General features: G+C 46.5%; 4 protein-coding genes across 10 annotated transcripts; 1 reads left to right on the forward strand and 3 right to left on the reverse strand.

The window, feature by feature from the left end:
* The first annotated feature begins 14216 nt into the window (after nt 1–14216).
* COL8A2 (collagen type VIII alpha 2 chain) lies at nt 14217–151899 on the forward strand. Of its 2 annotated transcripts, none has more exons than XM_030538788.1 (3): nt 14217–14392; nt 126116–126300; nt 147884–151899. In XM_030538788.1, the coding sequence occupies exons 2-3, from the start codon at nt 126138–126140 to the stop codon at nt 149803–149805; spliced, it is 2085 nt and encodes a 694-aa protein (XP_030394648.1). In that variant the 5' UTR covers nt 14217–14392; nt 126116–126137; the 3' UTR covers nt 149806–151899. The 2 variants fall into 2 exon arrangements, with proteins under 2 accessions (XP_030394648.1, XP_030394647.1); XM_030538787.1 differs by lacking the exon at nt 14217–14392 and adding an exon at nt 106628–106801.
* Nucleotides 151900–153032: 1133 nt separating this feature from the next.
* Nucleotides 153033–163413, reverse strand: ADPRHL2 (ADP-ribosylhydrolase like 2). 4 transcript variants are annotated; one of them, XR_003997281.1, is made up of 7 exons: nt 163291–163373; nt 161358–161454; nt 160188–160395; nt 159887–160071; nt 158836–158936; nt 156442–158249; nt 153033–154848 (listed from the first exon to the last, which is right to left on the reverse strand). XR_003997281.1 is itself a non-coding variant. In XM_030538789.1 (7 exons), the coding sequence occupies exons 3-7, from the start codon at nt 161103–161105 to the stop codon at nt 157957–157959; spliced, it is 834 nt and encodes a 277-aa protein (XP_030394649.1). In that variant the 5' UTR covers nt 161106–161308; nt 161418–161454; nt 163291–163326; the 3' UTR covers nt 153033–157956. The 4 variants fall into 4 exon arrangements, 3 of the variants coding, with proteins under 3 accessions (XP_030394649.1, XP_030394651.1, XP_030394650.1); XM_030538789.1 differs by adding an exon at nt 161059–161308 and having other exon boundaries at nt 153033–158249; nt 161418–161454; nt 163291–163326; XM_030538791.1 differs by having other exon boundaries at nt 153033–158249; nt 163291–163413.
* A 1583-nt stretch (nt 163414–164996) lies between these two features.
* TEKT2 (tektin 2) lies at nt 164997–177342 on the reverse strand. Its single transcript, XM_030538945.1, has 10 exons — nt 177276–177342; nt 175980–176156; nt 172497–172622; nt 171270–171475; nt 170227–170370; nt 169275–169389; nt 167786–167893; nt 166474–166617; nt 166074–166153; nt 164997–165412 (listed from the first exon to the last, which is right to left on the reverse strand). The coding sequence occupies exons 2-10, from the start codon at nt 176133–176135 to the stop codon at nt 165199–165201; spliced, it is 1293 nt and encodes a 430-aa protein (XP_030394805.1). The 5' UTR covers nt 176136–176156; nt 177276–177342; the 3' UTR covers nt 164997–165198.
* Nucleotides 177343–179870: 2528 nt separating this feature from the next.
* Nucleotides 179871–242044, reverse strand: AGO3 (argonaute RISC catalytic component 3). 3 transcript variants are annotated; one of them, XM_030538762.1, is made up of 20 exons: nt 241955–242044; nt 226192–226363; nt 216620–216740; nt 215067–215275; nt 212496–212632; nt 205743–205877; nt 204782–204883; nt 203482–203569; nt 203175–203322; nt 202724–202843; nt 200795–200917; nt 200418–200551; nt 199823–200007; nt 199353–199512; nt 197725–197815; nt 196615–196809; nt 196072–196206; nt 195039–195140; nt 193610–193809; nt 179871–192782 (listed from the first exon to the last, which is right to left on the reverse strand). In XM_030538762.1, exons 1-20 carry the CDS (start codon nt 241971–241973, stop codon nt 192674–192676), a joined length of 2685 nt encoding a protein of 894 aa, XP_030394622.1. In that variant the 5' UTR covers nt 241974–242044; the 3' UTR covers nt 179871–192673. The 3 variants fall into 3 exon arrangements, with proteins under 3 accessions (XP_030394622.1, XP_030394623.1, XP_030394624.1); XM_030538763.1 differs by lacking the exon at nt 204782–204883; XM_030538764.1 differs by lacking the exon at nt 179871–192782 and having other exon boundaries at nt 193650–193751.
* Nucleotides 242045–254187: the final 12143 nt, after the last annotated feature.

Here is a 254187-nt window from a genome sequence, read left to right on the forward strand (position 1 = left end):
TTTCCCCACTGGGAACATGGTTGCGGTGATGCTTGCCTGCCTGCCCGCCAGCGAGGCTGGGGGCTAATTGCGTTAATGTCTGTAATGTGCTTTGAAGATGAAAACATTTAAGTCTTATTATAACTGGCTGCTGCAGGCTAGGTGGGCTCAGCCCTGTGCTGGGGTTTCTCCTGAGATGCCATGTGCCTTCCGGAGCTCCCACTGCACAGGGGACGGCACTAGGTTCCCACCCTGCAAGGGGTGCATCAGGTAACCCCACACCTCTGCCAGGGCTGCAGTCCCAGCTGGCCTTAAGTTGTGGGGGGTCCTCTGGCTCCATTCTCCCTCCTGACTCTGCTCCCAGGAGCTTGCACTTTATTCTTGCAGGGCTCCTGGGGAGGTCCCCTAAAAGGAATGGGTGTGGGTTGTTGGGGGAGGGCGGGAGGTATCAAGGGTGCAAAACAAGATGCAGTAGTGGGTTAGGGGCGTCCGTCCCAGCCATCAAAGGTCCCTGCCCTGGTGGCAGGCCCAGCTCTGGCTGCAGAGTCTGATTTTATTCCAGAGCTGCTTTTTCAAACCACAGGATCTCGTGTTTTAACTGAGGGAAAATGCCAGTGCTCTGCTCCGGACACATCTGGTCAGGCCAGATCTCTCCTGCATTCCTGGGGAGGGACCCAGCCCGCTCACCTGCTGCTCTGGAGGGGTGCCCCACCCCAGGTGGGTCTGGGCAGGAGGGCAAGGGGGGATGCTGAATCGAGCACTTTGTGCTTGCTGACAAGGCCAAGAATTCAGAATGAGCAGAAACATTTTCAGCTCTTGGCTGCCTGGCCAAAACTCACAGTCCCCTCCTACACGGCCTTAAGTTTTTCCTGCTGAGCACTAATGGGCTTGTTTTCAGAGCCCAATTATCCCCCTTATAGAAACAAGGAGCCGATGTTCCAAGTGCATAAGTTCGATTACGTCCGTGACCCACGGAAATTAAGTGAATGTTTTTTCACCGCTAGATTTATTATTCAATTTCTTTTGTGAGTGGCAGGAATGGCTGGAACATGGGTCTGAGGGGACAGCACATCAGTCCAGGACAGGTCCCCTGGAAACTTCAACGCAATCTTTGCTGGGCCAGCTCTGCTATCTATGGTTGTCTCATATTGTTGAGTGAGGCATAGGCACATAGGAGCTGCCAGCCTAGATCAGACCTGGGTCCATCTAGCCCAGTATTGACAGTGGTCAGCCCCCAAATGCTTGAGGGAGAACCCAGAACCCTGCCGTAGAAGATGTGGGATAATCTGCCCTGCAAATTTCGTCTCCTCCTGGTCTCTAATAACTGGAGACTGGCTTAAGCCTTGCACATGGTGGGGCCTGAGGGTTGCTGTTCATTGCTTCCCTGTCCACAGCAAGCGCTGCATGGCGGGATGTACCACCGCAGTAAAGGCCTGGGAGGCATCAGGAGTACAGTGGGGTCTCGGGTCTGACGGCGGAGCTCAGCTGCCAGGGAGAAGGCTAAAGGAAGCAGGACGATGCAGGGGTAGAACCTGGGGATGGGGAACGGGGGCAGCTTTGCAGAGAAGATGATGGCTGGCATAGAAGAGCCTAGAAAAACTAGAGCAAAATCTGATCTCTGAGCTAAGCACAATCAAGCTTGGTAGTTAGGGGTGTGGGGAGCATCTCGGGAACACTGAAGTCTGGCTGATTTGGGGAACAGCACCCTGGAATATCCAGGGGCTGCGCGTTGGGACTGAGGGGCACTGGAAGAGCTGTTTGTGGGGAGAGCGTGCTGTGCTGCCGTGTTTATGGGTCCAGCCCACACTCTGTCTCTCAACAAATTCACTAGGTTTGTTAAACTAATCCCAGCCCATCCACGCTGAGCAGCAGGTGGAAAGCTTAGACCAGCCCCAGGAACTGCACCATCACAGCAGCCTGGTCCAGGATGAGGTTCTCCACTTCCCTGTGCAACTGGCTGGGAGATACAGGGACCCAAAGGGGCTGTTCACAGCAAATCCCTGGAGGGAGCGGGTGTGTGTGTGTGGAGTGGGCTATCCTTAGCAATGTGTGCTGGGCTGTGTCCCCCATTGCTGCCAGACATCCCTGGCCTGCCAGCTGGGCAGTGGTCTGGGGTTCTCCAGCATCTCACAGGATCTGTGATGCAGAGGGCTCCTTATCCTCATAAGCCTGGACAAGCCCTTTGGCACCAGGTAATCCAGGGCAGTGAGCAGGATATGTAGTGTCTGGTCTGTTACAAGCGATATTGGACTCTGGCCATTTATCTTCTTCCCAAGGATGGACTGTCAGCTGTGGGGAGCCCAGTGCCTCTGTCTGGCACAGCCTCAGCACCATGCGATGTGTAAACTGCTAAAGGTGAGAGGCAAGGGGCCAGTAAATCCTGGGTTAAGCTTGGTTTCCATTTTCCAGTAGGGAACGGGAGCATTTCTCTCACTCTTCTGCCACCCACCAGGCTGCTGGCATGTCCCGAGCTCGGCCACCCTGGGAGAAATGTGCAGCCCTGACAGGCAGATCCTGCTCTTCAGAGCAGGTCAGAGCTGAGATGCTCTGTGCGTCTAGGGAGAGCCGGACGCTGAAGGCTAGGGCCTGTGTGGAAACTGTTGTGGGAGGTACAGATGAGTGTGCCATTACACAAGGGGCCACTGTGCACTCGTGCAGACTTGCACCACTCCCCATACAATCACATTGGTAGGTGCACATTGAACTCCGCTGTTTCACCCCCTACTACCTATGCTCCTGTAGCTGTGCACACACAACACATCTATGCTGCACACCTTTGTGCACGCCACACGTGCTCACAAACACCTAGCACACTCATCCCCACAGGCTCGCACTGCACAACCACACTCGCACTACTGGTTCTCGTGCACTCTCACCATGAGTGTGTGCACACACGTCTGTGTACTGAGGGGGCTCGCTGCGGCTGTGCAGTGGATTTCCTGCTGCTCTGCACCCTGCGCCAAGCTCCAGCTTTCAGAGACAGGCACTCAAACGTTACTGGCAGCAGGCTGTGGCTGCATGGCCCTTGTTTACCTGAGAAACAAAGGGAGCAAACAGTGCTGCTGGGCCCAGCAGGGCACGGTTTGCAGTGGGACAGTTTGAGATCCCCCCTCCCGGGGTTGATGGCAATGCTGGAGCGTGCAGACAGCACAGGGAGCTCTCTCTGTTCCCCTTCGGAAGGGTTTGCTCGAGGGTATTTTAATGTTGGCTCTCCCTGCATCTTGGGGGCTCAGGTCTTGGAACAAAGATACGACCCTGAGGGTAAAGTGCCACCATCCTGCTCTGGCAGTGGTTCACGGCCACTTCACCCCGGTGTCAATGGCTGCACCAGGTGCTGAGCAATGGAGTCAGGCCATGTATCCCCCTGGCCACACGGGCCAATCCCTCACCTGCCCAAAAGGTGCCTGGAGAGAGTTCTCTCCAGAAGAGCTTGACAAGGTGCCATGGACGAGGCTGGAGCAGTCGTTTGCCTTTCCTGGCAGGCAGCTGTTTGTGCAGTTAATGTGAGGGACTTTGGAAAGCGCAGCGCCTGTGAGCATGAATCCCACTGGGCTAAGCTACGCCGTCCATGGGTAGCCTGAGGCCTGGCGTGCCGCTGCTTTTAAAACCCAAAAGGCCCAGGGTAGAGCACACCCGGCGCTAGCTGGCCCAGCATCACGCACCCTGATGCTCTTCACTTGCATGACATTTCCTGAAAGAGGCAATCTGCATTGCTGACCCCAAGTGTGCGAAATTATCACTCACTCCTCAGTCACGGAACTGCCTCATGTTAAGGAAATCTCATGGCTTTCCAGCCAGCCTGGTTCCTTTTGTTTGCCTCTTGCTTTCTGAGCCATTGGGCATCACCTTTACCAGCTACTCTCCATAAGCACAAGGTGTACCACTTAGTGCAAATGCAAGCTCAGATTCTTCCAGGGCCTCCTGCCTCCAGGAACTGGCTGCTAAGAAACACAACAAATATCACGATGCTCGGCCACAGTGGAGAATGGCACAGGCAGCTGCTATGTGGCAGGCGTAAGAAGCCACGCTGCAGACACCATTTGTAGTGCACAGCAAGAGTTTCTACTGCTCCTAGAAAACCCAGGATTAGTGTTGCAGATTCTTGAGTGCCACCAACTAGTGGCTTATCTATTCACTCACTCTGTGCATGTATACGGACACCTCAATTCACCAGCCAGGGGAATAAGGGAGAAATCGCCCTTCTCTCCAGCGATGGTGCAACAGAAGAAAGATGGGGCCAGAACTCCATAGGCCACAGGCAACTCTTTGCATGCGGCTCTGACGTGCGTGCTTATCTCCGGGCGCCGAAGAGCCAACGGCAGTGCGAACCAGCTCTGTGCACCAGCACAGGAAGGGAAAGGGATTTGTTTGTTGTTTCGGACCTTTTCAATTTAAAGGAAAATCAGTCTCACAAGCAGCCAGGCCTTCAGGAGAAGTGTTTGGAGAATTATGCTGCTCCGAGCAGCTGTTTGCTGGCCTCGCTCCGCTGCATGCCAAGCCAGCTTTCCACAAACCAGCTCCTGAGCCTGTGGAGGAAGCACAGCTGAAGGCACCTTCGTTCGGCAGAAGGCTCCGTTTAATCAAAGGCTCCATTTAATCAGCTACGCTTGTGCAAAGTGGAAAATTGTGTTGCTGAGTGAATGGAAAGTATCTCTTTGGATTGTTGTAACAAAAAGGGATGCAAGATGCCCCAACTGACATCCAGCAGAACTGAACCCCCATCCCACTGCCCTGCTATCACCCCCAAATGCCGATCTAACCCCCATCACACAGCTGCAACGTTCTTACTACTGCTTATGTGCATTGTGCTAGCGCTTAGGAGCCCAGCCATGGGTCAGGCCCCCCAGGTGCCAGGCACAGTACAAACTCAGAACAGCAAAGCGCTTCCAAGCAAAGCGTTTGCCCGAGGTCCCAGCCTGGGGCATGTGTTTTAGACACTGAGCTGTCTGGGCCCAAGCTGGAGATTAAAATAAACATCCACACTGGTTTGCAGCAAGTGCTGACCATCCGCCCTCTGGAAATCTGGCTCTGTTCAGATGGCTGGAGGCTGGCGCCAACAATCACTAGCCACTTCTTCCAGCCTGGGAGCTGGCCTCAGCCTAAGGGGCACCCGGAGCCTGGGCGTGAGCTGAAAGCAAAGGGAAGGAGACAGCCACATGCGATGGAAAAGACCCAGAAGCAGGTCACAGCTGGGATGCTAATGAGGGAGGGGGATGATGGGAAAGGTCTCAGGGATTTGCCAAAGGCTCCAGCCCAGGCCATGGGGTGAAAGAGGGAGACACTGGAGCAGGGGTGCTGGAGCCATTTTGATAGTGGGGCTGCTGAAAGCAGGAGCCATGGATTTGGGTGGTGGTACTACTTCACGCCAGGGGGTGCTGCTGCCCCCCAGCTCCCTGCACTGGAGTGAGACAGGGGATGATAGGCCTCACCTGGTGGTGGCTTCCTTTGGCTTCCTTCACAGGAGAGCAGACCAGGAGCCAAAGGAAGCTGCCACCACCAGGCTTCAGCCGATGGTAAAATCTGTGGGCCTGAGGAATGTCTGTGCTCATTGATAGCTCTGTTTGGAGAGGAAATGCCTTGCCAGCGAAAGCTTAGTTTAAATAAGGGCTGATCCGCTTCAGAAGGAGCAACCGGATTCTCTGAAGCCCTTTGATGGATCTGACTTGTGGACAGGATTGGCAGGCGGATGGAACTGCACAGGGCACAGTCATCGGGGAGACTTCTCCGTGGTGTGAGTCGCTGCTTGCTGCAGGAGCCCCCCAGGAAAACGGAGACTGGCCATGCCCCTGATCTGTCCCTGTGTTAGGAAACAAGCCTGGCGGCCAAGCCCTCCCCTTGGCCCTGTGCTGATCGGGGGGCTTCCAGCACAGGAAAGTCCCTGGGGGCTGTTTCTGCCCCCTTTGCACAGCCAGGGCAGCACATGATTGGGAATCGAGGCCCCAAAGTCCCAATGCCAGGAAACGCTGCAATGCTGAGGTGGGGCTGGCAGAGCTGCTGTTGCTTCAGGCAGCTGGCAGGTCCATTTTGTTGGAGGACACGGTCCCTGTCTGAGGGATGGCAGGCAGAGCGGCTCCCCAGCCTCAAGTGGAATCCCTCCTTCCGTTTCTCGGCTAGCCCCAAGTTGGTGCTGCTGGATCCGCTTTGGCTGCCCGTTGGCAAGAGGAGGGGAAGGTCTCAGCGCATGTTGCGGCTGATCTCCTAAACCCCACTAATCCCACTTCCCCTGCTAAGTGCTCCCATCAGGGCTCTCGCTGAACCCGCACATTAATCTTCCTCTTTGATTTCCTCCCCAGCCGCAATGTGTGAGGGGAAAGGCGGCTACGTTCTTGTTCCTGGGGCTCCTGAGGCCGGGAGAAGAGTTGCAAACTCTGAACACACAAGCTCCTGTGGCCCAGCTCGATTTCTGCGCGGCTCACTGGATGCTGGCGCGTGGGAATGGGGTGTTGCTCTTTTCCCAAGCAGGAACATCGTCCCTTGGCTGCTTCAGCTCAGACTCTGCACAATGGAAATTTGCAACTTTCCTTCCATGCACAAACCCACCTACATGTCTGCCCATATGGCTCCATGTGCATACCCCCAAGTATTTATTCCAGAGCCCCAACCGAGTTCAGAGCCTGGCTCTGGTGGCTGCTGTACATACACGTAGCAACAGAGGGGCCTGGCCCCACCGAGCTTGCAGTTTACATGGGCTGGACAAAGAAAGGAAATGTTATCACGTTTGCCTTTTCGGGCGGTGAAACGAGGAAGAAAATGAGTATGGGCAGATTTTGAGATGCCTAAATCCCATTGAAATGAGGCCGCTAAATACCTTTCAGCCCTTTATCCCTTGTCTAAGGACCCCAATGAATTCTTGGCACTGCCAGTAGTTGAACGTCAATCTCCTGGGTGCGATTCTAACACCTTAACCGCAAGACTACCCTTCCTCTCTTGGACCAAGCTTGCAGAGTTCGCTATTCTAACTGTTTGTTTCTCTGCTAACTGTGGGCCATGCCCTACACCTAGTTGCACTGTTCTCACTGGGGTTGCTCTGGAGTTGCACTGACATAACTGGAACAAATCCGGCCCATGGTGATCAGGATGCTAGCGGTATCCTCAGAGGTTCTCCAGGTCTGAGCAGGAGGCAGATGCACATCAGCATTCCTGGGAGGATGGGGTCATCTCTGGGATGGCAGGTGTTTGGAGAAAGGCATTGACTGGGGGATTCACTGTTTGATGCACCCGCCATCAGCACGCTCAATACTAAAACCAAACCCTGGGGTTGCGTGTGTGTTTGCTAGGCCAGATTCTTAAACCTTCATTCGGGACTTCGTCAGCCAGGATGCTGCAATAACCATGTGGGGCAGGCTGCCCATCCTGAGAGAGCCAGTAAAGGTGAAATAGCCAAGAGTGCCGCATTTAAAGGAGATTGCCCGAGCCTGTGATAGGGACACCATTAAGCTCTTTGAGGCAGTGACAGTCTTACTAGATCTTCAAGTATCAGGGGGTAGCTGTGTTAGTCTGTAACCACAAAAAACAACGAGGAGACTGCTGGCTCTTTGAAGACTAACAATTTGTTTGGGCATAAGCTTGGGTAAGAAGTGGAGTTTTTTACCCACAAAACCTTATGCCCAAATAAATCTGTTAGTCTTTAAGTTGCCACCAGACTCCTCATTTTTATTAGATCTTCGTAGAGCACCTGGCATAGTGGGTCCTAGATCTTGGTTTGGGGCTCCAAGCATTATCTTAATACACGGAACAAGTCAGCATCATCTGCAATTTCTAAACAGAACTGTCCTTTTCCCCTCCCCTTTCTGCTTTGGGATCAGCAGGGGCAGATGCTGCACTAGCTTTCCTTGCACAGCTCTGCTGACACCCCTCAATCCTGACCGATAGCCCCCTGCTATTCCAGATCCGAGTCCCCCTGCCCCCCACAATTCTGCCAATAAACTTCAATCCTGTCCTACAGCAACCCCTACTGTTTCCATCCCTGAACTGACATTGGGTTGCTAGTTATCCAGAAAGAGACAAATGTGTGACCCTTTCCAACTATCGTGGCCCTGGGCTGGTGGATTTGAATCAATGACCTAGGGGTTGAAACGCCCCATTGTCCATTCCCCATAATTTCCCTAGCCAGATACTTTCCATGGGTTTATTGTTTTGCCTGTTGGGAGCCGGGAGCCAACCCAGCGCCTCCAAAGGATGCTTGATCTCTCTATTACTTTGTGTCATTTCTCAGTTGATCTAAGAAAATACGGTGCTTGGCTTGGTTTTTCCGTGCTCATTCAGAGCAGATAAGTTTCCAGATAAAGAATCCTGGGGGTTCAGAGACTGTCATGGTAAACTTGGTGGAAAAAGCTTATAGGAGGTAGGGAGATGTCTGGGGCTTGGCAGACTGGTAGACTAAAGAATTCCGGCAGAGGATGGGTTGTGACTGCAAAACCTTCTCTGGCAGAGGCCCAAACTTGAGGGACGTGTATAGAAGTGAAATGGGAATTTATTCTCCATGGCTGTGGGTGCTGTGCAGAGATTGCCAAGACCCACGGAAGGGGCAGACAGCGAAGGTCACCTGCATGGTGGTTTTTGTGACATGAGCACCTGTCTCGGAGGAGCTGGACTGAGACGCCTCAAACTCATTTCACAAAACAAAATGCTGTAGTCAGCTACGTTCTGAAATGCCCTAGGACATCTGAAATCCTAAGTCCTTGCTGGATTCCCTGCAATTCAGATGTGTGGCTCCTGCCTGCCTGCATTCACACTTACATCCAAAAGTGTCAGGCCCATCTAAACAACACAGCCACATGTTGCCCGAGCCGGTCTCTGGCTTGCTCCAAAGACCTCTAGTCCTGCATCCGTCTATGTCCGACACCTGCCGTGCTAAGCCATGTGCCCGACAGCAGGGCTTGGTGATGCACCATAACACTGGCCAGAGATCTTGCCCTGTTCCAGGGAAACCAGGAGCTATTGCAGAACCGGAAGCACTGCCCAGGAAAATGTGCTTTGTGACATGCCAGGCATGAGAGTGCCACCCTAGTGCAAGGCTGTGCACAATGACTCAAGCAGCAGACAACCGCAGCCCTTCAGCAGAGGTGACGGGACCTGCCCTGACCATTTTGGCCATCTAAGGAAAAGGCAGGAGAAATGGAACATTCTCACCTGTGAGGTGGGGGCAAGGCACAGAATGCTGAAGGCCCAGATCCCATGGGAGTTAGGTGCCCAAATACCTATGAGGATCTGGGCCTTAGAGGAACATGCCCGGGGTGTCACAGGGAGCCTGCAGGAGCTGGGAAGTGAGCCCAGCTTTCCAGAGTTCCCTCCCAGTCCAGTGCTGAAACTGTAAAATCCTCCTTCACCCCATTCTTTGCTCCTCTCCGGGGGCTGGATCCCTCGCTCCCTACGGATTCTCCCCTCACTCGTTTGGGGGAATTTAGCCTGAGGAAAAGATTTTTAAAGCCTGAGTGAGTGGGGGCCTGTGGATGAGACCCCAGGGATTTGCTGGTGTTGCTAGAATTTCACCTTTTTGCAATTTCTTGGGAAACAAGTAGCAATAAAATGCTTTAGAAAACCTGAAAGCTACGTCCCTTTCAGCCCACCAAGGCTTGGGAAAACCAAATGGTCGGGCAGCTTCTCAGGCCAGTGACAGGCACTGTTCGAAGGCAGAGGGATGTAAGAATATCCTGGGCAGGAGGGATAGCTCAGTGGTTTGATCATTGGCCTGCTAAACCCAGGGTTGTGAGCTCAGTCCTTGAGGGGGCCACTTAGAGATCTGGGGCAAAATCAGTATTTGGTCCTGCTAGTGAAAGCAGGGGGCTGGACTTGATGACCTTTCAAGGTCCCTTTCAGTTCTAGGAGATAGGATATAAACATTTCAAAGGGCCAGACATTCCCATTTGTTTGTGGAAGATGTTTCCTCTCTGAGCTGGGTACCAGGCAGCCTTGGTTTGGGTCCAATGGCCACGTTCTCATTTGGTGTAAACTGGCATCACTCCACTGATGTTGCCAGGGGCTATGCAGATTTACACCAGCTGAGAGTCCAGCCCCGCAGGGCCTGTTGCTGTGGGATACAGAGAGGCATGTCGGAGGGGAGGATCTGCTGATGGAAGGGAGGAGAGGGCGCAATGGTTTTGACCTCCTGGCATGTCCCTGAGCGCATCATGCTGCGGTACTGAGCAGGAGATTAAACGAGCATTCACCTTGTTCAGCTCTCTGCCCCACTCGAGGAAGTTCCTTGGGGAGGCACTGTCTATGTGGCTCTAGGCACTTCTGCCATATAAATGGTTAAGAATCCAAGTAGACAAGGTGAGAGCACAGAAAGAGCGAGAAATGAATGGAGGGTGTGGACGGGGCAGATCAGTATTCATGGGGGTGGGGCCGGGGAGACACCGGCAGAGGAGTATGCAAAGAGATTAGGATTTGGAAGAGGTCTGTGCCTGGAGAAGCTGAGCAGGTTTCCGTGGACATAGCTGGATGGAGGGTTACGCATGGGGAAGGAAGGATAAAGACAAGCTGAAGGCCACATGTGTGCATAGCTGGATAAGTGCGTGGTGTATCTGGCAGGAGGAGAGCTCTGCGGCAACTCACCAGTGGGATATCTGGCACTGTCTTCCATTCAAATATGTTCAGCATGTAGCTTCCCCGAGCTCGTTCATGGCACTGCTGCTTTGTTTGTCCTCAGGAAATGGTGTGCAGCAGCTCCATTCAACAGCAACAGGGCCCTAGATAGAGGGCTGAGACACACAGCCAGCAACACCTGTCAATAAGAAGTTGTAACTAATTTGCCTCAAAAAAGGGATAAAAGAATGGCCGACAAAAACAAAGGACTGGGCAGCTTGGGGCGCTGAGCTGCTGAAGAGAAATGAGCCAAGCCCCAAGAAGGCAGTAGATAACTCTTCCCATAACACAAGAGCTAGGGATCACCAAATGAAATTAATAGGCAGCAGGTTTAAAACAAACAAAGGGAAGTATTTTTTCACACAACACACACCCAACCTGTGGAACTCCTTGCCAGAGGATGTCGTGAAGGCCAAAACTAGTAACAGGGTTCAAAAAAATACTAGATAAATTCATGAAGGATAAGTCCATCAATGGCTATTAGCCAGGATGGGCAGGGATGATGTCCCTGGCGTCTGTTTGCCAGAAGCTACAGGGGATGGGTCACTTGATGATTCCCTGTTCTGTTCATTCCCTCTGGGGCACTTGGCATTGGCCACTATCGGAAGACAGGACTCTGGGCTAGATGGACCTTTGGTCTGATCCAGTCTGGCCATTCTTATGTTCTTATAATGGAGGTGATGACCTGCTCTGCCTGAGCAGAGGAGCCATCTCTGAGAAGACTGAACATCTGTTCTGGGCTGGGATCCAAACAATGCTCTCAGCCTGAGGAAAGCCAGCGCGTGGCTGCGCAGCCCGCAGGTACTGACCTTTCCTCATGGCTCCAGCGTGTTTGGAAAGCTCCTGAGCAAAGCAACACATGGAGTTGGCTTCTTCCCACCTGTTGCCTCTTTAGAGCCAGCACCATGGAGTCGGGAAGAGCCAGGGGCCTGTGCTTCAGTTTGTGAGAGGGGATCCTGCCATAGCTACAGAAAGAGGAAAAGTTGTTTCCCTTCCCCTGTCTCAGGGGCTCAGCCCCGCAGGGAGAACAGCACAGGGTGGTTGTGAGTTGCTCCCCCAGGCAGGCTCTGGGGTGACCCAGTTCAGTCCGCCTTGTTTGAGAGGCTAGTGCAGGGCCTGGGAGGAGGAAGAATTTTGGGTTTCACCAGAAATAATCTGTGTAGACCCAGCTGCCTGGAGCTTTCCTAGCATTATTGACATCCGGGACCATCTCCCAGTGCGCTTCGAGCTTTCCAGGCCAGAGAGCACCCTGCCCCCAATGCCTTCCAAGAATGAGGAATCCACAGCCCTTGGCCTGCGGATCTAGGGCCAGAGGCTGAGGATTAAACCATTGGGGTTCTTTGGTAGATGACCGCTGCTACCTCATCCAGCAGGAAGCATGAAACCTGACCTGGGAGATCAGAGCTGAGCCAGCAGTGAGAAGACTGGCCTAATAAGAGGGACTGATCTCTGGATTGGACTGTTGCTTTCTTCCTCCTTCCTGTAGTTTAGGGCCCAGGTGTCACTAAGCTGAGAGAGTCCTTGATGTATTTAACGCTTTGCTCTGATAAATACCGAGGGCTGGGAAGGGGAGGGGTGTTATATCACAGGCTGCCTGGGATGCCCTCCCACGCCGAGCAGCCTTAGCAAAAATTGGTGTTGACTTGTTTTAGGGTGAATATTTTTGAACCTAGGCCCTGATCCCACAAGCTGGTCTCTGCTGAGAGAGTCAGTGGGGTGCAGCCTGTAGAACTGCAGCCTGGATCTGTTTGTCTCTAGTTCTGTCCCTGTGTTTGCATATAACCCTACCAGCGATCAGCTACAGAGACAGCGGCTGGCTAAGCTCCTTAGCGATTTCAATATGTGGCGCAAGCAATACAAGTCAATCACATCTTACATCTCCATAGTGCCTGTCTGCCTGAACAATCCCACAGCTATAATTCGCTACATACAGCGCCACTGAAATTCAGCCACTTCTGGGGCAGAGAGCAGCAATCAAACATTGTGCAAAGTGACATATGCCATGTGGGCTGTCACAGTACGTGGAATCATAGCCCTAGGAGGTGTTTAAGGAAAACCGCTATTGTCACAAACAGCCTTTCACATAGCTTAAGTTCCAGCTTTCTCCTTTGTTTACCACCAACTATACCCTGAAGTATACAAGGCTATCTAGAGGATGAACAATAAATTGCAGTTCTTTTCTATTCTATCAGGTTCTTATACCCACATCCATCACAGTGGAGTCTGTGCATCTTCCAGAAGTGCGTTAAATGATGTAATTTGCCTCTAATCATGTACCATTACAAATGGGAGGGAAATTTTGATCAAGGGTTCTGGGGTAAATGCCTCCACTCTTCCAAAACCAAATGGTGTGATAGCTTAAATCTCCATGCAGGGCAGTGATGTTTTAAAGGTCTTAATCTAAACAACTTCCATGCAGTCAAATGTGCGGAGCTCCCTTTACTCACCTTGGAAGGACGAAGGGCCAACCTGACTCTTTTACGAGTCACTGCAGGTTAAATCCTGACATCTCTACTCCAGCCAAAGTCCTGTTGAGGTCCATGGAAGCATTTCTTGACTATAGAAGTATTGCTTTGAATGTGGCTTTACGTTAAGGGACAATGGCAGTCCTCCTTGGGAGGAATTGAAATATGATCAGCCCAGGAAGCTGCTATCTCCCATGGGGCTGCTCTTGGGGAAGCTGAGTGAAATGTCTGTCCCTAGAGGGACTAATAGGGTGAGTTACTCTCTGATGTGTACCCTCCTATGGTGACCACAGATGCAATTCTCTAACTGAAGCTTTTCTTCAGTCTAGGAGCCAGGCAGGGGAGCTACAGCAGAGGAGAAGCAGAGGTGAGCCTAACCTGTGGGTCTGAAATTCCCCATTGCTTGGGGGTGTCTGGACATGTTCTTACAGTTTGGCCCATTATACAGTGAGGAGGCTGGGGAAAGTTCAGACCCAGAGCTCAGTTTGGGGGTGCGCAGTGGCTTTGGTTTGATGCTGGCTTTTTGTGGCACCTTAAGGAGGTTTTGTTTCCAGGTTCCTTGTCGTTTCGTATTCTTGGAATTGGGGGGGGGGCTATTCCCTGAGGAAGGAAGCCCTATATTTCCCAGCGACAACCCCCATCCCTGGACTTCAAGTGCTAGTACCCGGAGCCATCACCTCCCCGCCAAGCCAGGCTTGGAACTGGACTGAGTGAGGCAAAATATTTCCTGGAGTCCTGGGAACATCAGGCACCCCACCCCCTGCCCGCCATGGCCCTGAGTCCAGTTCTACCACCCACTTGAATTCCTACACCCCTCCCTAGCCAATCTGGCTTCTTGGTTACACTTTTGCCACCTTCGTGCTGAAAAGGGGTGCAGTTTGCTCAGCTGAATATGGGGATAATTGGTGCTGAAATTGTTTGTAGCTTTGAGGAGAGACTCTTCCCCGCACATCTAGGGTTGGTGTAGGGGGGGTGTGTGGTTTTTTGTTTTATAAAGATATTTCTTTCTCTGTCTGTGAAACGGAGAAACAATCCAGAGCTGGAACCCACTCAAAAAAAAAAAAAAAAAAAAAAAAAAAAGTAACCAGCCAACCCAGTCCTGAGCTGTGTTAGCCCATCAAAGAGTCTGTGAAAAACCTTTCCTCCCTCCCTTGCGCACTCAGTTGCAGTGCTGCCCACCACAGCCCTGTCCTCTCTCTCTCTCCCCCTCTGCGAAGGTACCATCAGCGACTGCGGCACTTCCCAGGGACTAGACTATTCTAACAGCAATAAAAGTTAGTTTATTCAGAGACCCTCCCCCCAACAAACCCCCAAACCAAACTCCCCTCTGCAAGCCTGAGGAGACTGTTTCAGCTAACAAGGTAAGGACTTTATTTCTCTTTCCTGACATATTCTCCCATTCCCCCTTTTTCTTATCATTCACCTAGATACCTATCACATGTTGCATTAAGCTCAGCCTAGAGAAAATCTCTTTAATTTCTCAGTCACGAGACCCTCTAATTCTGATTAGTTTTTCCCCAAGCAAAGAGGAATATTCCCTCTTTCCAGGAGAACTTTAGTCTGTGTGCTTTTCTTTATTTCTTCGGTCCCTTTTATCATCCCTTTATTTTCCCCCAGACCCATTTTCAATTCTGTTCCTTTTAAATAAATTGTGTCAAAAGAGTATGTGATGTTCAAACAGTGTTAATGAGAAACCAGACCCAGGATGGGGCAGAGATGGCTCCAAGGTCCAAACCCTACTTTCCTGTCTCGAATGTTTGTAAGAAAAATATATGAAGTTCTGTGGCCTGGGTACCCTGATCCCTAGCAAATGGACTTTTAGTTCAATTCCATGATCTGCCCGGGAGCCTGTTCTCTTCCAATTCTAGATATCTGTACTCCTGCTTATCTTCAGTGCCGGTCAGAATTGGGGTATGTCACCTCAGCTAACGTCACATACGTCCTGAACTGGGAAGCAGAAGGTTCTTATTTTATTGTTTTTAAGGACATTTCTGCTCATTGAGCTCTCATCCGCCATTTCCTAAACTTTGAACATTCTTAATAAGGCAAGAGAATCGCCCCTGTATGTTTGCCCCAGGCTGACCTACTTGGAGACATTTCCTCATCTACGGGCAGCTTTGCCATAAGGAACATTTTTAATAAATCATAAGGCCAGCAAATTCCTGGGATTTTTATTGCATCTATAAAAATCCAATTCTGATCCATCAGCAAGGGACACTGGGAAACTATTCTTTTCCGCTGCCATGTCCCATGCATCCTGGGATGCTAAAATGAGAGCAATGTCTGCATTGGTACATTTTACCTTCTCGGGCTGTGGTGTAACTCTGTGTAGTATGGAGAATTCTCTCTCTCAGATGCTGTGTCTATCCTGCACATCAAATAATTTTGTTGTAGGGGCAATGATAGGCCAACATCTCCTTTAACTGAGGCTAACTAGCTATTGTGGAAGCTGAACATTAAAGACTATTTGGGAATCTTAACTGTCCAGGGTTTCTGCCATTTTGCTACATTGTAGGACAGGTAACACCCCCCCTTCCCCCTTTTTGGCATGCCCAAAGCTAGAAGAGTAAAAACCTTCATGTAGTTAAGTCAGTGAGGACATAGCAATTTGGTTTAATTGTGGGCTAGGTTTTTCATCCAATTTCTCTCAATCTATTGCTGTCAGGCATAAGAAGAAAAAAAACTGCTAGAAAATTGGTTCAATTCTATAATAAAGAATCATCAGTTTTCATGTATTCAGCACAGCTTCCAAGATTAATTTCACTGAAACGTTTATCGTTGTTTTATTTTTCTTTCCTTGTCCACCTGGGTCAGAAAAACCCAGATCCCTATTTGTATAACAGAACTCCACCAGTGAGTAGCTTCTTTTGATTCACCTGTTCCAATCTGCGTCAATGTTTGCCCAAGAATCGGGGTTAGTGGGCTTAGCTGTAACTTTAGAAGCCACATTCATGTTTGAATCCGAGAGCTGTCAGGATCTCATCATGTTTTTGGAAAATGTGTGATGCTCTCACTATGGAATTCACTTACAATTATTAGTAGGTGGAGGAAGGAACCCAGCTGTGGGTCATAATAGCCCTGACTGTAAATTAACGTCTGATCTCCTCCATGTAAGTGTAACAGCTGAGTTATCCTTTTAAAAAAAGAGAAAATTTGACTGTCTAGATGTATTTGTTTCCTGTTGCCTTTGTTTTAGGCTACAGAAAGCCAGATTGCAGTAAGCAGGGTGGAGAATTCAGCTTTTCTTTGTACTGAGTTGCACTGAAGTTCTTTGCAGTGATTCATATATTCCATTCATATGAAATACAGTATTGCTAAGGGTGAATGGGAACTGTGTGTTGTTTTGTTTAAAGCCATAAGCCCTAGAAGTGTCAAGTTATTCACACCTGGGTGAAATCTAGGATTTTTCTGTCTGTGGCTTTTGGCAGCGACTCAGCATAGCTCTTCATGGCAGGTTTTTCTGTTTGCCCTTTTGATATCCTTTCATACTGTTGCAGGCAGACGGCCACAGCAGCTGTTTCTCTCTGACTTCCAAGTGTTTCTTGGTCTTTTGTCACTCTCTTGACCTGCCACCCTGAGGAACATCATGCACAGCATTGTGTTGGGAGACCCCAGAACCACATGCAATCTGAATTCAGGGGCTTGGAGCGAGTGCCTGTTCTCTATTCCTATTGTGAATTTTACCTGTGGGTCTCCTCAAGTGCAGGACTGGCTGCCTTCTGTCAGCATTGTGCTCCATAAGATACTAGAGAGACAAGGTGGGGGAAGTAATATCTTTTATTGGACTAGCTCAGGGGTTGGCAACCTTTCAGAAGTGCTGTGCCGAGTCTGCATTTATTCACTCTAATTTAAGGTTTTGCGTGCTAGTCATACATTTTAACACTTTTAGAAGGTCTCTTTCTATAAATCTATAATATATAACTATATATACTATAATATATAACTTTACATATTGCTGTATGTAAAGTAAATAAGGTTTTTAAAATGTTTAAGAAGCTTCATTTAAAATTAAATTAAAATGAAGAGCCCCCCGGACCGATGGCCAAGACCCGGGCAGTGTGAGTGCCACTGAAAATCAGCTCACGTGCCGCCTTCAGCACATGTTCCATAGGTTGCCTACCCCTGGACTAGCTTCTGCTGGTGAGAGAGACAAGAGTCTCTGGGTAAGATGCAGCATTTGAAAAGCAGCCACTAGCAGCAGCAGTGTTTCAATAGTTTTGTGGCTTGGTTAAATGTTACCTCCAGTGTTTCACTACTCATGAAAGAGTAACCAAGGCTACCAGAACTTCAACCAAATATACAACCAGACTTTTCTCATTGAGAACAGAGCATTGTCCTATTTGCACTTCACCATGTGGGGCATATGTGTGTGAGCCTACCCAGTGAAGAATGGACAATGGTTAGACTACAAAGAAAGTTTGTTGACTTACAGGAGTCAGAGGAACAACTTGGAGATCCAATCAAAGTGAGACAGGTCTCCAAGGCATCCTCCTAGTTAGATGCAGTCAAAATAGTTAAACAGGACTCTCATCCCTCTCACTCTACATGGAAAGGTTCACGCTTAGGACCCATGAATGAGGTTTCCTCCCGAGCCCACCCCGCATTACCTGGTGTAGGAACATACCTTAGAGTAAATTCTTTCTGCAGAAATACAGTGGCAATGAGCACAACACATGAGAACATAAACTCCAGTGACATCAACTGAGTGACTCTGAAGATGACTTTGGTCCAGTGCATCTTTTTGGAAAGACCAATAGGTTACTTTAAAAGATTTGGGGCTAAATTCTGCCCTCAGTTATGCCTGTAAGTCCTACTGAAGTCAGTGGGTCCCATGGGCATAAACATAAACAGATGGTAGCCCTTATAGGATTGAATTATGCGTCGTTGTTCCTTTGGTGTGACTAGGGCACAGTAACGGGGTGGAAGAGCATCTCTCTAGTGGTGAGATGAAAATTGCCCATTGGTTCCATTTAATAATTAGATTTTGGAACAGAGTAATGGGTCAGAGGATCCTGGGGCTACTGGTCCTCCAGCTCATATCAAAGACACTAAAAGACCAAAGAAGGAATCTACAGGAATTTCTACCAGATCTTTCATGGTTGGGAACAGAAGGGCAGGGCACAACTTCCAGAGCTCCCCTAAAATACTAGGATTTGCCATGCTGAAGTAGCCCATACCCTACCTCTGGCAGTGGCCAATATCTGATGCTACAAAGGAGGCTGAAAATTATTTAACATGGGACTTCACCATTTAGACCGTCTGTCTGCACACGATCAATGCATTGTGCTGACCCCTGAGGGAACCTGAACAATAATTGTGCTCTGAGCAGGGCGACAGCCAGTTTATTGCACTTGAAAGCCCTCACTTCTATGGTGCCCCTGTTGGGAGGCAGCGGGGGAGACCACATGGTCACTAGAGTTGCAGCCAGGACTTCTGGGTTCTGCTAATGACTAGGCAAGTCGCTTCCCCTCTCTGCCTCCATTTCCCTATCTGTAAAATGGGCCTAATAATACAATCCATTGTAACATGATTTGAGAAGCATAGTTATGCTCAAGAGTGTGAGGAACTTGGATATCACAACAATGGGGGAGGGGGCACTTAAGTATCTTAGCTGGAGTGCACTCTAGGTGTTAAGAATCTTTGTTGTAGCATGAGTCTAGTGTGGAGCATCATCTTAGGATGAAATAAAATTGAGGAACTCTGACCTCCAGGATAAGAGGCCTCTCCCCACCTGGTTCTGCTGGACGGCAGATTTCTGCTCTTGGGACTCTTCTTTTGCTCTGAGTTTGCCAAGACCATTGCAGAGAGGCTGCTTGCGGGACCAAGCGTGTAGGAATGCACCGATACTCCACCACACTGCTCTGTAGAGGCTTTATGGGATTTCTGCTTTCTTATAAATCCATTCCAAAGGAACTTAGGAGACAGTTTTTAGAGCTCCATAAGAAGAGCTATTAGTGGGGTGGCTGGGAGTTTAAGCTGATATATAAGGGGATCATTATATGATATAAGAGAATATTTGTAGGTGCTTTTCCAGCCTGGGTTTTTTTTTGCAGTTTATTTTCATACAGAACGTTTTCTTTGACAGGAAGAAAAATGGTGGGAGGAAAAATGCTCGTTTCAAATGCTCTCGTTATAAAGGTCTGCATTCAAAGGCTACTAATGGACCTGTTGCCACAAAGGTTCCAATACATTACCTCCCACCATCCCTCGCAATTACATGAAAAGTGACTCTATCCGCGGCCCTGTATGAGGGAAAAGTATCAACAGTATGTCAGGAAACATCACCTGCAAAATACATTAGCCCTGGTCGAAAGGGCGCGAAGAGCTGTTCTGTCTCCCTTTCTCACACACACGGTCTGTCTTTCTCGCTCATATTTCAGCTTGTCTACAGCTAGGAAAGCAGCAGAGTTTCCATTCTCCCATGCTGCAGAAAGTGTCTGTAACAACACAACCTCATAGTTCTGCAGGGTGGAGCCTTAAAACGATACTGAATTTCACTTGTCCTGAACGCCGGCTCCCTCCCACCCCCACCTCCTTTCCTTTCTTTCGACTGCTCCAAAAATATCTACCCTGGCAGAAAGGCATAGAACGTAGAGCCTCGTCTTTCTGTATAACCCTTCCCTGGCCTTTGCCAAACTTCACTTTTGATCCTGTGCTTTACAGGTGAAGAGGGCATCCATTAATGAGCACTTGGCAGCTGAAGGGATGGCAAATTGACTGATTGGAGAGGCAGAGGGGGTTCGGCTGGTGAACCGCTTCCTGGTCCCATTTAGAAGCACAGATCTGCATGTACACCCAACACTGCCTCAAGGGGCTGGGGAACTTTGGGCCTTTTTCCCTTCTCTGCCTGTGTTTTGCTTCACTGCATTCTGCGTGGGGATGTTAGTGAGGGAACGAAAGGGAGATTGCAGAAGAAACCAACTCTTCCCCGTGGAATGTCGGAGACTTTAAAGTATCCAGTCAAAAAGGGGCGGGGAGCGCGCGCACACAGGTGTGTGTGTTTTCAATGGAATCGATACATTTTAACAAACTAATTAAAAGCAAAGAATTTTCCCACGCATGTGAATTTCCTCAATTCAGTTTGTAGCCAGAGCTGGCTTGGCCTCTTCTCTCTCTGCCTCAGGAAAAGTGCCCCCCAAAATGATACAGCCTGTAATAGTTTCCCACGTCGTGCTGGCTTTATCTTCAAGTGATTGTCCCCCTCGGGAGCAGTAAGTGCAGGGTACAGAAATGCTCCTTCCTGCCAGTGGTGCAGCACGGGGGGCTGGTCTTCGGTAAGCCCCAGCTCCTGTGTAGACACAACACTTTCAGAAGAGTTCCTGTGTGTTGAGGTGCTGAATGCTCTGGGGAATTTGTCTGTTACTTTGGTGCCTAAGTGGAAGCTGAGCTCTTGTGAAAACCCAGCCCTGGTTGTGAATGTTACATCCTGGAAAGTCTGGATCTGAGCTCCTGGGAGAATCTAACCAGTTCAGTGCAGTGAAGGGATGTATGGTCAAGTGTCTCCCCACTAAATAATCTTTTCACATTCAGTCATGCAGAACTATTGATTTGGAGGGGACTGCATGGATTTAAACAAAGGAGAATCTGCCTGCTGAATAACGACCTTCCTTGCTTTCTTTTTTCCCCTCTTAGGGTTGAGTCTAAAATTGTTTTCCCAATGGTACTTGGCAGGTCTCGAGTATATTACTTTCCTTTCCCTTCCCTCCAGCTGGTTTTTCATCATTTTCCCAGATGCATTGCTTCTCCCCAGGGATGTCAGGCTTCTCCAGGTGATCCAAAGCATACTCTGTGAACTTGGAAGTGAGAAGATCCAATCAGACTGAGAAAAGCCCTTTATATTTGCTGGATTTCAGTAAAAACAATGAGGAGTCCTGTGGCACCTTAAAGACTAACAGATTTATTTGGGCATAAGCTCTTGTGGATAAAAAACTCACTTCTTCAGATTCATGGAGTGAAAATTGCAGATGCAGGCATTGTTATACTGACACATGGAGAAGGGAGTTACCTCACAAGTGGAGAACCAGCCTTGGCAGGGCCAATTCAATCAGGGTAGATGTAGTTCACTCCCAATAATTGATGAGGAGGTGTCAATTCCAGGAGAGGCAAAGTTGCTTTTGTAGTGAGCCAGCCACTCCCAGTCCCTAATGAAGCCCAAATTAATGGTGTTAAATTTGCGAATGAATGCAGTTTCTCTTTGAAGTCTGTCTTTGAAGTTGTTTTTTTGAAGGATGGCTACTTTTAAATCTGTTATTGAATGTACAGGAGGATTGAAGCATTCTCCTCCTGGCTTTTGTATGTTCCCATTCCTGATGTCCGATTTGTGTTCATTTATTCTTTTATGTAGCGACTGTCCGGTTTGGCCAATGTACGTGGCAGAGGGGCATTTCTGGTATACGATGGCATATATCACATTAGTAGATGTACAGGTGAATGAGTCTCTGATGGTGTGGCTGATGTGGTTGGATCCTCTGATGGTGTCACTAAAGTAGATATGGGGACAGAGTAGGCAACGAGGTTTGTTACAGGGATTGGTTCCTGGGTTAGTGTTTCTGTGGTGTGGTGTGTAGTTGCTGGTGAGTATTTGCTTCAGGTTGGGGGGCTGTGTCTGTAAGCGAGGACCTGGCTTCCCTCCCAAGGTCTGTCAGAGTGAGGGATTGTTTTCCAGGATAGGCTGTAGATCGTTGATGTGCTGGACAGGGTTTAGCTGGGGGCTGTATGTGATGGTCAGTAGTGTTCTGTTGTTTTCCTTGTTGGGCCTGTCCTGTAGTAGGTGACTTCTGGGTCCCTGTCTTGCTCTGTCAATCTGTTTCCTCACTTCCCCAGGTGAGTATTGTGGTTTTAAGAATGCTTGATAAAGATCTTGTAGGCGTCTGTCTCTATCTGAGGGATTGAAGCAAATTTGGCTGTATCTTAGGGCTTGGCTATAGACAATGGATCATGTGATGTGTCCTGGATGGAAGCTGGAGGTATGTAGATAAATATAGCAGTCAGTAGGTTTCCGGTATAGGGTGGTGTTGACGTGACCATCACTTATTTGCACTGTATTGCACTGGATTTCAGTGTACCAGACAAACATCTGGTCTAGGCTGGAAGCAGAGAATAGATGCTAGTTCAGGTGGACCATTGGTGCATTCCAGTTTGGTAACTCTCCACATTTCCACACATCTCTTGTGGATGGAAGGTCAAAAATGTCATCTGTGCATCACGTGACAAAGTTCCTTCTCTCCCTTGGTGGGTCCTGCGATTATTGGCAGATTTGCTCACCTCAGTGATCTTCCCCTCTGGTAGAACCCACAGTCTGGGTCAACTCCTCCTGTGTCTGATCAGGAGTTGGGAGGTTTGGGGGGAACCCGGGCCCACCCTCTACCCCAGGTTCCAGCCCAGGGCCCTGTGGATCGCAGCTGTCTATAGTGCCTCCTGTAACAGCTGCATGACAGCTACAACTCCCTGAGCTACTTCCTCATGGCTTCTTCCAAACACCTTCTTTATCCTCACCACAGGACCTTCCTCCTGGTGTCTGATAATGCTTGTACTCCTCAATCCTCCAGCAGTACACTCTCTCTCTCTCAGCTCCTTGCACCTCTTGCTCCCAGCTCCTCACATGTGACTCTCACTGACTAACTGGGAGGCTTTTAACTAGTTCCAGCCAGCCCTTGATTGGCTTCAGGTGGCCCAATCAATGTAGCTATCTCCACTGCCTTCTAGAAAGATCTTAATTGACCCCAGGTGTCTTGATTAACCTGGAGCAACTGCCATTTGGTTACCATGGTCCTAGGGATTTGGTTAGCCTGGGGCTAACATACCTGTTCCTTACTACTCTACTGTAGCCATCTGGCTTTGCCCCATCACAATCAATAACCTTCTCAATAAAGCAAATTCCCAAGAACAAACCTCTGGAGAATCTGCTGGCACGCTTCTGACAGGTCTTCATTCATCTTCAGCTTCCAAGTCACAGCTCAAAGTTGCCTACTAGTGATTTCCAGCCCCTGAGGAGCTCTTCAGTGAGGTTCTGAATCTTTTCCATACTGAGACTGCTTCTGTGGTGAATCTCTTCCCATCTAGCCAGAATCTAGCTGCCTCCTAGCCCCATTTAGCAATACAGGAAAGACAGGGTGGCCTTGAACTTCAGGTTGAGAACTGAGGGACCAAAAGAAGCCTTCAAAAAGGGGATCTTGAAGGATTTCCTGGCAAGAATTACCCCGTCTTGATGGGAGGCACAGTGGTGACAGTGTAAGAACCTAGAGAGAGAGGGTAAAAATTTCAAAACTGCTTAAGAGACTTAGGAACCTAATTTCCTTGAAAGTCAATGGGATGCTAGCTCCTAAGTGACTTAAGCATGTTTGAAAATTTTCCCCAGTGTCTTTGCAAACGTCAAAGAATGAGCTCTCCTTGCGTCTGCACATCTCATTCCGCTGTGCATCTTGTTCTCTTGATAATTGTTACCATCAAAGAGGCTTCATCTTCCCATTTAGATTCCTCCTTTTCAAAACAGAGGACGACAGGATTCAGATCCATGCTTCCAAGCTACTCAGTAGACATTGACTGTCCACCACAGGTTGTTCTCTGCTTCTACCTACCCAATCTCTTGTATTGTTCATTGTCCATAGCACCGCAAATCAACACACAGCCTCACAAACAGCGATGCCAAGTGACCTGCTCCCTGCCCCGGAGTCTGCACACAGCTGCTGAGCACAAGATCCAGAACAATACGTCTGCTCCTTCCTCTGGAGTTATTGATGAGAAGTGCTGGGGGAAGCAGGGATCAGTGGGGCCCTTGGAGAGGAAAGGAGGAACGTTCAGTACAGATCCAGCAGCTTGATAAAGGCACAAAAGGGAGAAAGGGAGCAGGGAGGTGAGACGAGGAGGAAGAGTGAAGAGGGGAAGGAAGAGAAGAGTGATGGAGGATTTGATAGCCTTCAACTACCTGAAGGGGGGTCCAAAGAGGATGGAGCTCGGCTATTCTCAGTGGTAGCAGATGACAGAACAAGGAGTAATGGTCTCAAGTTGCAGGGGAGGAGATCTAGGTTGGATATTAGGAAAAACTTTTTCACTCGGAGGGTGGTGAAGCACTGGAATGGGTTACCTAGGGAGATGGAGGAATCTCCTTCCTTAGAGGTTTTTTAAGGTCAGCTTGACAAAGCCCTGGCTGGGATATTTTAGTTGGTGTTGGTCCTGCTCTGAGCAGGGGGTTGGACTAGATACGTCCTGAGGTCCCTTCCAACCCTGATATTCTATGATTCTGAGGTCAATAAAGCAGTAAATCACAGGGAAGAAGACTAAACCCAAAGCTTTCTCACCAGCAAGTGTCTTCTTCCTGGACTGAAACCTTAGGTCTAGGTACTTCCTTTGAATGCCTCTCACTCTTCAGCCCACCTGGAAAACATCTCCCTTAGCTTAAAAGTACTGTGTCTGGATGTCTCTCCCCCTTGTGGTAAGAAGCCCGTGGTTGCTTTGGCATCCATGCACTTTCCAGCTCAAGTGTTTAATAACATGTAGCACTTTACAAAGTGCTGTGTGAGTAGGGTTGACAACCCTCCAGGATTGTCCTGGAGTCCCCAGGAATTACAGATTATCTATATAAAGAGTGTGCCATTTGATGAACCTCCAGGAATATGTCCAACCAACACTGGCAACCCTATGTATGAGCCTTCCCTAAGTGATCTTCCTGGCATCTGTGGGAGGGGAGGAAGGTTATCGTCTATCCCCATTTTCCACCCTGCCATCACCATGCTCTGTACAATGGAGATGCACAGAAGCAAAGGCCAGTGTTTTCAAACATGGGTGTGAAGCATGTAAAAACTGTTCATAGGTGCAGAGCACACCCAGCTCCTGTTGGCTTCACTGGAGTTACCTCAGTGTAAACCCTATGTAATTGACAGCAAAATTTGGCCTCGGGAATCTCTTAAAACCCACAGAATTCTGCCCATCTACTCAAAGGCTAGGTGACCTAGAAATCCCAGATCTACCTATGCTCTATCCTTTTTCCTTGCAGATCACACTGGAAACAGCTGTGAACTTTCTCTGTTGTTCTTCCAGAGGGTTTTACTTCATTGCTGCTTTCCAGTTTGAGAGGGATCTAAAGTCTAAAGAAGAGGGTCTTACACAGAACTTCATCCAGATAAATGAGATGATGATGCCGGCTGTTGAGCTTAGATCTAACCTCTGTCTTTATCTGCAGACAATATGCCAGTGGGGCACACAGAAATACAGACTTTCTTCTGAGTTGCATTAGTCAGATAAAAGCTTTTTCCTTGTCTTGGACAGAAAACCAAGACTCTGTGGCCAGGCCACCTTGTGATGCTGCAAACTTCTCGTAGCTCCCTATTGCTGCAGGAAGTGGTGTTGACAATCCAATGGGTGGTGCTCATCTATCTGTCAGGTCCAGTGGTGCTCAGATTGTGGATTGCCAATATAAGAAGCTGGGTGGACAATGTTGTGCTAGGAGGGTACTGTGTTATTGAGAGGTGCCATCTTTTGCATGAAACATAAACCCAAGGTCTTGACCCTTGTGGACAGGTAACAATTCATAGCACTTTGCAAAATCTCTGGGGTCCTAGCCAAATTCCAGCATGGGGGTGGTGGAGTTGTATTCTCCCTACTGTAATTCCTGCACTTTTCACTTGGAGAATGTGTGCTTCTCTACTTCCTGTTTTAAACTGCCGTGTAGTGTTCCTGTGTGCCTTTGAACAATTTGTGTTTCACTCCAGAAGTGGCTGCACTTCAGTGGTGAGGAAGGGTGACCCCTGTGTATAGCTGAAATCTGTAAAGTCTGCTAAGGTCATTTTAGGAGAAAGGCCATGGTGTCGTCATCACAGATGTTATTAGCTTTTTGTCCAGATTCCATTTTAAAGGCGCACTGGAGGTGTCATAATGCAACATAGCTCAGGATCAGGACCTTCCTGGAGCACCTATGAATCCGTTCTCTGAAATAGCTGCAATATTTAAAGCTAAGTGCAAATGCACCTGCTTTCAGGTTTTGGTACAAGTGTGACAGCTCAGCCTAGTTTTGTTTTTAAAAAGTTACCTGAGGTTGATCAAGACTGGGACAGATTTTATGGCTTCCTATCGAAATCCTGTGGTTTTGCTGTGAAACTTGGCAGCTCTCGCTGCTTTTGATTTGAGATGTTGGCTTTGCTCCATCCCCAAACTCAGAATAAAACTCCAGAAGGGGGCAGAGTGCGTGAATCCAAATGTGCATCAGAGCTAGCAACCCCCTTTGCAAAGGGCAACCGAGGAGGTTTGCATGGCAGTAATTGGAATGCCCTAGTTCTGGGCTCAAGCGATCATCCCTTTGGGGACAAGATGTGCTAATGCAGGGCTAACCGCTGAGCAAACAATTCGGGGGAGACATTCTGCAAAAATTCCTTGGAATTCAAAAGCAGATGTAAATTCTGAGGGGTTTGCAACACTTTTGTGTTCATCTACTGCAAACATTCCAGCCATTGGGCGTTAACAGCACCGATATACCCAGAGCAAACCCCCCCACACACAGTGTAGAGAGCCAGCACCAGCACCATCCACACCCCACCTACATCCTCTTTTGAGAACTTAGGTGGGACACAGTGCAGCGGCTCCATGCCAGCCAGGGACACAGGAGTGAATTTTTCCCAGAAAAGTCTGTTTTTAGCAACAACAACAACAAAAAAAAATGTATAATGAGAATTTTGATGGTACATTCCACTGTGAAATCCGTGCTCTCTAGGGGAGCAATGTAAATCATCCATTCAGAGGAAAGGGACCAAGCTACATTTATGATTTTTTTTTTTAAATTGGTATTGCCACCTCCCAACATTCAAAGCTCATGAGTCAGGGCCCCAAAGATCACGAGATTTTTCTTTTGAGTTCTTTGCTGCCCAGTTCCTGAGCCTTCTGGTGCAGATCTTCTCTGCAACCATGAGGGCTTAGAAACTTCTTTTGTTGTTTGTAACGAAAGCTGAGCTATTTGGGCAACTTCTTGATTCAAGGAGCTGGGAGATTAAGAAAAACACAATATCGCAAGGGTTGTTAACGTTGTTATAGCATTTCTGGGCCCCTACTGTGATCAGCGCCCCATTGTTCTAGGCACTTTACAGGCACAGAGTAAGAGACTGCTCTGCTTCGAAGAGCTCAGTCTCAAAAGACCAGATTTATGTAACCAACCCAACCTATTGTGACTGTCCAGCTGCAAACATACAAAGCATGAAGGTTCTGAAGACCAACAGGTCTTCATGGAAAAGTTCCTGAACAGTTCTGAATAACTTGGCCACTGATTTGTTGACAATTCCTGAACATGCACACATGAATGAAATCCACCCCATAAACAGAGCTGTGAATTATTTCCTCAGTTCTAGCCATGAAGCGTGAGCCATTTTGTCCTAAAATACTAGAGCTTGCACCAGAGCAGAGGAAAACTGGACAGCAGGAAGTTGCTGGAGGGCTTGGGAATTTTTTTGAATTTAGTTGCTTTTTACAGTGAAGATGAAAAGAGGGAACCAGGCAGTTTTGCATCAGCTCCTCCTGCTCTGTGGCGAAAGGCAGATTTCTTTCCTTAATGTCTCTTGAACTGGAGATGAGGAGTGGGATGGAGGGAAGGGAAAGTGGCAGCATTAGCACCACGATCTTGTTGCCTGCTTCCTTAATCTCTTCATTCTTTCCCACCCGGCTTCACAAAACCTGCCCACGTTCAGGCCAAAGTAAATCCTGAGCCAACTGGCTGGGAAACTGCAAGCTCACGTGGCACGGCCTTGCTCGAGGAATTGGAGCCCTCAACCTCTGCATGGCCAACCCGGCTCCTTTTGTTCTTACTAGACATTGTTGCTTGGCCCTCCCCTGAGTGCTTTCTCCATGAGGAGTTCTCTTATTTGTTCTTTAAAGATCACCTGCCGTGTTATTGCTGAGCATAAACTAAGTGCTAGGATGAAACCCCTTGACACCCTGCAAGCGGTTATAAAATGTTCATTGTCCAGCTCATCTTACGCCACCACCTTTGATTTCCCGTCCCCTCGTGCAAGTCTTACACAGAGCACAGCAGCTGCCCCGTGCCAGACCATACCACGGTAGTGCTTTTTATGAAATGTCGGGTTCATAAGAATTAATTTCATTTAAAACATTCTTTTCATTTTTCATAAAGCCCAGCAAATCCGTGGTACTTACTTCAGGAATGCACCAAGAATGCTCTTGGGCAGACAGCGTATTAGCTGCGATATATGAAATAGGTTGGTGGGGGGAGGGGGATTGGTGGCTGGTAATCTAGTACTGCCCTGTTACCAGATTTAACTACCTTAGATTCTTCCAAGAAAAGTAGAAGTCTGGTAAGGCAGGTTCCTGGAGCATCTTCTCAGGTTCCTTCATACTGACGATCACAAGGTATTTCCAAAAGAGTGAATGGCTTTAACAAAGACTGGGGAGTCTTATGGAATTGCATGTGATGACACTTAAAAGGCAGAAAATTTCTCATCTAAGATTCGGGGATTGGCATCTCTGGAGAAGCCTTCAATGGCTTCACAGGTTGTTACAGTCCCATAGACCTCTAGTAATGGCCCGGTTCTGAAGCCACAAAGTCAATGGGAGTTGTACTTGCGCCAGCCAGTTCGATTCTTAGTCAAGCTGTGTTCCGCTGGGACTTCTGCCTGGAGTGAAAACTTGCATGTGCAGCTGAGGTAGGTTTGTTGGCCACTCACTGAAAAAGGTCCAGATCCTGGGAGACACCAAGCTGGCCATAGACCTCAGGGTTCTCAGAGCAAAATGCCAGGCCCTCGGATTCTGACCTCGCTTTCCCATGAAAACAGATCAATACAAAACTTCGAAGTATGCAAATTCCAGTCTGTGAGTTGCCTTCAGGATCTCCCTGGACTCTCACTGCATGCTGCTTTACGCACTCAGTGCTCTTGTTGTCTTGGGGAGGAGCAGAAAGAGAGTGCCAGGAGATAAACATCGTCTCTGCGTGGCTAACTGACCAGCGTCGCTACAGCAGTGCCTGTGTTGCCCAGTGGTGAGGGAGCTGGCCTGGGAGGCAGGTGAGTTGCGTTCTATTCCTGGATCTGTTGCTGAACCAGGGGTGGCTCTAGGAATTTTGCCGCCCCAAGCACGGGAGGCAGGTTGTCTTCCGCAGGACCAGCAGACCCTCCGCCGGCAAGCCACTGAGAGCAGCCTGCCTGCTGCCCTTGCAGCGCCGGCAGAGCAACCCCCGCAGCTTGCTGCCCCAAGCACGCGCTTGGCGTGCTGGGGCCTGGAGCCGCCCCTGTCCTGAGCACAAGTCACTTCCCTGGCTGTTTTGTCCACGTAAATCACAAGCTTCAGGGAGCTGAAAATGTTTCTTACTGTGTTTACACAGTACCGAGCAAACAGGGCCTAGATCTTGGTTTGGGCACCAGGTGATCCTATAACACTTAAGGGTAACTGTACTTTTGGGGATGGCACAGGAATGTCGAGACTCCATGTGGCCCATGACGTGGGGACTGTGAGCCATCGTGTCCCCGTTGAGGAAACAAGCTATAGGATTCCTTTCCAACACCCTTGACTTCATTAGTTACATCTCAGTGCTTAGGCAGCTGCCATCCTCCCTTCCCTGCTCCCCATCCCATGTTCTGGCAACCAGAGGACTATCCCCCCCGCTCGCAGCACCCACCGAACAGCATATGGATTACAAGTTTAATGGTCTTTGCTTTTCTATTTTTATATGAACTTGACTTTTGAGGACATGGCTCCTTACCACGTACCTTTCTGATCATGTCACACTCCCTCCCCTAGCCCCCATGGTGGTGGGTGGGGTACTTTCTTTTTGGTGAGCAAGCTTTGGGAGCTTGGAGGAATTGGCAGATTATGCTGAGCCTCACCAAACTCAAGACAAATGCCTTACTGTGCCAATGAGTCTCTGGCTGCTTCTGGCCTCAGTAGTTTTACTTCTGACTTCAGCAGGAGCAGGACACGGCCCTGTGTCTGCAGCGTCTGCAAGGCTCTGAATGCAGCATGAAGTCACCTGTCTCTCTGTTCTGCAGCGCTCCTCTGTGCTGCTAGTAAAACAGTCTTCTCAGCTGTTGGAAGATTCTCACTGGGCCCCATCCAAATCCCACTAAAGTCAACGCAAAAACTCCCACTGACCCCGGTGAGAGTTCGATCAGGCCCCAATGTGTCATGGATGGAGTAGCAGCCTTCAGCACGGAGAGTCCAAATTCTCTTTAGTACATAGGAGGAAGTCCAGGCTGGCATGTTCCTTTAGCAGCTGTGTTAACAGCCTTATGACTGCCCTGCTGGGAGCGCATCAGCTCCCATAAGTTAAGCAGGGTTGTCTCTGGTCAGGACTTGGCTAGGAGATGCCAAGGGAAACCCCGGTGCTGTATTTCATTTTGATTTAGTATTGAACCAATGAGGCAAGCTGGCACTGGGGAGTGCTGTGTTCCTGCTGGCTCTGTCTGATGGAGGAAAAGTAAATCCAAGGTCTGGACCACCCGTGGCCGTTAGGTGAACTCAGGGCACTGTTTCCCAAGAAACTCTACCAAGGCTTATTTCCCCAGCCAAAATCCCCACTGCAGCTGTAACGGGGATACAAGATTCCTTGTGCTTCTGTTCTAACCTGCTGTGCGCTCTGAAACAGCGACTCTGTAATACCCTGGAGGTGGCTGCATTTCAGTGACGGGCAAGATGATTTCTGGGGGGGGAGGGGGCGGGCCTGGCGACCCAGACCCAGACCTTCAGTGCTAGAGATGTCACTGAGGGCAAAATTTGGCCTATCATTTGCAGAAGGATTATGGGATGAAGGGCGTTGTAGGAACTATTACCACAGAAACAACAGAGCGAAACTAGAATCTATAGAAACTATATATTACAGCTGTGTAATGGCCCCTGCTTCTCCAGGTCCCTGCCCCATGTGCTGTCACTTACATCTGTGCCAAGTCCACTTAGAGTCTTAGAACAAGGAAAGGAAAAAGATGAAGTGGGTGAAACGCATCTCTGTGCAAACAGCCAGCATAAGGCCAGGCACCAAGTCCGTCCCATGTGAGCCCAGCGTTTCTCCAGGAAATGCTGCCATGCCAACCATAAAGCAGGCCCTGGAATCATCTTTACCGTAACTTGAAATCTTGCTGTCAGATCTTAACTTGCATGACCCTGATGTCCTTGGAAACAGCAAAACAAATAGAAAATCTTCCTTTTCCCAGCCCACCCACAGCTCATCAGAGCAGCTCAGATGCTAATAATTAAACTGTGAGCAATCAAAGAGAAAAGTTGATCCCTTTAAATATTGCTGGAGAGTGAAAAGTAAGTGTTCCTGGAGTGTCACTTGTTTTTCGCTGGAATCTCGGTCCAGGAGGATGCTAGCTTGGGTCCCTCTAGTGGCTGAATACCAGCCAAACATCTGCATTTCTTTTTTCCTGTCAGGTTTGTTTATCAAGTAGCACTGATTTTTGTAGTTAAGCAGCATCTTGTCACCAATTGCATTACATGGCAGGAGGTTGGAATGTTGCTGGTTTCTCCTTATGCAGAGAAAGTAACGTGGTGAATTCCAGTGGTCACTTCTCCCAGCGTCTCCCTTCCCCCTTTGCAACTTGGGTATGGAAATGTTGACTCAACCCAGGGGCTGCTAGAAACCTGAATGCTTAATTCTGCTGACCTCTGAAATTTGGAGCAATATCTGTGCCAGGTTTTGCACATTTTATGATGATTTAATCTCTCTGTTTACAGCTGCTCTGCAACTGTCCCAAACAATCAGTCCAGACTCAGCGCTTCCAAGCTTGTTTTTGTGATCTTGGGGGCCAACCTTCTGTGCCATTTAGGAATGGGATGTGTGGCCTTGTTTGTTAGCAGTTGAGTGCAGGATTCTTAAGAGCTCCTCAGCTGCAATCTTTACAGGCTGGAGAATGACTGGAGGGAAATGTCCGTGAAATCCTGGAGAGGATATTTTGAAGGCGCGGCCATGATACAGGTCGTAGCTAGTTGTTTGTTGCCAATTGCACAGCAGGTTGCAGCATCCTGCAAAGCTGAGAAGAGATGTAATAAATACCAAGTTTGTTTGGTTTTGGCTGGAAATGGCCCAACTCATTGGAAAGTGAAAACTGGTTTGAAATAGGAGCTGACTTATTCAGGTGATCTGTGACATTTCCAAGAGCTCATCTGAATTAATGATTTTAAAAAACCAGTTTAAATTGATTCACACCACAGAGCCGTGTGACTCACCAGCACAGGCTGGCTGGAGTGATTCTTCTGTGCCCTGCATATAGTGGCTGGGATCGTGGGTGCTCTACATCTGCTTTTATCTGCTCTCCACTGCTGCAAAATTTAGGGAAGAAGGGGAAACTTGCCATCCGCAGCTCCCTATCACCTATCACAGACATCTAGGGCCAAAGTCAGTCCTAATGGTAGTGTGGGTTCACATTGCATTCAAGTATTTGGGCCAAATGTAAGTTCCTTGTTAGGTGAACATAGTCCCTGGGGCTGGCTGTCCTGAAACTGCTGCCTTTTACACCTTCCTCTGAAGCAGCTGGTGCTGGCTGAGATGAGACATTGGACTGCGGCTCTGATCCAGTCTGGCAATTCCTGCCTTCCTAGGAGCGGATCAGAAAACGAGTTGGGGGGGGGGGGGGAGGAAGCAGCAGTGATGGTCGGTGACGAGGACTGCTTCATTTTGCCATCTTCTATCCCTGCCCTGCCCTAGCCATGTAAGATGTTCACCCATTGACTGCCAGTGGGTACAGATTACAATACATTGGCCTTAAACCTCACCTCCAGCCCAGTGACCGCTAACGTGCTGCTTACGTCGCTGTACTCATTGATGCTGCATTTGGCCCATAGTGCAGGGGGTGTGACAGGGAAATTAATACCCACCATCCCTTTGACTCACCCTAAAGATCTGATTCTGTGAGATGTTCAACAACCCACAGCTCTCCAGGGCTTCCAGGAGGCTCAACACCTGGCAAAATTGTTCCCAAGAAGACCCTCCGCCAGTCAAGAGAAATTTGAGGCCCTGTACATAGTGTTTTCTGGGACCCCGCCCTCTACCATTTCACCCCAGTTACAGATATTTGTGGGGTCGCTCTGGAGCTTGGGGCCCTGGTACAATTGTCCATCCTTCTTCCTCTCATCAACCCTGGCTGTCAGTAACAATTTGCCTGGCTGTGTTACTCAGACACATACTAACTCCTGGCAGGGCTTCCTGTTTGACTTCTTGTGTCTGCACCCTAGACCTGAAGCTCCACGTCCCCTAACCCCAGTGAATATGCCAGGGATTTATTCTGGGTAAAAACGGCTGAGCTGCTGTGCAAGCCAGACCTCAAAAATTCAATCTTCTCCACAGTGTTTTAGTTCCGCACGTTCATTTTGTTACATGATAGTAACACGGGTGCATAATGAAATCACAGAAACCCAGAGACTTTTCATCGCTGGTTGGCAGGCAGGTTGGTGCATCTGCACCTCAGGTACAGGTTGAAAAAATAGAATCTGCTCTTAAGCTGTAAATCAATTGATTTACAGAGCAGAATGTGGAGGATTGCTCTTCTTGTTCTGTCCAAATGGTGGCTTCTCTACTGTTTGGAAACAAAGCAAAGTGGTTGACTCCAGATTCAAACTGAATTATAGCTACAAAGCTTTATTTATATAGTGAGAGGTTTGTATGTTGTTGCTCCTCATTAAAGGGCTTGTGTTCAGGTTCCAAAAGAGATTGCATCTCTTTAGGACACAAAAAGAACTTTATTTAACGTGTTGATTTTTAAAGAGCAGCTAGTGCTGTTCTTGGCTGCTGCCCAGCCACTCTTTTATGAGTTTCATAAAGGTCCTTCCCCACTCCCACTCCCCCCCCTTTTTTTTTTTGCTGCCGTTCTCTTAATTGAAACCAGAAAATTGACCACTCTGCCTGGCAGAGGCAGGAGAAGTGATGCAGTCCTCCCACTGCCTGGCAGCAACCTTAAGAGCAAAGCAACATCTGCACAATTCGTGTCCGTGGTCCGAGTCCTCCATAGTGGAACTGGCTGCTAGGCTGTGAACTGGAGAGAGATCAGGAAATAATGTTGACTGCAGGACATGAGAGGTCTGCTAATCTAGGGCTGTGCTACTCTGGGGTGGTGTTTGCTATGCAGCTGCCCCCCTTGACCATGGTTTGCCCCTCCAAAACATTTTATAAATGCTCCCCTTTTCTCCCCCTGCAACTTTGCAGGACGTGGTATAATCACAGATAATGTTCTATATGCTGACACAACTTTGCTCCTCTGCCCCTTGAATTTGTCTGAAATAACTCCCCTGGGTGGAGCCAATGTGCAGAGAGCCAGCCTTGCTCCTCACGCTGCTTTGTGGTGATACCGTCATGTATAAGGATGGCACCATGACACTGATAACCTACAAAACAAATGTGATGACATCTCTAATACGAGGTATCCGCTTGTGCACATCAGCCTTGTGAATGCTGATGGCTACAAATGCAGGTGGTACCGTGCAACCCTTCATGCCGTCTTTTCAGTATTGTGCTGCGTTGCACTATTTTTGCAACTGTCTTGTTGCATTGACTCACTTTTTTTCCAAGTTCTGTGCATGCATCTCACAGTTTTGTTGCCATATGTTAGGGCAGGGAAGTACTGTGTGATATCTGCTGTGTTGGGTTTCCTTCATGCACCATTTTACAAAATAACACCATTGAGGTGGTGTGCCATGCTATTGTGTGTATAGTACTGTTAGTATTGCTTTGTATGCTGTTGACACATAATGCATGTGATGTAGTGGTCGTTGTGCTGTACTGCATTATTTTAGTGCAACCTGGTACACACAGAGTTTGGTGCCACATATTGTTGCATTGCTCTTTTGGATCTGATGAAGTTAATATTGAGAGGGGTCATTATGCCGTTTCAAGCACTGTTTTTTCTGTACTGCATCATGTTGTGTTGCTGCCTAGCAGCACATGTCATGCAGTTGTGTGGTTACAGTGCAAGATTGTATGAGGCGAGGGCAATATTGTGTTACAGCCAGATGTAGCTGCTCTAGACTCTCCTTGTACAACAACCCTTCACACTCTGTCATGGTTGTCATGTAATGGAAACATGCAATACCGAAATACCTTTGAGGATCTGGGGCTTACCTTCCCTATCCAACATCCTACCCCGCTTTCCAGCCCCTTCAGATCCAATTTCACAACCCTCCTGTTTCTAGCTGAGTTGCTGAAGAAAAAGAACTGGAGGCAGATGTGAATTTGGTAATAAGGCCTGATCCTGGAGGTGCTGAGCACCCTCTGCACCTGCTGACCTAACCTTGGGCGAAGGCTTTGTGAGAAGGCCTATGACTGGTACCCAGGAGATCAGGGTTCACTTCTGTTGGCTGATTGTGTATCAATTATATTATTTCTCAAGAATTCCCAATTAACACTCTGAAATTTGGTAGGTCCTTGTCCCAAGATCAGGCCCAGGATTCTCAGGATCACTGTTCATTTGGGAGCCCCAATGAGCAGAGCAGTGATGACAATGCTCATGCTCCAGGAAGACCTTTTTATAATTACAAAACTTTTAGTATTACTACGGCTAGTCTGTAAACCAGTAGGGGGAAGTAAGAAAGTCCTGTAATAACGGCCCACACCATTCCATGTGTATACTTGCTCTATCCCCGGGGAGGATTTGAGGCACAGATCCTACTCGGACTCCGGCATGCCAGTGGAGAACTCAATGGCTCGACTCAAGGCCTTGATGTCCATCACACGTATGCATGAATGACTCCTCACTCCTTTACCATATCTTAGCTACCTCACCCTCATAATATTGGGGTGTCCTTATCCTATAGGTTAGTATATTGACTAGTTTAATCTTATTAGCATATATGTCAATTAGTCTTCACAGCTACCTGTGGTTAGGCATCTGCTGCTGTTTTCTTCCAGAAATACTCTAAACTGGTGCAAACTGTCTTCTTAAGCAGTTATTTGTCAGCAGTTTTATTCTTAATTTCAGCACTTGTGATCATTACAAAACCAAGTCTTGGGTCAGCTTATGACTTCAGGTCACTATTCCTTTACTCACCTATGTTAACTCTGTGACGTAACTTACTGCTACTCAGGCTGCTAGGCCTTGCATCTTAACATAAGCTTGATGGCTGCACTGTCACTTGAACTCCCCGGTCCCCACTGTCAAGTGGGTTAATAGTCCTTCCCTTCATGGGAAGAGTGTCACTAATTTATGTTCTCTGCTGCAGTATCTGCACACCTGCCCGTGAGGTATCGAGAGGGGGCAGCCTCTTAGAGGGCATTCAGTCAGGATCAGGCCCAGAGAGCGGGTGCAGGGAGAAAGTGATGGGAGCAAGACACTGAGTTACAGGACTGGGGACGATGAGCCAGTCAAGTGACTTGTCCGGTGGAATATCATTAGCTCAGCTCTTACCCTAGCTCAGCTCCTTGCTGGATGTTCCCCTGGGTTCTGCAGCTTTCATGTCCCTCTTAATCCATCCTGCTTCTGCTGCAGTTTGCTGGCTTCCCAGTGCTGTAGCAGCTGAAGCTGGGATGGCCTCTGGGAGCATGTTACCCCTGTCCTATCGCATCAGCAGCGAGTCGAGGGGCCTGTCCCCACTGTTTCAAACCCCTGTATCCTGCCTCTGATCCACCTCCGACCACGCCGAGTTGTTCTCTGTGGGCAGAAAGGAACTCCTCCTTCCCCCCAACTCTGCAGTTAAAGATGCCAGTTTCTGCTTACAAGGTCTTACAGGAGCCATGAGGATGGGCCTTTCCTTCTCACAGCATCTTACACTCCTATAAATACTTTTATTAGGAGTATGCGTGTGTGGAAAATTGACTGCAGAGGCCTCACGCCCCACTGTGCACAGTGTCCCGAGTAACTGAAAGAGATCCCAGCCTTGTAAACCCATCTCACCACCAGACTGGCGGAAAACAGGATGGAGGGAGGAGGTGGTGCAGGCTTTGCCAGGAGGTGGTGATGGATCTATTTCCATAGAAACAGGCTGTGACCATTTTCAACAGTTGCAAAGAAACCATTCTACGTTTGCATCCTGGTTGCATGTTAAAGTTCATAACGTGGCTTGTGGGGGTGACTCCACCTTTCCATTCCATTCAGTTTTTCTCCTTTCAGCTGCTTCACCCCTCCCACCAGTTCACTCTGCTTGCTCAGATCTGCTGAGTGACTTGAGAAGCCAGGCCCGGTGAGAAGGTAGGCCTCTCTGAAAGTGTGAATCAAAGTTCTGCTCAACTGGGGAGCAGCCCAGCTGGGAAGCTTTTAATTCCTCTCTCTTAAGCCTTTTCTCCCTGTCCCAGCCTATGAGCAGACAGAAGTGAAGTATCTAAACTGGCAGCTTTAGGCTGTGCCTGATATTTTTGCCTCTTATAATTTCAATTCCACTTGATTACGTTTGGGAGACCCTGCCTCTGCTCAGGTGGCCAAAACCTGAGGGCCAGGTCTTGAGCTGGAAGTCAGTAGGAGTCAAAGTGGAATGAAGAACACAGGAACGAGCCTCTGGAAGTTAAAAACTGAAAAGACTCTGTAGGTCCCAGCCAATTAATTCCCCTGCCAGGCCGGATTACTCCCTACCTTACATTTACCAGGGGTTCCCAAAGAGAGACTCTCTGTCTCATAAATCTTTCCCTTACACCTGGCGTGTCTCCTCCGGGCCTGTTCGAAAGTGGTGATGACTCAGAGGAGGATTATAGGGTTTAAGATGTATCAAGAAAACATCTTTCATTCTGAGACGAGGATGCGCGTGTGGTGCTTTTGGCTGCACTTGCATAGATCCCACTTGGAAGTCAGGCCAGCAGCTGCTCTTCCACTAGCCACACAAGATTTGTTTTTGCTGTGGAGGTCCCATTCATTACAAAGTGAAAGGGACTGAAACTGGGTTTAAAGGAGCGTGGAGAAAATTGGCAAAAACAGGATGCCCATGAATACTGCCACGGCTGCTCCTGACAGGCCTGTGGTGTAGCTGACGTGCAAGGCGCTAGGGCACAAGTAGAGAGAGGAGTGAACATTGTCAATATGTGTGCGTGTATCCAGATCTGTTTGTTTCCCAGTGGGTGGTGCTGCTCCATTAGGGTATTTCTACACAGACTTGTAAACCCAAGTTTACAATTGCTGGACTCGGGTCTCTCGGCCATGCTCACCCATCCATGCTTCACTATGCAGACTTTCTGACTTGGTTCTGCAGCTTGAGTTGCATCCACACTGACAGGGTTTGGACCCGAGTTGTAGAGGGACTCAGGCTCGGGAGTGGGACCCACTCCCCAAGAAGTGTCTTAGGATCCAGGTCTTGAGAGCTTACTGACCTGAGTCAGACTGATTTGTGCGTGGAGAGAAGGTGGACTGGGGCTCAAACTGGAGTTGGAGACCAGGCTCCAGGCACAGTGTAGACATACCCCAAGTGTCTGCCTTGAGCTCAGAGCCTCCTTTGCTTTCCTAGTGTCCATTCAGTCCCTGCTCATCGCCCCAGGCAGGCAGCCTGGGGGGGTCTTTCATTGACATGAACCACTCACTGCAAAGCATCAGGTTGAACCTGCTCGATGCATCCAAGGGCGTTCATCCTCCACGTGACGCTGCCTGTCAGGGCACTGGCAGAGCCAAAACAGGGGAGGGCTGCAGGCACTTACGACGCTGGGAGAATGGGGGGGGGCAGTGCCAAGGCGAGTAGGGGCCAGTGGGCAGTGCCGGGAATGGGAGGGATGAGACAGCAGGAAATGCTGGGGTGGGAGGGATGAGGATATTATTGTAGGGGGTGAAGAAGCAGAAATAAGATGCTTCTTTCTAACGCCTCTGCCATATGCTGTGGTCCCAGTAGCCTCCTGGGGAAGGTACCTGCCCTGCTCTGAGTTCTGCCACCACATGCCCCAGCCAACATTTCAGAGCTGCTCTTCTGTTTGTTCCTGTCCTTGGCCGGAGGCTAAAGAGTAGCAAAGAACTCTGCCCTGGCACAGCAGTGGCTTTCGACTCTGTGATCCCCTTGTCGATGAACCTGTGTCGAAGGCCGGCTTGAGGGCCCTGCTGACTTCAGCCCGCAAAGCCCTGGAGAAGATCTGGCTGTCAAAGTACTTACATGGCCTCTGCCACCATCATCTGAGGGTCCATCTACACTTCAGACAAGGGGTGGACTTCCCAGCTGGGGGAGACATTCCTGTGCTAGCTTGAGCAAAAAATGGTGGCTTCTTACATCAGTGATTATACGTGACCGTGTATATGCAAGGTCAGACCAATGCAAGAACTGCAGACAGTTACACGCGGCTCAGACAGGATTGTCCGTGACCATTGTGGGCTGCTACATCCTTCCTTGCACTCTTCACGTTTTTTACATTTGGTGGCGTTATGCCTTGTTTCAAAGCGGTTAATGGCGACGTGAAATATCTGCTGCCACCTTGTTCTGGTGTGTCGTGGCTGCTGGGGCCAGCCTGAAACGCTTTCAGGCATGACTTCAGTGCGTCTTTATATCGTGTGTACTGACCACTATGAAAAAGGTGCCTGGCTTTAGCAGACCATAAAATATGGCCTCAGCTGTTCTCAAGGACTCTTACAACCGAGATACCCAGACCAACATAACTGAGCTTTTATGAGCATGCTTTGAATGCCAGGCATCAGTTTTTGACTTTGGGAATCTCATCCCACCATTTGACTCTGCAAAGGGAGCAATAACTGTGCCTGCGGAATTGATCAAGTTTCCTAACGTGGCGGTGATACTGTGTCGTGTCTCCTAGCCAGACAAAAGCACTGGGAGCACCCCAGCCATTTCACGTAGTGCTGCTTTTGACACCCCTTTCCTTCCCAAGGAAGTGTGCTGGCATTCCAAACAAAGAGCTGGCCTCGACTACGCTATCACTCGAGGCATTGTGTGGCAGCTGCTCCCTAGAGAGCAAAGTTTCTCCATGGATTTGAGTGGTGTGGTGTTGATCTTCACCGGGTAGACATGCACATTCCCTGGCACAGATGGGTACACCCCTATCTGAGACACGGGGCCCATGCTCGGGGCAGCTCACTCCTCCCACCATTGAGACTACACGCTAGCTCAGGGAAAGCTTGTATGGGCACATCTCCTGGAGCTGGGATTCGCACTCCCAGCTCGAGGTTGGAGACATGCCCGGAGTCTCACCATCCTCCGTTTATCCTCTCAGCCCCTGCATTGCAAGGAACTCAGGAACAGGTGGTGACTTGCCAAAGGTTTGTGGCACAGCTGGTCATTGAGCCGACCTCCTCGGGGTCAGTCCAGCACCTTGACCACAAAGCCACCATCCTCAGCCCCAAGCCCAGATACAGCGAACGGTGTGAGGCTACAGCTCAGCTAGCGAGGGCCCCATCCAAACATCAGTTGGGAGAGGAAGGGAGCAATGATGCCTTTCCCTGCTCAGGTCCCAGAAAGTTAAAAGGACTTGATTTGTTGTAAACGTTTTTCCCCACCCCTGCCCCCATCTCTTCCTTTACATATCCAGGCATTTTCCAGACAATGAAATCGCCCTCTTGTCAGACTTTCTCCCGCTAATCTGAAACCAGCAGTAACTAGCACAGGGACAAAATGGATTTTAAAAAGTTTGAAGAAAATGACTATTTTAGACAGCTGCTGAAGTAGTAATAGCCAAAAACTTTTGGCTGCAGTGCTAAGTTCCAGGCATTTAGTGCTCACTTAGCCCCTGTACCTTCCAGCTCTCTGGAAGCTTTGGGTAATACATTTTACTGGGTAGATCAAGCATTTGAAAATGAAATATCAGCAGCTTTTTGCAAACCCCCAGTCGAAACACGGACAACTGGTCTTGGCTGATGGTTGCAAAAGGCTTCGTTTAGGAAGGAGATAGTCGGGGTAGCCATAATCCTGTATCATTCCCTAATTGCAACTCCGGATGGAAAAGGGGGTTTCTGAAATACTTTTATAACTCAGTAATTTATTCCCAATTTAAAACCAGCCAAAGAGCTTGTTTTACGGAGAGAGACATGCAGAAGCACCACTTCGGAGTCCTGCTGCATTTTACTTGCATCCTGCTGCCATGTCCGCATGTCAGATTTTCTCAAATCGGCCAGCTGAGTGCTTTAGGAGCGTGGTAATGCCCAGAGAGTTGTGGGTTCTGGGTGTAGGTGCATTTCTTGGCCATTCTTTCCATGCTGCTAGAGTGTGGCTGCGCTGCAGTGGGGAGGCCTGGCTGCAGCGCAGGGAGATGTACCTGAGCTAGGGAGAGCAGAGCTAGCTCACATACCAATAACAGTGATGCTGTGGTCACTGGACAGGCTAACCCCACCTGCCCAGGACCCTGGATACATACTCAAGCAACCTGGGATGTGCCCCCATTTATTCTGCTAGGAACTAGTTTCCAAATATCTGACTTGGTGTCTAGAAGGGGGCGAATCTGAAGCCAGTGGAAGCTTCCCATTGGCCACAGGGGGCAGCTGGGGGGCAGGCCCTGTGTAACAAAGCTTCCGAACATGGGGGCCTCCCGCACGCTAAAGAAATGGGCTAACTCCCAGAAGCGCCCGATGTCCCATTGCTCCCACTGCCTGTCCACGGGAGCTGTTGGGTCCACAGCAGCAGCCTGGGAAAACAGGCCAGATCTTTGCCTGCCTCCACAGGGCTGGGCTGTGGCCAGATGAGTGCAGATATCACGTAGGCTCCTTGGCGCCTTGCGTGCTCAAGTGTAGCTACCCTGTCTGACCGCGTTGGCCTTAGCACCCACGTGGGGAACCTCCGAGTGTAGTTAGTTGTTATCCATGAGCATCTAAGGCTCCTCCTCCCCAGCCATGTCCCCCTCCTGCCTGAACAGGCCATTGTTTGTGGGCTGGACCTGGCTCTGAGTCTCAGCAGACAGGAAGGTGTTTCTCAGCCCAGGGGTATTTAGATTTCAAAAGACAAGATTTTGTTAGAGTCCATTGTGTGCCCTGGAAACAAAGAATGAGCTTTTGTCAGCATCCCGGCCCTTCCACCCCCCTGGGGCCTTTACTTGAGCTCTGAGGAGTTACCGATCTGAGCCTGATCCCGCGCCCAGTGATCTGTGGCAGCAGGATTCATCCCATAACAAATGTTCATGTGTGACCACTAACACGGGGGCTATAGTCACATATGTGCACTGGGGGGCTTCAGCTGCGTCCGTGAGAATGCCATGTCCAGATGCAATTTGCACTGGTGCTTCGCCTGTGCTGACTGTGCTGTGGTATGGCAAAGGGCTTTGCACTGGGAGTACAATCCCAGTACAGCATAGAAGCTCTTCTTGCCTCCACACTTTCCTGGCATCCCATCTCTGGGCCCATGTTTTAGAAATGTGGTTCCTCGCTTGAGCATGGGGAGAAGTTCTATAACCCCCTTCCAGCTGCTGCTGGGCTGGGCACAGACCTGCTCCAAGCGGTGCCTCTGCCCTGCTGGCTGGAGGGCTGTGAGCAAATGGCACTGGTGCTCTGCTGGGCAGCGGTATGTTCTGAGCAGCTTGGGCTGCCCATTGGCTGCTCCACACAGGCCGCATATTCCGCCAGACTGATGCCAAAACATTTAATAGGCTAAGCAGCAAGATAGCTGGCAGCTGCACTTGTTTGGTTTGGCTGGGTAACGGTGCTCTCAGAGGGGCAGGGCAGGGAGAACACGGGAGGCTGTCTGCACAGCATTGACTCATAGCCAGGTGATTGCACTGCTGTCCTTTTCCTTTGCTACTCTTCTCACTGCACCGGGGGTGGCTTTCTCCAGGGCACGCTGGTTCTCTTGGCCTTTCTCAGACTGGGCTGTGCACCAGGAAGTCAGCAGCAGGCCTGGCCCCCCTCCCAGGGGAGGTAGTCACTGTCTGCACTGCAAGGGGGAGATCCTAAACCATAAGCACTGTGGGCCTGGTGCAATGGGGCCCCCTATTCCTGCCTGGGCTCTCTAGTGCTTACCATGGCGTGAATAAATAACAATGCAGGGACCCTTTGACTAGTGAAACAAGGGGCTTCACACACACCTGTAGGGCCCTGAAGCAAAGCCAGCAGGGCCATGCTTTGCAGTGCTGCATGGCCGTGCTCAGGAATGTGTACGAAGGTAGCTCAGCATTAGCTGGCACCAGAACAGTGAGCAAGCCTGTGCCATGAGGCCTGTTTCGCACAGCCAGTGGTAAGGATGGGGAGCCTCACTTGGCAGAGCTGGGGAGGGGGGCCTACTCACAGCCCCTGCCATGATCCTGGTTTGCTTTCAATTAGTGTGTGTGGTGAGGGGGAGGGGAACAGGCATGGGGGTGGAAGGGGACAGCAGCCTCTGTGTGTATCCCCACTTGCCTAACTTCATGGGGGGTTCTTATGCCAGGGGTTGAGGAGAGTATTCTGCGGGGGCAGGGATATGGAAGGAGCACTGTTGCCAACCTTGGTGATTTTTGGGGCTAATTTTTGCACAGAATTGGTGAAAACTGGAGGTTTGAGGTGGACCGCCCTGGGGAGCAGCCTGCTTTCTCTCTCCCTGGTTTTGGTCACCGTGTGTGATTGTTGTGGAGTCTAAGACTAGAAGTATTGTTATGCTGCACCCTTCCCGCAAGAGTATTTGCTGGGTTTGATCTAACTTCTCTGGGTGTATGCTGTGAACATAACAAGAAACTGTAATGGCAGGTAAATCAAGGGGTCTGACCCAGTGGATCAGCACAGCCCCATTGACTCTGGTCCAGCCATTTTATTTTAAACCAACAGGCTGTAAATAACTACCACATGGATCATCCTCTCCACTCAGCAATCTGCTGCTGTGCAAGTAGAGCCAGCTCCTGAACGTAACAGCATCCTTCAGTTTGTTCCAGACGTGGTGCTGACCCAGCAGCCACGTGTGCTTTGTCTAATAGGGATGCCCTGGCTCACGCCACCATTTACCAGACCAAGGTATCATGTGAAGCCCTGGCCAGTCTTCGGTCTGCGGCGGGGTGAGAGAGCAGGGCTGAGTGTGCTGTTTGCTTGTTAAATTGAATTTACTGAGGGAGATCGGGGGGTGTCGGGGGCCTCCAGACAAGCAGCCTTTGTGAGCAGGCGGCACAGCAGTTCCCTTTTGTGGTTTGGGGTTTTTTTTGGATGATACAATCTGTTATTCCAAGAACTACCCAGCAAACGGACCTGGTTAAATGAATCCCTGATGGTTACTGGGGCTGGAGCTCACTGTGCCTTTGAGCTCTTGTTGGAGCCCATCACCTCTATCCCCAGATGAACATTGTAATTGAACTCGGGGGGTGGGGGGGAGCAGCACTGGCTCCCCTCAACAACCCCTCCCACTGCAGGGGCAACTGGCTGGTGTCTGCACCAACGGGGTATCGTCTGGGTTTAGTCTGAGTTGGGAAAGGCAGTGTAATGGGGAGAAAGGGCAGGGTTTGGTTAGTTCTCAGGCACACCCCTGGACTGGGCAAGATGCTGACAATAACCCAACGGTTGCAGCAAAAACTGGAACAAGGAGAATCCTCCCAGTGTATTTCGCCAGGAACAAGGAGAGGGAGAGCCCTATCCTGCAGCTGCAGGTCCGCTCTGGAGATTGGCCCGGCTCTGGAACAACCCCCCTGAACTTTGCAGGCTCTGAGGCTGTGGTCACTATGAGCTGGACCCAAACCCCGGTCTGAACTGCAGGGCATTGGGAGGCCTGGGTCTTAGCCCACTGCAGAGCTGAGCTCCAGTCAACATGCTGAAGAAGGAAGTAGCAGATTATGCTGTCCTCTCACTCTGCTCCCAGAGTCCAGCCCACAGTCTTCTGTGTATTTGTCCTCCCAACCCCCAGTGAAGCAGGGAAGTGCTGTTAATAACAATACTGCGGCTGATTCCTTTGTAAAGCGTTCTGAGATCTAATGGCAAGCGCGCTAGGCTTGCTGTCATCCCCCTTTATAGATGAGGAGGCACAGAGTCTGGGTGGCCCTAGGTAGAGAAGAACTAGGTCGAGGTATCACTCTTCATCCCTCTTTGCAAAGTAGGTCAGTATGATCATCTCTGCTTTACAGAAGGGGAAACTGAGGCATGGAGAAGGGAAATGACTTGCCCAAGGTCACCCAGCTGGTCTGTGAATAGAAACCAGGTCTCCTGAATCCCTATCCTGGACACTGGACCCTACTGCCTCATTAGTGGGTCAGTGGCTACATCTACACAACAGTCTAGGGGCATGATTCCCCTGCTCGTGGACACCTGCTCAGTTTCCTAGAGCTAGCATGAGTATAAAATAGCCATGCAGCCATGGTAGCTTGGGTAGTGGCAGCTGAGATACAACTGAGCCAGGCTGAGTACACACCAGGTGTGTGTGTGAGAGAGTGAGAGACTTATATACTCTAAAGCAACTATAGCTTATTCTGTCTGTATTGTGTTTGTAATGTCCCTCTTCTCCCAGGCAGGGCGCTGCTGATATAACTTGGCTGCCTCGTGCCTGGTTGCAATATCTGAACATGTTGGCTTTGTTGCTGGAGCGCTATTGTGCTCTGGGTGGGACACTGCCAAAATCACACTCCTGCCCCCAAAGAGCTTCCCATCCTAACAGAGTTCAGACAAGAAAAGTCCCCCCGATCTGCTTTGCAGCGGGCTCAGGGGCTGCGCTGCTTTCCCCGGGACCGCTGAAATCAGCCAAAAGACTCCCATCAACGACATGTGGGCTGGGGCAGGCGTCCTTGGAGCGCTGCTGCTGGTCCTGCTCTGGGTGGATGTTTTTTTGGCGTTCTGTTCCTTCCTGAGCATTATGAGATAGTGGCCCTGTTTTTCCCACAATGCACCAGTAACAGCACCGCATGGGTGCACAAACAGCTGCTCTTTTTTATGCATGGACACAGCTTGGTCGTGGTGCTTGCAACTGGCTCACAGAACCTGTTTGCAAACTCGTGGCTGTCTCTGTTGCATAGATAGGCCTTAGCTGGGTTTGAACCAGGGCTCTGGGGTTTACTGGCACCCCTTAGACCGGCTTGGCATTACCACCCACCTTGCAGGGATGCTGCCTACTCTGCTTTTATTCGCTCACTTGGGGTTTTTCCTGCCTGTCATCGCTGGGCAAGAGCCAGTGAGTTTAAAAATAAAAGCTAGCGACTGTGCTGGGAGGTTGAGAGAAGCATCGGACATCTCTCTGGGTGGTGCTAAATGTTCCAGAAATAGCCTCGTCTCCCAGCCAAAGCTCATATCGCCAAAATGTTCATAGAAGCGGCCTCAGTGCTGGGTGTGGAAGGAGGGGTTGCCCTACTGTTTCAAATCCCTCCCCCATTGCTGCTACCCAGCATGTGCATCCAATACTGGGGAGTACGGAGCAAAGGCATTGGTGTGTGCACCTGACGAGCCCTGGGGGCCTCCTCAGAAAGAGCTATGTGCATGGTGCTGCCACCAGGGAGGTGTAGGAGTAGAGACAAGGGGGCCTTGAAACTTCTCCTTTTCCAAGAGCTGGAGAAGAGACTGTGAGAGTTGCTTGAGGCACTGGATGAGTTGGGGGTGTCTAAGGGCACCTGCTTCCAAGGAACAATAGCGGGACTTTGGGAGCAGTTCCACTGCAGGGGAAGCCATGGAACCAGAAGACACTCATGCACCAGGAACCCATCCCAAGAGCTGGCTAGCCAGAAGACGGTTTATGCCAAGATCCCACCACATGCAGCAATAACCCATCCAGCTCAGACGATGGCTAGCTCTGGGAAGCCATCCTCTGTGTTGGCTCTGAAAAGGGACTAGCTACCTCGAGGACACATTCTCAACCGACAGGAGAAAGGAACGTTGTGAGGAATGACGCCTATAGGAGAAAGGAGAGGTAGACATTGGGGCCGGGGCCAAGATTTTTCAAAGGCACTTGTCGAAGTAGCTGCCTAAGTTCCTCTGAGTTTCAGTAAGAGCTCTGTGCTCTGCTCTTTGAAATCCTTCAGCCTCCCAGAGCAGAGTATCCCACCCCAGCTGCAATGCACGTTGAGGGGCCGAAAACAAAGCCAGCTCGGGCACTCCAGAAAAAAAATTAACATTGGATTCCTGCCTAGACGGGGGCAGAGAGCATCTAATCTCCTGTGTGTGTGAATGAAATCCAGTCCAACTCCTGGCACCGCTGCCGAGGCACTGTCTGCTGAAAGCAAAGGCCCTATCCAGAGAGCAGTGCTTGGAGGAAAGAATCCCATTTTATATCTTTATAAACCACCTCCCCATACTCCCAGAGCTCACTGGCAGGACATCTTATTTTCACCACAGCTCTGGCCCAGCTCATTAAAGGGGGATGGGCTAGTACCATTGCTCAATGTTCAGCTTCTTTTCAGCCAAGCAGCTGCCAGGAAGCTACGGGTTCAATCCCCAGTGGAGCCATTAGCTTTCCTCACCGGCTCACAATCTCCAGACGGAGGCCAAGAAACAGAAGTGGGGTGGAGTCAATGATTCATCCTGGTTGCTAAAGAAAGAGTCTGTACCAAGGGGGCTCGGGGATTGGGGGCTGAAGAGAAGTGACCTCAGAAGAATGTGTGAGAATTTTTAAAATATCCCCCTCCCTCCCCTTATGAAAAAAAGATGGTTCCAAACTAGTTTGTTACTGTAAGGAGCATCCAGGATCTAGGGGCTTTGCATCCAGATTGTGATGGTCAATGTTGTATTGGGCTGACAGCAGTGGAGAGCGTTCACAAAGGTACCATTGGGCTGGAGAACTCATTGCCACCAAATGTCACCAAGGGCAGGACTCCGAGCCAAAGTTAGGACCTTTTGGTGGTGAACATGGCTCCCGTTCATTATAGCAAAACGGTTAGTAAATAATAACTTCTAGAAGGCAGCTAAATCCTCAAGTTTCAGGGCACAGGCCACCGGCTACCAAACTGGGGTCAGGAAGAAACTTCCCCCAGGGGCAGGTTCTCCCAAAACAGCAGGTTTCTTGCACCTTGCTCTGAAGCAGCTGGCACTGGCCTCTGTTGGAGACTGGGCTAGATGGATCCAGCTCTGATCCAATAGGGAATTCCTACGTAATCCTCTTTTTACACTGTTGGCTACAGCACAAGCAGTGGACATAGCCCTCTGAGCTCCTTGTGTGAGATGGCAGCCACTCTCCCACCAGACTTAGGTTCCTGGCTCAAATCCCACCTAGAGGTGAAGGAATCTCTAGCAAAAACCCCACATCTCTTCAGCATTCAATGGCCAAGCCCCTGCCTCCTTCAGCACCCTGCAACTGAGGGCTTGGAAAGAGCGAGGGGTACAGGGTTTGGAGGGGTTTGGCCTGAGCCATCTGGCCAAAGTCCAAGGATCCTGCAGTTCTGCTGCCTGGCTGGGAACAGGGTAGAGGCTTGCTTTGAGCTGCAGGCCTGGGCCCGTCTGCAGCTGGCAGCCATGGGAGAGATGGCCTAAGGACAGCCAGGAAGGGCTAGAATGCATCAGAAATTGCCTCTGTGACGAAGCCAGCTCACTGGATGGGTGAGTACAATGATGGCTTCCCAGCGCGCTCTCCTGTAGGACCCCCCGCCCTGCGCCAAAGTCTTCTCTATGAAGCAGGGGAGAAATCACAACAGGGACCTGGCCCTGTCTCCTGCCATCATCTGCAGGGCAAAGAGCCTGGACATGGGTATAGATTGTCAGTGAGCAGAGCCAGGCTGGGGGCATCCCCAGGGGACACTGGCCTTGAAAAACTGGCATTGGGAATGGAAAGGCTCAGACGGGGGAGGGGCCGGCTGAATGTCATGCCAACAAGAGAAGCTCGATTATAAGAGAGACAGTGTCGGAGCCAAGAGCAGCGAGCACAGGGGGATAAGTCATTCCACAATCTCCCTGTATTCAGACCCTTCAGTTTAAGGGCTTGACAAATTTGCTCTAATAACCAGGCTCATAAATTATGGGAACGTGTGATGCTGCACTTCGTGCTATTTTGCAGAAAAGAGCTTCATGCTGAGAAACGGGCGCCTCTCGTGTTTCCTTAGCAGGAGGGGCGGCAAAGGGCAGAATGGGAGGAAAGAGCTCGGTTCTAAGCATACACAGAGCCCAGTGCTATGTGCTGAGAGGCCTGGAGGGCTGGGGTTGGGGTGGTGGAGGTAGCAGCTTGGTCACGAGCTTGCAGGCCTGAGCCCTTGGTGTCGCACAAACTAGGTCTCTCCTCTAACCTGACCCCATCCTCCAGTCCCGCTCACACTGCAATGCTCGAACAGTTTGTAATGGACTTGGAAATCCAGGGGGGGCAGCGTCCAAGCTGCTCAGTGAATGCCAGCAGTGATGAGTTAATGTGGCCTCGCACCTGCCAGCAGATGCCCTGGTTCTCAGGTGATTAGACCCCACCCATGAAATTCTCCTTAGACCTGAAATCCGACCTGCTCCATCTCCACCTGGGAGCATTTTGTGTCGGTGTGGGGGAGATTTGCAGGAGTCAGTTGTGTTCTTGCCATTTGCTGTGTTTTTTGTTCTTTGGAACAGATTCAAAACCAGTTATCAAAAGAGGAAAGGGAGTGAGACAGGTCAGAAATTTAAGCCTATTGCTGGATCTAAGGAGAGGCCTGAGTCTGGTTGGCATTGAGGGGTATCACCAGAGCTGTGGCTGTGAGGAGCCCAGCGTTAGATTAGCCCAGGGGTAGGCAACCTATGGCACGTGTGCCAAAGGCGACACATGAACTGATTTTCAGTGGCACTCACGCTGCCCAGGTCCTGGCCACTGGTTTGGGGGGCTCTGCATTTTAATTTAATTTTAAAGGAAGCTTTTTAAACATTTTAAAAACCTTATTTACTTTACATACAACAACAGTTTAGTTATATATTATAAACTTATCGAAAGAGACCTTCTAAAAAGGTTAAAATGTATTACCGGCACGCGAAACCTTGAATCAGAGTGAATAAATGAAGACTCGGCGCAGCACTTCTGAAAGGTTGCCGACCCCTGGATTAGCCAGTGGGCTGCAGGTCAGGATTGAGGGGCGTTGACAGAACTGTATTCGGGGAGTATTAACGCCTGCACTGCATGAACTTTCACATCAGTGAACTTGTTGACTATCTATGAATATTGTAGTGAATACCAAGACCACAGGAGCAGTAGATGGGAATTCACTGTTTCAATGGAGCAGCTGTGGAGGGACACGGTTATGAGGAGGTATTCACCCAAATCTTGTAACACTCCCCTCTGCTCTGCTGTCCATGTCACTACTGGCTGATGGATATTCTTTTGCTATGGGACTGTGCAGTGCCAAGCATGACGGAGCCTTGATCTCGGCCTCAGAGGATCCATATTGCTGCATTCGAGCCAGGCATCTTGCGGAGAGGATGGCGTGAGAGGCTGCAGGAGACTGAGGATGCCACCTCTGCTGACCAACTATAAATGTGGGAGTTGGATCCTGGACCTCTTCCCTCCTTCCCCGCCAATCTGCCAGACTTTTGTGCTGTCTCTAGCTTCCCAGCTTGGATGCCACTTGAAATATGTTAATGGGACACTTTTTTTTTTTTGGCTCAATAACTGCATGGGCTCATCTGACTTTGTTTTTAATCAGGCCAAAACAAACTCTGCCAAATTTCATTGAGGGTTGGCATTTTCCTGTGCCCTGGCCTTCCAGATCATAGCATTTCATGTGCTTGCTGTAAAGGAGGTGGGAAAAGCTTGTGGTCTGCAAAGAGATCCCTCCACAACAGTCTCGGGGGCTCAAAGGATGATGTGGTTAATGTGCTTGCCACACAAGGGCTTTTAATGCAGAGCAATCTCCCTCCCTTGCTTTAATTGCTCATCCTTTCTGATCCACCAGAGGGGATGGTCCAATGGGTTAGTCTTCAGGTTTGGAAGGCCAAGACCTGCTGGATCTATCCTTGACATGCCAGGTCCAGCCCTCTTGGTGAGTTCCCTGAAATTTGCAGGACTCTATCATTCATTTGTGTTACAATACTGGGATCAGGGCTCTGCTGTGCGAAACCTTGTACACACACACAAGAGACAGTCCCTATCCCAGAGAGCTCAGTCTAAATCGGAACTATTATCCCCATCGTACAGATGGGGAGATGGATTTCCACACAAGGAGGGCGAGCTGGGAATAGATCATTGATTTTTCTCCATTCCAGTTCAGTGCCTTAAACACAAGATCACTTGCTTCAAAGCAGGGTCCTGTCTGCCTTGTACACACACTACAGGTGACTCTGAAAATCTGGCCCTTTCTTTTATGCCAGTGCCTGCAATTAAGGGTGGGAACAATTGTTGGAATGTCTGACTCTCTGATCTGCAAGCATAAGAAACCTTTGCAGCTGCAAAGCAGATAGGCATTCAAATGTTTATTTGCTGACACAGAATCGAACATGGACAATGAAAGGGCATTACGGAAAGTTTGGCTCAAGATAACCTGTAAGAAGGCGGGGGGTGGGATTTTCCCCACTATTAATCATAGAACATCAGGGTTGGAAGGGACCTCGGGAGGTCATCTAGTTCAACCCCCTGCTCAAAGCAGGACAAATCCCCAGACAGATTTTTGCCCCAGATCCCTAAATGGACCCCTCAAGGATTGAACTAACAGCTTTGGGTTTACCAAGCCAATGCTCAAACCACAGAGCTTCGTTGGTCACAGTTTTCATTTTCCTCTGATGTCATGTGTACAAGTTGTCCGCTGTGTTCTACCTCAGAGGTGGCTGCACTTCAGTGATACCATATATATATATATTAGTTAGTTTATTGAGGATTAAAAGCAGTACATTAACAAACCATTCTTCCTTGTCACATTCATTCCTAAAACTGCACTCGACAATACTTCTTTTGTAGTATCTTTTTAATGTATAGTCCTCTAGAAAAATAAGATGAATTGATTGAATTTTTTCCCTCATCCCTCACTGCCACATATTAAGCCTCATAAATTTCAGTCAAAGACAACAATGCAGCCTCTGCAGCCATAGCAGTGTGGTTTCAACCAAGTGAGGCAAGAGCCAGTGGCTCCGAATATTTGCTGTTTCCTAGAACACAGAAGAGTGAGAGTGTGTCTGTCTGTCTCCCTGGCTGATTCTGCTTTCAATTACACTGGCGTAAATTAGGAGTAACAATGGGGTCCCCCTGGTGAAAAACTAGCATGAGTAGGATCCGGATACTTGTGTGTGTCTGCTGCTCCTTACATAAGTCCTGAAGTGCCTGTGGAGCAGCTTTCCCAATAACAAATAAATCATTTTCATACTTCCCAGTGAATTATTGCTTCCTCCCACCTGCGTGATTTTTCTCAAGTTTTAAAGATATTTTGGTTTTGCAACTTTGCCAGTTCCCATCAGCTCTTGAAATATATTTGTTTGTTGAGTTTCCTGGGCTGCTCACAAGAGGTTATATCGTTCTGCCATTCTGCTCCCTGGCCAGCATTCCAGTAGGTTACATAATTCCATACTCTATGATAGATGCACGAGCCTTTTGCTCCCTGGGCAGAGATTCCAAACAGCTCGAGCCTGTCATAAGTCAATGCAGGCGCCTTGTGCCTGATGACTTCTGAGCCCTGAGAAGAGACTGCTTTACAGCCAGTAGTGGATGAAAGCGCTGAACCCACTCTGGTCCTGGTCCTGGGTCAGGTTCTGAGCCAGATAGGCGCTGAATGTCTCCACCAAGGCAATCCCTCTGAAGTCAGTGGAGACTGAGAGAGCAGAACGCCTGGCCACATCAGGCCCTGCAGCCCCTTGCAGTCAATAGAAAGGCTCCTCTTGCTGCATTTTGGCTCGGGCCGCCAGGGTGTTGAGCGCTGGCTGATGCTGCAAAGGCCAGTGCACAGGTTTGGTTCCAAGTTTGCAGTGAATTGCAGGCTCTGCTTGATGTGGGGCAAGGTGCAGCGTGGTTCATCTGCCCTCCGGTCCTGATCTAGCAGCCTCTTGCCCTGTTTATCCAGTCTGTGTCCTTTGCCCCTGAGCATTTGTTTCAGACAACCCTGTTTTAGAAATGATCTTGGCCTTTTGTTTCATTAACCCTGACCCCAAGGGCTTAAGCGATGGGCTTCATTGTTTGCAAATTGAATAAATTAAATAATTGACTGCTCTTCTCTGGCTGAAGTGGGGGATCCCACCCACACACCCTTCAAACGGAGGAAGCTATTTCCCCTTCACAAGTCCCACCCCTGGTGTATGACTGAGGAAAAGGCTTTCTATAGCTCTTCAGCTTATGGCATCAGGCTGGGAGTCAGGAGATCTCCATTCAAATTTCAGCTCTGCCACTGACTCCTTGTGTGACCTTGAGCAACTCACCTCCCCTTGCCGTGCCTCCACCCCACAACCGCAATGCAAAGAGGGATTTGTGAGGGTGTGAGTGTGCCTGCATAGACAGGACTGTGAACCCTGCAGTGCTGAATTTTGTATTACAGTCACGAGAGCCCCCTAGCTGAGATCAGGGCATCTCTGCTCCAAGGAGCTTACCAGCGTAACTAAACACAAGGAGATGAAATGACTTAGCTGGGTCATGCAGCTTTCTGGGGCAGAGTGAAGGGACAACCTGGGTCTCCTGGGTCCCAGCCACCAGCCCGCCTGGCCAGAGGGGGGAAGCATGATTGATTTCTGGACTATTTGTGAGTTCTCACAGAAGGGAGCGCTTCTCCCTCCTTGCACCTGGCCCAGCCTCTAGAAAAACGCTGTCTATCTGGAAAACGGGGGCGGAATAGTTTTCCAGCTTGAAGCCAAAACTAAAATTCTTTGTAATAAATATAATAAAAATCTATTTGTCTTCAGCTCAGTAGTTCCCAGACAACAGCAGCTCAGACAGTCAAGGTGGCAGAATCTTCTGGCCCTTGCTAACAGGAGATGCTTGAAGACTTCCTAGTCCCTCTGGGCATATTAACCCTGTGGCCTCCCCATCTGCATGCTTCAGGTTTCATACAGCAGGCAGGTTGTCATCACTGCAAATGGTTCTGGCTTCACTGCCCCAAGGAAAGCTCACCTCTCCCCCAGCCCGGTACCGGGGAACCACTCCATGTTCTTCACGCTAATTTCATTTTGAGAAATCAATTTTGTTTGGTGAAAATGTCTGTTTCTGTTTGTTTTTTTTAAATTCTGGCTTGTAGGGTGGGTGGGTGCAGGTTTGCATCTCTGGTTTTGTGCATCTGTGTCTTTAAACTGCACCAGGAAAAAGCAGAGTGGGGAAAAGAGCCAAAGGGAAAACAAAAAGGGTCAACAGTGAAAATTTGGTAAAAGTTGTTTTTAAAATTACAAATAAACCAAAAAAAAGTTGCTTTTTGGAATGTGCAGGGAAAAAATGAAACATTTTACAAAACACATTCTCCAGGGGCTCAGCTCACTGCCTTGGAGAGCAGGAGATTGCCCCATGACCAGTGTGGTGTCCAAGCAGCCTTTTGTTTCCTAGATTAACTTTCCTATTACTTTATTATCAAAGAATGACTAGTGGAGATGCCCAGCTGGCCCTTCCCAGCCAATGCCAGATTGTTCGGCATCTTGATCTATCTTGTTTTTAAGATTCCTCTTTTGAAATGATCTAAGCCTCTGTCATTTGTCCAATGTTCCTTCGTTCTGGTAGGATATCAGGTGGGGGCGCCACTCGGAGAAGTGAGGAAAGACCCCCCCCCCGGTTCCGCACTAGTAGATAATGTTGCAGGCTGCAGTGATGGCTACGTTGTAACAAGCCATGGGTGCATGCTGGCCCGACATCCCACTGACCAGTTAACTTCCCATGTGGACCCGTCCCTAGAGGGAGACAAACTCCACAGTCTCTCCTAGTGGGCACAGCCTGTGATGATGCTGACCTACTTGTAACGTGCTCAGCAGCGTGTGCTCCCCGTCCCTTGTCTGGATGCAGCCTGTCTTGTAAGAAATACACCCATCTGTACGCGTGTCCATCTGCCCCCCCCAAAGGTGCCCAGCAGTGTGACCGTGTTCTTGTTCTGCACAAAATGGCAAAGCTCGAAATCCACTCCCTTGGGTGCCATTATTGCACTCTAGTGGCTGCAGCGTAAAGAGGCCGTCAGATGCATCACACACCTTGTCGGCCAACTTGTAATCTGATGGCATCAGATAAAACTCAGAGCAGTCACAGAATTTCAGCCCCTTCTTTCAGGGCTTGCTCAAACCAAGATCCAATGTGAGTTAACCAGAGAAGCTAGGTCCTGCTTTCTCCCTGACCCACCTGCTCCCGGCAGGTCTTTCTCCCAGTGAGCTGCTTTTGGCCTATAAGGACCAGACGACCTGCAGGATCTCACCTGAGCCCTGGCCTCAAACACAGCACCAGGAAGCAGCTAAATTAGTCACAGGTGGGACTCGGTCCAGCTCCCTTAAAGGCCCTCCTACCCTGACAATAAACTCTTTTAAGTTAAGCCATAGGGCCTGTGGGTGTGGGTCAGAGAACACTGGGCTTATCCCGCTTCCTCCCATGCACTCCATATGGCCGCAGCATGTGACACGCAGACAAGCGGGGAACCCTGTGCAGCCGCTGTACTATAACCTTTGGCAATGACTGTGGTGTTGCCAGCAGATGGATGATCCTGGATAGGGGATGAGCAGTGGGAGGCGGGAGCCGACTGCAAATATCTGAGGGAGGCTTTGCAAACCTTTTCCAAGGGCCACCAGTGTCCCTGCAATGTCTCCCCTCCCCATCTTAGATGTTTGTTCCTCTTTTTGCAGATTCATGTACTACGCTAAGGCCTGCTGGGTGTCTCCACCCTCCCCCCCACCGCCTCTCTGCAATGGCTGCCCCACCAGCTCGCAACGGCAGGGTCAGCGAGGGGTGAATGAGGCACGCCGGGCTGGTGCCAAGCCAGGTGGCTTTTCAGCTCTGCCTTTAAAGCGCAGAAGCAAGTTTTGAGTTAAAGTTCATCCACATAAAACTGTCCCCAAATGGGACCTCTGAAAACCCTTAATTCCTCTGGATTGTTACTAATTGTTGAGGGTGGGAGCAGGGAACGCAGTTGGCAAGGGAGCCAAGTGAGACTTTAATTGCCTCTCTCGTGCCTTGCCAGAGACTCAATAGGAAAGAATGAGTTTGGGGGCTGAGTGAAACGCAGGCTCCCTGTGTTGGGGATAGCATGCAAAGATTGCCTCTTGTGACACATGCTGAGGACAAAAGAGAACTCTCTTGGTGGCTGAAATGGGGCAGGCAAGGCAGGTACCTAACTCAAAACATCTGGCTTTGAACAGGGCTCCTAGCAATCTGGTCCTTGCTGGGAGTTGGAGGGAAATTCTTCAGGCTGTGTCATTCCAGCAGATGCATCAGTGGGGATATTAGAAAAGACTAGGATGACCAGATGTCCGGATTTTACAGGGACAGTCCTGTTTTTTCAGTCTTTTTCTTATATAGGCTTCTATTACCCCCCACCCTCTGTCCCGCTTTTTCACACTTGCTGTCTGGTCACCCTAGAAAAGACAGTGCATGGGTATCATGTCAAAAAATCCTCGCAAAAAATGCCTGGCTCTGTTCCTAGCTTTGGTGCATCTGCATGTTCAGGTGCAACTCCCAGTCTCCCTGGCTTCTCTGGAGTTCCACTGGGGTTAAATTGACCTGAAGAATGCAAACAGGAAGATGACGTTAATGGCTGATGGAAAGAGCTGCAGAGAGGAAGCCATTTGTAGTGCACGCGAGGTTGCATTGCTCCTATAAACTTTTAGGAACTCTGCAATGTATCTGCCTCTAGCTTACACACAAGCTGCCGCTCTTCACCGCTAGTCGGAGAGAGTGAGAGCACCCCTGTAATCCGCAGCGAGAGAATGGATCAAGGGACAAAGCACCTCATCCACCGCTGGCATTAGTAAGTGCAGGGAAGACTGATCCCTGGCTGGAGGCATCCCTGTGAACTTGGCAGGTGGATCAGATGGGCCAGGCTTTGACTTCCAGCTTATGGCGTGGAGCCATGCTGAGCAATGCATGGTAGTGACCTTCTTTTTCTTTCTCTCTCCTTGGACTGAAGGCAAAATGGCTGCATAAAACCAGATGCTCCCAAATCTATTCCCATTCCAGCCATTGCCGTCCCTGGAGAAATATCCTAGCTCTCCGACTCTCCATGCATGTGCAAGATGCAGTTTCTAGTCTTTCATGAGAACTACACGGGTACATCTACACTGCACAATAAAAATCCTGTGGCATGCAAGACTCGGAGCCTGGGTCAATTTACTGGGGATTCTGGGGCTCAGGCTGCAGGGCTAAAACTAGCAGTGTAGATGCATGGGCGGGAACCTGGGTTTGGAGACCACCCCCTTTTGTGAAGTCTCAGAGTCCAGGCTCCAGCCGGAGCCCGAATGTCTACAGTAGAATTGTATAGTCCCGCAAGCCCGAGCCACATGTTTTAGTGCAGTGTAGATGTACAACTCCTGTTTGGGGACAATGCTGGTTTTTAGTCTGGTTCTTTGATATGGTGAACAGAGTTGCAGAAAGAAGTCCAGGCCTAGGCCTGTGGTGGGAATGATGTTGTGCTGCTTCCAAGCTTTACCGCCGCTGGGTTATTTAGATTTCTGGGCTTGGTGCAGCAGGCAAGGAGCTGGGAGGCTTTGGGATCTGCTCTTTGTCTGAACTGAAGTCCAGTGCGTTGGCAACTCTGATCTGCCATCGGTTCCTAGGAAAAGCCTGGTTTGAGCCAGGCCTCATTTCCCCCAGTGTGGCAGGCTGACTTTCTGCCTGTGGCATCATTCCCTGCAAAATCATCTGTCTCCAGCTAACTCAGTGTGATGGCTGGGAGCAAAGCCTGCGCTCAGACTCTGAGCAGGAAGGGCCGGCGTCAGAGATGACAGAACTGCTGGCCTTGGCATAAAGACCCCGTTTCCATTTACCAAAAACCAATGTGTATCTATCCCTGGCAGGCGTCTCTTGCCATGTAGGTGGCTACTCCCGAAGTCTGTGGTCACGGCTACGCTGCTTGTGTTGGCTTAGCCCCGCCAGGGAGACGGTGTAATTTCAGACCCAAATAGGACAGATTTGAAAGGGTCCATGTGCCTTATAGGTAAGTCAAATGAGGGTGACCTAGCGAGTGTGGGCCGAGGCATCTTGCTAGCCGAAGGCACCCCAGGCTGGACTCATCTCTGGAATAATTGGTGACAGCAGTGGGGTTACACCAAGGGTGAACTTGGCCTACTCTGCTTGCTTTGTGCCAGTGCAGTGTCGATCCTGTACCAAAGAGCTACTGTACTGTAGAGACTTATGGTGGGCATCACCCAATGGGGCTGTTAGTCTTAACAGATCCTTCTCTTAGCGTGCTGGGGAGGCAGTGGCTTTGAAGAAATGCCGGGGGGCTGTTAGTTTGGTGATGCATCTTCTGTTGGGGCAGAGCCACGTCAAGCGCCAGCTGGAGAGATTCTCTTTGCTGTGTCTTGCTAACTAGCCAAGCAGGGGAGCAGAGTTGTTTGCTGGGAGCCCAGCACAGGTTTTAGGCCTAACATTTCTGAACACTAGGATTGTCTGAGCGCCAGTTGTGACCACCTCCATCCCAAGGCAGGTGTATGTGGCACAGACAAGCTCCACTAAGAAAATACCCTGGCTCCGCATCACTGATTCCTCCTCCATGGGAAGCCAACACGTGAGGTTACAAATGCTGCTTAGCAGAGGGGAACAATAGTAAGGACAATCCAACAAAACAAGAAGAAACCAGTCTCAGCCTTGTCAATGAAGAGCTGGACCTGGGCTCTGACATCCCCAGAAAACCATGCAGCTTCTGAAGATCTCTGGGCCTGTAAGGATCCAGCGCACTTCAAAAGCCACATTCCTTTCATCCCCACAAGCTACACAAGTTCCAGGTTTGTTTTTCCCCCTGGCATGGTTGGAGGCATATGAAACCATTTCTATTTTGCTGCTGTGCAGACTTCTCTGGCAGAAGCCCCAACAGGCAGCACAGGAGCAGCCATGTAATGTGGTCTCTCGGGGCACAAAGCACCGATCCACTCAGTAAGGAATTCTTACCGTGCCTCTCATGGAGGCTAGGTTTCCGTGGGATAGGATCTCAACGGGGGGAAGAAAAGCAACCAAGAGATGTTATGGTTTTGGTTCAGCTCTTGCATTTCAGTGCTGTGATCCAGCCAGTCAAGGGAAGAGCGAGGGCTTTGGGAATCTGGAACCCTTTAAGAAAGATTAAACTAGATATTTGATTGCAGGGGAAAATAGGAGCATGATAATAAGATTGCAGCTTTGAATAGCTGGAGATTAGCATTACTGGGAGGGGGGTTAAGCTGTTTGCTTATGACAAATGCCCAAGATACATGTGTTGGGGGAGGGGGAGTGTTTGCGCTGTATGTGACATCAGCCATGCACAGAGCAACTCGTGTCATGGCAGAGCTGCAACCCACAGCTCACTGGGCAGACCAAGAGCCCAGGTCTGCAGCCCTTAACCACACCCAGAAGTACTTAACTTGCACAAGTTCTGGGCAGAATCAGTCTCTAAGCTAGAGCATTGGCCATGAGGAGGAGGAGGAGCCTAGGGCTAAGGAGGAAGAGGGACCGTGTGCTTAAGATACTTGACTGGGACTTTGGAGACGGGTACCCAGCTCCTGGCTTGGCCAGAGACTCCTTGTGTGACCCTGAGCAACTCATGTAATCTCCTTCTCCCTTACTTCCCCACCTGAAAGGGCTCTTGTCCTGTGCATAATGGGTCCATTTGTCCCCAGTGGCCCCACGCAGCCTGCAGGTCCCTGCATTGACCCAAGCAGTCTGGCTGTGCTGGATGCCCATTGTCAGGCTGAGGCCAGCCTCAGGCCACATTGTGTAGCTCCATGCGCTGCTCCACAGGATGCTCTTTTGGCTGGTTCCGCTGCTGCTGTTTCTTCCACCTTTCATTGGGCCCGATTTTGCTCCCGTTGACATCTCCCATTGAGCTTGCTGGCAGCGGGACCCAGCTTACTATAGCTGCGCTTTCCATGAGGAAGTTGGATGATACCTACAGCTACCACCTGAGCTCTTGATTCCCCCACCACCGGACAGCTCTTGTGGGCTGCGATGCTGGACAGGCTCCTCGCGGGAGCCTAGGAAATGAGCAGGGCATGCATCAGGGGTGAGTCATCAGCACAGGAAATGAATGCAGATGACATTCTGGCAAAAACAAACATGCCTCCTTTGGGTTTAGACAGAAAGTTTTGTTTTATCTGGGAAGGTGATGGCTTATAACTGAGGGTTTTTCTGTGAGCAGATTTATTAGCAGCTTTGCTCCTACCACGTGGCATTGGGCAGGGATGGTGCATAGGGATAACCTGCATTCCCAGCTTTCATTGCTTGGCGAGGCTTTCTTTTCCTCTAGAAACAGAGAGAGAGAGAGGATGAGCCTGATTCTCCACTCACTCACCCCAGCACAAATCAGGAGTCACTCCACTGAGGTCCATGGAACTATGCTGGTGGAAACAGGAGATTCAGGCCCAAATACTTGGCAATGTAGTAACTAATTATATACCATGTGTTGACTTGAGCCTGCTGTCTCACGGCAAAGCCTGGTGCTAACCTTGGTTGTATTTTGGGTAGCATTACAGGGAAACCATGATCTGCAGCATTAGGGGAATTTACTCTACACTGAGTCAATTGGTGCCCTGCTGGCAAAATACCATGCAGGTATACGACCTCCCTTTGCCTGTCAAACAGGGTAACGACCACCACTGTCAATGGCTTTGAGCTCCATGGACAGAAATTAGAGCTAGGTGGTGTTAGTAATTACTATCCTATAAAGAATAATTGAGATTTCGTTGATTGTATCTTGATAGATCTTTCTGCTCAGCTGGTCTTCACATGGTAATTTCAATCACACTTTGAATTCAGTGTTTCGTGTGGGTTAAGCATGTTTCCCCACTGCTCCTACCTTTATCGTTGGGAAACCTGCCAGATATCAACCCAAATTCCTGCTCCCTGCATCCTGGCTTGGGAGCAAAGGTCTCCTGTGTGAAGCTAACATCAAAAACTGGTAAAGGGAGAGGAACATTTTTATGGAACTCAGTTGTTCCGCTTTCTGTTGAGAGCGTTTTCTTTGCTGCTGGTACTGTTATGCTCTTGTCCTGGGCACTAGGACAGCAGCAAGCCAAGGAGCTTTGATAGGGAATACTGTTTTTATTAATCGTTTAGTTTTATGGGCTCCTCTGAGCCTAAACTCAGAAATCCCATGGAGGATCCTGTGGGAAATAGGCTGGGAGGCTGGAAATCTGTTGGAATTTAGGATCACTGCTCTTTTAATAACTCATCTGTGAATGGGAATTGCCCCAGTGTCATCTCCTGTCTAAATAGTTCGAAGTTTCTCAGTGTCTCTATGCAAATAATACCAAGGCGACAAACAGGCTTGGCAGCTTTCTCTTGGTTCACTTTCTGTCTTAACGTGCTTAAAGAATTCTGTTACTACCAAAGGACAGTGTCCCACAAGGGCATGGAAATGAATGAACAATTGCAGTGGGACCTGACCTGGTCCACAAGCTCTTGCTGATACATACATGCATTGGCTTAGCATGGTATTTGTTTTCCAAGCTGTACCGTTGATCCTTGTTCTCTTGCAATGACTGTAGGTCTGGTAGGCTGAGAAGCAGATCTAGAGTGAATCCTATCTTTTGGCATACTCCTGCAATGGCCTTACCATTATGGACTGCTGCAGCTTGATTGGCTTGTAGACCTTTCAGCCTGTGGAGGCCCAAATATGGGGGGCACAAAGAGAGAGAGAGAGACCCTAGAAAAAGGGGGACATGCATTATTCACACCAAAATTTTAAATGCTGTGGGATTCCTTCCTTTAATGTAAATAACTCTCTCTAACCTCAGCATTATGATTCTTTATTACTGATCTAAATAGCTTTCAGCAGTGAAACCGTGAAAGGACACCAGATTTTCATGGACCATAGCTAATCTTGAGCCTAAAATGGATAATCTCACTTGAAATCAGGGACATTGGAGTGGTGGGGCAGTTCAGATGCTGGTGCTATAAGGCTTGGTGATCCAGTGGTGAGGGCTGCAAACTGGGAAGAAGGAGAGGTGGATTATAGTACCAGTTCTGCCACTGGTTGTCTGGGCAAATCACCCCGCCCCTCGGTCCAGTTTTGTGGGACATTGGGGTCCGGTTTGCTAAAAAGGCTAATAAACCTTCAGTTACACCACACTGTAAATACTGTCTGATCTGGGTGACCTACAGTCTGTGCTGAAATGCTCATTGCTCAGGGCTGAGAGAGGTGACAGCTTTGTTAAAGGGCTTTTGGAATCTGTAATATAACCAAGGAAAGACTGACACCACTGTGTTTGCTTTATCACAGCTAAAGGTCCGTCAGAGGTTCCATTGCAAACCCTGTCTTTGCAGAGGTCTAAACTCATCTGTAAAATAAACAAACTGATGTTTGGAACTTGACTAAATAGGTGTCTCCTCTGCCTTGCTAGAGAATGCAGGTGCTTAATTAAAATCTGCACAAATTCTTCTGAGCTGCCCTAAAGCTGAGAGTGAAGGATGGGGAGGGAGAGGGAGCTTAAAAGTTGTTCATGTCAAGAAATGCCCTTTTTTTGGCCATCTTTAACATTCAAAGCCAACATCACTGTTGCTCCTTTGTAAAGTGGTTGTGTAACGGCAGGAGTTTTCCAAGCTGTGCAGCCCATCCAACTGGTGGGTTATGATGGTTTCCAGTGAGTCATGCTAACCTGGCCAAGTTCCGACGTACTGCACTGTGCAAAGTGCCTAGCGTGCCCACTGTAAAACTGACACCAAGCTGCTGGGGTAAATCTGACTGGGGCTGAACCAAGCTATAGATGCAATACACAGATTCTTTCTATGCTCCTCTCGTCTGTGGCTAAGATGTGCGTGCGAAACTGTGTGCAATGTACACACTTTGATTTGGAGAGAAGTGAGAAAAAACATAATTAAAAGTGATTTAAAAAAAACATAACTTGAAAGCAGGCATGGGCCCAGCTTTCTAGTGGTAGCCACTACACCGAATACACTGGATCTAGCCCCTTCCTCCTAGAGACGGGGTCTGTGCAGAAGTGCCATACTGAGACGGAAGATCAAGTGGTGACCCTGACAGTCTAGGTAATCAACAAGGTATCTTGGTACTGGGCCTTTAAGAACTGTCAGCCAACTGTTAATCAAAACTTGGTGTTGGCTAGAGCCAGTTCTAGAGGCTCTCTAGCGGCCGAGCACAGAGCAGATCAGTGACCCGTGCTGTGAAAGCGAAAGCTGAATGAGTGACATGGCGTAGCAAACAGGGGCGGTGGCAAACCAGCAAAGGGAAGCCTGCCTGGCAGACGGAGGGTGAACGAAGTTTGGAGGCCTCAGGTGGGGCTGGGGATGGGATGTGGAAAATCAGCTGGGATCCCAGTCCCCACTGGAAGGGAAAATTCATCAAGAAAAGTGCAATACAGAGACCTTGCGATGCATTTTTTTTTAAAGGGTTAATTGACAAAACCCACAAAAGTCACATGCTTTAAATCCCCAGGGAAAGGCTGGGCTGTCAGTCAGTCTTACAGGGCAAAGGGAGGGCAGGAGAAGGCGAGAGGCTCAGCTCCATGAAGGGGCCAAGCACCCGTCTCGGGTCAGGTTCCACTGCTGTCACTCACTGCTTGCACTTTCTTACCCCGGTGCCATCTTGCTGCCGTCAGCCCTGGCACCAGTAGCTGGGCATGTTTCCCTTTGTCACCTCCCCCTACTTCTCTCTTGAGCCTTCCTTCTGATCAGCGGTGTTTAAATTGAGCAGTGCTTTTTCTGGGGGACAGGGGAAGGGTTGTCTGGTGCAGCCCTTGATCTCTCTGTACCACACAGTCTCTGTAACACTGGTTAGGTGGACTCTGAGAGAACTGCTGGCACTAGCTCCTTGGCTGGGCCAAGCTTTGGGAGCCTTGAACCTGTCTGAAATGGCTGGAAGCAGCTAAGATTGTGGGGTGGAAAAAGAGATGGGCAGGGGCATTTCTGGGCACATCCACTAGAAGCAACAGAGCGTATGGGTTTGAGAAACAGGCTGTCTGGGTTTGTCCTGGATCCTTACTTGGGCGAGGCACCCGGTCCAGCCAGTGAGAGTTGGACTGAGTAAAGGCTTCACCATCGTGGCCCAGTTGCCACCCAATCATGGCCCTTCCTTATAGAATCATAGAACTGGAAGTGACCTCGAGAGGTCATCTAGTCCAGTCCCCTGCACTCAAGGCAGGACTAAGCATTATCTAGACCATCCCTGACAGGTGTTTGTCCAACCTGCTCTTAAAAATCTCCGGTGATGGAGATTCTACAACCTCTCTAGGCAATTTGTTCCAGTGCTTAACCACCCAGACAGTTAGGAAGTTTTTCCTAATGTCCCTAAACTGCCCTTGCTGCAATTTAAGCCCATTGCTTCTTGTCCTATCCTCAGAGGTTAAGAACAATTTTTTCCCTCCTCCTTGTAACCACCTTTTATGTACTTGAAAACTGTTGTCGTGTCCCCTCTGAGTCTTCTCTTCTCCAGACTAAACAAATCCAGTTTTTTTCAGTCTTTCCTCCCAGGTCATGTTTTCTAAACCTTTAATCATTTTTGTTGCTCTTCTCTGGACTTTCTCCAGTTTGTTCACATCATGCATTTTTCCATGCCTTACGGCTGGGTCCAAGGGTTGCAAGGTGGAACAGGGTTCTGGATCCATGGAGCCCTCTCCACTCGCTGGGTTCAGAGTTTATAGGCCATCAACAGTTGCTAATTAGCCCTTGTGCATTTCCAGTTAAAAACTGCGCCTGTCTCTGCTTTCCTTCATCTGGGCTCTGGAGCTTTATCTACCAAGTCCACCCCCAAAGAGTGTCCCAGCATGATACTTCCCACTGGTAGTCAGTCTGTGCTGCCATATGGTGCCCCCACAGCTGCTGAGAGGTGCTGCATGCATAGCTGGGTGAAATTACCTCTCTGCACCCTCAAGGTTTTACTGTGCTGTTCACATCCCCCTCTCAAGATGGCAGCAGATCTCTGGCATCCTCCAGCTCTTTCCATGTGGTTCTACAAGGCCACCTTCCAGGTGCATCCGGGAGCACATAAAGGTCCCAGCTCCACCTTGCTGCAAGCAGATTCTGTACTGAATTTGAAGGCACCTTCCCAATCTGCCACACTTACTTTTCCATAAATCCGTGTCCAGTTCTAACGGGGGACAGGGGACCCTAGAAAAGATGCCATTGCAGCCCTCAGCACTGCAAAGGTTGGCTGCCCATTTGCAAGCAACTCGTCTTGGTCTCGCTGCTCTCACAGATGCTGAGGTCTGCATAGTCAAATGTGGCCGAGGAGTGCATGGGTCCCAACTTGAAATACCTTCCCGGAGCCTGATTTTCAGAGAACAGTAAGCACCCGCAGCTCCCTCTGACTTCCCCTGGGATGGCTGGTGCTCAGCATGTCTGGGAAATCTGGCGCAGTGGATCTGTAGTTGAGCATCCAGATATTGAGGCATCTGGGATCCGTGGCCACTGGTGAAAACGTTGACTTGAATGTGCTGCCATTTTGAAACAAGATTAGCACTGTAGCCTCGGGGCCAACGTTCGTGTTTGGGAGTTAATATCCAGCTTGTGAGAGCCGGTTATCTGGGGGATGAAGGGCACCTTCTGCACAAACAGAGGGCTATGAGCTCTCTGAATTTGTAAATCCACTGCAACTTGTCCATGAAATGAGAGCCTGTAATGTACACAGTAGGAAGACAAGAGGTTCTGCCTGCATGATGCACAGAGCGGATTACTGCACACGTGATTAGTAAATGTCACATAGGAGGGGAAGGATTATTGAATGTAGGGCATAGGGAGAAAAGAATTATTGAGCATGTGACCTCCCCAAAAGTGACACATTCACACATTGCAATTTTATAAAGTGAGCCTTTTACTGATTCTAGAACTGGCTTTCCATGTACTGCTTTCCTTTAACAAGGCATCTGAAGGGACTACAGCTCTGTGATAGTGTGTCAGAAGGGTGCATTGGTGTTTCAAAGACTTGGAGCTGCAAAGATTGCAGCAAACTCAACTGGAAATATTTATCCCATGTCTCCCAACCTTCACCATCTACACTGACCATTTTCAGGGAGCTATGAATCTGATATCCATCTGAACAGGAAGCTGGAAGCTGTTGGTCTGTCAAGAATTGAGGATAGAGTTCAAACTGAGTTGGTGGTATCTACGGTTATGTAGCAGCTATGGGTCTGATTCTGATCTCTCTGACAAAGGTGTAATTCAGAAGGAGCTTCATTGAAGTCACAGAGGTATGAACCTGATAAAGGAGAAAAGCATCAAATGTGGTGCCATAAATCTGTAGCAACTGCACTGAAATTAATCTGCATTTACACGGGTGTTGTGGAGAGCAGAATCTGGACCAAACTCAGTGTAACTCTTGTGATAAACACGAATTTCCCTTGGTGGGTGAACTTGACCATGTTGTTTGAGTACATGACAGCAGTAGAACAGAACCTGCTGGTTGCTGGGAGAGAGACAGCTGAAATGCAGCTGTTAACTCAAGACCTGATCCATGCTGAGTCATGTACTTGACTAGTCCTTCAGCACCCCCCTCCTTGGCAGTGCCCCTCCTCACAGGTGTACGTTACCTGGCCCAGGTATTTAGCAAAAGGCCACGTGCTGCCACAGCCCAGCAGCACAGTCCGTGCTCTTGAGCTTCCACTGAACTGAGTGGGAGCTGAGGGAGTTCAGCACCAGTTCCTCGTGGGACTGGGCCCTGACTGCTTTTGTATGGCGAGCCCTTCCCGCCTCTCTGCTGATGGCCAGTTCCACACCCAGCTAAACGAGTGGTCCTGGAGGCCATCAAAGCTGGACCCTATTGAACCGTGGAAGGTAGCGAGTTCCACCCATGTTGAACCTCCAGTTCTAGATGACGATGGGCCGGGAAAGGACTGTCCTGGGAAGTCATTGTCATTCATAGGAACCCCAAAGAAGATGAGGAAGGCTCAGCTGCCACAGGTTCCCTGTATAACTTTTGACAGATCACTTAATCTCGCTGTGCTTCAGTTGCCCTTTGTAAAATAGTGGCTATAACACTTTGCCCCTTCCCCGGGGCGTTGCAAAGACCAATTTTTTAATGGTTGCCAGGTGCTCATTGCTAGGGTGATCAGAGAGACGTAAGTAACTAGATAGATGCACACCAGACAGCACCATTGTCCGAATTGCTAATTTTTGTGCAAAGCCCCTTCCTCCAGGGCCTATCTCATCACATCTTGCCTGCCCAGGAACGCCACACCTAATTGGCAGGTAACTTTATCCTTTCTTGCCTTTCCCTTCCCTCCCCTCCCACCCGCCACTCTCCTTTCTTCCTTCTGAGCAAGAAATTCAGTCAAGTCCTCAATGCAGAAATTTATTTTAATGTAAACCTAGCTCTAAGGCAGCTTTTTCTCATTTTTAAACTATTTCATATCAATCCTTGGCCTGACATTTGTTTTCTTTGAATTTGGTTGGGAAAAAACGGTCTACATTTCTAAGGCTATCGTCTCTGGAATCTTGGCAGGCGTTGCGCCATATCTTTGAAGACACTGCAAATGCAAAACAGAAGGCAAATCTTAGAGAAACATAACAAGATTTTTTCCCCCTTGCTAACCCCAGAAATGGGAGCAGAAGACTTTTGTCCTGGGAAGGGCAGAAAATCAAGGAACTGATTGGCGACAGTCAGTCAGGTTCAGAGGTCAGGAATGGAGTAACAGGAAGCCGCAGGAAAAGTTCTAACAGCCCGTTCCTGAAGGCCACAGTACTTTACAGAGTCTGCTCCTGAAACCTGATTACGTAGTACAGATTTAAAGTTTCCTCTGGGGGAACAGGCTGCAAGTTACTTCTCCCATTTCATGTATTCTGCTGACTTTCATCAGGTGCCTATTGATGAAGAGCCCTCTGGCTAGTGTTTGCAAGGTAGCCAGCTTCTCCTGCCAACAGCTGGAATGAGGCATCTGCTGGGTGGGGGGGAATGTATGGGTTTCAGATGCCAAGCCCACTGTACCACAACAAATTTCATATGGAATTTATTTTCCTAACTATTGTATCTTTCCAGAGCATGAGACGGAGCTCATGCATATATTTATGTGCTTAGCACTGGCAATCTTTGAAAGAGAGAGTGATTTAGACTTAAAGAATAAGAATTTAAAAAAAAAGCTCCTCCAGCTTTGAAACATTTTCTTTGTTTGCATTAGGCACATTGTTACGGCACTGTGCACATAACTGTCAAATAAGATTACCTAGGCAAGCAATGCTTGTTTCCCCTATAACTTAGTCTGGGTGTCTGGGAGCAATTAGAATGTCTGAGATGTAAAGAATCTAAGCGGGGGGAAAATCCACTCAGGAGGCGGTGGTGGGTTTGTGTGTGCATGTAAGGAAATGCAGAGAGTTGCCGTCCTAGAAGAGGCGTGTTGTATTGATTTGCAATTGAATTCTGATCAGGCCATAACTTTTTTTTTATGTTGTGTGATTCCTTGTGACGTGTGTGGCTGGATGGAGGTGAAATGGGGATGATGCTGACCTTACCTGGGGAGATCCATTAATCAGTGTGCAGAGCGTTTTTAAAGGCAGGGCCATCCCATTAAGAGTGTCTCATGCCAAGTCCTATAACACACTTTGACGGGCTTGATCTCAGAGGATGGGTGCTCAGCACTGCCTGAAAACCAGGCCCTGTTATGTCTCAGGTTAGGCACTCAAATCACTGGAAACTAGCTCCCAGAAGGGCTTAAATCTCCTCTCAGAACCAACTCCTTGGGACCTCACAGAAACACTGGAAAGGCACCTTCTCTCCTCTAGCCCAGTAGCCTGTTGAATAGATGGTCAGTCGTGCATGCGTAACCGTCTTTCTGAAAGAATCAGATAAAATGTAGTGTGAATTCCATGAGGCATTCCCTTAACCAGAGGAGATTCCCTGGCCTGTGTGATGCAACAGGCCAAACGAGATCTTCACAATGGTGCCTTCTGGCTTTGACATCAGTGAAACATCTTCCCAAGGCTGGCAGCACTCTGAACCTCCTGAGCAACGTCCTTAGGGGAGAGTCACCACCTCTGTGATGCAAAAAACCCAGAATATCTCAGATGTCCCTGAGCCATAAACTGGACCCTGGCAGTGTGTACTGAACACCTTTCCAGACTTCCTGGGACAGCTACTTCAAGAAAGGACAATCCTGGGAAAACCTGGCCAGGTGGCAACGCTACCTTGGGGCAACCAGTCATCAAAAGCTGGCTAATACATGGCAGGGGAAAGACATAGAGTTTTATGATCAGGGCACTGGTGATGGATAGAATATTTTACCTCAAAAACAATCATTCCAGCTTGTGTTTTGCTCTTGGATTCAATACAATCTCTCTTAGCCTAGTGTGACGGTAGGACACGATAGATTAGTGGCTCTTAACCTTTTCTATTCTGGGACACCCCCTATGAGCTTGTTAGGTCTATGGGAAGAGCAAGGGTGGTCGTGATGACCCTCCGACACCTGTGAGTGACCCCTTGGGGACGGAATAACCAGGTTGAGAACTTCTGAGAGAGAGATTTGCCCACAGGCTTTGTGTGTGTGAATTAGGCCACTCAACAAGCAAGTGGAAACAAGTGTGTTATTTACTTTGGATGCTGGGACTTCGTAACAAACTGGACCAAGTTTGATGGAGGACATTGATACCTATCCTGTAAATTCACTGTAAGTTAAACACACCCTGTACAATAAAGTGTTGTGGGTGTGGGTGTGTTTGCATGCACATACCATATCTAATATATTAAACTATACAAAGTGGCCCAAATCCTGCACTCAGTCATGCCAGTGTCACTCCAGAGTGACTCTCTTTGAAGCCAGTGATCTTACTCCAGATCTGCATACAAGTAAATTAGAACAGGATTTGGCCCAGTTACTGCAAAATTATTTCTAACTGCAGTAAAAATATCACAGTAATCACATGGTTGTGTAGTCAGAGGAATAAGCATGTGCAGTTCTAGGCCGCTTCTGTTAGGGAGCAGCAGATAATCTCAAAGGGTTCTCTGCTAATAACCTGCATGACCAATGTCATGGCTCATTTGCCCCACCCAGGGCGCTGTCTTTTGTGTTTGAGACCCATGCTAGCTGCCGGGCAGCCTTGTATGGAGCCTGGCCAACATATAACAAATGCTGAGCCCCACAATACCTGCCTCATCTGTTATTTCAGCTATCCATCTATTTCCACCCTAGCCAGCAGAAATTCCTGGTTTCTGTATTGCTAAAGTGAATGGGCCAAATTCTGCTCCACCTTACACCCTATGTAATCCCATTGAGGCAATGCCCAATGCCAGATTGCCCACATGAGGCCTAGACACTACTTAAGTCTTCTGTACCACTGAAGTCCTGCTTCACCCTTGTGCTGGCCATCACTTAGGTGAATTTCATACCATTGGAGTCTGCGGCAAAAGTCCCATTGATTTCAGCAGGGCGTGGATTTCTCCCATAATCTCTCCTCCAAGGAATTAACAGTGTACAGGCTTGATTCTGTTACCTTTACTCACACTGAGTAATACTTGTGCATGTGAGTAGTCCCAGTGAGATGGACAATCCTGTATAGACCCATTAGCCCAGCTGTAAGACCAAGCTCAAAAATCATAACTTTTTTTTTTTAAGTAAAGATCCATTTCTTTAGTGGATTATTGTTGAAAGTCTTCATAGAAGAAATGTATTTGAAAGGAGAGATTTAAATCAGAAGAGGGTGGTCGTTTGCACATGAGACAGTTCCAGGCCCATGCTGCTCAGCTTAAATTACTCGGGAGTTCAGTCTGAAACTCGTAACTTTATCCAAATAGCTGAAAAATGATTTATGGACTCCCTGGGAATTTACATATCTACAAGCAGATTAACAGCCAATGTGTCTGGAACGCCATGAGTGGAGTTATAAAGTGATTTGCACAGTGGAGGAGAGATCAGTCTGGAAGACCCAGCCAGGCTTGTTACAGACGTTTGACTTGAAGGCAGCGCCTAAAGAAAGCCCAAAAGAACAGGAAACTGTCAGTTAAAAGGAAGGACATGCCAGTAAGGCTCTCTTGACAGCTGTAAAATTAACTGTCCCAATTACTTTCAATCACCTGGCAGTGAAATTATTTAAACTGAGCAGGGGTGGGGGAATGGAATCAAAAGACACACCAAAAGCAGAAAGACAGAATTTTCAACCTATGACATTAAAATAAAATGACCAGCAGAATAAACACTGAAAAAAAGTTTCCCATCCCAGGCTGCCATCTTCACTGTCAAGGGATTGGGAAACTAAGATTATGTACCTTGGCTTATTTCTACATGAGAATAAGTTCTTGCCGCAGTTCTCAAATTTGCCATCTCTTGTGTCCAGACGAGCAACAGAGAAACCCAAATGACAAGCAAGCCAGTAAGGTACACAGCCTGGAAAAATAGCTAAACATAAGATACACCGAATTTTAAATGTGGTACTCCAAAAATAATGCAAAGTCGTGGAGAAAAAGCTGCTGATAAATGTTGCTCCAAATTTCCTGGAGATGCAAGAGGCAGCTTCTGATAACGCTCTGTGCTGGAAGCATCTGAAGGAGGAGTTTCCAAAGCTAACGACAGCTGTAAAGATCTGGAAGAGCCTGGTTTTGAAACTGTGCACTAACAACTCCAATACTAATAAAGCAGTTGAAGGCTTTGTGGCACATAATTGACAACTCCCCACAATCACCTGAGGCTGTCGGTGTACAGAAAGTTTTCCATCCTTTGGATTAATGTGGAGAACACAGATGGGTTACAGATGGCATTACTGACTTTGTATTATTAATCAGAACCACCATGAAAAATCTTGCAAACAGTGAAGGGAGAACTCTGTGGTTTGTGCCCAGATAATAAAATTACTTGATAGTGATGGATGTGTGTTAAATCTTGTGACAGACAAGATACTGGAGTAACTCATCTGCAGAGCTCTTGCTCAGCAACCACTGGCTATTTAAAATATATGATCCATCAAGAAATGAAAGTTACCCTATGGATTTCACGGCCTTTTCCAATTCATTCGGTTTTGGCTTCATAGGATGCAAATGCTCAGGAGCCATAACAAACCAGCTGATTGGTCAGTCTGAATCACTTGATAAAGGGAGTCTTGGAAATGTGGTGCTCACATCTGTTTTGCACTTGTATTGTTCAGTGGATCTACTTTACCATTTCCCCACCCCAGAGGTATGATTAGCAATCAAATTATTACATGCAATTGAATTGTTGCATCCCGTTTAAATCACTGGAATTGCTTTACTGACTATGGATGAATCTCAAAAGAATGAAAGAAATGCCAAAGCTGCAAAAGATGGTGAATATTCTCCTTTCTATAAGTCCCATCAGAGAGCCAATATTTATCCTTAACTTATGTCAGCCCCTTCTTCCAGATATGTTGCTCAGATACTACAGTAATGAATGCGGTAGAAATATTAGTCCTGGGATTTGTTCCTCATAACATACGGCCATACTTGAAGACAACTAAAAGAATAACTAGTGAAGAAGATTACCAAAACAGTGACCATCCAGAGAATACCGCAGCAAGTTGCACATTAAAACTGACAATTATGGTTTTACTGATCTCGTCAATAGCATTTTTCACCATGACATCTATCCTCCCTCCAGCAACGTGTGTGTATCGTGCAGCAGAATTTTAACTAAGGATTTTTTAATGTCTTAGACAAAAAATGGAACTGTTTGCAGAGTCGATAGTTATTGTTTTGGTTCATTTTAGTTGTGATAGGGAATGGGGGGGAGAGGGAATCTGTTTCTGGGGATCTGGTGTACCAAAGACCAGAACCCCATGTGATCCAATGGACCATGAGTGGCAAGGCACTAAACTAGCAATTAGTAAACTGACCTGCTGTGCGACCTCCGCCTAGTCCCTTATCCTTACTCTGGCTCTGTTTCCCCTCCCACCATTTGATTAGATCATAAGTTCTCCAGGGTAGGGTCCGTCGCTCCCTGGGGGTACCTAGCACCTGGTAAAACGGTGCTGTGCTCTTGGCTGGGGCTAGCTAGGTACTGCTGTAATACAGATAATACCAATGGGGGATGCTCAGGGATCCAAATGCATCCCTAGGGTAACGAGTGAAGTTATTGGAGTTTACACCAGGAGAGAGTTGCACTACAGGGCTTCTCAAGTATTGTGCTTGGTGGCCCATGCAGATTTGGAATTTATTGCAGGCGAGGAGCTGGGGTTCCTTCAATTCTGTCATGTTGGGACCCCTAAGAGAAGCCCTCTGGAGAAGAGGTCTTTAGTCTGGAACTTGGAAAGTTTTCAAGTGGCTGGGTGTTCTGCAGAGTCTTTGCACCGAGTGTTGTTCCAGATCAGCCTTCTTTAGGTGTTTCTATCTGGCAGCTTGTTGTTGTTGGCTTGGAGGTCTATGGAGCATTCCTGGTGTGATTTGAGAGAGTGAGCAAAGCCAATTCCAAGTGGTTTCGACTTCATGGCAATTTTGCTCCAGCTAGCATGAGGCTGGAAATCAGCTACACATAAGTTTAAGGCCAACTTTCTGGGTTGGTTGTTTATTTTTAAGGCGAGGAATTGCAGTATTCACGGAATGGCTAAACCCCATTTCACGTAGTGCTGGGGTCATGGGCTGCTCACTGGGCTGATCCACCGAAGAGGGGGTGAGTCAGGCAGAGCTTGTGGCAGGGACCCCTGCAAGAGTGGGTTCTGCCTGCGTAGGAGCCCTGAGTGCAAGTTACAGATCGTTCTAATTCTGACACACATTTTCTCTTCCTGAGCGGTGCTGACTCTTCAGGCTATTTCTAGCTCCAAGTTAAGCAGCTTCCTTGTGGGCCAAGGTCCTGCCAAGCCCAGTCTGGGTTTGTTCCCTTTCTTAGAAGCCGCGAATGTCCTGACTGCACGGCCCAAGAATTATGTTTTAAAGAACGTATCCTTAACACCTGCTCCAAAAACATTGCCCTGTCCCAGAAACGCAGCCAGTGCACCCCAATGAGCCCAGCCAATGCAATTCTGTTTATAAAATATATTGTATCAAAGACCAGAGAAGCCTCTTCAGGGAAAAGAGAAGAATGCCAAGCCGTCTTGCCCAGCCGCTGTTGCTGGGACCTGTGGCTTTGGAATAGGCTCAAGAAAACACTACAGTTTACCTGCCCTTCACCTTGGTATTACAGCCCTGAATCCACCCACATTTCATATCTGACCACCACTGCTTAGTGTCGAGCCCTGCCTTTCAGCTGGGCCTCCCTGCGTGTTCTGAGATGAACGGGGACCTCGAGCGGTTCCTAAACTGAGAGCAAACTACCACACTTGTGGCTCTCAGCCTTTTCGTGTCAAGGGGCTAGGCACAAGAGAAAGTCCTGCCTTTACCCAGAGAGCAGGACACATTTCCTTTATTCAGCCCTGCTCCACTCTCAGAGTGAAGGGGATGTTAATTCTCCATGGACTGGTCACCCTTTCCTTGCTCTGCTCTGACAGTCTTTAAGGGTGGACCCATGTGTGTTCTTCTGGTAACATCTAGGAGCCCCTTTGTGCTAGTCACATAGACTGAAAGAGACAGCGCCTACCCTGGAGATATTGCAAAGACAAGAGGTGGGAGGAAGGAAATGTTACCACCTGCATTTTACAGATAGAACTGAGGCTGGAGCAATTCCCCACCATCACACGGGAAGTCAGTGGCAGAAGTAGAAGTTGTACCGGTGCCTTTAGCCAAAAGTTCATCCTTCCTGTGTCGTCCTAGTGGGTGTTGTGATGGGGACACCTCTCTTCGTGAGGAGCAGGTCTGTGGGTAGGTCTACCCTGCAGTCAGAGGTGTGACCTGAGCTAGCCTGGACCTCGTGCCAGTCAGAATAACCACAAAGATGTGGCAGCAGAGTAGCTGCTCACATACGTATCCGGGTTTGTCCAGCCCATGCTGCCAGGGCTTCGCTGCTACTGTTATTCGAACTAGCTAGATCCAAGCTAGCTCAGGTCTGCCTGGGCATGCTGCGGTATAGACATGTCACACCTGCCCATGTCACGCTGGCACTGTTGATGTAAGCTTCATTGGAGCCAGTGACTCCAAGGTGAAATGTTTCATATCCTGATCCCTGTGCTGGGTACAACTTTCCCAGATGCCCCCAGCACATTCTCCTTCCTTGTTTACCTTTGTGTTGCAGCAGGGTGGAGGGGATAACGGGAGTGCATGCCATGGGAAAGTGATCGCTGGAGCAGCTTTAATATTGTGGGGCTTGCTGAAGTGCAAAAAAGTTAAATCTTTCTCAGATTTATGTGCAGGTGCAATCTCATCCGATAACACCAGGTGAAAGGGATTTCATGAGGCAACAGCCTAAGTCCCAGCTCACGCTCTGGGAAAGAGAAGGCTTTTGTCTACATTCTTTTTATTTTATTCCAACTTTGCACTTTTCAGCACTCCCGGGGAGGGCCAGAGACTGGCCCTGAGAGTCTGTAGTCAGTTACGAATGCTTGCTGCAATGTCTCCAAAGTAATCTTTTTTTCTCCACTCGTCTGGTGAGTAGGATGTTGCTCTGGATGTCAGGAGATCCGCGCTTTAATCTCCACTCTGCTGTGAGAGTTTGGGCAAATCAAGACACCTCTGTTTCTCCTCCTTTCTGTTTAGATGGTAAGATCTTACGCTCTCATTTCAATCTTACTATCTGATTGCACCCATGGAGCACAACGGGGCTCAATTCTTGGCTGGTGCCCTCCAGGTCCTGGTCATGGAGCTGTGAGCCAGGAATTCCTGTCTCTGCCACTGACTTGCTATGTGCCCTTGGGCCAGTCACTTTGTCCTCAACCCCATCTGACTTTATACTGGTGGAGCTCAGTCACAGCACTGGTGCTGGTGAGATCAGAGCAAGGGGAATCACCTCTTCTTGGCTCCCTTTCCTCATCCATACAGTGGGAATCACAGCACTCACCTTCTGTTATAATTTCTATGGAGCCATAGGTATGCACGGTGCATTATAGGCAAGTGAAAGAAATGCGTCCCTGTCCCAGGTAGCTTTACAGTCTAAGGCCCCCATCCCTTGGCTTCATGTTAAGTGCATGCATGAGTGTTTGCAGGATCAGGTCCCAATTCACAGACAAAGCATGGAGGACAATGATCCAGCTAGCCCGTGTGGAGGATACAGCGAAAGGGATAATACTTAGCTCTTATGGAAACCAGGAGGACATGATGAAAGATCTTGTGAAATCCGCCTGTGGAGAGTGGGCCAGCACAAAGCCTAGGCACCATGTAAGTCTCCAAAATAGGGTGTAGGTGGGGTTGGAGAGGCACCTTGACCTAAGGCTGTCCTGTCTGCACACAGGTGACTCTCACTCCTAGTGCATCCACTTCTTGTTAGTTCCTTTTCTCAGTTGGTTTTCTCATCACAGAGTGTTTCAGATTGGCATTGGAAGCCTGGCCAAAAGGAGCGTCTAGACAAAGGATTTGAAGGAGAGGGAGGCTGCAGGGCAGACTGGGTCAGCGAGGCCCTGGCATAGGGAAGGACTAGAGAAAAGTCTACCTCATATGGGCTTTGTGAGAATGAATGAAATGTTTTGTTAAAGGGGTTGAATATGTAGGTCATTGTGTATGTGTGTGTGCATCTACGCATACACAATTATGTATGTAGGAATGTCAGATGTAAACACTAAATATTATCAGAATTCCAGTCTGCAATCGCGTCCTTTCCAAAATATTAAAGTGGGGATGGTACATGTGCACACAGTGGCCAGAGAAAGTGTAACCAGTCCTCACCGGCCTCATGTCAGGAAGCACAGGTTGATGCAGTGACAGACACCCTTTGGAGAAAAGAGACCTTGACGTGGGTTTGCGTCCTGCATTCTGTCTCAGCCCAACAGCCAGGCTGTGTGCGTGCTTGTGGCTTCTCCCTGCAGCTCCCATGGAGCAGGTGAGGTTACTCCTCTCTGCGGTTCCCGCTAGAAGGAATGAAGCTGGTTATTTGAAATAACTCTCTTTTAAAACAATTGGTCCAAAGTGACAGGATCCAAATGGCAATGCAGTTTCCCGGCTCCAGCACATCAGTGACTGCCAGGCCCAGCTGCTGGCAGCCTCTGTCTCAGTCAAATGGTGAGACACGGAGCCGGCCAAGGCAGATGCATTGAATTGTTGTGGTTAGCAAATAGATTGACTCTCAGCAGGCCTCCTCTACACCACTATCAATAGCTGATTCTGCAGTGTCGGCTCCAGTGCACAGGGCGGGGGGGACACGCTGGCCTTGGGGAACTTTTAAGCAGTCAGGTGGTCACAGTAGAGGGAAAAGCTGATTGCAGGGAGCAACCCAAGTCCTTGCATGTCAGCCTTGCAGTGTGGTTGCGTTGTGCATCACTGCTCCACCGTGTGTTTTGAGGTCACGCCACCCAGTGGGACCGCACAGCCGTGCGTCACTCTCGCCAATGGGATGTCGCACATCCGTGTGTCCTTGGACCCACAACTATGTGCACCATTACAGCTCATGCTCCGCCATGAATCTCCCTGAATCTCTCACTGGGGATTGCAACATATTCCTATGGCGATGTGTGTCACATGTGTCCTGTGTACTCTGGGCATTGTCACACACCCATGAAAGACTCTGCATTAGGGCTGGCTGAAAATTTTCCATCAAACCTGTTTTTTAATGGAAACTTGGGTTTTCAACAAAACATTTTTTGTAAAACGTGTCTGTTTTCTGTGGAAAATTTTGATATTTAGTCAAAAAAACCTAACCCCCAAAACTTGTTTTTTGTAACCTGAAAACAGAAATATTTCTATTCCCTATGGTACCGAGGTGCCTCATGGGAGTTGCAGGCAGAGGGGCTTATGCTCCCATTTTCCTCCATAGGCCAAGCTTTCTGACTGGACTACATCTCTCATGAGGCAACAGGCCAGTGACTCCTAATAGGCTTTCCCCTTTGGCCACTGAGAAGGGAGAAAGCGATGCTTCATGGGAGAAGTTGCTGGCCTGGGAGCCCAGTACTCCTGTTCTTTTTTTCTCTGTACCTCTGCTTAGGTCTAGCTCTTCCTGCTCTCCCCTCCACACACACACCCCCCCCCAAGCTATATGCTAGCGTCTCATGTCTTTAGAGCCCCTGTTTTACTGAGGCAAACTTTTTGGTGCAGATTTTCACCAAGACTGTGGCATGTGCTTTGTGGGAATTTTGTTTTCCAGCCCTGTGTGTAAAGAAATTGACCAAAAAAAGGAACCAGTCTCTATTGCTTGCTCATGCCTGGCTGGGGGAAATCTTAACTTATGGTGACCAGATGTCCCGATTTTATAGGGATAGTCCCGATTTTTGAGTCTTATATAGGCTCCTATTACCCCCACTCCACCCACCCCTCTCCTGATTTTTCATATTTGTTGTCTCATCACCCTATCTTAACTCCATGTCTGTGGCATCTCCAGACGTATTTGTTCTGTCGGAATTGGATGATTAGCTTTCACAGTCACTAAGTTATAAGGATGACACAGGCATTGTGTGTAATGGATTTTGCCAGCAGCACAGATAAATTTTAGGGTTAAAATCACTACTAGAATTTAAATGTTCTCCATCAAATTATACAAACCCTCCCTGCCAAAATCCCCCAGGACATGCCTATTACAGATTTCAGAATTCCTATGCAAGAATACATAGGAGCCAGATTTTCAAAGAACTTGGCATGTTGAATGTGGAGCTTCTTGGAATATCCACCCATCAGTGTCACAATGGGACGTGCTGGTCACTTCACTTCATGTAGGTGCCTACGGCTATGTCAACACTGTGAGTGAAGCAGTGATTGGAGCACTGGGAGGCATACCCCTTTAATCTTGCAAGCACGGGTAACAATAGAAGTGAAGACACAGAAGCATAAGCTTTGGGCAACAGCCAGAATACGTACCCAGCTAGATTAAAGCTAGCACAGGGACACTTGTCCATGCTACAGTCGCACCTTCGCTTGCAGTGTTGAAATACCCTTAATGTTATGATGAAGTGGGTTCTAGCCCACGAAAGCTTATGTCCAAATAAATGTGTTAGTCTCTAAAGTGCCACAAGGACAACTCATTGATTTTGCAAAAACCAATGCCTTGCAAGCTATGCAGGCAAGGTCCCTTCAGACTTTGCTGGGATACGGGGAAGATGCAGATCTCTTCCATGCCAGAGACTTGCCAAGTGCGGTGTAACTTACTGTCTAGCCTGGCTTGGGGTCCCTACCTTGGCTCAGACAGATGGGTGCAAACTTAGGAGTGAGGCTGTGTCCTGAAGAGACAATTTGCATGGAGAGGGAGGTGGTAGCATGCTCGAGGATACCCCAAAATAAATAAAACGGATTAAATCCTGCCTTCTTGCCCTCCCCCAGGGAGGACTGCCTGTCTAACCCGGTTCACATTATAATTAATTAGTGATCTCAAACCCAGACTGTGCCCAAAGCTCATATCCACTTGTCTGCAGATTCTCCGACACGTGAGCACCTCTCTGTAGGTTTTGGGAGAGTTCTCTGCAAAATTTCCATTGCATTAAAAATATAAATTCTTTCCAGGCTCTGTGATGCAAAACCAGCTGTTTCAACCACACAACCTATATAAACACCATGAGCTTCAGCACTAATGCTCATATGTTCCTTGGACCAAACAGTTTTGTCTCACTAAGCATCTCTGGGTGAGAAGCGCCTGCTGGGAATGATTTGGCTGGTGGAGATTGCACGCTTCACCTGAGTGTTTATAGCGATTCTAAGCACCATGAATCAGAATGACTATATCATTAGAGAGCATATGTAGTCAGCAGAGGTCTGTTGGCTATTAGATTATGGCTTAGGAGACCTGGGTTCAGTCCTTGGCTCTGCCACAGGCTTCCTGAAATACCTTGGGTAAATCCCTTAATCTCTTTGTCTTTCGCTTGTAAAATGTTCATAATGCTTCCTTTGTCTTTTTCTATTTCGATTGTAAATTCCTCAGGGCAGGGACGAGTAATGTGTTTATACAGCATACCTGGGCCTCTGGATCTGGGCCTCTGAATAGTGCTGTATCACAGATTAATAGTAAGCAGGGTCTTATCAATTCCGCAAGACCTGTCAAGGTGTTTATAACTCCACTGGGCTCAAAAGTCCAAACAGCGCCCAGGCAAACATCCAGCTTGCTTTAGACAAAAAAAAAGAGAAATTTAAAACCAAAACCAAAAAAGTCACTCTCCAGCACTAGCCTCCTTGTGGATGGCTCGATGAGACCCAGACCCAGCAACTTTAGACACGTGATATTTCAGGATAAATGACTTTTTTCCAAAAAGTGGAGGAAATTGTTCACATCCCAAACTCCCTTTTGTCTCTGCTAGTCTGTGGGATTACCTTGAAACCCAAACCATTCTTTGGAAAAGAGGTGTGTGCGCGGGGGGCACAGTGATCATCTAGTCTGACCCCCTGTATGGTACAGGCTAGAGACCTTCCCACAATAATTCCTAGCGCAGAGCTTTTAGAAAAACAGCTAATGGTCAGCGATGGAAAATCCACCGTGACCCTGGTGAGTTGTTCCAATGGGTAATTTCTCTCTCGCTGTTAAAGTGTGCCTTATTTCCAGTCTGTTTGTCTAGAAGGAATGAATTTTAAAAAGAGTTGAGGAGGGAGGGTCTTGCCAGGGATCTAATGGAATTGCAACCTGAAGTGATCTGTGCCTGAACAGGCTTATTCTTGTTGTTTGTTTGTACTGCGGTAACACCGAGGAGCCCCAGTCATGGGCCAGGTCCCCATTGTGCCAGGTGCTGTACAAAGACAGAACAAAAGGACAGTCTCTGCCCCAAACGGCTTGCAATCCGAATCGTAATATGGCCCCCCGTGTGGGCACAGGAATCCAGCCATGCACAGTTCATTGCAGCGTTGGGGCGCTCGCCCTGACATCACAGCTGTGCCTCTGTCACTATCGTGGGTTCTGCTGGAGGCTTCCCCAGGGACACTAGGCAAGCAGAGGAGGCAGCAAGTGGTAGTGGAACCGGCTGTGGTAGTGGAACCCGCTGTAGCCAGCCACACCTCCCGCTGTTCCATTCAGCTAGAAAATGAGTCCAGGCTGAGATGCTGCTTCTTTCCTCCTCCTGACTGTTGGCACTCCAGCCCTCACTCTCCAGGGGCACCTCCCAGGAGCTCACCTCTCAGCAGCTCCGACATCTCTGGCTCCTGGAGAAGTTCAGCTTTCCCAGTCACTCATAGCTTGCACAACTTTTGTTTCTGTCTTGGCACACTTCACAAGCCAAGGTGCCCAGACATCATGGTGATGGGCACAGCTTAGGAGCCTGTCTAGATCAGGAGGTGCACGGGGCCCTTTCTAATGCAGGAGGCGCTGTCTGGGGATGTTCCCTTCCCCTCGCCTAGGGCAGGCATTTGAAACTATCAAAACCGCTCGTGTGACCTCTGGAGCAGAGAATGAGGGCTGTGAGGTCTGTCGGGGTGGCTGACCCAGGACCAGCAGTGACCAGGAAGAGAAGGACGGGCTTGTGAGGACAGCACCGGAGAGAGAGGTTCTGGTCTGGATCCAGCTGCCTGAGCTAGGGCAAGTGAATTCCCCTCCTTGTGCCTCAGTGTCTCCGTAACAGTGACCTACCTAGGGATGACGCGTTAGCGTGTGGAGACCCTTGATGGATGGCACCATGGGATGGCGCAGGGTCACTGTGAGAACTCTGTATGCCCCTTTTCACCCTAAAGCCCTTTACAAACAATTGGGGCAGTGGCACCAATGGGCATCGTCCTCAAGCAAAGCAGCCCGTTGGGAGCCACGCGGCAGTGAGCCAGAAGGGTGGGCCCAGGATGCTGGGGCAGCCCCTCTGCAGGCGAAGGGAGCCGTGATGTAGAGTTTTAGCACCCAGCTGGGGCAGATTGGATCTCGGGGCCAGCTCCCCCACATAGCTCCATAGACCTCAATGGGGATCCGTCCCCTGGTCTTTAAGGGACTGCATTGCATGGTGCTTGGTTTGTCTGCCTTGCAGCTCGAAGGACCAGGGGGCTGAGGTGATTGCTGTGAGGATCCTGTGAGTCTCAAGCATTTCAAAACGAACGTTTAAGCCCCTCATCCATCCCTTTTGGCAAGATCCTCTTCTCCGCCCATGATGGGGGTCTTGTCAATCAGGACCACATGGCTGTTGCTTTTTCCATCCTTTGGGTTTTTAATTAAAGGCATCTCTCTGCTCTTCTCAAAGCAAAAGGCGGAGAGGAGGCCTGCTAATCCAAACATTGTATGGAGCCGTTGCTTTTCATGCCAGAGCTCGGCAAGAGCTGGAGATGCATAATCGCTGACAGAGAAGTGTCCATCCTGGTGGGGGGGGCGGGGAGAAGGAGGGGAAAAAGAGGACTGGGAGGAGGAGGGGGAGGGGGCAAAGAGTCCCCACAAAAATTTCTTCATAACAGGAAACGTCTCATAAAATACCTGTGGTTTGGCACATATAATTCGCTTGGTCAAAATATGCACCTGGCAAGCTACCCTACTATTAATGCTGCGCTCAGTCTGGTATTTCAGTGGAGCTCGAGGCGGGGGCGAGGGAAGGAGAAAGGGTTGTGATGCTCCAAAGCAGAAACACTGGCAGCTCCAGGGGGGTGGAGGGGAAGAGAAGTTTGACAAACCGTGTCTCAGAATGTTTGAGATGTTTTCATCTCGTCAGTCAGCAAGAGGCAGTTTCTCGCCCTGCTGAAGGGGGGCGCTGTGCTCTGGATCGGGGACGAATTGAGTTATTTCTCTTTTGAACTTCTGAATGTTGTGGGGGGAGAGGAAGGATCTGCCGCTGTCCCGGAGTGTGTTAAAATTTGCAACCTCTTCCCTCATTGGCCCTGCTTTCCCCTGCCTCACCGTGCTCAGACCCGGCTGCTGTTAACAGCCATGGCCGGAAAGCGGGGAAGACCACTCCCTTCCAGTTGTGGTAAGACCCATCTGAGGTGTCTCTAGGAGAGGCAGGGCTGAAATAGCCCAAGGAAAACCCTCCTTGACACGCTCGGCTAGGAACACGGGGCGGAATAGCCTAGGATCTTGCCTCCAGCTGTGGCAAATGTTGGATGTGCCAGAGGAAAAGCCCTGGGTACACAGCAGCCCTGTGGGGAGTGTCCTGGATTGGCATTTAAGTGGTATTGGGGGACGCTAGTTAACAGGCCATCACTAACTCCAATTGAAATAAGGCAACAGACTCTGGGGGATAGGACACGTGTGCTAAGAGTAACAAGAGCAGCCTGTCTCCATGCACAATTTGATCCCTGGCAGCGCCAAAGGGTTGATGTGCAAAAGTTGTGGTGGGGGTTTTTTGCAAAGTGGGCACCCCGTGCAAAGGACCCCGCTGGGGAATCCCAAGCTCAGTCCAGCAGATGGGAAGGGCTTAGCCATCCTTAGACTGACTTGCACACAGCTACGCTCTGGATTTCGTTCACTTGGGGAAATGTAATTTATGCCTCCATCCGTGCCCCCCAGTGCATGTTACATCTGCTCCGCCTCACTTCTGAATGGGGCCTTCAGTTGTTATTAGCCTGGGCAGGATCTGAACCCATGATCTGGAGGCAAGAGGCTCCATCTCCCATGTCCAACACCCTCTGCCCCCAAGCCAGCCAGTCCCACTCCCAACTCCCCCAGGCAGCTCTTCGTTTGGCCTTCCACAGACACCTCCTGCTCAAACCCTATGGAAATGCTGATCCGATGCCCTGTGGGAGAAAGCTGGAAACCGGTACCCTGGGCACCTGCCTGGTGCTTATCTGTATCGTGGCCAACCCTAGGAATGTGCCACTGAAAATGGGCACTGGCACGGAGACTTATCTGCAGAACAGTAGCTTGGTCAAGTAGGCCGGTTGCTCTAATGGCATATTCTTCAGGAGCAGGCGCTGTTATCGCTTTGTCAGCGCCTGGCCTCTCTCGCTGCTCAAATGGAGCTGGCTTGTCTGAGCCACTGCTAATTATTGTAATTTGTCACCCACGTAAAGCAGGCCTCCCAAGGTCAGTGGGTAACATACGGTGAGTGGTGGCCAGGAGCCAAGATTTGAGAACGAGAGAACTCCGAGGAGTGAGGGAAAACATGGCCTCTTGCGTCAGACTTAATGGGCTGTGACAGCCTGAGCTCCAGCTCCTCTCTCAGGAAGCCCAGGATCTCCTGTTTCCTGCCACAATCCCTCTTGGGTGGGTATTTGACAAAGGGTGTGATCTCAGAGCAGGCCAAGGCCTGCAGCTGAGGGATGAGGCCCTTCAACAGAGCAGAAGTTGGTGGGAGGGAAGTAGGGTGACCAGATGTCCCAATTTTATAGGGACAGACCCAATATTCTGGACTTTGTCTTATATAGGTGACTATTACCTCCCACCCCCGTCCTGATTTTTCACACTTGCTATCTGGTTACCCTAGCGGGGAGGGGCCCTGCAGGCCAGGAGAACAGCACATTGATGGAGCAGGAGGGAATGGGGGTGCTGCAGCTATGATCTATAGGGCATGGAACTGTGGGAACCCAGGAGCAGAGGGCAAGGCTAGGGGCGGGGGCTGTGCTGCAGGTCAGAAGTGAGGGGCATCTTCAAGTTCTTGAGCAGATTTCACAGCGCGTAGCCATGTGTCTATTTCCCACATGAACCCTGAATTCATTTACAGAGCGAGAAAGGAAAAGGTGTCTTAAATGGCGCCCGAGGCACTGGGAGACACAGCATCCTTGCACGGCTGGTACGGTTCCCTCCTCACCTGGGACTAGTTTACTCTGGTATCTGTTCTCTCATGAACCACTAAATGGAGCTTTTGAAGTCAACTGAGTGGACTTGGCTGGGGGGTCCCCTATGCCAATGTGAAGGAAGGTTCTGGCTGCAGGGAGTTGTCCAGGTTTGAGGAGCTAAAGGTTTTTCTAAAGCCCAACATGCAGATACACTTACAAATCAATCTCCCTCATGCGCGGCAGTCTCCTGCTGGGGGAGTTGTGAGTACACGCCTACTCTCACAGCCCCATTGGGCAGGAGCAGCTGCAAAAGCACCGACACCACTTCGCACAGCCACGGAGCATTGCAGAATTCAGCGACGTGTGGCTCGGTGGCTTTTCTTCAGAGTTCAGTTCTCTGCTGTTGTTTGAGGTGAGCGGAAGCCCTCTCCCTTGTGGACCCCGGGAGGCATGTTCAGACAGGGCTGGACAGGGGCAAAGGGTCTGAGGCTGCTGGGTGAGGGTCACACAAGCCCAGTGTGAGCTGCTGGAGTGGACAGGGTAGATCAGCAAGTCTTAAAGCTCAAGGTGTATGAGAAACCAGTGTGTGCATGTGTGATGGGGTGGTGGGGACAGACTTTACCTAGGTTACAACCCAAACAGGGGAAGCCTTCTCCAAGGCCTGCCTTATGTCAAGATCCTCTCTCAGGCTCCAGTCCAAGGCCTAGCCAGCTGTGTGCACTTACATCCAGCATTTTGCCAGCAAGAAAGCCAGGCCGGGGAAACTGTCTGCAAGGTCTCGTGCTGTTGGGTAGTGGCATCGTCTGCGTGGATGCAGAAGTCTCCCAAAATGAGTCTTGTGGACTTTCTCACTGTGTCAGTCAAGGACTTGCTCACCTCCTCTGCCACGGCCTGCCCACCTCAGTCAGCTGGATGCAGGTGATCTCACAGGATTTTGGACCATCACAATCATCTCTCCCACCATTGAGTACTATAATTTGTGGCTAAGAAAGCCAGCCTGCGTCAGGGGAGATGGAGACCTCGGTGCGGTGCTGTAGGCCACTTGGCCATCCTGACTTACGACAGACTCTACTCCGTGCCCCCATGTCACCCCTCTCCTCCCCAGGGCAGCCTTCTCTCATGGTGCAGCTGGGACGGGAAAAGGATGACTGTTCTGCCTCCAGATTTGTCTTCTCTGGGGTCTGGCGTATAAAGTAGCCAGGGGGATAAGGAGAGCTGGCTCTGTGCTTCCATTAGTCATGTTTCCATGACGCACACCAGGTCAGGTGACACATGAATCATGGCAAAGGCTTTATCGACCCATGGTTTACATATGGTCCTGGTTGGTTTTAGCCTTATGTAGAGTGATTGTACTGGGACCCAGGTCGTCCTCTTCTCAGGGCTGGCTTTCCTCTCTCTTCCTTCCTGCTATAGCTTGCGTGGCAGTGGGCTGCGAGCGGGCGGTGGTCCTGAATGGTGGTGAGTTGCCTATAACTGCTCAATCTGTGCCCTGCCCTGCCTCACTACCCCAGCCTGCACCTCCCTGCAAGGTCTGAGTGAGAACTTAACTCCCAGTTGGCTGGAACCCCAGGCACGGCCCTTGTGCCCTGCCATGCTCACCACAAGCATGGGCCTGCAGCTGGTCAGTCACATCCTTAATCTGTCAGCGGGAGAGAAGGGCCAGTGAGCTGCGATACCCTGAGCCCGCCACAGGTCACTGGGAGTGCCTGCTGCTGCTAGGCCAGACAAAAGAATGTTGAAAAACACCGGCGATGGGCGCTTATGCTGCATCTATGAAAATAATTCCAAGTCACAGATCATGGACACGGGGATCACAGGTCTCACTGCAGCTTGTGTGGGTTGGAGAGTGGCAGGGTATGCACATGGGATACTTGCCAAGTCTAACTTCAAGATTACAAATCTCATTAGTTTACAGGATGGTGGCCAGAGTGTTAAAATCCCAGTGGGGGTGAGTGAGATGGAAGGAGGATTCATGGATGGAGTCTCTTCACATTGTATAGGGAGAGCCTTCAGTCAATCAAGGGTTCCTGGTTTAACATGCGGTTTCAGCAAAATCTTATCATGCTGGTTTTAAGAGGTGCTCAATTAAAATGTTTCAGCAGGCTGGGATTTGCTGGAGCTAATAAAAGATCTGTACACCAAGTTACTTCCACCAGACAGTCACCGTACTCCGCATACGGGCTGATTGTCATTAAGGGAGCTTGTTTCGTGAACTAACAGCATAGCTGTGGTGCTTGGAAGCCAGCCCATCACGGGTAATTGCAGAGATAAGCAAAGAAAGCAAGCTGCTGAATGGAGAGGCTGTTAAAAGGCAAGAAACAGGGTGGTCTAGATCGGAAACCCCTCGCTCTGTGGATACTGGCTGCCCTACCAAACATGCTATCAAGCCCCATGTTGCTGCTGTTCTCAGAAGGACCATGTCCAGAAATGACTCTATGCTGAGAGCGGCACAATATTCAGCAATTGAGTTTCATGTTCGTATTATCCCTGTATGACAAACTGGGAATGTTCTTAATGTTTTCTCTGAATACTGTGTCGGTGCCTCAGTGTCCCCTATGCAGTTCTTAATATCTAGGTGGTGGAATAAGGGTGTGTGATTGCTGCAGAGGAAGGGGCCAGTGCATCTAAATGCCTGGCACTCTGTCTCCTAGCAACTGATGGCCTGGACCCCTTCTCTGCAAAGGTGCCAGCTGAAGGTGTTGGAGACAAAGAGATCAGGTGACCTCTTGGCCCGGGAAAGAGGCTGAGCGGAGGAGGAGGGCCTGGAGGGGGTTGTTAGTCTGGAGCTGCTGGGGATGAGGAGTGAAGTGCAGACGTGGGGGTCTGGCTCACTGCCCCCCAGAATGGACCCAGCTGAGGGGTCCGGTTCGCTGCATCTACAAGCTCTGTTTTAGACCCTGTTCCTGTCATCGAATAAACCTCTGTTTTACTGGCTGGCTGAGAGTCACATCTGACTGCAAAGTGGGGATGCAGGACCCTATGGCTTCCCCAGCACCCCGCTGGGGCAGGCTCGCTGTGGGAAGCGCACGGAGGGGCAGAGGATGCTGAATGCTCCAAGGAGAGACCCAGGAGATGAAGACGTGTGATCTTGCCCTGAACAAGTCTGCTCCAAGGGAGAGGAGGCTCCTCAAAGTCCTGACTGGCTTGGTGGGGAGCAGTTCCAGAGCATCGCCCGGGGACTCCGTGACACCCTGGAAGATGGGGGAGGGTGGAGGGGACAGATCCTCAGCTGCTGTAAATCAGCATCGCTCCTTAGGATCCAACTGGTATATCCAGCCCCCAGAGTGCCTTCTGTGATGCTGTAACTGAAGTTTCATTGACAGACAAGGAAGCTGAAGGGGAGTGGTGTGATTCCGTTCAGATTTCCAGTGCAGTACCAAGTCGCTACCTAATGATAAGGGGTCAGGAAGCCCTAAATCAACATTAACCTTCCCTCCTCCTGTGTTTTTCTTGTGTAGTCACTGGCAGGACACTGTGGTTAACCCCCTGGCTGGAAAAAGCACAAACACACACAGTCCCTGGAGAGTCCAGCTATACCAAAGAACCAGAGCTCCTGGGGCGTAATTCGTACGCTGCAGACATGTGCTTCAGTGCAAATGCTGGAGTACTAGTACGACAGCACCTAGAGGTGCCACAGAAGCACAATGCCCCTTGTGCTGGGTGGTGGAGAGGCGCTTCCTGCCCTGAAGGCTTTTCAGTCTAAAGAGACAGGACAGACAAAGGGGGGAGCGCTATCCCCACTTTCCAGCTGGGCAAATAGTGTTCCTGTGGCAGAATAAGGAAAGGAAAACTGATCTGCTGAGTCCTAGAACTGGGCCTTAACCAAAAGCCCATTCCTTCTCTCCACCCTTCTCTCATACTGCTTCTTGCACCTGGGTCAACGTCCCTCTTCTTTGTAAGCACATTTCACCAGAGGATCTCAGACAAAGGAGTAAGTAAAATTAGCCCTATTCAGAGGGAGGAAACTGAGGTACAGAATGGGGAAGTGACTTTGCTCAGGTGATACCTAGCAAGTCAGTCTGAGAGTTGAGACTAGAACTCAGGAGTCCTGACTCCATGTCCCCTGTGCTAATCAATCCCCGACACACCCTGCAGCTTTCTACACAGCACAATCTCAGTGATCTGAGCCCCAGTTAACTAACAGTGTTAGTTATCCACAACTGGGATGTTTTACCCTGAGGCTTTCCCAGGCAGAGTCTGTAAGTCCTGCAGGCGGAGAGCCTGTGGAGCTGTTTCTCACATAAAGGGCGTCTCAAACCAGCTGCACAGAGGTCAGACAGAAATTTAAACAGAAATTTTTCAGATCTTTGAAAATTAGTGGAGATTAGGGCTTGCCAGTGCTGGAGAGATCCTGCAGAGGAGCAGACAGGTGGCCAGCAGCAGGTGAACAGAGTGGGGAAAGGGGCAATTCAAGGAACAGGAGCTGTGAGTTCAGCAGGAGCAAAACCAGAATTCTGTAACTATACTCAAGTTATGAGCCACGGAGGCCCAGTTTGTCTTCATGCTTCATTCGCTTGAGCGAGTTTAGCTGGTGACCAGCTCTGACATTAGCTCCCCTGGGCCCATTTGATCAGTCGCTGTCGGTTACAGGGGCTTTCACGGTTCAGGCTACAGTTTGCATGCACACAGCGAAACAGGTGAATCAATTTGATGCTAATGCTGCCACCAATCAACAGGGGTGTTCCCTGAAGAGATGATAGGTGACAGCAGCCAAAACTGGGACATCCCACTGTGGGGTCAATGGAGGGAGTAGGGGGACCAGGCTGAGCTTGGTATCCAGGTTGCTGCAGTGATCCCCGGAGTGACAAAGACACTAATGCACCCTTTGGGTGTCTGGTGTAGCAAAGAGATTGGCTTGCTAGGCAGTAACCAGCTATGGTAGAGCAACTAACTGTAGCAGCAGGCAGATGTTCAAACATGCAGCATATGGGGGGCTGGGAGGGGCTGTGCTCAATGTTCCCCAATCCTGCCTCCTCGTGCTGGCTGATTTGAGGAATTAAGGTGGAGAAACAGAGCAGGAAGGGCCAATAAAATATATTAGTTCCTCAGTCGAGTGAGCAATAAAGCCCAACTCCAGTGGCAGCCGTCCTCACATGCTCAAGGTGCAGGGGCTGGTTGAGGATCTGGCTGGACGTGGACAACCATGTGTCACAGCAGTTCTAGCAAGCCTTCCAGCTTAAAGGAAAAGGCTGCTAGGCATGGGGCTTCGAAATGGTGCAGCTGAGGAGCAGGCCCCACCCTGATCTGGAGATGTTCTCTCTGCGTGCACACAGGCTGGCTCTGCTGCTTGGCACATGGGGAGCTGTGTGCACTGCCAGAGTATGGGGCTGGGCATGGGCAGGTTATAAGTAAATGAAGAACTTCCAGAAAGGAAGCTGTCCTGGACAAACATGCCCGAGTGGCTCAGCACAGGACCCTCAGGGTGTCTGAGCTCTCTGCACCCCCTGGGATTCATAGGAAGGAAGAAAAGGTGGGTTCAGACCCCTAGATCTGAACACACCCTTTAAGTTAAGCAATAGATTCTCCCACTGGTTGGGCAAGGAGGGCCTGGGGAATCTGGATGAGCTCCAGAGCAAAACGAGTTTGAGATACTTTGAAGTAGTCAAAAGCTGAATCTAAACCTCTGATAGCAAAATCCAAAGTGTGTGTGTGTGAGAGAGAGAGTGGTACTGCATAATAGAGATAGTCATCAGTAATTATTTTCTGTGAAAAACTTCAAATGAAAAGAAGTTTTTTAGTTTTTGAATATTTAATAGAAATATTCTGTTTTTCAATAGGAAAACCCACCTCCAAACCCAGAAAATGTTTGGTGTGAGGTAGGGGAAATCAGACCCTTCCATCCCTCCCTTTCTGCCCTTCCCTCATTCTCACCATCCACCCCTGCCAGTGGCAATATGGAAGAAGAGAGGAAAGGGACAAAGGAAAGGGACAGACAGACAAGTCTGCTTTCAAAAACAAAATGAAATGGTTTGTGGTTTCCAATGTAAAACAGAAATTTTCTTGCAAAACCTTTCATTTAAGTGCTTCAAATACAATTTTTTTTCGCCCTGTTCCTGGTGCAGTTACGTGTCACTGCTGCGCTCTGCTGGCTGGAGTGTGGAGCCTGCTGCAGTACGAGTTCTTAGCCTAGCGTTCCCCTCTTAGGACAGAAGCTCAGAGAGGTTATGAGCTCTAATACTACAGCACGCACAGAGATTTTCCTCTGGCTCAGGTGTTTGGAGGCCTGTGTTTTCAGAGCAGAACGTGCAGCGTTCTAACGCACTGTGCAGCTTAGCTGTTGACTGATGCTGTTTGTCGTCATAGGTGAGTTGATGTCTGATACAATGCTTCATATTTGTTGCCATCACATCTTGGGGCTGGGTCCCCACCCCAAACCCTGTGTGTCTCTGGTACCAAGGTTTGCTGTAGTAACTAAAACATCAGTCTGTTTTGCTGATGCTTTAACTGACAGCTCACAATGAGTCTGCAGAGGGAATTAATTAGACTGTTCAAGATCCCAAATCGCTCACATAAATTATGTACCAGTGAAAGTGTACAAACAGACACTGCCAAAAATCAAGCCTGCCCAGGACCCAGGTTCTGTGTTTCTCCTACTACAGCTGAGGCCAACTGTTAGCTATGAAAGCCAGGAATGTAATCCAGCTGCCTTTTCTTTTTCATGTCCTTGATCGAACCTGGAGAATCTGAATTCCAGTCTTGGCTGGTAAGACCCTCCAGTGATGTATTTTCAGGAATAGACTCTTAATTTTACACCTGTGATCAATTGTGGGCACTAGTGACCGAATTCACAGGCTATGAATTCTCATGCGATGGTGAAAATTGAGACTAACCCACTGAAGTTGCTAGAATTACATTTACTGCAAAACTGGTATCAGTGTGGGGAGAGTAAGGGTCCTTGGGCCAAATTTTCTGAAGAGCTCAACATGTCGGGTGTCAAGCACTCATTCAGATGTAGCCACAAATGCTAGGTGCTGAGTTACAAAGCCAGCCCTTATTTCTGTCCCTAAATGAGAGCTGAGCTCTGTTTAACTATCTGGCCCTGACTGTGGGTGCTGTGTGCCAGAAAATCGGGCCCTGAGTCCTTTGGAAATTTGGCCCTACATGCTTAACTACTGGATTGTGGGTCAAAAAAATCTGTGGTGCAAGTGGTATAATGTGGATCTTTGCTGTCTGAATCATGGGGGCAGACAAGTATTTAATCAAAGGCCATGCTGAGGCCATTTGGATATAGACCCCTCTTTTGTTCACCTAGTTTACACAGGAATTACTCAGGGACTACTTATTCTATGGCTTATAACAGAGCAGTAATTTCATGTTCCTACATGGTCTGATTCAAAATCAAACTTCGTCAGACTTTGACAATTAGAAGCCCCACTGTCATTAGGGTCACCCTTTTACCAGTCCCTGAGGAATTGCCATGTCCTGGGTCTGAGTGGCCATACCTACATAATCCAGTAGGCGGAATGTTCTTCGAAGGAATACCAGAGGAAGTCCTAGTGGTAAGCCACATGTTGTAGTGTGCAGCCAATAATTGCCATGTAACCCATGCTCTGGTTTAGATGGCAGGAATAACTACTTTTGCTTCCTAATCATGTGGTGCTTACCACGAAATTAGATAGTCAGCAGCTACCCCTAGAGCAGAGGGTTGAGATGACGGTTCTGAGTGGTGGTGTATGTTTTCTTTCTTGACAAGTGCCTGGTGTTGGCAGACACAGCCAGTGCTGCAGGGATGTGAGCAGCTTGGTCCTAGAGCAAAGAGAAACACCCAGGCTTGCAATGGCGTTTCTTCTCCAGCTGATCCCCCTGGCCCAGGGAGGCAGGCTGGGAGGTTGCTGTGCGGGAAAGCGCTGCACTTTCAGACACCCAGAGCCCCAGGACAGGAGTGTGGTTTTCAACTGGTGCAACTTCCATGGTTTCCATGGAGCCTGTCCTGATACTCTGCCTGGTGCAACCCTGGAAGTTGGCCTGTCTCTTGGAAGAGATGTGTTTCCCCTGCCCCCACCCATCCCCTCACTCCATCTTTTTCTATTTGCTGGAATCTCTCTAGGTATTTATATGGCTTACTCCCCATCCCTGTCATGTCTGAGTCCGGGATGATCTGTGCCCTTGCGTCCCAGCTCACAACTTTTCCCCTTTGGTTAAACTTTCCTGGAGAAGGAATATTTTAGACTCACGACCGATCCCCCCAAAACAACCAGTCCCTGGGTTGTCACGGGATAGAACCAGAATCTCTGGAGTTAAGAGCGTGAGCCTTGACAGCTTGAGTAAGGGATTAAGCCTGGTAGCAGGGAGCCGCAAAAGTCTCTTGTCTGTGGACTTGTAACACACCTTGTACAGAAAGTCACTAATCCATCTGCACTGCTCTCCAGCCTGCCTCTAGACTCTCCTGAGCTGGATGAAGGAGCTTCATTTTCCTTGGTAACCAGTGCTGGCAGGGCAAGAGCAGTCAGTTTCCCACCGCTGCCTCTGCTGGAAGAGCAAAGGTTTCTCTGTCTAGCCGCTACGCTCTTGTTAACTAGCAGCGTGCAAGCTACAAAGACGTGCAAAGTTCCACGTGCAAAACTTCCTCCTATGTGTGCGGAAGCACTGGGAAGTTAAACTGGTGCCTGTGTTTGGGGTTATATCAGGACTGTTATTTAACCACAAAACTTTGGCGGGCGCATGCTTCATAGAGCAGGCAGGAGGAGTCATTGCCTCTGAATCAGAAGCAGCAGGATCTTTACCAGTTGCTCGGAACACATCTTGTATATGTGAGTCCTGCACTTTGTGTCAGATGTCCTGCATCTCTGCTGCCATCCGGTTAACTGAGTCTATCTCCTGTAAGCGAATGCAGGGTACACGGCTCAGATACTGCAGTAGACAGGTTAAGAGGGCAAGAAACACAGATATTAATTGTAATAGAAATTTTAGCAACAATCTGTATTTTTTTTCCAATGTGACTTTAGCTCTTAGATCTCCTTGATTTGCATGTTTGGTACCAGGATCTGTAATAGGCAAATGATCTCATGCCAAGAAACAGAGCCTATAGGTACAGAGGCTCAGTTTCGTGGGACTAACTTAACATTCCAGAGCTCCAGGGGTGGCAGGCAGCTGAGTGCATACAGGGTGGGGTGTTTTTCTTTCTTCAAGGGAAATGGTTTCTTGTTCCTTCTGATTAAGCGCAGGGAAGATTTTGGATCCCGTGCGGCGCAGACAGCAGCTTTTGTCGGCATCGGGTGTTGTGCATTTAAAACTCTGCCAGTGCCAAAAATCTCCCAGAATATCACACTGCTATGAGAAGGGAGCTAACAATCAAGATCTCTGGCTATTTCAGTCTGACTTGTAAAAACGAACTGTTCTCTCTTTTTCTTTGCTTTCTCATGTGTAACACACACCAAAGCCGCAGTCTTTTATCTCCTCCTGGAGCGTATCCAGCCGAGCATTAGGCTTGGAATATCTCTGTTTTATCTTTCAAAATGACCAGGAGGATGGAGTGGTTTGATTGGACAAGGAAGTCTCCAAAAACCATGCTGGTTTCTAGCCCACACACATTGCTCAGGACTTCTTTTTGGCCTGGTTACCTAGTCAAGTATCAATCCACCGCCTTAAACTGACACGCTCAAGCCGTCTTTGGAATGTGTGTGGGAACGTGCTGGGCCCATCTCTTTTACCTCCAGCTGCCTCTATCATTCCAGAGATGGGTCCAGCCAGCAGGGATGAGCCTGCAGCCAAGCTGCAGAGCTCAGGCTCAGAGTCCTGACTCCTCCTGAAAGTCCAAGGGTGTTTGGACTGGGGCGGAGAATAGTGAGGGAATTGGCTTGGGGTATGCACCCTTATGTGCTTCACTACAGTCCCGTGCTTGTGTCTCACCATATTGGAGATAAATGTGATGTCACACACTCCAGCCAGCAACCTCACTAAACAGATTAGGCAGGAGGCAATTTATTTACACCCAAATCTTGCTTTGAGTTTCAGGTCCAAATGGCCTCTTAAAAAATTCAAAGCAACATTTGGTTTGAATAGTTTGTTCCAGATTTACTCTCCCACGCAGCTCTGATGTATCCACCCAGGGCCGCTCAGTGGGAGAAACAGGCCAAGTCAGAGCCCTCCAGCCCTGAGTTTTCCCACTCTTTGGTAGTGGGGTTGGGTTCCGCTCTGCCGTTGAGCTGGGGGAAGCTAGGAAGTCCAGATCTGCAAGTGAACTGCATCAAATGTCAGGGCAGGGGGTTTGGTCGCTGAACTTCCCTAATCGTAACCTGAGTCTGGATGAAGCTGCACAAGAGTCTCAGTTTTGCAGGCTCCAGATTTGATCCAAGTGGCATTTTTTGGAAAGTTTTCTGGAGGGCAGCAGCTGACACAGAGAGAGAGAGAATCCAGGGGAGACTTTAAACAAGAAATCACAGAGAGCCATCCGAGCAAGGCAGTGCTCTGCTGTGAGCATGCACAAGTGCTGAGTGCTCCAAGGAGCACGTCTCCAACACCTCCAGGTCCTGACTGCAGCCTGTGGTGAGAGTGATGGGTTACCTCACTTGCTACTCAGCTTCATTTCTTCTGCCCTCAATAAGTACAACCACTGCCGCCTCCTCCCTCCCCAACTTTTTAATATCCTGTTTGTGAGCTTAATCCTGCAAAGTACTGAATGCTCTGGCCTGGACCCAGCAAAGCACGTGCTTAAATGGTAAATTCTGACACACTGACTTCAAAGGCTGGTTAGCACATGCCAGAGTGCTTTGCTGAATCAGGGCCAGAGGGCTTGGCACGGTGCAGGGTCGAGGCCGATGTCCCCCTCCATCTGGCTACAGGTGCCCCATATTCTCCTATCCTCACCCCAGCACATGCTGTCCGTGGCTGCAGCATCACTCCTCTTGGGGTGGGGGGTACACAGCTTTTGTTATGGTTGATTCTCATTCCTGGCAGCCGTTGTTCTCGAGAAATGACCATGTGAGTGCCCAGACAGTTCAGTTACCATGAGTCATGCTGTAGCATCGCGGGAGGCTCAAATGTTCAATTCTCAAGCCACAATTCTTGCCCCAGATAATGCAGGAGGGAGGCCGGGGGTCAGAGGATGCAGCTGGTGCAGGACAGCGCCTGAGGTTTGCTACCCTTCACTCTCTTCTGATATTGTTTTTTCAATTATTGGTGTTGGTCGCTAATATTTTAACACTTCTGGATGGAATTTTCAAAAGCACCCAGGTGCAGAGTCCTGGCACCTGACTACAAGTGTTGGAGTCTGAAAACTAACTGCCTCTCTCGGGGTCTGGCTGAGCTGGGTCGGATCTGTTGCTCTTCTCCTGCCCTTGGGGGTCAAGGTGGTGGCAGCTCCAGATTGAGTGTTCTGACGAGTTGCAGAGCCGTTCTCTGCAGCACATGCTCAATTCAGTGGGGGGACAGTGGCTGGCAAGAGTGGGTCGTGCCCACCCCCCGGGCAGAATGCAGCCGTGGCGGCACTGATGAAGGGTCGGGGTCAGGTCAGATCAGGTCCGAAAAAAACTCAACCCTCTTGTGCTTGGGTCCAGGTTGGGCTTCAAAAATTACGCCTGAGCAGACTTCTACCTAGGGGACTTAGGAACACAAGCCCCATTGAAAGTCAATGGGGGACTGGTACCTAAATTGCTTAGGTGCTTTTGCAAACCCTACTGTTGGTAAGGCCAGAATGTGATCAGGAGAACTGATGCTGGAGTTAACAGCTGGATAACACAGAGCTGATGCACAGGCAGCTCCTGTAATTCTGTTGGGGTGTTGACTCTGCTCTGTTCTATAGAGATTCTTATACTGCTCTCAACCATAGTACTGGGTAGCCCGTTTTGCAAAAGGGCCAGATACCACCCCTTTTGTTTGCACCGGGCCTGGGGCGGGGCATCCGAGTTCTCTGCTTTTGATAGGGTAGAGAGTTGCAGAGAAAGTTGGGTTGTGGGAAGAGGTTGATCCTTGGTTGGGGGATTGGTGCTTTGCCTCCTGTCATGGAATGAAGTTTCATTCATGACTTTAAATAATAGTCTGAAAAGGACATGGCTTATTGTCATCAAACAAAAGGTCTGTCTGCTCCCCTGTCCAAACCTGTTAGGGGAGGGCAGGGGAGCCAGCTGCAGCTGAAAGACCCACTTGCCCTTCCCACTCCCATCTTGGGCTCCTCTCCAGCCCTTTGCTGATCTCTGTTTCAGGGCTGGGGTAACCTGGCTTCTCCTTAAAACAACTGAGCACTGTTAACCCACCCACACCCGGTCGCTGGATGTGACTCCAGAGCTGCTCCCCTAGGAGATGTTGCAGCCAGTCCAAAAGCCTAGACAAAGATTCTGTTTGATTTTCAGTTAATTTTTATGCCTGATCCTGATTTGCTCGCTAAGCATCTGTTTAATCCTAGCCCAGCAGTTGGGGTGCAGGGGGCATTATGGCTATGGGACCCCCCCACCCTAACATTTTGCACACCTCTTGGCCAGGTTCTTCCTGGCACAAATCCCCAGCTCTGGATGGAATCTTACCTCCCTCCAGATTGGACAGCCCATCTACAGTCTGTATCCTGATCCAAGGGTCCTGGCTCTGTCCAGTGGTAAAGGCTATTTGGATCCTTTGGACTAGGAAACCCTTAACATGCTACCTCGAATGCTGGGGACGCTGCAGCCAGCTTGCTGAGTCCTACCTAAGCACAGGCAGAGAGCTCCACGCCCATCCTGGAATGAAATTTTACTGATTTTGTTTAAACAAGTTTTGCATTTGACTGACCGTAAAGCACAGCACAGAGCCCCCGTGGATCAAATGTATTGACTTAAAAAATAATTAGGATTGAAGTGAGTGGGAGCCCGGCCTGCCTGCCAGCCCTGCGATTGGTATTTAAATAACAGGGCTCCTGAATCAAAAGCAGCTTTTCGAACAAGCCCAGGGTTGTGCCAAGGGAGAGGAAGGGGATGTGATTGTGCAGTTCCGAACTAGGGCCATGCCTGGGACTTTGACATGTCTCTGAAGCAAAAGGGGAGAAGGAGCAGAGATGACAAGATTTCAGACTGAAAAAGCCCAAGCACCACATGCCGTGAGCTTTGTGGCTGAATGAGCCGAGACGCAGACTGTTACGAGAGAGAGATGGTAACAAATGACTGCAAATCCCCGACTCTTGCTCCTCCTTGGAGAACAAGGTGAATTTCTTGCTTCTCTCTTTACGTGTGAGATTTATTAATTTATTCATTTTCACTTTTATTTGATGCCAGGAGTATCTAATGCACCTGCTTATGGAGTGGCAGGGGAATAGGCACTTGCATATTTAATAACCTGGTCTGATTAGGTGCCAAGAGTCTCTAAATGTTACTGCTGCCATAGAACAAATTAATAGAAGGTCAGATTCTGTGTTCCTTAATGGAGCAAAACACTCACTGTTCTGCTCTATGGAGGACAGAAGGATGCAGCCCCTAGGACCAGAGTCTCAGCTGGCATAAATTGGTGTAGCTCCACCGAAGCCCCATGGAATTATTCCCATTACCCTGGGGCTCCTAACACTGTGGCAGGGACTGTTAGAGGAGGGATTTGTGGTGAGAACTATATAGAGTAGCAGCACTGGCGGTGGAGTTTAGTATCTGCTCTCCTACCCAACCAGGTCACGTGTCAGATGTGATGCACAGCGGCTTCTCTGGAGACATGCTCCCACCTCTGTTCCCTCTGGCACGGCTGGAATTTGGCACCTCATCCCTCTCTTCACTGCCTGCCTGGCCCGAGCCAGCACAGATACTTCCTTTTAGCAGAGTTTAAAGAGAAAGGATAGTGGTAGTGTTACCAGGGCACCTAGTGGGATGGTGGGAGAACCTTCCAAGCGTCCTCTCTCATGGACTTAAACAATGATTTCTCCAGGAATTTCTCATGGTCATGCCCCAAAATGCCTCTAAATGTGCTGACCCCGCAGGAACTGGAGGGATAGATGTCATCATGCCATAACTTTTATATTAGACCCAATGGCCTATAGAGCGTTGTTCACTAGTTAATGTTAGCAAAGGGCTTTCAGAAATGAAAATGGTACATGATTGCTAATTAAGTTTAACTATTTTGTCAGGCAGGAGATTTCAGGCAACTCTTTAGATGTGCTTTGCTTGTTTTCTCCACCAACAGTATGTAAAATCCAGTTCCATTCCAGCTATTTCATTATTATGTGTATTAAAATAACACCTCAGGGGATACTGGCAAAGATCAGGGCCCTGCTGTGGTGGGGGCTGTACATACGCATAGTAAGAGACAGTCCCCGCCTCAAAGAATTCTTACTTCAAACAGCTGAGACAAAGGGTGGGAGAAAGGAAGTACTGTTTTACCGAGGGTAAACTGAGGCATATGGCTTATGTGACTTAACCAAGGTCACACACAGGATCTGTGGCAGAGTGAAGAATTTAAACCCCTATCTCCTGATTCCTAGTGCCTTAGCTACAAGACCATGCTTATGGATAGGGCCCTACCAAATTCACGGCCATGAAAAATGCATCACAGACTGTGGAATCTGGTTGTCTCATGAAATCTGGTCTTGTGTGCTTTTACCCTATCCTATACAGAAGTCATGGGGTAGCTCTGAAGGCAGCACCCCACCAGCAGCAGCGCGGAAGTAAGGGTGGCAATACCATACCATGAGCTGGGCGGCCAGAGTGTGGCAGCTGCTGACTGAGGACCCAGCTCTGCAGGGAGCAATGCAGAAAGGTGGCAATACCATATCATGCAGTACGTACTTCAGCGCTGCTGGTGTGGCAGATCTGCCTTCAGAGCTGGGTTCCCGGCCAGCAGCCACCAATCTCCACCTGCCCAGCTCTGAAGGCAGCACCACTACCTGGGCAAAGACCTGGCTAATTACTCGGGTATGTAACAAGCATTCGTGACCTTCAGCCCATTCATCCTCTGCAAGGATTCTCTCCTTGCCAGCTTTCTGGATTCTGTTTTCCATGCAATGTCAGGACTGTGCACTCTTTGTAATGTGCAGCTTTCAAAGGGACCCTGGAAAGCAGGGAGTCCCCAAGATGCCACCCGATTGTACCAGCTGTTTGCACATGTGCAGCTGAGCTCATAAACTCGTCTCTTTCAACCCACTAATGTGTTACCCCCACTTCCTCTGCCTTCTTTTTGCTTATGCAGCAGCTGGGAGCATGCTTCCCCACACAGGTAGACAGACACGTGCTCACTCATGCTAGCTTACTAAAAATAGCAGTGTGGCTGCAGCAGCGCGGGCACTGGCTCGGGATAGCCACCCGCGTGCAGTCCCACCTGACCCCCTGGATCCGTGCTTGGCTGGTTGACCCCCACCCCCACCGTGGCCACATGGCTATTTCCAGCAGGCTAGATTAAGAAGAGCTCGCGTAGCCCTGACACCTTCCCATCTGCAGTGTAGACACCCCAGGAGACAGAACTGGTCTTTTCACTTCTACAGGCCCCTGTGTTGACCCTGTTCTTCCCACTATTTCTCCATACAAACACCAAGTAGCTGGGAGACTTCCCTAGAAAGCAGCCTCACACCACTGGGATAGCCGGGGCAGTGGGGGAAGGGAAGGGAGACCCGGATTGTGGGTGGGGAGCCCCCCCAGCTGGAATAGTGAGGGTGCTGCGAGTCAGGACAGAGCTTCACTGGCAGAGCTGTGTGCAGGAAGCACCCCTCTCTCCCTGTTCCACCCCGCCCCCAATAATCCAGCCTAGAGTAGGTTGTGTGATGTTTAAACAATTGTTTAGATTCTCTCTGCTAGAAGAGAGTCAAATCACTTGAGAAATGTCTAGGGTGGAAGCTGGAAACTCAGCTCTACTTACAAGACACAGTGAGGTGAGTCACATTTAGAGATTGAAACCTCAGTGCCCTTGTCTGCTTTGAATGGGAGCCCTGGAGCCTGTGCACCAAAGGCTGGCAGGGGGATCTGTTTCTGTGACCGTGCCCAGTGCCAGGATCACAGCAGATATTGCCATGCAGCAAGAGGCCCGTTTTTGCAGGAGACAGATATTTCCCAACATGGAGGAGCTAGAAGCGCACAGATGTTCCTGAGAGCTATGGGCCCAGTTTGCACAGCTTGGAATGTCAGCTCTGTTTGGAGGGTGGGCAAATCCAGCCACTGGTGTCACCCTCCATGTGTGAAATGCACTCGCTGTTTGATACTTTGAGGCAGGTGGGAGCTGAGATGGTAGCTCCCTGTGACATTGATCCTGAGTTCCAGAAACGAGTGAGGTCTCAGAAGTCCTGCTGTTGGGGGGGGGGAACCTGCCAGAAAGATTGAGGCAGGGTTAATTTGTGCCAGGGCTTGCCAGGGCAGAGCCCTGGCACCTCTGTGCCTGGCAGTTCATAGCCCCAGCACTTCTGGGCTTGCTGCATCAGCGTTGAAAGTGAAAGAGGTGCTGGGACTCAAGTAAGAAACAAATTACAAGTTAAGCACTCGTCTCAGACCTTGTCTATATACCAGGGCTTCAGCCGTCCGTGACCAGCAAAGGGAGTGAACCCCAAATGCAGAAAAGGAAACTGCAGTTCACGTTGATTTCAAGCAGGGGCAAGGTCCACTGATACAAACTGCAGCTTTCCTTGGGTTCTACACCATTGCAGTCACTCCTGCCTAAATATTGTCCATTCATTGTTTGCATGGAAAGACCATGACTGAGATCAGGGACTCATTGTGCTAGGGGCTGGACCGACACACAATGAGAGACAGGCCCTGCCGTGAAAAACTTACAAACTAAAAACAATGCCGACAAAGAGTGGAAGGGGAACTGAGGCACAGGGAGGTAAAGTGACTTGCCCAAGCCTTCTCAGTAAGTCAGTGGAAGAATCAGGAACAAAACTCAGCTCTGAGCACTCCCAGTCCGGGGCCAAGCTGTCATTAGTGATGCTCTCAAGCTCCCATGTTGGATTTCATTTGCCAGCTAGACGACCTGCTGCCAAGTCGATCTACATGACAGCTTCGGGCAGCAAATGATACACTAGTGAATCTCCGGCGATGCCCTGTAACTCCTCGGGCAGATTAGCTGAGCCAGGGGCCTGCTGGCTGGTAGTTTTAATGCTGTGCTATGGTACTACTGTCCGGTCTCCTTTATCCATCATAAACTAGCAAAAAACCCAACAACTCCAGAAGCTCTTCCCGCTCACCCCCTTTGCAGGTCACTTTTAAGTCTTTTTCTCTTCCTTTTCCATGTCTGGCCTTGCTGCTTCTCTTACCGTACATCACTAATATACTGAGTAACACTTGCTATTCTGTAGCCCCCCAGCACCCTCCCTTTGAAGTAGGTGGGTGCCACAGATGAGATTGTCCCTAAGAATTAATTAAGTTAAAATGATTGAGATACACCTCTATCTGGCTACCTTGAATTACAAACGGTCGAGGCCAGAGCTGGCCCTCCACATAACACAGGTTGATTTGCTCTAGCACCCAGAATACAGGGAAATCACAGCTGAGCCAAAACAGATTTTTTGACTCTTTTTTTTCTCCTCCCACCTCCCCTTTGCTCTGGGTTTAATAAATGGTCGCGTGCAGTTTTGCAAACCAAACCGGGTGAAAATTGTGCCAATGGCTAACACACGGGCTTAGCTGCATTTCTGCAAACAAAGCAGGGGTGGCAGAAAGGCTCCCTCTCTCAAAACGTTTGTGTCTTGCTGCATAGGAATGAAAGGGGAATAGATGCCAGGAGCTGTGAAAAGCTTGGGAACGCTGGCACCTTCCACTCGGTCCCATCTGTCAGGTGCTGAGTCTACCCTCATTTCCATTGAACTCGAGGGGAACTGGTCCCAGAGCTCTGCTGACTGCCTTTCCCTGTATCACAGCCGCTCTGCTCTGTGAAATGGTGATTTAACATCAACCTCTGTTCTAGTTTCTGGTGTTTTCTTTCTTGGCACTGGCTAGAGTCTGGTGGAAGGAGGGAGGGTCCACTTTGCAATGCCTCCTTGGGATGGAGAATGGAAATGGGTGGTGTGCGGCTGTTTCGCCCTATTACACCAGGCGCTGGGGGTGCTGAAGTAGCAAGTTGTGCCAGTCCCGTCACTGGGAGTTCTGTGGAACCGAATGAAGCTGAACTGAAACCATCTGAACAGGGTGTTCAATATCTCAGAGACAAGCAATATGGCCTAACCTGGAGTTGAGGGTCCTGGCATTGGACTCAGGAGACCTGGACTCTATTACCTCCTCTGTTTTGTCTTGTTAGATGGGAAGATCTTTAGGGCAGGAACTCTCTCTCACTTGGTTTGTGCAGCACCTAGCACTGTGGGGCTTCTGTCAGCATCCAGGCACCCTAACGAGCACAGTTGGCCTGCAGTCAGCTGCCTGATTGGTTGGAAGAGTCACAGACTGGCTCATAAGCCCAGCAGCAATCGCTGAGTCCTGGGCTTGCTTGTTCCCAGCCCAGCTCCTGCTTTAGACTTGGCCCTACCCCTGCCATGCCTCCAGGGCTGCCCAGATGATTGAGGGGGCCTGGGGCAAAGCAATTTTGGGGGCCCCTTCCATAAAAAAAATTGCAATACTATAGAATACTATATTCTCATGGGGGCCCCTGTGTGGCCCAGGGCCTGGGGCAAATTGCCCCACTCCCCCTCACCCCGGCAGCCCTGCATGCCTCAGCCTCACTCCAGGTAGCCCGGACCTGATCCTGTGCTCTGAGTTCGGGACTGGTGCCTGGCCTCTGACTCCGGCTGAGTCCTGACTACCAGTCAAGACCACCTACATCTTGGTCACTGACAGCCTTGACCTTGGTTGGGCATCTTGGTTGCAATAACAGTGCAATAACACAGTGGGGATTATAAAGCTGTATTCTTTACATCCTTGGTGCCTGCAGTCACACGCCCTTAGCAAGATGCAAACACACATGCGCACAGAAAGACAACTCTGGAGAACTCATAGGAGCCAGCGCTGACTCGCAAAAGTGGATCCAAAACTGATGCTTCCCAATAGATATCAAATTCTCCCCAGGGTCTGATTCTCCTTTTGCCTACATGGGTGCAAATCTGAAGCAAGTCCCATGGTGGTAAATGGGTGTGAAAGAAACAGGAGCCCCACTCCACGATCAGTAAGATAACCCCCTCAGCATACCTAGTTCTGGTTTTTATCCATAAACTGATTCAGGTGCTGCTCAAGAAAGGGACAGGGGGAAGGAGAAGCAGCTTAACTTGCCCATGGACACTTCTTGCCCCATGTGAGACCAGACTGAGATCTGCGACCAGATGTGCAGTCACTGGATCAGTGGCCATAGGGCTAACTAAGAGCCTCTAGAGATGGCCCCTTGCAAAGCCCACTCTAGCAGCATGAGCCCTGGGGGTAAAAGGCCCTGGGAAGAACAAAGGGGCATTTAAAATGCCTCCCTAGGATGGATAATAGAAATGTGCTGGGGCAGCCTTTATGCCCTATTACACAGGGTGGTGAGTCTTTTGAAGTAGCTGCCAGAACCTGGTGGTCACAAAGTTCTGACCTTCATCTCTCAGCAGGGAGGATGGGATGCTGAAGGGCAGCCACCTCTGGGGAGAAACACAGCAGCAAACGGTTTCACGGCACACGCTAACACTGCCATCGGCACCCTTCTATACTACAGGGAATCGCTGGATTGTGTGAAGGCCGATGTAGCAAACCTCAGGCACAGGATAGAGAATTAGCGAATGGATCCCATGTCGTTTACAATCTCTCCACCATCTGCTGAGCTGCCCATCAATTTCCCATCTTTGTTACTTAACTTTCAGTCCCAACAGGTTGCGACATGACCACTTGTGCTTTCAGCCTGACGCCAAAGGCAGGATTTCAAGGTCTAAGTGACTGGGAGGGAAGCCCCACATGTCTCCCAGTGTGGATTAGTCACCTCTGGTTACAAAGGGAGAGCTTGTCTGCCCCCAGACTGACTGACAGTCTGGAACATCACTTTAGCAGGTCCCAAAGCCGCTTCCTTTGAGAGTGAGAAAATGGCTTCAAACCAGCCATGGCCCCCAGGACTGATCAGAGCTTCCCGGTTGAAAGAGAGGAGGGAACCAGCACCGTTAAAAACTGTTTTATCATAACAGTAGCAAGGGAAAGGTAGCCATGGGGGGGGGGTTCTGTCTGTGTCATTCAAAGCCCCCCTGCTTGACTGACTCTGACTCGACCCCTCAGAAAGAGAAGGAATATGGCAGCTTACGCGGTTATCGCTTTAAAATGCAGCACACGCTGTTCGGGATAATGGTGCATAACACGCTGATTGTTTATTCATGGAGTTGTTACCATGAAAAGCTGTTGACCCACAGTCACCATTATGCGGGCACCGCGCTGGCCACTCATTCATCTGCATGGAAACCATGGCATACAAAGACATGTATCTGTTCCGGCAAAGCAAGCCAGCACAATGGATTGGAGGAGGGAAGCTGAAAGTCCGATGGGGCGGGGCAGTGGGGGGGGGTGTCATTAAACGGCTTCACTTCTGGAATGCTCTGCTGAACAGGGTACTTAGCGCTGGCACCGCATTTCACAGCAACAGCGTCTTTCACTCTTCTGAAAGATTGTATTTGACTTGTTATGGGCCCATTAACAAACTCACTGCTAAATAGCCTTCGGGGTCCCAATGAGGTCACCTACATTCTCTTTCCGTACACACACACTCCGTTATGCCTGCTTCTACCTGCCCATGCGAAAGGCAAGTGCTCCAGTTTGGGAGGAGCAAGCTATGCACTCTGGGAGAACAGCCCTGTGGGTTGCACCAGCTCCTATAGAAATTCGGGGGGAGGCTGTAGAAAGCCACAAATATAAACCGAAGTTTTGTGTATTGTCTGTTTTTTAAAGCATCCTGGAGGCTCTATAGCAGGGGTGGAATTCTCTGCAATTCTGTAGGAGGGTCCCCAAAACACAAAAGCCCTATAGAAAAGTGTTCACCTATTAAACTCTATAGGGCTCTTGCATCAAGGGACATGGAGGGTTCAGACCTTGGAGCCTGCTTTGTGAAGAAGCCGTCTCCTCTTGGCACAGAACTCGGTACCCAGTGCCACCTGGCTGTTCCCTGGGCATCCTTGTACCAAAGCACTAATTAGCTTCCCAGGACAAGTCTCAGGTTTTTTCACTCTGAGGGCCTGGAAAACTTAATGCAATTATTTATCTAGTTGATAAAGGAGGAGTCAGGGAAGGGATGGACTGGATTATTTGTACGGAGGACACCAGAGCATTGAAAAGACCACTCTGGGAGAGCAGGCGCCAATTCTTTGTTGGCAGAGGGGACTTGAGTGAGGATGGGAAACCCTGCAGTGGTGGAGGGGCCTTTCTCCAGAGAGGAATGCATGCTTTGATCCTTTCTAGTGTCTCCTTTGCAGTCCGGAGGGCAGGCGGGAGAAGAGAGACCTTTTCTATTCCACCTTGGCTAGCATAGGGTAAATAATCCTGCCTGGCGCTTGCAGAGCCAGCCCTGCTCTGCTCCATACACAGTCATTCCCATGGCACGCACAGCTCCCAGGCAAAGTCACCCGGGCTCGTCCTCCGCTGCCTCCCCTGCTGTTGAACTCGGCTAGAAAAGCCACTCATGACTCCAGCAGCTGTTTCTGCTTTTGAGTCTAATGGGAACTTTATGGACTGGGATTTCTCGTGATTTATTTATTTATTCTCCCACCAATGGTAAACAGCAGCACAGATGAGATCCAGCACTTGCCATTCACACAGCACGACCCAAGCATTCGGCTGTGGGCAGTATGCCAAGACTTGGAGTCTAACCAAAGAGATGCTGAGGTTCGCTGAATCATTGCACCCTGCTGGGGCCATGGCGTGGTCCTCGGGGACCTGGAACAGAGAATGAGCATGATTAGGAAGGATTCCTGTTGGGTTTTTCCACCTCCTAGGTATGGTCACCTTGAGAGAGCATTAGAATCGAGAGGGATCACTGCAAGAAAGAGCAATGAGCTGGAAGAACCTGTAGTTTGTCTCAAGGCTTGTGAATCCCTTATTCACCCTGGTGAGCAGTTCTTTACGCTGGGCAAGGAGCTGCTCGGGAGGGTTTGCAATCCGGCCCTTTGATGTTTTATTTCGAGTTATAACCAAAAAGGGGATCCTGACCAGAAGGCACCTTTGGAGTTGTTTTTTTCAACTATGACCTGTATCTAAAAAAAATGAACCAAACCCGGAGCGTGCACCCAAGTAGCAAATGTCCCACTAGACAGAACAATTGACTCAGCCAAGACAGTGTGTACACAGCAGCAGAAATGGGGAAATAATACTGAGCTGTCATCAGAAGAGCTCAAAGTGCTTCACGGAGATCAGCATCACTATCCCCATTTTACAGATGGGGAAATTGAGGCACAGAGTGGGGCAGTGACTTGTTCAGTGTTACCCAGCAGGCCAGTGGCAGAGCCAGGAACAGAATCCAGGTTTCTTGTGTCCCCATCCAATGTTCTAGCCACTGGGCTATACTGCCAGGCATGGCTTTCCAAGGAGGAGAAAATCCCCATGCATGAGCTGCACCTGCTTCTGTTCCCACTCCAGACAGATGTGAAGCTCAAGTTGGATTCAGCAGCAAAACCCTGCGTGAAGGCACCGCTTTGGGGTGAAAGGCTTTTTTAAGATGAAATCTAAGTTCAGGCAACCTCCCTCCCTTCCTCAGCCCCAACCAGAATCCTTCCAAACTGCTAAAACCAAGCACTTTGTCCCGGAGCAGAGCATGCCAGTGTTCAGAGAAAACATGCAAGTGGGTCGACGTCACTGCTTGGCAAAGGACAATAAAAGTATTCAGTGTGCGATGAAGTCCTGCTACAGCGAGTAGGGGGGAAAGGCTGGACTCAAGAGACAGCAGCTCCGGGATACCGTCGGTGAGTGAAAGACAAACTCAGCTTCTTGGTACTTCTCATTCCAACACGGGGCAAGAGAGGAAAGGCTTGCACCTTCTTTTCCAACAAAAGCTCCATTCCAGGCAGGTTTTTCCCTCCATCCCCCATCTAGTATTCTGGAAAATTGACTCAGCTATAAGCTTAGGCTCTTTTAAAGCTCAGTGAGTGAGCGTGTATATAACCCTTATTATGGGTAGCAGGCTAAGGGCAGGATTGTGCAAAAACTTTGAATGGCTTGTATTGTGTCGTGATGCACTGTCCTTCTGGCTACATTGGTGGCTGAACCGGGGGAGAGGAATGTTTGCTTTTATTGGTAGGAAACCAGTGGCAAAAAAATATTGTGGGGCAATGGAATTTCAATGGAGCAGTTAAGGTGGCTCTGAGATCTCGAGCAACTTATGTGAGAGGTTTCCTAGAATAAATAACAGGACGTGCTGTCTAACCTTTCATTGAGTCTCCCAAATGTGCAGCAGGCTCAGAATTCAGGGGGTAGTCGAAAGTTAGACGGAATATGATTTCTTAATTCACAGTCGGTGGTGGTTTTAATTTTGAAAGGAGGATAAAAATCAGCATATAAGAGGCACCTGGTAGCATCGAGAGGGAAAGAAGCTAGCTGCCTTTTTCCAAATAAAAGCTTTACTTTCCTGCACTGCCGGAGCTTTCATTGTCTGTCACTCCCTGCCTTAACTGTTACCTCTTCTGGGTTTCTTCTCCCATATAAATATGGGTTGGGTGTCCAGCTATTAATGAGAAATGTGGCTTGACCACGTATGATATTTCCCCCTGTTGTGCCAAGGCCAGGTAGGATCGACAGTAAAACTTTGCTTCTCTTTACTGTCTTGTTTTTCATTGTGTGCGGATGAAATGCATTATCTCCATTTTAAACAAATCCGTCAGCGCAGTCAAACTCGCCCCGCCTGAATGGGTTGTGGCAGAGACTCCTGACAAGTTCGGTTCCATTCGGCATCCTGTGTTATTTATCCCTGCCTGGGGATCTGTGTTGTTTTTCTTCAAGGTCTGGGCTGTGATACTTTACAACTCTTGGACAAGGAAGCTTGTGTTACAACCTTGTAAATTCATATTGGCTTCAATCTCCTGCTCTCTTAAATCTCCACTTACAGGATCATTGTCTCTGGCACTGGGGGCTACCTAGGAAGCCAGGAACTTTGACCTTCGTTATTTTTCTAAGTCTTAGTTCTCAGCAACCTTCCTCACTCATAGCTGGCATTTTAGCTCATTGCTTTGTTATACAGCTGGGAATCTGTGAAATTCTGACAAGCCAACAAGTTTCCAGTTTTATACTCTTCACAGACTATTTATTGGGACAGAGGCAATTTTGGATGGGGAGGGGAGGGGAGGGGAGGGGCGGAAAAGAGATGGGAGCTAATTTATTTTAACCAGAAATAATTAGCGAGTGAGAACTTGCTTGGCCTAATTCAAAACCAAAAAAACAGCAGTTTCTGGATAGAACTAGGAACTGTTGGATTTCAGGTCGGAGGGGTGAAACGTGAGTGTTTTGGGTTTCTAGTCCCCTGGTGGTTCCAGAAAGCAGGGCCAGAACGACTTGCAAACAGGGATCTTTGTTTCCACCACCCTTTAGTTAGAAATACACACGGGTGCAAGTTGTGGTGAGGAGTGAATTTCCTTTGACACAGGGGGAAGGGGGCAGGATTGTTTTACAAAACTCAACCTTCTTTTGCAAAACCTGACACTCAATAAACAATTCTAGGGGTTTTGTCCCAAACATCCGGGGGCTCTCACAGGCCCAGGTCAAGTCTCTCTCCAGTGGGCAAAGGTTCAGAGGAGGCTGAGAGTTGTGCATCCAGCTAATTCCCGTTAAATTTAGGCATAGAACTGCTTCAAAAATCCCAGACTCAGACTGCAATGCAACAAGGGGCTAGTGGCTATAATGCAAATACAGACTTGGGTCTGTAGGGTCCCACAGAAGGGACTGATGCCTATGCCTCGGCCTGGATTCTGTAGTGCTTACTCACATGAGTAAGGGTTGCAAGATAAGGCCCATAAAGAGTCTTATTTTCTCCTATCTGGACCTAATAAAAAGTTCCTACTCCCTGTGCCTTTCCTTGGGCAAAAAGAACTGGGAGAATGGGTCCAGGCAGGTGTCCACCAGGGCTGGATTTGGCCACATGGACTCGAAGGGGCTATAAAATGCAGCAGGGGGATTTGTCATGTGTGAGCAATGGCTTGTTTCTCACACCCCATTTAAGCAGATTTATTTTAGACCCAGGACGTGATCTGCAGTTGCCAAGGTTCATGGTCTGAGAAGCGGTTTGTGGCGCTTTCTCCCTCCCTGAGGTTTTATAAACATCAGTGGGTCTGAGTGTGGGTGTCTCGGGGCTAGGCATTTAGCCAGCCTGACATCCGATCGCGAGCCAGCTACATTTGTAAAAGTAGCTTTGATGCACATACTCTGCTGGCACTGCTTCCCCGGAAAGACATGGCCCAGAAAGCCGGCCCTTGCCCGGCACGGCCTGGTGCATGCAGAAGTGGAAACTGGCCTGTAATGGTATTGCTCAGAGCCAACTTATGGTATGTTTCCTGCTGCTGTGTGCTGTGTCTGAAAGTGAAGGGGGAAAGGAAACCCACCCTTCCTCCTACTCTCAGGATTGCTGATTCCTAGCGTGTGGGGGAATGTGGCCTATAGATAGGAGACCGGAAGGCTGGTGCAGTGGCTTGGGGGCTAGCTGAAGACCTGGGTTCATGTCCCAGTTCTGCCAGAGACTTTGAGTGACCTTGAACTATTCACTTTGACCAGGGGCAGGCAAACTCTTTGGCCTGAGGGCCACATCGGGTTTTGGAAATTGTATGGAGGGCCGGTTAGGGGAGGGGGTCGTGGCCCAGCCCCCACCTCCTATCCACTCGCCGCTCCCATGAGACTCCTGCCCCATCCAACACCTCCCCCCCATTCCCTGACTGCCCCTGGAACCCCTGTCCCTGACTGCCCCCTGCTGCCCCATCCAACCCCCCCCATTCCTGACTGCCCCCCTGGGACCTCTGCCCCCATTCAACCCCCCTGTTCCCTGCCCTCTGACACCCTGACCCCCAGCCACACCCCCTGACCACCATCCCAAACTCCCCTGCCCCCTTAGCGCACTGCCTGGAGCACTGGTGGCTGGCAGCGCTACAGCTGCGCCGCCTGGCTGGAGCCGGGCCACTCCGCCATGACCGCGCAGCACAGAGACCGGGTCAGGCTGGCTCTGCAGCTGCACTGCCCCAGGAGCTCGCAGTCCCTGCCGCCCGGAGCACTAGGACAGGCCTGGCTGGAGCCAGGCCACTCCGCCACCACCGCGCAGCACAGAGACCGGGTCAGGCTGGCTCTGCAGCTGCACTGCCCCAGGCGCTCGCAGTCCCTGCCGCCTGGAGCACTAGGACAGGCCTGGCTGGAGCCAGGCCACTCCGCCATGACCGCGCAGCACAGAGAGTGGGTCAGGCTGGCTCTGCAGCTGCACTGCCCCAGGAGCTCGCAGCCCCGCTGCCCAGAGCACTAGGACAGGCCTGGCTGGAGCCAGGCCACTCCGCCACCACCGTGCAGCACAGAGACCGGGTCAGGCTGGCTCTGCAGCTGCACTGCCCCAGGAGCTCGCAGCCCCACTGCCCAGAGCACTAGGACAGGCCTGGCTGGAGCTGGGCCACTCCGCCACCACCGCGCAGCACAGAGACCGGGTCAGGCCGGCTCTGCAGCTGCACTGCCCCAGGAGCTCGCAGCCCCGCTGCCCAGAGCACTAGGACAGGCCTAGCTGGAGCCGGGTCACTCCGCCACCACCGCACAGCACAGAGACCGGGTCAGGCCGGCTCTGCAGCTGCACTGCCCCAGGCGCTCGCAGCCCCCGCCGCCCGGAGCACTAGGACAGGCCTGGCTGGAGCCAGGCCACTCCGCCACCACCGCGCAGCACAGAGACCGGGTCAGGCTGGCTCTGCAGCTGCACTGCCCCAGGAACTCACAGCCCCCGCCGCCCAGAGCATTGCACCGGTGGCAGAGCGAGCTGAGGCTGCGGGGGAAGGGGAACATCAGGGGAGGAGCTGGGGGTAACCTCCTGGGCCAGGAGCTCAGGGGCCGGGCAGGAGGCTCCCACAGGCCGGATGTGGCCGTGGGCCGTAGTTTGCCCACCTCTGACTTAGACTCTTACGCCTCAGTTCCTCATCTGCAATATGGGGCTGATAGCACTGTGCTTCCCCCAGGGGCATATTGCAAGTGGGATCTTTGACATGTCCTCAGAGGAACATGGCTGTTTGTGTCCCAGATTCAACTAGTACGGTGTATGATGGTGCTTCCATTCGCCAACCATTCCCAGGGACTGTTGCCCGCTCCAGGGGGCAGAGTAAAGGTTGTGTTTGCGGGTGACTCGTACCATAATTTGTTTTCAGGGGGGTTAAGTGTAGCTGAACTCAACATTTGAGGCAGCACTAGCCAACCTTAGCTCTGCATTCACAACGTTTTGGGGCAGTTAAGAGGAGCTAGAATAGAAAGGTTGCACCATCACTGGTTTACATGTTACCTGAAATCCAAGGAGACGTCCCCTTCGCCAGAATAGATGCTGAGAAATGCTCTGTTTTTATTCCAAAAGGGGCCTCTATCTAAACTTAAGCTATGGGTGTACATTACATCTCCTGGCCTGCTCGCGTGTGTTTTCCATCCTTTGCACCCACTGCCGTGAATTAACGTAACTGCAAATCCAAACTGAGGGCCAAACAGGACCTGCCTGTACTAGGCTAGCGTCCGAATCGCCATGCATTGCACCCAGGCTGGGATGGACTCGCCCCTGGTGCCGGCAATGTGGTTCCTGTGTCTTACAGCCCATGCTGTCTTGCGAGTGCAGATTAGGTCACGTCTTACAGAATGGTTTAAAGAGGCAGACCCTTCTTCCTGTTTGTTTAAACAAGCCTCTGTCACGAGCAGAGAAGGCCTTCTTGATTTGATTACTTCTCTGTCTTCGGGGTTTAGAAGAGGAACGCTTGTTTTTATGAAACATTATTTTACAGGAATTTGTTTAAAAGGGGGGAAAATCCCATTTTAAGGGATTGCAGCTGTAAAAATACAGTTTCTGCTCTATAAAAGAAAAAGAGAACAAAGCCCTGAGTCAGCTAGTTATTTGTTATCCTTACCTGGCACAACCCATGCACCTCTGCCTCTAGCCTCGTCCATGTCTTTCCTCTTTCCCCTCCCTCTCCATTTGTCTTTTATTTTCACAGTCCGCTTTATTCACATGCATTTCTTTGGGGTTTTGTTTGTTGGAACACTTCTGAGTTTGTGACCAGCCACTCTAAAATCTGGGGCCAGGGATTATTTTTCAGGCCTTGTAAATTGCAGGGAGACACAGGAGCCACATTTTCACTAAAGTCCAGGGCTACATTTAAGAGCTTAGCTCCTATTTAGGCACCAAGAAAGAGCCAGATTTTCCTATCGCCCCGTGTTCTGAGCTCTTCTGACAATCCAGCCATTTATTTTGATGCCTAAATAGAAGCTGGGCCCATCTGGAAATTCCAGACGTAGCTTAATTTTCTTATTCCCTTGAGCATAGCTATCAATTGCAGGGCTTCCCTTTCCCTTCTCCGTCTCCAAGGCTATGTCCTCATTATAGCTTACAGCTGTGATTTTGTGACCAGTGAGAGGCACAGCCATTTGGTTCCTTATAAGTAACACCATTCAGTTTGCCTCCACACTGCAGCTTTTCTGCAGTCACAGCTGCATTTGTGCATCTGCCTGTGTAAATGCAACTGTACTCAGAGCTCGCCGCTGTACCAATGAGCATTATGGATGTGAAAGTTGGTTCCGCTGCACTGGAGCTAATCGGGGTTTATAGCAGTTCCCTCGGCCTGCACTAAGGTCAGTGTCAGGGCAGCTACACCATGGCTGGGATCCCTGCTGTGGGTAAAGCCACCTGAGCAGGGCACAGTGACCTTTTCCAAGCACCGTGGTTGTCGTTTTGTGTGATTGGGGATCATGGAGATGACGCATTAATAGCACCGGCTAGAACAAGGCATGTTGTGGACAAGTGCTGTGCAAACTTCTCCACCCACAGCTCTGCCCATGAACCTCAATGTTTGATCTGCAGTCCTGGCCCTGCCCAGCTCTGCCTTTGATCCCAGCTTGCAGTCTGCCCATTATTCCAGTTGTGGGATCCCCACACCCAGCTCTACCAATGCCCTTCAAGCCTGACTTGCAGCCCGCTGCTGTAGTCCACCGTAGTGCTCTCCAAGCTGTCCGTAATGTGCATTGGTGCAGCGGTGAGTTCTGAGCACAGTTGCATTTACACAGGCAGATGTGCCCAGGCCACAGAACATAGATCTCAACCTGGACTCTCCTGTTCAGGTGGTTTGGGAGTTGGGATTTTAGTTTGTCCCATTCGAGTGACATGCTGGCTGCTAAATTTGGAACTTGGTTCAAATTCCAACCCTCCTGCCCTTCTGAATGGTTAGGGGACATTCACCTCAGGGACCTATTATTAATGTCAGCCCAGATCCCCAGAGCTGCAGTAACCCCCAGAAACCCCAATGTGCTTTGATTCATGTGCAATGCAGAGCATAGATGGGCAGAAGCAATCAGGCAAGGGCATGGTCCCTGAAGCTGCATACACACCGAATTAAAATTGCTCTGTAACCACTTTGGCTGTGTCCTTACAGCAGAGTAGCAGAGTGGCTAAGCGAGACAATTAGACCAAAGCCACCTGATCTCTGACTGCATGCAGAACTTCAAGGGTTAATTGCTACACTCTTCTGATTAGTTGTAAATTGAGCCTAGTGTACCTGGTGCAGTGGTTTATGAGCAGCTGCTGGAGCCTAATTACTGGTGGCCTTGCTGACTGCTGGGAATAACAGCAGCTGGTTAGCTCACTGTTAAGTGGTGTTACCTGGCTGCTTTTCCTCCGGCTCGTGTCCCCAGTCGGGATCCTTGTGAATGCAAGTGGAACCCGCTGCACTGGGCCATAACACAGAGAAAGGGCTGCTGGACTTTGATAATGTGCATGTAAAACCTCCCTTTTGGATGGTTTCACCTACACTGACACTGGTGAAATTGTACCAGTGCACGCCTCTCGTGCAGACACTTTGTCACGTGATTTGTGCTGTTGCACCAGTAGAGTGCACATGGCTGTAATCCTGCTGAGGACAAGGCCTGGGTTTCTAGGATGTACTAGGACATTTTCCAAAAGTAGTGGCTGACCCCTGGAGTCCATGTGGGAGCAGAGCTCACATCAGGGGGAGATGCCCATGTGACATGGGGTTAGTATTAATGGGCAGTAGCAACCTGGCGTTCTGATCCTATGGGGTGAAACAGGCAGGTTTCCAGCAGCAGGAGCCGGATTCAATTCATTAGGCGAGCAGCAGCGTTTCCTAGCATCTCCTGGGAGAACCTGGTACAGTTACAGCACAGCTCTACCCTGTCTGCAGCCCATACCGGGTGTCCTGAGGGCAGCAAACTAGCCCCTTCTGGCTGTTCTGTATCATGGCAGCACTTGTGTCTCACTCAGGGTCTTTACAGAGCCTAGGAGAACGAGACCCTGGGTGCCTCTGTGCGCTGCTATAACGCACACAGTCATGATGTTGCCCTTAATAACCCAGCTCCACTTAATACCTGCAGATGGAAGCCATCATCCATAAGAACAGCTGGCTGGATCAGACCAAAGGTCCTTCTAGCTCAATAGCCTGTCTTCTGACAGGGGCCAGTTCCAGATGCTTCAGAGGGAATGACCAGAACAGGGCAATTTTGAGTGATCCATCCCCTGTCATCCACTCCCAGGTTCCGGCCATCAGAGGATCAGGGACACCCAGAGCCTGAGGTTGCGTCCCTGACCATCCTGGCTAATAGCCATTGATGGTCCCATCCTCCCGCTCCATGAATTAATCTAATTCTTTTTTTAACCCAGGTAGACTTCTGGCCTTCACAACATCCCCTGGCAATGAGAGCGTTTTGTGAAGTACTTGTTTGTTTTGGTTTTGTTTGCTTATTTGTTTGAAACTTTCCTATTAATTGTATTGGGTGACCCCTGGTACTGGGGTAAATAACACTTCACTCTTCCCCCCCCCCCCACTCATGATTTTATAGACCTTTTTCACCCTCTTACTAACCAGTTCTTGTTCAGTTGATTTGTGCAGGGTTAATGTGGCACTAGGTGTACAATCATTATCATTTGCACATAGCACTCCAAGGCCATCTCTGTTACTAGCTGAAGGCAATAAGGGCCAGTGAGTATTTCTGCATGTTCTTGACGTGTGCATCTCAAGGGCTGGGGTGACATGGGTGATGCATGTATAATGTGATGCCCTACAAGGGTCAACAGTAGCAGGGATTGGATCTGGGTCCTTTGCATCTAAAACCAGCTATTGCCTGAGCTAAAAGCCAGGAGCAGACTCATAAACCTCAATATAGCCCAGCCCCTTGAGGGAGATGGGAGAGCACCACACTATGTAAGTGTGGGTTACACGGGCACCTATATGAGCAGGCACACCTGGAGTGGCAGGTGTGCAATGGAGGATTCGCATGTATAAAAATGAATGCATGCTCTGCACAATCTAGCTTGAAAAGCATCTTGTATGTACATCGCTGCAGGGGCAAGGGGTATGAATCATACAGGGTATTTAATGGTGACCCAGTCTCATTAAAGGAAACCAGAACGAATGCAGTATGTGAAACGCTGCAGCAGCTCACTGATCAGCTCCCATCACACAGAGGGAGCCAGGGGAAATGCCTTGTAACAGCGTTGCTGCTGCATTGTCATATAGAGAACAGCTCTCCCTGTCCCCCTTTCTGGGATGATCACTGGAACGCTACCTGTGGCATCGGTATGTTGTGACCTTTGGTTGAGTGAGGCAGCTTCCAGCAGCGAGGAGCCTGGGACTGGAGGGGAACGTGTTATGGCCCAGGCAGTTGGTGACAGAATGCCATAAATAAAATAACCCGGCAGCTGCCACTACCTACTTCCCCCTCGTCGTCCTCCTGAGTCGAAACACATGTGGGTTATTTATCAGTTTCACAAATGAATGCCTGGGAGTAGGGGCTGATGTCAGGCCGTGGGGTGCGGGGAGAGGAAGCTCGTGGCTGCCCAGCAATGTGGGTTTGGATGACATCTGACTTATTCACTTTTCCAGTAGCAGGAACCAAGCCCTCTGTTCTGATGGGGGGTGGAGGTGTGGGGTGGGAAGGAACTGAAAAATCAGGAGAGGGGGCTAATAGATATTTGTATAAATCACTGCAATTAATGTAATGTTGCCCTTTGAAAAAACCGCTCTCCCTCCATTCCCTAAAACACCCCTACATCCTGTGATCCTGTCACGACGTTTAGCCATTAGGTCAGACCGGCTTTAAAATGCCTTTGTCTGACAGCAGGTGCCCTAGAAGCACTAACTACTGTGAGCAGAGCTCTCGGCCGGCGTAGACCAGGATCGCGCCATTGAGTTCAGCAATGCTGAGAAACTGTCCCTGTATCGTTGTCATCGTCACCCGAGTCATTAACTTTTATATTGCAGTCGCACCTAGAAGCCAGCCAGGACGGAGACCCCACTCCACTGGAAGCTGCTCAAATCTGTCTGAACGGAAGCTCCTGCCACCCAGAATCTCTCTCTGCTTCTTATTTGTCCACTAGTGCCGATAAGTTGTTAGTTTTTTGTAAGTAGTTGGCTGGAGGCTGTTCATGCCTTTTTTCTGCACAGCTGATTCAGGCCTTCAGCCAGCCGAGCCTGGGCAATTGACCAACCAACTGTATTGTGATGCACAAAGAACTGGGCAGCCAATGAGCAGCCATGTTGGCTCATGGTGCTTCATTTAGAAAACACACCGGCTTGACGGACAGTAACGGTGTGTCTGGACAGAGCTGTCAGGTTCACCAGTCTCTGAGGACAGGTTTATTCACACTAGAGGGCAAATGGCTGCCAGCATGCTAGCTTACCCATCCAGTGCACTCGGTGCCCTTGGCAATGGGTTAAAATACAGTGAAGGATGAACGAATTAAAAAGTTTTAAGGCATTGGACTCTACATCTCAGAGCTACACAGACAGTAGCCTGCTGTGCGGTCATTCTTACGTAATGTTCACATTGCAGTTGTGGCTAAAGTCCCCCTCCAAGATTGGGCCCCGATGTGCTAGGTGCTGCTCACACATACAGGAAGGGTTGGCTTACAAGCAGAGTTACACGGTTTGACTAATGGTGCAATTTGAATCCAATGTAGTGCAAAAGGCTGCGTGGACACTCTTATTTCGGTTTAAACCAGGCCCGTTTGGTTTCCTGTTATTGACTTGGGAATCGGTTTAACCTCACCTGAAACAACCCACTCTTAAACTGAACTAAGTGTGTCTATATGGGGGCTTGTACCTGTTTGACTAACTTGGTTTTAAACTGATTTAAGATTAAACAGGTGCAAATTTCTCATGCAGATGAAGACCAAGTCAGCAAGGTTTGTTGCAGAGCTGGGGATAGAACCCAGGTGTCCTGGTGCCCAGGGTCTTGCCCTAAATACTAGGTTCACTGCCTAATAAGCTACAGCAACGTTTCAGTCAGCCGCTGCTAGAAAACATCCCCTTTCTCCTCAGGATGAGCTCTGCAGCATTGTACACCAAACAGGGGTGAGATTATGCCCAGTAAATGGCAGAAGCATCCCCATTTCAGCTACTGTCTTTCAGAACTAGCCAGTAATCTCAGCCCTGTCAATCATGCCTGTAATAGACTCATAACCGCAGCTTCAGGGTGTGTTTCGGCCCCACTGTGGCAGCCAGAGCTCTTAGGGTGGAAATTTTGCCCACAGGGAAGATGGGACAAGTCTGGAAGGCTCACGTCTTTCCCTTTCAAGCCCACTTACCCCTCCTACTTAAGAGAATAAAAACGTATGGCAGGAGGGTTTACAGGATCTATTTAAAATGCATCTGTTTCCAATACTCAGTGCAAAAACCAAAACAAAACAAAACGTCCCCAAGAAAGGAATCTCGGAGCAGCGAGCTTGTTTTCAGACACAGCTGTCATCGGAAACATGCAACGTCCTTCAAGCCTCTGAGCTGACAGCCATTCACCACAATCCAGCCAAAGAGATTTATTTTCAAGCGGCTGTTTTGTTTTGCTTTTGATGCAGGTTTGGCAGAGCCCACGGTCTGCTTTATTCTCCTGGCTTTTGCAAGGGGGTCTCCTGAAAGAGAGGAACTAAACTCCCTTCCCCCCTGAAGTGGCGCTAATGATGCTCTCTGCCTTGTGTTCAAGAGCTCTCACGCTGCAGGAACGTGAAACACATGGTCCTGGCAAACTCACTTGTACCCATTTGCCTTTGGCACTGGACCTCTCCCCACGATGCCTCCCCAATGCAGCAGCAAGTGAAAGGCCAGGCAGCTATAAAGGTCTTTTTTGGAAAACATTTGAGTTGGAGCTTTCCCAGGGTGTTTTAATGTACAGAGGGGAACGGGGGTTAGCCCAGAGAGGAAATTGAGATTTAAAAGGTCCAGACACTGGCTTGCAGGCACCAGGCTGCCCCTTGGCATCAACCAACAGGTTAGATTCTGACTAAGCACGATCATGAGGTGATAGTGAGCAGTTCATAGAGGTGTGTAAATCTGAACACTGGGAAAGGTGAATCCTAGGGAATGACACGCTGCCACAGCATGGTGCACGCTGCCAGCAGGTTATGTTTGCACATAGCGCCTGTGTTACCTCTGGAGGAGCTCTGCAGTGATCATGGGAAGTACAGGAGGTGGATCTGTGCCTATCTAAAAATGGACATCTGCCCCTTGCTCAGCAAAGGGCTGACTGTGTAGGTCAGCAATAAAGGAATTGGTGTAGCTGTGATGTCTGCGCGGCCAAGGGAGAGAACTGCAGAGAGCATGGACAATCCTCATCAGAAACCAGCCCTTGCTATGCAAATATCAAGCAGTTGCTATTAAATGTGTTACGGTAGCATCTGCAACCCCCTGTCAAGATCAAGGCCCCATTGTGCTAGGTGCAGTACGTATGGCGAGAGACAGTCCCTGCCCTGAAGTTCTTACAATCTTAAACTAACCAAGCAAAGGTAATATCCATTTTACAGCTGGGGATCTGAAGCATAGAGAGCTTAAGTGACTTGTCCAGAGTCACCCAGAACGTCAGTGACGCAGCTGGGAATAGACCCCATGTTTTCATAGTCCCACTCCCGTGTGCTACCCCCAGCCGTGCTGCCTCCTGTGGTCTCTTGTTGCATTGTTGCCATGAGAGGGTGGCATCAAAGGGACACGGTTCCTGGTTCACCCCAGTGTGGGGATAACTGCCAGGGCATCATCGGGCTGGGAAATAGCCTATGAACATGCTGCTCCTTCCTCTGTGAAACTCAGTGATGGCAGCTCCCTCTGTGTGCCATCCCACCCCGGATTGGATTTCAATGCAGAGCCTGTGCCAAGAAGAGAGGATCTCTGACTGGAGAGCGTGCTGGGAAAGGTTTATTTCCCCACGAAGCTGGGGGCTATTCACCCGCCCAACAGAGAACCCTTCCTGGGGATCGTCCTGAGCCCCTCATGGTTGAGAAGTGTGGGCGCGTTCCCCATTGTGACCCTGCCTGCCCCAGCGAAGTGGGAGAGGATCGTGGCCAGGCTGAGCGGGGGCGTGATGTACAGTTTGTCGGCTTTGGACGCTTAGCAGCTTAGGTGGGGCAGATTCCCAGCTCCAAAAGCCAGGCCAAGCCTAGGCGCTCCGGAAAGGAGCAGAGCATATGGGAGCGTTGGAGCCTGACCCAGAAAGCTCATTCTTCTTGCCTGTTTTGTACGTGCAATAACAAGAGCTGTCAGCTTCAGAGTGTGTCTCGATTGCTCGGTCTCTTAGCTTCCAGGCTGGGGGTGACGTATGCACCCGCCCATGCCACTAGCTGCTCTGTGCAGACCTGCACTGGGTGCCAGTCTAGGAAGCTGCTGGTAGAGATCTGTGTTTGTCTTAAGATAAAGCTGCAGGTCTGAGCCTTCTGCGTTTTTAATTCCCTGTTCTGTTTGGTACTGACCCACTGAAATGCAATAATCATCATAGCAGCTTCAGGCAGAGCCTTGTGTTTGTCTCTGGCATGGGTGCTTTTCCTTTGGGTTTGTGCCTGGGGTTCAGCTCAAGGACTGCAGGGGAAAAATGCACACGACATCGGCCAAACTCCAGAACTCCCTGCAGCTGGGAGCTCATTACTGTGTCTATGTTCTGGTTTAAGCAAAAGATTTGCAGCTTTGGGAAGAATGTGGAGTCTCAAGCCAGCAAGGCTGCGGTGCGTGGGGAGATGAGAAGCAGCCTCTGCTCCCCAAGGTGATACGCAGGGGTCCAGAAACAGGCTGTGATGCTTGCCATCTAGCTTGCTTGTGCCCTGTGGGAGTGGGCAAAGGGCTGCAGGAGGCTGGAGAAGAGGCTCTGAGGCTCCAAGACTTGACTCACACCAGCTTCATGCTGATACAACTCCACTGAGCTTGGTGGAGTGACTCTTCAGTAGGGTTTGTTACATGTGTTACGGTAACCCCCCCAAGGAGCATGGGGCTAGGCACTGTACAGGCGCGCTGGGAGAGACCGTCCCTGCCCTGGAGCATTCACCCTCTAAATAGACAGGCAGTGGGAGGGGGAATGGGCAGCAACGTCAATAAAGCCCAGGTTTCCTGTCTGCCTGGCCTGTGCCCCATCCGCCCAATCACACAGCCTCCCCTAAACTTAGTCCTGAATCCAGCCCCGGTGTCACGAACAGCAAAACCAAAGGGATTTCCAACCTCTTCCCAAAGCCCATAGGGAGCAGCTAGACTCAGCTGGCCCCAAGGAAACATGCCTGCTCTGTTCTCTAGCACCTAAGTCATCACCTGTATGGTCACTCCTAGAGAGTCATGAAGATAGAAATGGAATTAGAGTAGCTAGTGCAAGGTCCTATCCAAGCCGCCTCCCAGAGGCCATAGCAGGACTCTTTCCTTCGACGTATTTTCTAGTGGCTGCTTCTGCCTAGTTTTAAACATCCCAACTACTGGACTTCAGCCCCTTCCCTTGAGAGATTCCTCCACTGTCTTGGAGATCATGCATGTAAGAAGTTCTCCAGATGTTTGACCTATTTTTTATTTCATCCTGTCACTCTTAGTGGCATCTCATTTGACTGGGTTAAATATTCCCTCTCCCTCCCACCCTGGTGCGTATGCCTGCTAATTATATGTAAATGAGTTACCATGGTTCCAGCCCACTTAGCTACACATGTGTAGCTCTTTCAGTCTCTCTTCTTGGATCCTCTTGCCATTTTTGTTGCCCTTCTCTGAGCTCTCTATAGTTTGTCAACATCTTTCTAGTAAGAAAGGTGCCCCAAACTGAATGCAAGGACCCAGATTCCCCTGCATAGCTACATTGGCCTCAATGGAATTATGTTAATTTACACCATGTGAGGATCTGGCCCCATATTTCAGGTGTGGTCACTACAGTACTGTAGACAGAGAGTGGCCCCGTGATGGGATACTCACACATGCAACCTAAGATCTCTTCTGCTGCTAAGTTGTTTTGCAAGCTCACGAACAATTTGCTGTCCACAATTATGCCTGGTTTTTGGTGCTTTTTCATTGGCTGCACTGGGTCTGGAGTTCATCCAAGCAAGGGGGAATATTATTGTGGTGTTAACATTGGATTTTCAGGATGTTTTTTCTTTTGTAGCTATATCAGCTGGTTCTGGCAATAGTTATGACATCACGAAGTGACAATTATGAGATCACACGGGAAAAAAAAGCAGATAATCAAAATGCATCATCCTTGAATCACATCATCTCTAGCTCACAAGGGGCTTTGCTTAGGAAAGGAAAGGTCGTTATTGGAGTTGGTCAATAATTGCACAAATTTCAGCCAAAAATTGTGAAAATTTCTTGCAAAAAAATTTAGCGTTTTTTGTTTTTGTTTTTGTTTTTTAACCAGCTTCTAGAGTGTTTGTCCAGTTTCAACAGTTTTCCTGGTTTTACAGATGAGGAAACTGAGGCATGGAAAGAGGAAATGACTCACCTACAGTCTGTCAAAGAGATTCCCAGACCTTTTACCCTGGTCACTGTTCCTCACTTCTTCCCTTCATTGAACAACTCCATGAGAGAGAACCTATTTTCACATCAGTCGCATTGGTAATAAAAAAGGAGGGGGTGAAAGATGCTGAAAATCTATGATATGCAAGCAGAGGTTTTCCTCATAGAATGTTTCCCATGGGACACCAGCGGTGCTTTGAGGATCGGCCAGCTTCTGAGCTTTCCTTTGAAGCTTCTAACCTCAGGGTTAGAGGCCACAAAATAATTTTCTCCTTTTGAGCCCAGCCGTGGAGCTTTCCAGGAAATCTCTTTCCAGTGTTGTTTAATAGTTTCCTAGATTACAGCCTCATGACATAGGTCACCTTGGTCATGCTGCCTCTGTTTGCACTTCGGCACTTCCATAGGAGCTCAAGAGATTGGAAATAACCCTGGAGATCTGCCTTTCTCCCTTGTTCTCCACTTAGCAGGGATCTAAATGTCCCTTCTAGTTTTCCCTTTCATGGCTCTTTCCTTGGATGGGTTGAGGGTGGAGACGCCTATCTCACGTTCTCTGGAAACCTTCTGTTAAGCATGTAGGATGTTTGTTACTGGCCTGCAAATGGAAGTCTGATTTCCCAGATCTAGTCTCTGACATTCATGGCTTATCTTTGGCCTGGTCTACACTACAGAGTTAGGTTGATGCAGGGCAGCTTACATCCACCTAACCATGGAAGTGTCTACACTAAAATTTTGCTCCTGCCAACATAACTTGCCTGCTACGCTGACTTAATAACTCCACCTCCACGAGAGGCATAGAGGCAATGTCGAAGCAGTTACTTCGACCTGATGTCAGTTGCTTACATCGACTGTTGCTACCTTTCAGACGCCATCCCACAATGCCCCGCACTGACAGTACAGCCGACACAAGGAGCAAAGGGTAGACATGCACAAGCGATGTAATTACCGCGGCAGCTGTATGCCGACGTAAGTTAGGTTGTCTTCATTTTGTAGCGTAGACCCGGCCTCCGTTTTTCATTTGCTTTCCCGGGAGGAAATCTTTGCTCACTTCCACAAAGCAAGTTCAGACAGTCCCAGTGCTCAAATGATGTGTGCATTCTGTCTGCCTCTCCATTTCTCTTTTAACCAAGGACACTGATTGGGCCTTCAGGAAGAGACTCTGTGAAACTGCCTGGGTCTAAGTACATTGATGCTAGGGAGACACCTCAGCAAGGGTGTGCCTGCCAGGCTCTGAGCTGCTCAGATCTACCCACAGTTCTGGGGGCCATAGTCCTGGGCCAGTCTTAAAAAACCGGAATTGCAAAGTTTGGGCACAGATTCCCATGGGGACTTGGGTCCAGTGATGTTTTTAAGGTCCGATTAGCGGCCTAGCCTCTGAGCTTAGCTCTTTCTGCCGCCTGGGAACAATACTGTCTGCATCGCTAGGATTTTTCATAGGAAGATCCCCAAGATTAAACCTCACAGCCCCCCAGCGAAGTAGGTCACCCTCACTGGCCCAGGGGAAACAGGCACAGAGAAGGGAAGTGACTTACCCCAAGTCACTCAGTGACTTAGTAGCAGGATCAAAAATAAAACCCAGGTCTCCTGCCTGCCAAGTTTGTCCATTAAGCACTAGACCCCGCTAGCTACTAACAAAGCAGTGCATCCAACAGAGGCATGAACCCCCTGCAGAATGAGCCAGGCCTCCAGTTTTCACCTTGCTCATTGTCTGTGGTGCCGGGAAGAGCAAACCCTCTCCCTCGTGGTCCCCAGTAAGTTGAACCACCTGCTGCGCTTGTGAGCTCCACAGCCCCAGAAAGTCTCACTCGGGTCTCGTCCTCGTTTTGCGAGGAGCCATTTCCTCCCCTTGGGCCAGGAGAAGGCTGTGTGGAAACACAGAAGCCTGAAGATGGCAGCCAGAGAAAACCCTTTACCTCAGCACGTCGGCACGCCAGACTCAGCTCACCACCTAGCTGCCAGCCATGTGGAATCGCAGGAGCACTGTTCTCCAGGTCGAGCTAATAAAACGAGACTTCACAAACACTCTTTGGGGCAGCAGAAAAGTGCTGCTAGGCTCAGGGTCTTCATTAAAGACCTTTGATGGCTTTGCCTAGAGTTTGCAGCATCAGAAACTGCCCCGTCCTGGGTTTCGTCCTTTTCTTTTCTCTTTTTTCTTTCTTTCACTTCTGTTGTATTTTGGTTTTGTTTTTCTGCTGCTGTTTCAGTGGCAATGATTCAGGAAATGCCGATCAAATCCAGCTGAGGAACTGCTCTGCTGTTTTTTTTCTTAGAAACAGAAAGGCCAAGCACTTAATTCTTATTAATAGCAACCACGGTTCAGTTATTACGAGGATCAGCTCTTTGGCGCTGTGTGTTATTTAAGCTTCTGAAAATAAATGTTCGTTCGTGCAAATCAATCTGTTTGCAGCCTTCTGTTTCGGGCTGGCCTGGCACGGGAAGTGTTGCTAGAGGAAAGATGTATTCATGGAGGGTATTTATTTTATATAAACAGGTACTCAAGTTGGAGTCTGGTGGTCCAGAGCATCATAACCTCTTTTACAATCCAAGGTTCTCATAAGTATTTGACCAAACAAACTCCTGTTGTTTAAAAAGCACTGCAGCGGAAAGCAACAAACACTAGCAGACCTCGGAGTGGGAATTTGTTTCTGACATTTAATTTTTCGGGCTGTTGGCCGCCAAAAGCTACAGGCATTTGTGAACCCACTGTCCAGCCTGAGAGCAAACAGAGCTCTGTGCCTCTAAGGTTTCAATCACAGAGTGAGGCCCGGACTTGGAACCTGAAATCTTTTCGAGAGCCAAATCCTAAGCACACACGTTTTTTGTTAGAGGAAATCCTGTTCAGTAGAGAGAGGTGACAACAACTCTCAGCTCAGAGGGATTTTTTTTTTTAAACACGGATATAATTTACCTGAGATGAACATTCTGTTGGGTAACTTTTGAAACTATATCTTAAGTACCTTAGTAGTATTGTTTTAGTTACATTACCACAGCAGCCAGATGTCCCAGCCAAGCTCAAGGCCCCATTGTCCAAGGCGCTGAGCATTTCAGGGTTTATCTACAGTGAGGAGTTATTCTGCAACCACAATAACTATTCCTGATTAACTCCATGTGTGGATGCTCGTGTTCCACTTTGGAAGTGGGTTGCGCTAATTCAGAATATGGCACTTTTATTCTGGAAGAAGACCATCCACCCCTGGAGGTAACTAGGAATAGTTAGTCCATTTTAAATCCACACTTTATCTTAATCCAGATTAATTTTCATGTGTGCACAAGTCCTAAGCAAAAGTCACAAAGGGTTTAGAATTAGTATACCCATTTGACAGGCTGCAGAACTGAGGCCCAGTATAACTGACAGATTTATTCAAGGTCACAAAGTGACTCTGTGCCAGACCCTGGAATTTAATCTAGATCATCTGAGACCCAGTCTGGTGTGTTCCCCACAAGAACAGCCTTTCTCTCTATACTCACTAGCTTTCCCAGTTAAATCTGTATTACTGCATTTTTAACAGGCATTTTCCAGAATATCCCAGTCTTTTGCTAGATGGAGTCAATTGTTTTGTAACCTAACCCACAGATGGTAATGGCTCCTTCACCATCAGATGTGTAGTCAGCTATTGGTATTGTAGGATCTGATACACGGCGTCTCTGCTCTGGTACCCTGGCTCCAATCTGGCCCAGGTCCCTTCAGTTGTGACTCTCGAAGAGCAGTTTGAAGACCCGCGTGTGAAATTACTTTGGTTCTCAGTCCAGTTCTGACTGGCACAAGGGAGATGCAATGGAGAGGAGAGGGTGCTGCAATGTGCTGTCACGTGACAACAGTCATTTTAAGGACCTGCTCAGCCTTAAAATCTTCCCATGGATACATAGATAAAGCTGCCTTAGCCTGCGTGGCATCACTTCAGCTTCCTGACGCAGCTTATCAGGAATGCTTGGGATGCTGCAAATGCCAAGCTCATGTCCTCTGAGCCTTCACTGCCCTGCACTTTGGGCCCTTATCTGCACCGGTGCAACGTGGGTGCACATTGCTAGCAGAGCAGAAGCCACCCGTTCTGCACTGATGTACGTCACTGCACACAGTGTAGGTCCAGCCCCAAGTCTGCACAGGTCAGCAGTGTCTTCTGTTCAGACTCTTCTAGCACACCCATCCCCACAGACCATGAGGGCTGGAAGGGTTTCTATCCTGGCAAACTACGTATCCATGGGAAGATTTTAAGGCTGGGAACCTTCACACCTACCTACTCCAAACGGAGCACTTGCTACAACAGCCCGAGTCCCTTTTATTCATGGCCTTTAAGGGACTCTAGGCTTCCATGTCTCCCTAACCATGTTCCGTTTTCTCCACAGGAAGACTAGCCGTGAAGCCAGGATGCTCTCCGAAGCTGTCTCATTGCTGCTGCTTGTGGCTGGCATCCACTCAGTGTCCGGAGGAGGCGCTGGAGGTGGAGGATACGCTCAAGTGAAATACATGCAGCCCATGGTGAAAGGGCCCCTGGGCCCCCCATTCCGGGAAGGCAAAGGGCAATATCTCGGTAAGGGGCACTTTTCTGCACAAGGTGCTCGGCCTTGTTTAAAGGGAGCCTGGGGTGGAAGGTTTGATTTGGGGATGTGACGAACGGCAGAAATGATAACACTGTCCTGGCAGCCTGTAAGATCTGGAGACCTGCAGCTGCTCAAATGGGGTGAAAATTCACCCCTTGTGTAATGCTCCCAGTTATTGCTCATAACATAAGTTTTTAAAGTTTTTTGTTGATCCAAGAAGACCTTCAGATGGAAGTGCAACATGTCAGTAATTTAGCATTTTATAGCATCTGTTACACCCATGGATGTGTCAGTGGGACTCTCACCATGCCCCTATCTGCATAAACACATGCAGGCCAAAGGATGGGGCCCAGTTCAGCAAAGCACTTAAGCATGCACTTAAGTTCCAATTGAAGTCAATGAGACTTAAGCACGTGCTTAAAGTTAAGCATGTGCTTAGATGCTTTGCTGACTTGGGCCATAAACAGCCATGGTTCTGATAGCTGGACTAAGGCAGCTGCTGTCTAGTCGAGGCCAGGCGAGAGTTTCTCATGTGATTCATGCCTACCAGCCTCTGACGGAACATACCTGGAAACGGAAACGGGTCTGACCCAGGCTGGGGGTCTCCCTGCAACGAGGCATTTTTGCTGGCAAGATGACAGCTAGTTTGACTCCCCAGCTGCCTTCTGACATAAGTGGCTATTCGATACAGCATTGTTGTAGCCCTGAGCGTAGCCCTGTTCCCAGGAGGCGACATGAGAGCATCAGCCAGTGCTGATGACGTCACTGCTGCCATGACATCACTCAAAGGAGGATCGGCTTTCTTCACAGAATGAATCAAAACCAGGGAGCCCCTCTGGAAGGCGGAGTGGGCAGCACCTGCTGGGGGGCTGAGTGGTGGGGGCCAGGAAGGACTTACTAGCTTTGTGCATTTCAGTTCAGTCTGTCTCGTGCGCAGGGCTGGAGTTGGTCAGGAGCAGGGACCAGACAAGACTCCTCGGGGACGATGGTTTGTTACTTTGTTGCATTACCAAAATAAGGCAAATGCCGCCCTCAGACCATCAGCCTCGTCCCTACTCATTTGTCATCAGTTCTATCTGGTCCGTGGGCTCAGGAGCCACGGCAGAGCCTTGCCCTCTGCTAATCTCTGGGCCTGGGCTCAAAATCTAGCCAAGCCACTCCACTGTCAGAGCAATTGCATTTGGAGATCATGGTTATGTGATTCTGCATGATCAGAATTGTACTGACCTGGCAGAATGGAGCCTGGTGGTAGGAATGGGCTTAGTGGCCTTTTGGCATGAAAGGAGCGTGGAGATTCAGAGTAACATAGGTGACATGGGCACACCCGCCAGCCTGGGGAAACCAAGGTGCCTGGCAAATAACATGGACTAAAGGGGTGCAGGGGGTGGATTAAGGTAACCTGTGGGCCAAATCCATCTGTGGGGTCCCCATTAATATGGAGAACCCCTGCCTAGGTTTCAGCCTCCTCGCTCAATATAAACCAGATCTCCACCCAACCAGACCAGTCCAGTCCACCCTGGACAAACTGGTGCTTCAGTCACAGTCTAATCAACCCCTGGCCCTGCCCTAAAATGTTAAGCCCGGATCCCTAGGATCTTCTGTTAATCATCTTCTGATGCTTTGCTCCCTGAGTCATTATCCCTTACACAGCCATCACTTCCCCCTGAATAGTAGTATTTATTTATCTGACGGTAGTGCCTGAGACCAACCGGGATCAGGGCCCCCCTGTGCAAGGTGCTGTATGAACACAGAGTAATGGACAGTCCCTGCCCCGAAGACCCTTCAGTCGTGCTGCACTCCCCATCCCCATCGAGCTAGCAGAGCCACCTGAAACGCCAGCTCCTGACTCGCTGTTTGCCTGCAGGGTACCCTGCCTAGGGGGCTGCTGCAGGCATGGGCAGTCGCAGTGTTGTTGGTGGGGCAGACAGGGGTACCAGGGTGGGGACAGGGTGCAAAGCTCTGCTAGGAGAGAAGCCTTTCATAGATGTTATGGCCAGGAGGGACTTTGCTGCTCATCCAGTCTGAGCTCCTGTATAACACAAGGCAGGTGCCCTTTGCTGGGACTCCTGCCTCCAGTCCGGCCCATCTCTCAGGGTGGAACCTCGGCAGCCTCTTTAGAGAGACAGCCTGTCTTGATTTAAAGACTCCAAGTGATGTTGACGTGGAAAGCTGCAGGTTCTTTTTGTGATGGGTTCCACAGCACTTGGCCTCCACTTTGCATCTAAGTACCGTGAAGCACTTTCCTGGGGCTCAGTCCATCGAAGACAATCCCAGCTAGTTCTGGGATCCCTCACCCCTTCCCTTTCTGTCCCTATTTCCAAATCTACCCACATACTGACCTTCTGCCCCCATAACCAGCGTGCGTCCTCCAACAGCAAGTCCCGTGGCTTGTGGCCAGGCATCCCACTGGCTGCTGGAGCCTGGGGAATCTCCCCCAGGAGCAGGGCTGCATGGGACCCATTTTTCACCATGATTATCACATGTCAGAACAGAGCATTTCCACAGGAACAGAAGAGCTGCAGAATGGACCAGGGTCCATGGTCTATCTAGCCCACTATCATGTCTCCAAGTGTGGTCAGCACCTGCTACTTCAGAGAGACGTGCAAGAAACCAGAACCCTGCAGATATGGGTTATCTTGCCCCCAGGGGATGTTTCCTCCTGGCCTCCATTGATTAGAATTTGGCTTATGCCCAAAGAAGGTGAGTTTAGCTCCTTTTCCCAGCTTTTTCCTGGCTTCTGGGCCATTTACACATAGCTAGCAGTGCCTGCAGTGCAAACCACGTCCCCCAGTATGGAGTAGGTCCCCCAGACTTGTCATCCACCCACTCCATGTCCTAGTCCACCTTTTCATCATCCCCCTCTTTTCGCATATGGTCGTTTACATGAAGATGTTCCTGTTCTCAAAGCCTCTCGGTGCCCATAAAATGAATCCAAATCTCTAGCAGATGCTGCAGCCGATTCCCTGGAGAGGGGTTTGTGATGGATACAGAACATCTTCACACACAGCTCACACTCGCCTCTCGCTTCTCTCACCTGCTCTGCTCATGTGAGTCTGGGAAGTTGCAGATAGCTGAACTGGGGAAGGTTTCTCCAGCGAGGGAAGTTACCTGTTTCTGTGTGTGTGTCCCCCACCCGACCTTCACATAAGCCTTTCTGAATTCCCTCTCCCCACAGCTTGTGGGTGCCTGTAGCTGTCTGCAGCCCCTTTCCCAGCTGTGCTCTCTTTCAAGTGTGGTTCTTGAGAAGGAAGAAGCCAGGAGACACGCCAAGATAAACACAGATACACAGATGGCCTTTGGCGGGGCAGGGGCAGCTGGTATCCCAGCATGGGTTATGCAGTACCACAGCCCAGTGCATAAACCCTCTTCTGCCCGTATTCCTGTGGGATTCAATTCGCATATGTGGAGGCTACATGGGGAAATAGTAAATGGGTTTGCTGGGGGGAGCAGCTGCTTTCTCAGCGGCAAGGGCTGCTGGAATTGTGGGAATGTTCTTGAGAAAACTGCCTGTGTTGGTAGGAATGGGGAGAGGGAGCCATACCACAGCGTCCGAGAGGCAAGGTAGGACTGCGATTCAGACATGAGATTAAGGCCCAGCTCTGACACTGTCCTGCTGGGTGCCTGGGATAAGTTACTTTGCCTCTTTTCCCCCTTTCTTGCTTTCCCTAAAGGGACTTGTCCTTTAAATACCTAGAGGGTTACATGACCACAGCTCTACTCTCAATTGGCCTGCCCGTGTTCGTTAGGACGAAGATGTGACCATCCCTAGCACACAGCAGTTTATATGTTTACTGAAGCAGTGCGCCACGTGGATGGTGCTGAGCTTTCCTTCTCCTTTGGATCCCTTCCCATGCTGGACGCCTCAGGGGCTTTGGAGATTGAATCTGACACCTGCCTGGGCCAGTGTGGCCGTGAGGCGGCCCAGCGACACCATGGCCAGGCTCTGATCTTGGGAGCTGGTTCAGACCCAGAGTAACCCTGAGACAATCTGGATTTATAGCAGAGAACCTGAGATCAGAATCCCTTCCCCCACCCCACCCCAAGCTATGCGTCCCCGGGACACAATCTTATGCTCCACGTTTCCAGCAAGGTTTCCAATCCTTTGCCTATTTTAGTTTCCCCAGCTGCGTTTCACACCAGCCAGGAGGGAAGAAGCCTGCGGGCTAGCCCTGACACATCCAGCTAACCAACGGGAGAAAGCATTCTCCTCTCCTCAAAGAGCAGGAGGCTAGAAGCCCCACATACATTAAATCCATCTCTGTGAAGCGACATGTGCCGATCAGTGGGGCAGGGATGCCGACGGAGCTGAGGTCATTGCTTTGTGTGATCAGCCGTTGGGCAAAACACCTGCCAACCGGCCACGCATTCCCCTCCCTCTTGCTCACCTCCATTTCTACCCACCCTCCCTTCTGCTAGATCCGAAACGCAGGTGCATGGAATTCTTAACCTGGAAGGACAACGGGACAGAAGCCTGTCAGTGTGTTTTGTGTGTGTTAATTAAATGTCCTTAAAGGGATGGCTTTGCCCAGATGTTTGTCTCTAAAAACAGTGATTGTTTTTAGTAAAAGGTGGTTTTTCTACACTCTGCCAAACAAGGGCCAATGGATTACTTGGCTTCCTGAGCTACTGATGTAGTAAACTTTGCTGCAAAGCTGTCTTCTACCACTTGAGCCAAAAGAGTAACTCCATTAGCTGGCAGCAGTAGTAGGGCTGTTGTCCTCTTGTGGACCAGCCAGCAAGAGGGATATGCCACAGTTTGCCAGTGTAAAAAAAAAAATGAAGAGCCCTTGTGGCACCTTAGAGACTAACAAATTTATTTGGGCTTAAGCTTTCGTGGGCTAGAACCCACTTTATCAGATGTGTTTCCCTTACGCTGCGCATCAGGTCTCATGGGAAAAATCCCCACTTTTCACTACCTCTGCCATTTCTCAAAGTTGGACTAAGCTGTACTGTGTCAGCAGGGGGGAGCATGTGTGTGAACATTCACAAGCTTAATTACATCAAGCTGTCTGTCATCATATGACGGGAATAATGATACTGTCTCCATTGTAAAATGCTGTGAGATTTACTGATGAAAAGTGCTAAGTATTATTATTATTACTGATTAAGAGCTCCAGAATTGGCCCATTGTGAGATCATTCAACGAAAGGTACTAGAGAAGTGGGAATTAATTGTTATTGATTATTATTTTCCCAGCCCAGTTGCTGCAGTAGCTTAAAATTACAGCCCTTGAAAAATGCAGCTGCTTGTTACAAACAGCCAGCCAGTGAGGGAAATTTCAGATGATTTAGTGACAGTGACATGGGTGACCAAGAATTGCTTCTACCACCCTGAATTCACTGCTGATGAAATTCCGCAGCAGCACCAATCCCAGGGTAGAGTAGGGATTTCCAGGCTGCCTGTCCCAGTTAAACAGCTGACATTCTCCGGCAGCGCAGCAGCTGGAGACGAAGGGGCAAGGAAGCCTTGTTGAGCTCACATAATGACCTCCCTTGGCCAAGAGAGACTTTGCCGGTAGTGCTGTGTAACCTGACTGGCAGAGAGCACAGGGAGCCGAGGAGAATGCCCAACAGGCTGGCGGTGCACTCTGGGGCTGGGTCTCCTTGGAATTAGGTTGTGGGAATGCGGCATGTGAATATTCTCCAGCTTAATTACCTCAGTCTGTCTGTCATGTTAGGTTCTTCTCTGGCCTCCCTTTCCACAGAATCTGAGCACCTCGCCAGCTTTCCTGGGTTTATCCTCAGCACCCCTCACCAGGAGGCAGGGCAGGGCTCTTATTGCCATGGTACAGATGGGGAACTGAGGCACAAAGAGATTAAGTGGCTTTCCCAAGGTCAGAGAGTCAGTCTGTGGCAGAGCTGGGCATTGGCCTCACCTCTCCCCAGTCCCAGACTAACCATCCTCTCTCTAAAGGGAGGAAGTTTCTGGTAAATCCCTCACCTGGGCACACCAGCCACTAGAGGAGATCACAGGTGACTAACCAGCACTTGGGTGGCAGGAATCCTTGGGCCAGATGCTCAAGTGATGTATATTGTCTCCATTGACTTCAGTGCTGATTTACACCACCTGAGGATCTACCCCGGTTTGTATTACCGCATTGTGGCAACCCCGTGCCCTTCATTGCGAAGTTCCTGAGGAACGACGCTGGGATCTCTCCTTGCACAGGTGCCGTGGCCTGGAGGCTGCCGTTGTGCGTTTTAGCAATAACCTTGGTTTGGCTCAGACTCCTGGAGCATCATGGCTCCTCTGGGGGTAGCAGGGGACAGCCCGAGATGCTGCCTTATAATGCATGGATGATGGGGAAACACAGCCCTGCAGTAAGGAGCCGTGCCCTGTGGAGCATTGCAAATCCAGGCCCCAATCCTGCAGTCCACCCGCGGGAGATTTGATCCACAGTGTCTAGGTTAGGTCCAGGCAGCCTTCAAACCTTGCTCCTAACATTCCCACGCTAACCATAGACTCTTGCACCAGGGAGGTGTCAGTCGTCAGAGCACCTCCCGTGAAATGCCTTGTTGGGTCGGGAGGAACAGGCTCCGCACTGAGGCTCCAAGAGCAGCCAAATAATTGCTCCTCTGTTCTCTTCCTAACCCCAGATGCTGTGGTTTCAATCAGCCTGTTCCCAGGGCCCTGCCATGAGAGCGGAGCTGCTGGTTCTCTACACACAATGGTGCTGGGGCCATGCAGTGTGAGCTGGCGCGCTGCCCTGGAGCCAATCCTCGCTGTGCGCATTGGGATCCCCACCCAGCTCCTTGCCCAACCCCTCAGCGATGCATAGGACTGAGGAGCCATTAGGTGGCAAAACTGCAGCATCCAACACGCCTGGGAGAGGGGGTGGTTTCCTGCAAGCAGAGGCAAAGGCCATTGCCTTTGCCGGTTGTTATTTGGATCCCCTGCTCCCGAAACAAACTGTCCCTCCCAGCTCCACTGGCTCCTCAATTCCAGTATAATCAGGGAGCCCCTCTGGAGGAGAGTCATGGGGGGCAGTTTACTGGAGGAACTGAGGGGCCAGTGGAGCAGTGGGGGCAGACTGTATAACAAGCCTTCCCAAGTCCAGGCAGCAGCAGGTCAGTCCAGAGTCATGTTGGGCAGCAACTGCTCAGGAAGACCCAGGACACCAAAAGCCTTTCCTTACAGCTAATGGCAGCAGACTTTCCTTTCCCTTGCAGGGCTGCAGGCCAAACCAAGCCGTGGTCTGTCTGCTGGCACTGCCACGTGGCCCTGGGATCAAAGAGTCCAGCTGAGCCCTTTGCACCTCGTCCCTCCTGGTTGGGCAGCAAGTGGGCAGAGAGCTGGGCCTTCTCCTGAGGACGGGAGAGGCAAAGCCGCAACAGCTCCCTCGCCTGCCACTGCATGGCATTCAAAGGGGTTTGATTCGTGCTCGTTCATTAGTATTGTGGTAGCAGCTGCATGGTGCTGGGCACTGTACAGACACGTAATAGAGACGGTCCCCGTCCCAAGAGCCTCTCGAATGAGACACAACAGCCGGAAGCAGCGAACAGATGGGGGAGCACAAGGAAAGAATGAGTCTATGCTGGTCCCTGCACCCTAGCCATGTTCACGGATCTGACTGAGCCAAAGCCTCGCATGGAGCAGACAAAGTGACAAAGAAAGGGCCGTTTACACATAGCCATTTTTCTAACCTGATCTGGATTTGGAGCAGCTGCTCTTCATGGCAAGTTGTTGGGTTTTTCGTGATAGTTGCCTTGACCTGGGGCTGGATTGGCTTCTCTAGAAGGCCCTGGCTGGAGCAGACTCTGCTGATCAGCGCACACCGGGGGACTGCCTCTGTTCTCATTTGCAGCCGTATAAATCTGCAGTGACATCAGTGAAGTGACGCCAGATCTGACACCCGTGTAACTGGTCACGGAGTCCTGACCCATGTTCTGGAAATTAACATGCGGTGGAGAGTGCCCGGGAAACTGAAGCACGCCGCAGGCTTTGGCGGGGCCGGACCGCTGGACACTGCAGAAGTGCTTATGATCGGCTGGGCAGCCCTGAGTACAAATGATGATGCAATCCATCCTTGGTGCAGGGCCCTTGCCAGGAGCTCTTTATCTGCACAGTGTCGGCAGCGGATCACAGAAGTACCTGAGCTCATAAATACGGCCGCAGACAACACAGTGCTGCGGCCCAGTGCTGGAACATTAGCTAGCTGATGAAAGCTGGATTGCAGGCTCATTCCAGATAGGGAAAACCTCTGGAGCCTGCTCCACTCCGCTAGCTCAGGGCTGGACCCTCCAGCCTGGCGGGAGTGTTGGCTCCAGGAGGAATAACTTCTTGAGGGGTTTGCAGGCGGCTGCAGAAGGCCAGCTTGCTAGTGCCTGATTTACGAGGAATCTGAATGGCTAATCAAGAGCTAAGGTCAGCACATGCGGCAGGGGAAAAAACACACCAAAAGCTGCAGCTGAAGTGAGTTAAGCTCTCCGCCCCTCCAGCTGCTGGGAGTCTGTTCTCTGAATCCCAGCCAGAGACAGAAACTCTACAGGCAGCCCCACCAAAAAGGAACGTTTTAGCTGCCGATGGGACTGGAGTCAAATATCTCTTTGCTGGGTTTTCTCTCCTATGTACTCTAGCCACATACAAGACAGAGTTGTCATTGGTAGTAGTACCTACAGTGCTAAGTGCTGCATGAATGTGGGTGGGGAAACTGAGGCACAAAGGAAATGACTTGCCCAAGGTCACACATTAAGCCAGTGGCAGAGTAAGGGATAGACCCTACATCTTCTGCATCCCAGGCCAAGGTGCTATCCACTGAATGACACTGCTGCTCTGAGGGATCAAGTGACAGACAGACCTCTGAGCTCACCTAACTGGTCATCCTAATGTGAGCTTTGTAAGAGCGAGAAAGCAGATTAGGGCAAGCAAGAACTGCAGTGAAGGCCCAAAAGAGGCCAGAGGCTGCGTCAGTCCTCGTGGCTGTTGAGAGGTGTGACTCTGTCAAGGAGAGTGGTATTTGGCTTGCAGGGTCACTGTGATGAAGGCAGATGCCCCGGTGATGGGCACGTTCCCCTACATCTGTCTGTCTTACCCAACAGCGTAAGTAACACATACAGGATTTGCTGGTGCTTTGGTAAATCCTGCTTTATATAACACCCACAAAGAGAAAAAAATACTCCTTTAGCTCCTGGCTGAGGGTTATTTATAGACCCTACTGCCCCTAATCCCGCCAATACTCCACTTATTGAATAAAACCAAGATGACAATCTAGTGGTCAGAGCTTGGCACTGGGAGTCAGGATGCCTGGATCCTGTTCCCATTCCTGACACTGACCCTGCGTGTGGCTGAGGATGAGTCACTCGAGCGCACCATGCCCCGATTTCCCCACTTGTTAAAAGGGGGGACAGTAACACCCTGGTACCTCACAGGGAGAAGGTTCTGGGCTTTCAGTAACCCAGTGCTTGGAGATCATAGCCTGCCTCAGCGGGGGGGACAGTACATGGGACATGTGAGAACAAGACAAGGGCGCAGTGTGCGAGGGACCAGAAAATGAGGCCGTGAGAGACTCCACAAACTGGCGAGCTCTTCAGGCAGGGACTGTCTTTCTGTTCTGTTTGCACAGCGGCCTGGCTCAGCAGAGTCCCGGGCCAGGGCTGGGGCTGCCGGCTGCTAGGGAAACCCAAAGACCAAGTAATAAGGCGATGAAATACCTCCTAGCCCCGAAACATAACGACAGGAGGAGTGAAAGAAGGGACCGGGCTGCCATCACCATTAGTCTTTGGTGGACGCAGCGAAAGCTGCATCTGAGTTTGCCAGACTGCACAAGCCTGGCCTCTGCCTCGCCTTCTCTGATGTCACCGGATTCCAGGGTCTGAGGAGGCCATTTTGCTCTGCTTGGCATTGCAGACTGCACGGCCCTATTATCCGCAGAGTGTTGTAGTGGCAGCAGTAGCCTTGAGGTGAGGCTGGCGAGGGGGGTTGCTAGCCCCAGAGGCCCCAGGCAAGCCAAGGAGCAGAAGATCTCATGACCCCTGCCTCCCTGGTACATGCACTCTTCCTGCCCTGCTGCCTGTAGCTTTACAAAACTCTCACTAAAGCTGTTTTCAAAGTGGCCCAAGCTTTGTATGTGGCTATTTCCACCCAGGAGGGGGCAGGAAATGGGCATAATGAAGCATCATTTTTTTCAGCCAGGCCACATTTGAGAATATTTATTAAAAACTCAGGGGTTGCTCTGATAAATCCCCAACACCAGAAAGGGGAGCTGGCTGTGGGGGGCGGGGGGAGTATTGGACAACTGGGGGAAGAGCTCACACAGCTGAGAGAGGTCAGGAATTTGCATAGTTGGGAAGGGGCAGGGGAAAGTTACCTACCCCATCACACAACACAAGAACCAGGGGTCACCCAATGAAATTAACAGGCTGCAGGTTTAAAACAAACAAAAGGAAGTATTTCTTCACACAACGCACAGTCAACCTGTGGAACTCCTTGCCTGGGGATGGTGTGGAGGCAAAAAGTCTAACTGGGTTCAAAGAAGAACTAGCCATTGATGGACCTATCCTCTATGAATCTATCTATTAGCCAAGGTGGTCAGGGATGTAACTGTATGCTGTGGGTGTCCCTAAATCTCTGACAGACAGATGCTGGGACTGGACAGCAGAGGCTGGATCACTCGGTAATTGCCCTGTTCCGTTCATTCCCTCTGAAGCATCTGGCACTGGCCACTGGCCGAGACAGGACACTGGGCTAGCTGGACCATTGGTCTGACCCAGTATGGCCGTTCTTATGAAAGGGGAGGAGTTTGCATTTCTGGGCAGGGTCAGGGTAGGACACAGCACAGCCCTGGACCAATGAAGTCCCTCTTTTTGTGACACCAGCATACAAAGGGGAGGAGCCTCCGTCCTTTTCTGTCCTTGGGAAAGCTGCCGGGAACGCACCTTTCCCACTGGGATCTGATGGCCATGCTAACTGCTGGTGGAAGGAGCTGGAAGGGGGCGGCTAGTCCCCATCGTCTCCTCTCGCCCCCCACCTTTTATCCCTGGTGGGTGCCGGCAGGATTTGAGGCTTACGCATGGCAGCAGCTTTCCTGCTGGAAACTGACTGTCAGAGCTGCAGCATCAAGGATGTGCCAGTGCAGCCTCCTGGTTCAAAGGCTGCCGAGTCAGCCAGGTGTGCTCCAGCCCCACACGCTGAACTGGCAGCTTGTCCCTGGGTCTGCGGTGCCTGCCCACAGAGCTCGTGCTCGGCTTGAGGCTTTGGGACATGGCAAAATGCACCTGTGGTTTTACCCTGTTGTGCCTGGGGGATGCTGCCACCACTTTGCTTTGACGGAAGAGTTGTATTAGTAGGTGCATTACGGGTGTGCCCAGTTCAGCTGCGTCTTCACCCAGCAAGAAACAGTCCCTGCATTGGGGAGCTTCCAGTCACAGCAGGGAAGGGACCAGCCACAAGTGGGGCCAGAACCCAGGTTGCCTGATTCTTACTCCGGTGCCTGCTCCACTAGAGCACACGTGCCCAGCTGGAGGTTAGTCGCTGCCGGCAGGTTCAGACAGCAGGCTCCAAACCAGGGCTCAAAAGGGAGGCTGCTGCCCCTGCCCCTGCCCCTGCCCCTGCCCTCCCAGCTCCAGCACGAGCCGGCACCTGCCCCGGGAGCCACACATGCTGACTGGCCTTGGCACTTCAAGCCTCCAATCAGTAGCTCAGAGCGGGTCTGAAATGACCCCACCTGTGGGTGCCACCTGCCCACTGATGACGCCTGCCAGGGGACCACCATCTCCTCTGCTTAGATCGTGAGCTCTCCAAGGCAGGCACTTCTCCGCCCACGAGTCCCTAAGGCACCCAGCCCAATGGGACCGTGAGCGTGGGTAGAACGTGGTGACTCTTCCAGAATAATTAGTGATTGCCAGCTGCGATGTGGCTATACGCTCGCTTGTCCTCTTCCCCCCGCCCCCCCCCCCCAGCTTTCTTCCCTGAGCCCAGTGTTAGTCATGCTGCTAGACAGGCCCTCTGGCTCCTCAGTAGATCTGAGCGACTGATGGAGGTTTGGGTTCTCTCGCAGCTCCAAACAAAAGGCGAAAAAAATGGGGTTGGGTCAAACGAAAGGGTTTAGTTCATTTCCAGCATTTTACAATTTTTTTTTTTAACCAAAAGCAAACTGACTTTTTTTCCAGTTTCACGCGTCACTTTTCCCTCGGGTATCAGAGGGGGAGCTGTGTTAGTCTGGAGCTGTAAAAAGCGACAGTCCTGGGGCACCTTATAGACTAACAGATGTATTGGAGCATGAGCTTTCGTGGGTGACGAAGTGAGTATTCACCCACAAAAGCTTATGCGCCAATATGTCTGTTAGTCTACGAGGTGCCCCAGTATCAGAGGGGTAGCCGTGTTAGTCTGGATCTGTAAAAGCAGCAAAGAATCCTGTGGCACCTTATAGACTAACAGACGTTTTGGAGCATGAGCTTTCGTGGGTGAATACCCACTTCCTCAGATGCACCAGGACTCTTTGTCACTTTTCCCCTCGGGAGCCACCCAAAGGGCGTGGCAGGGGAACACGCCACTCAGAGCTCCATCTCTGGCACCAGTCAGTGAGAGCTGGCTGGGTCCGGCACCGCGCTGCTGGCCGCTTCGGACTGTCCGCGTCACCTCGCCCTGCAGTTGCACTGCTGCCTGGGAGGCTGCGTGGGGTGGGGAGGATGGTTTGGGATAAAGAAGGAATCAGGATTCCTGAGTCCTGGCTCTGGCTGTGCCATGGGCGAGTCACTGCCCCACTCAGCGCCCAGTTCCCCCGGTCCGCAGCAAGGCGATGCTGTGGCAGGGCCTGGAACGCTCTCCCCCCACCCCGGTTAAAGCTCCTGATGCATAGCCAGGGGAGGATCCCGCTGCAGCTCCAGACGGTCCCTGTATGCAATTGGCCCTGAAGGGCTTTCAGGAGAGAGGGGCTAACAATGCGCCCCCCAGGATGGGTTTCAGGGCTAAGCAAAGGCCTGAGTGGCCTGGGCGACTGAGCTATTGCAGGCCATGTTCCTAGCTTGCTGGCGCCACCTAGTGCAAATGTCAGGAATTACCGTTCTAAAAAGCCAAGTTGCTTTTCTAAATTGCAAAGTGGGGAAAAAAACAAACATTTTGCTCCCTGAATGTTAGTTAATACCCCGAGGGGAGGGGAGGCCTCTTTCCTGGGGTGATGGTGTAAGTGAAAGGCTGGATCCCCAAGGATGAGGCTCGACTGTAGACCCCCTGCCCCCTAAAATCTAGCTGAATGGATAATTTGAGTCTCCATGGTGATTCCAGCGCCTTCCCCCTGGCATAGGAAATTTGATTCTGTTCAGGTCATTCAGCTTCCTCCTAGTTTGAGGCGTCCCAAGGAGCACATTACAATGCAAGCCCAACGAGCCATAGCATCGGAGGAGGTAGTTCTCACAACTAGAGCCCAATCCTCAAAGGTATTTGGGCACCTAAATCCCTGTGAGGATCTGGGCCAGTCTGTCTAGCCCCAGACATAGCTCTAGCTCGGTTTTTATAACCTGCTTAGCACTGTGCCCTCTTGCATTGGTAGCAGATTCACAAACACCACTCTCCAGAGATGCTGTGTTGTCTCCGAGACCGTACGGTGTTCTGAGCCGGGTGGGTGGCACTAAAAACCGCTAAAATGTTAACTATTGGTGCAATTAAAAAAAAAATTAAAAACCGGCAAAGGGAACTTTAAAAACACAGCTATGCATCAGGACAGATTGCGGTGGTCTCTTTGTTGCGGTGCAGGGTTTACTAATGGGGCGCCAGCCTGGACTTTGCCTTCTGCTCCAAATCTTTCCCATTATTATAGGGCACAAGTGAGCAACAGCCATGGGTATTAAATACACACAAGGGCCCTGTATTAATGGCTTCAGAGCCCACTACAGCCTGCTAAGGCGGCTAGCTGTGCATCTGAAGGTTACCTAGAGTGCAGGAGAAAAGACAATTTCCCTGGGCTCTTGTATTGTAGCGGAACAGGGTAACACCTATTTAAATAGTTTGTGAGACTTCTCGCGGTACTCTCTGGGGGCTGTGGTTTAGAAGCCATCAGCCAGAGCAGCAGGCTGTATTATTCACCTAGCCCTTGCATGTTTGTATAGTGCTCGGAAGCAGGGTTATCTGGAACCCAACTATCCCCATGGGGTTTCTTCGTATCATTTCTGTTGTGCAAATGATGAAATACCAATCAGACCTATTTTTCTTATTTTGGTCTGGCTCTTCCCCCTTCAGTTCTCCAGCAGCTGCAGGGTCCCTAACTGCCCAGACTCTCTCTGGTGCTCTTGCACCAATGGGATTTAATGGGAACTGAGCAGTTTTAAAAGCAAACTGCTTAACCCCCAAAAGCCTCCTTATCCTTTCATGTCAGTAAAATGCTGACCCAGGCTTGGCTAGCAGAGTACCAGCTTCCGTTTTATTTTCTTTGGGGCTCATGTTTACCATAGAAATCTGTGCCTCAAGCCGCTGGTGTCTGGAATTGCTGCTGAGCTGAGTGAGTTCTGGACCAAGCAACACACTGCGCTTGGGAAAGAGCCATCCTCCCAGGAGCGACTGGGGACCAGATTTACACACTAGCTGGTGCCAGTGACTTCTCCACCTCTGCTGTGTCTGGGCCTCATGTTACAACAGACAAATGTTGCTCCCTGCCCCTCAGAGCCAAAAATACAGGGACCCTTTGCCACCTGTTGGCAGTGGGTGACAAACCATGCGCAGGCCCAGTGGTTAGAGCAGGCAGCTGGCTGCCTTGGTTTCAGTCCAGGCTCTGACTCCAGCTCACCTTGTGATCCTGGGCACGTGCGCCTCTTTGGGCACTTCAATCACTTGAAGGGCTGCTTAGGCATCACTTTGTCCCACTTCGGCCCAGTTGTAACAGAGCCACGTGAGAGGAACCTGTTCGTGTCCTAGGCCTGGATTTAAAGGCAGCTTTGCGTGAAGGAACCAAAACTCTGACTGAACTTGGTTTCTGTGCAGAGGTGGAAGCACAGGAGTGTAAGGGCTTTGGGGCAGGACACTACTGCTTCATTTGGCGTGTGTGTGCATGTGCAGCGCCTCACACTGAGGAGCAGAGATCCCTGACTGTTCATGGAATAAAGCATTAGTTAAGCCAGAGCCTGTTGCTGGCTCACCATGGCTGATTACACACCGCAGCCTTTTGCCTTGCTTATGTGTGTATATATCAGACTAAGCCAGGAGCACCTGTTTCCCATCCTGGTGGGGAAAAGGGATGTGTCCTTGATCCCCCATAGGTAGCACTGCCTTCTCAGAGCACCCCCACATCTTCCCTAGCTCCTCACTGAGTCAGAGAGCCAATGAGCCCCTTCGTTCAGCTACTGACCAGGGTCCTGCCTTTGTCTGCTGGGAGTGGTCAGTCCTCACCCCTCCCACACAGCGACCAAACAGTTGCTACCATCTTGCAATTGTTCAGTGGCCTTTCTATGAAATGAGTTTGTAGGTTCTCTGCCCAGGTCCAAGGACAAGTGTCTAAACCACAGAAACAATCCCTATAATTTTTCCTCCATCTGAGGCTGGGTAAGGAGCCCAAGGTGTGGGAATGGTCCACAGAGACTGAGTTTCCCCATTTCCCTTAAAGGTGGCTCCTCCAGAGTCATATTAACAGCAGGACAGTTGGGGAGAACACGCAGGCTACTGCTGCATGGAGCAGGACCTACCCTGCGGTCTTCAGAAGCTGCCAATCCCGCAACTTTCACCTATATTAAAATGTTCACAGAAAATACAGTGCACACCTTGTAGAGCGGTTGCTCATATGAAGTCAAGAGGCCTCCAGTTAACATCTCAGCAGCTCCCTCATGTCCTGATAAATGTGAAACTTCCCTTGCCAAGACGATTATTTTTATAATATGTTCCCTTCCAACTTTAATCCCATTAAGCTCCATCCATTCGTTCTTCCCCTCCTAAGTCTGCAAGGACCCTCATGGCGCTCTATTGCTCCCTGTGATCTGCTGAGCTCCGGCCTCTGGAAGAAAATGAAAAGCCTGGAGAGAACTTCAAGGCCAGCAGAAATGAAAGGAAACCAGACAGAAGTTTATCCAGCCATAGGCAAAAAAATCCTGGGCAAGTAAGGAAATCTCCACAATAAGCTGCCTTGAAGAGTCTCCACAGGCTACATGAGCAAGAGAAGGTCTTAGAACCACTACATGTTCAAGAACAAAGTCCTAATGTATGACACATGGGAGAGCTCATTAAGGATTTTGAAGACGAGGTTATCTGAATGTAAGAAACCTGTTTGATATGTTTTGGAATCTTCTCTGGATTGATATGCATTTTCCAGGTCACTCAACACCGAACGTTTGGATGGGGGCTACTGATTTAGAATGTAATGCTGCCAACCTGTCTGGTAACCACTGGGATTTGTTGTGTGGTTTCCTATGCCCTATTCATATTCCCTGGCAACCCCAGCTGAAGCTGAAAGTGTCTTTGTTGTAAACTGCCCTAAGGTGGGGGCTGGTAGGCCAAGGGAAAGGCGCTGCTTCCTAGGATGAACTCTTTGGGCTGCCCCCACAGCATGAGGAAGGGTTGAGTAATTCCATGGCATGAAGACAGAGAAGAGTGAGTTCAGAGAGAACATAGGGATGGTGTGTTCAAGGTGGGAAGACAGTTGCTGCCTTGTACAAGGTCTCCAGAAATTACCACCATTGTTTGGCCATAGGAGTTAACTGTATTTCCACTGGAGAGGAAAGGCAGTGAGCATTAAGGTTGTTTTTTTTTTCCCACACCTTATCAGGTGCTGACCACAGCTAAAGATGGGATGGTGGACTAGATAACCATTGGCCCATGCTACCATGTACATAATTAGCCTGTGAAACTCACTGTCACGTGGCATTACTGAGGCCAACAGCTCAGCAACATTCCAAAAAAAAAAAAGGATTAGCCATTGTTATGAATATCAGATCCCCCCACAGGTACAGTAACTAGGATGACAATTCATCAGGGATGTGTCAGCTCTCCTAGTTCAGGGCATAGGCCAACCCCTGTCTGCTTGAGGTCAGGAAGAAACTTCTCTTCATTGGCACATTATTCCATCACAGGCCATTATTAAATTTCTTGCATCGTCCTCTGAAGCAGCTGATGCTGGCCACTGTCAGAGACCAAGCTAGATGGACCATTGAGCTGAAAATTCCTTTGTTCTGGAATTAGGTTGAAACCTTCCCTCTGGATCTGAGGCAAGACCTTCTGTAGAGGCTCTGTCAATTGTTTTCCTTCCCAGACTCCCAGGTGGCTGTTTCCATTAGCATTCATGGTAGTTTTGCTCATACACAGAGGGGAGCATATAACCCCTTGCTATTTCTGTGAAATGCAGCCTCTCCGAGACATGCGTCTGTGGTAAGACACGGTCTCCTGAAATTGGATACTGTTGGGGCTCTAATGTCCCAATTTCTCTGTGCTAACGTCCCCGGTTTGGTTTTCCTGTCTGCTTTCTTGGCTGCCTACAAGCTGGCAACTCACATCTGGCTTTTTCTTTTGGTGAGGTTTTTTTCCCTGTCCCCTCCTTCATGGGCTAAGCTGTATCTCCATGTTTTGATTCCATGCGAAATGACCTAGAAAACTAATTCTTACAAACCATAGCATCCAGCACAAGAAGAAAAGGCAAAAAACACATATTGAAATAATTTTCCCGGGAAGATATTTTCCAGAAATCTGCTTAAGCACACGGTTTAAATCTTTCTTTCTTTTTTCTCGGCTGCAGAAATCCAGTGGCGATGTCTTGATAGACAAGTATTTCCTTAATCAAGATAACCATGTGACCTCTATTAGAGCAGAGGATGTGGGCAAGTCTTTGATATGCAGATAAGCTCAGGAAAGCCTGAGCCCTGACTGTGTTTCCATTAACGAAAGAAAAATAACCACATTGCCAGACTTGGTTGAAATGCCCAGTGCTAATTGTTGTGCTTAAAGGAAAAGCCCCCTTTGATACTTAGCTGGGGCCTTGTCTGCTGCCTTTATTATTTTTACCGCCTGTGCCTTAAATCTCATGTAATCTTTCCCCATTGACTGAGCAAAATCTCCCAGTGTTGGCAGATCCAGCCAGCCCCACGGTTTCCTTGCTTTTATGTCCTCACTCAGCACACTGACTCCTCAGTTTCCAGGGGATGGACCTGGCTCTGTTCGCAACACAGAGTCTGTTTCTCTCCAGCACTCACTCCTCTTTTACCCTCCCTCTCCTGGAACTTTTCAACCTCCTTTGCCCAGAGCATTGAACCAGGCAACCCCAGACCCTCCCTTAGCTTTTACCATTCACGACTCCTCCTAAAGCCAGGAGCGACAGCTAGGCCTGTGCGTCCAGCATCTGGCATTCAGAGCATCTGTCTGCCCATGGGTTAGTGGGCTCTAGCAAGGCAGTGGGTGTAGCTTGAAACTTTTTTCTCAGATGGTGGGTGGGTGGAATGCAGCTTCCTCCTCTCCCTACTGTGATTTGTGGGGCTGCAGGCCTTAGAGAATCCATGATCAGCTCTCTTGCGGAGAATGAAAACTCTCCTCTTGCGGAGTATGAAAAGCAATCAGAAGACAGCATCTTTCTTTCATTTTCTGCTTGTTCCATGTCTGTCCTCAGTGCAATGTGACTCCGTAGTCCCATCCAGCAGCTTCCAATCACCAAACACAGTTTACATGCTCCTCCTTCCTCCCCACAGAGCCCTACTGGGGCTGTAGCCCATGTACAGGTCCATAAACTAGGAGCAAACAGTTGGGTGGTTTATATGACTGGCCGTGGGAGAACTTTGTGCAAGGCCGTACTCCACAAATGCAAGTCACTGGTTTGAACCTGGCTGATGGCAGGAGCCATGACCCAAAGCCAACTTTGGCTGAGGGACAGTGTGGTGCAGAGGACAACGCACTGAACAGGGCCGGAAGTCATTGGTTCTTTTTTTTTTTCCGGCTTAGCTGTGTGACTTTCAGCAAATTAGTTCTCCATTCCCACCCTTTGTCCATCTAGATTGCAAGCTCTTCACGCTAGCATTGTCTTCTGCTGTGTGTATGAACAATGCACTGATCTCAGTTGGAGCAACTAGATCGGGGGTAGGTAACCTAAGGCACGCATGCCGAAGGCGGCACGCGAGCTGATTTTCAGTGGCACTCACACTGCCTGGGTCCTGGATGTCACCATACCAACTCTAATGAGACTAATTGATTAAGGTGGACCTCATTAGAGTTGGTACGGCAACACCTATTTTTTCATGTTCTCTGTGTATATATATCTTCCTACTGTATTTTCCACTGCATGCATCCCATGAAGTGGGCTTTAGCCCACGAAAGCTTGTGCTCAAATAAATTTGTTAGTCTCTAAGGTGCCACAAGTACTCCTGTTCTTTTTGCTGATACAGACTAACAAAGCTACCACTCTGAAACTTGTTTTCAGAAATGTGTATAAGTAACCATCAAGTATCTCTTCTATTAAACCCATCTCGGACAAGAGCCAGTCAAAATTTTCACCCACTTCTCAAGTGGGAAGTGAAGCCATGCCTGGGCTCCTCTGCTCCAATAGTGCCGAGCTGTGGTGAGCAGCAAGTATGACACACTGTGGAGTGCCTACACTTCCATCTTGTTTTCCTTTTTCTTTCTTTCTTTCTTATGGCCCTTTGCAAAACCGCTATAATTCTCTAAATGGCACGTACTCCCAGCTGTGCTGAATCAGTCCAGGATGGTATTGCTTTTGCATTTCCTTCGCAGCAATTGACTTTGTCTACATTCTCAGTGCGTTTAAAGTTTCCTCCCCAATGCTACACTCCATAGGCAAGCAGGACTGCGCCAATGAACACAGACACATCTTACGTGAATGCACAAATGACAAACCAAGAAAATATCCTAAAGCTCTGTAGTCAGCCTAGTAAGAGAAAACCATTATAGAACTAGAGAAGTCCAAGACTTTAAGGGTGGCTCAGTCACTCAGTGGATTGGTGATAAGGTACTGTTAATCTTGGCTGTGCCATTCATCGCCAACACACTCTTTTGAGTCCAGCCCAGAGCCGTAGTGACTGAAAGCCATTACCAGCTGATGGCTCTTTTGTAGCCAGTATGACTGACTGGAGGGGCCAGGGGGTGGGGGGAGTCCTCAGGTCCTAGGGAACATGTAAAAACAGCTCCCTAAATATCACCCTCACAGCTGATGCTAATTGGCATGCTTGGCCATACTGGCAATGGAGAAACGAAGGGTTAGCAGGGACCCTGGACGCTAGCCAATCTGCTTGTCTCTAGTGATAGTGCTGCAACAACAGGCCTTACCCTCATCGAGGTGGGGCAGTGTGTGAAGCCTCCGCTGTCACTGCTTGGCTCGATGCACGTCTAGAGGAAGGTCAGGCTTGTGAATAAGGCGCTGGGACTAAAGAGATGTGGAGTCAGTCCCCACCTTTGCCAAGCCCTCCTGTATGACCAAGCCACTTTGGTCCCAATCCTCAGAGATATTTAGGCACCTAATGCCCATTGATTTCAATGGCCTTATGAATCTGAATATGTTTAAGGCACTGGGCCTTAAGTTCTTTGTGCCTCAGTTATTCATTTGTTGATGGGCTTAATTATACTCCTTCCTTTATGACTATTTTATATGTTTAGATTGTAAGCTGGTTTTGAGCATGGCCTCGCTTACTAGCTGTTTGGATGGTGTTAAGCACAGTGAAGGGCCCAGTTTTGGTTGGGGTTCTAGGTGTTACAGTGAGGGTGGCCCAGTCTTGTTTGATGTTCTAGGTGCTACTATAATATCAACAGAAATAATAACTCTAAGTCATAGGTTGTTTTTTTTCCAACCCAAACACTGATTTTGCATCATCTGTGAATTTGGTGAACATCTTAGCTTGTTACTATTTGCAAATGAAGATGCCAGAATTACACCACCAGATGAAGCATCAGTGGAAGCACAGGGGGCCTCTGAAACTATCAAAAATGTCCAAGAGTTAGCCCACACTCCAAAGAATATCATAGCATCTATTAGCCTTGCCACCCCACTGATAACTAGACAGCAGGGCATCCGTGAAGCCACTATCTTTAGTCTCAGTAAAAGCTACAGGTTCACTCTTTTCCTTTTGCCTTTACCTTGAGCACAGCGAGTCTGAATTGTTCATCTCTATTCAGTTTTTTTTCCCCCATAGTTGGTTTAGCAAATTGGTCTGACTCCCCATTTAAGGTTCAAGTACCCAGTGAGATGTGTTTTAGCTACTTCTAGCCATGTCATTCAGCCATGAATGATAAAGTGTCTGAACAGGCCTCTTTTCACCTGGTGCTAACGTACATTGCTACAACCTGCCATTAAAGCAAAAGGAGCCTCTGGGTGTGTACAGTTAATGACACCCCATCCCCAGGCTTTCGGCGCGCCTTTCATCTCAGACTCTCAAAGTGCTTCACAAATATTAATGTCCAACGTCAGCAGGAGGGTTTATAGCAATATCTCAAGGCGGTACAGCTCAGAGCCTCAAAAGGTATTTAGGAACCTAAATCCTATTGAAATCACTTGGCGTTAGCCTCCTAAATCCTTCTGAGGCTCTGGGCTGTGCCTTCTTCACTAACACCCAGCACTAGCCACAATGGCTTCTCCTGTCATGACACTGAGGTGCTGCTTCTCCTGGGGGTGGGTGAGCACTAGGCCTTTCCTCACTTACCCAGTAAGGGTTTGGTGTCTCTTGCTCTTAACAGACATGCCACCGCTCCTGCCGATGGATCTCAAAGGGGAGCCAGGCCCCCCAGGAAAACCAGGCCCAAGAGGACCTCCAGGCCCCCCAGGCTATCCAGGAAAACCAGGCACTGGGAAACCCGGACTTCACGGCCAGCCAGGCCCTGCTGGCCCCCCTGGATTTTCTGGTGTTGGCAAACCAGGTATCCCAGGGCTCCCAGGAAAGGCAGGTATGAAAGGGATGCCCGGCCTCAAAGGTGAACCCGGCATAAGAGGTGAGCAAGGCCAGAGGGGATTTCCTGGCCCGCCAGGATTGCCTGGGCCAGCAGGCATCTCAGTCAATGGGAAACCAGGCATGCAGGGCACTCCAGGCCTACCAGGATTTCGGGGTGAGCCTGGGCCAAAAGGGGAGCCAGGGCCTCGGGGGGAGCGTGGCTTAAAGGGTGAAAATGGCATTGGGAAGCCAGGGTTTCCGGGTCCCCGAGGAAATGGAGGACCCCCCGGCCCTGCTGGGCCTCCAGGGCCAAACGGTATTGGGAAACCAGGGTTTGATGGCTTACCAGGTGCTCCAGGGGGGAAAGGCGAGACGGGCCCATCTGGAGCCCCTGGGATCAATGGGGAACCTGGGCCAATGGGTCCACGGGGTCCACCAGGGATTAATGGAATAGGCATCCCGGGCGTCGGGGGAGTTCCAGGTATGCAAGGCCCCGTGGGGCCAAAGGGAGAACCTGGTATCCGTGGCCTTCCCGGTTTACCTGGGCCTGCAGGCTATGGGAAACCAGGTTTGCCAGGCTTAAAAGGAGATCGTGGACAACCTGGGATCCCAGGAGCCATTGGCGACAAAGGGGAACCAGGCATAGATGGGGAAGCAGGTGAGCAGGGTCCGCAGGGTGTCATTGGACCCCCCGGGGTGCCGGGCTCCATGGGTTTGCCAGGCAAACACGGGCTGCCAGGCCTCAAAGGTGAGGTTGGGCTGCCTGGGCCCCCAGGAATACCAGGGATGCGTGGAGACCAAGGACCAAACGGCTTTGCAGGGAAACCAGGGGTACCTGGAGAGAGAGGTTTGCCTGGGTCACAGGGACCACCGGGCCCCATGGGGCCAAAAGGAGAAACAGGGTTCACAGGGGTTCCTGGGGTGCCAGGGTTAACAGGTAGCCTAGGCCCAAAGGGAGATGCAGGATTTCCAGGCCAGCCAGGCCTGAGGGGCCCATCTGGTATTCCAGGCCTCCAAGGCCCTTCTGGTCCCATGGGGCCACAAGGCTTACCAGGGCTGAAAGGGGAACCTGGCCTCCCAGGCCCTCGAGGGGAGGGGATGGTAGGGGAGCCTGGCATTACAGGACCCATTGGCCCACCTGGAATACCAGGGACACGTGGATTAAATGGACCCCCAGGACCTCCAGGGCCACCTGGTCCCCCCGGGGCACCAGGGGTGTTCGACGAGACAGGCATCGCTGGGCTGCACTTGCCGGATGGAGGCGTGGAAGGAGCGGTGTTAGGGAACGGTAAGCCTGGGAAACCCCAGTATGGCAAAGGGGAGCTCTCTGCCCGGATAGCACCTGCTTTCACTGCCATTCTGACCTCCCCGTTCCCAGCCTCTGGCATGCCAGTCAAATTCGACAGGACTTTGTACAACGGGCACAACGCCTACAATCCAGCCACTGGGATATTCACCTGCCCCATCTCCGGCATCTATTATTTTGCCTACCACGTGCACGTCAAAGGAACTAACGTCTGGGTGGCGCTTTATAAGAACAATGTGCCCGCCACATACACCTACGACGAGTACAAAAAAGGCTACCTGGATCAAGCCTCAGGCAGCGCAGTGCTCGAACTCAAAGAGAATGACCAAGTCTGGGTCCAAATGCCCTCGGACCAAGCCAATGGGCTGTACTCCACAGAATACATCCACTCCTCCTTCTCCGGCTTCCTGCTTTGCCCCACATAACAGCTGTTGGGTGTTTCCCCTTTTTACCCACTTTAGCCATAAACTGTCTTGTTTTTTTAATAATTTTTTTAAAAAAATAAAAGAAATACAAAAAAGAAAAATCACTGGGAAGAACGTGCAAGTCATTGGCGCAGGACCTCACTTCACACTGTTCACTCAAGGAGTCAAGCGGATAAGGGGAAAGGAGCCTTTGTTGTTTCGGGGGGGGCAAGTGGGAGAGGTGTCTTTGGAATAAATTTTACCTTTGTGACTGCACATCAAACACAGAAACTAGCTCAGGCTGGCTAGGATCTAGCTATGCAACTACATTGTGCTTTAAGTCAGAGAAGAAAAGCTGAAGAATCTGGACCCTTCTTGGTTTATAATCAAGTGCCCTTGTGTTCTCGCTGTTGAGTACTAGTTAAATAAATAAAGCCATTTTGCATATTGGTTAGCCAATCCAGGGATTTTAAGCAATCTCAAATCTCTAGAGCAGTGGAGATTCCTGGTGGATTGACTATCACCTTCCCAATCAATCAGTTCCCCACCTTTCAATCTTAATGATGCTTGAATCAGTCTCTCGGCTTCGATCAGGGTGGGTGGATTTAGTCATCGAAAGGGGAACACTTTGCGGAAGCACCTTTTTGTAAGTAAATATTTAAGAAAAAATCTTTAGGAACAAAAAAGATCATTAGTAGCACCTGGCAATAGGATGGGTGCCGAATATACTCCAAAGCCATTCGGGGAATTTGGGACCCCCTGTGATGAACAATGTTCCTTGACCTTGTATTAATTCCTGCATTAGCAAGTCAAAGGGCCAGTTCTATCACATATATTTCTGTAGCCCTCAGACTTGTTTGGGCTTATGAACATTTTATCATCTGACAATCCAAGAATGGCACTGCAAGCATGGCTTACATTGCTACTAGCTGATTTCATGGAAGGTTTAGCTCTGCTTTCTTTAAGGTGCCATTTATGGACAACTTACTTTTAATGTCTACCTTTCAGGATGTGTACACTTTTTTTTCCTTCCCCTTGGGGAACTTATTAAAAAAAAAAAAGCATTCATTCTAACTTTCCATGCATTCATTTTGCAACGGTGCTATTATCTACTCAACAATGTTATTTACAAGCATAGTGCAATACGTATCTCTGAAAGCTGCACTGGTCTGTGTGCAGGTTTCTGTGACTTAGGAAAAAAAAATCATTTCATGTTTGTCCTGTTGTTACCACTTTGCCTCAATACTGCTTGAAATGTCATTGAGCCGAATATGGGTTACAAGGTTTATTACAGCTTTTGGTGTGCCTAGCTATTGACCACATGGCTGCTCTGGCCTTTGCAAACTGAAACAATTGAAGCCTGTTGCTTTGCAGCTTGTGGTAAGGTAAAATGGCTACTGACCACTGCATTTAAAAGTTACTAAAGAGATTCTTCTCACCCTGGGTAGATAGTTAAGCCACATATAATATACTGAATTCCTTTCTACAAGGACATGTGCCTAAGAAATAGCTGAAATTCATTCAGTCAATAGGTCAGCATTCATTATTCTCAAATGTCCATGATGCCGGTAACATGGCCGAAGGAGAGAGAGAGAAAGAATGTGACTTAATATTATTCTCCAGATTTATTGTAGATAAAACTATTTAAACAGATTTTTTTTTAAACTACACTGTGTTTGTGTCTCTCGCCATCCAGAGCTTCTATTTACACAAACACGCCCATCCCTGAACTACAAAATAAGAAACAAAAAGAAGGAAGCTAAAGAAAAGAATTCCATAGACTAACATCTCAGACAGAATCTTTCTGGAATTGGGTCTCCTCTCCCCTTTGTTTTAGTTTTTATTCAGATTTACAAGAGCAGGTTGTGAAGCGCTGGAACTTTTTACAAAGACAAATACGGCCTGATATTTTGAATTCTGTCAGTTGTTTTTAATTCCTGAAGGCAGAAGAATGTCAGAGCCCTTCACGGCCCAGATTCTTTTGGTAATCAGTTCCTTGATTTCCCATTCGAAATAGGAACCATAAAGTAAAGACCTAAAAGTTGAAGAGAAGCTCAATTCCTCTCTTCAAATCCATACTTGAAAGGACAGTGCCGGTGTGGGGCTTCTGTCTTCTTAGTTTAAATGTATTTTCCTGCAGAGAACCACAATGAACTCAAGTTAATAATACAGCAGACCCCTTCATTTCAGAGCAAAGAGGTCTCACTCCTTGTACCATGTAACACTGCCAGAGGCAGAGATGGTAACTTACATATGCTACCTGCAGTAGGGTAAGGAACTTCCGCACAGTTGAAAATTCACTCAAGGGCGGAAGTTTAAGCCTTTTACTCAACAAAGCAACTTATTTATACTGTGTTCTAACCTACGTTCAGTCCTGGTTTGGTTTTGTTATTAATTCAATCCTCTGGTTCTGGCTGGCAAAAACAGTGACAGAAATGCACATTATAACCAAATGCAAATGTTAACTCATTCAGTTCTGTAGAAAATATTTTGCAATTTCACTTTCCCTTCATGTGCAGAGCAGAAATCATAATCACCCTTCTGCAGCTCTATAACCTGTTACATTTACACAGTAATTGAATGACAAGGATATTACACACACAGGGAGGCTAGGAAACGATGCACAGGGTGAAGGAGGGAAGGTGTACAGAATGCCAGATATTGTCAGGAAGATTTCTTTTGAAGTATGTAATATTGCCAGCAGGAAAGTTTATTTTCTGTCATGGCTGTGAGCACTTGGGATGTTGGTATCAGTCACACACATACAAAAAATGGTTGGGATGAATGAAGTTCGTCAATTTTTAACTATGAAAACTACATTACAGTGTGCATTTTTTATATACAAATTCTTACTTTTTTTTAAAGTTTGCCTCTAGTATCTTCTTTTCTAACCTAGTATATAGAGGATTTTAGTTTTGTAAAAATACCTATTACATCCAGTCTGTCATAGTAAAATTGGTTGAAAATGCCTTCTCTTTGATTGTGATCGGAAACTGGCCTCTTCAGAACTAAAACTACAGTACTTCATTGTATTGACACATCATCAATAAAAGTTCTTGTATAAAAGATCATTTCAGCTGTGCCTTTGTCCTATTATGATTTGTATTGCAGGAGCACCTACACATAGTAAGAGACAACCCCTGCTCCAGGAGCTTACAGTCTGAACAGGCAAAGGAAAGATTAATAGCCCCATTGTTCTGGGGACGAGGCATGGGAATAGTCCATGGCTCACTCAAGGAGTCTATGTCAGAGCTCACATTTGACCCCACACCTTCTGTAGCAGCAGCCAGCACCCAAACCACAAGACGAAGCTTCTGTATTCAAAGTACCACTTCTGAAATACCCTTGTATAAGTCTGGTCATAATCATAGGTCTCAGCTCATCCTGCCTGCCCTATGAGTTCTCCTTTGTAATATGCACAGCCTTAGAGACAGAAGTCCTCCCTTCTCTTCATGCAACAGGAACACATCCTGGTCACTGGCAGTGAAACAGGTTTCCCTGCAACATCCCACCAGTGTGCACCCAGAGGAAGGGGTACTTAAACCTTCATAGCCCATTCAGTCCATCATTTATCTGCTAAGACTGCCATTGAGTGGAGGGATTGGTGGCAAAGGTGAGGGTTGATTTTGGTAATGTAAGTAACTGTCCCCTAGGAACTGGAATGAGATCGCACAACTCAGACTTGACTTGAGAGAATGGTAATAGGAGATGGCATCTATCCTGCTCCCTGATCAACATAGGAAAAACTTATCCCACATTGCCTCACTGCCACAGTCCAGAAGTTCCTTAAAGGAAGATGGTGAAATTTGGGGCCTTTCAAATATTGCAACATTTTTTCCTCTTCTACCTGGCAATTGTTACGTTGAGGAATTTCAGGCACAGGAATGCATGCTGGAGTTTCCTCGCCTGGAAAAATGGGGTTTTGCTAGAAATGAAAAATGAACCCAAAGCCAGGAGCTCACCTGTCACTCCCAAGCTCCTTCTCAAGGAGAGGGCAGCACACGTGCCTTTTAAAATGGGGAAGGAGACAGGAATTTTAAGTAACAATGCAGTTTCTATTCAAGCTTCCCAAAACTATGGAGAATACCAGACTCTGCTGGCTGGTTATGACCACCCTTGCCAGCATAACAAATTCCAATATTTATACGGACTATGCTACCCATTTACCTTCTTCCCCGTAAAAAGAATGAGCTCAATTCTTTGGGCTTTAAGCATCTTTGATTCCATCGGTTTGTTTTCTTTGGGGGTGGAGGGGAAGGTTATTGTGTTTTAAGCAATAACATTTTGAAAGCTAGTCAATTAAAAAAAATCACTAAAAGTAGTTTTAGATACCACCCTGCCTCTGAGTCCCCTGACTGCTATTTTCTTGTGCTTTTATAATCTCATTCCCTTATTTTAAAAACTCTCTCTCCACAGACAAAAGGGACTGGCTTACTATGCAGGAGAAATGTTGAAACTGACTATTACATGAAGTGCTGCCAGAGGCACCAAGGAAACAAAGAAGGAAAAAATATTTATTAAGTGATCTCTTTCAGGTCTCCTAATTGGGAATGTTAACTATAGCCAGTGAAACATTTCCAGGCAGAAATGTGAATTTTAAGTTGACACGTCCTTTAAACCTTGTTACATTTAGGGGTGTAAGACAAATTGTCGTCTTGGTGCATCTTATTAATACTCCCAGAACACTTTTGGTGCACTAGACAGACTAACCTGAACTGATTCTAGCGGCAAGGCTCCAGCAGTTGACTCCTTTCCACCCATTGCTTCTTATTGCAGGTATTTTCTACAAGCAAAACTCTGGAGCAAAAACTCTAGCACTGAAATACTTCGGGGCATGCAATTGCCCTCACTGCACGGTATAACTGACGCACTGAACTCCTCCTATTGTTAACAGGCGTTACCCACTTTTACCATGACACACTCACCATTCACTGCTTGGAAACAAAAGCAGCCATCGTGAGAACAGTTTTTACAGCAGATTTCAAGAATTAAACTTACTGCAAATGAAGCAGGAGGCCCAGCTCCTCACAAGATGCCATTAATTGACCTGGAAATGTTTTCATCCTGCTTTCCGGAGAAACATTATTAAGAAACCATAGCAAAGCAGTTGCACACTGAGTCTTGAAAGAAGAGATGTGGGGCGGGAGGGAGGAGGGAGAATAGCCTAAAACTTTTCCTATGATTCCCCTTGTAATTTAGCCTCACAAGGGACTGGCTGCCCCTATATATGGAAATATATAGGCAGGGGGTAAAACTCTAAATAGAATTACATACAATAAAGCCCAAAGGTGGCATTTAAAGTGCAGTTGTGGTCTAGTAAAAGTACTGTAAAATGACCACATCAGTGCACTTCGGACTAGTTTTGTACCCTCCCTCACCAGTGCTGCTTAGTGAAGGCCAAAATCAGTCATGGAGGGAGATGGGAGCAGGGATAATGTCCGAACTGTTTAACTGCCGAGGCAAGATCTGGGAAAACACAATCAGGATCATTCCCAAATCCCACACTGTGATGGCGTCAGCACAAACACCTTTGCACTTAACACAGGGTAAAGGCTAAATGCCCTTGGCCCTGGAATAACTAGCGGTGCTAAAATTCAAAGCTGTCTGCAATATTATAACAAAGAAACCCAAGGAGAGGGCACAGATCTTTCAGCTCCTGCCAACAAACTCAATAGTCTCCTGCAGTTTTCCAGCTTGACAGGTGGAGCCAGACTTGGCAAATTACAACTACAGGTGACACCCACAGGGCACTTTCCAGCCAAGTTGACTGCAGCTTGCAGGAGGTGACTGCGGAGGAAATTTGATACTGGGGAAGCCTCAAAAGCTCCAATAAGAATGTGGGAAGGTGCTGGGGAAGTAATGGAGCCAGATTTATAAATGGTGCAACAGAACAGGAAAACCACGTCCCTTACTCAGCCCATCAACCATAGCTCCAGTGATGTTACTGACTCATCATCACAGGCATTACACAAGTCTGAGTGCAGTTTCTTTGCTGGGAGCCTGTCTGGTCACTGGTGTTTGGATATATGGGAAATGCTGCCAGCAGACTAGCATCTGCTCTGGCTGAAGCACACTGAGCTTTTTACTAGTAGCTGAATTGTGCTCTGCATGAACGTCACAGGACACAGGAAAAAAAGCAGGATCTGGTTGGCAGAGCTGTGAAAGAAGACACAGAAGATGACCAAGGCCTTCTGCAGCTGAGCTGTCATTTTCACTGCAACACTTCAAGAGCCTGCCACTGATTCACAAGGTTTCCACACAGGAAACTCCCATCCCTACACACCACCACTGCAGAACAGGCTCCAGTCCAATTAGTCTGTGCAAATATGCATAAAGATTTTCCCTACTGGGTTCCAAGTTCAGCTACAGTTGAATGGCCAGGAATTTCTACCCTGGCTAGGAAAGGCTCCATAGGAGAAGCACGTATAAAGAACATCTCTTTGTCCAAGTCGTCCAAACTTTAGTTTGCTACCTAAAGAGGCTGAGGTCAAATAAGTCTCCAGGCTAATGACTGATTTATGCAACACAACTCCTTTGCTTTGATAATTAGCCACCGTTCCTGTATTTTCCTTCAATGAGCCTAAGTGACTGGATTACTTTTAAGAAAAACACATTCCAATCCTATCTTAGGAAAAGCCAGACTTTATAAAAGCTAACCTGTGCAAGCTCCACAACTTCCTTCCATTCAAAAGAAAAACAAGATCAGTTTAAACAGAAAATTTGTTTTTGAATGTCTTCCTTGAAAATTCTGAAGTCTCTTGCAGAATCTCTTTAAGTATATAAGATATGATGTTTTACTTCTCAGATCTGCAGCAGAGTCTGTAAATACAGTAGGCCCATAATTCCACATATTTATAGGATGAAGTCATGTGTATACTCGGAAAATCCATTAAAGCTTCATGCAATAGATTGGTACTCTAGGGAAGTAAAGTACAGGAAAGGTGAGGAATAACCCAATTACAACCAGATTGTTCACACGTACACAACAACTTTCTGCTGACATCAGCAGGAAATAAGCCCGCTATTAATAATGTGTTCCCTTCCCAGGTTTAGTAAAATCTTTGTAACATTTGGATTTGTACCCATTTCCATACGGTAGCTGCCTGCAAACAGGATGGTTTTTATTTCTTTGTTTTCTGTAATTACTACAGACATTTCAAAATACATTATTTACACAATTCAGCTTGCATACAGACTCATTATTTCCCCTCTGCCTGCTTGACTGGGCACATTTTTAAACATTCCACTGCAGAACACTGTTTTCTAATACATCTTCTAGCATTTGCACGGTCTCCTAGTACATGAGCCCTTTCTTAACAGATGTGACTTCTCAACTGAAACCGCTCTTCTGTCCACTTTTAGACAATCCCAACCAGGTGCAGAGGTTGAAAGCAATTAGAGTTGCCTCCTGTTCCCGCTGAAGTCAATCAGATTTTTGTCATTGACTTCAACAGGTCTAAGATTTGGAGCTAAGGTACCACTAGGTTTTACTACATCTCTTCCCACTGGTTTACTAGTAACCTTGCCACATGCACTGGACACCAGGTGTGCAGAATGGGGTGCAAGGATAGCACAGCACAGATTAGGTGTTGGGAGCAGAGAGAGTAACCAGAGCAACAGCAGCATTCTGGAAGGTCAGTCTGGTGCATAAGGGAATGGAAAGTCTAAGGAGTTAGGCACAGGTGTAACGCAGAGAGTAAAGATGACAAAAGAATTGCATTATGGGTATGGTGCAACCCAAGTGCTTCCTGAAGGTTAGGCTGTGAACATCTGAATGGAAGTCTGTGGAATCTGGAAACAGATGACAGGAAGCTGGTTCCTGGATTTAGACCCCACTTGACGCTTGGACAAGTCATATGACAGAACGAGACACTGACAGGAGGCCTTGGTAAGAAACAGAAATCTCATTAGAAACCAGATACTGCCTCTGTGCTTTGGTGGGACAACAAATTCCATCGTCCAAAGCTCTGTGCAAGCACCCTCCAGATCAATTGTAACAGAAAAACAAGGTCCAAGTCTCACTTCTACCATGCGACACATGACAGCAAGTGCCATTCTGGAGTTGGACAGGTTACAGATCATTAAAGACAAGGTGGACCCATTTGCTATGGATCTGATCAGTGAGGCAGAGGTAGACGCTTTAACCTTGGCACAAGACACCACTTCTGTGGCTCAAAGTCGTTGGCAGTAGAGTTCGTGCAAGCTATTTGCCAACGTCTCTGTCTCTTGAAAAGATTCGCAGCTCTGCTCCCAGTACAGGGGTACCTGCTCCTCCCCATAATAAGCTCCTGCAATGGCTCCAGCCATGGTAGCTATGGTATCTGTGTCTCCACCCAGCGAGATACAGTAGATGATGACTCTCTGTAGGTTGTTGTAGTGATCGGGAATATCTGGGTCAGATTTCATGGAACGCAAGAAGGAGTAAATCGCAGTGGGGACAGACTCCAGAGCAGCAATGCCATTTCCTGTTAATGAAACCAACCACATTCAGTGACAAAGCAGGACTGTTACATCTCTAACCTTCCACAACAGAATCCCTTCCCTTTAGTTCATGAGCTCATCTTATTGCCAATTTCAAACTCTAATATGGCTGGTTCAAGCCAGGTGAAGTGTGAGTAGATGCTATGCAAGTTTCTTTCCATCCCATGCTCTCCGCTTGTCATTTTCCCGATCAGCACCCCACTACCATTCCAGTCAGGGAACATGCCCCCAACTATGCCCATGCACACTCCTAACCGGTAACACCACTGGGTTGCCCGGTGTCCAGAAGGAAGATCTGACTGATGGACTGTCATTAAGATGAGATCTTGGAAAATTCAGCATTATTCTTCTCTTGGAAAGATAGGCTGCCCTTGGGGAGGGAATCACTGCAGAGTGGGTCACACACTTACTCTTTCCACAGGGATGAACATGCAGTTTTTGCAACACATCCAACCCCCGCCGGTCTGGCGAGCAAGAGGCAGAAGTCCAGGAAAGCACTAACCATAGGCTCTCTAAACTGGCCCTGCCCCATGGCGTTTCCTGAATCCCTGTAGGAAGAAAGGTGCTTACCTAACTCAAGCAATACATCTGACTTTGGAACGGTGCTAAGCTCCAAAAATTCCTTCATCTTCTTAAGACGTCTTGAAAATGGTAATTCTTCAAAACCCATCCTGGAGACAAGGGGCAGGAATGTAACAAATGCTTTGCTCCGGTGACTTCTCCCTTCCTGCCACCAGAGAGCAATCTGCATGTTTTATCTAATACAACCCAGCCTATGAAGAGGTGTCCAAACAGAGGGCTCCCAGGGACGCAGATTTTCCGAAAAAAGAAACGTTAGTGGCTATGTATATGTGGCCATAGGAGTGAATCTTCCCAAATTTCCAGGTGTTTGAACCATGGCCATGTCTATCAAGACCTCCTGTACACATGCGAAGAACGAGCAAGAAACTCAAAGCAAACCTGTTCTGAGTGCACATCAAACGGGAATGAATGAGGGCTTCAGAGGAGGACAGAGAAGAACCCATCTTACCAGTCTGCAGCAAGTCAACTGTCTTGGAAAGGCCAGATATGGGAGAGGATGAACTGAAGTCTGACAAATTGCTTACAGGACAGGGAAGAGAAGCTAGACCTAACAGCATGCAGCCAGCAGGAAATATCTCAACTGGTTAGACAGCTTTTATGAATCACGACCACACTCTTCCACTCCATAAAGGGACTGGTTTAGACTTAGGGGGAGAGGCAGAGGGAAATTGAACCTGGAGGAATTTCTCACTCCTCACTCCGAGGACATTCACACCATGACAGATTGGGAGATGTGCTCATGGCAGCTGAGTATGTGGCAAGAAGCAGGCCGCTTCTAGAGAGAGGCAAAGAGTCTGTATTTTCCAACATATGAGTACCCCAGTCACAGGAAAAGCCATGCAGCTAAAATCAAAACACAGCCTAATGACATGAAGGAAAATCTCACACTTCCCATGCACAGAATAGCATCGAGAGACAGGACAGAATGCCATCTGAGGCATTAGGTAGACAGCAGTACAGAATCAAGAGAATGACACTGCTGTGAACTAGACCAAATTCCATATGGAGGACACAGTGCAACTCTCTGAGCCCTACTTACGCTCGTGCATCAGCCAAAGATTTATCATCTGCCTCTACATCCTCCATGTGGCCGATCAGTTGCTCCAGGAAACTTTCCCAGCTGAGCTCTCCCTGCAAGGCAAGGTGCACTGCCAGAGCCTGCAGGATGGCTCCGTTATAACCAAGTGAGTTGGCATGGGTCAACTCAGCACTGAGCTTCGCAAACTGTGGATTAAAAAAAAAAATCATTAGGAAACCAGAGTGAAAGAGAATCACCAAACCCCATCCTACCAGCAGAAATCTGGGAGTCCCAGTGCCTGAACAACCTCCCTGTAATGCACCTTCTTCACATCCTGAACATCAGGGTAAGTCAGCGAAATGCCTGCTACCCTCATAGCACCACCATTCCCGTAGGAGCCTTTCCCATTAAACTGCACTCGGGCTGGCTCAAACACATCACTGCACTTGGGGCTCAGAAGTTTCTTGAACACTTTGACGACGGCCATCCCATAGCCCCGATCTGGCTCCTTCTTGTGCTCCTCAGCAAATCTGCCAAAGGTAAAACAGTAGCAATTACATAAGAATTAGAAAAACCACACTGGAAAGTGACAGTTTCAACTTACATTTGCTCTGCTACTAAAATCTTTTTTTGAAAGAGGCTTTTATAAAGCCTTATTACTCTTTGCATCAGAGTAACATCCAGAGACCTCAGCAAGCATCCTGGCCCCACTGCGCTAGGTGCTGTACAGTTATGTGCTGTAGAAAGAGGAAAAATCCCTGCCCCAAAGACCTGGGTGGATGAGGATAACAGAGGTTGGATCATGTGGTTGTACTGACTATATCTATTTGTGGAAATCACTGGTTTCAGCTCTTGACTTTTTGATGTTTTAAGATATACTTTAAAAAATAATTGGAAACATTTTTCCTAGTCGCAGGCAGGCAGAAATATTGTTTGTTCAAGTCCAGTGGAGACAGTTCTTAAAAAATTAAACCTTTGCCTCTCACCATTTGAAACCCAAACGCTTCAGCACCAAGTATCTGAATGGGAAATGGACTATAAAACAAACTGACTTCAAAGATTTTCATTGCCCAAAGCTCAGGGAAGGGTAAAAAAGGAAACGGCATACCAAGCAATAAGTAAACTAGAAAGGGACTAATTCTGAAAAACTGAAGTGCTTTTAATAACAAAACTATACAAACTTGTTTGCTTACAACACAAATGTTACATTGACAGTGTCCCCTCTGTTTAGTTTCAACATCAGATCTGAGATGCCACTCAAGTCGACAAGAATCTAGAACAGCACAAACCCTGCAGGCACAGGCCAAATTGCAGCATTGGGGCCACTGCTCTTTTTAGTCTCTCCACACAAATAGGCGGCCACTTCAGACTGAATTCCTCTCCACTTTCCTGGACTGAACAGGAACAGCTCAAAGTGGGTGCTTAGCTTTCACTCACTATCACCTACAAAAGCAACACAGATCTCCCTGTTGTGCTGACTGCAACTCCTTACCTCCTGGCCATATCAACTTCATCAAATTCTCTCTTGGCTAGCAGAGACCGCACCACACACCTGGCCATGGCTGTGTCATCTGTGTAGCAGAGCATTTCTGAAAGAGAAGGCAAAAATACCAGATGATCATTGCTCCACTAGAATCCCAATGCCATTTCTCTACTGCCAGGGGAATTCTCTGTGAATCTGGAGTGTAAAAGACTTGGCTGTATTTCCAGACACTCAGCTCTCTTAGCAGGCCTTGGGAGAGATTAACAATTGTCACTGACTGCAGAGGAGCAACTTCATGAACTACAGCAGTGGAGAAACATGCCTTCACTAGTAATACATTAGGCAGCAGTACCGTGACCAGATGTCCCGATTTTATAGGCACAGTCCTGATTTTTGGGTCTTTTTCTTATATAGGCTCCTATTACTCCCCACCCCCTGTCCCGATTTTCCACATTTGCTGTCTGGTCACTCTAGATGGCGGTGTCAGTAGAGAAACAAGACCAGTGACCTGGGATTAATATGAAAGAAACACAGTCAACGTGGAATCTAATTATTTCAAAAGAATGAATTCAAAGCGGTTCCAGGTACCGGCCCTGCACCTGAGGCCCCCGGCCCGCACCATCTGGGGGCAGTTTTCAAGTGACAGGTTCTTTTTGTAAAAAAGAAAAAAATTCTCTCCCCCACACGCCTGCTGCATGAAAACCATTAACCTGGGGCAGTTTGGGCTGCGTGGTTCACACTCCTGGGGTAGAACAGAGTGTGCGGGGGAGGGGGCGTTGGACCCCCAGGGGAGAACACAAGGTGTGCGGGGGGGGGGGGGGGGAACTGGTGCCCTCCAGGCAGGGTGCACGGGAGGGGGGATTCAGGGACCCCAGGGGGGGATGGGATAGGGTGAGCGGAGGGGAATTCAGATGCCCGGGGGGCAGGACAGGCTCCCGGGGAGGGGAGACAGGCTACGTGGGGGCAGGACAGGCTCTGGGGGGAAGGGGAGACAGGATACCTGCAGGGGGGGATTCAGGCGCCCAGGGGGACAGGACAGGGTCAGCGGGGGGGGGGGGGGGGGGGAGAACAGGATACACGTGGGCAGGACAGGCTGGGGGGGGGAGAGACACAGGATACGCGGGGGCGATTTAGGCGCCCGAGGGGGGTGGGCAGGAAGCACGGGGGAGGATTCAGGCTCCCGGGGGGAGGGGCGGGCAGGGAACGCGGGGGGGTATTCAGGCTCCCGGGGGGGCGGGCAGGAAGCGCGGGGGGGGGGATTCAGGCTCCGGGGGGGGGCATGGAACGCAAGGGGGGGTATTCAGGCTCCCGGGGGGAGGGCGGGCAGGGAGCGCGGGGGGGGATTCAGGCTCCCGGGGGGAGGGCGGGCAGGGAGCGCGGGGGGGGGATTCAGGCTCCCGGGGGGGCGCAGGGAGCGCGGGGGGGGATTCAGGCTCCCAGGGGGAGGGCGGGCAGGGAGCGCGGGGGGGGATTCAGGCTCCCGGGGGGAGGGCGGGCAGGGAGCGCGGGGGGGGGGGATTCAGGCTCCCGGGGGGGCGCAGGGAGCGCGGGGGGGGGATTCAGGCTCCCGGGGGGAGGGCGGGCAGGGAGCGCGGGGGGGGATTCAGGCTCCCGGGGGGGCGCAGGAAGCGCGGGGGGGGGATTCAGGCTCCCGGGGGGGCGCAGGGAGCGCGGGGGGGGGATTCAGGCTCCCGGGGGGAGGGCGGGCAGGGAGCGCGGGGGGGGGATTCAGGCTCCCGGGGGGGCGCAGGAAGCGCGGGGGGGGGGATTCAGGCTCCCGGGGGGGCGCAGGAAGCGCGGGGGGGGGATTCAGGCTCCCGGGGGGAGGGCGGGCAGGGAGCGCGGGGGGGGGGGATTCAGGCTCCCGGGGGGGCGCAGGGAGCGCGGGGGGGGGGGGATTCAGGCTCCCGGGGGGGCGCAGGGAACGCGAGCCCCCCCCCACCTTTGCCATCCGCCTCCTCGCCGCTGCCCCCGGCCGGCTCCAGGCGGCGCAGGTGGCGCAGCAGCTCGGGCAGCGGCACCAGGTCCCTGCCCTCGAAGGTGGCGCCCAGGCAGTCCCCGAGCAGCGCCCCGGCCAGGCAGCCCCGGAACCGGCCCCGGGCCGGCGGGAGCCGCGCAGAGACCCGGCCCAGCGCCCCGCCCGCCAGCGCCGCCGCCATCTTCCTCCGGCCGCGGGGCGGGGCCAGGGCCTCGGAGACGTGGGGGCGGGGGCGGGGGCCGGGCCAAGGGGGCGGGGCGGGGCCAGGGCCCGGAGACGTGGGGGCGGGGGCGGGGCCAAGGGGCGGGGACAGGCTAGGAGCTGAGCGAAATGGGGCCGGACCAAGGGGGCGGGGCGGGGCTAGGGCCCGGGAGACGTGGGGGCGGGGCAAGGGGGCGGGGACAGGCTAGGAGCTGAGCGAAATGGGGCCGGGCCAAGGGGGCGGGGCGGGGCTAGGGCCCGGGAGACGTGGGGGGCGGGGACTGGCGAGGAGCTGAGAGAAATGGGGCTGGGCCAAGGGGGCGGGCTCCTGCCTGGGGGTGTGGGGGCAGATGGGCGGGGCAAGGGTGGGCGGGGCTATGAGGAGGGGGCTGGCACCCTGGGGGAGGGCGGGGCTAGGACCTGGGGGTGGGGGGGCAGACAGGGGCGGGACGGGAGGGGCAAGGGTGGGCGGGGCTAGGGGGAGGGGGCTGGCACCCTGGGGGAATGGGGCGGGGCCTGGCAGGTGGAGGCCCAGGGGAGGGGCAGAGCCCCAGGCTGGGGCCTGGGCATGGGGGTGCAGTGGGAGGAGGTGTCCCAGCCGCACCTAACTTCCCGCCCTTCCTTTTCCTCCACGCTCGGACATCGTCCCAGCATCAGTTTCCAGTACTGTCCCTGTCCTGTTACACCAGGGATTTGTACAACCCCCTCACGGGGGCCAGAAAGCTCAGGGGACACAGGACTTGTTAAAAAATGCTCAAGCGTCTAGAGCAGAAGACAAGACTCCCTCTGAAAAACCCCAGGCTGGTAGACATGCCAGGAACCTGCCCAAGTTGACAGGAGTGAAGATGCTGGTTTTCCCCTAACTTCTAGTCCTGCAAACTCATCCTGGCATCTGGAAATCCAGCTGGGTTCCTTTCTACAGGGCCCACTGCTGTAGCAGCTGCGCCGGCACACCCCATAAACACATTTAATACAGGCGATAAAGAGTGAGCCAGGCAGGCCAAATGCTGATCCCAATTTCACAAGAACAACAAGGACAGATTGCAAAATCTCTAGTGCAGCAACTGTGTCTCCTTGGATGTGTAGACAGGACCTAGCACATACGGAGTGAGCCCTACTGGGACACAAACAACTGAGGGCCCCCAGTGACTATGCAACTAGCTCTTAGTTAAGAAGTCTGTTGCCACACAAGCCAGAGTGGACTCCAGCTCCCTCGTTTGTAGCAGTGTTGGCTCTGCAGGGCTAAGAGAAAGAGAAAAAAAACCAAAACATTATTTTAAATATTAAAGCGGATGGATCTGAATCTGTCAGCACAGTAAGAAGATCTGGAGATGTACCACAGTTACACCGTTCCTTTTCAGAGCACAGTCCCGCACTTTAAAGACTTAAAACACTAGAGAGCCCACAGGGATTCAATCATTGTAAAACGCTTCCAACGCTGTCAGATGACAAGTGCTCTTAGGGACAGACTTTATTGTTTATAATGCTCCTTGGAGTGCAAGAAGCTACACAAATCATGCAAGGGGACAGACAGTTATAAAACAATTTAGGGGGCAGGAGAAGAACACTGATCTAACACAACACAGATGTCAGCTTTCCCCAGTACGGAACTGAGTCTCTAGGAGTTTTATCTTCAGCGTGGCTCCATTTCCCAATCCTGTTCCCAGTGGATTAAGCCAGCTCCAGCTGCCTGCTCTTCAGGGGTGAGAGGGTACGGTTAGTGGTTCGGTTGAAGGTGTCAACCTCTGGCACAAATTTCTCAGCGGGGACTGTGAGTTTTCTCCTGCTGTCCATGCTCTTGTTGTCCAGCATCAGGGAGTTCGCTTTGTAGCCCATATCAGTTTGGATGCGGTACAGGTGTTTATATAGAGCATCTAGGGCATCCCTGGGAAAAGCAGAAGTTAGGGAGTCAGGGGTGCATCTGCACCACTGAACTTGCCTCCTGGCATTGAGGACAAATAATCAGCTTTCTGCTCTCTCACCACAACAAAAATCAGCACAACCTTTGCCTTTGCCTTCAAGCTAACGCACACCAGAGCTACAGGGGAAGTTCCTGGCACGTTGTACTTTATTGCTCAGCTCTCTTTAATAGCAAGCCCACATTCTGCTGTTGGAATGCAGCTCGCAAGAGACATGACGATGGGAATCTAACACAAACCCAAGGCAGCATTTCTATTTCTATTTCCTCCCACCCTTCAATAATTTTGTAAGTGTGGTCACTCCACCCCACACCAGCTCTGCCAATCCTGACCTGCAGCTCCCTGTGCTGCCCGCTCCAGAGCTCCCCCTAATGAGGCACCCTGTTTCTGACCTCATAGACTTGTAGATTTTAAGGTCAGAAGGGACCATTACGATCATCTAAGTCTGACCTCCTGCACTGCAGTGTCCCCTGCTGTCCACTCCGGAGCTCCCCACACAGCTCCAATGAGGCACCCTGTTTCTGACCTGCAGCACCCCCTGCTAAGAACGTTACAAAGCCCTCTGGTGCTTGTTAACATCATCATGCTTTCTTGGATGGGTAACTTCCAAACCACGTAGAAACATACTGTGACTGCGCAAGCTTCTGCTTCAGGGCGGCGATGGTGCCTTCCAGCTGACGGACCTCATCAGTCAACCCATACTGCACCTACAAGTCAGGAACAGACCATAGGGGTTAGCAGAGCCAGTACTGGTTTTTGCTAGTTGCTATGGTTCCCCCAAGTTCCCCTTCCCTTAGCCCAGCTCCCCACTCTGTTTCTATGCTTTAACTCACACTGTGTGGTTGATTCCTTTTTATTCATCTTTCAGTCTCCATTCAGTCCATACCTAAACATGTCTGATCATTTCGGAGCCATAGCACCTCTATCTAGGGGTTCCACCCTCACAACCTCAAATCCCTCATGGACGATGGGCATGCCAGGTTAGTATCCACCCCACCCCACCCCCAGCTTACAGGCTAATCTGTACCTGATCCCGACACAGCTCCATGTTGGGGCGGTAAGTCCGGGTCTCCAGGCGAGTGTGCGCGAGTTTCAGATCCCACATTTTTTTCCTGAGATCTTCCTCGAGGCGTCGAATGTCCTCTTCCATCTCAGCAATTTCCTCCAAGGTCTGAGGATTAACACACACAGGACAAGGGATTGTTATCATCTTGCACATACAGCTGTCCAGTTTAGTAAGGGTGCACTCAAAGACTGGCTTGTGGGTACGCCGGAAATTCCAATGAGATCTAGATAGGGAACTGGCTGTGCTCAAGAAGGCTCCAGCCTTTCTGGGGTTTTACCAGGCTGGAAATGGTTTTTAAACAAGGACTAAAGGACTTCTGCTCAAATAGGTTTAAACACAGCTTGCTCAGTTTGTGTGGACCAGGCATCACTGCTTAAAAATCCAATTTCCATCACAATCAGGCAAGGCATACTGTGGCTGTTTCAGGGCTGCCATGAGATGGATTAATAGGGTGAGATATAAGGTCCCAAACTGGCTTATCAGCCTGCAGATGTCACTGAGCATCAATTGTGTTGTGGACCAAGAGCCACTGGGCTGGATTCAAAGCAGTTTGCGGCTCGTCCCTCTGTGATCCCTGTAATTCCATTTCTCTGCCTTAATTGGAAAAAGTGGAATTTTCCTTTGTATTTGAATAGCAAGGATAAAACCCAAGGAGAGGGATAAGCAGCTTAGACTTGTCTGCGGTGTCATACTAGCTGCTTATCAACAATATGGCCCTGTTGACCTGAGCCTTGCAGAGAAGCCTTGAGTTCACACAGCTGATGCCTTGCACATCCACACACAGCAGCTGCCTGAAGTGTTTTATATAAGTGCTGGTTGTACCAGGCAATCACAACACCTGAGACGAGGGCTTTAGCTTGGGTCCTGCTGACCCCATGTGGGCTACAATTTCTCCACGGGATGAACAGGTGGCCACGTGTGTTGCAGCCATAGTAGATCAGCTAGTCATGCTGACTGACACACACACACACACCAATGCGCAGTCTCTCTCATTTGAAGTTATCCAAAAGCTGCTCCTGGTAACTATGCTGGGCATTGTGGGATAGATGCCATAGCAGTCCCACATTGTACTGGGAAAGCTGTGGCAAATAGGTATGTGCCTGGGAGTGGATGTACCAAGAGGTTTCCGTCAGAAACGCCTCTTGCACTGGGGTGTGCTGAACCGCAGCAAGGAAGCATTTCACGCCATCGGTGTTACTTGCAAGAGATACGCTCTGAAGATAGAATCTCACTCAAGGGCTCTTGACAGCAAGGAAACAAGCCAGAAATTTACGTTCTTCTCCTGCCATTTCAGCTCATCGTAGGCTTTTTCAAACTCTCGGATCCTCTTCCGCAAGGCAAACTCCGTGGCCACCCGCTGAGCTTCCAGCTCGTTGTTTGTCTAGCGGGAAAACAGGTTAAACGTTGTGCATGTGCCTATAGGAGGTGTCTCCCCTGCACTGTTAAAGCAATTACCCTGCTCCCTCCATAACACTCAGCCCTCACTTTCAGGGCCCTGCATGCAGGGCCGGTGCAAGGATGTTTTGCGTCCTAGGTGAAACTTCCACCTTGCACCCTCTCCTGTTCCCAAGCCCCCGCCCTGAGGTGCCCCCCTGTGGCAGCTCCCCATCCCCCACCCTCCGCCCTGAGGCACCCCCGCCCCAGCTCACCTCTGCTCCATGCACAAGCATGAGCACCCCGAGCACACCGTGGCTGCTTCACTTCTCCTGCCTACCAGGCTTGCGGCACCTAAACTAGTTGGTGCCGCAAGCCTGAGAGGCGGGAGAAGTGAAGCAGCCACGGCGTGCTCGGGCAGGAGGCAGGGCAGGGGTGAGCTGAGGCGGGAGTTCCCCTGCGTGCCACCCCCCCGCTACTTGCTGCAGGCAGCCCTCCCCGCTCTCCCTGCCCCAGCTCCTTCTGCCTAAATGCCGGTGGCGACCGGGGCGGCCAAAGATCCGGCCGCCGCGGTCGCTGCCGAAGAAAATGGTGCCCCCCAAATCCTAGCGCCCTAGGCGACCGCCTAGGTCGTCTAAATGGTAGCACCAGCCCTGCCTGCATGACCTCACCTTTCGCCTGCCCACTCCTGTGCTTCTCTACAGTCTCCCTGTGCCCTTCATCATCCCAACACTCATTATTATTTGTCTGGTCAAAACATTCAGCAGCCAACTGCGCTAGGGACTGTACAGACACAGAACCAACAGACAGTCCCAGTTGCCCCCAAAGAAAATATAAAGAGAAGAGACAGATGCACAGACAAGCGGACAGAGGAGTATAAGGAAACAATAACTCAGTTACTGGGCCCTTCTCAATAGCCCCCCTATGCCTGGAACCGCCTCCTGGCACATCCCCCAACGTTTCAACAGACCACCTCCTCCTCTTCCAAAACCACTTCTACTCATGTCCTTCCTACACCACTCTCCATGCCAGACTGTTCTGAGTCTGTGTTCTGCTCTTTGGGGCAAGGCAGACACCTTGTGAGATCAGCAGAGAGCTGCGAAACTCTCATGATGCCAAGGAATAATCTAGTGAGGCACGTTTGCCTTTTTTAAAATCACTATTCAGGAACCAGCAGTCATCTGACAGCCAAAGGAAACTTCCCTTCCCATGAACCAGCAGCACCACATACCCCAAAAGGCACAGCATAACCCTCGCCTATTTCTAAGTTGCAAAGCAGAGTGCATTCATCCAGCCATCCCCACTGGGGAACACACGACTTATCACCTGGCTTAACATCTATTAACTGCACCGATGGCTTCTGCATCGGTGATGGGTGATTTATTTACCTGAGCAATGGTGAGTGCTATTGCTTCCCGCAGCTCAGTGGAGGCTTTCATTTCCACCTCTGCTCGGTCTTTGTTGTACTGGCTGTACTGGTCCCACTGCTGAGGCGTTGTTGATCTAGAATGCCAAGTGTGCCCAACAGGACAGGCTGTTTAAACTCATGCCTTGGGCAATAAGCTGAGTGACTGCAAGAGAGCTTGGAAGAAACCTCTCCATGCCAAGGTGGAAAAGTTTTCTACAATTGCAAAGAGTCAGATTTCAAGGCCAGATGGAACCACTGTGATCATCCTCTGACCTGCTGCACAACACAGACCATGGGGATTCCTGCATTGAGCCCAACATCTTTTGAGATATCCAAACATTGATTGAAAGGCTCCAAAAGATGGAGAATTTACCCCATCCCTTGGGTATTCTGATCATTACCCTCACTGTGAAACCAGCATGGTCTAGTGGTTACAACAGGGGACAGAAGGCAGGTCTCCTGGGTTCTCACCACAAGTCTGTCATTGACTTGCTGGGACACTTTGGGTGATTCTCTTCCCCCTCTGTGCCTCAGGTTCCCCTTCTCTAAAATGGGGATGTTATTAAGTCACATCACAAGGATGTTGTGAGGCTTGCATGTACCCACAAAGAGCTTTGAAACATTCAGGTGGAGGGAGGGTCCCTGGGAAGGACCTATGGTTACTGGTAACGACAATCACTGGGAATATGGAGAAAGGGAGGGATTGCTTCTCTGAGTACCATATCTGATATCACTCATTGCTAGCAGCAGAGCCAGTAAGACAGCCCTGAATCCAGCTCTTGGTGTTTTAAACTCTAGGCCAGGCTGTCTGCTAATTGAGCCAGTTATTTCCACGAGGCACCAGAAACTCAGGAGTCCCAAGTCTTTCCAGCATCAGTATGAAGGTTAACACAGCCTGGGTTTGGCCACAAGGGGGCTGGTTTGTCCCTTACCCAGTTGGGACCCGGGTTGGATTGACCTTGAACGAGATGTTGGGAGAGTTGACGTTGAGGGAGGAACAGACCCGGTCTATCTCCAGTGCTTCCATTTTCCCCCGGTGATCAAAGTTGAGCTGCTGGCGTGCTTCCTGCAAGAGGCTGCCAAAGAAGGAGTAGGATAAGCTGCATTTGTCACTGTCAGCAGGCTGAAAAAGGTGTTAGATTTTCACTATCTGTTCCACTATCCCCTTGGCAGACCAAGCAAATACTGTAAACCTGGCTCAGATATGGGCTGCCAGACAGACACAGCTCCTCGTCCATCCGAGGTTACAGAGACAGTGAGTCAGAGACCAGCCATCCAACTGGCCTAAAATCGGTTCACTTTTTCAAAGCTTTCTTGGGAACCATCGGGGCTAGGGACTTGATTGGGCTTTTTTTAAAATAAATAAATGGTGAGATTCTATAGCACCAGGCTGGCCCTGTGGGACCCTCCATGGGGACCACCCTTACTCCGTGGTGCTCCTTGAACCAACTGCCCACGTGTGACTGAAGTTCAGTGACTTGCAAGGCAGTGACCCAGAAGGGCATAGCACCCAGCAGGCTGGGCACTGCAGGGTAAGATTTTGAAAGAGGCTTGTGCTTTGGGGCATGAGATGCCTTCAAGAGGGCTGGATTTTCAGGAAGTGCTAAGCCCCCTCCTTTGAGAATCAGGTACCTGCCAGGTGTCTCAAGTTGGGACCCCAAAACACTAGGCAAAAGCTCAGGCCCAGCCTTTAGCTGCCACACTCGTTCCCTCCCCTTCCCTTGTTTCATAAGTGCCATGATTCCAGCAGCACTTCCAACATTCGTTCTTAACAGGCCCATTCTGGCAAGGGACGCTATTGGGCATCGCCGTGAGACGCTGACACAACGTGTAACACAGAGCATGCTCTCTGCTCAGATGCTGGCCAGTCCAGAGGCAGGGGTGTGCCCTGCTAGCCCAAAGCCCCATACAGAGAAATACGATTTGGAGTCACCGGCGTGGGGGGAACCTCCCCGAGCTCGGCTGCTCGACTCACCAGAGCTGCTCGAAGGCCTCGCTCACTTTCTGCTGCAGATCTCTCTTGGCTCCATCGATCACCTCCACCTCCTTGTGCAGCTCGTCCTCCACAGGGTCCTTCACCACATCAATGACTCGGCGGCTCTCCCGAAGCGTCAAGCACTCAATCGCCACGTCCAAAGGCAAGTTCTTGGCCTGCAGTGCACGTTCCACTGCCTCCTTCATCTGGTGGGGAGTAGGCAGCTCGGGTTAGGGATGCGGTCCCTCCTTTGGGGAATGCTTGCGCCTCTTCCCGTCATCATGGCCTCTTCCTAGCCACCTCTGGAAGCAGCTTTTAAACCTTGTAGCGAGTGGCTCACTGCTGCAGTCTACTGGGTGTAATGTGCTCCAGCTGCCTGCCTCTGTCTATAGGGCCTGCAGTTCAGAGGCTAAGCACAATGCAGCTAGCAGCTATGGTCATACTCAACTATCTCACAGGGTTTTTGCAGCGAAAGGATCAGAGAGGCTTCTCCCCATTGGAGACCACAAAGTCCAATGGGACCAGAAATGCTTTCAGATTTGCAGTTAACCACAGCCCTGGCATTATGCCTTTCATTAAGGACCTCCGAGCACTTTGCAAATAGTCTGGCCCGCCTCTACGGGAGCTCGATTCCCATTTCACAAATGGGAAAACATAGCACAAGAGAGTGCGGCTTGCCTGTGATCCCGCAGCAGGTCACTGACAACGCACAGGAGAAAAACACAAAATAGATTTCGCCTTTATTAAACCTGTGCTCAATACAGAGACACAAACTCCTGATTCTAACAGTAAAAAAGATGCAAACTTTAAATCTAATTTAAAAGAGGTGTCAAATAAAGACAACTTTAATTATTCTTGCCTAAAATTGTTGAGCTCCTAAATAAATATTTTTTAAAACCCACTTAGTATTCCCTATGTTTCTTTTTATTTTAGTGTTTAATGTATTGGTATGTTTCCCCCCGAGATCTTTAGAAAAAGAGGACAGACTATATGAAACACACAGCACTATGCATTGCCTCAATTCAGATGGGAACTGAAGCTATTGGGTTTGTTTTCCTGAAAGCAATTTAAGGCCCTGATCCTGCACTGAACTCAGAGCACTGGTGCTAAGCCCCGCAAAGGAGTTGGTCCATTCACAGCTCATTGCAGAATCGGGGCCTTAGTTGTTTAAAGTCACATGTATTAAGAGCATATGTTGAGTTTAAGCCATCTGTCTTCCCAACATACTTTGGCTAAGGCATCCATTTCAGCGTCTATGTCTGTGAGGCATTTGTCCAAGGTCTCCTTCCACCTGTTCACACTGTCGATACGTTCAGCGAGTCGTGTTCTGTTGTCATGCTCATCCCATTGTGTCTGAAATTAGAAGAGACACCGTTTCCATTTTGATTTTTGTAGCTGAAATTGTGAAGACTGAGGGTGCATTTCACCATGCTGACAAGGGTCTGCTTATTCATTGCCCTGCAATTTCCTACCATTTGTTTTGGTAGCACAGTATATGACACCTAATGCACTAATGTAAATAACTACACAAGATACAGGCCACAAGAGCATCAAACCCAGAGTCCCCATTATAATATTTGCACACCTACAAATCAGTGCGTATTTATGATTTCACCTCCTGTAAGCTGCCGTTTATTAATTGTGCCGAGGACTTCTCTAGAAGCAAGACTATGCTGGTCTTCCAGAAGCAACAATTCCAATGGGGGATACAAGATAGATTTATCCACAGAGTTCCTAGGGTGCTGCAAAAACTCACACAAAGACCTTGAAGCATTAGACGACGGTAAATAGCACATCAGGGGACATTGCAAATCTATTTTAGAATAGAAGATCAACCGTCATTTGCAAATATAACCCACATGTTTATGATGCAGCCTCTCTTTTGTGTTTTTATACAAGTCCAAAGATAGAGAGAGGGCCAGTGGGGAGGACACAAGCATACAGAAAGCAGCGGGCAACTTCGAAGAGCCCAGGGTCTGTCCGTTATTAGACATGCACAGTAGCTGCTTCTGAAGCTGTGCAGAGCAAGGGTTTCTGCTGATGGCAAGCAATCTTGCAGGTTCCACATATTCTCACAGCTCAGCTAATCGGAGCTCAGAGGGAAAAGGTTACAAATACGGGAGCTGGTGATAGATGTGTGGACTCCGCAGCTGATCAGTGCAGGACGAATCACAGAATTGTAGAACTGGAAGCGACCTCATGAGGTCATCTAGGCCAGTCCCCTGCACTCAAGGCAGGACTAAGCATTATCTAGACCATCCCTGACAGGTGTTTGTCCAACCTGCTCTTAAAAATCTCCAGTGACAGAGATTCCACAACCTCCCTAGGCAATTTATTCCAGTGCTTAACCACCCGGACAGTTAGGAAGTTTTTCCTATTGTCCAACATAAACAAAGAGATGTATCTGTTGTGAAGGCTGCATCCCAGTAACTATACCACTTGGGATACAGGCTGCAGAGTCCCAATCCAGCTGGAAACTGAGGAGACAGCTGAGTATTGGCTTGGGAACTGTAATTGCTGCTGAGTCCACAGAGCTGTCTCTAGCTCCCCTATAAAAGGGCACAGGGTCTGTCAAACCTCACGCTGAAATATATGGAACAGCAGCAAAATGGAGAAATCTGTACAAAGAATCCCTACAGGTTTACTGGAGAATAGCATTTGTCTAAAAGTTGTTCCTAACTTATTCCACACATGCTATTTACAATGAGGGGGTCTGTGTATTAAATGTTTGTTTTGTTTACTAAGAAATTGTCTCTCTTTGCAGCTGACTGGGAACTGTTAACACCTGCATTCCGGGCTATGTATATTATAGCTCTGAGGTTAAATGCAGTGTTAATACCTTTAAGGGAGTTGTGGGGCAGGGATTGTGACTTGTGCTTCAGCAGAGAGGAGCTGAAGAGCAGGGAAAGGAGAGTGTAGCACTTACATTATCTCATCACCCCTCTTGCCTTTTACACATTTACTGCTCTCTATAAATAATCCCCAGTGTCAGTTACTTTGCCTTATCTGATTGTGCCTTAAATTCTGGCTGTGAGCTTCCACCTTGTAACCGGTGTGCCAATCGTTGTCAATTAGTTTGGTGGTTTTCATTATGTAGGTTCCTGCCCAACTGGGAAGGGGACTAGGCCATAACATGGATCTCTGGCCTAGCAATAGGATTCTTACATATGGTGCCAGTGGGTCCCCAGTCCAAATGCCTTGGAAGGACCAGAAGCAAAGCGCAGATTCACAGAGTAAGGCCTGAAGGTCCCATTGTGATCATTTAGTCTGATCTCCTGCCTCACGCAAGCCAAAGAACTTCCCCCAACAACTTCTGCATCAAGCCTATAACTTCTGTTTGATCCATAGTAGACCTTGAAAGACACCCAGACTTACAGAGTCAGATTCCAAGACCAGAAGGGACCGCTGTGCTCACGCAGTTTGACATCCTGTACAATACAGGCCAGAGGAAGTCCCCAAAATAATTCCTTTTGAACTATCAGCCACATCTTTTTAAAAAATCCACTCAATTGAAAAATTGCCAGTGATGGAGAATTAACCACAGCCCTTGGTTAATCTTTCTAGTGGTTAATTACTCACTGTTCTAGTCTGGATTTGTGTAGCTTCAACTTCCAGCTGTTGGATCCTTCCAGTCTGAAGAGTCCATTGACAAATATTTGTTGCCCAGGAACAAATTTAAAGACTGAAAGTGATGGAGAATCCACCAGCTCCCTAGGTAGGTTGTTCCAGTCGTTAGTGAAGGAGCTCAGACTAAATGATTGGGATGGTCCCTTTTGGCTTTAAAAACAGAATAAATGAGCTAGGAGATACGAGTAGTTAAATCACAGCAAATAACTTAGGCCATGTCTACACTAGCGAGCCGAGAGCAGCACAGCTGCACTCGCGTAGCCGCTCTGTGTCGACAGGAGAGCACTCGTCTGTCGACATCCTAAAACCACCTCCATGAGCGGCAGTAGCCGCTCTCCTGCCAACATAGCGGTGTGCACACAACCACTGATACTGGCAAAATTTAGGTCACTCGGGGAGTGTTTTTTTCACATTCCTGAGCGAAATATTTTGCCAACATAAGTGCTAGTGTAGATGTGGCCTTAGTCAACAAAGCGAGACTGGGATTTTCTCAGATTCATTCATTCAAAGTTTGACAATTTCACACAAGTTTTGCTCACACCGCGTCTTGCTATTCCGATTCCAAAACCTAAGCTCTGTTGCTCAGCTGTGACTGGTCACAGGTCAGATGGCACGATTTCTATCCCATGACTTGATGAAGTAGCTGTTCTGATCAGATTTCTGATATGAATGTGCACAGAAGTGAAATTTAAAAAAACTTTCCAGGATATTCAATCCAGTTTTGCTGGTAAAACTTGATCTGACAATATGTTTGCAGAAGGTGAACATAGAATGGGTGAGAGCATGACCAAATCAAATTAGTTTATAAGTTACAACTAATTTTATTGGAAGATTATTTTCACCCCCAGCATTCACCTGGCTTTGCTAATTTCACACTAAATAATCACTTCCAAACAACCCTCCATCACTACTGGCATAGGTCCACCTCAGCGATCTGAAGGTTGAAAAAGGGACAGACTTCCCCATTCCAACCCCATTCAGCCAGCCAGATCTTTAACACCCCTCCATCCTCCTCGCCCCCCCCCAAATCCCCAAACCTGTTTTTACAAACAAAACGGGGAGTGAAACAGCTGGGAAGCCCACCTGGTTGTTAGTTTCATTACGGAGAGTCCTGGCTTCCTGCCTGATCTGATGGGAAGCAGAACGCTGACGCTCAGCATTCGTAGAGATGAGGTTAGCGTTGGTATGCCAGTCTGGGACTGCAAATCTCTGTCCTGGCTTCACACTCAGCGTGGCCATATCACCAAGGTCAGCGGCTAGCTACAGCAGAGATATGGAGAAACAAGCAATATCCTGGCTGCCCTGGCCGCTGCAGCCATCCGAGTGCCCTTACATGTTGGAAAGCATAGAAAAGGACAGGACAAGCTTCCTGACCACAACCATCCCCTCTTGACAATGTGCCTTCTTGGGACTACCTGGTGATAAGCCAGTCCGTCCTTGGCCTCCTTGGCTCATCAGGCAACTTCCCCCAGCTGCTGATCTTGGGACACAGTCAGCCCCAGCAGTGACCTTCCCTGTGATACTTAACATGCCCAAGCAGGTGACCAGATGCATCTGTGATTTTCCCTCAGAAGGTGATTTAATAAAGTCTGTTCCACTCACGCTTCACCTGCACGGCCAGGAGACCTGAGCCTGCACCTACTTTGCAGAAGCAGAGCAGGACTGTAGTCACCTTCTTCAATACAGAGGTACAGCCCTGCAAAGCCGACAGCTCTTCGCACATGATGTTCAGCCTGGATGGGAGCAGTGCCTGTCTGCAGAGACTCTAGGTCTCAAAGAACAGAGGGCACCCACTCCAGATGCAAATGGAGCATTACATGCTGGGGACTAATCTCTGGACGCAGTAACTCAAAGATTATGGACACGTTCCACCGAGGGCTGGCTTTGGCTCTGCACTCTGCCACTGATCACAAGCAGCTTGTTCATCTAATGCCAGTGGGGCTTCTTGCGCAAGTATGAAAAGCAAGATTTGTAATAAAACCACATTGGGTGTGGGGGATTTGTGCTATTCCTTGAGCAGGGGAGGGAAGAGGCCACATAAAGGCCTCAGAGCTGCAGGACAGGTTGGAGGGGGTCAAATTATATGGAGCAAATTATAGTGAAAACCCCAGAGAAAGGCAGGAGGAAGGAGGCAGCTTCACACTGTGTGGGCTGAGAGGTTAGTGCTACAGTCAAGGAACACAGAAGGGAGGTTGGTCTCTCTCTCTCTCATCACACACACAGCTTGTTAACCAAGCACAAACCTGTACAGCAGAAGTACAAGGCCTGAGAAGTCTCAGACACACTGCACAAAGCCCAGCTCCTGAATTCCCCCACCCACCCCCGCAGCAAGGCCATGGCACCTGGCTCCTCACACGGAATCAAGTCAGAGCAACTTACCACCTTCCTTCCTTGACTCTGGAGTTTCTGCCTCCCACTCCTGAGTGGTTAGTTGTCTATGGTGGTGTTCTTTTTTTTTGTATTAGTGGTTGCTAAGCATGCTCTGGAGGGTTGCCAGGCAACCATCCTCACCAGGAGCCAATCAGAGGCTTTTTTCCTTTGTTTACAGGGAATGAGAGCCATAGCAACAAGGGGATGTAAGGAGAGAAGGGCCTCGGTGCTTCAGGCCCAACTGTTTGGGATCTGGGATTGCAGGAGAAAGCGGGAGGTGGGATCTGGTGCAACTCAGTGGTTCTGGGTGGGGTTGGTGAGAGGATAGCAAGGAGTCTGGGGAGGGGGGCATCATCTGAGAAAGTAGAGAAATCCGACTCAGGAGCACCAGGGAAAGCTCATTTACAGAAAAGCCTTAGGAAATACCACAGTGACTATTGGTTGTGGGGAAGAACGGAGATTACTCAGTTTGGACCGCAGTTCCTGGGTACTGATTTTAAATCCTAACGAGACATGTAATAAAAAGATCCCATATTTTCAACATTTACCAGGCAAACATTTTGTGAAATCTGGATACAAGAAACCTCTATCTAGACCTTTAACCACATTTGAGGAGTTGACCCAGGAGCAAGCTGGAACAAAATTTAATTTCTAAGATATATACAATTTTGATTGAAAAAATGTTAAGAAAACCACCCAGACGAAAAGCTGGGAGAGTGATTTGGACAAAAACTGATCTGGATGAGTGGATCTCTGTATCAGAAAGGGGATATACATCTTCAAGTTGTCTAGCTCAAAACAAAACTATATATTACTGTATAGGTGGCATTTGACTCCAGTTAATATTCATCCTATTTTTGCTACTAAAGAGGTGCTATGCTGGAGGGGTTGCAAGGAAAGGGGAACGTACTTACACACGTGGCAGTTATGTCCAGGAATTGAATGCTTTGGAGAGGAAGCTATTAAAGAACATTCATCTGATGACAAAATGCCAGCTTCCGAGCAATCCCCTGACCTGTTTACTTAATGTTCCAGTGAAGGATTTACATTTTAAAACAGAATGACATGTTAAGTTCTTTTTTTTTTTTATTGTATTGCACATTATTGGAAAAATGTGACTTCTCCTATGGAACTGCGGTCTAGTAAAATATGGACAGTCCTTCTAACGGAAAAATTTTCACACCAAGAACATACACAAGAGAAGTGCCAAATGAGGCTCGGTATTTAGAAATGTGGTCACTCTTTTTAGCATACTCAAAAGCATGATGGCTCCCCAGCCAACAAGCCAGAATCTTTAGCCTAGTTCTTTGAATATTCACCTGATCTTGAATAAGTAATAAGTAATGTACGATATGTAATAATGTAGTACGTTAACATTTGATCGTAACTTTGCCTTACTTTTGAAAACTGTCCCTACACTGTACTTGGGTGTGGTTGTAGCCGACACTGTGGCTGCCTATGCTGAAGTCTTAGGTGTAGACTAGGCCTTCGTCTCTTCTCTCTGTAGACATAAATCTGCTGGGTTCTGAGCATCAGTGAATGGTGGAGCAACCAGGTTCTTTGGGGCAGGGACCATCTTTTTGTTCTGTATTTGTACAGCCCCTGGCACAATCGGGTCCTGCTCCATTACTGGGGTTCCTAGATGTAACAGCAATACAAATGAATAACTTCTCTCCTCAAGCCCTCCTGCAGCAGGAATGTTTTCATGGTGTCGCTGGAGAGCTATGAGGAAGGCCATTGCTGCATGTTCTGCCTAAGTCACTGCACTTCAGAAAGCTGTCGTGTAGCTGGGGTAAGGTGAAAAGGAAAAGCAGCATCTAGTTCATCTTTCTGGGTTCAGCCTATCCGTAGTGCTGATAGCACCTTCCCCTCCCCTTGCTCCGATCACCTTCCTTCCCTGAATCTCTGCACTCAGGGTTCCCTCTTTTTCCATACAAAGTTCAGTTTTCCCCTACCCTTCAAAGCTCTTCCCAGCTCTGCTCCTGCCCACCTCTTCCCTCACAAATGTCTAAACCTCCCTCCCACTCTAGATGCTCTCATTTCTCTTCTCACTTCACTCCTTTTGCCTGCCCCCACTTCAGACACTGTGTCAGCTTCCATATCACCACACCCTGTGTCACCTTCCCAAACATTTCTAGAAAGACCTGGTCCTAAAAGGTACCAGTGATAACACTAACAGTCACTTCATGCCTTTAGGTTCTACACAGAAGGGATTTTGTATAGCGTGTGTGGATAGGCTAGAAATCAGGATCAGGGATCCATTGTGCTAGGTTCTGTACAAAAGACATGGTCTTTGCAGCAAGGAGTTCCTTGCAAGAAAAGACGTGTTAATCTGATTTTAAAAAAGTGACAGCACTGAAAAACTGAAGACTTATTTCAATTCCTTATTGATTACAATTCTGAGTACTCTTAAAACTGACAACATTTATTTATTAAATACTAGGATTCCTTCCAATCATCTGCCCCTACTTCTAATACCCCTTCTCCCCCCCACAAATGATACTGGTTAGATAAAATCTGCTTTCTAATTCTGTAATTCATTGTCTACATACTGTTGGAAGATTTGACAAAATAAATTGAGTTATGGACACAACAACAGTGAAGTTTGGAGCAAAGCTTTTTTTTTTATTGCAGTTATTAGTGAAAGTTACACTTCAAACTGAAGCAAAGCGACACTAAAACCAATAAAAAAATTTTAAAAAGGTAAAAACAAACACAACATAGAGTCCTTCCAGTATAGAGAATGGCAGAAAGAGAGGAGTGGAATCTGTCACAGAAAACTTTGGTGACAGTTTTGGCTCAGAAAGAGTTCCATGACTGAATTTCACAATGCAAGTATTGTGAGCGACAGGTTAAATAAAAATCAAAAACTTGTCCTTTTAATCTCAACCACAGACATAATACATTTCTGCAAAAGACAATGATTTAACCGAAGGTACAACATTCACCACTGAAAATCTGCACACAAGCATTTTACTTTCAGAATCTTGCTTGCTTTCTGTTCACCTCTTATTCTGAGCCTTCAGCTGACACCATAATACATAACTGGCTGTTCAGCACGTGCATAAACAGTGCCAAAAAACTCTGATATCACCATACTCCCATACCATTTTATTAGTTTGTGGAGAAATTATTTAAATTGTCAATTTATGCACATTTCAATTTTATATCAACTTAAGGATGTCTTATAATTCCAGCTATTTTCACTGAATAGCACTACATAAAAAGTCAAAGGAGTCTGAAAGTAAAATCACATTCTCTCTGACAAAGGTTTGGCAGTCATGTTTAGTATTCCCTCAAGATATCATCTGGTCCTATGTCCTTTCAGATTCAGACCTGCACTGCAACCTCCATTCATTTTCACAGACATTTTGGAAAAAAACTAAAATAATGCAAGTATTAAAATAAGGTTAAATAGTACATTACATGCATTTCAAAACAAAATTTAGTCTTCAAATGATTACGGTAGGTTTACAATATACCCAACTTGATTTTATTTTTTTAAAGCCAAAAGAAAGATCTAATGACTTTATGTATATTCTATACCATTCTAGAGAGATTACAGGTGGCTAGCAGAGGGAAGTAATAGTGGGACAGAAGTTATGTCATGATATTTTACTGTGCTGCAAAAAAAAGTGAAAGTTGTGATAGGTAGAAAATTTTGGCAAGAACAGTTTGTTTGGAAAAAGGAGAGGGGGAGGGGACACTGCTTCTGGTTAGCATTACATTTCAAACCATACTAACACATATCAACTCCCTCCCACCCCAGACAGTTGCAGCCCATATCCGCAATACAAATAGGCACACACGGTCAAGATGGTTAAAAAGTAAAAATAAAAAACCTTTTACCAATGCATTTGTCATCCGCCTACAATCTATTTTGTGCAATGTTTCAAATCGCAATTCTGTTTTTTTCTTGAGATAAACCCTCTTTTCTTTTAAAAATAGGCATTGTCTTCGTGGTTAGAACACATTCTATTTCTTGCATAAAGCAATGGTAGCACCAAAACAGAAGGGAGCAGTTAACAGCAAATCAGAAAGAGGAAGAGTGTGTATGACACATAAATGTACAAGAGAATTCCAAACCACTGGAAAGGTCTGTTAAAAAAACAAACACCCTTTATTCCAAAAAGGAATTCCAAGTAGCACAAATATTCTCTTTATTTAAGTACACAGTATTATAGACATGTAACATTTATATACACACACCACTGCTTCCAGTAGCCTTATACCTAAACATTTAATATTTGATTAGTAATAATCTTCAAGGTGCACGCTATGCCACAATTTGCCATTCTCTGAAGACATGTTAATAGCCATATTGGCCCATAACTGATCTCTACACATGGAGCTGGGGGGCAAGGGAGAGGAGAGACTGATTCCCAGCTCAAGTAGGCATAATCATGCTCGCGGTCATTGAGCTAGCATGTGAAAAATAGCACACAGGGTCAAGCAGGTTTGTACTCTGGGCAACTAGCTCATGCTGCTACTCATACTATCAAGGCTACACTACTATTTTTAGTGCACTAGCTCAATGAGAGTTAGCACAAACATGTCACCTCAAACTGAGAATCACACACCCCCAGCTCCAAGTACAGACATAGCCAATGACTACATATTACAGTGAAACCTTTGAAGTAATGCCTGATAGACAATGCTCATAGCTATGCCAACCACCCCCATAGCCCTGTGGTACTGAGCAGTCCCCACTTTCCCACACAGAATGCCAATGCTATTTATCCATGAGCAGTCCATGCTGGAAAGCCTAACCGTTCACACCAAGGGAAATAAGAATCTCCCTGTCAAATGAATCTACACCCTGTGAGCCCAAAACTCATTTTTTCACCTGACATGTGAAACAAGAGAGCCAAATTACTGTAAGTCAGTACAGCTAATCATATGGGAGAACCCTGCTCAGTGAATGCCAGCAACAGAAGATTGGTTTTTATCAGTACAGTTCCTGTACCCAGAGGCTATACATTTAAAATGGTTACCGCCTGCAGAACTGAGCTGAAATGTAATATTTTAAGGAGCAGCACTTATCTTCAGGTAAACATTTAACAAAGCCAGAATCAACGCTGCAAAGCTTCACTTGGAGAAATGAGTACACTTTCCTCATTAAACACAAACTGTGTCCAAAACACAGTAAAGCCTACAACCAAGGTGGAAAGGGTTATATTAGGGTCCATAACACAGAACAGCCCAATGAAGCCAACATTCGGCCAAATTACCTGACATCAAAAGGCTAAACTGTCTTCCTTCTAATAGCCTTCCTATCACTTAATGAAATCTTTCAATGTCACTTTACTTGCCTGGCACAGCAGCCCTAATCTTTCCATGTTTTTAATTAATCACGTGACAACAGAATTTCAAAAACCTTTTTCAAATATGGCACTATCCACCTCTCCAATGGAAAACTGACTGGCCGATATGCCAAAATGAACAGAACCTTGTATGAACTGTATTTTCTATAGTAAAGAACTGGATGTTTGAACAGATTATTTATTTATTTATTTATTAAAGAGACTTCCACAGTTGGGGAAATGTAGGCAAAAAGCATGTTTACTGGCCAATAATTCTATATTTTAATTGCTATACTTGCAAATCTGTGTTTATATAGACTTTTCCCTCTTACCAACCACCTTGCAACAAAAAACAAACCTTTTGTCAGAAAAATGCCAGCTACAAAGTCAGCATTATAGACCAGTACTGCTGCCTTTCCCAATGGGTAACTCCCAATGCAGATAAGAAGTGTGCGCAAAGACCACAGCTCGGGTCCATGGCATGACCCCTAGAGCAGGCAGATGGGAGAAATGTTAAACAAAATACAGGACTGATAAATGGAGATGAAAATTTACAAAAGATGCCTCAATTTACGTGTATTAATAATTTAGTACTTCTATAGCATTACTTATCTTCAAAACATGTATACTTAGTCCTCACATAGTGTGAGCTATTATCCACATTTTACAGATGGTGAAACTGAGGCAGAGTGACAAACCCAGAGACACAGAGGGAGTTCATGTCACAGCAAGAATTTGAATTCTGGAGTGCCATGCCACCGTCTCAAAATTGTTTCAGTATGGTCCATCTGAAACTTTCCCTCTGCATTCTGAAAATCTACCTTCACAGCAGCTTCAACTCTAAAAACCAGCATCCAGAACTCAATGGTGAAACAGGTACAGGTAAGTCCTTTTGCACAGCATGTAATATACACAGATCTGCTCTATATTAGTACCTTGGTATAGCCGTGAAGGTACTTTTCTTCTCATGTCACTTTGCTAAAACCTTTCACACCCAAGACATTACAAAATTCTTTATATAGACCACCCCAACTTCCGCTGCTAGCAAAATAATTTTTGCAGAGATAACAGTGACATCAAATTTTCACCAAAAGGATTCCACTTAAAATCAGGCCAGTTCGTTGCTTTCCTACATTCATTATACCACATTCTTAAATGTCCCTCACAGTTGCCAGGAAAAAAAACAGCCGGACTCCAAAAAAAAAAAAAATCAAGCTAATGCGTGAATGGTGCAGATGCACTGTAAGTAGTAAAGACACCACTGGATGGCAATTTTTAAGTAAAGGCAGGTTAGGCTATTCTGAATAGGCACAGAAAAGGAGACTAACATCTAGGTTAAATTTTGTAAAAGAAACTGCTAATCTACTACTGAATAATGCATATTAGATATCATTACTCCTTAAAAACTAGTTCAAAAAGGTACCTGAAAGGGTAACAAACTCTATACATTCATGCGTAATCCCATTCAGAGTGCACATTCCTTAACAAAAAAAGGGACATGAACATTTTAAAATATTAGCATTGTAACAGTGGGCTAAGGAAAATGAAAGAAGGATCTCAGTTTTAAGTTAAGCGCATGAAAATCTTAACCATAGCATATCAATTATTTGGGAATGCTGCAAGTGTAAATTGTCCTCCAGCTTCTGTTCTTGATCAGAAAAAGGCAAAATGCCTGCTGGGTTCTCAATATCAGCTCAAATAATTCCTGCAAGAAAAAACGTTTCAAGTGTGCTCAAATCACCTTTTGAGATTCCTATCAATTCCCTCAAGAACCAGAGCAGAATGCAGCTTACCCTACTAACTTCTGTTTAAACCCTTCCTGGGTTTCTCTATTAGCAGCTGCTTCACCACAAACCATCACTCATTGCCTTAACACTCACTAGTCCAATAACTAAACCCTTGTGTTCCAAAGGGTAACAAGATTGTTGCAGATAGAAATGGATATTCCATGTGGGCATAGTATGGTGAGTGAGTTTGTTTTAGGGAAAAGGGAAGGTATGTTAAAAGTTGAACATGAGCAATACCAGTTAGACTCATAGACTCATTTGCAATGCCACGGAAGATGAACACTGCCACTGCTTTGTCTCTGGATGCTGCTGAAGACTGTGGCCAACAACCTACAACAGTAATTCAATTTTATGGTTTTACCCATGAAATCTTTTGGCTGTTTGGTTTCAAATAGCACCAATGTATTGGATTTTAACTAAGTATTTAAAGTAGCAGCATTTAGGTAAAAGCAAAATAAAAATGTTGTTCTTTATAATTTTACATTCAAATGTACAGCGCCTAAGGGCATTGCTTCTCTGCATGCTTATGTGGTAGTGGGGAACACAGGCACATTTTTTTTCCCTCATCCTGTGGTTGTTTTTAAAGTGGCCAAATGCAAGAGGCGTTTCCTTTTGGTGAACTAAACATGAAAATACAGGTTCACAAGGTTCTGAGCTGCACGTTGTTCTTGCAGAAACCTTAGCTTTCCATTGCTTACGCTGTTTTAAATATAAACACTAATTTCCCCCTTGCATTGCTTTTGACAGCTCTCTGTCGTTGGTTTGATGCAACTGTCATCACGGCCATCTGTTCTCTACTTCAGTAATACAGGAAAGAAAATTGACAGACTCCTGACATATAATTCCGTTTGGTTTAATCATTCACCCCAGCACAACAGACTACAAACAATGCAATTTATTCCAGAAAATGTTCATTCACCAAGTCTCAGCAAGGAGGATGAATAAAAACTAGATATATGCAGAAGATTATTTTTCCTACTGAAAATATTTCATGAGAGGGTCTGCACCATCTGCCATTTTTCAGTTTAAACTTAAACTGGATGTTTTAAAACATCACACACCTGTTGCTGAGTAATACAGATCTACTGTAATTACATACATATGCCACAGTACATCTTAATCCAGGTAAGACTGATTAATAATGGCTTGTGCCCAATAAAAACAGTATCACCAAATTTAAATTATTAAGTCTCTTTAGACTTTGTAAATATGGCTACAAAAGTATGGAAAGCGAAGAGGACAAGAACTGAAATCTTATTGGATTTCAACAACTTCTGGATTGGTTAAAAGTCATATGAAATTGGCTATGAGCAATGGAAAAAAAGATGCAGGATCTACCTCTGCATGAAAAAAAAAATGGAACAGGAATTTTTGGTCCTTTTCAATCAGTAAAATAAAGGTATGGCTGTTACTAACGAGACAAAAGTAAGGTAGTGTTGGTCCTGAATTTAGGTTTTGTGGAATAAACTTTAATAAAACCTAAACAAGAAATGCTTTCAGGAATTTAAGATTTAAAAGAGAAAAGAGTTTAGGTTGAATCATTGCAGAGGAAAGTTTAAATGCCAGGATTGCTCTGACTATAAAGTTACTATAAACTAATTAATTTCTTTGTCTAAGCTGAATCAGAAGCAAAAGACAGCAAAAACAGAGAAAAATAAATTAGAGCTTTAAAATTCATTTTTATAACCTACATTAAGTAATAAGTATTTTTAATTACGGATTAACCTGACAGTGCTTTTTTCCCCTAACAACCTAAAAGTTCAAGCAAGTATCACTATCCCCCCTTTACAATTTGAATAGCCTAATTACTTGAATTTAAGTGAGCAATTCCAAATTAATATGTGAAATAAAGGTGCTAACACTGCTTAATCATACTAGAAATATTGGTAGACTTACTGAACAAACCAATTCCAGCAAATCTGTTACTTAGTAGAAATGGGAGTCTCATGTTAATGTTTCTGACTCTTGAAAACATCTTGCTTAATATCAAGAGACCATTATTTTCAGATGATCTAGAAGTATGTTTTACACGTTATTAAAGACCAGTACTGGATTTACAGTAAAACTGAACACAGAAAAGGGCATGTCAGAATTCTAAATCAAATCCAGCTACCGACGTAGTCTGTTTTATGTCCTGATCACTTCATTTCATTCAGTTTCTCCTCAATCATTAGTAAAGTTATGATTTCACAAAGAAAAAGACACATAGAAACAACTCCCTCCTTAAAAAAAAAAAAAAAGTGTTATAAAGCAACATTTAGGCCAAACATGAAACTATAAGCTGCACACAAATAACCAATAAATATAAGGAAACACCACAATAAAGGACAAATCTCATCTTTAAAAAAAATATTTTAACTACTATTAAGGTATTACAAAAATGAAAGTTGTGTGTATATTTTTGCAGGCATGTGCAAGCACATTACAGTGAAATCAAGGCCGAACTTTGCTATTATTACTACTTTATGCAGCATTACAAGGTTAATGAGGTGCAGTGTTTATTAGTCTAGTCGACAACTCTTCCTGACTGGAGGAATGCTCACCAAAGTCAGCAGGGGCTCCACAACATCTTTTAGCCCAGTGAAAACAGGGCACCAACAATCATCCAAACATGTTTACCATTTAGATAATCAAAAGTCCCTATTAAGTCATCAGAAATTCACTTAGCATGTAAACATTACTCTCTTAAAATACAGGTTGTGTGAAGTCTGCTCACAGTAGGATATACTGTCTCATTATAAGCCCTCAGAGAATTTTACTTCATCTCTGTGAACCTGCTTCATCTCCAAAAATGAGGACATGTCCTTTGATCATCTATGATCCCATTTAAATATTATTAACTACACCACTGCCTGAAGTGTCCTGTGCTATTTCTCCCCCTTTCCTCCACCCCACCCCATGTATCCTCCTAAAATAGGAAGTGGTTAGTTACATTAAATAAAATCCAAACTACTTCAAGTTTACAAGCTGAATTTGGTGATCGTTCCTCAATATCTTTCCCTCCTTCTGAATACACCCTTCCTTGGTTATTCTTGGTCCTGACTCAGAAATTGCTGCTTGAAGTTACATAAAATGATACCAAACACTTGGCATTTTCAATAATTTTTCTCAAATTTTCAGCCATGTACAATTTGAACATAAAAATCTACAGCACCATCTTCTGAAAAGGCACTTTCTGAGGACTGTCTAGCTTTAAAAAAAAATTAAAAATTGCTCCAAGTTTTAACAGTGGAACTTCTTTGCTTTAACAGGACTCTACAATAAAAGTACCCATGTTAGGATGAGGGGATCTCAGACAGAATTCTAACAGTCAGGGACACACGGCTGGAAAGGTGATTGGTATGGGTCTCTCCACCAACTCCCTAGTTTCTGTAACAGTGATGCTTTTGTTGGTTTGCTTCTTTGCAAACGTTCACCTGCCCTCCACCCCCACTGCTTCCCATGGGTGCCTTTGGCTGCTCAGGCCACAAACTAATTTTAAACCTCAGTGTTTTTGTGATTGTATTCTTGGGACTCTGCTAGATAGGTAAAACATAGGGTCCTGTACACATCAGATTCACACCTGACAACTATTGTAAAGTTACGAAGATTTTCTACTAGTAGAAAACACTTGAGATTAGCGCTACTTTAACCTTAATAATCTTTTTCATTTTTACAAAAATAATATATCTGAGTGAATTGGCTAAGTGAAGTTTTTATAATTAAAAGATGTGCCAAAACACAAATGGTATCCCATACACAATGTCAGATTCAAGTACTATCTTTGGGTAGGAAAGTAAGCAAGGAATATTTGTCCCTTTGACATCTACATGGATTTTCTATCTGATAAAATTAACCGGCCAGTGGCAGCCATGTTTACTCCACAACACGGCAACTGCCTGAGCATTTGTCTGGCATGAAAAGAAACTTCAAGATGACCATTTGAAAATGAAAAGTTACGGTTTCAATTTATATAATCAGAGCTTCTTTGATTCCTCTGTTACGAAAAGTGCTTTGAGAAAGGTTATATCCCATCAGTTCACAAAACTGAGAACATATCAAAGGTGGACAAGTCTCAAGGTTTGAGTAAAATGTAAATCCAGAAAGGCCTCATTCTTTTGAAACTGAAGAAATTGGAGCTTGGCAATTTCACACTATTGTGCACTCGAGCCCGAGTAGAAAACAAACAAGCAGCTAGGATGTGCACAGAGCATGATTATTCATCTAATGTCCTGTGCCTAAACATTGATCGGACAAGTATCTGCACAAAAAGAAGAAATGGAAACAATTTAGGACCAATGGCATCTTGAAAGAATTTGACTGACAGCTTTCAGGAATCCATTTCAACTTGAAAGCTGTTACAAGGACTAAACTACCTTCTAAAAGCATCCCAAAATGAATCCTAGGGAGATAACCTTTGCATAATTTCAACTAAATGGTCTAACATTTGACAACCATCTATCTAACAATCCTGAGTAAAACGGCCACAGTGGAAGTGCCCCACAAATCAAAGCTGCTCTGTTTGAGTGGAGTTGTCAGTCGTGTTGTTAGTAGATGCTGCAAGAGTTTAACGATTCAAACTACTAAAAATTCTCAACCTCTTTCTAACGTTGGATCCACTAATCACTAGATCACATATTTAAAGTAATTGCCATTATCAAAAACCCTTCAGAGAAGCACTGCTATTTCTAGGACAGTGGCTCCTAAACATTGGTACATGTACCAGTATTGTTATTTCAGGTGTGTGTGGCTAGTATCCTTGGTTGCCCACCCCAGATTTTGTGCTGGGTGCCTAAGTGTATGCCCCCATTGTTTGGGAGGTTAGTGGCACTTGCTAGTACAAGGTAAGGTCTTAGTCTGGTAAACTGGTATAGTGTCTGAGAAGATTGGGAACCACTGTTTTAGACAGATGTATGCACAAATGAGGCCAATGTTTCCGCAAAATGGAACTGTCAGCCTTTGCCCACATCCCTGTTTGGGCTATATACAGAGTGCTCCTGGAAAGATAAAGGGATAATGTGTGGTGCACTCGAGATTTCTCTAAAAAGCACATAAAACTTGAGAAAACTTTTCTTTAAAGGAGAGCAGGTACAAAAATAAAAAAATCCATATACTCCTGTGAAAATATACAGGAAACTGCCACCACAGATGAGGTACCATTTATCCCCCCACCCCCTAAACTGCAAACATCAAAATATATATAAGTCTTTAGACAAAGGAAGAATCTCTGGCTATTTAATCTCAATTAAAATGACAGCACCCTTTGTTACACTTGATATTTCACACTGTTAATTTTCTTCTGAAAAATGAGATACCGCATCTAACTCTAAGCCTTGGTTCCTGCTCATCTCCTCATTTCCTAGTGCAGTAATTGTCCGTCTCCATTTAAATAAATATAGCAGCTACAGTATCATAAACGTGTGGCCCTCACAACGCCAGTAACTTGATATTGTAATACAAATATATGTATCGGCACTTCTGTAGACATTTGCAAAACTAAGAATATAGAGATTAAAACTCCCAACTTCTCTTCACATGAAAACCAGTTACACTGGCCTGCTGAGCAAACATTTTTTAAGCCATTTCCCCAATGGATTTTTTTATATTTTAAGTTTTTGGTGGAAGTAGCAAGCAAAGTAAGTAAAACTTTCAAATCAGACTGGAAACTGTATAGTGTCTTAAAAAGAAGAGTTAAAGGCCATATTTCTTTTTAAAAAAGGGGCTTTTCATCAAAATGCCAGTTCACAAAAAGTCCTTGTAAAGCAGGTTTTTCTAAAAAAGCCCCTTCAATTTTAAAAAAATCAATCTAATGTAAAAAGCCTAACCTGGGCCTTTTATAAAGGGTCTACTAGCTAGAGCTCTTTTAAGAGGAAACTGACAAGTTACAGAATAAAAGATGGAGAGATTTGTTTGGAAACCATCTTGCTCCAATCATTTCATTATATTGACCTCCCTGCAGCAGGTTTATTCAAAGGAGCTGAAAGATCAGTGCATGAAGCAGCCAGAGAACACTGGGACACTTCAGTGAGGAATCTGCAGTCCCACTGATGAATGAATAGAATCCCACTAACAATGAGAGAGACTCCTAAGAGCTGGTTGGCTACATAGAGATCTGTTATAATCGTCCCCTTTTCTCCTGAGCCACTAGGTACACTGCCTTACCTGCATGACTATTTCCAGTGCAATTTTAACTGCAAAAAATTAGTTTCTTTGCATTATGTTTCTTGATACTGGGAGAAAAATACATATGTAGATACATCAACTATTTAGTAAAGCGCTTTGAGACAGTGTTGTGAACAGCACTACATACATTTCAATATAATGTACAAATGCACAAAATACAGTACTTAGTTTTCTGGCAGAAATGGGGGGAAATGCAAGCCTGTTGAAGCAAAATGGGCTCAGATTTTAGGCTCAAAATACAGTAAATTGGCAAATATAGTGGATTACATGAGAATGACAAGAGACAAATGAGATACTTAAACCAACCCATTGGTTTTCGTGTGAAGAGCAGGTGGAGTTCAGAAGGGCTGGGATAACAGCAATGCCCATATAAACAATCTGCAGTATATATATATGCATATATACTATGAACCAGTGCAAATAAAACAGTTAAAAATGCAGTTCACGAGGTTACAAAGTGCAAAACTCCCCGATGCCTGGATGTACTGAATAAATGCTCATCTCTTTCATCTTTAAAATACTTGTTTTAACTTTAAAGTGGAATGAACAAAAGTCCCATTAATGTTTTGTTTCACATTTCAGTGATTTAACTTGTTAAAATTATCCCAGCCCTCTTAATTTATCTGTAAAGTGAAATGAAGCCACCGACACCTTAATTTAAAAAGGAAAGCCGCTTAATGAAATAAGCAAAAATGCTTAAAAACTTCATTAACTTCTTAAGACATTTTTATGATTATGTCAGCTACATTAGGGACAGCATCTGAAAACTTGGATCTTCAATGAAAAGTCTTCAGTCTCTTAACCCCAAAATGTACACAATTCCTTTGTTAAATCAAAATACTGCATTGATTGCCAATATTAAAGCTTGCAGAATCCTAGAAGCACAGGTTTTGCTGTTCTTAGCTGGTTTGATTTAGAAAAGGAACATGGTTGACTCCTGATAACTATAAAACTTTCCTTTTGAAATTAAGGCTTTTACTTTGTCCTTTGAAAATTGTGGAGGTGTCCATTCTCCCACACTTAGTGGTACAAACACCGCTTTAATACGGACACATTTTTCCTTTAGAACGGCTTATTGCACTAAAAGATAGCAAAAACAAGTTGTCAGTTTGTTTGTTTTTTAAAATAAACATGGTTACATTTCTAAAATACAAATTGATGTTGCCCATATGTTCTGTAATAATTAAATTAAAGCATTATTATTCTAATAAATATAAGAAAAAGAAGCTAAACTTCAAAAACACACATATATATATATGAAATCACATTAAGGTGTGAGAGGCAGCAAGTAAACTAGCAAATAAAGACCTCAACTCTAAAGTTTCGTTTCTGGTGTTTACTACGTGTAACCAGCACTGCATTATTTCAACACTTGCCAGATAGAGAATTAGTTGAAACTTCTGGATAAGGTAAAACAGCATCTTTAGTAAACTCACCAGAGAGCAAGAGGAGTGTGGATCACTACTGCTGCACAGACACCACCTGCTTTCTCAAAGGGAACTATTGGAGTTGAGGACTCCAAACCGTGAAGAAAGACACAAAGGCAGCAGTTGGCTAAATTATGTTTAGATTAATGGACTATCGTGTGCAAAACCCTTCCCCTAATTTTTTCTAATTAGTTCTGTACATTGAAATGTACTTGGATATGTTCCCTTTCAAATGCTGATGGCAATATTGAGAGAAAGCCTCCTCAATGCATTGGGGTAAAGAGAAAAAGGCTATTTTTTGCACACTTCCCCCCTCAACAATCATTGTGATTGTTCCATAGGTTGTTTGTGGTTTTTTTTAAACTACATCATTAACTTTTTTTTGCAAAGATAGTTGTGCTGCCGAGCAACTTGAGGTAAAGGCATAAAAGGGTTAGGCTACAAGAAATAAAAAAAAGTAACTGATGACGACGGCACTTCCTACAGAAGATCGCCCCAAAAAAAGCAGTTGGCTGGTTTCATATTGCATAATAGTGCTGTGTTCCTCAATGAAGTAAACAATCCTTCACGTGTCAATTTAAGGATTAGCCCCTTGCCCCTGCACAGTGTCGGCTTCAGCGTGATCGGAGGAGCACCCCATAAACTGCCCTACCGGAAACATACATTGTATGTGGCTTAATTTTTCAGTTCTTCCTTTAAGTGAGTATGCTCCGATTTTATTGATTTATTTAAGCGAAGTACATGGTGCGTAAGGTGTCTTGGTGAATCTGTACAGCCTTAGCAAGGGCCTGTGGGTCTCTCCCATTGCTTTGTCCTGAAACATGGCTTCCTTCAGCACTGCAAGACAAAGTGAGAAATATTAAAACTAGCAGAAACTCTTTCAACTTGAATTGCATCGTTTACCAGCACTGCATTATTTCAACACTCGAGAAGACAATGTGACAATTTTTTTGAGCAGAGTATGGTGAGAACTCCTGGGTTCTACTCAGCTTTCACAGCAACTTCATGGCTTTTGGCAAGTCCCTTCACCTCTGTAGCTCAGATAGCCCATCCATAAAATAGGTATACTACTTCTTACCCTGCCTGGTGCTTTTGAGGCTTAATATTTGTAAAACACTTTGAAACCTTAAAATGAAAGGAATTAGACAAGTGCAAAGCATTATTACCACTCGCCTCATTCATAGCAGTATTTCTGGTTTCAGGATTAATGCACATGAGTGTTTAATGCACATGAGTGTTTTGGCCCATCTCCATGCAACAATATTAAACAAACAAAAATTTTTTTTTTTTAACTCAAAACTTTAAATTCTTTATATAATAGAAAGCGAACACCACACTACATGCTTATGTATAGTGGTAGTAGTTAGGAAATGTGTTTGAAGACCAGTCCTACAGGTCATACATTAAGTTAATGCTGAGTGTGCATCATCTACAGCAGTGGTTCCCAAACTGTGGGTTGTGACCCCAAGTGGGGTCATTCCACCATCAGCAGATGGGGTTGTGGTAATCCTGAGCATGCAGAGGATGCCATTTTGAGGTCATGCAGCAAAAATGTTTGTGAACTGCTGATATAGTCAGATAGTCTAAAGCCTGACAATATGGAAAGGGTTTTGGGCTGAGGGCTGAAAGGGGATATAAATATAAGCACCTGTGTTTTCATTTACCTGTCATGTTCTTTGTCCACAAGATGGTATCGTGCTCTGAATGCTACCAGATGAGCATAATACGCTGGTGCAGGTATAGAAACAGATCGTGTGCAACGCACATATGTGTGGCAGAGCTGGTAAGTCAGCAGCTGAAGTTCATCTGCAGTAAAACAGTTATCATCCCACAAAACATGATAGTGTGAGGGACGGCTGGTACCCTATGGAGAAGGGAATATCAGTTCACTTGTCTGGCTCTCTCATATGTATCAAGTCAGACTTTAAGGCCAGGAGGAAATATTATGGATTATCCAGTCTAACCTCCTACATAATACAAGCCAGAGAATTTCACTTAGCAATTCCTACATCTAGCCTATAACTTATGGTTGAACAACAGCATCTCTTAAATACTTCAAGTGACAGAATGCATACCACATTAGGTAAACTGTTCCAATTGTTAGTTACTACCACTTAAAAATGTGCACCTTATTTCTAGTTTGAATTTATCGAGCTTCAGCTCTGAGCCATTTGATTTTATTATGTCGCTACCACTACCAGAAATCTCCTCCTCATGTAGGTACAGTACTTATAAACCATGATTAACTCACCCTCCTACTTCCTTCGGGTAAACTAAATCCATCAGGCAGGGTCTGATTAAATTCATCCTAGGATACTTAAGGTACTAACAGAAGTAATCTTGGAAATCATTAGCAATTATTTTTGAGAACTCAGGGAGGATGGGTGAAATCCCAGACGGTGGGAGAAGGGCAAGCATAGTACCTATCTTTGTTTAGAGCAATCAGTAATTGAAACCAAAAAAAACCCAGAATATACTTGCTGCAGTCCACCAAAATTCCCTGCAGTTTGGTCAAAATTTCATAAAGAACAGAACTTAAAACTCTGAAGAGTTTAACTTTTTCTATTCTTCTGAACTCAATATTTAGATGCAATTTTCCTCATTAAGTTGGATTGCCATTGCACTGCCGGCAATACCACCAAACTGCTAGATTCAATTTCATTATCCTATAGTTTACCGTCAGTCTAGGCTTAAATCAACTAATTTTCAAGGCTGCTTTCAATCCTCAAATTGAATCAAATTCTCAAACGTAAACAATGTTCATTTCATTACAACTAAACAGATGTTTAACATAGTGTTTTAGTTTCCTAACTAATATGAGGAGGGTTCATTACTTCTCTTCAAATAAACCAACCTCAAGTCAGGACAGATTATGAAAATAAAAGATACCCTAACAGCTCAGTTAAGTAAGTCATTGGGAGTGCTGGTTCCAGAGACAGGTTTCACAGCTCTTAAGGAAACAGAATGAGAAGACGTTTGTCTAACACACAGTTTTTTGTTTTTTTTGCGGGGGGGGGGGGGGCATATTTTCAAAAAAGGGAAAGAATACTTGCTGTAGCCATATGTATTAGTTTATAAAGGAAGATATCTTACCTGTATTCCAGCATGACTACAGAGGTAAAAATCAAACTCGTATGGGTGTGTAATATCTGTATCTACAGTTGTTCCAGCTGGAATGTTGCCACTTCTTCCGACCTACAGAGGGGTTTTGATGAAAGCACTATTAGCTAGTCATTTTTAAAGAAAATAAAGCAATAAAGAATTTCGATGTGCTTATGCCATTCAGCCGTAACTTTAAAACACAACATTCTATTTAGAGTATACAGCATTCAGTGAATAGAGCCCTGAATTTAACCCCTCCCCCTATAGAATATGCAAATATAATAATCTGTGATGTTTGCTTTGGACAAAGCACTCCCCTTTTCACTCTAAAGTTAAGCATGCTGCATCCATAGCACTTTCAGCTCCACCTGCCTTCAGAAGGGGGAAGTAGCTAAAGATTTAACTATGTATATTTTGGTTTGTGTACCCACCCAGTCTGCATTACATCACTCAGAAAACATGTAAACTTGACTGAAATAAAGTCCTTTGTGGTTTCACATTCTCTTGTATTTAAGATTTTTGTAGAGCCTGTATGGGAGGAGCGATAGCTCAGTGGTTTGAGCGCTGGCCTGCTAAACCCAGGGTTGTGAGCTCAGTCCTTGAGGGGGCTATTTAGGGATCTGGGGCAAAAATCTGTCAGTGGATTAGTCCTGCTTTGAGCAGGGGGTTGGACTAGATGACCTCCTGAGGTCCCTTCCAACCCCTGATATTCTATGATTCTATGAAATAGTATTTCTAGACATTTAATTTCTTCTAAATGTCATTAACATCTGTAATTCTACAAGAACTTCCCACGGTCAGCAGCTGAAGTTTTACAACTGAATTTAGAATAAAATAAAATAAGATCTTCAAAGACAAAATAAGTTGGGGATCAATTTTTTGCACCTGTCAATCTTGAGCATCTCCTTTGAACGTGAGGAATACATCAAGTGGATTTTGTACATTTATACAAAAACACTAGCACAATCTTTTCTTTATTAGCCTTTTCACATACATAACTACACTGGAATGGGCTAAGGATTACCCTTTCAGTTCTGTCCGCACAGAACAATCGTGTGTGGTGTCGTTTCTGTACTACGATGTAGGTTATTCCTGGCTGGTAATCTTTCTCCAGACTGATGCAGGCCTCTCTAATTGCCAGCAGCTCATAATACAACACCTACAGTACAGAAACAATAGATTAATTTACTCTTACACTGTACTCTGCACATTGTGTCTAGTAAACAGTACTCTGTACTTAACACTTGTTTCATGTCCATTATGCAATATTAGTTAATTTGTAGGAAGTCTATACTCATCTATGGCTCTAAATGATCAGCTTCTCAACCAGGAAACACAGTTTTCAACCATTTGATATAATACATCATTACTTTCCTCAGCCCACAATCTGAAGAACTCCAAGCAGTTTCCACCTAATGAGATTCCCTAGTTGGGATTTCACACTTCCATAAGAAGTGTAGCCAATACATTGTAGTGCTACATCTTAACTCAGATGCAAATGTGAAAAATGGAACTAACATTTCTCAATTCAAATCTTGCCACAGTAAAAAATTCAAGTGTAACGAACCTGTCGAAACTGTCCTTCAGAAACCCCATCCCTGTAGAAGATGATACGTGTGGGCTTGAATCGCGTTGACTTGTAGAACTGGATGAGAAGTTCTCTTACCATAGAGGCCAAATCTTGGATAATCTCCTGCCGAGGCCTTTGAACTCTCACTGTGGCACAATACCTGCTTGGATGAGCATCCATACTACCTACAACCTATATTTGTGGAAATGAGAATGTAAAAGATCCACGTGGAATTGATACAAAGTATTTTACCAGGGAAAAGGGAAGAGGTTTTAAATTTAAAGGTTTGTTTTAAGAAGAGAATAATCAGATCATTTAAGCAAATGGCACAGGAGTTATTGTAAGATGTGGGTTTAGAAATCTTAAATCTCTTACAGGAGAGTGTTTGAAACTTGCCTTTTACCAGCCCTCCACAAAAAACCCTATTTTATATTTGCCTTGGAATTATTCTTCCTCTTTCATTGGCAGTGCAATATTTCCTCTTCCACCCCCACTATAGTAATTCAAGCAAAAACTCCTCCTGGTTCATTGCCTCTTCATTAGGAACTCTGAATAGTCCCCCTTCCATTCTGGGAAATATAGCAGATAATGTAGCAAAGAGCAGCATGAGTACCCAAAGTGTCTAAAGATCTCATATTACAGCCCGCTTGTCCTTCCCAGGCTGAAAAGAAAAAAATTATTCAAGAACTTCCTGCAAACACCAGTCTCTTAAAGTCATCTTTGTTTAAATATAAACACAGCAGCATTTTGTTAGTTAAACTATTAGAGGTGCATGGTTTCTTTCGGAATTTAGAGCACTTACAATTCAGTTATGTTCTCTCAAAGAACTATTATTTAATAGCATCACTGATGTAACATCATCTTCACTAAGTATATTAGAACACTACAAAGCATTAATCAGAAATTTTAAGCAGTACGTTTGTTTTCAAGAAGCTGTCTGATTTCTGTATGCGGAGAACTGGAATATGCAGGGGAAAATGAAAGCCACATCAAAAGTCAATGAATTAATTTATGATGTTTCAGTTCTCTCACAAATGTAGCTGCATTTTCTATTCTCTCCTTTTCATAACATATGAAAAACAATTAAGCCAATTTCATAGGACTTACAGCAGCAATGGAAGGCTTCTTTCCATCCCCAGCAGGTGGATGAGTGACATCTGCTCCCAAGAAGATCACTGGTTGTTGGAACACAGAAGGTCTTTAAAAAAAAAAAAAAAAAAAAAGTGACAAGTCAACCTAGCACCAACCATTCACTTACAATTACACTTCTCAATCCTGATTTTTGTTTCTTAATTTGAGTATGAGTAGAGAAGGAAAAGAAATTTCTACCAGAAATTCAGAAGACTATGTTTAGCCACCGCAATCAGTGTCCGGCATATTGTTGTGAACTTTTCCTAAACTCTCTTAATAGTCATTCCAAAATACATCACTGTTTACTGCTAATACAATGCTATTACAGAAATTAGTTTAAATACCATGACCCAGCATTAAAAATAATTCCCTACAAAGACATATCATGATTGTTATCAATCATGCTGATTAGGGTAGTACCTAGAGGCCAATCAAGAATAGAGCTCCATTGTGCTAGGCACTATACAATGTACACTGTACAATGGCAAAAATGTAGCTAGACTACACACACTGTTCTGGGTGATGTGGCATGAGTAGCAAGGAGGTATGTTAAAGCTTGCAATCCATTCTCATGGTCTAGAGAATGGACTATGTGCTTCATGTGTCACTTCAGCTACCGATACCTGGGCACAGAGCTTTCAGAAACAGTTTCCAGAGAGAACTTCCAAGAGGTTATTCTGGGCCACCACATTACCTTTTGCATACTCCACTTTTTCCAACAATAAATCTGTTCTAGTGACACTTGGAGCTAAGGTGGCCAAATGCCCAGTCTCCAGGGTGGATACAAAGGTCGCTGCTCTCAATGGACTGTTTGTTCTAAGACAGTGGAAACGCATATAGATTAGACTAGTAGTACAATGACCCTGGCCAGTGAGCCATTATCAGGGGAAGCTTCTAACCAGTGAGATCTATTAGAACAAAGGCCTCAAGAGCAAGGTAGTAGAAGCCTTGTCACTTGAAACATTTAAAATGGACTGGGACAAGGCATTTGAATACAGCATACAGAACCATCATACACTAGCAGGAGGATGATCTAGAGGACTTATGCAGCAGCAGAGGTGAAAGACCCAGAGTACATGTTCTACCACCGTTAACAGCACACAGGACAGCAGAATTTGTCAGCTGGCTGAGCACTGTGATCTTCTCTGAAGAATGCTGTGGTATCCTACACTTCTACCCAGATAGCCTCTATAGATGGAATCTTAACTCAATACTTCCATTCAAAGACAATACCTCTAGAACGCCAGTATCTCCTCTCATTCATTTCTCTTCAAGTACTGGGTAGTGGCCCAACATCTCAAATGGGGATTTGATTTACAACCTTCTGATTCAGAGACTAAAAGCCATTGTGACAACTATTGGGGAGAGCTTCAATATGACCCAAGTCTCCACTTACCAGATCAGGTAGGAAGTGTCCTGGAGGTCACTGCTGAACCAGGATGTGCTGTGAGATGCAATGTTGCAATGCCAAGGGCAGCATCTTTGGTTTCATAAATAACATACCATTCTGCACTTAACCCCCTTTCCAGTTTTGGATGTTAAATATCAAACTGAAAATAGACACAATAATAAATCCCAAAGTAGCCCCCATTAGAGATTCTTACCGTTGATGAGGTACAAGAATGTTGTTGATTCCTCCTAATTTAACATTAATCTTTAGGCACAGGTTTGAGAGAGTCTGAGGAGATGTTTTTATGACATTCTTGACTTGAACGCACTGCGTAGCCATCCCCAACAGCGTATCTCCCACACGTTTCACCTCCGCTAAGAAGCAAGCATTAATTTAATTTTTTTTAAAACTATTAAGATTTTTAAGCCTATTTGAAATTCAGACAGAGAACAGAACACAGCCAAAGCCACTATTAGTCAAATTTACATTCTAACCTATCAACTTCCAATTCAAACGCATGCTTTGACCTGTCTCCCAATTCATTTTAGGCTTGATAAAGCATCTGGTTTTGGATGACTAAAGGACAGTCATCTAGAATTTAGCGTCTTACAAGCTGCGGAGCAAGTACACCAGCTAGCACACTTGAGCCAAAACATATACCCTCCCCTCATGTTATTCCCTTACCATACACAGGTGTTTTCCCTGGCAGGATGACAATGATGAGCTGGAGTCCTGAATAGGTATTTTTAAGGTGTCGGAACATTGGCTCCACGCTATCCGCACCCTGTGCATATTTGCAAAAACATGGCTGGCCTTGGATTGGCATCCCTGCATCCTTAGAAATCTTGCGTAGCTGGTCTGTGAAACCCCTAGTGAAAAAGAATGGAGTTTACTGAACTTCAACAACAGCATCCACTGTACTCTGATTATAAGGATGGTGACAGTCTTAAAATGCCATTATGAAAGGTTAGAGAGGGCAGACTTTATAGGGCTTTAGGACAAACGCACTAAGTACCATACCCCATTGTAGCAACACCACAGAAGTAGAAACACTTAATACACAGTATCGATGTGCACTTTCAGCTGCAAAGATGGCAGATTTTCCAAGCTCCAATACAGAAGTAAAGAAGTAGTTTTGCGTTCCAAATCAAATGCCTACCTCAGCCTGAACACTAGGCTAGAACGGGCACTGGATATGTAGCAACTGCCATCTTAGAATTTTGAAGTTGATGAGTTCACTGAAAGAATGGTACAATGCCTGAACTAAGACATGCCTTACTTCAGTATTTCTTCTCTGCATTGTCTCTGCGTTGCAAAGCAAGCTATCGCCCACATTTTGATCTCAACACCAGTGTGAAACTGTTTCCCTCGCATATCCCATACGCCATGGCTTGGGGTTGCCACTGTTCGATTCTATGGAGATAGAACAAATACGCTGATATTCAACGGATTGAAACAGTGAGAGAAAAAAAGCACCATTTTCTATTTTAGGAAAATACCCCTCGCAATCGCAAGGCTTGTGGCTCAAAATCTGAGCTGCTGCAATGCTACAAGGGAACTGAGCTGTCCCAACGTTTTCAGTTTTACATAGAGAATCATCTGTGGTTCACTGTACAGCAAGATGCCAAAAAAAGGGAAAAACAACAAAATTCTCACCCGTCCTCCATACTGCAACATTGGAGCTGGAAGCACGCGCCCTGTCACATGGGCCATCTCATCTCGAACTTTAAACTGAAACTCTTGAACAAATGGATCTGCATCATAATTTGCACTTCTTACCTGGAGAAAGGAGAAATTTCCATGTTAGAAAAACTCTTCAATTTTTAATCTGAATCTACAAATAAGACAACCAATAACAGAGCTACCTAAGTGTTCTGGTAAGTGTCCTCCTTTTCAGTAACAGCAAAAACTAAGGATCGTACTGAACCATCCACCCTCATTTACCAGCCATTGATTAACCAAAACTCTCATTCAAACCACTTGCCCCAGGACATGAGATCTTACTCATTCCCTTAAGTTACCCAAACACCAATTTATTCAATTTTTGCTGCTTCAGATATTTTGCATAAAAAGTGTATTGTATTAAAGAGTATCTAGCATGCATAACAATGCTGCTTCAAAACAAATTTTAGGTAAATCTAGTTATCTTGCTAAAGTACAGAAGTACCAATTAATCATAAAATTAATCTCTATTCTGTATATTGCTTGCAGGTATAACATGGAATTTTAATATTTGAAAAAGCTACCTAAAATTCAATTTTACTATTATATTACTACGTCAGTGTGAAAATGGCCACTTGATGTTTAGTCACTCCACAATATGCATATTCATGGCATTCAAAGCAAATTTTTTGCTGCCCTCAGTGTGAAGGACAAATTAGGTTATGAAAACCCAGCTGTTTTCAGTTCTCTCTGAATATTAGCACTCAAGAGAGGATCATGAATTAGCCTTTTCAGCATCTTTCAGAAGAGCCTTATTCCTGCTGAACACAAATTCTCAATTGTCAGCTCAAAAGCACCTTTTTCAAGTAAAAGTTATCCTTTAATTTTTTGTAACGTTATTCAAATAAAACGAGATATTTCCAACAGTTCCAAGCCAGGAAAATATTAACGTGTTTTAGAAAGGCTGGTTCTGTCAGACAAAAAGAGGGAAAAAACAGGACTGTCAAGTGGTGCTATTTTAACATATATTGAGGACAAATATTGCCCACTGGTTAGAGTGCTTGCCTGGGACATGGGAAACAGTTTCAACTTCCTGCAGAACCTTAGGCAAGTTACTCAGTCTCCGTACATTAGCTCCCTCCATCTGTAAAATAGGGATAGAATAGTACTTCTCTACCTCACAGCAGTGTCCAGAGTATATCAAAAGATAAAAGAGTGTGAGGTGTTCAGATAACATGGGAATGGGAGGGGGCAGATAAGCACTGGAGACAGGTAGGTAATTTACATACATTAACTGTGAGAACATCCCTGTAAGGCAGTTAAGAACTCTGTTCATCTTTCAGATTGTTGATAATGTCAAAAATGAAGGTCTCATTCCAGCAAAACACTAGCACATGCTTAACTGTAAGAACCTGAAGTTCCATTGACTCCAATGGGAGACCTCAGCTGCGTAATGTTAAGCACATGCTTCAGTGCTTTGCTGAATCAGGTACAAAGTAGCCAGCTTAGAATACAGGAGTCCTGGGCTTAGATAACCCCTCTAATTCTGGGCTTAGATAACCCCTCTAATTCTTTAATTAGAGATCTCTAATTAAATAACTTTTGTTAATAAAATCAAGGAGGGTTCCAAATGCTAGAAGGGAGGTACCAAACAGGTTCTGGTGGCGACATGGTATGTGGAGATTATGGACCAGGGAGGTTGGCCTGAATGCTTGACCTAGATATTCTATTTAATGGGAGGGACCAGAGGAGTCATGGGAGCAGGAGCCTTTAGGACATTTATCTGAGAATAAAGTAAAAGGCTTTAGTAGCAAAGGACAGAGATAGGGTCAGGTACAGAGAAATGGAATTGTCTTCTCAAGTGCAATGCAGTTTAGTGAAGATAAACATGCTCATCCTCTGATACAGAAGTTAAGAACTAACCAATCTGCTAATTTCCTCTTGTCTATCTGGGGCAGATCTTGCTGTTGCTTTTATCATAGTTGATGTCTGATTGTCTGTTAACTTCTTGATACATCGCTGGCCTGCCACAATGTTACATACCTTCAAAAAAACCAAAAATAAATTGGTAGATACAATTGCGGTCTTTACAGATGCAGCACTCCTAATATTACACAGGGAATTATGCAGTGACTATATGCAAATCTTCTATACACATGTAGCTGATACTTATATCTATTTTTCATAGTGACTTGAAAGGAAAAGATTGTCTGGTTTAAAGTTTACCTCTATCTGTAGTAAAACCAAAGCAGTAACAATAAAAGAATGATAACACATACAAATATGCTAAACTGCTTACATTGCACGAGAAATAAATTAACACTCTGCAAAAAGATGCTACTGGACTAAAACACCAATTTATCAGAATCATTACTTCTAGAGGCAGGTAGGTATGTTTCTGCTCCTGTCCCACTTGTAGACAAGGAAGATGAGGATATTTCAGCTGGAGGTTATACTTCTCTCTGAAGTACTGTGCTACTGTTCTCTCAACTGTCTGGCCATTTTCTAACTGTAAAGGGAAGCTGGAAAGACAACACAAGAATTTTAGTCAAAACAGAGTTGAAAGTTTAACTACTAGAATTCTCCAAAGTGATTTTAATAAACTCTCAGTCCATCCCTCCAAGTATCTGATGTTAGGGCAAGCTGCTACACATTCTCCACTTTGACAAATGTCTGCTTACGTTTGATGACTGGCAGGTCTCCTTGTTACATTACAAACACGGTATTTCCGTCTCATTGTTCCACAGTGAGTCACTTCAACCTTCAGACCTGTATGAAAGCAACAAGAAAAAACAATGTCATGCAACATATACACGTTAAGTGTTTGCATAAGTTTCTTATAAGAGTACACACATAACAGTCAAGAACTCTGAATGTTAAATAGATACAACGATCTTATGGCACCGTGTTAGAAACTCATGTTCTGCATTTAAGGCATTATTTGATTTCTGACTTTCATTTAACAGGTAGTTATTTTTAAATATTTCTAAGAGTGGAGAATCATGAGTTTCTTTTAAAAATAAATCCTAGGTATAAAAACATGCAATTCAAAGTAATTTATAATTCCAGTTGAAGCTGTTACACTAATTTTAAGATAAGTGAGACTAGCCTGATGGAGACTGAAGTCTGGATTCAGAATATAGTTTTCTGTTCAGATTCTCAAAGGGCAGCAATGCCCTTTTTGCCCATGGTGACCAATTCCAATGCACCCTAGGACTGAAGAACCATATCTGTACCAAGGGGATAAGTAAGGTAGTTTAAAAATTACTTTCCTAGGTGATTTCTCTCACTTATTTCCATTAGCTTTAATCAGTATTTTAACTAACTTGCTTTATTTTCATTGCAATGCCAATATTTCTAAATTCTAGAGATTTGTCATTAGTTTTTTATACAATCTTGAGTAGCTGAAGTTAAGATCTAGTCCATGCCTTTAATCATGAGAAGAATCCTGACTCTATATACTTTCCTCCTTCTTTTGCACCATAGCTACAGGAGTTGATTGCATGTTATTCCATGGTATCCAACTGGTAAATTCACAGAAATCCCATTGGAATTCTAGTAAGTATATGGTAATCCAAGTTAACTCTACTCTATTAATTCCTCATAACAATACAAAGTTGATATTTACATAAAAATGATACCGAGATGGCAGTGTCATAGGATAGGCACTCTCTCTGCCTTCAGGGACATGAGAAATGGATGAAGCAGCAATATGGTCCAATAGACAAGCTACTGGACTAGGATTCAAGAGACCCGGGTTCTATTCACAGAAGTCTACTCTGACATTGGAGAAGTCTCTTCATCTCTCAGACTGTTTCCCCTCTGACCTTCTGTTGACTATTTAAACTGAAAGCTCTTCAGGGCAGGGACTGTTGTGCTACATATATGCACAGTGTTTAGCACAATAGTGCTCTGATCTTAGTTGGGGCCCTTAAGTACTACTATAATACAAATAAATATTAACAACCAAGGTTAATTTACCTTGCAGTGTTTTCTTACAGTGGCTATTTCTATTACAATGACTGAGATGTGTTGGTGAAGTAGAGTGACAGCTGCTCACTGTACAGTTAGACATGCTGCATTCTGACTGATTTAAAAACAGAAAGATTTGTGTTTGAGCCAGTTACAAAATAATTTATCCATTAAAGGTACGGTTTTTAAAAGAATTTCTTGATTTTACAAACAAGGGGTCTGACTGGCTGTACTTTACCTTTTTTAACTGATTGGTTCTTAAATGGCATGTACTCTTGCAGCAAGTGACAGAAAAAAATTTCAGGAAAGACTTTGTTCAAACCCTCCTAACAAGGTCTTACCCCTGCTGCAAATTACTCTATACACTGGAGTGCAAAGAAGCATGAAAGCAGAAACCAAAGCAGTGTATGTAATGAAACTACCCAAACTTCCACAACTAAATCAATTCTTCAAGATGGAATCTGTCCCCCTGCCTAAGGTTGGCAAATACCACTAAGCTATCCCTGTTATATCACAAATGATATAAAGTCATATTAATAAAATATTGGCAGACAATCAATGACTCCAGCTTTAAAAACCAATATATTTGCTTTGCCACAGCATTTAAATAGCAGCAGGAGCGTGTACACTACTGACATTATCTCCTAAACAAGAGTCAGCCATCCAGGAATGCGATTGCTTTGTTACATTCATTATAATAAGCAGTCTTACTATTTGACCTTTAAAATATCAGAGTTTATCTAGTATTTCATCTTTGTTGGGCTTTGCAGACAGTTTAAAGAGCCATGCAGCTCATGTATTAATTTTAAATCTAAAGATAGTAAATACTACAATTATTTTGGACACACTCACTTTTGATCCAGGTTATATTAATTCTGAGATTTTCAGTTAATGTGTCTGTCATAGCTAACCTCCTGAGCACATTAGATACAATCTGTTCCATGCCGATTAGAGATAACTTTCTACTCACCCTTTATCTCTTTGGTGAATTTTACCCGATGAGAATCAGTCAGAGGTCTCGGTTGTTCATCAATGTTATGAATGTCGAGAACTTCACACATGAACTGAATTACAGGTTGTGCTTTGTAGAAGGCAGTGGCAGAAACTAGGGAGAGAGGAAAAAAACGAAAGAGAAAGCAAACATCCATCTTGGGAAGCCAAAGAAACAAACAAATCATCTGATTTTTAGTTCAAAGTGAGCGCCAAGTGTATGTTTTACAGCACTCACGTTTTCTTCAAAACATATTAGAAAGTTCTGTGACAGCTCAGTATTGAGCAATCAAAATACTACAGTCTGCAACCATACATCACCATGCTGAATTCTAGCTAAGTTTTTTAGAAGACTATCTTGAGTCTCATCAGGATTTGAAAGTATGTCCCATATACACAGGGTGCTTGAGTAAGTGGTGGTAGTTCAGATTATGACATCCTTCCTTCAGATACAGTTTGGTCCCAAAACCAAAAGATGGTGTATAATGACACCCCTCTGCTAAAGATGCTGTCTTTTTTGGATAAAATGTAAAAGCAAGGTTATGACCAATCAATGGCTCATTAAAGATCCAAAAGCACTTTGAGAGTTAGTGTTGTGACCCAGTCATGTTGCAGTTAGGAAAAATGGATTATGTTCTTAAAGGCTGTTTAGACTGTAAAAGTTTTTCCTACATTCCTTGACCTAACTTGTGGTATTCAGCTTGTGTATATAACAAGAGGTACTTTTCAAGCACATGAAGCAATAGGAAAATGAGTCTTCCTATCTGATACAAGGCTTAGAAGATGAGACCTCATGTCAGTCCAGGCAATTACATCATTACTGAAGTCTCTCCCCACCAAGCAGAAGACTCCTAAACTGTATTTAAATCAAGTAAATGTTTCTCTCCCTCTAGGTCAGTGGTCCCCAACCTTTTTTGTCTTGCAGGCGCCAGACGAAGGACTGTGGCAGTGGTCAAGCATCCACTGAAATGCCGCCGAATTTCGGTGGCATTTCGGTGGATGCTCAATTGCCAGCCAGGACACGGATGCATTTAGATGCCATGGCGCCCACGGGCACCACGTTGGGGACCCCTGCTCTAGGTTTTTATCTAATATAGCATCCAAGTAGCCAGAAGCAGCAGCTAGCAGATATCTTGGTTATGGGATGGTGGAATTTCAGAACTGGAGGTCCTTCCTTGCCCTACTTTTCCTCATTCTCCATCACCCTCGGAGTTAATGAACTCTGATGCCACAGGCACTTGTGTTTATCCTCAGTTTGACATCCTTAGTTTATCCTTACTTTGGATGCAAAGGATTTCAACAGGTTGCTGGCACAAACTAGTCCATTAGAATTGCCAAAAAGGTTGGGAACTGCTGCCGTGAAGAGGCACTCTCACTAAGGAAATGCAACCCAGTGTTACAAGACATACCACGTATAGTATGAATACAGACACTAAGACTTTGCAGAGAATCAAGGCCAAGTGTGCAGAAGCCAAAGGGTTAATGTACTCTCCACATGTATTGCTTTTTTTAAAGAGAAGCAGATTAGAAATGCAAATGAATGGTTTTAATTATCAAAAAAGACAACATCAAGCCTGAAAGAGCTTTTAACAGGTGATTAAAATTCTGCAAAGGAACAATGTGCTAATGCTACACTCTGTTCTCTACTAACCCTGAAGAGGCAAGGCAAGCTGCTTTTAAAAGCAGACACAACTAAAACTAAAAATGCTACCCACAGATCAGCAAGCCAAAGGACAAATCTTGTTCTAGCTGCCAACAGTGACATTATGTAGCAGAAATTATCAATCGTGTTCACTGTGGTAGTGCCTAAGGGCCAACCAAGAATACGGCCTCATAGTACTAGGCACTGTACAAAAGTTGAATAGTAGATGGTCCCTGCCCCATATAGACTACCAATGGTCCCCAACCTTTTTTATCTGGTGGGCACCAGACGACGAGCCACGGAGGACCGTGGCAACAGATGAGCATCCGCTGAAATTCTGCCGACAAGCGGCAACATCAATAGGCGTCGCCGCCAAAATGCCACTGACAAGCAGCGTTATCCAGAGATGTCGTCACTGATATACCGCCAAAAATTGGCACCATTTCAGCAGCAAAGCCTCTGGATGACGCTGCTTGTTGGCAGCATTTTGGCAGATGTTCGTCCACCGGCCAGTATGTGGGTGCACATTGGCGACCCTTGGACTAGACACAGGGTGGGGGAAGAGGTAGAATACATAAGCAGAGTGAACTATGTGATAGTAGCAAATGTTGTTAGTTTCAAGATTTTCCTTTGCTTTTTTTTTTTTTGAGGGGGGGGGCCTTAGTTTGGAACTATTCACATGTCCGTTACTTTCTTCATATGTTCACTACTGTCATCTAGCTCAAACTGCCCAAATGCAAAAGAAATTCAAAATCCCCTTACTAGTCTACAGTTAAAAGGCTATGGACAAACTTGCCAATAAAATTTTGTGGTTTCTGGATGTGCTTATTTCTCCTCTGAGGCAGTCTAGAAAGTTATTTTTCACTTACATTTTAAATAATGCCTTCATGTTTCTCTGACTAAATATGTTATATATTTTGGTGGTGTATTTTTTCCACATTACACTTGCCTTATTCAGTGCATGGAAAATTTCACCCCAAATGGTTGAAGTTTGGCAAAGTTATAAACAACTGAAAACAGGGACTTATACTGGGAAGAATCAGGCAATCTTAACTTTAGGTGGTGCTGTTAGATCAGTCCATACCTTCATTCAATTGAGGCCAAAAATAAAAAGGCAGAGCAATACATTAAAGTCTTTAAATAGCAAAAAAAATTAGACTATGAAATAATTAACAGTTTATGAAGTTCCCAGGTCCCTTATACTAAAACATCAAAATTCCCCATACAAATAATAAAAATTCTTCAGATATGCATCACTCCAGTAAGCCACCAACTTTGCATGACGCACTCTAGCAGACACCTACAGATGTCGATTACTGAATGAACACAAATAGCTTACGCCTCCAACAACTGGGGATCTGTGGTTCATCTCCATGGTAACAAAATTTGTGAAACTGATAGGAACAGATATTTTGTAGAGCACCTTGTATGAGGTAAGTGATCAAAACAAACTCCAATAATTTGATTGTAGATTTAATCTTTAGTCTCAAACCAAATTAGCAAAGTCATTTCCCCATAATCTGCAGTTAAACAAAACAATTTCTATTCAGGAATTTCACTTTAATGTAATAATCTGTTGCACATCCACTGTAAATCTTCTGTAGAATTGAATAACTTCTACCAAGATGATAAAAACAACAAACCTTCTGGTTAACAAGACCTTGCTCCGCAGTGATGGGGAAAGCGTAATTTATAAAAAGCAACAAAAAGCAAAACTCAGGGTCAGTGGGGATTAAAACTATTTTCTTTACAGCAAAAAACAAAACACAAACTAGTCTCTCCTCAATACGCAGCACACATACTCTGGAGAATTTACAGTACTTGTCATAGCGTAAAACTCAAAATAATTTTAATGTAACTGCTTTTCAACTAATAGCCACATCAGAGTCAACTGCTTTAAATGGTACAGTTTTGGTTGGGTACGCTGGATTTACAAAGAACTACCCCCTCCCTTTACTTCTGCAGCTACTGCCAGACATGAGAAAAGAAAAAGGATCAATTTTTCATTGCTCGTTTTCCAAGAAGTTCAGTATGTAGGAGCATAGATTTCGGTATTTCTACTATGAAACCTCAGAATTCTCTTCTCATTGCAGACACTGCAAATAGCTTGACTTAAACAGTATTTGGCTTGGTATTAAAGAATATCAGCTGCTCCTATATATCAACAACTGTAGGAGAGGATTATGATGTGCTTTAGACACAAAGCACTGAGTCACCGCATTTCTCTTTTGAAATATTGGCATTTTCGGTAATGTCTTAGTTACTAAATAACTAGAAATTAAGATTAAGCTAATGTGAACAATGTAATTACTTTGCTTGGACCAGTAGTTTTCAACCTGTCGTCTGTGGACCCCCGGGGGTTTTCAAACTATGTCTAAGATTTCCAAAGGGGCTCGCCGTTCCATTTGAAATTTTGTAGGGGTCCTCAAATGAAATAAGGTTGAAAACCACCATCTTGGACCAATCATTACATGACCTTTACAGTCAGAAATATCCTTGTGTTACAAGTGGGCCATTTAACTGAAAAACCTGGCTATGATTTGGTGATTGGTACAATATTTTTGATCCTGCACTCCTAACAAAATGCAAAACTGAATTAAATGGAAATTACAGAAATGAATTGTCTGTCTTGTTTACTTTTACTGTCCATGAGAAAATAATTGTGCAGTAAGCACGGTTAGATATGAAAGTTGTCACATGTTCCCTAAACCTGCAGAAATAAGGTGTATCAATGTATCCTCAGCGGCAACAACTATGTATTTCATTTCTGTCTATGAAGCACATGAGCAGTACATAATGGTTACAAAAGTATGAAATAGGGAACAACTTGCTCCAATGTCATAATACGTTGAAAAAATATATAAAACTCAAAGGCGTTCCACAAGGATGTGGCTTTTGTCAACTTGTTTCTTGGTGTCTGCCCCTCTTTTGCTAATTTCTGCTCTAAATTGCACATCTAGTAGCTTTCAAGTCTACCTTGCCTCAGGGTCTCTTCGATTTAAACATTGCACCCTTGCTACCCTAAATATGTTATCTGCCTGCTCATTTATTGTATCCTTTGCTAATGGGAAGGAAAATAACACCATTTATCAAAGTGACCTGGCCTCCAACCTAATGGAACACTTGTGGCATTCCTGACTGCCCAAAAAATGGTACCAACTTCAGTTTCAGCTCATAACTCCAACAACCCACATCTGACTGTAACAGAGTATCTTTCTTTTTCCCTGCTTCTCCGATTTTTAATTTGTGTTTGCATAGTTGGGAAAATTAATTTAACTTAGTTGCAATCTTTTGATATAGTCTATTTGACATGATCATGATCATATTAATATTGCCATGATGAAAGCAGTATCATAATTGAAGTGTAAGAAATAAAGCTGCTGTTTTAAATTACTGCAGCATTTAGCTAACGGAGTCAAAGGTTTACATTATGTGTGGCTATTAAGAAGTGAAAAACTCAAAACTATTTGAAAACTAACAGCACTAGTCTTGGAGTACAGAGTACTACCTAAGACAAACAGTTAAACAATCTCAGTCCAGCTCCTATTACAGTTTTGTCTCCCGCACTCATGAATCTTTCCCTATTGGTCAACAATTTCATAGTTCCAATGGAATGTAGCTGTCATGAGAGGCAAGAGTCCCAGAAGGCTTTAAATATCAAGAGACAGACCCTGAACTGTACTAACTAGTGGGGATCCACAGTACAGAGGACTGGGCAATGCATACAGAGACATCAGTTGCTTAGTAGATGGGCTGCTGAATTTTATACTATTTAGAGCATTTTCAGGCCTGTAGCTTCATCCCTATATAAAATAAGTTACAACAGTCAAACCTGGAATTCAGAATGTGTGGGGGATATTATCAAGACAAGTCTTCAGCGTGGAAGAAAACACTAATATTTGTATGAGATGCTGATCAATGGCCACAAGAGGCTGGCAGAATATTTCAAGCGGATTAAGCAGCACAAGCCATTTTCAGCCAGATCCCTTCAAAAAGAAAGAGCATGTTCCATTAAAATGCCTTAAATTCATGAGCCTGAGATGAAAGCTTAAATCCTTGTAGCCTGTAGTGTAGAATATTCTGTCTGACAAGTACAACAACTGTTCTCAGAAGCCTTCTGTTACGTCTTTAGCCTGTGCTGCAGAACTGCCAAACTCAACTAGTTCAATAGAAACAAACAACTGTGATCTCTTTATCTAACTAGATAGAATACATCAAATCTGACAGCAACTATTGAATCATGTATTTGTACTGAAGTTTGTAAGGTAACACACTAAGTGTTTTGTCTAGGTACTGACAATTCATTTCCACAAACTCATTGCCCTTGTACCAGTGATAGTCCCCCTTACCTAGAGGAAATATGTCATATATCTTAACAAACACACTTTTTGTTTCTTGACTAGGACGACTATCTTTTGGCCAAGTGTTTACACTTCGATGGCAAATCCAGATATACAAATACTAGGAATTCTAAATCACCTTTGCAAGAAAAGCCAAAAGACTGAATTAAGCCCACTGCAAAGGAACTAAGTCTGGTAGTAATTTTTTGTATTTATAATTATAAACCCACAACTATAAAGGAAGTCTTATAGTCAAGTCACAATATTGAAAATATAGTCTTCAATCAGGTAAATAATTTGTACTCTATGTAATGATTTTACAATAAAAGGCTGTAGAATCTTCAAACTGAGCCATTTACTTTTAGAAATAGCTTTTCAGGTCACAGCCAAATCTGGTTATGTATCTCGTAGTAACTCTAAATTTAAATAAAGCAACTAAATAGGCAAAAGATTAATTTTTGTATTTTTCTAGAGTATATACAAGAATAGTTGATATTAGCTATTTACTTTAAGCTTAATTTTTTAATTTATAGCCGAGAGAGAAAAGTTAAATTCTGGAGCTGATAGTTTCCCACAATTAAATCCTTTTGTTCTGCAAGTTTTGAAAACTATTCCCACAAACAAAATGTACTATTCTATAGCGAAACTCAGATCCACACAAGTCAACTAGTTGAACAGCACAGGCATTTTTATTCTTAAAAGGTAACCTTTTCCATTCCATACCCCTATTATACACAAATACGTTACTTACCATCAATATTAAGCATCATTTTCCACATGGCAGGCCGAACAGACTGATGGAATCCAAACCATACTTCCCTGCCCCCTCCCAAAGGGTGATCATAGCCCTCTGGAGCTGAGAAAAAGGAGCGGCCCACAGGGGTATACCTATATAAAGAAAAAAAAAGTAGTCATCTGTATATGCTACTGCCTTCCATAAGACTATTTTAAAGGCCTTATATAACAAGGATCATTATTTCACTTCATACATTATTGTATGGATATTGATGTATATCAGTACTAAAAAGTCACATTTTGCAAAATATAGCTATGATTTTGAATTATTATTCTGTATGTTTCTGTTTCTAAGATAGTAGTTTTAGCCAAAGCAAGCACTACAATTTTTGAAAGTGACATCTATTTATGATATTTTGAGCAAATTAAAAACTAAATGTTAAAGATCTGAAGGATGATTTAATTTCAGTAAAGCACGATCTTGACTGCAGCACAAATGCTGACTAGCAGGGTGCTTCTACAGAATAGTATCTGGTGTATATTGGCTCCAGTCTTTTCAGATATCTTTCTGCATTAGCACGAAAGTGGGTATGTTTTACAAAACCTATGTGTTTTTAGTCCAGCTCTCTATTCACTTTCTATTGCCCAAAGTTTAGTGTAAGCAAAGAACTTGGAAAGTTACGTCAGCATTTAAGATGAATAATAGTTGTGCTACAACCTCCCAGAATACAACCGTTTGGGGCGGATGACATTAGCATAAAGGCCATGTCATAAACAGGTAAGTAAAAGTTAATAGAACAGGAGTACTTCATATCTCTTTTGCCTGGAAAGGGTTAACAAGATCAGTGAACCTGGCTGTTACCTGACCAGAGGACCAATCAGGGGACAGGATACTTTCAAATCTTGAGGAAGGGAAGGCTTTGTGTGTGCTGTTAGCGTTTGGTGGTTGTTCACTTTGGGGGCTCAGAGGGACCAGACATGCAACCAGGTTTCTCTCCAATCTCTTTGATACAGTCTCTTATATGTCCAGAATAGTGAGTACTAGATAGATAAGGCAAGTTAGGCTTATGTTTGTTTTCTTTATTTGCAAATGTGTATTTGGCTGGGAGGAGTTCAAATGTGTATCTGGCTGAAAGGATTTTAATTTGTACTTGTATACTTAGGCTGGGAGGGTATTCCCAGTGTCTATAGCCAAAAGACCCTGTAACATATTCCATCTTAAATTTACAAAGATAAATTTTACTGTTTTTTCTTTCTTTAATTAAAAGCTTTTCTTGTTTAAGAACCTGATTGTTTTTTTATTCTGGTGAGACCCCAGGGGACTGGGTTTGGATCCACCAGGGAGCTGGTGGGGAGAAAGGAGGGAAGGGGGAGAGAAAGGTTAATTTCTCTCTGTGTTAGGATTACTTTCTCTCTCAGGGAGAATCTGGGAGGAAGAGAGAAAAGGAGGGGGGAAGGTGAATTTTCCTCTCTGTTTTAAGATTCAAGGAGTTTGAATCACAGTGATCTTCCAGGGAAACCCAGGGAGGGGAAGTCTGGGAGAGGCAACGGTGAGGGAAAGGGGTTACTTTCCTTGGGTTAAGATCCAGAGGAACTGGGTCTTGGGGGTCCCCGGGCAAGGTTTTAGGCGGGACCGGAGTGTACCAGGCACTGGAATTCCTGGTTGGTGGCAGTGCTACAAGCACTAAGCTGATAATTCAGCTTAGAGGAATTCATGCTGGTACCCCATCTTTTGGACGCTAAGGTTCAGAGTGGGGGGTTATACCATGACAGGCCATTAGCTTTCACGTTTCTTTAGAATTTGGGACAGCTGAAGAATATTAGTTCCATAAAGCCACAAGATCATTTTGGCAAATTACAGATACATTTCACCAATGTATTTCATTTCACCCTGTATAGGAGAAAACTGCCCTTGTGCCTCAAACCAGTACTCAAACTTTAAAAGATAAAAGTAACCTCCAGTACACTGATGAATAAAGCAAAATGTATATCAAAATTACACTGGCCTCTTTTGAAATTTCAGAATTCTGAGATGAGGAAAACAGATACTGGTTAAAAAAAAATAAAAAACACACACACACCCCTCACTAATCTCACCTGTTTATCCAAAACATGAAGTTGCAGCTTTGTGAAATGTCAATGAATTAAAAAGGCACATGTTTTCAGGTAAGGCACATCACAAGTTATGTGGAGCCACTGCTAAGCTGGAGTATACAGAAGATGCAGTGCTACAGTATATTGTAACCCTTATTACTTTGTTTCAGATTTCTTAAACTTGACAAAGATCCAGAACAAGTCCTTAACAGTTTTTTAGGGGAAGATACTATCTTGAATAATCCACTGTGGACAGTCTTTAATATTACCTGTTCTGGATCTGACCTTCCTGCACAAATATTCACACAGATAATATTAGCTTCAATTGACTCAGACCAGGAATCTCCCCAGGCCAATCAGTAAGATGTTTTGTGGGTAGAGAATGGCTTAATAGATTTCCTCCTGCTATGTTTGTGCAGAAATATGAATGGACTTCACCCCAAAGTTTAAAAAAAGCTAACGGGAGAGAGGGAACGAAGATTAGAGAACCTACTTCATGGAGGGTAGGTGTCGTAGCACCACATCGACAGCATGAACAGGGTTAGTGCTGATTGGTTTGTCTAGTTCCAGAGGCTCAGGCAAGGTTCTTCCTGTCAAAACTTCATGCAGCAAGTGCCAGCTCACCCGAGAAACAAACTTTATTGACACCTTGAAGGGACGATCTTTTCCACCTTCTCCTGGTAACGTTACATCCAAATCTACCTGTTGAAGGGAATGGGGGAGCAGAAGACAAGAGTTATTTAAAAGACCAATGAGATACAAAGAGAGGTCTTGACTACAAATGGTGCTGTTTTCTCTTTCAGACTGTTAGTCTATGTTTGTACTACCTATCCACAATCTGATGTCAAAACTAGGGAGAAGGAACACTTTTGCTTTTAGTTGGCAGGTATGGGAAAGTAGAAGGGGAGATCTGAGATAAGGAGGAAGAATCATATAAAGCCGATGGAAGGAAGTTTAAAGTGATGACACTTTGCAGCAGCTCTTGGATTTAGCCTATAAAATAACTAACAGCAGAGATCAAGATCCTGTTAACACTTAAGATTTTGAGCTATGTAAGCAACTACTCAAAAAAAAACGATTCTCTCAGTCTGCCAGCATAGCAATCACACTCTGCAGCATTATTTCCCTGCACTGCAGAAGGGAGGGGAAAAAGAGAAATGTTTTTATTTTAAACGTCTATGCTACTGCAGCTATAAACATACTGTACACTACCCTTGTTGCTCTTTGCCCCTGGCAGCCTATATCACTATTTCTGAACATGGTTTGTGATCATGTCTGGTGAAACACACTGATTAAACAGATTAAATAATTATTATAAGCCAAGGTTTGGACTAGGCTGAGAGAGGATAAACCCAGGAAACTGGATGCAACAAGCTGCATACGTCACCTTAATTATGTGATCCATATGTTCATGTATTAGCAGTCTAGCCACAAAGTGCGAACTCATTATCTTGAAAAAATTTTAACTTGAAAGCCTATTTGTGACTGTTTAATAATACTGCTACTAATATTTTTTTTTAATTTATTAAAGCTAATGTTAAAAAAATTATATAATACATAGGTTGGGAAAAGAGTGTGTGTACATCTGGGTATATTGGTGGGGAAGAGGAGCAGGAGGGGTGGAGCAGGGGCAGGAAGAGATGGCATAGGAGTGGGTCTTGGAGGACGTGGGGGTGGGGCCTGGGGCTGAACAGGGGACTTGAGGGCCCAACAAATATTTTAAATACAAATGGGGGTCCTTGGGTTGCTAAAGTTTGAGAACTACTATACTATATAGTATATGTTGTAAAACTGAGTATTTAATATGAGATCTCAGTATAGAAAAATATTGAATACTATTAAATATTTAATGAGAAGATGGTAAAGACTTATTTTCTGTATATTATGGGGTTTATGGATCATCAAGGTGTATATTAGGGAGGTTCTTATTGCATTTCAGATACACTAGGGTATTTTCAATATTTCTGAAGCTAACATTTTTAGAAAGATATTCTTGCTTTTCTGACAAGCCGTGTGTAACAACGGAAAAGTACCACTATGTCTTACCCCAGTGGTTGCTACAGGGAGTGGATTGGCAGTATAAAGGCTTCTCTTCCCATCATAAACTGGTCTACGGTCCCCAAATATTGTCACTTTAAAATGCTGCACCATGGAGTCCACCACCTCCCTAAAAGGAGGCAAAGTTGTAAGACAACAGAAATATCTACAATTAAATAGTCATGAAAGATTGCATCACTGCGAACAACTGCCTTCATATCTTTCACACTTTTTTCAAGCAGTTTTCAGTACACTAAATTAGAGAAAATTAACTGATGCACACCTGATATTCCATAAAGCAGTTCAAGAAATTCAGACAAAATACTGAATAATATGCAATACCACCAGCACTATAGTTGCTTATGAATCATTTATTTGTACTGCCATAATACCCCAAAGCCTCAAACAGGACTGATGCCTCACTATGCTACAGACACATCAGAAGCAGCTTACACCTCCAAGCACACAAACTGGAACTATGGAAAATGTACATGCTTAACCTTACAACCGGTGGTTATGCTCACTCATGGAAACAATACAATTTTGACTGTTTTAGTTCATCCAAAAATGTTTTAATCTATACATCAATCTGCAAAAAGGAGTTGGTTACTGTCTTGTCCAGGCTGCTTCAGTATTAAAAATACCCAAGAATGTTGGCCTTCTTAAAATGCTTAAATGTTTTTGAATCTCTACATTTTAATCCCACCCAAAGCCAAGATTACAAGTAATAAAAATTGAGTAGGGTTATGGTTTATTCTGACTTTAATAGCAGTTAAGATTAATAAATAAAAAATACAATAACCTAATACATCCACTGAATACGATAAGAAAGCCGCCACCATGGAATTTCCACACTCTTTTAATCCTTCACACAAATTGTAATAGATTCAGGTAGGTACTTAAGAAGTCCAGGAACTTCCCTATTTTGCAATCCATCTGACTAGAGCTGGCATCAAATGTTACCAAAAAAACAAAAACGGCAAAAAACTAAAACCAACTTATCTTCTCAATGGCTTTGCAGATCCTCCTTACTCTGCTAAGAATCAGGATTTTTGTTAGTTATAGCATACTAAGTGTTCCCATTCTTCAATTACAATAGACAGTGGGAGAAAATACTTAATTTACATTTTTGGTTCCCAAACAGAAAAGTTTACTTATATGACCCTTCCTGAAGGCATAATGTTAATCCAAAGTATTTCCATAAATGACCGCAACACTTTGCTTCCCTTTTTAAGCAAAAATTAGTAACAGCTGTTAAATTTCCCAAAACAACAATTTTTCCAAGGCCAAGAAATAAAATTAAAATGTTTATATATATTTTTTACACATACACACAGGCGGTGACATTTTTAAAAAGACAGCAAGTTTAATGTAACCTATTATCAACAAATCTACTAAGCACATATAGGATTTCAACAAAGATACCAGATTTCATGCTGCCATTTGCAGCAGGAATCACAGTCACTGTTAGTATTTAATTTGATCACGCAATTTAAATATAAAACTTCTTTAGTCTTTCAAAAATGATTATAGTCTGCTTTGACTACAAAAGTTATCTTAATACTCAGAGTTGCTGCTTGTATGTACTGGAGTCACATATGCTCATTTTATTGACAAAATCAGTGCATCAGTCATACAGAATGTAATAAAGAGCCAATACAGCTAAAGGAAAGTGAGATGTTTTTTCTACGGACCCACACTCCAGCAGAATTTTTAATTAGATTTCAAATGGAGAAACTTCATGCAGGTGTACAGAGATGGACCTCAAACTGCACCTTAATTACACTTTTAATGCATTAGTTAAGCCAAGTTATGGCTAATGGATTAACTTGATTTTCAGACAACAAGGAGGGTTTGAAGGCCCCGCCAATAACATCTATTTATTTGCAGATAGATGGAAATCATATATAAAAAAAGAAACCCATTCAATACCCACTTAAAAATAATATTTCAGAGTACAACAGCATTTCAAGGAAACATTTAAATGATGTGACCACATAAAAATATTTTAGGGACATGAGCTTTACAGAGCTCCTGTAAAGTAAGAGCTTAATAAAAATTAAACTGGTATTTTATTATTTAAGCCATAAGAAAACATGGGCTGGATGCAAGTGTATATCAACCAATACAGGTTTGTGGAGCTGAACTCAATACACGGCATTACTATTTCTCTACTTGTGTTTGCAACTTTTACTACAGTGACTCTTAAAATTATCCCCTTCTTGTTAGCCAAGCAGTCTCCTTGCCTTCAAATCGCTCCTTAAAACATTTTACAAACACTCTAAAATTTACCACTGCTCAATCCATACATAGTGACTGAGACCTTCATAAAATGCTAGAGGTACCCAGAAAATTGCCTGGAACAGGGGGAATGTATTTTAACATGTAAAGCAGCAAACACTTATATTGATATTTAAAAGTTTATAAAATGTTGACTAACCAGTTGTAGCTTAGTTTTAGTGATAATTCAGAAATCATGAGTGGCAAACATCTGAACTATTCCAACTTCACCAAGAATAGAGTCTATAAATATCAGATATCAAAAATATAAACACATAAAAATTTAGTCCATAGTATCAACTATTCATGATCCTCCCCCAAACTCTGATTTACTATTAAACACAAAAAACAGCATTAAAAGAGCATTAAGGTTGCAAACTCAAACATTAGGAAATGCCAGAATTAAGATTGTCTTTGCAATCTTAATTCAGCCCCCTTGTGCACATGAATGACAGTCTTTAATAACATGATCCTATACTATATTTTCCACAGGACCCCTTGTCCAACAGGATCCACTCTCCCTCCTCCAATTCTCAGTTTCTCCTCCCACCCCCAAATTCCAGTCTCATCAGACACTATCCCAATCTACTTCTCTCTCTCATCCCCATTCAGCTTTTGTTCCATCTGCAATCTAATCTAATGGCTTCCTCCTTCATACTGCCTGGGTGCCAGCAGTGGGAGAATCAGTGGAAGCAGAGAGGAGAGTGTTACAGTTCTATACTCTCAGTTCTGGTGCCCGGCCCAAAGCTGCTAGGAGTAGCCATTACAGGTGAAGTTCTTCTGAGCCTCCACAGGCATGTGCTGCAGTAGCCATGTGGGGATGGTAGGTGGAGTCTTGTCAACACTAGAAGCTATAAAAGCAGCAAAGAATCCTGTGGCACCTTATAGACTAACAGACGTTTTGGAGCATGAGCTTTCGTGGGTGAATACCCACTTCCTCAGATGCATCTGAGGAAGTGGGTATTCACCCACGAAAGCTCATGCTCCAAAACGTCTGTTAGTCTATAAGGTGCCACAGGATTCTTTGCTGCTTTTACAGATCCAGACTAACACGGCTACCCTCTGATACTAGAAGCTATGAGAGGCTTGAGTATGCTCAGTGAGGATAACCTTTGAAGATTTTAGCTGTCTCTACTGAGAATGTGCAAACAGTGATTTTCAAAGGCCAAATTTGAGTGGATTTTTACGAAGACAGCAAAAGGTAAATTCCTGACACAAAAGCTATCCCCCTGGCAAATTTCAAATCCCTACCCCAAAGCTAGAGCATTTCAAAGAAAAGGCCCCTACATTGTTTTTAGCATAAGGCAACTGAATAAAATATTTTGGCCAAAATTTTCCAAAAATTTACTCAAGGGAGGCACACAGTATGAAAGATTTCACCCTGAATTTGCCAAAGCTTAGCAAAGTTACAAGCAACTGAAAACAAGGTCTTATTATCGGAAGTGTCTATCAGCTATACCTATCGTCAAAGACATATGTTAAACAGCCAAATCAAATATTCTGACAAACTCTCTCTATCATAGCCTGAGACTACTTTAAAAACTCATAGCACCTAAGTATAGTGCATAACCAATAAAAGATTAATTTAAATTCTCACAAACCCTTACCTACAGCATTGAAAACATACTTTAATAAATGAGACCACACTAAAAAAGTAAATGGGAATATGAAAGGTGGTGGGCTCCTGGTTGTTGGAAGTGCTCTACTTTGATATTACTCCCCAATCATTTATTTCAAGTCATGTGTGATACTCAGACTTCTGTAGAATTTCCCACCTTTTAAATGAGATCATTAACTAGACACCACACTGTTAGCTTTTGCACTCTTTGACATGGTTCTCTCAAGAGACTTCAGCACTTATACTGCAGCAATTGAAAGAAAAGCTTCCCAACAGTTAGTGTTTTGTTGGGTACTTTCCTCCAGATCAGTGCAATAAATAATAAGGAACTCTGTTAGTTTGAACTGCAGAAGCCCTTGTTTACAGCTTTTAGCAAAGTGGCAGTTACTGGTGTCCAGACCTACCACCTCACAAAGCACTAACAGAATCCTATGAAGCCATCTGAAATCAACCTAAGACAAAGTCAGCCCAGAGTAGTTAATATTTCTCCTCCATCTTGAAGATTAGCATTCTATCACACTGTTCATTTGATGAAGCTATATGCCAATAACCAGTAAATCACAAGAGTAAACTTACACATCAAACCAATTGCCAAGTGTTGGTGCTTCCATTATAAACCTGAACGATAGATAGTATATCACCGATAAGTATCAGAGGGGTAGCCGTGTTAGTCTGGATATGTAAAAGCAGCAAAGAGTTCTGTGGCACCTTATAGACTAACAGACGTATTGACAGACAAATCTATCTTTAGTATTTATAGGGTGCCATAACTGCAGCACTTAACCATCAGCTGAAAAATACTGGAAAGACAAGGTGGGTGAGATAATATAATCTATTGGACTAACTTCTGTTGGTTAAAAAGCTTTCATGATCCGCAGAGCGCTCCTAAGAGCTCTATGGAGCTCAAAAGCTTCTCTCTTTCACCAACAGAAGTTGGTCCAATAGACTATATTATCTCACCCAACTTGTCACACTCAGATCCTGGGACCAATATGGCTACAACAACACTGCAAAGCTGAAAAATATTCATCTGAAACATACCGACAATTAGGATTATCAGAACCTCAGATCAAAAGCAGGAAGAAGGGTAGAATTGCAGAATCAACAAGTTATCTACAGTAGATACATGAAAAACAACATTGAATCTCAAGGAAGTCATGAGGGAAGAGGATTTTTTCTTTTCTTTTTTTTTAAATTATGTAGGTCAGGGCTGCAGAAATTGGTCTTTTACTTCATTATTATGGAAACCACCCTTCCTGCCAACTGGCAAAACGCACTGCATGAGACTCTTACGCAGTCTCACTCTCTTTCCATCAAAACTATTCAATTCAGAGGAAGCAGACAGAAAATATGAAATTATGCATCTTCCTTACAAATTATAATAAAATGATTCATCTTTTCTATTGGCACATTTTGGACCAATCTATTTCCTTCTGAACTGTAGAGATGTATTTTGCTCTAAAACTCGTGATATTAAGGACAAGATACAAATTAAATATTGCTTACAACAAATTACATTAAAAGTACTTCCAGGCTACAAGAGTCAAGCACTCAACTGAGATGTGTTAGGCTGTACACGCAGCCTTGGTTCTGGCACTCAACTACTGCCTGCTTTCCTCTGCAGCCTTAGCAAATTTAACTTTTTTTTTTTAAAATGTTTCCTACTTTACAGAAGTGAAAAAATTCCATCAAGTGGACCCATATTGACTATCATATAGGTCATCAGCAGGGTTGAAACCTTTAGATACACAGCAAAGATCTCTACCACTTAAGATAATGAAATAACTAATAGCAGTAGTAGGCTTTTATTTCCTGTGTGGACCAGCCACTAGAGGGAGGGTGAGACATTTTGTTAATGGGTTTCATAATTTGCTTGACAGAGTATGAACAGATGCTCAGAAATCCTGGATTCAATTCCAGGCTCTAAAGAAGAGTGGTTAGATCCTTCTATACCAATATCCCCTAGCATGTTATCCTGCAGCTTGTCCTGGCCTCCCACCGGTTTTTATCCCCCTGAATTCCAGCCAGGCTATTTCCTCCTTTTTTCACACTGCCTGAGTTCTAGCAAGGGGAACACTGAGCACAGGAGACAGTCTCATGCTTTCAGTTACAATGCCTGGTACCACAGCAGCCCCCAGCACCTAGGAGAATAATTGCAGAGGAAGTCCTGTTCAGCTTCTGCAATTCTCACCTACTCTATGTTCAGTGCATACGGACTCTTCAGATAACTTAGATGCTAGAGATTCTAACAAACCTCAGAGCATATTCAAGTGTCAATTTCTGGGAAACCTGTAACAGCCTAATTTGGGTATATTTTTATATGCACAGCAAAAGCCAACTCCTCTGAGCCCAGAGTGCCCTCCTTGTCAAATGTCAAGTACCTTCTTCAAAGGGTATTTAGGTATCATTATCTCAAAAAGTAAGAATTTAACATACAGATTTTTTTTTTGGCCAGATCTCATTTTAGAAAGAACTGAAAATTAAAAAAATATATATATTCAGCTTGGGGCAGACATTTGGCATGGAAAATTTCAGCCCTAGAGTTTGGCAAGTTATAAGCAACTGAAGATGAGTCTTATAAATGGAAAGTTAGACTCTCAACTATAGACATTGCTGCCAGCTTCACCTATAACACATACAACCTGCACAAAGCACACAAATGAGTTTTCGGAAGGATGCAGGGTAATATTAAACTGTATGCTTGACATGCAGATTACATGGAATAATTTACCACATTCCTTGTTTCAAATTTGACTCTATAAAGTCTGATATTAAGTCAGCAGTGACCAAGCAACAGGACTCATCTTTATAGACTGCAACTACAGAATGAGATAAGAGTTTTATATTTATAATTCAATATTTTAGGATAGTCTTCTTACAGAAGATGAACAAACTCAGGTTGTGATGTACACCAAATGTATGTGACAAGAGTCAGTACAGTTTGACCTTTCTGAATCAAGTCAAAACCTAACTATATCCAGTTTATGGGTCTTTTAGTTTCTACATAAAGAAAAAGTGAGCTATAGCTGATTCAAGACCATGTTGAACATTAGTTACAGTTTGAGAGAAAGAGGAAAGACCTGAGACACACCAGGGAAGAATCATAGAATTGTAGGACTGAAAGACCATAACGCAAGAACATAAAAATGGCCATATTGGGACACATCAAAGACCCATCTAGCCCAATATCCTGTCTTCTGACAGTGGCTAATACTAGGTGCTTCAGAGGCAGAACAGAACAGGTAATCATCAAGTGATCCATCCCATCGCACATTCCCAGCTTCTGGCAAATGGAGGCTAGCTTGTGATCCATTATGATCCCTTTCCTTCCAAGGCAGTCATTTCCCATTTTGTATGTGTGCAACTGACTGTTTCTTCCTAAGTAGAGCACTTTGCATTTGTCCTTATTGAATTTCATCTTATTTACGTCAAACCATTTCTCTAGTTTGTCCAGATGATTTTGAATTTTAATCCTATCCTCCAAAGAATCTGCAACCCTTTCAAGCTTGGTATTGTTCACCAACTTTATAAGCGTACGCTCTATGCCATTATCTAAATCACTGAAGAAGATATTGAACAGAACCAGACCCAGAACTGATCCTTGAGGGACCCCACTTGATATGCCCTTCCAGCTTGACCGTGAACAACTGATAACTACTCTCCAGGAACGGTTTTCCAACCTATTCAGCATCCACCTCATAGTAGCTCCCTCTAGGTCAGTGTTACTCAAATGCAACCACCAGGTGATTCTTGTGCAACTGTAGCCTCCTGACCAGTGATTGGGAAAGAGGGCAAAGCAGTGGCCCCTCTCCCAGGACCACCAGCAGGGCTTGGGCCCTGCCCCACTCTACAGCCACAAACACCAGAGAAGTGGGCAGCCAGTGTGAGTTCCCACCTTCCCAGGGGCCCCAGACCTCACAGCATTGGGGCCCAAGCCCCACGCTCACCACCACCATCTCCCCATTGCCCTGGTTCCCACTGCCTCCTCCGGCCCTGGGCATGGGCCACACGGTGGTGGGCTCCATCCCAGCGGCAAGGGTTTGGGCTCTGGCGAGGGGATCCAGCCCCAGACCCCAACCATGTGATGGTGCGTTCCAGCAGCACAGTCTGTGCCCTGACCACATGCTCCAGCTGCTGGTCTTCAGGCTCCAGCTATGTGGTGGCGGGTGTTGGGCACAGGCTCAAACTCCCACCCCCCCAGGCACTCTCTGCCTCCCTCAGGTCCCCATCCATCCATCCCCCTAGACACCCGCTGCCTCCTCTGGCCCCCCCCCATCCCCTCTGGACCCTGGCTGCCTTCCTACCCTCCCTCCCCATCCAGGGCTTAACTCTGTCCCCAGCCTTGCCAGGGCTGAGTTAGTCTGGTTATGTGAAAAGTAATATTTGTATGTTTGTTAATATCACTGTTCACTACCTCCCAGCTAGCTAGTCTGCTCCTATGAAAACTGATATTAACAAACATAGATATATCACTTGTCACAGAAACAGACTAGACAGCAAGTCTTAAAAAAAATAATCAAAAAAGCAAGAGAAACAACAACAAAAAGACAAGAACATGCAAAGCACCTTGTTTGTTTCTATTTTGTTTAGGTCCGGTAAAGAATAGAGACAACTTTACGTTATTTTTATTATTGAGTCTGTAATATCCCACATAAACACATTACAATGATTTGGACATGTATATGTGCATATTTGTTTTTCCTAAAAGCAATTAGGTATTTTAGGAAAAATTGTTAGAGCAGCCACCAGCAAAAGTTGGTGACTGCACTCTGAGGCCAACAAAAAAATCTGTTGTGGGAACCCCTGATCTAGGTCGTGGTTCCCTAGTTTGTTTATGACAAGGTCATGTGAGACAGTATCAAAAGCCTTACTAAAGTCAAGATATACCACATCTACTGCTTCTCCCTCCCCCGCCCCATCCACAAGGTTCGTTTGGCAGGATTTGTTCTTGACAAATCCATGCTGACTGACATTTATCTTATCTTCTAAATGTCTGTAAATTGATTACTTAATTATTTGCTCCATTATCTTTCTGGGTATTGAAGTTAAGCGGATTGGTCTGTAGTTCAGACTGAATTCTACATAACTCAGCTACACTAAATTGGGTGAATAAGAACAGCAATTTAGACACACACAGAAAGCTGGATTTGTACCATTGCTCATTCCATTGAAAGAGATGGCATCATAGCATTATATTTTACTGTGAATCTCTAATGCTGCATTTAAAATAAATTAGGCTTAAGACATGCATGTAGGATCAAATCTTTCATCCTTTACTCCTGGTTAATTTCACACAGAGAAATAAGTGTGAGAAAGCTGGCCTATTTCATTTAATTCTCAATGATTTCTGGAAAAAAATTACTATTTGCCTTTGATATTATTAGCCAGTACAATATATTCCAACTACTTTATTTACTTTGATTCTGCAAGATACCATCCCATCCCAACACCATTGGGAAAACATATTATAAATAACTCAAACAGACATTTGGGAAAAAATTCCTATTCGTTAAACTTCAGGGAGTATACAGTGGAAGATATCTTGATTAGAAGTCACTGACATCTCTTAAAATAAGCTACTGCAAAATAACTTTATAGCTTTTAATTACTTCACTAGGATCTTATGTTGCTTAAAGATTTCAATATAATTTAGATTAAATTACAGCTTCTGTGATCGACTTACCTGTTCACCCTGCGAGGACACTTATCTGGTTTAATATCCACCTCATAGAGGTAGACATCAATCTTTGGGATTTCAACTTGGAAGCAGTTGGCCAGCAATTTAATAGGTTTGCCCATGGTGCCATAGCCGGGACGTCTGGGCACCATAAGAAGGGGCTGTGCCCCAATGGGTCCTGGAAAGGAAACAATACAGTTTAGAAGCTGAACACAATGGTTAAGCTATGTGGTGAAGTTACTACTTGGTGCTATTATAGCACAGTTAAAATGCATATGCTCTTTACATTTGTATATATACACTGGGCAGAACAACAAAGGAGGTGATGCAATAATATCTGAAGAGTAAATAGTCTTCTCAGGACTGTAAACATATCATAGAATGTTATGGTTGGAAGGGACTTCAGGAGGTATCTAGTCCAACTCCCTGATGCAAGCAGGACCAATCCCCAACTAAATCTATATCATCTCATACTTAGTGGAGAAGAGGTAAAGCAATTGTAAGAGAATAAAAAGATAAGAAATATAATGCAAGAGAAGGCCAAAGTTTAACAAGAGTCAGCACCACAAGACCCAGACCAGTGAAAAATGGGCCATACAATTATCCCATCAGGTTCCTAGATGAAGCCAAAGGGTTTCAAGCAGCAGCATAGGTCTACCCTCAAGTAACATGCAACATGAGATAGCACTCAAAAGCTCTTATTCTATTTAAGTCATCAGCTCTCAAACTAGTGATAGCAAGCAGATCTACCTCTCCTCTAACCTTCCCACAAAGAAAATGAAGTGGGGAACTTTAACTGCTATGACTGCTGTGACCAAAAGTGGGAATTTCTTAGCAAACCACCAAAAGTGTGCATTTTCTTTTGACCATTCATTATTGTGGAAAGTCCATTTAACCACTATTAAAATGGAAAGTTTTAAAAGCTTGTTTACAGACCATCCTAATGGTAATGGACGGAGGTGCAACAGAAATCACAGGATGGTCTATGCAGGCCAAGGCTTATGTACTTTGTTTACACAGTAAAATATGCAGGCAGCAATGATATGGTGGGCATGATCCTAGCAGAGATTATCCATTTTCAGCCAGCAGAACTGAATGAGTAACAGTAAAAGCACCAGCTGCAAGATAACTGCTTTTGCCAAAACTCAGCGACCTAGAAGAGAGGTGGAGCTGAAGAGTTTCAAGCAATGTCAGTGTGCTTCGTTACTAAACAAACAAATTAAATTACTTAAGCAGCTGTAGGTATTATTTTATAAAACCAACAAAATGTGAAATAGGAGAAGAAAGGTGCTTTCTAAATCTGTAGAAATGTATGCCTCTGGCTAATTTATTTAGCATTCTAAGTTAATACTTCTTCAGGTTTTCAAAGTATCTTATCTGTGTCCATCTTTCAGACTAAGATCCTCAGCACAGGAACTGGGCTACATATGCCTGGCCCAGAACCAAGCACACAGCTAATATTAAGAACGGACAATCCCCAAATATTACGACTGGAAATCTTTGCTTGTAGATTATTCTTTCCCATCAAGAAAGACTATAAACCCAATCTTATTTTGAGTTGCTCTGGAGTTTTTAAAATTACTCATCATACAAATGTCATGATTTGCAGCATTCAATTAAGTCAGCGAAAACCTCTCCCCTCGACTCCTACTCAGTGACGCAGATTGTACAGTTCCTGCCCACTTGCTTTTCTTACAAGAGTTTAAATGTCAAGTGCTGGGAAAAACTGTCTTATTTGCCATTTGATTAATCTCATATAATCTTCCAGAAATGGTCATTTCCTTTTACTTTGAGGGGAATTGTGTGCTGGGGAACAGAGGAGAACAAGAGTTACAAAGCAAAGTTTGTATTATAAAGGTACTTTGTTCTACACACAAAGATGTATCTAAGACCAAAGCCAACAAAATCAGAAATCTCAGCACAAGACTGAAAGTAAAAGCAAGAAACATTAAGCACCTTTTTTAACTGTTCACACACACTATGCTTTGGCAACTACTGCTCCCAAAGCAGAGGTTGGTTGGTTTACAGTGTTTGACTCCAATCCAATAACTAGGCCCTACCAAATTCACGGTCATGAAAAATGCATCACAGGCCGTGAAATCTGGTCTTGTGTGCTTTTACCCTATGCTATACAGATTTCACAGAGGAGACCAGGTTTCTCAAATTGAGGGCCCTAACCTAAAGAGAGAATTGCGGGGGGAGGGGAGGCGTCACAAAGTTATTTTAGGGGAGCTGTAATATTGCCGCCCTTGCTTCTGCACTGCCTTAAGAGCTGGGCAGCTGGAGAGCAGCCAGACACCCGCTCTGAAGGCAGCGGCGCAGAACTAAGGGTAGTAATACCATACCATGTGGTACTTACTTCTGTGCTGCTGCTGGCAGCAGCTCTGCCTTCAGAGCTGAGCTCCTGGCCAGCAGTCACCACTTTCCAGTTGCCCAGCTCTGAAGGCAGCACTGCAGAAGTAAGGTTAGCAGTACCACAACGCTCCCTACAATAAGCTTGCAACCCCCCCCTCCCAGCACAACTCCTTTTTGGGTCAGGTTCCCTACAATTACAACACTGTGAAATTTCAGATTTAAAGAGCTGAAATCATGAAATTTATGGTTTTTAAAATCCTATGACTGTGAAATTGATCAAAATGGACCATGAATTTGGTAAGGCCCTACCAATAAGAAAGAGCAGTTCTGGAATTAACTGTTCCCGATTCATTTTAGCAACACAGGCATAAATAAGAGCAAAAGATACCTATTAGAAAACATCCAGGTCACATTATTCTATAAAAAAATCTTCCATACAAATGACCCAATATCTTATTAAAATATAGTTACAAAGAGCCTGCTTTCCGTAGTTTATGGAAGGTTCTGATACGTATGAAGTACTACTGCAGTTGGCAGAACCAGAGCATAGTATCTTCTTAGCCTTCTTAATTATGAGCTAATCTTCAGAGATTAAAATTAAATGTAAATTGCAAGAGCATTTATCAAAACTCAGTTAGTGCACCTCAAATGGCCAACCTGAAGATGCAATTTCTTAACTATAGTCAAGCACTGAGAAAGAGGATAAGGAAGCAGAAAGAGCAAGAAAATATGGTGTGGTGGGTTTTCTTGCAACCACACTCTCTGGAAAGTGTTTTGTTAAACCAAATATTTATGCCAAGGACTCCTTCTCCTGCTGCCACCAAGCAATACATTATAAGACTTATACCTTAATCTATGTGGCCAAGGCTGAAGGAAATGATGGTACCCTATACATTTACTTCTTTTGTTCAGATTAGCAAAATCCTAATGCTCAGCTGCAGGAGACAACAAAAAAACAAATTAATAAGATTCAGTTACTCTTCATTAGGCAAGCTGCTGGCCTGCACTTTAAAATCCAGAGTGCTTTAAATGGCACATCCAATCCAGAGCCGACTATAAAAATAGGTTTCCAACCTCAGCTCCCCTACAAAAGAGTATTGAGCAGTAGAAGAAACAAATACTGCTACTTTGCCAAATTCCTTCCCTAGATCCATTCATTCAGTTGCATCCCATATTGCACTTCAGGAAAATTGTGCATGCCTACTATGCATTCTTCCTGAACAGCAGTACAGAATATACGTGACATTCTTTCAAATTGACACAAACTGAGGAATTAAGAATCAGGACAGATAACGGACTATAAACACAGGTCTGCACAATTACAAACTTAATTTAGTGTAACTTAATTTTAAACAATTGTCGCTAAATTCCAATTGTGTTTACCTTCTTTTTGTGTTTGAGACGTAGGTTGTCATCAGACAAGTCGGTTTAAAAATATAACCTCCTATGTGTATGCTGTCAGTTAACCCTACCTACCACTGTCCCAATAAATTTGCATACGCTTAGAATAGTTTGCTTTTAAAAATATTTGGACACTTGTTTGTGTATTATAAAAATCTGTGTCATTGACTTCTAACTTGTGATTCAAATCCCAGTAAAACAACAAGTCAATGAAGTGTTTGGATGACAGCTAACACTCCTATATCACATCAATGAGTCACTTACCCTCATGCCTTAGGATTTTGTAAGGCCAGTGGAAATAAATAAGAGAACCAAAAATATTAGAGTACAAGAGTTACGTACTGCTACTACTATGAAGTAGGAGTATGATTTGAAGGGCTAGTTAATGTTAACTCTCCGTCATCAAAAATCATAAACAAGGCAGCTGAGGTTTTTTTAAACCTCTTTCTAAAAATATTTCAGCACTGCCACAATTACAAAGCAGAATTCACTCAGGGTCATCATAATGAGAAAAAAACAAAGAAACTACACAAGGGCAAAACAATCAGCTGTTAAAAATCTTGTAAAAGAAATGAAAGGAAAACAGACTTTGGTATGTAAGCACTATTCCATTTTTCAGACACTTAAAAAATGCCTTATGCAATGTTTATACATTACATAACATGTACTTGAAAATCCCATTAAAAACTTAAGCCAAATGTGGCTAGCCTGTAGGAGGGAGGCAGGAGCGCAGAGCTTGACAGGGGACAATATTCAGAAAGATATCAGAGGGACAGACATTGAGAATCAATTGGTTCAAAGGAGAGGTTTGAAATGTGAGGAACTGACTGAGCCCTGCTGAACACCTGGGGTCAAGAGGGGGGTCTGTGTGGTCTCTCACCTGCTGGCTCCCATGGGTACCAGACACCCTCCCCCTACCCCCCCCCACCTCATTTCTTAGAAAAAGGAGGTGTACATGGGACAGGATTCTCCAAAGAGGGGCTCAGGAAAAAAAAAAGTTTGGGAATCGATGGAAAGCCCTACAAATCTTACACTTTTCGGCCTGGTGAGACTCCCCAATATCAAAACTAATACACTACACTGACTATATAACTACAAGAACTAGAACAACTATCTAAAACTGGTAAGCAAAGCTAGGGAGTGGAGGACAGCTATGCCGCACTCCACAGTTCCAATGACCATCATGGGTGGTAAGAAGAACTGAGGGGGCGCTGGGTCAGCTGGGGTATATATCCAGGGCCATGAAGGTGCCATTCCAGGGGCTACACAGCCAACCCACCACATGTTGCTAGGGAAAAATTCTCCAACAATCGTGCACTCAGCGCGCACGCACCTAATTGGAATCTATATGAGCAAACACTCGAAGAATAGGGAATAGTAAATCTTAAGATTATGAACAAAAGTTATGATTGTGACAGAATACAGGGAGGAGTCCTGTCTGCCCATCCCCCCATACACACACACACACAGAATGACTTCCAAGGAAGAAAATGAAACTATAAACACAAAAATAATTAAGACCAGCAATATGAGACCTTGTTGCTTCTGAGCACATAGCCCGTAAGAGGCAATGGTTGAGGAAGTATAAATTAATTCTTTATGTTCCTGTTGATTTAAATGTTTTGTTAAACAATAAATCACTTTAAAATAAAGTTATATTTTCCCCTACTTGAATGTCTCAAAGTATATTACAAATATTAACAAATTAAGGCTCACAACACCCTAGCACACTAAATGATGACTGACATACTCATTAAGAATTTTGGAATAATTCATTTTTTCTTAAAAACTACTAAATAGTCATGGCAAGTAACAAAAATCTTGGCTAATAATCTTTCAAAACAAATATGAAATCAGTTCTTGGCAAGTGTGAAAAGTCCAAGACCTACTGTGAATCACTACTGCCACATTTAGAAATAAGTAGATAATACATCTTGAGTCCACACTCCACCTGATAGGGATGTACACTGGTAATTCCCAGTAGTGTTTATGGGACTTGCCTGTGTAAATCCAATACATAGTGATGGGAAAATATGCTAATTTGTATTTGTCCAAGTTTGGTAAGTATTTAAGTGACGTCACTCATTTCCAAGAGAAAAAGATAAAACTAGTCTTCAGAAGGTTGGAGTCACAAAACAAAATATGTCAAAAATGAATTCCATTTGATAATTCTAAATATTAATACTTTTTAAAATTATTATTTTGTTACAGGACAATACTTATACCAAAATTAAATCCTTCTGATTTTAAAGAGTTAAAAAGCTGGGCTAATGAATTAAAGATATGGCTTTTGATTTGGATAATAAAATATAATTCCAACCAACTATAACTGAACTGGCATTTGTGGCTATACTAATACTACTCTAACCAAACTTGGAAACTATGGACACTTCTTGTTGAGGGTAAGAAATTTCATTTCTTATAGAACATGATTCAAAGCCCACTGAAGTCAATGGAATGACCCCCATTGGCTTCGAGGAGCTTGGGGATAAGGCCTGTATCCCCACAGATACTCTTCTAAAGATTTACCAAGGAAAATCACAAACATGATCGTGTAACAAACTATGTTTCCCCCATCAGGCAGCTGCTTTTCGTTGAAATATAATTAAAAACTGCAGCAAACTCTTCTGCTATGCTTCTGAGCAACAAACTGAAATCTATCAGGTAACCAAATGAAGAAATAGCTGGAGTAAAATCATGGGTGAAAATAGTACAGAAACAGCAGCCTAAAGGCATTTACTGAAAATACTTCTAGGGAAGACTGAAGAGTTAGCATATAGGACTGAAATAACTATAGGCCAAATCTTATTTGATTAAATTTGTACACTTCCAAGAGGCAAGATATTGGTTCCTATTAGGAGTTTTCTTACCTGAGTATGCACAGAGGGAGTGTAACAGCTGACTTTCAGCAAAAGATTATCTATTTGCCACACATTTCAAAATTATAAAATGAGAATAAAAAAATGTACAGCAAAAAAACAATGAAGAGTTTTATTTTTTTTTAGTCTGCCTGTAAAGCACAGCCTTAAATCCCTGACTAGATATTCAAACAGCTTTAAAGAGAAGAGACAGGGTTTTTAACAGGTAAAATATTATTCAACTGCAGCTCAATAATACAAGGCAGATTTGTCTAGCAGATACTCCCTTCAGACTGGGGCTTGTTCCATGCACACTGGAGAGAACTCTCCAAAGGAAAAAAAGATTCCCTTTCACAGGGCCCCTGGCCTCTGCTTGGGCTCAGAGACCCAGTCTGTAGAACTCAAAGAAAATCCCATCACTACTGAAAAACATGACTTCATTCTAGGTTACAGAAAATTTAAAATAAAACGTAAAAGTGATACAAGGAATCCAGTTTTAGAAGTTATTTTCAGCTTTCTAATTCCTTACCAACATTAGAAATCTTAAACAATAAAACAAATTGTGTCTTGCCTCCTTCTCTGAAAGCCACCCTTCGGGATCAAGTATCAGAGAGCCGTGTTCGTCTGGATCTGTAAAATGCGACAAAGAGTCCTGTGGCACCTTATAGACTGACAGAAGTATTGGAGCATGAGCTTTCGTGGGTGAATACCCACTTCGTCAGACGCATTCACCCATGAAAGCTTATGCTCCAATACTTCTGTTAATCTATAAGGTGCCACAGGACTCTGTCACCCTTCGGGATGACATTAGACTATTTCTGAAGTAGCACAATCCATATTAACTGAACATTCCTCAAAGTAAAGTTTGCTTTAAAAAGTATCCAGATAAAGCAGTGCTGGTTCAAGTTCTGGTCAGATAAACATATTTATGCTATTTTCATTGGTGCTGGATAGGATTCTACAAGCTAGAGTAAACGCTGCAGTGCACAAGTTTATGTTATCAGCTTTATTTATGGAGATTTCTTTCAAATTCTCCAGAGTATTTACAACAGAATAGTTACTTGTAAAAACTACGTTTTTAAAATAAAAAATATGAGAAATGCTTAAAGACAAGCAGTTTACCTTTACTTGATAAAGTCTTGTATCTCTCTACACTATGAGGAAATACTAATCGCTATGACAAGCCCATACATAACAACACAGCTAATTTGTTCTTGAAGTGTTTCCACCCACTAACTGTAAGACAGTAAACTGAAGTAATCTTATTCTAGTTTTGTGAACTAGATCACATTTTGCATTTAACAGAAATTTTCACTAACAACTTGCATATATTTTAACTACCCACTAATTTGAAGAAAAATATTTAGTTCTTGATTTATTCACTTGCATTTACCAAGTCTCAAATTCACTGTTTTCAAAACTGACAAGTTACTCAACAAAATCATTTCAAGTTAACTTTGATAATAATCTCAGGGATTCAAACTGAATTGTACTTTTCCCACTTAATCACTATGAATCAAATATACGTAGCTTGCAATTGCCCCTTATTGCTACTAAACCTAATTTGTTCCACTTTAGTGACTAAAGGTCCTGTATCTACAAGAGTGATCTAGACACTTAGATAATTTCTTAATGTAGTAACATGGTAACAATGTAACTGACTATCAGAGAGCCTGTCACTAGCTGAGAAAAAATTCAAATGAAGAGACTTAAAAGTTAAACTGAACATTATGCCAAAAAATCCATTTGATAAACTGGGTCTGAACTCAAACCTTCGAAAATGTCATTGGAGTCTTATTTTTAAAAAGGATATTAAATCCCTGGATTTACTCACACTTCGCAACAGGCTTTGCACATGAATGAAATAAATGAAGCAGCAAATACATAACTAGCTCCTCCTGGTTTCAGAAAAACGCTTCACAGCACACAGAGTAAAAGCTAAAGCACTACCACTCAACTATTTCTCAAAAACAAAATTGAGTAAGCCAATATGTAACCTTTCCTTTCCTAAAGTAAAAGGTGAATTCTTTGCATCATTATTAAACCATATGGTCTATTCCAGCTGAATGTGGAAACAGTCCCAGAGAAAATAGACTACTGAAACATTCCTGACGACCTAACAATTCACCACTGTGTTCTGGAATTTTGCACTTCACAGTTCAAGATAAATCTTAGATCTACTACTTGAATACTCAGACCATCCAACGACATACACAAAAACACTGAAAGCTGTCCAAATAGCATTAACACAGATCAGTCAGTTAGGCAAAATTAAAAGAATTAATTAATAAAGCTGAAGGCCTTTTTATTTTTTACACAAGATTCAAGCACAATTTTTTTCAACTAGGACTAAATGTTTCTAGACAAATTAGGTTATGGCTTTTTAATTGGCAGTCTGCTGTAGAAAATCAAGCATTTGATCTATGATCATAGATATATGGAACCCTATTGGATTTTGCCATGTTAGCAAATTGCAAAGTTTTCTCAAAGGTGATCAAATTATATTGCTATCTTAAAAATAATTTTAACTTCTAATCTATCCACCACAGAGAATGTGCAATAAACTGTGCATTAAATTTCAATTTGATTGTAACACTAGGCTATATCATCATCGATTCCTTAAACTATAACTTTCAATGTTACTGCATTATTAGAACAACTTGATTCTTTAAATTCAAATCAGATTTTTTTTTAAATAAATTGTGAGCATAGTTCACAGAAAACTGCTGCATACACCACTATGTGAAACACTTGGAACTAACCATCTATTGGTGACCATGCAGGTGATCCTTAGGTGATAAATGTTTCCCCACAGACTAAAGCTATGTCTTCACTGCAAAAAAGGGTCTGTTGATACTGAGATAGCAAACTCATAAAATCCGGGGAACAAGGGGGGGCCTCTGTAGTTTTTAAGCTGGATGTAGCTACTCAAGATAACCCCAGATGGAGGTATAGGATTGACCTGGAGTAACTACATCCAAGTAAAAACTATCTGTGTGCGGTCTCCACTACGATTTGATATCAATATGGCTACCCTGAAGAAGACAGCCATAGTTTAGTCTAGCTCCCAGATAACATTACTCAGAGAACAGTAAATGGCAGTTATTTAAATGGTAGTCACACAGAGTTTAAGAAGTGATTAGCAAAAACACAACCAACCAAATGAATAGTGTTCTCTGAAGGATCTTAAGACATCATCTTAAATTCACTCAGAAGTTAATGCTGGTGGAGAATTTCTCTCTCACTGCAAATATATTACATCAGTTCTTGGCTATCTGCACTGATTGCCTCCAGGTTTTCAGGTAAAGTTTAAGATACTAGTTTTGACCTATAAAGCATTACATGGCCATGGACTTTCTTACTGGAGATACCACTTCTCTCCCCCTGCCACATTGCTAGAACTTCATTGTGTAAGAGAAAAATATTGGCAGAAGCCCCTCAACTTTGGAACTCAATCTTTCCACTCTCCTTGGCAAGAAACAGGTAGAGTTTGCAGACCTTCCACACAGGCTGCAAAGCTGATCTTTATACTAGGGCTTTTGGGAATCAAGGTGCCGTCTAAGGAGGTGAACTGAGAAGGGGTGAAGTAATTCTTGCAACTGTGTTATTCATTAGCGTGAATATATCGTGCTAGATTTGTCTGTTTTTTTGTGTTTTTAAACAAAATATTGAAGGCACCCAGAGTCTTATGTCCTTGTTCTTATAAATCCAAATAATAAATAAAAATAAGTAATTGGGATTAACTCCAGAGATAACCTACTTGCCACCTACCCCACTACTAAAATGAAGAGGTTTTAATCAAGATTAAATATGGCCTTTTGTTTTTGTAAAAATCATATCACTTCTGATTCAGACAGCTCCAGTTTCAACACTCCAACAGATGAAAGCTCCATTGTAACTCACATAGTAACGAAGCGCCCTTGAATAAAGTTTAACTTTATAAGACAGTTTTGTTCCTCCTCTCCCCAAGATATAGCTTGTTTTTTACTGTGGTCCTAACATGCTACTGGTCATTAATACAGGAACTGTGAGGAAGAGAAAAATCAAATTATTATGTAATTTAAATGACATTTTCAACCTGCTATACAAAATTTTCTGAAACAGTAAGATTTTAGAAACCTATTTTTACTGTTTAATTAAAATATCAATACGTCTAATAATTAATCTTCTTCCACCACAGTAGGTCCAAACAATTTTTGACCCATTTAATCAAATTAAGTTCAAAACTTTTTTTTAAGTTAGCAAAACACTGTTTTTTAAATGATGAAAAATGCTGAGAGCCTCCAATTTATTTTCTGAGCCCCCCGGCTAATAAAACTCCATGGCCCACCTGTGCCACAATAACTGGCTTTCTGCATATAAAAGCCAGGGCCAGCATTAGGGGGTAGCACAGGGGCGCTCATGAACCTACACTGCTCAGGCTTCAGCCCCATGTGGCTGGGCTCAGAGACCTGGACTTCAGCTTTCTGCCCTGGGTCCCATCAAGTCTAATGCTGGCCCTGCTTGGAGGTCCCCCCGAAACCTGCTCAAGGCCCCCTAGGGGGCCTCAGACCCCTGGATGAGAACCACTGACATAACTGATTAGCTGACTGACTCATTTACACGTGAGTCCCTAAAATCAGCTCCATGGCAACAGCATTTTAACATATTTAACTTAGAAGTTCACAAGTCCATCACCATCTTCACCCAGAAATGTGTTAAACTTAACATTAATCAATCTACTACTTACAAGCAACTGCTTGGTGCCACATGTTTCAGCTTTTCTAATCTGGATCTCATATTCCCATTTCCCAGTTCACTTGGTTCTTCTAACACTTCTATGCCAATACATCTACCTCAAATTTCTCATCTAATTTAGTTATTTTAAAACTGTGATGTTCTAGTTACATATGAGCATTTACCTTAATGCTGCACTTTGCTACAAGCAAATATATTGTAGCCTTGTAACTGATAACGTGATAGAACTGAAAAACAGAAGCTAAACAAGGTTTACATTAACATTTTAAAAAGTTTGTATTGACCTTAAGATACATGAATAAATCAACTTCCAAGACATTTACAGAGTACAACCTCTCTTGAAAACAACATGAGGTGAAACAAGACAAATTATTTTGGACATTGGTACAGTTTAAGGCGTTGATATTCAAACTCTTGTACAAAGTGGGTATTTTTTATTTCCTCTTTTACCAAAACCAGATTTTATTATGAAGAAATGGAAACTATGTCATAAGAACATATAAGAGGCCATTCTGGGTCACATCAATGGTCCATCTAGCCCAGTAATCTATCTTCCGACAGTGGCCAGTATCAGGTTATTCAGAGGGAATGAACAGAAGATCTATCCCCTTTCGTCCATGCCCAGCTTCTGGGAAACAGAAGCTAGGGACACTCGCAAGGTGTTGCATCCCTTTGCCATCCTGGCTAACAGCCACTGATGGACCCATTCTCCATATCCTCATGATATAAAGTACTCAACATGAAAGTTACAGTAGTGAGCAAAATTGGCTAGGAGTTTTTTAAAAATATATTCAGATTGTTGAAATTCAGGCTTAATAATATGCCACCAGATCAATACAATCCACGGCCTCCTAAAATGGCTCTGGTTCAGTCATATCCCTTACTAAACAGGGCAACAATTAATATCATCCAGACTAATTTCCCAGGACCAAATCCAGCATGAATTTAACTCCTTGCATCCGTCACAAATGTAAGTATCTGTACAGCAAAAGAGATGAAGATGTTTCTTTACACAGGAGAGTTCAAACCCATTTTCATATTTACCAGTTGTGGGTGTCTTTTAGAAGTAAAAGAATTACAATCTTAAATTCCTGAAGCACTATTTGTTATCCAGCTACCTGATATGCACTGAATAAGTACAGCCAAGACAAAACTTTCCTCCTGGCTTTCCCTGTGAGTGTTCATGAAGGGAACCACTTGGAGGTAATATCTTTTAATACATTGAAACCTAAATTTCCATTGTCAAGAGAGTTTCAGACAGCATTGAGTGTCACATCCTATATCTAATATATGGAGATATACCTATCTCATAGAATTGGAAGGGACCTTGAAAGGTCACTCAGTCCAGCCCCCTGCCTTCACTAGCAGGACCAAGTACTGATTTTTTTGCCCCAGATCCCTAAGTGGCCCCCTCAAGGATTGAACTCACAAACCTGGGTTTAGCAGGCCAATGCTCAAACCACTGAGCTATCCCTCCCTTCTCTATATACTACTAAATCACAAAAGCTAGCTTTCAAGATAAGTGGGGCAGCAAAGACTTTTGATCAGACTGCTAATTTAACCCAAATCCACCCTACAGTAATGGATAGTATTTTCACTCTGGACTCATGCTCACAAATGCTACAAAATGACTGGAGAAGCGTATCGGCTGCCTCTGGAAGTGGTGTGAGGAATGCCAGGAGCTGGGAGTCCTGGTGCCACAGATGAAGAACACAGATCACACAATCATTACTCTAAGAGCCAGAACCATGTGGAGAGGACATTGATGGATGCCATTCGCTGACAGTATGTGGAAAACCTGAAGAGGAAACCAGACCGGGGCAAGGCGTTCAAGATGATTTGCAAGTGGGATGCTAGCAACCACTTCCGCCCAGTGGGAGCTTCACCAGATTTGCAGACCGTTCATCTACAGGACCCAGCTCAACTGCATTCCGCTGAATGGAGCTGTCCGCCATGGGAATAAGGACAAGTGATGCAGGAGGAGCGGCAATGCCAAGACATTACTCCAAGTCCTGTGTAACTGTAAGCCCCATTCCAGAGGCTCGCAGCTACGACACATCATCCAAGACTGCCTGATCAGAGCCATCCCGTCACCCGCATGGAAGGTTGCCGTGAACTCCACCATCCCCAGGACTGACAGACGACTGCAACAGGACAGTGTCATCATCAACAAGACTGGAAGAAGGTCATTATGGTGGACGTCACAGTGTCCCTTGAGAACAGGATCCCGGCCTTCCGCCAAGCCTGAGCTTGAAAGCTGGAGAAATATGCCCCTCCGGCACCTTGAGAGCTAAAGGTTACCAGGTTCAGACACATGCTGATCACTGGAGCCCTGGCCAATGGGCCCCAGTAATGAGTAAGTGTTGAGGGAATGCGGAATCGGTAAACAGCTCGGCTGATGTTCCTCAATCATCTCATGGCATCCTACGTCATGAGTTGCCACATCTACATAGAACACATCACCGGACATCGGCAATACCAGGAGGAATGAGCTGGAGTGTCGATGAGAAGCGCAATAAGAAAAGTAACTGAAATACTTCCCTGATGGATTATATTTTCTAAACGGACATCCTACCCTAATTCTCAATTACTGAGGGACAGTCTTTGCTCATTTATATATTTTGCTTTCCACGACCAATTCCCTGTACAATTTTTTATTAATGATATACCCGAATACTTGGATGCTAATATCTAAACTGTAATCTTAAATTTATTCACCTAAACTTGGGTCACTGCTGATCATGTACCATATAACTTTTAAAAACAAATTTTGTATTTGTAGATAATTCAAGCACTATATCCAGATGTACAGACTCTCTTTTCTCAACCTGTTTATTATATAATTTTAACATTAGCTTTAATAAACGTTTTAAAAAACTGTTCTTATCAAAAATACACATGTAATAACATGGAGGAAGCCAAAGACTATATGAAATACATGGTGCATAAATGCTGAGTAACTATATACTAGTCATAATTTGTAATAAGATCATGCAATAAAATGAAAACATTAAATACTTTTCATGGTGAGCATGGTTACACAATGAACAGAGCAGGCTACAATTAGACAAAGTTTTAAAAAAGATTCTAAAGTCTATCAGTGACACAACTGCTAATAATGTGTCTCATTTGTTTTATATAATAGATGTTAGCAAGTGCTCACTTTATCAATCACTGAGTCAAGGTAATATTTTATTGCACCAACAGAAGTTGGTAAAAGAGACAAGCTTTTAAGCTACACAGATCCCTTCCTCAATGACTAACAATCTCATAGGACAGCTTCCATTTTCATGGCAACATCTCAAAGGACTCATCACATGCCAGTTTGCATAATATAGCAACCACTATTTGGTCTGGAATATTTCAGTTATGAGATACACCATTCTTTTTTACCATGTGCAGACACTTCTGGAGAACAAAATATAACATTCTGCTACATCTCCTATGATTAAGGTTCTATCAATAGTACCTGCAATTATTTTAGTTTAGTAACTAGCCATCACTAAACTGAAATAATGCCAGACAAGGCTTGTCCTGATCAAGTTCACACATATTAAGATTAATAAGCAAATAAACAGGAAATCATACAATTTCTTAACCAACATACACAACACTGTGTAAGCAAAACTTTGCAAAATTCCTCTCATCCAGAATGCATATTAAGTTGTTTCAGTGAAATCTCTTCCCCGACCCCAAAATCATCATGATAGAGATGAAATAAATTCTGAGCCCAGACTGGTAAATTCTACAGGACTGCTATAACAACCAGCTTCTTTTTAACTGAACAAGGTTTATCAGGCAGTGCTGGTAAAAAGCAAAGGCTACAGATATCCCATAAGAGAGATGTCTTACTCTCCCAAGAACTTCAGCAAGCGTTTGACAGGCAGGCTCACGGTATTACTGTCTCACACCCCTCAGTCCCAGGGGCTGCCTGAAACAACTTCTGGAAAGCACATAACAATGGTGCTTGTTACCAAGGCGAAGCCACTCCCGGGGGTCAGCGCAGAGCAGTCTAGTTTTAGATGGACTCCTGAGCCCGTCCCCACCTGGCTCAGTATTTCAGGACGGCTTCCATGGGCCCCAGCTCAGCGAGACACACTGCGGGTCAGCCCGGCAGCCCTTTCCTCACCCCAGGCCCCGCACAGAGGCTGTGTCCCCCTAGTGCTCCCCAGGCCCGCACCTAGCCCACCCCTCAGATCTGTGCCCCGCCTTGGAGTCACGCCAGCGCCCGCTGAGCCCAGCCCCCAGAGACACCCCCACAGCGCTTAGCCGCTGGACTGGCCTCCTCCGCCCCAGCGGGGCCCTTACGGTCCCTCGGCAGTGCCGCTGCCCCCACCAGCCGGGCTCGGAGCTCGGCTCCCCGCCCGGGCAGCCCTACTGCCTCAGGTGCCCCCCACACCGCGGCGCCCCCGCCTCACCTGCGCTGCCGATTTCCATTCATGGAGCTGGGGGCGGCCGTTCTCAGGCTGCGGGGTCAGGAGCCTGCCTCTCCCCACAGGGCCGGGCGCTGCCCCCTCTCTCCCCGCGGCGCCGGGTCCGGCCGGCCGGCCCGGGGAGCGGGGCTGGGCGGGAGGTCTCCCTCCCCTCAGCCGCTGCCGGCCGAGCTCAGGCGGCGCGAGCTGGGAGCGGGAGCTCAGGAGCGGAAGTTGCGTGGCCGCCAGCAGCCCCGGCTCGCGCTCGCTGTGTCTGCCTCTGCCCTACCGCGCGCCGGAAGCTCCACCCACCCCCGCCCGCGCGCCGGTCGCGCTCACTTCCGGCGAACCGCTTCCGGCTCCGCCCCCGGCCGTTAATCCGTGACGCAAAGAAAGGGCGTTCCCGGAAGTGGTGAGGCGGGTGAGGTGACGCAAAGAGAGGGGGGACTTGGCGTGACGGGGCCGGCACTTCCGCTGGTGGGCGGTGCCCCGGACGCCTGGGTTCGCGGATAGTGACCCCGGCTCTGGCCAGTCGGACGCCTGGGTTCCGTTGCTGGCCCGGGGCGGGGCTCAGTCCCTCAGGGGCGGAGTAGAGGCAGCAGCCTGACCGGGGTGGGGGGAGAGTCGCTGTCCGCGGGGTGCCCAGACAGACCCGGACAGGGGGTGGCGGGTAACAGGCGCCTATATAAGAAAAAGACCCGAATATCGGGCGGGTCCCTGTACGATCGGGACATCTGGTCACGGGGGTGGGGGGGTTCGGGTCTGAGCGGTTTGCTCGGGGCTTCCTGAGTCATTTCCGCTCAGCTGGTTTTGTACCGGTTTGTTCCTGTTCCATGCAGGGGTCTTCACCAGGCTTTTTACCACCGGGGCGAAAAAACCTGCTTAGCCTGATGGTCCCAACGTGCCTGCACCCGCTCTGCGCTTTTGCTTGCTCTCGGTGGCTAGTGTGACAAATTGGGGGTCGGGTTCTGTCTGTACCATTTCTGAATTTTGGCTGATTGTATCAAATGTATTAGGGAATGACTGGCATAGCAAGCCTGTATGTGTGGGGATGTCCCATGAGTTAGCAGAGTTGTCATGTCTCTGGCAGGCCAGGGACAATGGTGAATGATCAGCGCTCAGTAATTGCTGCAAATAAAGCGTTTGCGGACGATAGATTTGCTCAGTGTGGGAGAAGACGCTTCCTCCATCTATCTGTGTGAAGGAAAGTGGGGGTTTGGGGAGTAAAGGAAAATTACTAAAAGGTAGAACAAAAGCAGCAGCAGATGCCAGATGGAGTCTGTAAAGGGTCTGAGAGAGGGGAGGTGGGAGAGCTGCTCAGGAGAATGAGTTGTTTTGCCCAGTTTAAGATGAGGGAGGCAGTTCGTGGGGTGCAGAGAATCTTGCCTACCTACAGAACACAGATGATCTCCCAAGGGAATGGGAAGCTACTGAGGAATGTTATGTTTAAGCTGTCCAGTTGTTTTGTATGATCCATACTCTCCTGTGCTTTACATGATTAAATATAAAGTAGATTGAACAAAGTGTATGTGGACTGATTGACAACTATTGCATGCCCCTGAGAGAGTTAAACTTCACACCTGTTGCATGAAGTTTTGGCAGAGGAGTTGTGTGTAAATACACAGGAGTGTGAAGGGTCAGGTTGGGCCTAGAGAGTCTAGGTAGCTGGGTGCCAGATCTGCACCGTGTGTGTGTCTAGGGCCCCTGAGATTGGAATAGTGGCTGGACTCCATTCAGACTCCAGGAGCTTGACAGTCTGGGGAACCATAGCACATAGGCTTTGTCTACACTGGCAACTGGATGATAAAGCTTTTGTCTTTCAGAGGTGTTTAAAAAAATCTCTCACACCTCAAAAGAAAAGTTATGCCAACAGTAAGCAAAACGCAGGAGCATTGACAAAGCAAATGCAGCTTGTTGGGGTGGAAGCTCCCTCCTGCTGACAAACTGTGGCGGCGCGGCTGTAGCAACACAACTGTGTCGCTAAAAGCTGTGTGCTGTAGACATGGCCTTAGATTCTCTCTCCTCACAGCAGCCTTAGTGGGAAGAGGGGCTTGCTAGGATCTGTTGACAGCTAGTACTAGTGCAGTTGCACCACAGCTTGTAAATAGAACATGATGACTCAAAACCAGAAAGGAGAGAGTTTAAATAGAAAACAACAAGGGGTGGGGGGGAAGCGATGTGGAGCTACCTTAACTGGTTAAGGCAAGTGAGACAGTTCTAACCCACAGAGATAACTTTTAGGCTCAGTGAATTTATTCTGCCCCCTTATTTTATTGTACAGTACTTCCACTGATGGTCCTGTTTAAACCAAGTGAAGGAATTTTAAAAACACCTTCACCTTTTATTTCCTCTTTGCATTTGTCTCAGCTTAATCTATGAAAATTAAAGTCAGTTTCACTTTTGCTTGAGTTCCCTTTCAGGTTTTCAGTACTGTACCATTTGAGATGCAGTGCTTCTGTGTTTTTAAAATAGCTGTCTTGTCTCTTAAGCTGTGGACACATTTATATTGGTCTGTATTTTTACCACATTTAAACTTTGGCATAAAGTGAACTGTGTACCTTTAAATCATTGGCAAAAACAAGAGGAAGTAACCTGAATTTTTCCAGAATTTACATAAAATGCATCAGCATCTGAAGGCGTCTGTCTTTAAAGGGTGGATGAAGTGATGCCTATGTGCAGTTTATAGTCCAGATTATTAATGTTGGAAGCTGGCAGGATGAAATGTACTAAGAGACATGTTATTCCCTTAGTAGATGTGTAGAGTGTTCCTGCAATAAATCCTCAGGAGTAACATATTTTTTCCTCTTTTTTCTTTTAAAAACAAACCAATCCACAGTGGGAAATGGATACACACTTATCAACATTTGCATGGCTGTAGCTCCCCCCAACAACCCGCATGAATTACTTGTAAGGATCCTACTTCAATAGTGGGAAAATAAGGCTTGTGGAATCAAACTCTTGGAAAAGAAAGTAGGAGTAGAAGCAGAAGAGGGTTCAGCTGAGACTCTCATATATGGTGCATGCCGCAGAAAAAAAGTCTGCAGCCATTTTTGTGTTTCACCTCATCTGCACTTGTTGCCATCTCTTCCTGCTTTAATTAACAATGCCCAATGCTTGCTGCCAGCCCCAGCTGATGCTCATGCAGTGTTTGACTCTAGCTGACCAGTTTCTTCAGTAATTTAGGACAGGATGATTTCCTCCCAAGAGCTGGGAAAACCAACATAGCAAGTTTCTGAAAATGTCTTTATATGCACAGAAGCCAACTGCAGTTCTTGGAATTAAAGCTGGTGCTTACTGCACTGCCAGTGCTGGCGGGGGGGGGGGGGGGGGGGGGAGGAATACACTTTCTGCCATGCTAAACACATTGAAAGCTATAGCCAGGGCAATGTATATTAAGCAGCAGGCTGACAGTGAAATTAATAACTGCTTTTACATTGATGATTTGTAGACAAGCTGTTAGGAATAAAGAACTGGATCACATACCTCCTCCCCCCCCCCCCCAAAAAAAATGGATAAAGGCCTTGTGGCTTTGAATAGGCTGAGAGGAGGAGGTGAGACCTCTATCATCATGAAAATAGGCCCACATAAATGACAACAGTAATGGGGGGAAATCCCAAATGTCTGAACGAAACCCTCCCTCTACTTAAAAACATGCCAAAACATTTTCTGACACAGGCAGCCCAGTATCAGAGCAGGACATAATGTTCTTGGAGCAGGGTAAAGCACAGCTGCTTGTGGTTTATGATAAACTTTCAGCCCAAGGCAGATAAAAGTGGGATTCTAACAAAATGCTATTCTCACAACTGAAAAGCAGTGGTGACTTCCATCCTCTTATTGCCCTCAATGTTAAGGTTTTCATCTGCACCCAAAAGTCAATGCATAAGTAACCTTGTTTAACACTTAAATAAAAGTGCTACTTTGCAATAGTTGAAGCCAACTTCTGCTGTTATCCCAGCTCCTCATTGCTATATCACTGCTCCAAGGGCTGCGCAGTGCCAGAGATTTACAGCAGTGGAGGCATGTGGCACACACCTGTACACACAAAATGTTTGCTTTGGAGCTCAAAGAGTTGCCAAAGCTGCTACAATTGTAATTGAGTAAGCAAGGCTCACACCCAGTGCATGCTGCACCAAATTGCTCAGCACTTCTGCAGCGACAGCACAGATAGCACTGACATTTTAGTTGTGCCTGGCAAAAACCCACAAATACCCTCAGTATTCCTCCACTGCCCTCCCTGCTTAAGGCTCTGCACTCAAATCCGTATGCTAGCTCACTTCTGAAACTAAGCATGTGCATTATATATATATATAGGTGAAATCTGAGTGCTTATGGCAGAAGAGTGGATGAGAAACTACTGGGAAAGCAGATGTACCCAGTGAAACTGCAGTGGTGCAGGGAGTGTTCTGTGTGAATGCAGTGGGCTTAGTACAGCTCAAACAGGATGGCTAGTCACAATACAATTCTCTAGTGTAGACAAGGCTAAGATACCAAGCACCTCTGCCAGCCCATTGGGTTTTTGCTACCACAGATACCCAACGGGGAACATACCTACAGCTAAGGGCCTTTGAACAAGCTTGCCGAGGGCATCAGTTGTATAAATGAAGGAGTAACAGTCATTGTGGAATGCAGGAAGCAGAGACAAAGCAACAAGCTAAGGAACAGGAAAGGTTTTGTGGAGGCATAATGCCAGTGCTGGAAGAGACGCCAAGCCTAAGAGGAACTGAGTCAGAGGGAAGAGCAGGGGCAGTCAAGTTCAGGGAGCGAGAGAGACGCTGACTCCTCCCCAACAGTAGACAGAGAGAACCACTCCACGCAGTAGTGCAGTTTAGAGAATAATCTTTGTTTCCTGGACCCTAGTCTATAACATGGGTCTGGATTAAAAATGGTTATACCCCTGCCACCTGGCCATCAGTAGCCACAGCCTCCAGTTGCTGCTACTACTACAATGATTACAAGATGTCCCCTAAAATTGAATATTTGGACTATGCCATAAGCTTACACTGGCTCCATCCATTTTAAGCAAATCCCTGAACTGTGCTACAAGCTTGGCCTAGACCAAAGAACTTGAGTGATGAAGATGATCTTTAGATATTCACAACACAACCTTAACACTGACCTTTGGGTTATCTTCATATTGTGCCACTTGTGCAAGACTCCTGAGAGGCTGGGGAATCAGTTTGATAAGGATAAAGGCTAGTCCCTTTTAATATTGAACCTGCAAGATTTTCCAAAGCCTGCCAAGACTTCAGGCTCACCATAAGCCTAAAAAAAGACAACGTACCAAGGCATTGAAGAAGCATTCTCCACTAAGATCAACTACTTGAAGCGGAGAACGAGTTTGCAATCCCACAATCCACTAGTGCAGTCAGCCACTCACTTGAAATGGAACTCAACAGCCACATTGGAAAAGACGCCACTACTGTATCTAGACTGAGCAAGAGGGTTTGGCAAAACAACTGACAGAACACACAAAGATCTGTGTGTATCATGCATGTGTTAGCAGCACACTTTTGTATGGGAGCAAGGCATGGACCTTATATTCTCATCAGAAAGAGGTTCAAGAGCTTTCATGTGCGGTGCCTTTGTCAAAACTTTGGAATCTCCTGGAGGAACAGTGTCACCAACGCTGAGGTGCTCAAATGGGCCAGCAAACCCAGCATGCAAACACTCCTCTAACAGAGACACCTCTGCTGGCTTGGGTATGTGTATTGAGTGAATGATGGGCGCATCCCAAAGGACATCCTCTGTGGCGAACTGACATCTGGAGAAAGACCCAAAGGATGCGTGCAAGCGAGACCTCAAAGAAAGGGATGTGAGTGTGAATAACGGGGAAGATCACACTGAAGACCGCAGCTTTTATTGAACAGTGTGTGCTCTAGAGTAGGTGCAGGGACTCCCTCGCACCTACAGAAGCAAACAGATGAAACAAGATGTACTGCTAAACATGCTTTAGATTTTCCACAGACCTTCACTGCTGCCTCACACAGTGGGAGTTGCATCATTAGCAGCATTTATCCTCAGCTTGGAAAGCTATTCACTGTAGGAAAACTGCTGTACAATATTAATGAGGTAAGTCTCGTTATAGGTTCGACCAGCTCTGCACCTCTCAGCTGCTTTTTGGACACAAGGTCACATTTCCAAATTTTAATTTAGGGGGTGCCCATTTCAAACAGGGCTTTTCAGTTGAGCACTGCTCAGCCTGGCAAGTCTGGGTGAGTGGAGCTCCTAGGGAAGATGGTTACAGCACGGGAGAATGTCTCAAACACTAGGAGTGGAGCTTCAGAGCGTAGCTTTCAGAGAACACAAGTTACAGGATCTAGACTTTGCTCATGGTACTAAGGGTGTCAGCTGCCCCCACTGGAGCTGGTTGGATCAAGTTTGCGCTTCACACCCGTTAATCCAAGAATTACATGGTAAAAGCAAACATTCTCTTTCCCTAACTGAAGTCCTGAGAGGAGTCTGTTCTCCCCTCAGTTTAAGAGTAATTCTTATCACTAACAAGCCCGTTAGGTACATTCAGTTGAGGAAGAACAGAGCTTACCACCTGCACACATTTTAAAGTCATGCAAGCGCTTGAGTTTCTGCAGTTTACATGAATACTGTCACCACAACCAGGGGTGTTTCTGTAAGGAGACCATTTGTTAACACAAGGTTGCAGCTTTTTTCTAAAAGTTAATTTCCATCCACCTGACAAAGGACATGAGCTGAAGCTGAATTTTATTCTTTATCCACTTCAGCGTAAGAGGGGGCTTTTTTTCTGAAGTAGGCACAATTCTGAACACAGAGTTTAGAGATTTTAATAGTTAGGATCATCCTGACCAAAATACATTTTGTTTCTTTATGAAAGGGAAAGTACTAATGGCCAAAAAAACTGTTTACATTTAATAACGGTATCTTACAAATTCCCTTTATAAGTAACAATTAAACACTTCTCTTGAGCTTGAGGATTCCATTAATACCTAATATAGTTCCACATTCCAATATATTTAATTCAGCTGACCATGGGCATCTCACTCAATAAACACTTGCTAAGAGCAGTGTGGATCAGCACCAAGGTGGTCTACCAGCATCTTCACTATCAACCCATAATTCAGAAGCTCCCAACCCCTGAAAATTCACTTCACACTAAACCTTGGCATATCCCAAGTTTCAGACAATGTCCCCATGCCCCTTCTCTGGGTCAGCAGTTCAAGGTCATGGTGCGTTTCCGGAACCTGATTTATTTAATATATAGCCCAGGCCTTTAATCTCACTGCTGGTTAGTTCAGAAGACAAACCAGGGTTTTAAGGATTAAGAATAGCAGATGCTAACTACCACTTGGAAACTGGTGCGCATCCGGTCCATTTTTTCAGTACTTTAGACCCATTCATCTAAACAGGACCCACTCCTGCAAATCTTACTCTCATGAATAGTCCCTTTGAAATTGCAGGACAAACCCCTACTTTGGATTATGGTTTAGTAAAATAGATACAGCACAAGGAAGTAGCAGGACAAAGATTTGTAAGAGTACTGCAGAGGCATCCACTCAAAAATACACGGTAAAGCAACTGTTCCCTATGCTGTGGCTTGACAGTTAGCAAGTAATTGCTTGTATGGTTATTAGCAATCAATCAACACCTTAGTTTAAGAAAGGGCCTTATGTTATTCAATAAATCACAATTACAGTTCACCCACTACATTCAGTTTTAAAAGTGATGTCAATACATAGAGACAGGGCAAACCACCACTAGCACCAAGTGCCTCATTAAGAGAGAAACTACCTACTTTCACAGACCCCAGGCACTAAGGTGCATTGCTCTTGGCTGCTGAGGGGTTTAAGTAGTTCATAAAGAATCCTGAAGATGGAAAGTGCTAAATATTGTGAGGTATCAGAGAGGTAGTTGTGTTAGCCTGGATCTGTAAAAAGCGACAAAGAGCCCTGTGGCACCTTATAGACTAACAGACGTATTGGAGCATGAGCTTTTGTGGATGAATACTCACTTTGTCAGACACGTATTATAAAATGGCACAAATCTAGAGAATGAGATTACACATAGAAACGCAAATGAAGCCTGAAGTCAGTTGTTTATGCATCTTGAAGCCAGTGATGTGGGATAAGAAATCTAGTATATGGAATGCAGTGCAGCTAATTTCTTTCTTAGCTGCATACTTAAATTGGAGGTCTCCCCTCTACCAAAACCTTGTTTGCCCAGGGAAGATCTATGACCTTGTTCTATCTGGCTGGATGATGTTTCACTGTACACTTTACCAACTGTACTGTTCTGGAACTTACAAGAAATAAAAAAATATCCTGTGGGAAGATGTAAATTACACAAATGGAAGGGAACTCCTGAGCCAAGGACCAAATATATTCAAACTAATATTTAAATATTATGGCTTTCCCAAGTTGGGTTTTGTAATTAAAGTCATAACAAAAATCCACAGAACATGTATTTGCCTGTATATTACCTGTCTGGAAACCATTAACATCAAGTGATATTGGGATCACAAGCAAAATAATTCTGGAACAAGTTACCTTTCCAGTGACGTACACTGCTGTTTGATGTCTGATAAACTAGGAGTTCAAGTCTAATTGGACTCAGCATTGCCACAGAGAGGGGACACTTATTAATAAACTTGGATTAGTTACCACAGTCCAGGAAATTTTAAGAGAACTATTTGCATTTTTTTCCTCTCATGAAATTAAAACAGACTGGAAACCAAGGAGACTTGGGACCCCTGGAGTATTTGATGCAATCCAAGTACAGCTGAGTATTTTTGTTTGTACCTGAGCTCTTCTCGATTATGCTTTTACCACTTTGTATATGTGGTTTTCCCCAGGGGGTTCTCCCTGGCTTTCACTCAGCAGTGCCACCCCAACATAACAACATTGCTTTTATTTATTAGGTCTTCTGCCAACAGTTACAGAATCAGACACTGGGGACTGCACAGTTAAAATTGCAAGCATAAATCAGAACCAAGGCAAAAAATCCACAGAAGCAATAAAACAATAAAAATACAGTGTTCTGGAACTCTTTAATTCATTTTTTTAATAAAGAGGTGGTTATGTATTTTCTTTTGGCCTAATCCAAGGATATCACTACTCTTTACCAATCTTAATTCCCCTCATACAAAAATTGATATTCAACCTTTAAAATATAAGCCATTATTTTCTTTACAAAATAAGTTGTGCTGCTGCTTGTTTTTTTTAATAAGTACTGTACATCAACTGTTCATATCTATTTAACAAATGGACCATACAAAGTTCAATCTAAAGCAAACACACAAACACAAGGAAAAGAAAAAAAACAAACCAAATCGAGTGTCTTGTGAACATCTATGTACAGTTCAACAATTGCTTGAATAAGGAGGTACAAAAGGGGTTAGAAATTGAACACAAAAGCACTGGAGTCCCCTACAGTTTTCTTTCACAGATATTTTGAAGTGCAAATCACAAGCACAAGATATGTATTTCACTTTTTTATTGCTGTTCTGCTGTCTCGCTTCCCCTCCCAAAAAGAATCAGCCCATTCTTCTATTTGCACTAATTTTCCAAAAAGAAAACATTTCATTTTTGCAGTGAACACTTGAGCTTATAAAGGTTCAAGCTTTTCAATACTAAGTATCAGAGCATCTCAGACTTGCAAATATCAGAACACCCTCTCTGTCCGCCTCCAAGTTCTTCTGAGGTATGTTCTGCCCTCAGACACCCCTAGTTGTTCAGATATAAGCATAATGTAAACAAGCTCATTAAACGGCTGACAGTTAAATTGAAGTTATTCTGTCTCCCACAGAACTGCAAGCACCTGGCAGTTTCCAGTTGTACACGGGACATGTGCATATTCAGAAAGTCACAAGAGCTGGATGTGTTGCTTACATGGGATTTGTTCCTAACTATACATCGTGATATGTATATGGGTTAACACCTATCTGCTCTGGGCAGTAAAACACACAGCACCCCAACATGCAGTTAGTTCTTTATACTTCAGACAACAAAAGGGTAGAAATACAGAATACTGAAGCCATGTTAACGGTACAGTGCATAATCCAATATACATAACATGCAGGTAAATCTAACCCATTGAAATGTCTTGGAAATGGAAACATGGTTCAGAGGGCACAGCAACTACAAAATTTATTTCATTTTTTTATTGGTTTAAAATTCAACGTGCATGGGGTGAGATAAGGGCAGAACATGGTCTGCAAAGTTTTCAGTGGAGCACTTCATGAGTGTTATAACTATAAAGGGAAGGGAACGGCCCTCCTGTGTGTAATACTATAAAATCCCTCATGGCCAGAGACACCAAAATCCTTTTACCTGGAAAGGTTAAGGAGCTCAGGAAACCTGGCTGACACCTGGCCCAAAGGACCAATAAGGGGACAAGATACTTTCACATCTTGGTGGGGGGAAGGCTTTTGTTTGTGCTCTTTGTTCTGGGGGTTGTTCGCTCTTGGGACGAAGAGGGACCAGACATCAATCCAGGCTCTCCCAAATCTTTGTGAACCAGTCTCTCATATTTCAAACCTGTAAGTAACAGCCAGGTTTTCTGAGCTTCTTAAACCCTTTCCAGGTAAAAGGATTTTGGTGTCTCTGGCCATGAGGGATTTCATAGTATTGCACACAGGAGAGCTGTTCCCTTCCCTTTATAGTTATGGCAACGAGCCATGAAGCTTTCGTGTAGTTATAAAAGTTGTTAAAACGAGGTCCTACACTGGTGTGTCTTCACTCACAGTTCTCTATGAACAGCCACCTGACAAATGAGTGCAAATCTTAAGGTCCATTTTACATTTCAAGTCTTAGTTAAAAAAATGTTACAGAGCAACAGGCTGTTTGTGCCTGTAAATGCCCACACACTGATTTCAAATGGTTAAAACCGGCATGTGCTATGCCACAGCTACTAAAAGACATTTCAGCATTCCAGACCCAACTAAAACATTAACAAAAATAAAATTAGAAACCAAAAACCTTTGACCTTACAACAGCAGCAAGGTATGTTCACTTGTAATGCTGGTGAATGAACTGAGTTTGGTAGAGAACCTCAACCTAAGCACAGATGTGCAGAACATATGGAAAGACACACAACAACGTGTGACCCAAACTCAAACCCAATTTTTATCCTTAATTAGGAGCTTACTACTACAAGATTGGGTGGGTTTATCCCCTCTGGGATCCTCCTTTCAAATAATACCAAGTGGAGTTCTGGGAATGGAGTTGAGAGGTGCTGACTGTGCATCATTATGCAGGCACTTCTATAAAGGAATGTAGGCTTCTCACTTAGTGGTGATGCATTCCCTACTCTCTAGACCCCCCCAGAGGGCTGGGTATTCGACCAACCATGAGCACCACCTAGGCTCCCGCCTCTGCCCATGCAGATGTACAGCAGTGGAGTTCAATACAAGATGGAAAGCAGACTATGATCCAAACACTGTAGTCTTGAAAAGTACAACGGTTCTAGATTTAGGTTCTTCACACAGTGTGGCACTGGAGGGCTCAAGAGTTAGTTTGCATAGCAGGCTGATCTTTTAATTCTTAACAAACATGGTACCCAATTGGGGGGGAGAGGGGAGGAGATACAAATAATTTATTGTATTAGAATAGAGCGCGATGGTCAACCTGATCAAAATTGATTTTATGAACTACTAGCAAGGCAAGTTGAAATATCAGAAGGTATGAAACACAATGTGTTTCTAGTAATGGATATAGGTGGAGTGCAATGTTTGCTAGGCTTTTAAAACTGGTTCACTTTGGCAGTAAAATTACTCCCCTTGTCAGTCCAGTAACTGACTGGACAAAGCATTCCTTCTCCTGAAGAAAATTTGTGGTGTATGATTAAATATTAAACTGGGATAACCTGCCCATTTATTGTAATTAATGAGTAGCTACCACAGCTTTCCATGCAAGGGTCATTCCGTACAGCACAATGAGTTTAAAATACCGTCAGCGTGTTACTGGGGGGGGGGGGGAGGGGGGGAGAAGACCACACTTTTTTCTTATTATGACACAAATCAGTAGGAAATTCCCAGTGACAGTAAAATTCATTTCATTCTTCACAATGATGAACAATCTGGCAGCATTTCAGATTTTAAAACCCCCATGCATGAAACCAGTAACATCTGTGGTACAAAGAGCAGCAATACCTAGCAGCGAAACTACCACAACAGTTTGAACATGCTGGAGTTGGACAGGTAGTAACTTAGAAAGCACACAGCCCATAAAGACGTAATGGATATACATGACACACAGGAGATACACTATAAC

This window comes from Gopherus evgoodei, chromosome 20 (genome assembly GCF_007399415.2).
Source record: "Gopherus evgoodei ecotype Sinaloan lineage chromosome 20, rGopEvg1_v1.p, whole genome shotgun sequence".
Lineage (NCBI taxonomy): Eukaryota > Metazoa > Chordata > Testudines > Testudinidae > Gopherus > Gopherus evgoodei.

Bases quoted from the DNA above. Each gene is read 5' to 3' on its own strand.
- COL8A2 (XM_030538788.1), top strand. From the start codon at position 126,138: ATGCTCTCCGAAGCTGTCTCATTGCTGCTGCTTGTGGCTGGCATCCAC. The intron at 126,301-147,883 runs GTAAGGGGCACT...TGCTCTTAACAG, and splicing joins AGGCAAAGGGCAATATCTCG to ACATGCCACCGCTCCTGCCG.
- ADPRHL2 (XM_030538791.1), bottom strand. From the start codon at position 161,452: ATGCTCTGCTACACAGATGACACAGCCATGGCCAGGTGTGTGGTGCGG. The intron at 160,396-161,357 runs GTAAGGAGTTGC...TACCTTTGGCAG, and splicing joins GAAGTTGATATGGCCAGGAG to ATTTGCTGAGGAGCACAAGA. The intron at 160,072-160,187 runs GTGCATTACAGG...TTTAATCCACAG, and splicing joins ATGTTCAGGATGTGAAGAAG to TTTGCGAAGCTCAGTGCTGA.
- TEKT2 (XM_030538945.1), bottom strand. From the start codon at position 176,135: ATGGCCACGCTGAGTGTGAAGCCAGGACAGAGATTTGCAGTCCCAGAC. The intron at 172,623-175,979 runs GTGGGCTTCCCA...TTCTAATTTCAG, and splicing joins GTAATGAAACTAACAACCAG to ACACAATGGGATGAGCATGA. The intron at 167,894-169,274 runs GTAAATAAATCA...TTTTCCCGCTAG, and splicing joins TAGCACTCACCATTGCTCAG to ACAAACAACGAGCTGGAAGC.
- AGO3 (XM_030538762.1), bottom strand. The intron at 215,276-216,619 runs GTAAGACATAGT...TCCCTTCAACAG, and splicing joins TCCCTGTAGCAACCACTGGG to GTAGATTTGGATGTAACGTT. The intron at 202,844-203,174 runs GTAATGATTCTG...GTTTTTTTGAAG, and splicing joins ATACCTACCTGCCTCTAGAA to GTATGTAACATTGTGGCAGG.